We start from the raw sequence: 288358 nt of genomic DNA on the forward strand, positions 1-288358 counted from the left end.
GGTGAGAAATGACTGTGGAGAATGTGCAGATTCACTTGGTTGTGATTACAGAACTTTTTTATATTACTAAAGCTTAACCCAAACTGATTTGAACCATCCTCAGCTAAGTGACTCAGGCAAAACACCAGGGGGATATAGCTGCATTTAAGCATGGACTGCCTTCATTATACTTGCAAGTAAAATTGTCAGCACTTCCTTTTCATTGGGGTGTATCATTTCTACAGCCATAAAATATTGAAAATGGAGATGGGATACAAATAAACGGGATAGATATTGTGAAGTTGGTTGTCAATGTTTCAACACTTCTTTGCACTAGGACAAGATTATTGAAAAGAAAAATCAGCATAAACCCTCAGAGGCAAGAATGAACTTGGAATGGAAGAATACAGCAGCTTGAAATAATTGAATGCTTTCTGAAAGATCAAATGAAAATATGAAAATGAGCTGTGAAGTATTAATGATATTAATCCATTTATTTGAAAACTATTTCCATGAACTTCTCACAAAGATTATGTACCAAAAGTGGATGTTAATTCACAAGATCTATCCTTACCTGAGGTCTCAATGCCTCCATTCTTTCAGGGACTTTTCTTTTAGCATAGCATACATCCAAAAGAAATAATGAGAGCGTTTAGTTGGCTTGGACCTATCATGGAAGACAGGGAGAGGAATGACTGAGAAAGATCTTTAATGAAGCCTTCATTTTAAGGATGCAGTTAGAGTCCTACTGACTCAGGTACCTACATCTTGAATAGCCATAACTTGGTACATGGTCCTGTAACTGTCTGTCATACCATGAACAAATATTATCATGCCTTCAAATACAGTTACTGGAGAAATGCTCTGTACTTGGGCCATTTGGCATGATGGAGCTGTCTCTGCTGTCTCTAGCTCAGTGGGGGCAGTTGTTCATCCTCTTCTCTATTCCAGCATCTCTCAGCCCTCCCTGAGCATACACTCAAGGTGTGGGAACCCATCAATAGCTTCTTGTGCTGTGCAGCAGTTAGGAAGTGTAAGTCCCCATCTCTGTGTAACCTTGTTGTACACACACCCTCACACAGGGCTGGAAGGGAGGTGATAAAGAGCAGGTCAAAATAGGACAGAACCTTTGTGTGTGGAGTCAGTCTTCCCTTCTCATCACTCTTGATAATGTGTTTGTTTGAGATGTGTGCAATATCCATAGCTTGTAATTAAATAGATGAGGTTTTAAGAGAGTCACATTTCCAGTGGGACTTCTCTCCACAAGTGTGTGTTTTCTACCTGCTGTGCATTGCAATTTCAGTCACTCATTGTTTTATAATTATGCCTATGCATTATTTACATATGTCTATACAAACACACTGTCTTCTAAAGGTTTTCCCATAGAAGAGCTGATGTGAAATGCCATAAACATGTCTGAAAATGATAGACAAAGGCATGAAATAAAGGTTTTATAGCATTTTTTACTGAGTAGCTCATTTGGCTTGTCAGAGAGAAAACACACTAGGCACTGACTACACAGGAGAAGATGAAGTACACTGAAAATCCAGCCAGACAGGAGGGTATCATTCTTGCTGTATCACTGGAGTAGGCACACTTTGAGCATGTTACAGCTTTTAGCAGTCTTGCTGGGGCTCTGTTCTTTATCTCAGCTAGTGACTCATCCTGCAGTGCAACTGGAGGCAGCGCATCCGCATCACCTATCAGCTGATTATTCAGGGCAAAGTAATTGTCATGGGCATGTTAAAGTACTCCACTGAATACTTCATTTATGAAATATTAGAAATTTTCTTTGAACCAAATCTCTTCAGCTTAAATCAGCTTAACGTGTCCATGAAATCCCCCTGGCTCCCTTATTAACGTTAGTTCTAGTAACACACGTTTTTCGCTGCTTTTGTAACAGCTGGTAGCTTTGCATTTGCGGTCTCATATCTTATCTGAAGGCACATTTCTCCAACATCTAAACAGCACTGGAACCTTGTGGAACTTTCCAGTCTGCCTCCAGACTGAGATTCGCTAATGGAATATACTGCCAGAAGTAGAAAAAGGTTTTTGGCAGGGCTGGTAGGTTCACAACAGAAGCTGGGAGGATGGACCAAGTGTAATAGTGAGTTTCCTAGGGAAACTAGAAAATGCCTCTTCCCCCCACCCCCTTATATTTTCTATGCAAATATATAAAACTCAATCTTTGTATTTAAGTTGAACTTCTCCTGTTTCTATTTTTGCTTGAAAACTAAGCTTCTGGAATCTTCTGGTCACTGATAGTAGAAAACCTAGACTTCTTATCTACACGGTTTTTAAGTGGCTTATCCTTGTTTTTGACAAGGTTACTCTAGTTGGTTTTACCAATAGTCTCCTTGATGACTTTTATTATGCTACTATCTGCAGGCTGTAATTAAAGGAATCTCAGAGGTAATGCTTTCACAGACATTTTTCTCTCTTAATGATAACGTACAACGTAAGAGCAGGACCAGCAAATGGGAGCAGTAAGATGCAGAGCAGAGCCAGCAGCAAATCTCATTTTGTGCTCACACAAATAGGCATGTGCAGCATGTTTCTACAACGTTTCAGTAAGTTCTGCTTCCAAAGACATTCATTCCTCAATAGCCAGTGAAGTTAAATCCATCACTCAGGGTGTGCTACTGGTTTGCAGGGACTGGCTTTTGTCGTGTGCAGCTTAATTACAGTAAGATTCTACTGCTTAATGGAAGCTTCTCTTCCCATTGACTGCCGTTAAACTCCCGTGACTGGCCTAGTAACGTTCTGTCAGTCTGCGTGTTTCCACCGAGCACGGGTTGGTTTTCATTATGTCTTAACTTCTCTTAATGCATACGGAATTACTGTCACAGAACCCATGCGTGCTTTCCTATTAGTGAAGCAAATTTTACTTCGGGAGCAGGTTTCAGCAGATTTCTTCCCTAAAATCAAGCTGCATGATTGAAGAGACCTGTGAAGCCTTTGGTTTAAATGCAGTAAGATATCCTGTTTAACACATCACTAGCAATTAAATGATCAGAAAAAATCAGGCAAAACAACTAATGTTCAGCTCTGGTTTAGACGTGGCCTCTTCATGCACAAAATGTGCAGGTGACGTGGCTGACTGAGCTGAATGAAGGGCAAAAGGGATGTATTACAAAGCTGCAGGCTTTTTTCTATTGCTTTCCCACATCCATCAACTGTGAGAAATTAGCATGAAGCAAGGTAAAATGATTTTTAAATGCAGATTTCCAGTAAATCCTATCTATTTTTGATTTTGGCATGAAACAACCAGGAAAGTACACTGAAACTGAAGCAGAGGTTTTTAGTTCACCAAGCAAGGACAGGACAAACCTAGAGAGTATGGAGTAAGTAGGATTTGTGTATCCTCTGCCTTCAGCAAATACTGGAGGATGGTTTTGTCTCATCTGTCTCAATCTCCTTTTAATTTTGACAAACTTGACTAGTTACAATTTTATTGTGTTAGAATTTTAAATGCTTTTTTTATTAAAGCAGCCTAATAAACAGTATTCTTATGCACTTCATAGTATCTCTGTAGGCATTTTGTCTTGGATGAGTGAGCTGTTTCCTCTATTTCACTTACTTTAGTTGCTGTAATTAAAAAAAATATTAATTTTATAGGTTTATACACCAAAACCTTTATTTTTCTCTGTTCCTCCTGTTGTCTGTAGAAGTAAACTGGGAACTTGCTTCAAATCTTGGAAGGCAATTTGCATCAGCCTGGTTCAAGTCAAGTTTTGCCAGTACTTGAGAACAGAGCTACAAATTCAGAAGTTAAGCTCACCTTTCTGAACAACTGATTGACAGGGCTGGCAGATATTGCCTTAGGTTACAGCAGCCACCAAGTGCTCTGTTTCTAGCTCAGAACTTGAGTACTTCTGGAAAGGAGGAAGTTCTTTCCTGTGAGGGTGGTGAGGCACTGGCATGGGTTGCCCAGGGAAGCTGTGAATGCTCCATCCCTGGCAGTGTTCAAGGCCAGGTTGAACGAAGCCTTGGGTGAGATGGTTTAGTGTGAGGTGTCCCTGCCCATGGCAGGGGGGTTGGAACTGGATGATCTTAAGGTCCTTTCCAACCCTAACTATTCTATGATTCTACGATTCTACAAGTGCACACATGCACTGAAGCAGCACCTCCCAAACCTTCATGAACTGTCCCCCAGTCTGTACCACCCCTGCTGTGCAGTCCTCTTCAGCAGAACCCCCTGGTGCTTCCTCCCTGGGTTTTTCTCTTTGGTGCACCCCCAGGTTTTTGCAGTTATGTTATTGTTTGTCCTCCCTTCCTGTTCCTCCTTCTATCCCCGTTGCATAGATCCACAGGGCTGTTTCTCTTTCCCTGTTGAGCCCACAGTACAGGCCTAACTCGACCGTTAACAGACCTCTCCAGGTGTGAAATACAGTATCAGAATATAGAGTTATACAGAGTTACAATATAGAATCTTGTAGTTTCCAGCCCATCTGTCATTAATTCTCTTTAAGTGTTCATTTACCTCATGTAGTGGCAGGGGGTTGGGACTACATGGTCCTTAAGATCTCTTCCAACCCAAACCGTTCTTTGATTCTATAATTTTGGGATACAAAATTTACTTAAAACTACCCTTCAAGTGAATTTCTAAGAAACCAGTTTTGCCTTAACTGCCAATAAGCTTCTGAATGAAAAGGGTTTTTGTTAGTGCTGGGGTCTGGTTTTGTTTCAGGTTTTGTTTTTTCCCCTTACCCCTTGTGTGAACAGGTATACTGGGGGCACCAGTAACTGAGGTCAACCTTGAGATGGCTTACCATTGTAAAATCTATAATCTATTGCAAGAATTATTTGTGATTACCTTTATGCATCTGTTAACGTATTTGTTTAAGCTTCCTAACTTTTTTTTTGCAATGGATGTTTTGGATTATCAGTTTGAAGTCAACTTTTAACTGCACTTCCACTGTTATTATTGAACCTCTCCCAACAGCCGCTTGTTTAGACCTTGTTTTGTCTTTCTCTGCCATTCCCTGTCTCTCTGTGCCAAAAGTACAATAGCTATGGATCAAGCAAACCAGGATGGTTGTCCGTGAGTGGCACGCGGTGAAGGCAGACTGGAAAAGCACACCATGTGGAATAACCCACAACTGGAGCTAAGCACTCTGATTGACTGGTAAGTGGTTCCTTTGCTCATGTGTGAGTTTCAATGAAATGAATGATGGTTGCTTTTCTGTTTCCCATTTATAAGTATCTGAACATCAAATGCAGAAATTCGGGATCATCCTCCTGTTCCCATGTTTGAGAGAAACATCATTCCCAGGACACTGGTGTAAAGAGAGCTCTGTTTGTAACATGCAGCAGCACTATGACTGAGCCATCTGGTTCATGAAGAATTTCAGTGGGTATTTCTGACCTGTGCTTTAAATTGGTTTGCTAGCTAGCACAACTAATAGCATATTCCAAATGACAGTCTACTAATGTTTTTGTAGATATACTGGATATATCATCTGTTTTGGCTATGACAGACCAGTTGCTTAGTAAAATAGAACTGCTATCTTGAGAAATATACAAAGTAGATGACTCAAGATCTAGGCATTAATGCAGTTACATTGAGTGCAGCATCTACTAGCTGTGAAAGGCTCAACCCAATTAACCACAGTAACCTGGTAAAGACAGGACCGTATATATCTTATCTTCATGATATGGAACAGATCTTCATGATCCAAACAAGTTATTAGCAATGTTAACAGGGAAGGTATCCTGGCTTACCTGGTAATGTCTATTGAAATGATGGAATGCTTCTCTTTATAAGTTGATTCTGTTTTTCTGAAGGCTCAAGCACAGTTACTGACACCTTTTTCATTGTGTTCACATCTTGCAGGACTCTATATGGCCCTGACACCTGGCAGGACTGTCTCGGGGTGAAGTAAAGCCTGGACTCTGGAATATAATGAAGGTGTACCTGTGTGCTGTCCACCAGGTAATACCTTTCACTTGACTTTACAAGCACACAAAACTGCCCAATCTGTTCTCATCAGCTTTGTTACAAAGCACATACTGTTATTACACAAAACTGTGACTTGTCACAAATCTGAAAATCACTTCTCTGACATAAATTTAAGAATTGTGCTTTCATCTCTAGTGTTTTAGGAAAAGATCTTGTAGTTTGTTATATGTTAGTCACTGACTGAATGCCCAGCTTGCAGACCTGTAATGTGTGCTTGTGGGTCAGACTGTATTCTTACCTTCTGTACCTATGTGGCATTATGCCTTTTCATATGAGCTGCTGCTGTAGTGTAGGTGCCTGTAGTGTACGTGATGATAAGGTGCGAGGTTGCACCTTACCATCAAGCTGACATAGATTCACAAGAAAAGTTATCTTCTGTTCTTCAACAAAACTTTTATTCTCCTGGGATTCATAAACATTGTTAAAAATTTGCTTCCTGACTTGATCAAGACTCGCCAAGTGAGGAAACGTGACTTTGTATGGGAAAGGCAGGAATATTTTCAAGTCTCTACTTGCCTTCCCTCAGCCCCCCAGGGGTACTGGATTTTACTGCAAAAACTAGTAAGCGCTGTTCACATCTTATGTATGTGGATACAAACCCCGGTGATCCCAGGGGAGCAGTGATGGAGTGGGCAACAGAACCATGCCCCTCTCTGATCACTCCACTGCATTTCATAGAATCACAGAATCATAGAATAGTTCGGGTTGGAAAGGACCTTAAGATCATCAAGTTCCAACCCCCCTGCCATGGGCAGGGACACCTCACACTAAACCATCTCACCCAAGGCTCTGTCCAACCTGGCCTTGAACACTGCCAGCGATGGAGCATTCACAACCTCCTGGGCAACCCATTCCAGTGCCTCACCACCCTTACAGTAAAGAACTTCTTCCTTATATCCAATCTAAACTTCCCCTGTTTAAGTTTTAACCCGTTACCCCTTGTCCTATCACTACAGTCCCTAATGAAGAGTCCCTCCCCAGCATCCCTAAAGGCTTTGTCCAACCTGGCCTTGAACACTGCCAGGGACGGGGCATTCACAACCTCCGTGGGCACTTTCCTTTCCTTTGTGAGAATAATGTTACGTTTCCTTTTGTGCTGTAATTATCATCCCCTCCCCTCAACAAAATTCAATGCATTTGCAAAGCTGGGGTTCAGGTGCAATTAGAAATTGCCTGTGTGGTGGCATGCCAGAGACTGGGGCGGCACCACCTTGTGTGTGTCTGTCAGGAGACCAGGCAGCATGAAACAAACTAGACTTGGCATGTCCACCTCCATCTAGGTACCCTGCATGGCTTAAACCTCTTAACCCGGTGAGATAGTTGTCTAGGATTTGTATTCTCTTTGCTGCTCTTTGATACGGAACCCTGGGAATGAATTGGTTGTTCAGGGAAATGCAGCTTTTAGTGGCCTGAGTGAATAAAAGAGAAACACTTCACTGAGTCAGGACACGAAGATCTATTTTTCCTAGCTATTTACTTTTACCAGAGGTGAATTTTTTAAAACTATAGAACTCTGAACAGTTTAAGAGGCCCTTCTGTGAATCCATCATCCATCTAATGTGAGAGAGAGCTACTTGACAGGGAGATATTGCAGGTATTGTGTGCTTAACTGCATTGAAAGTACTCCCTCTGTGTTGCAGCTGACACACGAGGTCATTTCAGGCCTAAAAATGATGCAGTAGTATAGCAGTGCAACCATCTAAATCATAAATGCATGTGAAAAGACAACACCTTGTCAGACATCCAGTTTAAACATGAAAAAAACATATAGAAGCAGCTGCTGAAAACCACAAATATTATTCAATAGTACTAGTGAATGACTCCTCCTGTAGTAATACTAATACCACAGAAAGTCTTAGAAGCCTAATGTATGGTGCAAGATGCTAGCACTCAAACCAGATAACCAAATTCATCATCCTATCTTAGTTTATTTTTTAAGAGCTATAATCAAAGCTATTAGTGAGCCTTCAGACCCACTACTAGGTAAGGCTGTGCTACCTCATTAATGGACTGAGGGCTGTAAGGAACAGTAAAGGGTTCCTGCAGATAGACATCAGATTTAAGGGTTAACTTATTGCATAAATACAGCACTGACTGACACTCCTTGTGTGCAGCAAACTTGTCTATTTTTATGACATAACCTTTACTGCACTGCATCTGTTAATCAGCTCTGTATTATGCAGATGCTATTTCTGTTTTTAAGGATATGACTGAATGTCCTTGCTACTAAAGATGCAAGACTTCTGGCTTCTGTTTCTAATCGTATTCCTTGGTGATGGTGATGCCCTCATCTCTTGGGTGAAGCTAGCTAATCTATTTGCTTCTTACTGAGAGAGGACTGTTGCTGCAATACAGTGACTCAGCTAATCTAAATTGTTGGCTGTTCTGCCTTGCATTTCAATCTTTTCCCTGTACATGGAAGCAAAACAGAGGATTTCGGTAAAAAATAACCAATCTCCAAAGAAAATCTACATTAATTACATATATAACTGGGTAATTAATTTCAGCTCCTCTGAATTCCGTGATAAAGCTGGATTTGTTGCAAGATGTGTAAGCATCTGACTTTCCCAGTCACTCTTGTTGCCTTATGTTTAGCATTGATTTATGCATGGATTTTGGTATGTGAGAAAGAGGCTTATGGAAAGCATCACGAATCCTTGACAGAAAGTGAAAATTGCTGTGCACACAGGACAAATAACAAATAGGTTTTCTATACATAAAATCTTAGGCATTGAAATAAGAATCTCCCCCATCGCTTTCCGGGTTGGCAGCAACGATGCTGTCTCACAACTAGTTATCATTTTTAGGATTCCTCCTGTAGAGGAACCCACCTGTGTTTTCAGTGTGAGTTCCCGTGTATGCTATAGAGACAGCAGGTGTTGTGGGGGGCGGCAGTTCTCATACTGCAGTGTTCTCCTGGAAAGTGTCCTCTCAGATGTCTAAGTTATTTATTTGCTTATTTACTGGCGAGGGCGTGAAGTGAGTCCAAGTTGTGTGTCTCCTTGTCGTAACAGATGGCAGAGAAAGAGGTATGCCCTTGGAGTGCTGCCCACATTTCTAGGTGAGAGCTAACATCAGCGAAATAAGCCAGCTAAATCCATTTTGAACAAGACCTAATATCCTGTTTTAAGAGAAAGCTTTCTTTAAGGGTTCTTATCTCAGCCCTAATTTCCCTTCTCATGACGTGTCATACATCTGCCATGCTCTGGTTTGATTTTCACTCACAAGCTAGACTAGTTATCCTGTGAAGGGGTTGGGTTTTTCATCCCAGACCATTGCAAAATGACTTACGTTCAAATTCAAGTGAACAGCTTAGAAGGAACTACAACCAAGCAAAGGTCAATGGCTGATTGCGTAACTTCTAGAGGTATATGGTTTGGGGAGTTCCATAAGCTATTATATTACTTTTAAAAAGCTCAAATATTAATCCTTAAGTAAAGAAATATTGTGTAAGCAGGAGTAACTTAATTTAGTTTATGTACCTTATATTAGTTTTCTTTCACACTGAAAAGAGGAATACTTTAGCAGAGCACTCTTGTAAAGGATGGGAAAGAGGGTTATTACAGAACTCCTAAAAAAACCTTGTAGCATTTGAGTGTGGAACATCACAGATTCTCTTGCTGTATTTCAGTTCTATAGAAGAAAAAGAAACAACCTCTAAACCTGAAAATTATTCCAATAAATTAAATGCTTAAAGCACAATTACCCTTAGAGTGACTTAAAATACGGGATGAGTGTACTGCAACTACATGATGAAATATCTATAATGTATTAGAAGTTGGAAAGTCTTCCTGTTTTGCTAGGCCATTCAAATCATAGAATCACCGGATGGTTTGGGTTGGAAGGGCCCTTAAAGCTCATCCAGTTCCAACCCCTGCCATGGGCAGGGACCCCTTCCACTAGAGCAGCTTGCTCCAAGCCCCTGTGTCCAACCTGGCCTTGAACACTGCCAGGGATGGGGCAGCCACAGCTTCTCTGGGCACCCTGTGCCAGTGCCTCAGCACCCTCACAGGGAAGAGCTTCTGCCTAAGAGCTCATCTCAGTCTCCCCTCTGGCAGGTTAAAGCCATTCCCCTTGGCCTGTCCCTACAGGCCCTTGTCCAAAGCCCCTCTCCAGGTTTCCTGGACCCCTTCAGACACTGGAGCTGCTCTAAGGTCTCCCCTTCAGGAGCCTTCTCCTCTCCAGGCTGACCCAGCCCAGCTCTCTCAGCCTGGCTCCAGAGCAGAGCTGCTCCAGCCCTTGGAACATCTCCGTGGCCTCCTCTGGACTCACTCCAACAGGTCCTTGTCCTTCTTATTTTGGGTCTCCGGAGCTCATGCACGACTGTGTGTGTGTGGGTGGGGGGAGTGTGTGTGTCTCATGAGACTAGGGACCACAGCTCTCTGAGTGCGACCATCCAGCCAATTCCTTATCTAGAAATACTGATAGAGACCTAAACCTGTTGGCCGTCTTGCATCTTCATCTTTTAGACCTGTTGATTTTAAAGACACATTGGGAAAGCGATTTCTTTCAGCTTCTATTCATTTGTGGTCTCTGAAAGGAGTATAGCACTTAATGAAACAGATAAAACTCACATCAACTTTTTAATTTAAGAGTAGTTACAGCACGCTAACAGCCATTACTTTGAGCTCAATTCACATCATATAAACATGTCATTGTGATGCACTATTCTTCCTGACAATATGAAAATACAGTGGGTAGCCTGGTATCCTTATTTTGCATAGCTGTTTTCCAATATTTTTAACTAGGAACATTATAAAGATGTGCTCTTGGAAAACATTCAGACGTGTGTTTTATGTCCAGCTGATTAATAGTGGGCTCTACATCCAAGAGTAGAGAAGATGTGCTTAAGGTTGTGCTGCAATATTGCTTAGTCTTTATGAGTTCACGAAGCGTGGGCTGGAACAGAGGCCTTTCTCAATTGCCTTGTGACATTAGGAACCTCTGAAATAGTTTCTCCTCCCTAGTGAGGAACTAAAGCAGCTGCACTTCTTCAGATGGTTATATATTTATACTGATAGTGACTTGGTTTAGTGATGGATTTGGCAGTTTTGGGCTAACAGTTGGACTTGATGATCTTAAAGGTCTTTTCCAACCTCTTTATCCTATGTAGGCCATAAGAATATTTCAGGGCATAAATGATCATTATACAGATGATGACTGAGTGCTTCTCTTAATACAGAACTTACTACAGGATGATTTTTACAATATTAAATTTCCTCAGCTAGCACTGAAGTTCTCTAGTGAAACTCAAAATGAACATTACCTGAGAGCAGCAAATACATTGGGCTACCCTTTATTGTGCACTCTATTGGCCAGATTTAATCAAGAATTGAGCACAAAGTTATTGGCAGATACAGTCAACTTCAATGCAAGAGAAATGTCCTTTCTCACGTGGCCTTACTCTGTGGTTACGTGTAAGGACATTCAGGCTTTTCAATCTCTGTGAAGGAGAGTCTGTCTAAACTCTATGCATGTGTAAAAAGAGAAGAGGATCTTCTTTGGCTGTTCATTGAACAATAGTTTGTCCATTTCACATGATTTTAATGGGCAACAAGGCCAACTTTCACAGTATGATACACTCTAATAAATTTATTCTTTGGATTTTTCAGATCACTTGCCCTGTATTTTATTCCTTTTTCTAGGCTAAAAATTCTTAGGCAGAGTTTTCATTGCATAGCAAATGGCTGATACTAAACTCGCTACAAAGAGCAAAATGGGAATAATTTTCTAAAGCGACCCATGAACAGAGATGTCACAAAACCTGTACAGAACGTTGAAGGCTATAATAGTGTATCTGGCAGTATTGCAAGAAGTGACACAAAAGAGGCCAAACAGCTTTAAATGTGGGGCTTGCTGCATGTAATTGCAGTGAGAATGACCAAAGTTAGGTGCATCTCTGTAATACTTGTGGGCATACATCCAGTCTCTCTCTTTTAAGCATGATTTTCAGGAATTAATAATGATTAACTGCTTAAAAATGTCTAAAAATGTTGACGTAGCATTGTGTCTTCAGTGCTGTTATATAAAGGTATCTGAGACAGAAGATTTTGGGTTAAAAAGCATGTTATATACATTTGAAGGACAAAAATCAAACCACAGCTTTAATATGAACTTTTGTCGTTTTGATCATGGAATTAATAGTGTATTTCCTCTATTAGAGTCCCAACTCATTTACTACTGGTTTATAGACAATGAGGTAGTCAGTATTTGTGACTTGTGTCTTCTAGGAGATTATTTGGGACTGAAATGTTGACATCAGGTTATAATTTGAGAAAGAATGTAAAACTTTGTACTTGGGTTAGTTCTGAGGCCTGCACTGATTTGTACACGGTGTAGTAAAGGTAGTAAGACAGAATGCAATTTTGCAGTGAATGTCTACAATTTCTATACTGGGGGGGTTAGAATTGAGTGATCTTATGGTCCTTTCCAACCCTTACTATTCTATGATTATATATATATATATCTCTAAAATATGTGCTTGTATGCGCAAGCATATGTGCAATGATGTTTTCACATTTACATTGTATAGTTTGCTTATAAAATTGTTGCGTTTTAATTCTTTATGTTGCAGTTGACACTTTCTATGGCTTAGTTTATAAACCAGCTCAGTGTTCATTGACAAAGGTGAGATGAAAGGTAATTTTGGAATCCTACACGTGCTGCATAGTACTGGCTTTTAATTCACTTGAAGGAAAAATGAGTACCAAAGCGTAACTGTATTGTTCAGCTCATGTGCTGTCATCCTTTCAATTCTTTGTGCGTCCTGCATATTGCACATTAATGGCTTATCAGGTTTTCACATGCGTGGCATTCAAAATGAATTTGTGGTAACTAAAGCAGGCAATTAATTAGGTAAATGTGCATTCATCTTAATCATTTGAGAAGTCATTTAAAAAGAAAATTACGGTCTTATTGTGCAGGCCAGATTGGATGGAAGTGCCATATTTTGTTTGCTGCATCTACACTTGTGCTTTACGGTGGTTTGCTCTTTTCCATTAGAACCCGTTCCTAGGTTTATTTTTCTTTCCATAACTGTGTGGCAGCTGATCTCACATTTATGCATTCAGTCAATTAGGATATGAGTCAGAATGGAAAGATACCTTCACTCTAAATTTAATAACATAAATTAAAAATCTGCAGAAGTAAAACCTTCAAACAGACCAAAACTCTTCCGTGTCAATTAAATTGACTTAGTGTGTGACTTTGCTGGCAGACTTTTTGATCTTCAGAGGACATCCATGTAGTATTTAATGCCTTATCCCTCTATACATGCACTGGGTGTTCTCTGATTAGGGAAAATCTTCAGGCTTTAAAGGACAAAAAAGCCTATTCCTATGTGAGCACCATCCCTCTGAGTGTATGCATGTATGCATCTAGTGGAGCTCTAGCCTTTGGCTGTGTCCTTAGTATGAACATTTTTGTCTTCTGTGCTTTTCCTACAGCTTTTGTATGGTATTCCTTGCTAGTTTTTGGTTTTAGATATCAAAGTCCATTTCTAAATTACACGTGAGTAGGCAGTGATATAGTAAGTAAAGCTTATAAGGAATTTATTTCATTTTCTGCTTTTTAGAAATATCTTTATTCTTCTGCCTTGCTCACATTCCAGTGGAACATTCACTGTGACTGTGTCTTTATTTTTGTTACTCCTAACATCTGCTACTTATTCTTTCCCATAGTGGTAGTTCCCCTCCACACTGAGAAATGTCCACGTTTTGCTGATAGGATCCTCCCTGCATAGTATGTGCAGTGTACAAACAGTTTGTCTCATCTGCAAAATACCAAATGTGAGGTTTCTGTATCAGTCCATTTGCTGATTCTTCTGTAACACAGAACAATCTTCCATATTGTAAGAGGAAACACTGCTTGCTGAAATGCAAAGAAATGAGCTACCTGTTTCTGAGATCACTAGTATGATGAAGGCTATGGTCCCAAAATCAAAAGAGTGGGAAACTCAAGAAATACAGCAGGACATACCACATTTATTGCTGCATTCCTCTAGAAATACAATGCCGGGAAGCAGTATTTTAGATGCACTTTAATATATGTATGTTATCACATTTATTAAATGTGCCTCTTTATATATTCAATTTGTCAGTTCATGTGTGTAATGGTTGCTTTTTTTTGCTATAAATTGTATTTAGAAGTTAATTATTTTGACTTCTGTGGCTTGAATTCTGAAATATGTACAAGATAGATAACCTTCAGCCGGAGTAGGGCCAGCAGTATCTGAGCCTTAATTACATGGTAAAAAGTGCTTGAAGTTCCTTTGTGTTAAAGATAAAATAAAAAAAAAAATACTAAATCCTTAAAGCACAGGACATAGTGAACCAAAAAAAAAATCAAAAAAGCAGATGTATTTTAGTAGGAAATGGAAAGATAATTGTTGCTGCTATTATAACTTCAGATTTCAGAACAGAGACAAACAATTTCAATAGACTTTCATCTCCTGTAATCATTTATTTGACCTGTAGTTACCACTCAGATTGTAGCCTGTTTCTGTTCCAGGTTGTTCTCATGCCACATACAGAATGTGTTTTAACTCCCTCTTACATCTTGGCAAGCATTACTCATGAGACTACAAAGCCCTCTTCTGCAGCATGAATTCATCCATGTTCAAAGCTTGTGAAGGTAAGAGTCTAGTCTCTAATAAATTATGGTTTATCAAATAAAATGTGGTGGGGTTTCGATGTTGGATTCGACGGACTGCTGAGCACCGAGGATGTATAATACAGTACATCGTACTTTTGTTTTCAGGAATGCTGTGTGGTTTCAGATGCAAGGAGCTGCTACTACAGGGTCCTTGACTTCAGTACTAACAAGATGAGATGTGCCCTTTGCTGGCAGGGTAGGTTAGTTCAGTCACTGAGCACTTTGGAGATGAGGGCATTGCCTCCTGTGCTCCTGCTCACCTTCCTCTGGGGTAGCTGGTGGCAGGGGAGAAGCTACTGTTGAGAGAGTACAGAAGCTGAGTGGTTCTTAGCCACCTTCCTGAGGCGTGGGAGCAGGGCATGCTTTGTACCATCCTTACATACTGATATAGCCATCAGGTCCTCCCTGTGAATGCTAGAAAACTGTCAGTTAAGTACAGTGTATTTCTTGCTGATACAGAACTCTTTGAATTGGTATGCTTAGAAAATGTGAACTTACTTAAGGCCAGATGTACATATTTACTAAACATTCATTTATGTCAATAAATAGCTGTCAATAAATAAAAGAGCCCTTATTTTGTCTTAAAACATTTACTTAACAATTTTGCATAGCACCCTGCAAACATTTTCAGCTAGCGTTCCAAGTTCCTGTTATGTTTGGTGTGAACTTGCTGTAAATTAGAAGTCAAATTTCCCAACATGGTAATGAACAACACTCCCCCCCCCCCCCAATTTCTGGTTAATTTGTGTTCTCTGCTGGTGCTCATAAATCAAAACACAAAGCCTAGATTTGGGAAGGGAGGCTCAAACTCATTTTGTGTCCTTTCTAAAGCAGTAACTGAAGCAGTGTGCCTATTTCTGTCACATCTTCATATGGTTTAACTGTACTTCTGCCACCTTGGACAACCAAATGCAAGGAAGACCAGAAATAGAAAACTGACATGTTTTTGCTTCAGGGTCATTGTAACAGCAGGAGTTCTGGGAGAAGTCCGGTGAAGCTGCCTAATGAATCTCAGTGGAAGTGTACTAGGTAGGATGCTTCAGCATTTCTTTGTCTTCCCTTCCCCTCCATTTGCCAACACATTAATCCCTAGTAATCCACCTTTTTTCTATTTTTTTCATTGATTTCAATGTTGAGAAACAAAACTGGGTTTAAATTTGCTATTGTCTTCACTGCTTTGATGCTGACTCTGGGGTTTAACATACTAGTGATTCAGTATTCTTGCTTCCTAATAGATGTAATCACGTTGAACTATCTCAAATGTGTTGTGAGATGTTGAAGTATTATGCAGAGTAGATTAGACAAAAAGTGCTGGTAGCTCTTTTCCATGCACAGTTTTATGTGCTATTAAGTTTAGCAAGTTCCCTGTAATACTCTATCGATACTCTAACAGTGTGTGATATACCTCACAGTTTGTGAGACCATAAAGGGCAAGCAATTGGAGAGTCTGTTGGCAATGATCACAAAATCATTCCATAGGATCTGAAAGTAATTGTTTGGCTGGACTGTGAATATACAAGAAAGTACTATGGACAGGAATCGGATTTCATCAATCGGAAACCAAGATTTCCACGCAAACACGTTAACATGGATAGATCTTGTACCACTGAAACACGAGCAGCCAAAGCACTCTGTTTAATCATGGTTTTATTTTGTTTTGTAGTAATGGCTCCCAGCATTCAAATTGCTCCCTGTCATTTCTGTTTGCTAGGTGTCTCTTGCCTTTGCATCTGAGAGTACAGCCGGCACTGAAGTCAGGCAGATTTCAGCCTGGCTAACACTCGTGTTGATGTGCAGAGCAGGATGTGGCACAGCTCATGCTGCTGTGGTTAGCTTGGCTCTGCAAGAGTGACTGACTTGTCAGGGATTCATTAAAGAACATGTAAACTTTAAACCATAGAAGTGTGAGCATCAGGAAAACCTTATTGTCAGTCAGGAAAACCTTCAGGCTCTGAGGATGCGTAGAAAGCTGTCAGTCCAGAGGGGTCGGTTTTATACAATCAATCCTGAACAGTAATGTACAAACCATCTATGATCTGGCAGTGTCAGACTGCTTAAAAGGGTTTTTCGGTGATCTCTACGCAGGGAAGATGAAACAGTTCGCATTGTACAAAAATCTGTGTTTGAGATGGATAAGCAGTCCCTTTTCCTTTGCCCACCTGCTTTTTAGCGGAGAAGGGAGGGGGGATTGTTGATCCAGCTATTCAAGCAAGGAGGAATTAAACAGTCCCTCAGTCTTGTGATTTCTGTCACCTTTACCTATGTAATACTGGAAGTGATACACAAGCCCGTGCCATGGTGAACTGCAACATTCCACCTCTGTCTGCAAGCGACTTGCTTCTGTGTCATGCGTTGTAGACGATTTAACTCACATTACTGCGCTTACATGGCAGCTTTTTAGGAATACAAGTAGCCCCCAGGTATCTCAACACTACTGAGAGAAAATGATTCTCTCCGGATCCCACAGGACTTGCACGTATCCAGGTACAAGCGTGGTTCCACAACTCTGCTGGCACGGGCCGTGGGCTGATGAAGCGGCAGGCATGTTCCCACTGCAGCCACAGCCCAGCAAGGTTCCGCTCATGTTGGTTTCCTGTGCCCTGGATCAAAAGGCGGATTCTGAGCGTGGCCCATCCCTTGGCTTGGCGGAGCAGCCATTCCCCAGGGTGCCTGCGGTGTTTGAAGTGCATCTGCTCTGGTATTTTGCTTTCTGTCATGATAGAATCACAGTTAGGGTTGGAAAGGGCCTTAAGATCATCCAGCTAAATCATACATGAATGTTTCTGAATTCAGGGATTTGTTAAAGAATCCTGTGCATGTTCTACCCTGGGACATGTGAACTGTAAGCTGTGGAAGTGTTAGCATCAGGAAAAGCTTCTCAAATCTCTAACGTTAACAGAGATTGCTGCATGAAGTTGCTGCGTACAGTGCTCCATGCAGCACGGCCTCGGAAGAGCAACCGCAGAGTGATGTGTGGCTGTGTGTATCTCGGACAGTATGTTTTATGTTAAAACGTGGCAAGAAGACTTTAAATCACTCTCAAAGAAAACCCAGTTTTTAAGATAGGAGAAGGCATCCGTCATTCTCCAGGACAGTGTAAGACGGCCTGACGCTACCCACCGCTGCCTTCATCAAACCCGTGAGCTTTCCCCTTGGTACTGGTTGTTCTTGGAAAACGCTTCAGAGACTTAAGGGGCCGGACGCGTACCCCAGAACGGGTCACCGGGGCTCGGCGGCGGCCGCTGCTCTGCTCCTGCAGAGCGATTGCCCCGCGAGGGGCTCTTCACGACAGCCTTTTGCTCTCACCCTCACGCCAACGCCGCCCGTCGCTGTGCGGGGAGCGCTCGGTGCAGCCGCTCGGTGCAGCCACGCGGTGCGGTGGGGAGCGGTGGGGAGCGGTGGGGAGCGGTGGGGAGCGGTGGGGAGCGGTGGGGAGCGGTGGGGAGCGGTGGGGAGCGGTGGGGAGCGGCACCAAGCCCACCTGTGGCTCAATGGAGGCCTCGCACCGCTCCCGCTCCCGCCGCCGGCGCGCTCACCCCCCTCAGCCCCGCCCTCGGCTCGGCCCTCCCGCTCCCGGCTCTCTCGCGGCCGCCCCCTAAAGGCAGTCGTGAGGCGGCGGTGCCCGCGCCGTGAGGGGACGGCAGCGCCTCCCGCCGCGGCCGGCAGTGGGGCTGCGACCGAGCCCGGCTGCGGATCGCTCCTGCGGCTCCTCGCCTCGGCCTCGCTTTCCCCTCGCCCGGCCAGATGATGAACTTTCTGCGGCGCAGGCTCTCGGACAGCAGCTTCATCGCCAACCTGCCCAATGGCTACATGACCGACCTGCAGCGGCCGGAGCCGCAGCAGCCGCCCCCGCCGCCTCCCTCGGCATCTTCGGCCCCTGCCTCTGCCTCCCCGGCCGCCGAGCGCCGGCAGCCGGCGCAGCCGGCGCCTCCCCAGCAGGCGCCGCAGCAGCAGCCGCCGCCGCCGCAGCAGCAGTCCACGGGCAGCAGCTTCTTCAGCTCCCTGTCCAACGCCGTGAAGCAGACGGCGGCCTCGGCCGGGCTGGTGGATGCCTCCTCCGCCGTCTCCTCGGTTACCGGCAGAAAGTTCAAGCTGCTCCTGGTCATCGACGAGCCGCACACGGACTGGTAGGTGCCCCCGCGCCGCTGCATGCCCCGCTGCGTCCTCCTCCTTCCGCCCTCCTTCCCCTCCCTCGCATTGCGGTCCCTCTCCCCGCCGGCCCAGGGCTCCCTTCTCCGCGGGTGACGGTCCGTGCCCGCCGCCCGGCCTCGCTGAGGCGGCAGCCGAGGGCTGAGGCGAAGCGTTCCCGACCGGGGGATGGAGCGAAAACCGGCAAGCGCTGGAGCGCCTGGCTGGGGACGAAAAACGTTTTCCGTCAAAACGCTAAATAGAACGCATCCACCGCGCCCCAAACCCCCATAGCCTGTGTGCTCTAGCGAATTAAGCAACTCATGTATAGGTGCAGGTAGGCTTGAGGTGTCCTAGGCACGAATTTCCGTGTTGAACTGCGTGTGGTTGTAGCGTTACGTATGTTAATTCATATTGATGAGCGGGCTTGTTTTCATGCGGATCCCGCTGCTTCTGTTGCAGCGTCTGGAATGCGTGGTTGAGTGAAGGTCCTTGAGGATACTGAGGACCAGCTCTCAGTTTCACCTTAGCCCTGAGAATTAGCGCCGTGAGGTTAATTAACACCGCAGGTTTGGGTCGGTGTGTGTGTTGTGAGGGGTGTTTTACTTCCACCGTCACCATCAAAACTGAGGTTTAGAAAACCATGAAACTTGTATGTCAGCTCATTTCCTCCTGTGCCTGGCTGCTACCCGCAGAAGAGGTTGCACCTGTTTCAGTCGTGTTTATCACATTCGGCTCTGGTGGGGCTGTGTTGCACACGAAGAACGAGTACCTACTCCCTCACTCGCTTCCCTACACCCTGTGTTTTCACGTTAAGATGCGAGTCGTCTTTTATTTGCTGTTGCTAGTTGCAGCTCTTAATAGCGCCTCAAAATAATAGAGTAAAACAAGTATGTTTTATACCACTGACATCATGCAGTAATGGATTGTGGGTTTGTGATTTTATTGTCTTAGATTTACAGCCTTCCTGTCTAGATGGACTTGTGCAGTTTGATTTGATACAATTTGCTTTGAAGTGGTACTTCAATAAAATACATGAGACAAAAATGTAAGCCTTTATAGGGAATATTGTATTAATGTTAAGATAATGTTATCTGGGTGGATGGTTTTTATGGTTTGTTTTTTTTTTCTTGTTGCCCCCCTCCCCCCCCCCCCCCCCCCATGTTTGGTTTTGTGGTTGTTTTTTTATGTGTGTTTTTTCTTTTTTTTTGGGGGGGAAGGTGGTTGTATCTGCTGGCTTAAGACAGCCTCTGTGCCTACGTCACGGAGATGCATCCATGGACACTGCTCACTGCCTTGCAGATACAGCTGTTTATTTAATACTTTACAGCACACAGATCTGCTGGGTAAATTAAGAACTGTACGTGTTCATAAAGTTTGTTTCTGGTAGCATTTTTCAGTGCTGATTGAAGCCATCCTGTGTACTGTAAATGCAGCATGTTTTGTGTTCTTGGTAAAGGCACTCAACATTAGTCTTTCGGCAGTAGCAAAGCTTTTCAACCTCTGCATGGTGAATGCCGCCAGCAGCATTCCAGGTGGGAGACTAGGTGCAGACACAAATACGTGCAAGTTACTTACGCGTGGTGCTGCTGCTTTTTTAAGGGGTGTTTTCTTTTTTTCCCCCTTATTTCTCATAGTACGTGACATGGATATGTAGTAGTTCTGGAAAGAACAGTTTGTTCTTGTACTGGCTCTTTCCCCTCCAAAAAGCTGATCATTTTGCAACTAAAGATTTTTAAATGAGTTCTGAAAAACATATGTATGTGTATTCTGATAACACATGCAGGAAAGTTTGCTTCATTCCTTTGGAGGTACAGCTCTCCATACTGACATGCACTGAGCTACCATAGAATTTGTCTATGTGAGCTAACATGGAATATGTATGATCATTTGAGAAAGAAATGTTGAAAGATTGGAGTGGCAGGAGATGTATTGGAAAGGTCTGATGGCACCACAGTAGCTGCCCTGCCTGGTATGATGCACTGACGTATGGTTTAGCAAGATGAGGTATGTAGAACTGCTGTCATGTGATGCACTAACCCAAGCCTGTCAGTAACAAGAAAACCAGTACTGGATAAATCTTGTAGAGCCTCCTGAGGAACAATTTCAGTTGGTTTATCATGTGCTGGGTGTTGGTTTTCGTAGGATTTTGAGCTGCATTGTGTTTGTCTTAAAATGAGAATGTGCGCATTGCTTTTGGATTTTGCAGTTTCAATAGAAATCAATGTAATTTCAGTCAGGATCGCACTGAAATCAGTATCCCTTTTTTAGCAAGGGCCAGAGGAAGCATTAGGCACAGTTTTGTGTCAGCAGAGGATATTGCCTCTTACCTCTAGCAGCAGAAGGAAAATCTTTTATTCCTATTAGAGGTTGACTTGTACTTCAAGTCTGAGATTTAGTAACCCAAAATCATTATTGTCACTAATGGAGTATCATAATGGAATTCTACATATAGATAGAGGCTCAGTTGCTTGCATTTTTTAATCTTGATCTCAATGACTTTTTTTTTTTTTCATCTTTTTCTTGCCCAAAGAAGTTTGTCCTATTACGAGCTTTGAAATATTTCTTGGCTTCTTTACTTTTATGGCATAGGACAGGGAAAAAATGGAAAAATTAACTTATCTCTACTAATTGGTATATTTTTACCACATTATATTCTCTGACCTCTCAAGGAAAGAGAGGAAATGCAGTTGTTGTGTTCAACCAGCCTCCTTTCTCCAGTGGCACTAAAGATGTGCTAGAGCTGTGAAAGACAATTATTTTCTTACACGTTTTTTGGGAACTTGCAGCTGTGTAGATGAGAGAGATCTCTAAGGGCTTCTACTGAAGGCAGGACTGCAAAAGAAGCTGGTACCAAAGACTTTCTACTAGCTGGGAGCTTTATACATGCACCAGTGGCAAGTGACAGATAAAAAGAGGTGGAAGCTTGTAGTCAGCTGTCGGAGACAAATCCCATGCGAGTGGCTTTCTTTGGTTCTGGTTCTCATGGGATGCTTTCTGTTACATACTTCATACAACAAATGATTCTTTGATGCAACAACTAGCGATCCTTTTCACCTGTTATCTTTGAGACCTTCTGTTGTTCCACAATATGGCCATAAAGAAGGGGTGACCTGTAACGCAAACACTCCTCGGATGGAGCGTGCTGTTAATCTCTATGAAGGCATTGGAAAAGCTAATTGTATTTTCTGTATATTCCTTACACATTTTAATGTCACATTCTTCTCATCTGCAACTGTGTGCCGAACAGACGTTTTCAGTACCTTCATGTTGTCCAGAAACCCTCTTCTGACTTGCCACATCCAGGTCCAGAGTGGAAAGCGGTCTGGTTCCTGGGCGTTTCATGGATCTGTTGGGGAGGGGAAATACTAAAGAACCACTTGTTAGGTTTAATAATGATTTTGTGTATAGACTTCAATGATTGTTTTACAGCTTTAGGTATCTTTGTTGGTACCTTTACAAATGGAGGAAACTAAGAAGTAAAAGCCTTTTTTCAAGGTCATTCAAGAAGCTAGTGACAGAACTAAAATAAAACCCAGGCAGCTTGCTTAACCTTTTCTTTTAACTGACCTTTCCTGGCTACTGGTTTGCATTAAGTGTCCAAAATTTTCAGCTAGATTAGGTTTATTTTCAACTGTATTTGATTTCCTCAGGAAATAACCATTTTGTTTGGTGTTCAGCGCTTAGCAAGAGATTAGAGACCATACGTCAATGGCAAGGTGTCAGAGTGCTGTGTATCTGGATTACTATCTTTATTAAAAGCTTATGTGTAATATTTAGAAAGCTGTTTCAATATTGAAAATTAATTATTCGTAGTCTCTCTTGTGCTTTAAAGCTTGAATATGCGACTTGTTGGCAGCAAAGATAAAACTATAAAAAGATTCAAGTTGGAAAATTTTATTCTTGTATTTTTTAAGCCCAGATCTTGTTATAAATATTGGTACCTTTTTTCCCCAGAGAATTATGTATTTCTTATAATGTTTACTGCCTTAAGTAGTTAGTCATCTTGTGATAGGCTCAAAAGGTAACTTCCAAAAGGCTGGGACAAATGCTGTATGAGGAGCAAACTTTCTGGTGTAAAATCACTGAGTCATTTATGGGCAAACATTGCTCATCATAAAGGTTTTTAATATGAATGCTATTGGCATAGTGCAGAAAAATGCTGGTTTATGATCCAGACACTTATAGAATTGAGCAGAATGGGTTTCTTCTTTAGTTTAGGTGTTGGGGTGGTTTTTTGTGTGTCTACCAGAAGGTGGACACCAGTTTGAATTTAAAGTGCGTGTGGTCGTTTCGTGTTTTTTTGGTTGGCAACTCCGAACAACTTGCATGCTACAGTGAAAATATATCATGGTTTTCCTGCTCAGTGAGATGGTTCACTTGTGTATAACTAGTGAGCATTTCCCAAGTCCAGCTGAACCAGAATTCTAATTTATCTTATTTGTTAGTAACATGTTGATCTGGTAACTGCAGTTTCTATTGTGTTCAGTCGGAGTCTTTGGATTGCAAGTTCTCCAGTTTGGATGGTGTGCTTAGTTTTTCATAATGCCTAAATGAGGACTCCTGCTTTGTGTGTGCTCTCAGCCCTCTGGGAATAACAGTGTCCAGGAGGACAGTGCTCCTACCAGCCCCCTGGCATTGCAGAGCACCCTGCTGCTACTACAGGGTGTAAAGCCATACTCTAGGATGGGGAGGGAAATGCCGCACATGGGCAAATGTGGAACTAGTAGTGAGTGGGCAGTGGGAGAGGACTGGAAGGATCCCTTGGCACTAGTGTGGGGGCTGATGGGGAGAGTTCTTGAAAGCAAGGCAAGGTGTAAGGTACAGCTGTGTTGCAGAGGTATAAGGAGACTGATTTTTGAAAGGCCTAAGCTCAGAAGACCGACCAAAGGCCAGTTGCCTCCAGGAAAATAATCTTGTCAATATGTGTTTGTTATATAGGAAGAAAAAGTATATACTAAGTTGCTTTTATTAATTTTAATTAAAACTTGCTGTGCCTTTGCAACCGGAAACTCAGAGGAAAAGTAACCTTGCCCTTGGTACAACACTGTGACCTTTTAAGGAGGCAATAGATTCCTTAAAACCTCTGAAATAGAGCAAGAGTGATTAACATCTTTGATTTCTCTCTATTTTTTGCGAGAAGCTTCATCTGAATTGTAAAAAACAAACCCAGAAAACCCCCCAAAGAGGGGGTATGTTGTGGTCTAATGATCTAAGTTCTAACTGTGGCCTTTGGACTGATGAGTTCCAGTGCTTCAAAAAGGAGCTGGCAGCCAGATTGGACACGAAGACAGTATGTGCTTAGACAGCTTCTTACAACCAGGTAATTAGATCAGCACTACTTCCCAGCACGCATTACAGCTTTCAACTGCATTAAGGGCTCTCCATTTTTGCAGTCAAAATAGAAACATAATCAAGGGAGGCATACAGGCATGAGCAGGGGCTGTGTGAGCAGCACTGCTCTGCTGCCTGGCAGGGTGTGCTGGGGCACGCAGGTGAAACAACCAAGTTTCTGCAGAACTTATTTTGTATTCTGTCTCCTTATCAGGTGTGAGCAACTGAATGTGCGTTTTTAAAGGGTAGAAGCATGGCTCGTTGAGCAGTGTGTTATTTGTTCTTTGTCCATGTTTTAAACACGAAGCCCATGCTGGGCAGGGGCTTGGGCACAAGGACAGGCAGCTGAGCTAGCTGAAGTAAGTAATGTGTGTGTGTGGCATGCAGCAGTCTCATGCAAGTTGTGTTTCACATCTGTTCTCAGCAATGTCCAGCTGACACGGTGCTGCACCAGACTCTGTGTGCTAGTAGGCTAAGATGATCTAGGAAGAAATTACAGTTTTTTGTGTTTATCTCCAATTCTGTCATATAATATTTGGCTATATTAGTATAAATAGCAAAACACAGCCCAGATGGAGATAACCTTTTTGACTGGGTATGTATATCAAAAAGAAAAAAGCTTTTAGGGGAAAAGGCTTTGTTTTCCATCCTCTGTATTTTTACTCTGTCTAAACAAGCTCTCACGTGCTGTAATGTTATTTTAGATAGATTGTATCTGGTGTCATTCCCTGCCCGACGTACAGAATCCAAGTGAATCTTTTTGGGTTTTTTCTCCTTCTTTATCTCAGAAACTTCTCTGAAGCTTAATGAAACCTATAGTAACATGTTTAGCTAACTGTTTACCAATGTTTTAGTTAACTGGGTTTGCCAGTGTTTCATCCTAAAGTTTGCCCTGATAGAAAGGAAAAGGAAAAGTTGGCACAGAAATAATGGATTTTAGGTGGGTATATTTCAAAGTTACAAGACTGAAGTGAGCGGTAAAAGGAATAATAAATTGCTTTGTACACTTCAGACTCAAATAAAATAAATTCTCCTTAGAATCCCTTCAGAATTTGATGATGATTTGTCAGTAGCAAATTGTAATCTGTTGAGAAAGGAAAAGTATGAAACAAAAGGTTGTTAAAAACTACGTTATTAGACTTCTTGTCTTGAGAAAGCATGTTGAGAGGACTTGCTGTGTTTTGAGCTGTACCTGTTTTGAGTGGATGCCATTTGTAACCACTATAGGATGCTGCAAGACTGTACGCATTGTTACTGAAACCATCTTTCTCCAAAAGATTAAGGCTAAATATTCTCAGAATAACAATATATTCTTTTAGTGACTTCACTGTAAGCGTTCTTAGTACCCAGCTCTTAGTAGTACCATGCAGTAGTCACGCACAGCAGTCTTCATGCAGTGTCATGTAATTTTATCACCTTTAGCTCTTCAGCTAGCCTACCCACTGTGAATGCTCTAAACTACAGGAATACGGGCTTAATAGAATTGAAATAGGCTGATGGTTTGTGGCTTTATGCATTTTTAGAAAAGTTGTATTGCAGTCTGCATTAAAAATGTGTTGAGACTAGTGAAAATGCTTTTTTGACGATGAAACTGTGACTGAAGAAGGGAAGGACAAACACAGGATGTCTGACTTGGAAACAGAAAAAGGATTCTAGACTCAGCTGGCTGAACACATCACCAAAGGGTAATTACAATTAGGTGGAAAAGGTGCAAAGAATTGAAAAGAGGAAATTGGCAAAAAGTTATGTTGAAAACGACAAAAAGTGAAGCAACACATTGTGAAAGGTTACCTGGAATTATGATAGCGCTTCCAATGACGAGGCTGCTTGCTTGTGGAGTGAAAAACGTGCACTGAGGTTGTAAGACTTCTAAGATGCTATAGGGGGAGGACAGCATTGTATCTTGGTCAGGAGTGCAAAATGCTTGCTTTAGTGCACTGCTGCTTTTGCTAATTAAATAGCTTTATCTGTGCTGAGTAAAATCTGCCTTCTCAGAGGAAAGCTGATACGCATTTTGACAGCTGGAGGAGAGTAATGGTGGGAGTTCATGCTAGCATGAACTGTAGTCTAGTTTAAGCTTTTGCAAAAACTGCAAAGGCTTTGTCGGTTTTACTACACCTGCTTTCACCACCTCTGTGTGTCGCTGCCTGGCTGGAACAGCAATATTAATGATCTCCTGTTGACAAATACATTGATTCCTAAGAAAAAGTTGTTGATTAAGGTCAGATCCTTGTTCCTGTATTGGCAAGCAAAAGTAGTAGGAGTGTTTGATTCAGGATACTGAGCCTTAAACCTGAGGAGGCTGTTTCTGGTTTCCTGTAGAGCTGTGGTGTCTAAAGCAGAGCAGGGCCAGCCCTCAGCAGTACCTCGATTGGGCACCTGTGTTCTGCAGGAGTGTGGGATGTCTGGGGCTTGTGCTGTGACTGTGACAAGCTGATCAGGGCTGCCAGACTCTATCTGCTTGCTCTGCTCTTTTCTGAGTTGCAAATGTTGGTGGATTCAGTTCACTGATGGATTGGAGACCCTGCTCAAGAACATGGAACTTCAGGGTTTGGAGAACCTTTCTGGTTTTATTGTGTGCTGCAGGTATCTTTATCCTTCTCCCTGTGTATCTGCGGTTGAAGTAGGTTGAAGACACATGGGATGTCAGAGTGTTGTTGCTGAGGAGGAGTGTCGCAATATTCCCTTAATTATTTTCACCTCTGAACACCTGTGTTTGCTTGGAATTGGTCTGTTTTTGTAAGTTACTGTGATCCCCTCAGATGAGAGGTAGGGGCAGGAGAATAAAAGGTCTTTTCTCCCTCTGGAAATGAGGGCCTGAGTCCCAGCTTGTGCAGATGAAGACATAAATGTACTTCTCTCCTTTCATTTAAAACCCCCCAAGGCTGGAGGCTTGGTGTTTAACAGAGTGTTTCGGGGGTTTTCTTTCAGCTCCCAGCCAAGTAGATAGGGAGAGCAAACCCATGCTAGCTGGTCAGGTGCTAGAAGCTGCTGTGGAAGGCAGTTTGGGTCTAACCATTAAGTGCACTTTTAATGTCTTTTCCTTTTTTGCGATGACTGAACCATGTTTGACCTTTCTTGATTTACCATTTGATCTCTATAATCCCAGTTGGGTGTTGGTGTTTGTAATACATCACAGACACTGATTGCTAGTAGGAGTTATTAACAAATACCTGATGAGATTCAAAATATATGTATATTTAAGTGACTTAAATGTGATAGCAGAGCCTTAGATAGTCTTTTAAATATCTGAATTCTGTTCTAAAGCACCCACATAAAATCATTTGATATAAATTAATAGGTTTATTAATGCTCCTATTTATAGATTATAGTGTATTAAAATATTTTAATAATTTTATTAGAGAAATAGATTAAATGACATGGATATGACTTTTAAGAAAAAAAAATAATGCTATAATTGCCTATCCTAAACCCCAGCAGCAATAAGCTGTGAGTGACTAAGCATTGGGGAATCTCACAGTGACCAGATGGAAATGTAGACAATTTTCGTTTAAGGTGCAATAGGTACAGTTCCCTCACAAGTATGTAAAATTTGTTGAAGAAGTTGTTTCCACTTCTCCAAGTGAAGAAAGGTTATAAAACTCATTGAGAAACTTAATAACAAAAGAAGATGTCGTGTTTTTAGAGAGTGGATTGAAGAGTTGTGAGCAGCAGCAGCACAAGGAGACAGGGAAGGTTGTCTGGAACCTTGGGTTTATCCCTTCAGGCATGGCAGCATTATGTCCTCTGGAGTCAGCCTGTGCTTTGTTTGCAGAGACCCTGATAGGCTACTGATACATTGTCCTTTATTGTGACACTAACCTTTAGGCTTCCATGTTTCTGATTTCAGCTGATTTGTCTTCAGCTTGCATATGCAGCATGTGTTTCTCTGTTACAGAGGCATTAGAATAGGGGAGTGTGGTTTTATGTAATTTCAAGTGGAAGGTGAACCGAAACATCAGCAGTGAGTACTGCTCCTTTTAAAGCTCCTGCAGAGAATTGCTTCAGCGTTTGGGAAGGTGAATGTGGAAAGAATGAAAGCAAGCTTGTGGCACAGCTGAAACCTAAGTTATATTTGTGTGTGGCTGTGTCCCCATCTTTAGGAGTCAAAAGCATCTGCATCCCAGTAACTTCTGGAGAAGGAATTTCAAAAGAGTGTAAGGTTAGATACTCCTTCCATGCATATCTGGAAATGAAGTGGTTCTCTTGTGCAAGAAGTGCCTTTATCTCTTCATTTTAACCTTGCAAATCTGATACCTGTTATGAACCATTGGCTTTTTTTTACTGAATTTTCTGCGTTGTAGGGGCTGAAATCTGTTGAGCTGCACTCTCACTGGTGTGGTTTTTAATACTGACTTCTCACAGGAGAAACCAGGGTGAGTGTGTGAATGTTTGTGGGGAATAAAAACAAGCCTGAGGGAAAAAAAAACCACAACAAAAGTTAAAGTATCTCTTATTTTAGTTTTACTGTTTAAAGTGAATTCCAAAGAGAAAGAAAATGCTGCTGATTTCTAGGTCAAAACCAAGGTAGCAACATGACCTTCTTGTCTTTGTCCACATATCTCTGTGCCTAACTGAAGTTTTGTTCTCTTTAACTTTGTTTCTTGTTTATTACTTCTTACTAATAAAAACTTATTATAATTGTACTGAAACAGTACAGATTTAGTAGGTTAAGCTCCAGAATGGGACCAGTCATAGTCTCTTACGTCTCACATTTTGTTTGAAGAAACTAGGATGGTTCCAAAGAGGAAGATTCATCCCTATTTAACTACCTCTTGGTTTGCGTCAATGATTTGTTTTGCTTTGAAGATCTCTTCCAGTGAAGCCTTTTTATGTATATGCACATTTTATGATGGTTCATCATGCTTTAAAAGTTTTCAAAGGTCTCTTTCCTTTGTAGGACCGAAAAAATGGTTAATATTAGAAAAGCCATCATCTCAAATTTGGGATTCTGGGAGGGTAATGAAAAGGTTTTATGATAAAACATGCTAAATAAATCTGATTCCTTTGAGTGGCAATATAATTACATAGGTGCTGTGACTACAGAGCTGCTTGTACTTAGTTGTCTCAGCCATCTACTGTTTGTAGTAAGTAAAAAATACAGGAATGCTTTTAATCAGGAAAACTATTTATTTTATGAGGCCTTTGTCAATAACCAAAGTAATAACCAAACCTGATTTTCCTGAGCCTTCCACAATTGTTGCCTACCATCTGTATTAATGAATGACAATAGTGTTTATAGGAGCACTTTTAAAATATGAGAATAAAACAGAATGTTGAGTATTTTTAGGAATTTTCACTGATGAGTGTTGCCCAGATAAGTACTATTTCTGTCGTTACGGTTTTCTTGCCCTGCGTAATGTGGGGATAAAAGGAGGCTCTTTCGATGTGCCACTTGGTGCTGCTGAATACAGGTCACATGGGTTGTCAGTATAGAAGGCATGGCACTTTAGATGCAGTATTTGGTATGAGGTTGTGCTCTTCCTACAGGCTTGTAGTTGGACCCCATGTTCTAGGGTTTTTGTGTAGATCCATTCTCTTACTGAGGGAGAAATGGCTGGTCTGAGCTAGCAGCAAGTCAACAGACAAGGTGAATTTTCTTGGCAGTAGTAATACTTCAGAGGAGTTAAGAGACACTAATACGAAGTATAATTACTGTGTATTATGGTCTACATTGTCTCTGTTAAAATAACTTCCACTGGATTGGTCTTTGTTCATGAAGCGGGTGGGTAGGAGCAGACTGCAGTCTGTGTTGTGTTCAGGTTTCTGAAGATCTTACGGCAGTCCTTTTTAATTGAAGTCTTGCAGTGGCTGCCTAGGCTTTTGTTTGGTAGAAGTCCTTTCCAAGAAGTGAGGCTGCTGATGGAAGCTTTGGGGTTGCTTGGGGTTTTATATTGTGTTTCCTTTTTCCTTGTCTGATTAGTGTAACCCATTGGCAGTATACATTTGAGATGCCCAAACCTTTCACTATTAGGTTGTGCGTTGATGCCATACGAGGTCCCAAGTAGCCTTCAGACTAAAACGCTACTTCAGACTAAACTGAGACGTTATGGTGTGATTGGTTTTGCAGGTGCATTGTCTGTGTCCCTTTGTGATAATGTCCATATATGTCAAGAGCAGTATTCTGGGGAGCTTTTGAGTAAGGAAAAAAACCCCAAACAACTAAGCACACCAGGTATTGTTATTCTGAAATCCAGGCTGTGTGTGAGTTTGTGTTGTAACAACATAATTAAATCTGTATTTTCTAGTTTGCTATGCTTGAGGTAGCTCATGACTGGGCTAATATAGGCTTTTTCCTGAGCATTTGTCATTTCTTCTTTGGGTGATTTAGAACAATGCGTTTATGATGCTTTCCATGGAGCAGAATTCCAGCGTTGGTTTCAGCCTTTAAAAAAACATATGGCAAACTGTTATCTGTCTGTCAGTATGGTATGAAGGCTTTGTGCCTGTAACTGCTTAACAAACACGAGTGTAGGATTCAAAGCACATGTTACTTCATTTAAATGCTCGTTTCCAGTTTGTAGATTTTCAAATGGGTGTTTGAAAGGAATCGAACGTAATTGATTGTGAGAAAAAGTTTAGTTTTGAGGGGCAAACTGTAATTCTAGAAGAGAGCCGCAACTTTTCAAGTATGTTATTGGGTTGTTTGTATGTAGAGCTCCGCCCTGAGGCAATGGTGGTGATAAATGGGAAATGATTTTTTAAAACTTCTTATTAAAACTGTCAGTTCTTCAATTACTTGATGAAGAACTCAAAGAATTTAAATTTCGTCCTTGGTGTATTTGCCAGTAGTGGGATCTTTGCTAAGAATAGCTGAGGTACTCTTCTAACATCATGCCTTACGTCATCAGCAGTATCCAGTTGTAACCGCAAGATTATTGTTCATATAATAGTGCAGTTATGTCCATGAATACAGTGTTATACAGTGATACATGAGCGATCTTGTTGCTGATTGTAGTAAGCGTGGAGTGACATCTTGGGGGGTGACACTGTGCCCTCGTTTGGCAGTCTGTCCAGATGCTGAACTGAGGACCAGTAGCTGACCATAGCCAGTGATACGCAGGACCTTGGCACTGGGTTATTTTGCTTGCAGGTTTGTCAGAGCACTTCTGCAAATAGTGAAGTTGCACAAAGAAAAAGAGAAGAACAAAAAGTAGTAAAGTTTCTATGTATGGTCTTGTCTTACTACCAGAGAAAGTAAACATCAGCTGGGCCACTGAAAAGATAGGCATGTCTCAAAATCTGTAGATTGGACAGGGAGGGACTTAGACATTGTGATCATCCTGTTACCATAACTAGTAGTTCTAGAATATAGGATTAAGTTAATAAATAGATTGAATAGAAGCAAAAAGGAAAACTTGAGGAAGCAAAAGAGAAGTTTTGAAAAGTCAGTATTGTTGCTGCACTCTGAAACGTACAGGAAGAGTTCTCCGTTTACTGCTTAGGTTCCTGGAAGATTTATCTGTAGATGAAGTGTTACAATAATAGAGAGTATACCTGTGTATTTCTTAAATTAGCCTGCATCTCAGAATAGTATTTTGCTAGATGATTTAGAAACCCTTTAAATCCAGACACCCTATTCCTCAAGAAGAGAAGAGAGTATTTTCATCTTGAGGACTTCAGCAAATAACTTTTATGGTGGAAAATAGGATTATGTGTAATACATTAATCAAAGTAAATTATGTTAATCAGCAAAAGCAGCTTGTAGCGTGTGGTTGATCAAAGTCAACATCTCTGCTACATCTGTTTGACTAGTGTATTGTAACTGATCATCTAGTTAGCATACAAAATGAATTTCGTTTTATGCACCAAGAGGGCTTCATATGGAGGTGTGTGCAGGGGTGTTCATGTGTATGCTTCTCTTTGCAGCGGTATCTTCCTGAAAGAGCTGTCCAAGGTATAATGAGGACAAATCCTTGTTTTGTTTGAAACACTGCCTGAAAACTCAGGGTAAAATCCATGACTGTAAGGCTAGTGGCAGTTCTGACAGTATGTAAATGGAAAAGAAACTGATTAGAAACAGCTTTGATCAGATAGTTAAAATTAGATATATTCAATCATCTTTAATACACTTGAAAATTCCTTTCTAGGTGCCAGTACACAGACCTGCCTGTGTGGGTCCTTTTATTCTCTTCAAATGGAATGGTTTTGGGATTTTTTTTCCTGTTCAAATTAAACTGAGATAATGTGATGCACAGTTACTGTCTTTCACCATTCTCTTTGTCAGATGTCTCCCCTAATATTGCTAACTACATTTTGAGGTCAGTTTGCAGTCAGCTGAACTATGGTAACAAAACCCAGCAAACTTCTAGGACTATTGAAAAGTTGAATTTTTTTATTTAGTAAGAATGTGTCAGAACTTGCTTTTGTTTGGCTCAACCATTACTGAAATGCTTTGGAGAGGATGAGGGGAAAAAAAAAAATCAAAGGATCTGTGTTTTTCATGTCACTGACTCTTTTATTAACCACTTATCTGACCCTTATGTTGAAGCCAAAACCAGAACACTGAGCATGAAGTTACCAAGTGGCAATACCTGTGTTTAGTTAGTCTTGTAACTTTTCCATGTGTCGTGGTTTAAACCCAGTCAGGTAACTCGTTCGCTCACTTCCCCCCCCCCTTTCTTGCCCTCCCCCTGCTCTCGGAGGGACGGAGAGGAGAATCGAAAAGAATGCAACTCCCATGGGTTGAGATAAGAACAGTTTAGTAACTAAGGTATAACACAGATCACTACTGCTACCACCAATGATAATAATGATAAAGGAAATAACAAGGGAACAGAATACAACACCTCAGCACCAGCCGACCGATAACTCGCCCCCCCCAGCCCGACCAAGCACCGACCGATACCTCCTCCAACCCTGCAGTCTCCCAGCCCTTCCAGCTCCCTCCCAGTTACCTCCTGGGCATGACGTGCTGTGGTATGGAATACCTCTTTGGTCAGTTTGGGTCAGGTGTCCAGTCTCTGCTTCCTCCTGGCTTCCCCTCCTCCCTGGCAGAGCATGAGGCTCACAAAGTCCTTGGCCAAACCAAAACATCCTTGTTATCAGCTCTGTTCCCGAGCTGAAAGTCAAAACACTGACTACACCAGCTACCAAGAAGGAGAAACATGACTGCTACTGCTGAACCCAGGACACCATGTGAGCCTCTGGCAGCAATGGTGATTTGGAGCAGCAGTGTGGTGAGGTTGGCCATGAAAGCTGTGCTAGTTGTACTTCTGAACAGAGCCGTTTCAAACTGCTGCTTAGGGATCACTTGATTTTTGTGAAAAGTTTATTCCCGACTTTAATATCATTTTTTATTTCAAATAGGAACAACTTATGACATGTTGGTCATAAATTTCTAACGTCACCAAAAACTAAGGTAAATGCCTCAATATTCTGAAGCTCTTTCAAGCAGATAAAAAATGCATTAGAGTAAATGCATAGAATTCTGTGGAGCATCGGTGCAGATTCAGCACGTCTGAGTGGCTGGATAGAGAATACAGAGAATCTGCAAGTCAGATTCCATTGGGAGTTTTCTGTTAGGCAGGCAAGCAGGAAAAGAATTTCCTTTCTTTCTAGAGTCCTCTTACGGAAAAGTTGGAAGTTAATGGAAAATTTAGTGTAGATGTTTAGATCAATAATTGATCACAGAATGAAGAGTGCTAATTCTTAGCACGCATTTAAAATGCTTGCCAACAAATAAAATAGTTGCCAGGATTCCAACACATTTCCTCAGGAGCACCTTTCTGACTCCTAAATAAAGTATCAGTGCAGCTAATGCAAGTGTTGATTTAGAAAAATGAAAAGTTCAGCTTCCCTCTCCAAGTATTTTGGTGGGATAAATGTGTGTTTGACTGCACGCCTTTTTCACTGTGTGATATTGTATGTCTCCAGGAGCAGCACTTGTTTTGGAAAATTCATGTATCACATGATTGAGACTTGCAATTCACTTGTTAGTTGGCCATTGATAGATCCCTGCTGGAATTCCTTTCCGTTGGAATAATGGGGATCATATTTTCATATTTCTGTAGCCTTCAAGAGCCTGTTATCAGTAGCAATATGAATACAAATGATGGTTAGACCAAAGCCATGCAAGGCAAAAGAACTCGAGCACTCTGTTTGAACCCCCATGAGCTGTTTCTTCTGCTCACTTTGCTCCCTCAGTTCCTTTTGATATGTACCTTCACAGTAGAGCAGAGTTTTCCTTAATACGTGTTTCTTGAGGATTTGTTTTGCTTTCCCGTCCTCATCCCTTCCCCTCTCCTATGCAGGGTGGTTTTTTCCTTTGGTCATTCAGCTGTCAGTGATTAGAAGTACTCGGCTTGTTGTAAAGGGCATGGAGCTAATTTGCTTCATGAAGTAGAATAAACTGTCCTTTGTCAAGCTGTAATAATGGATTTTAAAATCCTCATCACTGGTTATTGATATACTCAATCCACCAGTGACATGTTGAAATATATTCAGTACCTGAATAGATGATCTTTCTGCCATGAATTTTAAACTACACTGTCGCTTGCATTTAGGCTGTCATGTTTCAAAGTTCTGTCCTTGTGCTCTTGCTGCCTATGTAAAATCAGCTTTTCCTCTCTAACAAAATTTATCAAGGCAAGTTTAAAGTACCACCACTTCTACTTCATTAGACTATTTATCGTGAGAATCTATTATTAACTCAAATTCATGTTCCCCTTTATCCCAATCTGAACTCCCTTCTTAAAGCCAGAATGACTTGCCAGATTTCCTATGATCATCTTCATGATTAAAAAGAATAAAACCAAGGAAATACGTATAGTACTTAAATTAAGATGTCGATTCCCTTGTGCTAACAAGCATCCTGTAGCTTCAGTAGTAAAGCAGACTTTAGTTAGCAGTTTGGTTATAGTTTGTTCCCTGCAGTTGGATATCACTATGCAGAAAAAAAAGAATATCTAGTATTCTGAACTGTTATCTTACAAGTGACTTCCAAGAACAATTGGAAGAATATTGAAACCATATTTTCATAGGAGTGTTTTGAAAATTGCATCAGTCGCTTCCAATTTGTCGTGCCCTTTTCTTTGGTACATTTTTAGGATTTGAGCAGTTCAACCTTTGAGGAGACTGAGCAGGTACTAAAGATTTAAAGTATATGGCCAGATACGTGGAGAGAATGAATGAACATTAATAACCTCAAAGTTTTCATCTGACTTCTGGTTGTGATTAAGGGCAGAATCATATGCATTGGAGAGGGGCTTTTGACAAGGGCCTGTAGGGACAGGCCAAGGGGAATGGCTTTAACCTGCCAGAGGGGAGACTGAGATGAGCTCTTAGGCAGAAGCTCTTCCCTGTGAGGGTGCTGAGGCGCTGGCACAGGGTGCCCAGAGAAGCTGTGGCTGCCCCATCCCTGGCAGTGTTCAAGGCTTGGACAGGGCTTGAAGCAAGCTGCTCTAGTGGAAGGGGTCCCTGCCCGTGGCAGGGGTTGGAACTGGTTGAGCTTTAAGGTCCCTTCCGACAAAAGGGGAAGGGATTCTATGATTCTATGCTTGAAGCAATAACACTCATAAGCAGCTTATTATATTTTACATTTAAGATTTGCAGTTCCTATTGAAGCAAATCCTGATGGCAGATGGGAGGATGTAGTGAGAACAGCTTATTCACCGTTTAAACAGAGCAGAGCTTTGTTGACCCAGTTACTTGTTGACCAGTACTTGGGCTTTGACTGATTCATAGGGCAGTGTTACAAATCACAAAAGGATTCTGGAGCAGGATGAAATTGAGTGGGACAGCTTGGAGTTACTGCTTCAGCTCCACAAGAATGAGCAGAGTTAATACTGACCAATGGCAATAGTTACCATCTATATTGACCCAGCAGCACATCTTCATATTTGTAACAAATATAGGAATTGCAGATAAACCACTATTGTCCTTCTTGGTTTTGTTACCAGTCAGGAATGCTCTTGGTAGTGACATGTGGGGAAGAACCTGATGTGTTTGGGTTTTGGTTGTGTTTTTGTCTTTGTTTTTTCAAACTTAGCAATAAGGAATTGCCCTGTGAATGAGAAATTCCATCCAGTGAAGCATGTGGACTTAAATCCTAGTCAGTACCTGCATAATGGAGCCAAGTTTCCCCAAGATGTATGGAGAGAGGGAAGAATGCGGTTCAGCTGAACATACGTGTGTTAGTTCAGCAAAGTTGAGTAGGAGCCATGGAGAATTGGCAGGACTGGAAATCATGGAATTACAGAATAATTTGGGTTGGAAGGGAGCTTCAAAGCTGATCCAGTCCAACCCCCTGCAATGAACAGGGACATCTTCAACTAGATCAGGTTGCCCAGAACCACATGCAGCCTGGCCTGGGATATCTCTGGGGATGGGGCATCCACCACCCTCCTGGACAACCTGTGCCGGGATTTTACCACCCTCATTGTAAGGAGTGAGCAGGCATGGTGCAGGGCACAGCTCAGGTGTGCAAATTTGTGCATGGTAATCCTGGGAAATGCAGGGAAATTAATAAAAAATAATGTGTAAGTTCTGAATCGCACTGTGTTCAAGATCCAGGTATCCTGTTTTACGTTCCATCAAGAGCACTGTAAGAATGAAATAGCTAGCATTTTTGAAGTGCTTCCTTAACTTGCTGTATATGCACTCAGGTTGACTTGTAGTAGCTTGGTTTTGGTAAATGAGACATTTGTGGGATGCAGTGACATTGTACAAAGCAGTGGGATTTAAAATTAACAAGAACAACAGTTTCTGCATTGAATTAGTATTTACCACTATTTGTTTGCTGCTTTTCAAACCCTTCTACAAGGGGTAGCAAAACATACTTATCCCCACTGGAGTCTACCAAACTTCAAATTAAATACATCAATGCTAACAGAATTTCCAGCGATGTAATTATAATGAGGTTTCAGTCTCGAGTGCCGTATGGGAATCGGCTTGAAATGGTAAAGGTCTTTGGGTAGCAAAGAGAATATTTTGTTGATGTCCCTTCTAAAAACCAATTGTACCTGTTTTCTTTGATGGTGGAATTCCTGCAGTTCTGATCCTTGCCTTTGGAGGTGGCTTTCTTTTAATTTCCCTGTCATTTGAAACTCCTTGCAGGAAAGGTGACATTGACCTTCTGACAGCTGATGGGACAGTGAAGACTGAACTTTTACACTGGAGCAAACAATTGGATTGGCCACACTTTGAGAGTCCAGGCTTCTGTTGCAAGCAATTATAGCATCAAAAGTTCAGAGTTTGGATCTGTTTTCTGAATTTCCAGAGCTGGTAAAGATTTTGATTAACATGCCATTGTGCATTTGTACCATATAACAGGAGTACAGGGCAAATACTTTGTAGTTTCAGTGAGTCTGGCTGTTTGTATGAAATCAGTGGACCTGAAAGCTTCCACCAGTTGTTGTTTTTTTTTTTTTAATGAAAATGCATTTTATTTGAGTCAAGGTCTTGGAGAGATCAGGCTGGAATAGGGGGATGGCAGCATTAACCATTCAAATAGGAGTACGGCTGTGTTCTGAGACAGCCCTAAACCAGACGTCGAAACACTGGGAACTGGCATCTGAAAACCAAGCTGATGCTCGGAGAAATCCCTCTGTGGGGAGCGGGGCCGTGACTCAGCCGCTGCTCCGCTCCCGTCGCAGGCGGGGGGTGTCTGTGCTGCAGCCATCCCTGCAGCATTCCCTGCCGGCACTGCCTCCCACGCCTGCTCCTGCCTCCGCACAGCACATTAGGGGCTGCTTTCGACACTAGGAAGATGGGTACAGGAGATTCTCTTCTCTCCGTGTTCAGGAGATGTACGTTTATTGCTTTAAACAAAGCACATTTGTAAAGCAGATTAGTCAGGATGGCGGAGCAATATCTACATAAACAAGTTAAATCTTTAATGTGAGCACTGGGACGTCTCTGTCCTCTGTAAACACTAGGAATTTATCCCATTCCCAGGCTGAAGTGTATCTATTTTTCAGCAGGGATGTTGGGTTTTTTGTTATTATTCAGAAGAAATCAGACAAAAATTAAACTGATTTTTTTTTCATGCTAAAATATCCAGCAGTGTCTTAGAAGCTATCGGATGTTTTATAGAAACTGTGTTTCTTTAAAAAGCCAAAGGTGATGGATAACTGTCAGAGTCTTTGGGAGGGGAGAAGTGGAAAGCTGGGGAAAGTTAGGATTGCTTGGGGGTTTGGGAAAACATCAAATGTTAAGCAGTCCCCAGGCTCTGCATTGCTGTGTCATTCTGAGTGAAATGGAGAGGAAAAATGGGTATTACTTGTATTACAGAGTATGGCAGTTGTTCTTGCTGAATTGATTCATTTCCTGTTCTAATGCTTGGGGTTTTTTTCCAAGTTTATAACTAAATGATAACAGTCACATATAGGTAGAATGACAAAAACGGAAATGATTTACTGACTTGTATCTCTCTGCTTAGCAATCACCAAGGACGTGTTTGTGTGCCCTTGTTTGCATCCGTTCCCAGGCTTCCAGGGACGTAGCACCAATGGCATGTGTATTACACTTTCACCATGTGACTCTGACCTTGAAGATCTTGTGAGTTTTCTAATCAGTCGTAGCATTTTATCAGGTAGAGTTGCTCATGCTGAAGTCAAGTGTCGCTGACCAAATGCTTTAGCAAAGTTCAGTACAACTCTGGGGAGATGCCCTGCAGCCCAGGTCCCCATTTTCTGCATTACATCCAGGTACTTGCTGTACGGCAGGTAGCTGGGGATCAGCTTTTCCTAATGCTCCTGTTTGAAGTCACACATATGCTTAGCAGATTAAACTGAGGCTACTTGGTTTGGCTTCCACATCATTTAATCCCTGAGCAGTTCCTCTTCTCTACATTTACTGGACAGCTTAAGCTTTGTTTCCTCTTTGAATTCCTGTGAATTCTGAGGGTAATGAGTGGTTTGGTGGTACTGATATTTTAAACACTGTTTTGTAGAAGCCGGGCATGCGGCAAAGGTCTTTGCTTACAAGATGATGCCAATCTGACAGGTTTAAGACACTTCAAATAAAGCATCTGTTGGGAAGATGTTTTGGGAGCTGTGGAATGAGATCTTGAAAGGTTTAGAGGATAACAGCTTTAGATTGCTTTCTGTGAAAGTGTTTGCATGTTAGCTAACAAGTTACTCTTGCTCTTTCTTTAGAAGCTTCCTTGGCAAAACAAACAGTTCTCCGTGCTCCGTAGCCTCTTCTAATTTAAGTGATTAATCAATTGGATCTGAGCTGATTGCAGAAGAGTTTTCCCCAGTCGATTGCTCTTAAGAAGTGCTTTGGTACCGTAAGATGGTGAGCTATGGAAGAGTTGGCCAGAATGTTTCTAAGCATTTTCGGTTCCAGATAAATTTTCTCTGGGAAGTGATTCAGACGGGTTATGTGGATGGGTAAGATGATGCTTTTGATTTCTGGGTCCATTTTAGATAAACAAGTGACAGCAGACAGATAGTTTTGGTCAATGCTTTATTGCAACCAGGAAGAGTCATATTTGAGCTTTAGTTCTTGTCAGAAGCAGCAATGATATTGAAGCATGGGTTGCAAAGAGTAACCTTGGACTGAATGGTCACAGATGTATTGAGTTTTAGTTCAGAAAGGCAGGCATTAAGAAATTGCCTGTTGTCTGCTGAGGTAAAGTCTTGGAGACATGAACTTCGAGTTTCCTTTCAGTTCTTGCAGCACATCTTTGAGGTTTGCACTTGTGTTTTCGTTGTATTTTGTTCAGAGTTGGTGGTTTTATGCTTTTTGTTTTTCTTTTTCTAAGTGGCACTAAACCAAGTTTTCTGCTGAATTTTTCATAGAACTTTACCTTTGAAATGTGTATTTAAAAATGTCAGGATTTGGTTTTATTCTTTCCAGCGCAATGAGAGAAGTTTTGCATGATGTGTCATCCAACACACTGCATCTGGTAGCACTAATGCAAAGCTTATTCTTCTATAATAGAGCTGTGTTCTGGGTATTGTCATTAATGGAAAGCAGTTTGGAAAACAAGTGTTCATATTTAAAGTACATTTACTGTTAACACAACAAAGAGTCTGTACCACAAGGCTCAATAACAGGCTGGTTTATCTGAGGTAACTTGATTTCTGTAAGCTAACTTTTATATCTGAATTGGTTATAGAAAGAAAGGAATAAAAACTTGGTGACAAAAATACCAAAAATTTTAAGCTTTATTACGTTAAACACTGCTTGCTCATAATTCCTGCAGAGCCTTTGGGTATTCAGGTAAGGTGTGCAGCCATTTTTTTCAGCAGCGCAGATATGTTTGTTAGAGGGAAAAATGCAAGTTTATACCACTACTAACTGTTAGGAGAACTGTAGCACACCTTGGCACTAAGACTTCAACCAGTAGAATTAGCAAAGGTGTCACACTTTTAATATTACAAGTAATACAATTTGATATCTTGTGAGGAAGTGAGGTTTTCATTGGTTTTGTTCTGTTCAAAAAATATAGATATGTGATACAACATAACGTAATTGTATGTTTGCCCTTTTTAACACTCGTGTACCTCGCTCCCTTTGCCATTGGCATCCATGCAGAAGTGTGTGCAATTGGCTGGTTAGGAGCGTGAGCATTGCTTGGGCACATCTGTACCTTCCACATGTATTGCCCTTCAGCAGTGCCCCAATGGCTCTCAAATGGTGGCCATGCTGGCAGCAGTGCTGCTAAATAATTTCAGCCTACATCTGCAGAAGGAAGTGAGCCAAGAAGCACTGCCAAAGCCAGTGTAATTAGGTTGTGCTTGGCCAATGGATGGCTGGGTAGTACATAAAGGGATCTTACAAATTATGTAACAGAGAGTAGAAATAATGGAAAGAGAACAAATTACAGTGAAAACATTTTTAGCTGTACTTTCTGCATAGTGTTTAACTCTGCTAGCCAGGACAGAGTGGACAGAGATTGTAGAAGCATGGTGTCACTGGCTGTAGCAGTCGTGGCATCAGTAAGGTGAACTATGTACTTCAGATTAACATCTACAGCTGAGCGTGGTGACTCACTTTTCCTCTCTAAAGTGCCAAAGATTGCAATATTTAGTGGGATTTTTGAAACGGGCATAGCTGTAAACAGCAAATGAATCCTGTGTCTTTGTAGAGATCAAGGAAATTCTTAGTAATTTCCTTTTGTAATGCCAACCTGTGTGTACTGAGGTTCATCCTCCAGCTCTGCAGTCAGGTCTGTTACATGTGTTTTGCTTCTCTCTCAACTCTTGATAAAATTCTGTTGTGTTGGTTTTGTGCTTGAAGTCTATTTTTTTGCATGAATTATGCTTATTAATATCTTTGCAATGTCCTATATCAGAAAATAACCTTCAGTTTATGTTTATTAACCTTTAGAATGGCTCTGATGCAAGACTTGAATCTTTCTGTTTTGGAGGAAATTCCTTTTTCTCTTGGTACTTGGTACTTTGTACATAAGAATGGGTACAGTATTACTCACCGTATCCTCCTTGTGAATTTTGGAGAGCTGGAAGAGCAAGGCTTGGCAGGCTGAATTTTTGACATAGAGGATCCCAGGCAGATAACACTGGCAGCTCAGCTCAGTAAGCAGCTTCCTATGGCAACTTTACCTTTTCCCTGATAATGCTTAGTTAATAGTAGATGTTGGAGATACATTTCTTCTTGTTTTACAGGCATTTTGTCTTTCTCTCAGGAGCTCTCCTCTTTTTGGGCTACTTTTGTTCTGAAGGTGATCCTCTGGCAAGCACTAAGCCTAGAATCCCAAGTGGGCTACAGTTATATAGGTGAAAGAGGGAAAGTAGAAGAATGCTTAGTTTTGCATGGCTTAATGAGAATAGTAATGAGTTTTTCTCTTCTGGAACAATTCTGTTGTGAATAGCTATCAGGCTTTTCAAAACTATAGCAAATGTGGAATTTTCTTTATTAAATCTCTATTTCAAAGAGCATGTTTTTCTCTTAAGAAGGAAATGGTGGACTATGGTTATATGTAAATGTAACAGCAATTACAAGACTAAATATACATAACTTGCACTTAATTAAAAGTACTGTTGCTTATTTCTGTAACTTAAGTAATTGAATCTGAGTGAGTTCAGAATCTCATCTAAAAAATGAATTGCTTAATGTTTTATTACACACTCTTAAAGAGGAAATATTGGTTGTTATGGACATACAGGGAACTTCCATGAATGGAGTCTCTTGTGTAAGACTGATACTGGAAACAAAGCTAAATCAGAAGACACTGGGACAAGGATCTATAGAAAACCAGAAGAAACAGTTTAGGTTGAAAGAGTTTAGCTGTGTCCATTCTGACAGCTCACATTTGGAGGAAATGGGAATATCTTTATTATTAGCTCCTCCTATGAGGAAGAACCGTGTTGTTTTGTCAAAGCCCTGCTAAGTAAACACGTCCCATCGCCCTGTTCTCAGCATGTCAGCTGCTGCCTTTGCAAGAGGCATTTTTCGTTTTCCTGGTGGTAGTTGGGTCCATTGCATCCCTGTTAAACAGTAGCAGTGAGCTAGTTGCCAAAATAAATGCAAGGTCTCTCTTTCTGAAGGTATGCTGTATTACAGCTTTTGTGTTTGGCTTAGCCCTTAAGTAATAGTAGCTACACCAAAGGGAGACTGCTTCTGTGTACGTAGGGAATCGCAGCTGCCGGGTGGAGGTTGTGTCAGAAGGAGACTCCAACTGTGTTTCTGAGGGAGTTCATAGTTCATTTGCAAGAAGCTCTGGCTTGAGAAGCTGTTGGTGCAAAAGGAAAGTACGTTCTTTTTTCAGCAGTTTAAAACGAGGGCAGTTATTTCTAGTCTCTCCTAGCAAACTGCTGCTACAGGACTACAAGCTAAACATGGAATTTGCGTCTCAGGATTTCTTTCCTGATTCTTCCTGCTAGTAACACCCATTTACCTTAACAGTATGGTTTGCAAAGTATGTGTGAAACCATCCTGAAAACAAGACTGCCGGTAATGGTTGTGTTAGGTGGATTTACAGTGCCTACAAAGGTTTTTCTCAGACCATTGACACACAACATTCTTGACATAGAGTAGCTGAGCAAACAGGTCAGTAAAATACTAATGGTTCTTGAGAGGCACTAGGTTACTGTTGACTTCATAAAACTTTTTTTTCCCTCCACTATCTGAAAGTTGGGTAGTGTGGACAAGTGTTGCTTCAGGCTCTAAAGACATCTTCACTGTGTGTAGTTCCCCCATTCTGGTTAGGTCTCGGTTTGTTTCAGTAGCTCGTATTCCCTTTGGGCTCTGTAAAAGCCAGTGGAAATGGTATCTAAAATAAGCAAGTTTCACGCGTTGACCTATATAACACATGCGTGTCCCTCCAGCCTTCAGGCAGGTTGGTTAGGAGTTACTGTAAGGATCAAATCTTGGATTGTCTGCTTATACTGGCATGCTTAATTCTCAGTTGCATCCTACACTATTAGAACATATGAAGGGATGTAGAGAAGTTTATTATGTAAAGGACAGTGTTATAAGACCAAGTCCCGTTGATTTTGTGTCTAAACCCCAAACAGCAGTTTCTTCTGGTAATATGAATTTGAACAGATTTGTAAAGAAAGCCAGGAGGCAAAATTACCTCCGTTTCTGAAACAATTGCTGCTGTAGTTTCCTGTGTAGTGACATGCCTGTTGGAACATTTCTTTTAATCCATTATTTTTCTTTCTGTAAGCAATGTATGTTTCAGATGCTACTGCACTGTCACAAAGGCTCTGAATGCATGGGAAAAAGTGATCGGCATTAAAGAAAAGGCTGATCTAATATCTGGTTTAAACCCACCAGATTTAACTTGATTTATTGATGAAATGACCCCTTCAATTTAAGGAGATGGTCTGTATAGGTACACAAGTCATCCTAAACGTTTAGTTGTGAGTTGATGCCTTGCTGAGCTTGTGTGTGTGACTGGAAACTTCTCATTCAATAGTTCTCCTGGTGAGAAACCTGGGAAATGTAACAGCCCTAAATACTCACAATAACCCTGAAACAATCATAACCTGTTACTTTATGAAGTAAAACCAGGAGCTTGTGATCCTGTTTCATTGCCCCGCTAGACTAGTTGGGTTTTGCCCTAGCCAGGATACAAATACATTAACAAGGTTTCCAGAAGACAGCTTTTGACAGCGGAATTTGCTTGCCATGGCAGAAGACTGCACTTGCCTTTCTTTACTGCTAAAAGCACGAGTTGTAAAAATCACTGAGCACATTCTGGGGAGTCTGTGTTTGTGCCTGAGTGCGTATTAGACTGCATACAGTTCTTGTCTTCGCTGTTCCCACAGTGGTACATGTGAGCCTGTCTGTATTTCACTGTCACTCCTGTATTTCCAGGCTTCCTGCCGTATTGTTCATGTGTCCAAAGTCAGAGGATGTTTAGTGCATTGCTTGGCTCCTTATAAGCTAGTCATTTAGTGACATGCAGGAGTTTGCTTGTCTCTGCAAGAGAGAAGGGGAGGTACCACAGAAGAAAAACCTGGCCTCTCATCAACCCTTTTTCATCCTGCTGTTTACTTCAAGCAACAGCTGTGGCATTCCCGAGTCATTTTAAAAGTGAGTAATAGGTGACAGTCAGGTGTTTTGTCAATGACTGCACTTGATAACAGGCTTGGAAAAACAGAAATGAATTTCCAGCTATGATAATTACATCAGTGTTGATCAATCCTCATTCTTCTCTGCAAATGCTATGCTTTCCTATAATATAATCACCCCACTGCAGTTTGTGCTTGATGTTGGAGTTACTCTGGTATGAATAAATCTATTCTATGTCTTCTGTAGTATGTTTCCTGTGTTCAGTTTCCCCATAAAGTGACAAAAAGGGACAAAGACAGCAGACTTCAGTACTGACAATGCCAAATGGAGAATTTAGGCAATTATAAACTGCACAGATACTTCTGATTGGATGTGTTGTTGTAAGAGTAGAAATCATTCATCTCTGAAAAATGACTTGTATAAGTTAGACTGTCTGATAGTCTGCAAGATGATTTCTTTTTGCATTACAAGGTGGTGTGGTGCTGACACAATATGACTTGATAACCCAGCTCTGCCACACTCTTACTCGTCTCTCGTACCGGTGAACTGCAAAAAGATTTGAAAATCAGCAAATTCCAGTGTATCTTAGTAAATATACAAACAATATTATGTGCTAAATGATTACTAAATGCCCATAGATTCTTTGATTTGTCATTATTTGAAACCAGGAAATATAGCTCACTGTAGATTTGCTTGGGCTCCTTGAAACACAGGCTGTCTCTTGTGAGAGCTGGAAGCATGAAGGTGGTGTACAATAGCTATTGCATGCTTTTTCTAGAATTCATAATAGAGAAGTATACCTGCTGTCACACGTACACAGGAAAAGAGCACAAGTTGTGAACTGGGAGCTGTTTTAGCTGGTCCACATTGCTACTGTGTGCTTTTCAGAGCGAAGGATGGGCTAGGTCTTCTGTTTCAAGTTATTCGCTCAGAGGATATTTATTGGTTTTAAAGCTTTCTCTGGTGAAATATCAGGTTCTTGTTGATTAAATGCTTTTGTAAAGAGGACAGTGTTTGCCGCTTTAAAAATAAGCTTGCTTAAATAACACTTATATCTTGATGACTTCATTGATGTGTGGAGCAAATCTAATCTGAAAGTTGCTAAAGCTGCAGAAATGTTCAGTTCTATGTGAATGACCACATTTGTATACTGTGGCCTTAATACTTGGGTATTGTTGGGGTACTTGGATTCTTTAGTCTGTGTCTCACAGCTTTGAAAGCCATTTGGGCTACTTGAAATTCAGGCTATACAAACCCTACTCAGGATGAACTGATGCTGATTGGAGGCCTCACTCGCTCAACTCCTCAGACTCAGGGAAGCACCAAGGGTGAAACTTTGGCATGCAATATCCCACATCCTCAGGCTAGGTCATAGACATCTGTCAGTAGGGGGCTTGTACCGAGGATTTGTGAAGCTGGAAGTCAAGACACAGCTGTAACTATGCTGCTAAACTGTGCCATATTTGTTGGTATAAATGCTTTTAGAAATTAGTATTTCAATATCGACATTTAAAGCATTGTAGAACGTTTTGAAAGGAAAGCAGGTAGGTTTTTTTGTTTTCTGCCTCTGTACTTTTCCTCCTGTGTTATGTACTGGGGCCTGGTGCTCTCTGAGGCAGTCCTCTGCAGTAGAGCTCTCAGTTCTTTGCAATAGTAGAATGATAGAATCATTTTGGGTTGGAAAAGACCTTTTAAGATTGAACACAACCGTAAAGCTAATGCTGCAAAGTCTACCACTAAAGCGTGATGCTAGCAGCAGACGGCAAGATGGAAAAAGGAGGGGAAAAAAAGGATTAATAGGAGTTGGTGTTATTGATGGGGAAGAGAAGGAAGAAAAGGTCTGCAGGGCTGAGAGAAAACACAGCTGCAGATGGGAACACAGGCTGCTGTGGCCGTGAAGCTGAGGAATAGTTGCGTTTGGTTGGGTTTTTATTTTGCCTGTTAGGAAAAAGGACTCAATCCAAATGCAGTTTGTTATATTGGCCTTTCCGGCAGTCAGACGCATTTATAAATGTCTCAAAATCCATTAAAGTTTTAGTCAACAAATGAAAACAAATTGTGGTTTTAGTATCTGCTGTTCTGCAGCTCAGGAAGCAAATCAAATGAGTGAGCAGACCTGCTGATAAACTGGGATGGTTCCAGCACGAGCTTTGTTTCCATTACAGGAGCTGTACACATGTGGAACCAGGAAAGTTGGAAACCAGTATTTGAATGACCATTTTGAGGTACCTGAACCTTGTTTAAGCAGAACTTAAGCCACTGTTGGTCACATTTGCCTTTGGGAAATCTAAGAGGAATATCAGTTCAGTTAGTGCAAAGTAAGCTGTATCAGTGACAAAAGGCCTTCTTGTTAAAAGACAGAAGAGGAACAAGGAGAGAAATGGAAATGATTTACTTATTCTAATGACAGGGTGGGTTATGGCTCCAAAAGACTCTGTAGGAAAAACAAAATCTGGTCTTCTCCATTTACACTCTTGTTAAAAGGTCAGGAAAGGAAATGAATCCTCCACAGCAGTAACTGTCCACCTGCTTCAGTGATTATTGCCTTGATTTTTGTCTCCTTCATATACAAATTGCTTACTCAGTTGCAGCTGTTTGAGTGGAATGGGGTTGGAGCTTTCTCTGATACACAGAGATTGTATTTAGAGTTGTGCTGAGTAGATGCTCGGTATATTTCCACTTCCCCTGATTGAAGTTCATGGCAAGAAGAACATGAGCTATGCTCTCTGCAGTTTATTTCCTGAGATAAGTGTACTTAAAAGAAGAAATGTAAAGAAATGGTATTGAAAATACCCTCTCTTTAAATAGAGGAAGAGCCTTTATAAAATTATTTGCACAAACCCTTAATAAGAATTGGTTCCAGCATACAGTTATTGTATTTTCAACTATGCTGTATCTGCATAAGTTACTTGGTTTAATTAATGAGAAATTACTGCAATAATACCTAAAGTGTCAGAATGGTCTGGTACTGACAGGGAAGTTAGAACTGTTTGACACGCTAGGAGGGAGTCTGCTTCTACTCAGGCACTTGATTTGCTGTCAGACCCCATGCCGCTCTGAGGTCATTTGGAAGAGATCTTCATGCTGGTTGTCCTCAGTGGGCTTCTCTGCTGTGACATGAAGGGCTTGATTTTTGAAGCAGACACACATGGCATATGCTAGATGCTGTTAAGGTACAGAATAAATATGGTCCTTTCCCTTCTGAACTGAGCTTCAATTTCAAAACGCAGCAGAGAGATGATTTGAAGACTATTTTAAGTTAGCTAAATAATCATTGCAATAAGTACAAAACAGCATCACATGCTTAAATGAAACTTCTTACATTTGTTTGTGCTTTTACTGGTCAGCACTGTGAAGAGTCTGGCTCCATCTTCCTTACTCCCTCCCTTCAGGTATTTATATGCGTTGATCAGACTCTCCCTGAGCCTTCTCTTTTCCAGGCTGAAGAGTCACAGCTCTTTGAGTCTCCTCTTGTCCCTTAGTCATCTTCATGGCCCTTTGTTGGACTTGCTCCAGCAATTCCACACCTTCCTTTTCTCCCTCCTGCTTTCAAATAAGTTATTCCAGGGTTCTGTAAGAGCAAGAGAACAGATTAACAGTTGTAAAAACAGTAGTGGACCATCTTACCAGTATGGCCCGAGATGTGGTTTTTGTTTTTTTTTTTTTTTTTGAGGATTCCTTGGTCTTCTGTTAATACACATGGTGTGGTCTAGTAAAAATTAATGGTAGGAAAGAGAAAGTATGCTTGCACAGAGATGTGGAAAGGAGCTCAACTAACAAAATGCAAAGCTGAGCTGCACCCTTGGAGAGGGGTTGAGCCTTGAGCATAGGGCCAATGTTGGGTTCCCATCCTTGGCTCTTCAGCATGGCAACTCACATCTGACAGTGGTTTGGCTGAACTGGTACCTCTGGGGAAGGGGTAGAGGCAGAAAAAACCCAGCCAAGTGCTGACTGACTTCATGGGTGAAGCAGAGACTGGAACTTGCCTTATATTTTGTTATGGACAAATTTACTTCATCTTTTGGGATTACATAGGAAGGTTTTGCACATGCTTATGAACTGATAAAATGGTAGTTGTTATTTAGAGGGGATACAGTTCTGTCCAAACGATGGACTATTTCTTTCAAGCTGTTAGTAAATTCTGATTACAGTCTACCTATTCCATATAGCTGTGAGTAGGGAGCATGAGACTTGGAATGTGCTGGAAAGGTTTTAAGTTACCTGGTTGTGTCTGTGACATTAGGACTTCCTTTGGCAGAAAAAGATTTGAATGTTGATGAAGCTCAGGAACAGTTGTGCAATACAGTCCAACATCTGTCCCTAAAGCAGGATCCTCTTCAATAAATGCAGGTGACAGCTTGAACAAAATAAGTCTGGGCTGTGGGCACCAGGCTGGGTAAATCCTGAGAGAGGGGAGTGTCTGCTTAGAAATGTGGGGCTTATTATACTTGTTGATAATCTGATAATAGTGAATAAATGCTTTCTTGTACTATACTCCTTGCTTTTATGAAGGATGATTGCACTGTAACTCAAGTCAGAGGATGAGATTAAAAATCAGGGCTTTTCTGTTTAGGGTTTTGGATTGTTTAGTTTGTTTTTTGTTGCTTTTTTACTTTATTAAGGATGAATTTCCCCAATTCTGTGGTTATAATGAGATGGGATGTAGGAAGGCAATTATTTTGTTTACATTCTTAACACCTTCTAAATGTCATTTAGTAAATGTCTTTCCTGGAGTGCAGCACAATTTATTCCATGGGCTGGAAAGCTGGTTTCAGTAATGAGCAATTGAGTGCAACAGGTACCTTTAGTCTGATAATGTGATAGTGGGTTTTGCTTGGAGCAGAATTGTGCTAATACTGACTCACCCAACAGAAGTATTTATTTCACCTGAGAGTGTATAATTGGATCAGCTGAAATTTCCATGTGTTGTCATCAGGGGAACTTGTAAGACAGTTTTCTACCCGCTGTGTGGCAGCTCAGGTTCTATATTACCAAAGCCTTTAAAACACAGGGAGGGAGGTTTGAGCACCTGGCCCCTGTGCAACAGTGCCATTTACTGAGAAGTGTTCCAGGTTCTAGTAACTTGTGTTTTTGAGTTCCTCAAGCACAGAAAATAACCTAGAAACATAAACAAAATTAGCTACTAACGCTAATTAAATCTGGTGGCATTGAATGTCTGTAATTTGGTGAATGTTAACCATGGGCTTTACTGGTGTTTCCATGATAGGCAAAAGAAAAACCACCTCACACAGGTTTATGGCAGTATCTACTTATGCTGCACATGATCTATTTGCATGTATTTTTCCACACACAGCATATGGCAATTATTCAGAGTGCTACAGCCAAGTGGTGGGCACTTATGTTACTTATTTCTAAGCGTAGCTCAAAGATAGGGTGCTGTGCTGATCAGTTGTATGAAACTTTTGGGGTTTTTTCATGCCTCAACTTTCCTTATTCGGAGTCCTGCCCATTGCAGGTATGGAGGGTTGAGTCATTTGTGTTGGAGCATTTTGCCTCCAGCAAGTATGCGCCTATTTTTTAAAAGGCAGAAATAAGAGGAAAATACATCATGTTGGCTGTAGCTGAAGTGAAGCTGTATTATAGAAATGCAGTGGTGGGATTTGCTTTTATACGTGTAACAATGCTATACCTGTATTTGCAAACCCGAGGTTCTGGTGTGCTTCATTTGTTTCCATGTTCTTAAATACTCACAATCTGACAGCTATCTTAATAACAGCAAATCATTTCTGATTCTTCTATTGCATTTTTAGAAGCAGAGTCCTATATAAAAATCAAGCTTTGCAGTCATGTCACATCTTTTATTAATGTGCATGGTAATCTGTGGATTTTAGAAAGCCTTGAGTCAGCAGACTTCAAAGGAGGAACGTTCAGTTTAGATTTAAGTAGAGCATATGAGTCAACTCACAAGCTTTCTGGAATGTGCTTTTTGTCAAAGGGAAGCACTGGTGAAGCTCAGGGGAGGTTGAAAATACAACTGGTATGGAAGTGTTCCCTATAAGCAATTTTGGCCACATTAAAGTATATGTGTCTTTAGGGTAATGCAGATTTTCAGCTTCCTGTGGTATGGTATTGTTAGAATCTTCTTAGACTTACCCAGTAACAAACTCTTACCCAGTTTGCAGAAAACCAATGAACTGAACAAGTAGCAGTCCTGCAAGTAACAGAGAATGTATAGTTGTGTTAAGTGGTTATAAATATATAAAATACATGTAATTTCTATAGCAATTATGTCAGGCCTGTAAAGGAAGTAGTGCAGCATGATGTTATTTTGAATACTTAACATCAGAAGACTTCATCAACCCTTAGTTTTCTTGCCACGTTACAAGTCAGTTCCTAGTCTGTTTTGCTCGGCCAATACCTCACATTAGGCAGAAGACTCTGTTCCGTGGGAAAATAGGGATGTTCCTGCACGTGTCCATGTTAGTTCATAGGCAGATCAGACTGAGACAGAATCTGATAGGCTGGGTTGGAGCAAGAAAGGACTTGACCTGGAGAAGTAGAGCAGCAGAAGAGGTCACAGTGGGAGGTGAGAACAGCACGTTTGATGTGTTAGTATTGTGTAATAGCGGTGCACACTTCAATCATGTATGGAGGAATTAGAAGAGAAACAGATGTCTCAGTGACGACTGCATCAAATTTGCAAGGAAAAGAATCTTCACAGAATTCTTTCTGTGATGCCAACCACAGTGGAGGATGAGCCATTATTGGATACAGCTCCGTCATGCACGCTTGGATGGTTTTCTCTTTATCCAAGAGAACTGTGGGTAACTGTTTCAGAGAAATACTCTTCTCGGGAGTCAAAAGGTTTTAATAACACTTCCTTTGTTATTTTCATCATATTGATACAAGGATTTCTGTTTGCCTGAACATGAACTTGTAAAACTCTTGGGTAAAGAAGAAACTAAAAAGCAAACAATAAACCAACCCATCCCTCTGCTCTAACTGCCTCTTTGTTTGTAGATGTCTACAAAACGAGGGTCTAAACCAGTGAGATAGTTAAAGCCTCCGGAGGTTACCAGTGTACGGTGTTATGAGGCAAAAATCAGCATGCAGCTCTCATAGGTGAGGTCAGCACTCGAGAGCATCAATTCTTGGGGTGTGTTTCTAAGATGAGCTAACAACTGCAGTCCCACAGATCCTGGGAAAGTCTTGTGTTGGAAGGTTGTATCTGTAGTCAACTCCAGGTCACTGTCCTGCAGCCTAACCTGTCACATAGGATGCATTTCATAGATAGGAGGTTAAGGCTCATGTAGAGGCTTTTTCCAAGTGTATAGTTTGAAAGAAAGACCAACACATTTGAGTTGTCCTTCTATTTTAATTGATTATGTTTTCCACAAGAGGATGATAATCATAGGAAGTAAAAATAAACTTTTAAATTAATACAATGATTCTGGTTGTTGAGGGAACGGAAAATCCTTGTAGGAGCCAAGTTGTACATTTAACATACTAAAGCAAAGGTAACATGCAGTATGAGTAACAACCTTTTAGTTTCGTTTTGGTTGTCAAGTAGCAGTTTGCATCTAATTAATACGAAATCTTTATTATCAAAGGCCATCTTGACATCTGAGGATAATCATAGTAGTAGTCACAGCAAAATGGACTGAAAAGGACTTAAAAGGACTTGAGGTAGCTGAGAGCTTATTTGCTCCTTCAGGATTCATTTGTAGTTCATTTCTCAATTAAAACCAGTTAGAAGCAAATGCTTTTACAAACGTGCTGTCCTTTAAGAGCAAGCAAAACCTTGGCTGCAGAGGGGGTTCACGTTTGCTGTAGTTTCTGTTCTTCCTTGAGAAAGGCACATGCAAGTTCCAGGACATTTTTCAGTTGTTTTTAAGAGTTCAAACTGTAAAAGAACTCATTAGAGAGCTCATTGTACCTAGCAGGAGCTGCTTAGTGTGTGTGTCACCTAAGGTGAAACCCCCTCAAGGTGTGATGCAGGATTGCGTTAATCTGTGCCATGGTTGGCAGATTGGCAGTTGTGCTCATTTGTTGAGGTCTGGTAGTGTCAGAGGTACCTGCTAAAAGTTTGTCATCGTCATTGGTTTTAATAGAAACCTGCAGATATGAACAGCAAATGTTGTGTGCCCTTCGGAATCCTTCCAGCAGGATATTGTGTCAGATGATACAGTAACCTCATCACTAGGGCAAATCCCATCTGTCGTGTCTGTACACTGAGAAACTATCCACTTCTTGAAGTCCTAGCTTAATAGCTGAAGAAATTCTCTATTCCTCATGCCATAATAAAATCTTTGTTAGCAACATAGTGGCTCTATGTTGCAGACATTTCCAGATCCTAAAATTTGTCAGCAATAAAGGCAGTGAAGAGTTCCTAAGTACTGGCATGTTGGTGCCTGTGTCTGTCATCTCCTCAAAGTAATGTATTCTGCTTAAATATATGATCAACGTGATTTTGTATGAAATAATGCATGCTATTTTCAGACTAAAGGGCAGTGTTTGTTAGGCTCATGTAGTGCTGTTTCACTTGCATTTCCTCCAGTAGGTTAAACATCATATCCCAGGGGATCCCATGACCTGGATCAGCCTGGTGGTAGTGGAAAATTTGATTTGACTAATAGTAAAAGTTACAAATAACTACAAAAGCAATCTGTTTGTAAGAGGCAAGGTGTGCTGGGAGGGGCAGAACAGAAACGGAGCTCTCAAGTGCTAAGGTATTGCAGGAGGTATTGTTTTAGCAGTTAGGTTTGGAGCTGGGAATGATCTGCTGCTTTCAGTTGTCATTTGGGGCTCTGGAAGTCATGTGTACTGTGGAGGCTCACCCCCAAGTCTCATTTCCTTTTATATTATTTCCATGACTGTTAATGGTCACATCCTTCTTTTAAAAAAGGTATTGTTTGTGTGTGAGAGCCCTTAAATCTGTCTCTTAAATTGGGCAATAGAAACTTATCTGTTTCCCTCAATAAATTTTGTATAGAATATTGTTCAGTTTCCTTCCAGAGGTTTTTTTTTTTTCCAATAGCAAACATGCTTCCAGGGATAGAAAGCGACTGCTTGATTTTTGGCAATAATAAACCAGCAGATTTTACAGGTTGGGTTAATGATTTCTTTTTGTTAGCTCTAAAAATGGAGTTGAAGTGTTAACAAACAAGCTCCAAGGCACAGCCAGCGTTCAGCTCTATTCAGAATGCTCTGTTACAAACGAGCCAGCTTGCTGATGGCTTTTGAATCTGGGGACTTGTGCCTGTGCTGATTGCTGCAAAGCACCATTAGAGTCTTCCCAAGTGGAGCAGTGTCCTAATGGGGGTTGGATTTGCAAAAAGGACTTGAGAAACACAATGCTGTGGACTTGGAGTTGTATTTTAAGACTTCTGTGTGAATGGATATCAGTATGCCAGCCTTCCAGCAGACCCTGTGAGCACTGCAGGACAGGACTGCATCAAGTAACGAAGGGTTGTGTTGGAGGGAATGGTTGTTTTGGAAATCAAAGCAATTGCTTATTCTTTCTGTTCTGAGAAATTGCTTCAATATTGGTTTTGTGTTTTTGCTTAGTCATTGAATAATCTGTGCCTGGGTTCAGCATGAGCAATATTAAACTTTGAAAAGACAAAATAGCAACACAAAGCCGTGAAAAAGCTATTGATTGACAAGAAGTCCTTGTATGCAATCAATAATATCCAAGAGGCGGGGGGGGGATTGGGGGAGGATGAGAGAGGATATTCTGTTTCTTTACATCAGAAGATTAATATTCCCTCCAAATATTGTTTCATAATTAGAGCAAGTAAAAATACAGATTTTTAACCTCTGAAGTATTCATTTAATACATAAAAATGCTATTGCATCTGCATACTGTGGAAGAGAAGAATCCTGATCTGTGTGCAAGCAGCTGAGATGGAGCAGTTTACACCCATCTCTGTGACAATGTTTTTTCCCCACACTAACATGATTCTCGAAGATATGTGTGTATACATCAGGCTCTGTGGCATAATCCCACGACTTTCTTTTTTCCTGACGAAGTCCTGAAGCTATAATAGATCTTCTAACATTAGCAGATTTTTCTGAGAAGCTCCTTCTCTCTGTACCACATACCCACTCTTCATTTCTCTTGCATAATCAGGATTTATGAAATGAAAGAACTACCTGGTGGTTTAAGTCGCAATCAAGAGATGCTATTAAAGGCCTTAATATTATCTGTATAGACATGTGTGTAAATAATTATCCAAGACTAGCATTTTTTTCTTTATACCCAGGATGTTGACAAAGGAAGAAGATATTTCTACCCCTTTGGTAGAATTTTCTGTTCTGTGGGTTCACATCCTAGTGATGCCTCTGTGCAGTCAGTCAGAACTGGTTCAAACCTTTCCAAAGCAAGGGAACTATTAAAATCTCATCTCTGCATTTGGGACCTAATTCATAGTTTCCTGTTATGGAGCCTTAGTTATTCCTTTCTTGTTCTTTTCCATCTTCCTCTGATACCCTTGAGTTGTTACTAACTGCTGGTGACCTTCTGAGAAGGGTATATGATGCGGAGCTGGAAAATTGAAGGCAAAAGAAAAGAATGTATGTAGTTGCTGAGGAAGTAGGCAGGTGGAGAGAGCATTCCTGACTTACAGGAATTGAACAGTGGAGGGGAGGAGAAGTTACTTTCTGTACTGGCTTATTTTTGCCTGGAAACAAAAATCTGGATAGGGAGTGAAGTAAGTGAAGCAAAGCAGTCAGATGCTCAGGACAGCTCCTAGCTGGTAGGTGAGATGGGTAGTCTAGTTCGTTGTGTGCTGCTTCATCGGATTGCATGAGCAGTTGCTTTCCCTGGCGTGGGAGCTACTTAGTGGTTTGAATTTTAACAGCGTGGCTATAGATGTAATTTTTACAAGCCATCGTATAAATGAATCAAGTCAATAGCATGTATGTGGTTGTCTGGTATCTGCTTGCATTTCTGTTGTTATTGGAAATAATGCTGCTGTTAGCACTAAGAAACTTAACCTATCTCTTTTCCTATAGATCATATCAGTTGTTTAGACCAATAATTTCAATCAAAGCAGCACCAAATACTGTAGGGAAAAGCCTGTCAGAAACTTGTATGTGAAAGATCAAGGGGTAAAACATCCTGTTCCTTTCTGTATAAGCCAGAATAGACATTCTCCTTGCATGGCTGACTACAGTCCTGAACTTAAAAATGGAATATTTCTTCCACTGTGGCTTCTGTAAATGACAGAAGCTTTGAGTGTTTTTAATAGGAACGGTTAATCTCTTTTTAATTCTGTTAGCATCTTGGCACTTTCTGTGGCAATGATAGTTCCTCTTTAATCATGTTTTACAGATTCAAACAGATTTATTCCTTCCAAGTGCAATTTGGATTGATTAATTTGGGTTAATGTGAGAAACCATTGTTCTTTTGTTGTGGACGGAAGACTTGAAAGAAGAAAGATTCTTGATCGATCTAATTTAAATCAATCATTATTTTATATACTTATTTCAATTTACCTTTTATTAACCCTGTTTATACAATAAGTAGTGCTGCTCTCCTACCTCTAAGTATCTCCAGCAGGTGCAGCAGGCATGAGGCTTCTATAGTGCTCATGAACATCATTTTTATTGCTAAATATATAGAGAATACTCACCTTTCACCTTCTCCTCCTGCCTTATGTGCCAAGCCCTTTGGAGCAGGGATTGTAGCAGGAGGTGGTTTGCCCTTTGCTATGCACAGGGAGTCTGTACCATTGTCTTCTGTGTATGCCATCCTGCTCTGATGCTTCCCTGCTGTCAGCTGGCTTTGGCACTGCAGCGTGTCAGAAGGAAGCCTAATCCTGAGTAGTGTTCTTACTCCTACAGCCTAATTTATATGGTCCATATTTCCTGCGACAGTTTTCTCATTCTATTTGAAAAGATGCTGTAAAATGTGAAACACTATCGCTTCTACTGTTGTTTTTATTTCTCTGAGCTTTTTATGGATTCTGTATAATATTATGCTGATGGAAAACCTTCTGTCAAAATTCAAACATTCATACACTCATTTTCTGCTTTTTAATCCCTTTCCAGAAGGAGGGAAGATATTGAACTTAGATAAAGCAATAGCTTTTCTTCCATTAAGCAGAGCTTCCATTTAATGAAGAACAAGAAATAGTGCTTGAAAGACTTTGTAATTTTTATTTTTTATATGAGAATACTTATAGGAAATGGAAGGAGAGATCATTGCTTGAATGTTTTTAAGATAAAACATATGTATTTATACCTTTTTATGCTTTGTTTTTCTTTCTAATACATGTGTATTGATCATTCCTATCAATACTGACAGGTTACTCAGTATTCTGGAATTCATTTATTATTTGCATGTGACCAGTATTGATTTTTCTCCTGTAAAACTGCTATTGGGTGTTTCTGAAACTGTATTCTGTTCATGGGGTGCATATGCTCACATATCTGATTGTGATGCTTAGTCTGATACAGGTTTTTTTCTGTGATTTCATTTTGGCAGTCTGAAGTTGCCAGAGACAATCATAGGCTATCACAGGTTGGAGTGGACCCGTAAGGATCATTGAGAGGGGATGATGCCGCAGTACATTGTCCTCTCTTCAGACTCCAGGCAGTAAGCAGCTGGGATGTATCAGTCAATGGAAAAGCACTGGGGAATTTGTCATGACTGGAGAACTGAGGTGTGAAAGCTTTAGGGGAGAGGCAGATGGTACTAAAATTTCTGCAAGGCCGTTGGTAGTTGTCATTTCTGATGCATGTATGCAGAGGTGAGCGAGATCCTGGAGTCCTGTCTCTAGTATAGTCAAATAGCTGATAAGGGAGCCTGGTTGCAAGAAATTTGGGTGTCAAGGAGACTACATGAGATATCAGCTGAAATGTAGTCTATGAGAGCAAAGTAATTTGCATGTCGCAAGGAAGAGAGCAAAAGTTCCAAGGTTTGTAGCAGGGAAGTACTTGAAGAGTTGCTGTCTCGGGCTGCTTAGCACATGGGTTATTTTAAAGGAGTCTGTGGAAGGTGACTAAAGAAGGCGCCAAGTTCCACCTCGTTCATTGAAGCTTTATTGCTTCCTCTATATGTGAAGCATCTAAATGGATGAAGACTTCAGAAGTCATTCTAGGGAGGTGGAGACCTGCCTTCCAGAGGGATCCGCCGCACGCACAGCCTTCTCTCACAGCAGGCAGCATTGCTTATTTCTCTGGCCGTCGCTGTCCTGCAGCATCCTGCCTAAACTACTTGGTAAATGTTTCTTTTCTCCACACGCCAACATAACGTGGTACTGAGGGGTGTAACGGTGCCAAGGGCAAGAGGAGTGCAGGGCAGCAGGTGCGCTCAGCTGAGCACTTGGATGGAAGGTGGGAACGGCTCAGCATGGAACTGGCAGCAGGGTTTTAGGATGTACCATATGTGGATAGAGATGCTTGCAAGGAAATAGCAGAGCAAATTCAGATTCATAGTGCTCCAAAGATCTGTTTGTTTGACTATCCCTTTCTGGTACTCTTGATTGCTGCTCAGTAAGAAGTGAAGAGCCAGCTGGGAATTTCCCTGTCCCAGCACAATATCCTTCCTTATGAAGAGATCTGTTAGTACTTTTGTAGTGAATAATTTTAAGATAAACACAGAAGAACTGAAGGATTTAAAATAGCGTCCGAAGCCATGCATAATGACTGGCAGGAATTACCAGTATGTTTCTAAGCTAATTCTCTTTGAAGAGATGCTGGTTTTAGTATTTTTCTACTGCTTTTTTAATTTTCACAAGGCCACTGGATTCTAAGATACTGTCTCTCCCTCAGATTTGATTGGAATTGCCCAGAAGGTTTAAAAATTACCAGGGGTGCAGGACATATATACACACACATATATATCATAGAATCATAGAATAGTTAGGGTTGGAAATGACCTGAAGATCATCAAGTTCCAACCCCCCTGCCATGGGCAGGGACACCTCACACTAAACCATCTCACCCAAGACTCTGTCCAGCCTGGCCTTGAACACTGCCAGGGATGGAGCATTCACAACTTCCCTGGGCAACCCATTCCAGTGCCTCACCACTCTTAGAAGTAAAGAACTTCTTCCTTATATCCAATCTAAACTTCCCCTGTTTAAGTTTTAACCCATTACCCCTTGTCCTGTCACTACAGTTCCTAATGAAGAGTCCCTCCCCAGCATCCCTATAGCCCCCCTTCAGATACTGGAAGGCTGCTATGAGGTCTCCACGCGGCCTTCTCCAGGCTGAACAGCCCCAACTTCCTCAGCCTGTCTTCATACAGGAGGTGCTCCAGCCCCGATCATCCTCATGGCCTCCTCTACACTTGTTCCAACAGTTCCATGTTCTTTTTATGTTGAGGACACCAGAACTGCACACAATACTCCAGGTGAGGTCTCACAAGAGCAGAGTAGAGGGGCAGGATCACCTCCTTGGACCTGCTGGTCACGCTCCTTCTGATGCAGCACAGGATACGGTTTATATATATATGAACCTTCCTTATATCAGGCTGGATATAAGGAAGTTCTTCCCTGTGAGGGTGGTGAGGTGTTGCTATAGGTTGCCTGAAGAAGTGATAAATGCTCCATCCCTGGCAGTATTCAAGGCCAAGTTGGACAGAGCCTTGGGTGAGATGGTTTAGTGTGAGGTGTCCCTGCCCATGGCAGGGGGTTTGGAACTGGATGATCTTCAGGTCCTTTCCAACCCAAACCATTCTGTGATTCTAAGATCACATAAGCCTTGCTTTTATGGGAAACTGAGCTAACCCTTTCAGTAAAAAACTGTATGTGTGTGCATGAGACTCATTGGTGTAAATACACATTCTGTCTCTTTTTTGATTTATTTTCCCTCTATCAGAGAGGAGCACATGAGAGTAATTTTTCTTCCAGGTATTTGTCAGGATATCAAATGCAGTGTAGCTGTTATCCCACATTAGGTGCCAGATGCAGCTACTGATACTGGGAAATGATCACTTTAAAAACTGGAATTTATGTTTGCCTGAAGATCCAGTGGCAGGACATGATATAAAATGTATCATATTTTATATTAACTGCTCTGTGTTTCGTGATGGAGTTTTAATTCTATAAACCAGATGAGCTATATGGGTATTTGTTATTAATAATATATTAATGGATTGTATATATTCATTTTAAAATTAATATAATGTCTTCAGACTTCAGTCAGTGTGAGCACAGAGTTCCCATTATTTACGGTGGATATCATTCACTGCACTGCTTTGGTGTCTTTTTAAGAGCTTTCCTTTAGTAGTGGTACCTGCCAATGGGCACGTGGTGGTTTATGGGCAGGTGAACAGGTGCTGGGAAGAGCTAGCAGCATGATTCCAGGCAGGTGGAAGTCTGTGTGAAGTACCCTCAACGTGTCCAGAAGCATCAAGATTAATGCTGGATATTCTGTCCAGCACAGTGAACACACAGCATCCAGGAACTGTAGGAGTAGAATTGTAGCAGTTATAATCTATAGGCTTGATTCCTCCCAAGTGGAGTTTTGGTTAGTCCCTGGATATGGAGTTTTGGTTAGTCCCTGGATATGGAGTTTTGGTTAGTCCCTGGATATGGAGTTTATTATTTTGGTTTAATTTCCCTTTTAGGATTTCTCATTCATTGTGTTGGGTTTGTTTTTACCAACTGTTCAGTATTTTACAGTATTTCTGATTTTTACAATAGGATTTTAAGATATTTATACTTGGACAATACTTAGGATTTGACAGTAATGAAATTCCCCAGTACGTCTTGTGCCCAAATAATGCCATTATCATTGCTGATGTGAGGAAGACAGGAGTGAGGTAAGCAAGGTTGGTACTCAGCAGGTAGGAAGATTAGATTCTGCCCTAGTAAGCATAATTTAAATACGAAGCCTGATTTTTCTCTGCTGCCAAGTGCTGCTGCTCATGGAAGTACTTGCTTTATTTTTAGGCACTTCTATGCCAAAGTGCCTCAATCTTGGAACTTGAGGCACGATGACAGCGAATATTGTGCTATAGGACTGAAGCTTCAGGGAGGAGAGAAAAACACTGCAGCTCTTTACTAAATATATGTTGCGCAGGGGGAAGTGCATGTAAGAAGCATTCAGTGATTGATAGCTTATATTGTATTTTACATAGTACTCGGTGTTTATGTTCATTTTCATGTCCTGTTCAGTGAAGGGATAATCTGCGTCTGTCACTGACCACATGTCCTCAGCCTTCCAGAGAGGAGTGGAATCATGACAGTTGAGGTATCTTGGTCCCTCTTTCTCCTAGCTGAGGTTGGTGTGCTGTATGATGCTTGGCACACACCCCTGGTTGCTGCAGTCTTTCACCTCCATTTCTTGCACCAGCCAGGCTCAATGTCCGTGTGCATGACACTATGCACCAAGAACTCATGTAAATAGTTTTTCAGATGTGCATGGCAAAAAGTGGCTGTGGTAACGTTATAGCAGTGATGCATAGTGCCAAAATGATGCTCTGCAGCAGGGGAGGCATTTGGGTTCTCCTCAGCAGCTCTTCTGAGGGCAAGGGCGTGATGAAGGAGAGAGCGGAGGCAATTGCTCTTTGTTGTGTTACTGTTCTGCTTGCCCCGCTTGTAGCCAGCATGGGCTTGTGCCTTGCTCTGCTTGGGTGAATGGCCACAGGCCTCGGCATCACTAGTTATGTGTGGTTAAACTCTGACAGTTGTGAGAGTGCAGAAATGTATTAATGGAGCTGCCTTGGTTGGTTAGTGATTTTCAGAAGTATGTTTGAATGTAAAAGATAGATTCTTGTGGTTCTTGACAGGCTGAGAGCATTGGGGCTGTTCAGCCTGAGAAGAGAAGCTGTGTGGAGACCTTAGAGCAGCTTCCAATATCTGAAGGGAGCTACAAGGGTGCTGGAGAGGAACTCCTCAGGGACTACAGTGACAGGACAAGGGATGATGGGTTTAAACTGAAACAGGGGAAGTTCAGGTTAGACATAAGGCAGAAGCTCTTCCCTGTGAGGGTGCTGAGGTAGTGGCACAGGGTGCCCAGAGAAGCTGTGGCTGCCCCATCCCTGGCAGTGTTCAAGGCCAGGCTGGATGGAGCTTGGAGCAGCCTACTCTAGTGGAACGTGTCGCTGCCAATGGCAGGGGCTGGAACTGGATGAGCTTTAAGGTCCCTTCCAACACAAACCAGTCTGTGAGTCTATGATTCTGTGTTTCAGGCATAAATTGTTTGCAGAAGTATTGTAGCATCCTAGTTGTCTATGTAGCATTTGGGCAAAATGAGTCAGGTGGCAGCATCTGAGTCAGCTGGGCACCAGGAAAGTCCGTGCTTCAGTGAGCTGCTGCTGGAGGGGGAACCCGTGGTCGGAGCTCAGCACTTCCCATCTGTTAGAAAACAAGCCTGAGTGAGTCAGGCAATAAAGTCAACACACGCTTTATATCCAATTCAGCTTGGGGTGTCTTTTGATGACAAGTAGAGGGGAATATTTTGCATATAAATTCATGATGTGTGACTGAATGTGTTTTATTTATGTGTTTTTTACTTGTGGTCCTCTTTTATACTTGCAGAACACGCAGCTCTGACTATTTCTTCAGGGAGGATTTAATTTCCTAGTCTCTCATGAGTCAATCTGTGTGCAGCTAACTGACAGTACATGTCCCTGTCTGTACCACATGGGAACTTTTGGAGAAGGCAAAGTGGAATAACATACTTTGCACCTTTGTTTGCATCTCCATACCAAGTGTGTGTGTGTGTGTGTGTGTGTGTGTAAGCATATATAAAATAGGGACTTGAGTTGGCCTTGTCAACATGCGTAGCTGTGGGTGGATGGCTTCCAACTGGCTCAGGGTGTGTGTAGAGTGAATTCATTCCTGCTTGCAAAACCCCATGTTTTTCTAGAATCTGTGTATTTGGGCTGACTACTGAACTGAGTAGGCTCTTGCACAGCCTCAAAGTATGAGAAAGCAGCATGATTCTGCTCTTTACATGAAAGATGTTCATGTATTCTAAGAAACAGCTAATAGAAAATAGCCAGTCATTTCTGTAGAGTCAGTGAGGATTGTATGTTTTTTAATGCTCACGTGCGCTGGCAAGAGCTCGATTTGGGGTTATGGAGGAAGCATGGCTTTTCCTTTCGAGCTGTACACAGCAGATGTTTCCCCACCTTTTTTTCATGCTGCTTTTTAAGAAGTTGTCATTATTTTACACTGGTGGAACATTGCTTGTGATGAAAGGGCAACGTTTCTCTAAATGGGAGATGTTTAAATTGCAGTCTGTCTCCAGATGTAATTATTTGTTAGCTCTCTGGGTAATTACAGATTCACAGAGCTTGCTACCGCTCACCCGAACAGGGAATTAGTGTTACTGCAAAATATTTCATCGGGAATGCAAAAAGCAACCAAACAGGATTTTGGAAAATCCTATCCCTGGAAACTAACTGCTATCCCTTCTTTTCCAAGGTCTCGGGAAAGCATCCTACTGGATCACTACAGGGAAGCGAAGGGGAGATGAAGGATGCAGGCACGGAATTCCTGTGTGCAATGCAATTGTGTGACAATATGGAATAATCCATCATTTGTTATCACCAATTATTTCAGGTGCTGCTAAATTGCAGATAAAATACTTCTGCAGATGTTAGTTTATGACATCAGCAGTGGAATTCTTCTGTTATTTTTAATATGTATTCTTTTGTTGTGGAGTTACTGGTAGAAATGGAATCTGGATCTGTGTGTGGCTTTTTAGTATTGTTGTTATTGGTGTGATTGGTAGTTGCAGGGTGTGAAGTTCAAATCACCTTTTTGATAACCTCAAGTCCTCTACGTTTTAATCACCCCTTCTAAGGAACCACAAAAGCACCTGCAGAGGAGAGCTGCAATGCTGTTAAATTAGAATGTAGGAGCAGTAATACTGTGTGCCAGGTAACATGTGTGCACACGTCACTTGGACATCAGCCATTCTTTGTGACAGGTCTGCTCTCTTGCTCATGAGCAAGGTGAAAACTGGCAGCTATTAGAACTACAAATACAGATCCTGTCTGGAAACCAAAGGCCATTATTTAACAAACTTTTTCTGTATGTTGGTCCTGCAGCCATTTGAAACATCTTTTTGTGATACATGAAATAATTGTTCAGATTAGAAAATTCAGGCTAGAAAGAACAGTTTGTTTTAAAGATGACTTGCCATAAGGGTACTTTTCTAAAGGGTAGGGTTTTATTTTCTTGTAATTCCATATGAGAAATGTCAGCTTTATTAAGGTTGTGTGGCTGTAAAAGAAAGGAAATGGGTGTAACATGCTTGGATCCCTTTATGGTCACAGAGGGAAGAAAACCACTTATTCTTTCTTAAGGTGGAATAAATTCACTGGTTTCAAACAGAGCAGCAAAATAGTGTGAGAAAGTCCTGTCAGGTTTTAGTGCTGTTGTGAAAGTACCTGGTGTGTCTCATTGCAGCAGACCTTTCAGTATGTCCTCGCCTTCATCAGGTTTCCTAATCAGCTTGTACCATATTCATTGTGAGAGTAAAAGGAATGCAAAATTGGAGAGATGGTAATAAAAGTGAATAAGGTTTGAGGCACGTCACGGTGAGCGGAGAGAAAGAGGTGTGAGTCACCGGCTTTCACAGAATGGCTGGCAGTCTCTGATGTTAATATTCCAAATGCATTGGCACTGTCTCGATCTCCTTTCATCAGTGTCCCTTTAGCTCCCCTTCCAGTTAAGTGCACTTTGTCATTCAACCCACACTTTGCTCTGTATGTTTTAATTCCTTTGAGCTTTCCTCTCTGTTGGATTTCTTGCAGTGCGACCTGGACTGGCTTTGTTCCAATTAAACCTGTCAAATTTAGCTGTGGCCACAAGCATCGAATCCCAAGCAAAAGGAGTTAAAACCAAGGAGACCCCCATAGCCAGAGTGGGTTGATAAATGATATCTAAATGCTCATTAAATATTCTACTTTTAAAGCCAGTTGGTATCTGAAAATACACTTGCAATTGGCAAAGAAGAAATTATGGTGGCATTTTGTTTTGTAGCGAGCATGGCTTTAAGGAAAGAACCAGCCTCGTCCCACACAACGTGAACAATACAAAGTGAGAGTGGCAGTTAAGAATAGCATCTGTGATTATATGGGAGGAAGGAGGAATAAACAGCTCCCTGTCTACTACTCTCTTAGGGTAGAGTAACGTACAAACGGCTGTGTGCTCTTTGGGACAGGGTTTCTCACTGAAAAAGGCTGGAAGCCATATGTAGGCAGAGAAGGAAGTCAGCACATTTTTAGTAACCAGGAGGGGGGAGGGACAGGCATTTGCTGGTTTGCCTTCAGCTGTGGAATCTCTGCAATGAGGCTCTCTTTGAAGCCATAAGATAAATTTCAGCAGGGGGAAAAAAAAACCACACTGAGCGATGGCCTATTTGCTGTGGGTAATCCCCGCTTCTCTGTTCTGGTGAAGATAAGAACAGTCTCCCAAGAGTGAAGAAAGCAGTGAAAAATATAGGTGTTCCTTTCTGTCTAGGTCACTTCATGCTCGCCAGCATGCTGGCAAGCCAGCAGCATTGCCGATTGCAAGCGTTCAGAAGAAATCAAGTCCCTGAGAAACGGGTACTTGATAGGAACATACAAGGCTGTACAATATGTGAGTGAAGAGGATGAAGGCGCATGAACCCAAATATTTATTTTCTTATTTCTATTTGAAAGATTATGTTTTCCTAAGTGTCACCAAGTATAATACCTCTTGTCTTTTCCCATTCTCATCTACTGTAAATTAGATTCTCCTCTCGTTATGGTGTTAATAATAAATATGCTATTGAGACTTACCATTTTCAAAGCCCATGTTGGTAAGTGGGAAGTCTGTTAAAAGTGTATATAAACTGCCTATATATAGTTTGGTACTGGATTTTCATTTATCATGCTGCCTGAATTGTCTTGAGCAATCTGGCCTATCTTTTTTATGGAGTATGTATCAGTTGTGTTAATGATTTCCCAGGTATTTGGAAGCTGCATAGAATATGTTTTGAGGTAAAGGCTTTTCTGGGCAGACATATTTCTTTGGTTGTTAGAATTTAGGCACATGTGGCCTGTGACACACAGGTGCTCATATGCAGACTGGCTAAGCAAACTGCACAGATAAAAGATACAGTGGGCAAAAATAAGTAATGCTTAGTGTTCTCACCTTTTTCTTATCGAGCTGGATATTCACATATCTGCTCCTGGCAGCTTTTTGCCTTCAGCTGAGACAGAAAACCTTCCTTTAACCAAGGTCACCCATATTGAAATTACTTGTGCTACTGGTCCAAAAGATGCAATGCCTTCCTTCTGGGATGGCTTTGTGGTGTGACCTCTTCTGGTGTCATGGGAACTCTGCCCGTCTCGTTATTCAGAGCAGTACGGAAATGTGTTCTGTTCAAATTAATGGTCATGACCATTTGTCAGAAGAGACATATTCATGAGCTGCCATAAATTACTCTGTATGTATATACTTAAATGCTTGTTGGAACAGGGTAATAGTGATCTACTACTACTATGTTAACTCAGCTATAACCGACTCATAATTTATGTGTCCTTCTGAGGCACGAGTAGTGTGCAGGTGACTCAGGCACATGGTACAGCTTCTGCAGTGAGTCACTGGCAGAAATGGGGATGGAATTATGTTGGTTTCATATTTTACATAATCAAAACCTTGCATTGATTTCTTCTTTTCATCTGAGAAATGAATGCTTCCTGAAGTAATGCCATTCTTTTTCAATAGAGCAAGATTTATGTAGAGGGAAATAAATTGCTTTACCTAGGACTATACGTTAGGGAGTTACTCTTTCAGTTTTCTTAAGGGCATCATCTTGTTCCCTGTGCCAATAAAACGACGATTGGAGGTTTTTCCTTTGTTCTATTAATTGACCTGTGTGTTTGCGATGATTTTCCTGCCCTTTCTAGTTTCAACCCATGAATTTCTAGTGTGAAAAGAGAAAGCGTGTGTCCTGTAGTCGGATGTAGTTCAGAGCAAGGAACATGTCTAACATGTGAAGATCAGTTATGTAAACTGTGTGCTTTCATCTGGCTGAAGGATTGGCTTGCTTAGAAGTCTCTTGGAGAGAGCATGCAAGAGAGCTCTGTTGTTTGCATGGGTGTCTTAAACCTATGTCTCCTCCTCTTTTATATTCTTTTTAGCTTATTAGAAAGCTTTCTCATGTGTTTTGGCACACCTTAACCTTACTGCAGGTGAAGAGGAGCACAACCGTTATCCTCATCTATATTCAGCTGATAACTGAGATTTATTTAAAGGGCTCTTTGTAATGGTATTTGGGATTTCATAATGCTAAACTTTAGGTGGTGATAATGCCACTGATAATTCAGAATTAGTCTTTAGCCGCCTTTACCCTATGGCACTAAAAAATTCAGTGCTGTTACTCTGCCCTTATTCCAATGAAATCGGTTGAGTTTTTCTTTTCCATAGCTTTGTTTCAGTCTCCTGTCACAACACGGGAATAACTGGCTATGCAGTAGGCATTGAGAGCTTGTATTAGTTCAGATGATAAAGATCTTCAGAGAGTTGGTGAGTCACACCCCATGGGGAGCATTGGACTCTGCTGGCCTGGCATGAATTTCACTCTAGTAAATGTGTTTTCTCTGAAATTTGACTAATATAAGGAAATCCTCATTAAAAGAAGGCAATTGTTAAAGCCATTACACCCATTTGCTGTAGTGCTTTTTTATACTGCTCCTCTGTGGCTCCTTCTTCCTCTTCTGTGAAGTCCACTTGTCCAGCATTGTGTCCCTTCTTCATCGCCTTCCTTTGAGGGAGGGTTGATACAAAGTCATCAGTGGGTTTGTTTGAGCGATAGTCCCTGTTGCAATACTGGTACTTTCCTTCCAGACTCGCTCCTCAGTTTACTGAAGGTTACCTTTTCCTGCACCCTTATCTTCATGCCTGTCAGTACCCACATTGCAGCTTCCTTGTCATATTTGTGTGGGTAGTCCATCCAGTTCCCCCTGACTGCACAGTAGCACATGCCTGTACATTCCGGGGTGAATTTAATCAGAAATGGGAAGCCCAGGAAGAACACAAGTAAGCTTTGTGCAGAAAGCTGTAAGTTGTTGGTATAGCGGCTTAAAAAACCCAACCAAAACCCAGCCTAGTTATTGAGCTATGTATTTTTGCTATGTCTTTATTTGGAAGTTAAGCAAGAGGTGATGGAATGGTTGTTACCAGAGGTTTTACTGGGGTAATTTATGTTTTGTCCTCTTGGTGATGTGTTGCAAGATAGCACATAAGTGATTCTTGACTCTGATACAATACTTGCTCTCTAAAAGAAAACCAGAGGTTTATAGAGTCAGTAAAGGACAGGGGACATGCTCTTTTTGCAGACCTCTAAACCCACATATGCATGTGTATGTATATAATATATATAGGCATATACAGACATACACCCACGCTTCAATTTTAGATTAGACATCTGTTGTTGAAATAGCTAACTTAAAATGAACCTGAAGTACTGCAAGTAAAGTTGAAACTGCACAAACCTGTTACAGAATTCTTTGGTTGATTTGATGTAAAGTGCTTTGCTGACCATAGAAGGAGGGTGGAAGCAAGAAACCCCTCAAACAGCCTGAAAAAGAATAAAGCAGCAGAAAGGAAAATTAGTGTAGAGGAAATAGAACCTGAGGGGGGAAAGGAAGCTGGGAATGTGGCTGGTGGTGACTGCCCTGACACACTGTTGACATGGAGAAGGGGGGGAACATTGTTTTAAGGAAGACAGCAGAAAGCCCATGGGAAATGGCTTAGTCTGTATTTTATTTGTACAAAATGCTTTGCCAGCTGTGGAGGGGCTGAAAGTCTAAGACCAAGGGTATGACTTTTGTCCAGAGTAGCTGATTTTGATAGTAGGCGGCTCCACTGGTTTGTACCAGTGTCAGCAAGTCATTCAGCATGTCATCCTAAAAGATCTTCCAGGACTGCCCCGCGAAAAAGGAGATATCGATTAAAAGAATAGTGAGTTTTATCTATTTTTGCTGTACTTGTGAATTCCATGCCAATCTCTTCAAGCAGCAGTGATTTCAAATTCATGGAATAAGGTTTTGTCAATCCAAACTATATGGTTCAGCAAGTTGAAAGATTAAAACACATGTTCCTGTATCATCGAGGAAGCTTAACAGTTAATGAATATAAGGATGCATTTTTGGGGCCTGAGCTCTGTCGTTACTGCTCTCCAGTGAGGTCGTGCTGAGATCGAATTAGACCTGAGCAGTAGTCGTGGCACAGACTGCTCAAGTCACCATTGCATTTGCCTGACAATTGCTGTTCAGATCTTCAGGGTGGCCAGCACCGTTCACTGACTGTCCTGATATTGGGAGCACTCCAGATGTTCTTGCAAACATCTTCTTGGTTTAATTAAGGTTGCAGCTTTTGTAGTTGAGTCAAAATCTCAGCTCCCTTTTCAAGTAAATAGGCTTCCACTTCCCTTGAAGGAAATCAAAAGCACAAGACGAAAAAAAAGAACCATGTACACCATTTTCCTTAAAAGGTGCTTCTCTTAAAATTTAGGGATCTCTGAAGCCAATCTTGTGATTTTTATCAGGCCTGTGACTCAGATATTTTGATTATTTTTTGTATTCTAAGTTTTTGCTTGAGCAGATTTTGTCTTCCCACAGACTACCTCCCATCTGTTCAGGGTAATGGGTTTTCTGCCTAGACTCAGAAAGGAGCATATTGCAGGGTTTGAGTTGGAAATTTCATCTCAAGAAACCACTAGTCCTTGGAGTCCACTGAACTTACCAGGACTCCTCCATCCTAGGGAAATAGGATAAATAATCTCAGATCCTCTTGCAGGAAAATGGAAGTGAACCATAGGGCTGCCTACAGAAAGAGAAAGATGTGTGATGATGAAATATAAACTTTGCATAAACATCGTAATTGAGAGATGTTCGAGTTCTCAAGTCTTAAATATGAGGGGGTGGGTGGGAAGAAGGGAAAAGGACTAAGGATGTGTGAATCCAGGGATGAGACAGAAAGTTGTAATACCTTTTGTAAGGGGATAGTGCAAAAAACAAAGAAAGAAAAGACTCAAGTGATGCATTATTATTGTCTCATATTAGAACTGAGATAATATTGTGGGTTGGAATGAAGCCCTTAAAAGGACTTTCTTCAAGCTATCAAATCCAGAACAGATGCTCAAAAGATGATGATTCACACAAGTATTGAACGGGTGAAGTGTTTTAAGACTTGACCTTTACCTCTGAGAATGTGTTTTTAAAAAGCAGTGATGTAGAAATATTTGCATTTGCTGTTTCTGTTGCTTCATAAATCCTTCTCTTCATTTGCTGTGAAGGACCCTGTGCTTACCTTTCATTTCCAGCTTGGAAGCTCAGATGTAGAGGTCAGGAAGGGGCTCTTCTCAGTCTCACTGTGTTGCCTTGGATGGTGTTGCTCTGTTGCTTGTTTGTGCTGATGAAAATGACACAGTAATTCATGTTTTTCCAGTTAAAAAAAAATTCCTTGGAATAGCTGCATAGCAAGGCTCTGCTCTTCCACGGTTCTCTTCTTTTGCCTACTTTGCTTTGTGAAATAGCAGCTCTTTGGCTTGTTTAGCAAACGGAGGTTACGTTTGTTACTGCCTAGTGAGAGAAGAAGGCTTGTTGACCACACAGCGGCCCAGCCTGAGCTGTTCTATAGGCTCTGTACTTCTGGGTGTGCTGGAGCACGTTGCAGGAGCGCAATGTCGTTAAAGGCTATGGAACATCCTTGAGGAAAAGGGCAATATTAAGCTGCTCCCAGTTAGCTTCTGCCTCAGCAGCGAAGTGCAAACCTAGTCCAGTGTGTGACAAAACTGTGGAAGTATGAAAATACGGTGTTCTGGATTGCTTTGAGATATGCCGTCTTGCAGCAAGAAGTATGTACTAAGGATGAAGTGGGAGGTTAGTAAGGGAAGATGGAGAGGAGCAAGGGTTCAGCCGTCACCAGTCTGTTTCGTGTCCTTTCTGTCACTGAGGATTGTTGTCACAATGCTGACATGCAGTTACAAGGCCAGTTCCTCATTTGGATGAGAAAGAAGGATTCAGTCTCTTGCAAATTATGAAAATCGGGGAGTTTTGCTTAATTCTGTATTGTTTGTATGGGTATCCAATGGTAAACCAGACTAAAGATGACTGTGTGTCCTGTTCCTTCTTCCAGCTGAATGATGAAAAAACCAAAAAGGTCATAAACTGGTCCTGGGAATTCCTTTGTCTCCCTTTTACTGACATCTTGACCTGCCTTGTATTTATTTATGAGCGCCAGGTTGCCATTTCTCTTTCTCTCTAACCCTACCTGTCAGGAGATTTTCTGTGCTGGGGGAAGGAAAACCCTTTAGGGAATCTCATCTACCTGTAAGTACTTTTAGTAAAGAATTATGCCTGATTTGTCATTTTACTTTATTTATTTACTCTATTTTGCTTTCTTTTAGTCTCTCAAACTGAGGTCACATGTAAAAACTAAAGACATCAGGGGCTTTTGGCTCTTGCCAGCGCTGCACCCGTGTATCTTGTGAAACGCTGTGCTATAGCCTGGGCTGTGTTAGGTTCATCTGTTTTATTTTAATCTAAGGTACAGCTGACAAAATGCTCCAGCTATTTTTTTATTGCCCTCAGAAACGTTGTAGGAACAGAATTACAATTTACAGCAGGAGTAAAGAGATGGAAATTGCTAATGGAATTCCTTTTAGTTGCTCCACCTTTCTTTATAGCAATTGGTAGTTAAGCCACCATTGCTTTTAACGGACACTCTCTGACTGCGGAATCCAAGCGTTTTTCCCTGCGCGGCTCCGTTGTGCTGGGGCTGCAGCTCCCAGCAGATGGCAGCTCCTGACCGGAATGGGGCCGGGCTGCTCCCAGCCGCGCTGGGTGGCTGGACCTCCGCAGGAGCTCCGCTTCGCTTCCAGACCGTCATCAGCGCAGACGCTGCAGATAGGAAGCTTGGTTTGCTTTGCTTCCCTTTTCTAGTGTTTTTGGGCATTCTCACGGAGTTTAATGGAATCACTGGACATACAGAGTAACAGAGATGTGGATGTTTTGTCTGAAGTAATCCTGGTTGAATTGACAGAGTTGGAGATGCATTTAAAAGTGCCGGTGTCATGACACTCAGATTGGGGTTTGTTGATCTTGGTGAAGGAATCTGCACACTGTTAATGCATGTTACAACTATATTATCGAAAATGAGATCCACTAAAAATCTTTTAAAGTATCTTTTTACGTAAGATGCTGTCTCTAACTCAACAGTGTGAGTTTCTTTTGAATTACCTCCTGGAGAATGGGATGTGGCAAGCAATTCCTGAGAATGGAGAAAATCAGACTGCAGCAGCTTAAAGTGAACTTAATGAACATAACGCTCATCAGGTTTGTCGCTGGTTGCTATAGAACATAGATGTTGGCATAGAAAATCAAGCTATAAAAAGTAGTGGGGATAGGAATGAACCTCTGCAGTGGCATGCACAGGACCAAAGGCAGAAAATACTGACTTCAAAACTAGTCAGAAGCATTTGGCTGATTTGCTTTGAAAAAATTAATAAGCCATGTCTGCAAATCCCGGTGAATTCTCTTTTGATTGAGCTGTTAGCAGCGCAGGGATTACTTGCTCGTTCTCTTTTGTTCTGTTGGGTTTTTTCCTAGCTCATAACTGGAAAAAAAGATTGGGTTAGAGAAATTTGGCAGTCTGCCATTCTGTGGGATTTTGATACAAGAGCTGTCTCAAAGCAATCACTGATACAACTACAGACTAATTTGTGTTGACACAGTAGCAAGCTCGAGTGAGTGCAGCAGCCTTTCTTTCTTAAGCAAATTAAACTTGCAGAGTGGATACCCTGGGTCTGTAATTCTGAAAGGTTTTCAACACAGCCTCAGTTTTTGCCCCAACAGGCCTTACTGTGGAATAATCAAGAAAATATTCTGACTCTGAGCGCTGTTATTTGCTCATGTTTTGTTTACTCACCAGGATGATCAGCCTTGCCCACAGTCATAAATTCACCAGCAAAAATATTTACCAGTAACTAGCTGCAGATTTGGGTCTTACGTAAGGAGGGCTTGCACATGCCTGCTGTTCCCAGCTTTGCCAAATGGCAGTGTCTTCATGGGAAAAGTACTCCCCTCGTCTTCTCTAAGGACTCCCATCCAGATGAATCGGTGCCATGGACTGCAGACTTGTGGTTGCCCGAGGAGCCATTAGTGGGGAGGTGACTAATAGCATAAACTAGCCTTTTCCCATTAGGGACCCGAGTGGCCAGGTGTAGCCCACAGCATGACGTAGGGCTGGATCCAGTTCATCTCTTGGGCATCCTTGTCTAAAGTGCTGTGTGTCACCAGCTGCATGTAAAGCAGCTTTTCAATGGCACAGCTCCTGGAAAGAAGGTCTGCTCAAATCTCTGAGAGTGTGGAACAGCCTTTGCTATTGCGTGCAGGTCCTGTTCTCACCCTTATGTTATTTAATCCCATCAATGTGAATCCTTTAATCATGAAATGATTCCAGCTAGTGCTGTGCATTAGTGTGTGCCAAAAGAGAATGCTTGTTTGCATCTTGGTGGTTTCATGTCTGTTACACTGCCATTTTGGGGCAGTAAATCTGATATTTGACAGCGCTCATCTGGGATGGGGAAGAGATGTTGGAATACAGCGGTCAGCAGTTGCCTCCGCTCCTCACAGTGAGGTGCTGCCAGGCAGCCTGGGCTCTGCGGCTTGTGACGCAGCCTCAGCAGCAGGTTCTGCTCAGGAGACTGGCACACTGCTGAATTTCCAAATCCCAAGTTTGGGGTACGCTATACCATGACATATTTCTCCATTTCCAGAGCTGAACGTGACCCAAGTGTGATGCAGACCCTGCATGCAGTAGCCCATGCAGCTGTGCAGCCGGCACGTAGAACAGCGTGGGACTGGTTTGGCTCCAGCATTCATTAAGCACAAAAAACTCAGATCACTTTTGTTTTACAAACACTGAGGAGGGTGTGAGCAGTTGTGGGGGTTTGTATTATTGCAGTGCATAGCTGGACTGAAATGAATGTTGAATTCAGCTCCCAGTTAGATGCACTATAAGCAAATGAAGTGTTTGCAGAGCTGCTGACCTGTAGAATGTTATTATTGTGTATCCTGGTGGTGTTTCTCATCTTCAGTGGTTTCCCATTTGTCACAATGTCCTTGAGACTTGTGGTATGTCTGATCCCAATAGAAGGGACCATTTTATGAGCTGTTCCTGTGTCAGAGGTTCTGAAGCTATTCCCAAGGTCAGCTTCACTTTGGGAAGGGGTGGGGAATGATCCCAGTGGAGTGTATCAGTTGTGATGCCAGTTCGCTAGAGAAAGGTACAATTCGCTAGCTTCAGCAGTCCTAGGAAATTATTTTGTTCTCTAATCTGTAGTGGGAAGCTGGAAATCCTCAGGAGCCCAGCTCTTAGTTGTGTGACTTTTCAGAGAATATTAAAATCAATAAACCAAACAAATTTGTCTGTACTTAAAACACCCATAATGATTATACTTTTAAAGTATAGTATTAAAACACAGGGTGGTTAGTTTAGTTTCATAACATACTTGGGAAGCTTAATTCTGAGAGAAAGGGTTAGAGTATTGCTGAAATATATTCCTTGCCATACTTTCAGAAGAACCCATTCATGCACATTTTGCTGGGGTTCATAAACAAGTGCTGCAGTTCCAGGTCTTTAGTCACATAGCATCCTGTTGGAAACAAGTTCTAGTGGGGTTTCATTAGGGTAAAAATACCAATGTGACTGGAGCAGGGATGTATGGAGGTACCCGGGAGCTGGTAAAGCGTTACTCTGCTCCACTATTTCATGCTTACCTGCAGAATACCGCATAAAATGTGGTTAAAAAATGGTCAAAAAGTGACACTGGCTAAAGTATTTTCTACTTTCTTGGTCTCTTTTGTTGCTGAGCGTTATCGGTACAATGTGTTTCCGATGACTCTTGTAACTTGAGTACCTTGAAGCAATTGGTTTTTCATAGCAGCATTCTGGACCTTCCTCCAAAGCTGGGGAGTACATAAAATGCATGTTTCTGAGGCTCATTCTTCCATTGGAACTAATACATGATTTTTTTTGTTCTGCTGAGCACAGTGCAGGAAACCCAGGTTTCCTTGGGGGGGAATTGTATTGCGGGTACCACGCAGCCTTCTGACAGTGCTGGGAATCTGCCTTAGCGTCAGAGGAGACTGTCCTGAAGCCAGTGGAAACTGAGGGTGTGGATGTGCGTGTATGTGTGTATGTCCATTCAAAATAGGAAAGGAGCATTAGAAAGTGTTAGCAATTACTGGTAATTTAGTTCAGGTCAGCGTCGGTGATTAATATCCTTGTGGGCTTTTGCTATTGCTGCGTTAAATACACAAAGTGTTCGTGCTGTTAATATGCTTTTTCTAGTAGATGTAAAACTACTTATAAGTTAGTTTCATGCTTTGTGACATGCATAACACCCCTCCCCAAGCAGAGGCATACACCTGAGCTATGGCAGTGAAGTGTTCCTGCTGTTCCCAGCCCACTCCTGTGTGCGGCTGCTGCCTGGCCCTCGCTGCCATCTCAAAGAGGGGCTGATCCCATGCAGCTCCCTTAAAGCCGGGAAAGCCACGAAGATCACCATGGATCTATGTTTGTCTGTGATTGGAAGCAATTTTTTTAGCTAATGTGATATATATTTATTTCTACAGAAGAGGGCAGCAAAAGCCATATACTCTACTGCCTCTATGAAGATGCTAAACCCAGTTACTTCAGTAGAGGTATGCAGACTAGGTTTTTGGATTGATCTACTCAGAGACACAGGGCAGCACAGAGCTGTCTGAAGTATAAGCATAAAAGAACAAGTTCCAGCTGTGTGAAAAGAAATTGAAACATCAAAGGCTGGTTTACACCCGTTATTTGGGATTTTGATTCAGACGGGTCTCTAGTACTCCTGTAATGTGAGCTAGTGATAGAATTGGAAGAGACTCCAGATCTGTGTGATGGAGGTGCAGGGATCTCTGAGCCAAAGATCTTTTGGTCCTTAACTCATTTAGGTCTAGTTCAGCACTGGTGGGGCCACAGATGTATCATTGCAAGGCTCTGAAATGCCTGTGGGGGTCCAGTTGGGAAAAACAGCCTCAGGCTTGCCTGTGCTGTCCCTGCCCTTCTCTGCAAAGGCTGCTCTTTGCATTGAGCTGGATCTGTGTGTGTTTATAGACGTGCATATATCTCTAATAAGATCTGGCACCTGCAGCAATCCTTTCTTCTCCCATTACTCCTGTTTCCCCTAGGTCTTGTCCCTGTGTGGGGCTGAAGATTTAAGGTTTGACTGAAGACTGAAGGTTTGATGTACCGAATCTGGTTGAGCTGCAAACCGTGGGTGGAAGCCGTGTGCTGTCTCTCCCACCTTCTGTGCAGACATGCACGACTTGCACGCTTCCCCTCCTTACCTCGTGGTGACTGGCTTGCTCAGAATCTCATCTAGGAGACAAGCACAGTGTGGAGCTGTGAGGAGCAGAGAGGGTTTGACGATAGGGTTTCTGTATGAAGTGCAGGATCCTCACAGGTGGAAACTCAAACAACATGAAAGCCCGACATGTTATGTATGTCTCTGACCCTATAATGTCTCCAGACATAAATGATACACATTTTCTCAGCTCAGTGTTACACATCTTGCTTAGAGGCATTTAAAACACCTTAGAGAATTCAGTATAAATAGAGAAATTGAAAGGCAGATAAATTCCTGCTGAATGACTTTATCAATGACAGGATTCAGACTCAAGACATTTCACCCCGTGCTGGTTTCCGTAGCATTTCAGGTACTGTTGGGAATTACCTTTTGTTAGTGTGAAGCCCTGTTGGCTCACTGTGTTTGCTTTACCTCGGTAGGAAAAAGGCAAACTAAAATCTCTAGATGCTTTTTCTAGATGGTTTGGTTTTTTTTCTGTCATAAAGTGCCCACCAGTGGCTGCAGTGTGACGTTTTGAACGCTTACTCAAGGTAAGTCTGAGTGCCTTTCTGACCAGTGGAGCTGCTCGCTAGCAGCTTGCACTGCTTTATCTCTGTTGTTAACAGAATGCGAAGTGGGAAGAAATGGACTTCTTAGTTGGTATGGAGGCTTGGGAATGATAAAGTTCACTTTGTTACTTTAGCCTGCAGTGTTGTCACATTAGCTGTAGATGGTAAGATGAAGGAACTGGCAGCAACTGGTGTGGAAGGTAAGGTTTTCATAGCGCTAAGAACCGTTAAAACCTTCACCACTATTTAGAACCGTGGTGTTTTGGAATTTGGCGAGTGACGTTTTCCTGTACAGAAGCTGGGACTTTCTGTTCATCTCCTGAGTACAAAATATTTGTATAAACCTAGCCATGGGAAAGCGGTGCAGTTGTAATGAGTCTACCAGATTTGGAAAAGGTTATGATGTCTTGCATCACGTATGAGGTCTTCCAGTGAGGAGGAAACGAACGCTTCAAAATACTTTCATTTGTCATTTAATTTACCCAAAAAAAGCCCCCCCGAAATTATGTCATGGCTATAAATCTGGCACAGCAGTAACTGGCTAATGGTAAATATGACATAATTGGAGGTGTGGGATTCTGGGACATGACCAGAAAGTCAGACTAGCATTTGGTCATGAAAGAGCAGTTGTTTTGCCCGAAGTGGGCAGAAAAGGCAGCACATTCAGTAAGGCAGGCTGTTCAGAAGAGCAAGGGAATGTAAACTCGGATTGAGGAGGAGGAGGCACCTTCTTCTTTATTAGATCTGTAGTGGAAACTGTTCATGCCCATGACAGAGGGACAATTAGAAGGGATCTGGATTAAAACAGCAAAGGTGGTTCTCAGGGTGTGCTGTGAAAGAATAGAATGGCTCTGTTTGTTCAGATGGTCAGTGTAAAGGAGATAACAGAGTGAAATGTGCTAGGGGATGGGATAATTTGTTACAAAAGAAAAAGCTAACCATAAATTTTGAGAAAAAAGTTGGGGTTGCAGCAGAGATTGTGGAAGCCTTTGGAGGTGCCACATCTAAAGCTGTTGTGAAAATACTTTCGAGCAAGGGGGGTATGCAGCGTAGGAAGGGAAATGGAATAACTGCTGCTTAATAAGATTGTGTTCTTTGTTTCTAGGTTCTTTTTGCTTTGTTTTTTGGTAAGCTTTTAGAGCTGAACCTCTTTGGGCAGCTTCTCTACTGTCTGGGCAGGAAAATCCTCCACTGAGAAGTGTTTACTCTCTGCTTTCACATAAGTTTAGCCATCACTGGTGAAGGGAGTGGGAAGGGTATTGATTGCTGGGTGCCCCTGCAGAGGAAAGGCTGCAGGAGCTCTGCTGTCAAGCAAGTATTTAACAAAGTTCTTTGCTCCAAGTTACAGAAGTCAGGGAGGGAAAGCCTGGTACCAAAGGAGGAGTGTTTCTTGCAGGTTAAGTTTGAACTGCTCGAGTAGCTGTGCTTTCATGGTGCTCAATAAAGCTGCCAGGTCAGTAATGAAGAAATCCTGTGGTTTGATAGAATTAACCACGCTATAGCTTCTGATATTAGGCCATGTGGGGTGACTCCATCATATGCCAGGATACACTGGGACTGTAAGTGCTTGCTTTTGTTTCTGGTAGTTCTCTCCACCTGTTACAATTGATAGGATGGGTGTAGGAGCAGTAGAGTTGGTGGTTTCAGGTAAAGATACACAGTGAAATCTGAGACACATTGTACAGGTGGAAACAATATGATATGGAAGGAAAAATAAATGACCATGTTGTGCCATTGGGCACATAAAAAAATATCCAGAAATCATTTCTATTGTGGCCTCAGTAGATTAAAGAATAGTCTAAAATGCAATTGTTTGTGTGTTACCTTATTGGCAGGAGCTAGCCCTTTTTCTTACATAAACAGTATATTCTCCCTGTCAGAAGGCTAAGCTATGACTTAAAATGAAGAGCTGCATTAATTGTGTCCTGCCTGTGAGACTGGGAAGAAAAATGCTTATATGAAATGAATCTAATTTCAGTTATGCTTCGTGTGAATTGTCAGGTCACACAGTGAGTACTGGAAAGAGCAATCCACGTGTCCTTGCTATTCCAGTGCTTCTACTGAATACAACATTTCATCAAAGTGAGGGATGAACAGCAAAACCGAGCTGGCCTGGTATGAATGTGAGCTATGGAACCTGTTAAATAAGCTGTGCTAGTTCAGAGCCAAGAGCATGTGCTGCTGGTCGAATTTACAGCCCCTGGTAATGGAGATTATCGTTAATCTAATGAAATACAGCTCAACAGGGAGCCCTACTAAAACTAAGTCATGGATTTGCTACCTTCTATCACTTATTTTGTGGTGGTGGTTTGCTTTTAAGATGATTTCTGTGTGAAGTAATAGCTTGAGAAAACTGTTTTGTAAGAGTGAAATAGTGATTGAATCAAGTGCCAAAAGTATAACTTCACACTGCAGAAGAAGAAAATAGGTCTTTGCAGAATCTGAGTAACACGCAGAGGAGTATCAAGGTCTTCAAGAGAGAGGTTTTAAATAGGATGTTGGGGTTTTTCTTTAGGGGAGCCTCTTATCAGTCTCCTATTGAAGAAACATGAAACAAGTAAATTAAAGTCTATAAACCAGCATGTTTACAGTATTCTTAATAATGTCTTCTATTAGTCATGATAGCATTGTCATAGCAGTTCCAAAGGATGAGTTTTATTAGCTAGGCTGATGGGTTAGAAGACAGCTTAGTGAATGTTTGTACTGTCACACAGTTGCAGAGCCCATTGATGTTGATAGAGAAATTCCCACTGGCTTCAGTAGCTTGTGGATTAGATCACATAAAATGAAACCACTATGCAATATGGTTACTTTTGATAACGGTTTCTTACAGTTGTCATATTTATAGAAGTCTGCGTAGCAGTCTAATAAGCCCTCAGTGAAGGGAAGAAGTAATAATCTTACTGCTTTCAATGGTTCTTTATTGCAGCTTCATATGTATGCAGTCATGTTTTTAAGGCCCTTATTTCCTTGGCATATTCTTTTGATTTCATATTGAGAAGAAGTATGTTATCAGACCACACCTGGAATACTGGGCTCGGTTTTGGTCCCCACTATAAAAGGGTGTGGATGGGCTGGAGAGGTCCAGAGAAGGGCCACAAAGATAATCCACGAACTGGGCAGCATGTGAGGAAAGGCTGAGAGAGCTGGCTTTGTGCAGCCTGGAGACAAGAAGGCTCAGAGGAGACCTTGTCACCAGGTTCCAGTATTTAAAGTGTGGCTACAAAGAAGACTAGAGACTCCCTTTTTTACAAGGAGGCACACAGAAAAGGTGAGGGTGATGGGCACACATTAATCCTGGAAAGATTCTGACTGGACACAAGAGGAAGGTTTTTCACAAAGAGAACAATCAGCCATTGGCATCAGCTCCCCAGGGAAGTGGTGGGTTCCCCAGTGCTGGATACTTCTAGAGGTAGGGCTGGACAGAGTGCTTGGTCATGCTTTGCTTAGAAAGGTTGGACCAGATGATCCTTGAGGTCCCTTCCACCTGCTATTCTGTGAGTCTATGATCTTTCCATGCATATGGCAGTTGTAATGAACTAATTTAATTTGACTGTTATTTGTATATCTAGATGTATGTTACCTTCCCTGAATTGTGCTGTTTATAAACATCGACAGTCTGCAGTTTGTGCGCTCAAGAGGGTGCTGCTGTTCTAAGGGATGAGCAAACCTTTGCCCTGTTGTAGTAAACACTACAATTCTTTTGGAGGATGCAGTCTCCTTATTGACAGGGTTAGTATTTAGTTCCCAGTCCACTGTTCAGCCATGCCTGGAAATCGGTGGAAAACTGGAACTGATCCTGAGCGCAAGGGGTACAAAAGTGAGGTGAGCGCTGCCCTAGGCTGGGCAATTGCAGTGTTGTGGGGAGACTTACAGAGCAGTGGCTTGAGGGACTGGCCCCATGTTTCCTGTGCTTCTGGCTTTACTAAAGACTCTTGCCGATTAGCTCATCGTCGTAGTGTTAAAGAATGCAAACTGAAGGAGTATAAAGCTGGTGCATGTTAGGAAATGGTTTTCCTCTTGATTTTGCTGTCAGTCAGAAGTAGCACCAGTTTTAATGCTTCGTTTGCTTCCATGGAATGAAACCACAACAAAACCACCTTGGTTTCATGGCACAGCTCCATCCCATGGCGATGGATGTACATGCTATGTAGTTGAAGAGGGAAATATGTCAGATTCTTCTGTACATTTGAAACACTTTCAGCGATAACTACTTCAATCATTGTCCTTGCTAGAGTTCAGTAAGTAGTATGAGCTCATATTAGGCTGCATGTAAGGCAACTGTATATTCTGTTGTTTAATTTTAAATGTGCAAGATTTTTGTCCAGAAAATGAGTTATGAAGCAAGAAATGCAAGAGTATTTCACATATTTTGAAAAGATCCTGCCTTCAAGAGGTCACACCAGTAACCAATGCCACCACCAGTAACCAATGCCACCACCAGTAACCAATGCCACCACCAGTAACCAATGCCACCACCAGTAACCAATGCCACCACCAGTAACCAATGCCACCACCAGTAACCAATGCCAATAGGTGGCATTTGGTAGCAGCTGTCTGGTTTCTCCACATTCAGGCTTTGGAAAGCGACTGTTTGCGTGGTGGGTTTCAGGTAACTAAAGGTACCACTGTCTTCTCTTCCCTGCATACAATGCAAGAGCTTATCCACAGTGAGCAGCCAAACGTGACTAGAATCAAGTGGGTTTGCTGAGTTCATTCCTGCTGACAGCTGTCCTCATGCTCTTCTCAAAGGCCTTGCCCAGAGGTCCTGCCTTGGAAGCGTTGCTTCCTTTCTAGGGAGAGTCAAGATGCGGGTATTCCATGCTCACTGCTGGGAGGAGTGATCCATTGTAGCGGGAATGTGAAGCTACAGTTCAGTGGAAGTCTGTAGACCAACAGCACCAGAGAATTCTGTTCCCTGTCCTCTCCTCAGTAAACCAAATAGTGTGTAGTAAAAGCCTTGGTGATACAATTGCATGCTTCTTGTTGCAAATGGGAAATGACTCAAGCAGGGCATGAGAGTATTTTCCTGCTACATATAGTAAATAAATGAAAAGTAGGTTCTGTTTCACAGAAACTCATGCAAAGAGCTTCTTGGAGTTTGTTCTGAAAGGACCTGTTCTATGACCGAGTCATGACTCTGCTGTGAGACCTTTTTGTAAGGGTACCAATTCTTCTAGTTTGTGGCTCAACATTTGGAGAATTTCTGAGTCCAATACATTTTTATAGAGGTTGTTGGTTAAATCTCCTTTAAAATAAAGGCTTTTAAATTGATTAAAGGTCATGTTTGTTTTCAAGCCCCAGATTGCTTCACTTCAGTACTCTACTGTTTATTTTCAAAGCTGAAGTCATTTGTTGAAATGTGAATCGTGCCAGAGTTCAGTTGTTTAAAGGTTGCCTCATCTAAATGATGTTGAAGTAGAATGACTGAGTTTAAAGAAATAGCATCTCACTAAATAATGGTTAACTAATGTTTCAAGCACATTCCAATAGGTGCAATGGACTTCATGCTAAAGGACAGAAGAGCCTCTCTTTGGCTTGCTGTGGTTCCCTGGGTGTATTTCCTCTCTCGAAGTAATCCGCTGCTGTTGTTAGGGGGAGCATTGTGGGAGGGTTAAACTCTGCGTATGCTCAAGTTACTATTCAGCTTTGAAGAAACAGGGTATTACTCTCAGCTTGTTTTGCAGTGTTCCAGAAGCAGCTTCACCGTGACAATGATTCTATTATGTAGCAGACATAATTCTGTTTAAATTAAACTTGTGTTCTGTGACATCCAGTAATGCATTTCCCTCACCTGTTGCTGCATCAGAAATAAAATCTAGGAGCTCATCCTGCTCCCAGTAAAATGAAACAATAACATTACTGTTAAATTCCTGGGGATCAGAATGGGAGCTTTCAGTATTTTTCCAAGTGGTCAATATTAGTCTTCAAAGAGCCATTTCAGTTGTCCATTGTTGCTTTTCTCCTGAGGCAGATGTGATGTTATCTTTTAAGACCTTCCCCTCTGGTTTGGCTTTGGTGGACTTCTCAAAGAACAGGTGTCCTTGGGCTTCTTGGTCCGGCTGATGCTTCGATATAGACAGCATTATAAACTTAAGCCGTATCCAGACATCTTCAAAGTTTTTGAGATAATTTTCATATTCCCCATATGGAATGTCAAAACAGATTTGGAAAGAAAAAGAAGTGCTTAATAATAGTTCTTTAAGTTAGACTTGTGATACAGGATATTTAACTTCTGTTATTGTCAAAAACGATTGATAACTTTATGCTGAGTATTTGCCTCTTATAGTAAACTGATGGATGTGTATTTATTGCAAGAAACCAGTGTAAACCAGTAATGCGAATGCTTTCTTCACTGTTATTTTCTTACCAGATGTGTGTTTGTACAGAATTAATTGTTTGGCCATATTTACTGTGTCACTTCAGTAAAAACTCCTTTGCTTTCTACCATCCAGTATCCATTAATACCTAAGATATCCTTAAATGTGTTGCCAAAAGCAGTGTTTTCAGTTGATTATTGTAAAGTTTGGTTCTTCTACTGTTGAAATCAGTGGAGAAACTGTTCTCTGTCTCAGTGGGATTAGCTGATTAGCTCATGAGCAAAGAAGGTGTGAAGAAGCTGATAACCATATCCCTTTCCCAACCTCAGAGTGTTAGGGTAGTTCCCTTTTAATCCCCATTTAGTTCAAAGCAGATAGTGTGCTGCCTAAGGTATACAGCTGGTATTCCTAGAATGATGTCCACTTGTTAGGCCTGGGAGATTGGATCAGTGATTTCTGTTCTGTTACATCGCAGCCGTCCCTGGTACATAAGAATTACTCAACTCTTTCAGATTAATTACATTGTCTGAAGTTGTGGTCTAGACAAAGAAACACTGACTTGGTAAACTGGGGACAGATTCGGTGACAGCAATCTCCAGGACTTCTGATACTGTCTTTAAAAAGAAGATAAAGTTTCTGAGCATTGTGTTTCCAGTAAACGGTTTCCTGAATACATGACGGAGTAAAGGTTAACATGAGTGGATGTTAGGAAGTTGTTCACATGGAAATGAATTTCCACTGACGTTAACAAGAGCAAGATTGCATCTTTGCAGGGGTACTTATTTTTTATATATATATATTTTTATATAAATAACTAATTGTGAAATATGTGTATCCTTTAGTATACAGTTCAGTGTTGAAAATAACATTATGCTTTTTATCACAACATGTGGTTTTGACATGTGGCACTTACGGGTGCAAGTGTGAGAAATATGGATGAGGAAAAAAACATTCATGCTGAGGATCCAAAACTATTTGTCATCCCAAGGCTCCTTGCCAGGCTAAAGGGATGTGGCTCCCCAGGCTTTGTTTTAGGTCCAGTATTCAGGGTTTTGGCTAATGACTGTTGTGTTTTCAGGTAAGGTCAAGCTGCAAGGGTGGTGGTGCAGAGCACACTGCCATGGGTGTTTCAGTGATCTGGGTACCACAGAGGGTGGTACTGAGCAGCGGGATGACTTTTTCCTTTAGGACGGGTGCTGTATGTCTGGTGTGGTTTCTCATTGCCCTTGATGGCAATGATGGCATTGCCCCCATGGCAGGGGGGTTGGAACCAGATGATCTTAAGGTCCTTTCCAACCTTAACTGTTCTTTGATTCTATGTTAACGATACAAGGACATGAAAGGAAAGAGAACTCTGCATGTGTAGCAGGTCTATTTAATTAGCACTCGTGTAATTCTAGGGCACTGAAGGCCATACAGGAAGTGTTTGTGTAGCTACTGATAACAGATACATATATCCTTGATTTTCTCTTTCCCTTTTTCCTGCAGGGCCAAGGCTTTTCGTGGAAAAAAGGTCCATGGAGAGTATGACATAAAGGTTGAACAGGTAACTAAATGACTTAACCTGAGTGTTACTTTCATATTTGTGTATTTATGCAAGTACATGTATGTGTATAAGTACATACCTCCCTGGAGGTATTTAAAAGAAGTGTAGATGATTCTATGGTTTTATGTGGCACTTGAGGACATGGTGAAGGTGGCAGTGTGGGGTGTAGGTAACACAGAGTTGTGATGGGAAGCAGGGAATGCATCCATTGGTTTGCTTTGCTTGTGTGCATGGCTTTTGCTTTACATATTAAACTGTATTTATCTCAACCCAAGAGTTTCCTCACTTTTGTCCTGATCCTCTCCCCCATTCTTTACACCATTGAATATCTGCTGATGTTCTTGGCTTGGAAACGTGGAAAGCTTTGCCAGGGATCTTCAAGAGTACTGAGGGAGAGACAGGAAAAAGAAGACAAGCTATTTTGTCCCCAAATGCCATTCACACCTACATCAGACCCTGTGGCTGACAACACACACAATGTCTCTTTAGTATTGAGAAAGGGTCTGTGTAATCCTGGAGTTTCCTTCATATAGTCTCTTGTAGCAGCAGAAACACCTTCACTCAGTAAGGGATTGAAAGCTTCTGAGCCTTACTTATCACTTGGTAACATCAGCACTGTGGCAATCATATACAAATAGATATTTACAACTACTTTAGTGTTCTGCTATTACTGGAGAGCATTTTTAATTTTACAGCAACCTATCTTAACATGCAATATTTTCTATCATGTACTAAGCTTTTGAACTACAGAATCTATATTGTGAATTCCTGTTTAATATGAGTTAGTAACTGCGGAGATCAGTTCTCAGTCTCACATTAAATACGTTTTTAAATGATTCTTCAACATTGTTGGCACTTAAATAATTCAGTCTCTCATCATTTGTACTGATTTTGCCATAATCTTAATGCTGCCCCTTGTGTTTAAAATGCTGCAAGGCTTATCCTAGGAAGTATTTAAGTGTATGGAATTGAATGAAGAGATCTCCGTGCTTGAACACAAGCACATCCATAAGCTCTTGGGCTGGAACAAGAGTAGTCAGCACTTGCCTTAACTGAGCACTAAATTCTGAAAGCCTGACACAGATTTACTTCACAAGACTTTCAGTGATACCATTTTTCAAGAGGAGACTAATGAGAATTCTGACACTATTCTGTGTTAGTGTCCAGGATAGCAAAGACGCTTTTATTTATCCCCTAGAAGACACTTGGCTGCATTTCAATTTTTCAGCTGTGTAATGTTATTGTAAAGTGCCTTGAGAGTCTAAGCTGATGAAAGACTGTGGATAAATGAAAAACATCCTGTGCTTTCCTTTCAAATAACTGTAGATTCAGAGTATGGAAGTGATTCCCTTTACATTTCACATTTCCAGTGTGAGAAGATACTTTGAAAAAGTTCTTTACTTGCGAGTCAGTTGTTCATTGGCACCAGATCTTTTAAAAAGGATAAACGCATATAAAGGAAATAAAAAGGGTGAAGTATATGAAGAGACACAAAATGCTGTAAGAAAATGTTCTCTTTATCACATATTAATGTTGCTTTTGTACTGTTCTCTTCAGAACGCCAGGTGTTTGTTGAGTCTGTGTTTATCTCTTTGATAACCCCATACAAAGCAAGAATACAATCTCTGTGCTTGCGTGCAACATGGCGTGGATGCACTTGCTACCTTCCCACAGTCTTTTTTCATAAAGTCTTCTTTATTTTCTGTTTTCTTTGATTAGAATTTGTTCAAACGTGATGTGTCAGATGTGGCAAATACTGTTGGATTAATATCCTCCTGATGCTCATTATATTCCAAATGTATATTGTCGGCACTTCAGATGCTAATACTTAAAGGAAGGGATTTAGGAAAATAAAAGTAAAATAAACCAGACTGACTAATGTGAATTTTCTTTTCACAGGCAGAATTTTCAGAGATCAACTTGATAGCCCATGCTGATGGCAATTATGCAGTAGATATCCAAGTATTTCGAAATGGCACTAAAGTTGTCAGGTAAGAAAAGCTAAACTGAGTGACAGCAAAAGCATTGCAATGATAAAGTGTGCATGCAAAAGGTACTGATGATTTTCAGTGTATGTGCAGAATGGATTCTGACTGATGCAACACTCCTTGGTCGCTGGCATGAAAAGTGGTAAATAGAGTGTCTGATCAGCGCAGTTAAGTCCTGTTTGTGACAGGGGGGACTTCTTGATTGCATCAAAGATGGATTTGCTTGAGAAGAGAATAAAGTCTGGTATAAAGAATACATGATGGGGAGTTAGGGTTATTGATGGGGGTTTATCTTTGCTGCAGGATAACAGCAATCTTGGTGATTTTGTACGTGCCAGGCTGTTCCAAATGAGCAGTATTCATTTCCAACATGGAATAGTTTCTTTTGAAACAGGCCGTGTTGTAGCAATTCTCATAGGATAGTTCCTGGAATATCACCATCTGTTTGAAAGATTTCAGTTTAAAAGCCTGAGATTTCCCAGTAAGATTGTCCAAAAAGGATTATTCCAATTGAAGGCAGGGTAATTTTGCCTTTTCTTTTTTTTTCCTGTGAGGACATCAACAGCCTTGTAAATGGAAGGGGAGAAAACAGGAGTATGACTGGGCAAAGTAAAAGCTTAAGTAAGTAGTAGCAAAATTATTTCAGCAGTCCTATACCTAATTTGGGGGAATTCCTCCCATTTTGGCCAGTGAAGTTAAGGATGAGTTAAGTGTAGCAGTTGTTCATCTGAGCAGTTGCGTTTAGAAGGGTAGATCAAGCCCCTAAACAGAGATCTGGTAGTTTACTGCTTATGTTTCCCTTTCGGCAGGAGTCCAGGGGGCTGGACAGCACACAGCATGGCTTGTATCCTCCTGCTTTTGCACAACATCTGGCCAAATAAGAGATTAGGAAGTTTTTGCTCATTCACATAAACAAAAAAAGTAACCCCATTGAAATCAGTTTACTTTATGCTTTAAAACTCACAAGTGCTTAATCCCTGGTGTGTTCTAGAAATTACTGCAGTTTAATCCAAGAACCACATATGCCAAATAGACAAGATTATTTCTTTAGAAGAGTAAGAGATTTCAGGGTTTTTTTTTAGGGGTTTTGGGGTTGTGTTTGTGTTTTCATCTGGAGATACAAGTTTTTGGAGCCAGGAAACCTTGATTGCCGCTCCTTAGCGGCTTTTCTGGAGAGAGTTTTCCAAACAGAACAGAAATACTGAGGCCAAGTTAGCATCAAAACATGCCAATACTTACCGTGAGCTGGGAACCTCCAGAAAACGGCATCTACAAAGATGTGTGCTTGCAGTTTATGAGAAAACCTGGTGAAACTGCTGCTTGTGTTAACAAACAAATCCTGTGTCATCAAAGGGCTCCGATAATGAGATGACAAAGAATCTTGCCATTTTAGAAGTTTCATAGTAATTGAACAGAATAGGACTACCTGAAGTTGATAAATTCCACTCCAGTGTATGCATAGGTGGACCTGCTGGGAGAAGGGCATGCAGACATGATGCAGCTCTCTGTTTCTGCAGTAATTTACCTGGTGATACAGGACATTTTTGAAACACAGAAGGATTTTTCAGGATTGTTCTGTGGCTTCAGATGGGTGCTGGTCTTTACGTTGCTTTAAGCCTGGTTGGTTTGTGAAGTTAGTTGTCTGAAGCCTGAAATGTGCTCCTTCTGTCACTAAGGAATGCAGTTACTGGTGGATATTACTTTCCATGTTCAGCTGATAAGAAGCTTCACTGGAAAACCAGCATTAAATGTGGGTCAGACAGTAGGATCTGTGTCCTGATCTTTTGGTTCTGTCTGTCAGCTGTCAAGAGCAACGGGAGAAACTGCTGGTTCTGCTGGTATCAAAGTTCATTGAATATGGACTATGAGCCTATCACTAAAAAGGCATAAACACTGACTATTGAGATGAAAATTCTTTTGTTACTAATCTGAGGCCCACTGTGACCCTGTATCATAGATCTATGAGTAAAGTATTAGTTAGCAAAATCACTGACATCACAGTGACAGAATTTTGCTGTCTAGGAGGAAAAGGGGAACAGGCACCTGCTTGCTTCATTTTTGTGAATGAAAATCGATCCATGGAAGATGATACCTTCTGTTATGTAATGCTGCGATTTGGGATCTTACAAATGCTTAAGCCAGGATTAACATAGCTCTCATGACATTCTGCTGCACAGAGTCGTTGTGTCCAGCAGTAATCACACATCTAGAACAGTTACGCAAACGTATCATGTTCCTTTGAGGAGATTGTGCAAAACAAAATACATTCTTTTACTGTTGTTGGGTTTTTTTTATAAAGTATATTCCCTCAATTCCCCAATTGTTTCATTAAATTGGCACTTTAATGGCCACTTCCTGTTCTTTTATTGAAAAACACAGCTCTGGCTTTGAGAGGATGAATAGTCAATCCCCTGAGCACTGCTTGAAATGACAGAGGTGATGTCTTCTTGCACCAAGTGGTCTGCAGTTCTGATGAAGGCATTATTAGTCCTCCAAGGATTATGCTCTTGCTGTGCTCCTCAGTTGAGTTGCTTGTTTCAAACACTTGACATACCACCCTAAAAACCTAGATCATGCGTTCTGAGACCTATGCTACAAACATGGTTTTGGGAATTTCTTTAAAGGCTACAGTTCTTAAGGAGTTGTGGTCACTACTCCACAGTGCTGTTGTAACGACTCTTGAAAGCCTGGTTAAGGCTCCAGCTAATCTGCTTTGACTACTGCGTTCGGGCTGGGATCTCCAAACTGCTACGGCAATTTCAGTGTGAATTCTAATTGGTTTGATTTGGTTTTGTTTTACTAGAGTGAGATTTTGGAATGACTTCATAATCTTTGGAATTTTGCACTCCAGCAAACAGCTTATATTTAGTCAGGGCGTGTAAATAATTACACTGCTCTAATTTAATTTACCCTACAGTTGTGCCTCTTTCAGGAGGTCGATAGCTTCAAGCTAGTCAGTGTTTTTCCACCAGCAGAGAATCTTTCAACAGGCAAGATTAGGAGCAAATTGCCCTGTACTGGTGGCTCCCTCCAGTTGCGTTATATCTTTTCAGTTTTATAAACTTCTTCAGTAACTAAATGTCAGGGTTTGAGTGAGGTGAAGATGGTGTCAGACTGTTCTTAAAGGTGCATGGTGATAGGACAGTAATCCGTGGAGGCTGCAACAGGGGAAATTCTGATTAGATACAAGAGAGAAAAGGAAAACAACAAAGTGCAGGTTTAAGTTTAGGAATTCATTTTGACAAGTGCATTGATCAGAACTTGGATTGTGATTATCTCCAGTGCCTTTTGGAAGCAATGGGGTTGCTTCACCTTTTACTGTCTTTTAAAAAGTCTGACAATAGTTGTGAAAACAGTTATTCCCAAGAAGCTGAAGTTTCTGGCAGTGACATTTGCCTGCTTTGGTTTTGATTGTCATTGCTTAGGAACCAGTGTGCATAGACTAAGTACATATTCAGACTTCATATGTGTGATTTATCTTTCAGTTGGAAGACAACCTGAGAAGTTGTGATAATGTCTCTGTGCTCTGAATGGAGTCACATTATTGACTGGATGCTGATATTTTCTGAGCAACCATTAGCTGATGGTTGAGAAATGATACAGGACAGATTTTCATAAAGCCACAATAACTCTTTCCCTCTTTTAGCATTTACCTTTGTTTTGAGTGTTCTTTTAGTACTTCTCTGTCCATCAGCTAAATGGATCCATCAGCTAGACATTTTCCCTTTTAAGACTGGGCTGTTGACGGAAAAAACCACATTTGATCATTGACCATTAGCAATGTATCTTTTTTCCTGCTAGGTCCTTCAGGCCTGATTTTGTCCTGGTTCGACAGCATTCATTCAGCATGGCAGAAAACGAAGACTTCCGTAACCTGATCATCGGGATGCAGTACGCTGGCATCCCCAGCGTCAACTCCTTGGAGTCCATCTACAACTTCTGTGACAAACCGTGGGTGGTAAGTCACTCACCAGCAAGTTCTCCTGGTGCAAAAGCAGTTGGTGACGTTTTCTTTGCTTGTTTAGGTCCCTTTGGTGAACACTGAAGTATCAAACTGCAGAGGTACTTAGCAGAGCTGTGCAGGCAGTGTGGAGACAAAGTGTTTGTAGTACAAATAGTGAACTAAGTGAGGAAGCCAATGGCAAGCCTGCCCACTGCCAGCATACGTGCTGAAGTGAAGAGAGTGTTTATTTGCAACTTGGGAAAAGCAAGCTGAGAATGTTTTTCATATTTGTGGTTTTGAACTTAATTCAAACAGACTTTAGCCAGTGTTTTCCGCATGCCTGTGAAACGTTTGGGGCAATGCCTTAGCAAGGAAATCTGGAGCTATTAGTTTCCTCATTTAAAAGCTCTTTTCATAATCTTGTGCATATGGGGTTAGGAGTTTGTCTTTTCTGCTACACCTAGAGTAATGAGTACACTGGAGAATCACTGATGTGTATCAGTTTTACTGCAGAAGCAGATTCAGTTTTTCATTACATGCTTTGTAATGATGGAGGTAGAATTCAGTGATCTTGCTTCATAGAGAACTAAACATTAGTAGCAACGAGGTAAAATGTAGTGCTGAGAAAGATGATGATGAATGGTGCAGTACTGTTCCTGTAATACGTGTATTCAGTTGTCCAAGAGCTAATGAAACTTCAGAGAATACCACTTGTTACAAAGGGACAAAGCTTCATCATTTTTAACTTTGTTGTTGAGGTAAGAAAAGAACATCATTACAGTTGTCAGTACTTCTCATACCAAAGGGAAGCTTTACTGTAATACTTCTTATTGCCTTGAAGATGTTTTTTTTTCACATTTATTATTAAAATTCCTCCAAAAAAATGTTAGCAGACTTTAACATATATTTCTTCCAGCTAATTTTATTATATGCTTATGTTGCAGTAAACCACAATGGGGCATACATATTTGATTGAACGTTTATACCTTCTGAGAATACATATTGTACATTGCTGAACCCATGATTTTAATACATCGCATTTTCTGTGCTGTGGGGCATTTCTTACTCCTTTGATTGATTGTATACTGTAAAGCTGGGTGGTAGAGCAATAACAGTAGCATTGATATGCAAGGAGGATGCAGTAAAAAGAAAATGAATAATTCCTCCTTGCAATATTCTTGTGGTGGCATTAGGGTAATGGCTGTTCTTCCACCAAACTGATAAAGATAGCTCTTTCTTACCATTGGCCTTGTTTCACATAAAATTTCTGTGCTGGTTTTTCACTCTTCTAACTGGGAGTAAGTGGAAGTTATAGGAATATTTACTATAACAGGTGGAAGACCAAGCAAAAGCAAATATAAATCTAAGTGTGTGAAAGGATTAATTCATGTTCCATATCTTTTTCTTGTTCCACATAATATACCTCACAAATAATGAAGTATTATGCTTATAAGGTCTTATTTCAATTTAGAATTATAGTAATTTTAAAATAGGCTTGAATTATGGTAGAGCTTTTCTAAGGGGGTGAGGGTGCTGGGGCACTGGCACAGGGTGCCCAGAGAAGCTGTGGCTGCCCCATCCCTGGCAGTGTTCAAGGCCAGGTTGGACACAGGGGCTTGGAGCAAGCTGCTCTAGTGGAAGGGAGCCCTGCCCGTGGCAGGGTACTGGGACTGGATGAGCTTTAGTATCCCCTCCAACCCATTCCATGACACCACAGCTCATGATGAAATGACTGCCTTCTGAATTGCCAGAAGAATCTGTATCTTTGGTTTTTGCAAAAGTTCTCATTTTGGCTGAAATGTCTGTAGTTTGTCTCAGCCAAGAAACGAGTGAAATGAAGATATTTTTCAGTTGATCTTATTTTGTTTGAACATAGCGAAGAATGATATTTTTTCCCTTTGAGATTTCCTACCTTGCACTTCTACATTTGAGAGCCAAAATGGGTTTTCTTTGAAATACTCCATTTGCCCAGCCTCAGCAAGAGTCCGTGTCATCCCTTTCAGGTTTTCCTCTCAGAAATGACTGTTCTAGAGAAACTGTAGCGTCAAACAGGCGACATGCTTAAAACTAGCTTCTTTCACCTTTTTCCTGTAGTTCCCTGAAGTTGTTTTATTAAGGTGTGTAACAGAGCAGGGCTGGAGCCTACACACCCTGCCTGCAAGTCCATGGACAGTGAGGCTGAGCAGGCAACACTCCTGCTGTGAACGATTGTTCTTTGCTCCACCAGTGGCTTCAGTTCTGGGTTGTAACTACCTGTGACCATAAGCTAAGCCTGTAAATGTGAGATTGGTTCCCATTCTGTGATGATGCTGTACTTTAGCTGAATCCTACTTAGAAGTGTGGACTTTTAATTTGAGCACAAAAAGTTTCTGTACAAGCACAAGGGGGTTTGTTTGGGCATTTAACTTGGAATATCCTGACTTCTGTTCTTTGTGGTAGTGGGAGGTGTAGAGACAGCCATGCTTATCCCAGAGCATCATGGAATCTTCATCACTAAGTGCTGCAAGACATCCTGCAAACCCATTTCAACCCATGCCAGAAATACTCTGAGGGTAAAAATCTGTTGATCCTTTTGATTCAGCCCATGTCATGAATATTCAAATAATGCAGCAGAACCCAGGAACTGTTGGTTTTGCTAATGTTATCTTCTAACTTGCTTGATTACACCTAACCCATACAGGCTACCCTGCCTCTGTGCAATCCCTGCTGCAAACTGTGGTCTAGTTTTGGATGCCTTGGGGTGCTCTTCTCAATCTGTCGCTGCATGGAAGCACTAAGCATAAGAACTACTGATGCTCATACTGTGTTCCTAGATGTACTTCGGGCCAGTGACTTAAGCAGTGTTCCCCACCTATTTAAGCTTAGCTGATATATGCTTACTTAAACTGTAACTAGAAAAAAAACCCTAGCAGAATTATTCTGCAAGTTCCTTCATCAGAAATCGGCTGAACATTTACAGCACTGATTAAAGGAATTGAAACACCTGCCAGGCTCATCTGTTACATACAGAACTGATTTGCTGGAACTGCAATTGTATGTTTTCAGTGAAGACCCCTTTCGTTTAAATTTCTTTTTCGTCATAGCTTAAATAATAAAATACACTCCAATTCTCATTCCAATTTATATCGTTTGTTGCCTTAACAGCCATTTCAAATGCAAAGTTGGGTTCCACTTCATCCACATCTGTATCTTTTCATAAAGTACAGCTTATGTCAGGTTGTCAGGGAACATGTTCAGCAGCCCTGAGTGTCCCTGTCAGGTTTGCAAGCACATGCTTGGACTTGCCATCAATCAGCCCCGTCTTCACTGCAGGTAAAGGATGCCTTTATGGATAATCCTTTCTTAACGTGGGTGACTTGATAGTTGTGTCAAAGCTATTTCTATAAAAATTACAGGTTCAAAAGCCTTATGAAAAATCAGGAAGCAGAATAAAGTCATGAGTAACAATCTGTATTAATTTATGAAAAATACATTCACTTCCCTGTAGGTAAAATTTGAGTGGTAGAAATGAATGGTAATTTCTGTAACAGAATTTAAAAATATAGGGTTTCCAATGGAATATGCCTTTAAGGGATGAAAAATGATTGAATTAGTCATGGGCAGTTGCTCTTATTTACTGCAAGGTAAAATCATGAGTAGGATAGAATTGCTAGGAGGGAAAGTCAGGAAAGAATAAAGTGAGAGTTAGAATCCAATATACAAGTTCTTTGTTTTTTAAGTTACTGTTGTTCAGAGTATAGGGTCTTTGCATTTCTTTAGAACGTAGAGCTCTGGATGCACAGCATCTCTTCTCAACCCTGAGGGTAGATTCATGCTCTCCGTGTTAGAAGCTGGCGCACCTGCCCTCAGTTTTTCATCAGAACTCTTGCTGTCCTGTGCCTGCAGGCAAGTGTGGGCTTCTGGGCCTTTGCCAATGAACAATTTGCATTTGATGTGAGGTATTTTATTGAGAGGTGGAAGATTGCCAGGAACACACCAAACATTTCTGAAAACAAGTCTGAAAGCTTGTATTTTCCAGTGTCAGGACGTACCTAGTTCCTTCGAATGCATGTCAAAAGTTCAAAGCACTGAATAACCCTTTGAAAAGTTGGGAAGCCAGCAACCGTGGCAAAAAATATACTGAAATGAGTGTGTTGGTGAGATGTTTGCCTGCTGAAATATGCTAATGCTTGGGATTATTACTGGGCTCCCGTTATTTCACTTCTCTGATAATACTTAGCACCTACCTTGGGAAAAAGTCATCGTCCTGGTTTGTGAGAGGAGTATTCACTTACACACTACTAAGGATGTCAGAAAGCTTCTTACCTAGGGGGAAAACATGACTTTTATAAAGAAAGACTAAATTCTTTATTAGTGAATGCATGCAGAGCTGCAGAGTAACTGTTTTAAGGCTCATGCCTTGTCTTACCACATTGGAACATTTCATTGCATTGTCGTGTTGCAAAGCGATAGTCTTGTGCATGACTTATCCCTTTCCAATGAGCCAAGAATGTTCCATAGTTTAATTTATAGTTGCAGCAAGTTAAAGCGAGGAAAAAATGTATACTTTCCTTGTTGGATTTGTGACTCATAATTTGACTCATGTCTAAAATGGTCTGTAGAACCTGGTGTAAAGTACTTATGAAAGTTTTGTGATAGTAAAAAGAAAAAAGAGCATAATTACTTACCCAAAGGTATGACCTGGTATTATTTAGCTAGAATCTAGGTACTTTACTATCTCTCTTTTCCTTTAGAAAAGGTAATTCAAGAAATAAATGAGATATTCCTTAGCTGAGGCTTAGAAAATTGATGTAAACTTTCCTGTAGTAAATGATGTAGGTAAGGGAAGTAATTGCAGAGAGGGAACTAATTCCAGAAGTAACTGGAAGATGTGATAAGGACAGTGCTTGCAGCAATGGGTCAAATCCCTACTTACGAGTCAGACTGGGAAAATATATTAAAAAAAAAAATAATTCCATGTTTTTCCAGTTGAATTTTTAAAAAATTTCTCCTGCCCTGCACACATCCTTTTTCATGCTTCCCAGTAAGATTTATGTGGAATTAGCATGCTTAAGTCTTTACGTCAGCTGAACCCTGATCTTGATTTTAGCTTCAGTTGCAGACTCTGGTGGCAGGTCTTGGAATGCCACAGGTTATTAGCTCTTCACCCACACTGTGTACAGCACTGCTAATACGTGGAACTGTGGTGAGGTAGAATTAATTGGAGCATACTAAAGATGCAGACCCTGACTCAGCAGTGACCACCACGCAGTTCAAGGTCCATGACTGCTATAGGTAGAATGCTATTTCAGTTAAACCTGGCCTGTGAAGTACTAATTACACACAATACGGTCTGGATTGCTGTTTTATATATCTCATGCCACAGATAGTGATCAGCAGTTCAACACTGCAGAGATCACAGAATTGCTGTAGCTGTGTAGACCAAATGTGTATGACTGAAGAGAAAGAAAATTCTCATAAAACCCATTCTGCTGGATTCCATCCAATTCCATGATAGTAGCTTTACCTAGCAGCATCTGCAGCTGGCTGCAAATCTGTTCTCTTGTTAGTATGCCTTGGGAGGCTACATAACAGTGACTGGTTTCGAAGGCTTTAAGGATCTGCTAGACACTAATTACACATTTACACTGGTGAAGGCAGTGATGGCACAATCTGCAGCGTAATAACAGGTCTACAAAATCATTTGTGAGTAGTGACCTCAATTAGCTGCTGCCACGCTTGTGGAAAACTCTGTATTTAGCTTGAAATACTGGCTTCATGTAATCAAGGAGGGGATGTAGGGTAGTGTGTCAAGCTACTGCACAGCTGTACCACCTGGGGAAGGGATGTCTGTCACTGCATGGATGGAGAGCTGGGTGCAGAGCAGGCTTGGCCTCATGGGATGTAAACTCTGTTGGTCTAATGACAAACTGATACATCACTTCAGTAATGTGGGAAATAAAGTTAAAACACCAGGAACTGTTTTCTGATCAAAAGCTGCAGAGTGGAAATGAGACCTAGAAAACAGAGACACCTGTATGAATGTAGAGACACCTGAAAGATCACAGAATCATAGAATAGTTAGGGTTGGAAAGGACCTTAAGATCAAGTTCCAACCCTCCTGCCATGGACAGGGACACCTCACACTAAACCATATCACCCAAGGCTTTGTCCAACCTTGTCTTGAACACCACCAGGGATGGAGCATTCACAGCCTCCCTGGGCAACCCATTCCAGTGCCTCACCACTCTAACAGGGTGTTTTTCACGTAGAGCCCTAGATGTGAACCCGTCTTGCACTGAAACATCTTCAAAAGCTCACTGGGACTTTGTCTGCTTCATTGTGGGAATTTGTTGTTATTAAGGGGTTTAAGTGTAAGAGAAGTGCCATAGAACACTTTGTTATGCCAAAATTTGTTCGGTTGCATATCTGCAATCATTCTGAGGGAAGGCTGGTCATGGCTTTTCCCTTTGGTAAACTTGGTAGTGCTGGAGCCGTCGCAGTTCTGTTTGTTTCTCTGTGCTTCGGGAGAGGACAGCCAAATACATTTTTGCAAGTTTGTTGACATTTTCCTCTCTTGCTCCTTTTGCCAAGCTTACATCATCCTGTGCCTTCGTGTGTTGTAGTTTGCTCTGTTTCTTTTGCAGATGATTTTCTGTTCAGCTATCTTCATCTTCCTACTCTGACTGAACGTTTCATTTCTCTACCCTTACCTTTCGTTCTGTTTTAGTGGCAGCCTGTTGCTTTCTGATGGTATTGAGTACTCTCCCCTACCTTGTTTTCTCTTCCTTCATGTGTTGCTGTTAGGAGTTGCACTGTTGTGCTTTTTCCCCTCCAAGCTACACTTCATAATCTTGAGCAACAGACTGGGACACTGGCAGGGAACTTGTAGGCACTCTGCAGGGAGGAGCGTGTGAAAGAAATGAGCTCTGTTCATTCCAGCTTCCTGTTGACATGAATTATTGAAGCTATGTTAATAGGCAGACACAGCCACACAGATGAGTTTCAATATTGTGTCCGAGTATCTTCTGGAGAATGAAAACCAAATGAAATGGATGTGTGCAAGAAGGAAAGTCTTTGGAAAACCTATTTACTGTAAATCTATGAGACATCTCAATGCTATTCCATGCCTCTTAGAGAAAGATATTAGAAGTTTTTATTGCACCATAAGAAAATTCTATGCTCATTTCCAAAAGGAAGATTTGTACAATAATATTGAACAACAGGGTAGAATTTGGCTGGTTACTCACTTCTCTATGTGCCAGAGGATATCTTTTTGAAGGTCAAGGGTAAAGAATGCGTACCTGCAATCTGGCTTCAACTCAGATAGGGAAGACGTTTAGAGGCTTTCAGATTTAACATCTGTTAACATCAGAAATGTTAAGACCTATGTGTTAGTCGGTGGCTATAGTTGTATGTATTTCGTTAGATAAAACCTAGAGCCATCACTGAATTTCCTCGTGGTTTCAGCCAGTCTTGTAAGATTGCACCTCTTTATAGAGCTATATTAAGCTATCTGTTCTTAAAACAGAAAGGGAATATTACAGACTCTCTTAATGATCCTGTGTATGTAAACTCACCTGAAATTCCATGAAAAAAGCAGAGACCCTTGAGTAATGAATATACCTCAGTGTGATGTTTGTTTTTTTCTGTTCCATACAAGTAATTCTCACAGCTCTGTGTTCATCAATCTTGAACTATTAAATACTTTATAGATTAAATATATATGTATATTTTGCTTTGACCAGCATTTACTGCCATGAGGCTAATTTAATGCAAAAGTCAACTCAAATTTTTGTATGGCCTTCTTGAATGCTGTGGTAGGTTGTTGCCACCTTGCCCTGCTCTTCCCTGCACTAAAGGGCAGCACTGGGAGCTCTTGACATCTCTTTAAGACTTTCAGTGCATTGAACGGTTCTAGTGGCACAAAATTGCAACAGGCTTGCAGTCATTTCTTAGCTTTTACTGAAAGAAACTTCATTTAAATAAAGGCTGTAAGATTAATCTGCAAACCAGGAGTCTAAAGCTGTCATTCATATCCTTTGAATTATCTGCTGGTTCTGCTGCAGCACTGAAATACAAAACACCATTATCTTGCTGAAATGAGGGCAGGATCTCAGGACAGGAAAGTCCATGTATGTAAGAAGCCTGATTTGACTGAGTTTGAATTCTGTGAACAGAGTTGCAGATGCCCCTGATTTTATCTATGTGCAATTTCAGTCAAAGGAAAAAGATGTATTTTAGCAATATGAAAATGGGCTTTACTTTTTACTTCAATGGTTAAATACATAAATAATGCTTTTTTTCGTGAAGATAACTTCCTACATACACATCTCAATACCTGCACAAAAGGCAATGAACTATAAGACTCCTTAACAATGAACATGGAAGGGCTATATCTGTAAAAACACAGTTTGCATTAAAAGGTAGATTTCTTCCTGTACCGTGAAGTCTTATTGAATTAAGTATTTTTATAAACCTTATTTTAGCTGCAAAGTCTCAGGATGTTACTATCTCTAAAAGAAGTCCCACAAAGCAATAAAATCTTTCTGCTGTGGTGAGCCCCAAACCCTTTTGAGAAGTGCTTATGCACTTGCCCAAGTACCATTAAAATTACCAGGTGCAGAAATGTTTCCTTGGGCGAGACACTGAACTCCATGTTCCCATCATAATGGAATAAGCTGCACATTCTCATTGCTGCCAAGTGCACCCAAGCAGGAGCCCCTGTAGCTTTTATTTCGGTGACTCAGTTCCATAAACTAATTTTTTTTCCCCTCTGTAACTTCTCATTCTGAAATAAAAAGTTCCAGAAGGCCTCTTGATCTCGGCCTCACAGTACTTAGTTTTGCAAATTCTTGTGGAACAAACAAGTCTTGTCTGTTTTCAACCTTTTATGCTCATCAGCTACTTTTCCTTCTTTTTAATCCACCTATCTTCTTGAAATCTCCGCTTCCTCACTGTTTATGCATTTTGTCACTGGCTCCTTCATTAGCCAAGGTGTTTCTCATTGCCAGGTGCCTTGCTACCCAACTTTGCAAGCCAAGAGGGACTGCTTTTGTGTCTCTGACTCTGCCCCTCTGCTGGTTTTCCAGTGGTTTTGATTATTTTTTTAGATCCAGCTTTTCTAACTGTTGTATTAAACTGTTTCGCTCTCACGGATGCACTCTGGTAGTCTGTAAGCAAGAGTTCTGCATCCAGTGCTTCCAAGGGCATGAGCTTTTTATTTAAAGCTTTATTTTTTGAATCCTGCAGCAATTCTTAATGGTTTGTATGTAGGTGTAAACCTGATGTGAAAGTCTTCCGTAGGTTAATTACAGCACTGATGGCTAATCAGAGAGATGTGCCTCTCCGAGGCAGCACAGGCTGCAGCACACATGCTGCAGGGGAGCTGCAGGAGTCAAACAAATGCCCTTTGGAAATCCTGGGGAACATGGAGCAGTTCTGGGAAGGGTCAGCACAACCCACACAGGCTGAGTAGCCTTAGGTGCAGACAAGCACCGCAGAGGGTGAGGAGGGAGCTGGAGGTAAAGAAGGTGAGAAAACATCAGCTGCAGTCAGGGATGGAAGGAAGCGATGCTGCTAGTCCCAGGGTTGGTGAGTAAAGCAGCAGGATTTGACTAAAAGATGTAGTGGGGGAGAGCAGCTGAGCTTGGAGAGGAGGAGATCCTCACCGTGTTCTGCTGTGAGGCTGGGCTGCACCAGGGATAGCGGATCAACTCCTCTGTGTTAGGAAACAACTTGAATTATGATACAGGGTCCGTATAAGTCATCTTTCCAATCACAGACCAACTGTGGTGCCTTTGGCTTTGCATTGTAATACTGGGAAACTACTGGAGGAACATCAAGTTCTTTTGTCAGTTCCCATCTTTTCTGGATTCTGTTCATGTGCCCAAACTGATCTGTAGACAGTTTCATTGCTCAGTTTTATGGCAAACTTTGCATTGACTTTGAAAGTTTGACTGCTTTCATTAAGCTGTCAGTCAGCTCCTGCTGGCAGAAAGTAGTACCTAAGCTAGTCAGGAGTCTGTTCCCCTTGATCCTTGTGTTGGGTATCAAAGAGCAAAGCAAATGTGTATGTACTCAGCCTTCAGGGGAAGTATTTAATGTTTACTAAAGCATAGTAGAAGAAAGGTAGGCCGACGGCAACAAAGCGGAGCATGAATAGCATAGAATAGTAGCACAGATACCGTCCATGTATAGTCACTTAAAATAAAATGAATGAAAACCCCCACAAAGCCAAACCCAAAGCGTGTTTAAAACACAGGCGTGGTGGAAGTCTTGATGGAATTGGCCCCCACAGAGGACATGTGTCCAGTGAACCCTCCTGGCCCTTTCCACACAACTGCTCCGTTTCTTCTCCCTCTGAAGGGTCTATAGTGTTTGACTCTCAATCTGTTGGCCACCGAGGCTGAAAGGGAGAACCCAGTTGCTGAGGCCCCCATCCACACTCATGTGTCATGATGTATAATATATATTCAGGCATAATTTCCTGTGTTGTGCAGTTCACGGAGGAATACTGGGAACCTCTGCAGCATTTCCATGGAAAGCTGCCTTTCATCAATTCTTCGTCTTACAAAGGAATTATTTCAGTATACAGCAGGATGAAACTTGGACTCTGTCAGGAGCAGCATAACAGCCCAGTCTTTAAACCGTTTTGTGTCACCTGCTTTGAAGTAACACATGTTCAAAGCAAGCTTGCAGCAGTACTGAATATTGAGATTGTATTAGAAACTTAGAACTCTTACTGAAGTAATTTCAGCCACAATCACTGGTACACATTTAATACATTTGGTAAAAGGCAAATTTATATAGAGAAATCCAGAAGTAAACTGGTATTGCATGGGATGCTCTCACTCAGATGTGCCCACACCTTACAGCAGTCAAAGATAAGTTAAATCTCAGCTAAAAGTGCTATTTTTGTAATGACAAAGGGATTCAGAAAGTGTTCATCCGTCAAAGTTTTACTGTTTCTTCAGTGCTAGAGAGTACCAGCTTCTCTGCTTTGGTGAACCAGCCTATCCAGAGAATTTCATGGTTGTTATAGTTGTTACCGTGAAGTATTAGATGCCTGGTTGGAGTTCTTCCACTGCCAATAGAAGCAAGCCTTAACTCGTAAAGGGGACAGGTAATGAATACTCACAACAAAGGGAAATCTCGGACACAAAAGGTTACACAGCTCAGTTGTACTTCCCTAATAGTGAACAACTGCAGACAAAGGTGAAGTCGTTCGTTCCATGAAAATCTTACTTGACATACCAGGAAATTCCCCACGGGAATGGTCAATGATACGTATCCTTCACTCTGGCAAGAGAGATGAGGAGCTTGCTGGAATTAAAGGTAACACAAAGCACCATCTGGAGTGATTAATTTTCAATCTCATATCTAATTATCTTTGAGGAGAATGCTTGTGCAGTTTGTTCAGGAAAAACTGAGCATTTTGGGGATGGCATGCATGTAATTATGCACAATTTAACTCATCTCAAGTGATAAGCAAAGTCATTATTCAGATCTTTATGAAGTTAGCAAAGTGATTTCCATAACTGTGTGCTGTTTGGTTACAGTAGAGTCTATGCAGTCACATCTGTAGAGTGTGATGAAACCCCATAAAGCTTTTATGTGAAATCAAAGGGAGTAAGTGTCTTTTTGACTAAGTATTTCTTCTTAAGCTGTTATCGTACTTTGTTGAGAGGAGAAAAAGTGTAGCTGGTGCCCTCCTGTTCTTTGATACAGGAACACTCCATAGGCCTAGATGTGGAAGCTTTTAATGCCTGGTAGAACAGAGAAGAGCTGACATTCTAAAGAATGATACAAAATCCCGCTATTTTCCTTTAAAGAAAGCCTATCTGAAAACCATAAATAGATGTGCCTAAGAATATCTCTCTTTGAGCTGAAAATAAGACACAACATTTGGAACTAAGAAGTAAATTCAGCAAATAAATAAGAGTTAAAAGACCTTTTTTCCATTTTGTTTTCTCTGAAGATGTTGCAAAGATGGAATACTGCTGGAATACTGAGCCCTGTGAGTTTCTTTTTGTTAGATAATTGTTAAATCTCCCAAGGGGTTTTGGCATCCATATAAAATATTGAAGTCTGGAGCGGCTCTACCAGTATTCTCTATTCCATGAACATCTCAAAACATTCACCATTGGATTGGATGATAATTGAGTAATTTATACTCTAAAAAAATTATGCTTTTGCCCAGGAAAGAATTTTATAAACTCTAATGAGCTGTAATCAAGGCAAAGCATTAATCGGGTCTATATGGGCTGGTTTGGTTTCTTTATGATTTAAAAAGTCTGTGAAATATCAAATCCATTTTGTTAGTGTAGCTTCCAGCAGCCCTCTAAACCCGGTTTGGATAGAAGGGCAGACAACCCGCTCTTCTGTACTCAGCCTGTTTGTAAGCACCGTGTGGCCTCCTGTCTGTCCAGGTCCAGCAGGATTTCCACAAGTGGTCTGGTTGGGTGAATCTGGCTTGAATTTATCAACTTGCTTTTTCTGAGGGGAGAAAAGGTTGGCAAGAGATCCCTAACACTGTAGCTGCAGAGGTGAAGCAGTGTCCCAGCAGGGGCAAAGGATAAACCTTGCCGTGTTATTCCTCTCTTCTCCATCAGGAAATTTAAACCTGCTTTTCTTCCATGCTCTTTAATAGCTTATTTGCTAATTGGGAGTGTACTTTAGCATGATACACATGTACTCTCTGTGGTCGATATGATTTTAAGGAAACAAACACTTGCTAGTATTAATCTCAGTTATCTTGGCTCTCTTGCCTCTTGAGTGAGTACCACAAGACCTATAAGCAGTGTCAGTTTCTTTTGCTTGCTTTCAGTGAAACTGGAAAAGAAAATAAGGAAAGAATCCCAGGAAATGCAATCATCTGACATATTTTTTTTTTAAGGTTTTTACTTTAAGGTAGGCAAATAAATTTATTTTAGCGTAACAATTGTTTGGCAAAATTTATGTATTCAATGGACACTATTTGCTTATGACATTTTGAATTTGGATCTTGGATAAGAACAGACATAAATAGTAAGTTGTCAGGATTCCTGTTCACAAACCACCTTATTTTGGTAGCTGTGATAATATTTCCTTTGCTTGGGGTTAGTTTTGTACAGCACACTATCCAGCTAGAATTTCTTCAGGCTTTGGTGGAAACTACTCATCATTAAGGTATTTTCCACTGGGCTTCAAAATCTAAATATGTGTTTTACCAACCCCGAGTAAACACCACAAAATTGAACAAATTCTCTGTGCCATCTGGAAATATGATGCAAAGCTTTCATCATTTTCTTCCCTTTAGACAGTTTTTGTTCTCCTTGCACTCTCAATTGCATTAGAGTAGGTATGTTATCTAACTAGCCGTGTTACAGAGTTCCATTGTTCTTTGCTTTTTTCCTGTTTGTAACCAGCAAACCCCACTATTCACACTGTTGTGCTAAGTTGTTTATGTCTCATGTTGGCATCATGACAATGAAACACATCACAGGCATGTACAAGCCAGAGCTTTGGAGGCTTGAAACAATAGTGGTCTTCTGACTGCCAAAGCCGTCTTTGCTCCCTAGAAACCTCACTTGCCAAGCCTGGATCTCAAGAGTGATTTGCTTTTTGAACTGTTACAACAGGAGAGTTGATCTGCTCACTGAAGAGAAAGAGCAGCCCCCAAATGCGTTTCTGTTTAATAAAGAACTCTTTGTCTTGTTGTGCTTAAATCCTGCCTTGCTTTCTGCATTAGGTTCTGACAGTCCAGAGTATAGGTAGACTTGACTATCTTGGAGAAGAAAGACTGAAAGAAACATTAATAGAAATGGCAGTAACATGTAGCTGCTTAAATTACCAGCACCTCTGTTGATTTTGGGGAAGAATAGCCATGGCTAGAGCCTAGGGAATCAAACTTCTCTGCTTTGTCCTTCACCTGACTTGTTCCATATGGTACAGCTACTGCTTTTCCCTGTGCAAAAGGGTATTTTAGTGTCTGTGAAGTACCAAATACAACCAATTGTGTCTGATCTTTAGATCAAAGATGATAGAAAATGCAAAATTATAATGATTTTATTACCACAAACATACAGACAGGATATCTGAAAAGCAGTATTCCAGTGTATTTCATTTTCTGCACATGTGAAGGCTTAACTCATAGAGGCTTTTCTTTGTGGAGCTGTTCAGGAAGCTTGGAGGGTTTGAAAAGGTGTGCACATGAGAGGGGAGGAGAGAGCAAGTGTTGAACGTTCCTGTGAATTTGCTGGGTTTATGAAACACAGAAGACAAGCAGCAAAATGACAGTATGTTGTGGTTTAAGATGAGATCATTTTGATTGAGTATGAGATCGTTTTGGTTGAATGTGGTTTCTTTCCTAAGCTTTTTGTTCTGTTTTGCTTTCTTTTACAGTTTGCCCAGCTGGTGTCTGTCTACAAAACTTTGGGTCCGGAGAAGTTCCCTTTAATTGAGCAAACCTTCTACCCAAATCACAAGGAAATGGTACGTGCAGCCACCAATACTAAATTTGCTTACTTTCACTGTAGAACAGGAACTGTAAACACACAATTCATTTTCCCCACTTACTGTCTATTTTAAAAGCCATTTGGGAGGCTTTTGGAGGGATGAGGTGGGTGACCACTTGAAAGCATTGTGATGGTTAACTGGAAGATTTTCAGATGTGAAGGTCGTCATTTTCCAGCTGACAAACTTCAGATCTTAGAGAGCTTAAATACTTATAAAGACATTAAAGAACTTTTAATGTGCTAGAGTTACTTCTATGGTTTGTTTTCAACCTAGTCCTTCATTATATGTCCAAAGTCATTATCTTTGTAGATGATACACGGAGCTGTGTGCCTGTCAGTGCAAAGCTTTGGACTCATCTGAAATCAGGGTGGTTATGCTCTGTGGTCTTCATGTACCTGAGTTGCCATTGATTTCCAGTCCTTCACAGGCATAAGTGCATTCATAGAAACAACACTTAGGACCTTTCCTCATGACCTGGCTTATGCTGCAGACATTTTTGGTTTACTTTTCTTATGGTTTCTGATCAGAAATTCTTTCCTGAGTATATTTTCCTAGAGGAAATACTTTGAGCACTGTGAGAAACTGGAGGGAGGCTATTTGCTGATTGAATAGACTAGGAGAGAAGCATCAGTTATTTTTAGGCTATAATCCGTTCAGCAAATGTCACACAGCTGTGATTCAAGTACCAGTGCAAGGTCGTGACAAATATGCTAGCTAGCTGTTTATGTAAGGTCCTCAAGCTGTAATTGCTGTGTGTCTGCCTTGGGAATCTGGCTAGCACTTCGTTATCATAGGTGGCATCTAAGATAAGGCTCGGTGACAGCGGCTGACTAAGATTTCTTCTGAAGTCTCCTTCCTCCCACGACTGTCTCATCTTTTGGTGGTAAACACAGTATGGTGCAGTTCCTCTGTTTTTTGATGTAGTGCAAGAGTGTTGGGATGGCTCTTCATACTGCTTCCCCAGTTCTCTCTGGTTTCTTTGCACTGTTGGCTCACAGATGTTTCCACTTCTCCTGTCACGTATAACACTTCTGCAAAGAGCTTTCACCACAGTGGTGTGGATTCAGTAAATTCGCTACACAGGAGTTTTGTAGAGGCAGATGAGAATGGTGCTGATGTGGAGCATCAGATCTGAATCTTGCCCCAGACATCATCTCAGGGTTTTTTGTTGATGGATTTGTCACAAAAATAGACAGCTTTATAAAATTGATTTGGTTTTGGTTTGTTTGGTTTGGGGTTTCTCTATGCAAAGGAAGTATTTTATGATTTATTTTGTAACACGTGGAGAAGCAGAACCACGTCTCATATTTTGAAAGATGCTTTTTAAAATGGTATTAAATTTTATACCTCTCTATTCTCCTAAGAATGCCCAAGGTTAAAGCTGGTGTATCATTTCTTGTGCATAATATTGTTCTTTCTTTGTTATTTTATCAGCTATTATTCAGGCTCCCCAGAGACACGGTCATAGCACCAAGCCTGTCAGAGTTCAAGGAGTTTGGGATGATGATCATAGTCAGACAGTTTAGTTTTAGGTGGCCTTGCAAGGAGCAGGGATTTGGACTCAGTGATCCTTATGGGTCCTTCCCAGCTTGAGATACTCAGTGCTTCTAGAATCTTACTGAAAAAGCAAGCCTTTTTAATGCAGTGCTAAATTGCAGTACATTAAAAACAAAGAAAATATCCTATAACGTGGGAACAAGGATTAATGTGTTAGCTTTTAATTTTTACATAGTGTCTACCCATGCAATTGCAATCTGCTGTCTGGAACAACTGAATTCAAATTCAGTAATAGACCACAAACAGGAAATACGCGCGTGTGTTTATAGGGCTTACTTTGCTTAAGAGTGTAACAACTATTTGAGTGGGTTTCCCCCTCTTCCCCTTGTTCCTCTACATTGCTCATTAATGTCTGAACTGATAAGCTATTTGTCTTTTGTTGGAACTCCTAAATGTTACTATTCTCTACAGCTGAGTATCTTTTCTTACATATTTCTATATAATGAATGTTAATCTGGAGAAAATAAATGCACTTTGGTGTTGGTTGTGCCATATAGGGTTTACATGGGCTATAGTAGCTGATTGGGGTGAAGCTTATTTGGTTTTGCCTTCTAAAGAAATTATTTGGAACTTTATGGAAAAAACAATCGGGCAACATGGTACAAGCTCACATTTTATTCCAAGTTCTAGAATGGGCTGTAAGATGATCTGGGTATCAAGAGTCTTCTGTTTGATAAGGGTAGATTTAGATGTTAGGAAGTTCTTGCCTGTGAGGGTGCTGAGGCTCTGGTGCCCAGAGAAGCTGTGGCTGCCCCATCCCTGGCAGTGTTCAAGGCCAGGTTGGACACAGGGGCTTGGAGCAAGCTGCTCTAGTGGAAGGTGTCCCTGCCCGTGGGACTGGATGAGCTTTAAGGTCCCTTCCAACCCAGACTGGTCTGGGATTCGGTGGTTCTACAAATTGAAATCACATCATCCTATTTAAATGTTGCTGGTTTTAACACATAGCTAGCCTCACTTGTGTTTGCTTTGATAGAATTTGGCATTTACAGTTTCGAGTCATTTGTTGTAGTCCCTCTTGTGTTTGCTCCTTCCCTTCTTATTCTCCAAACTGTAACCTAGAGCTCTCTCCCTCCCCTCCAGTGCAAACCAGCTGGGGTGGGGGGAAGCAGGGAAAGCTCCAGATCTCTGTGACTTGAGTTTCCAGCTGAGCGTGCCAGAGGTAGGGTTGTGCTTCTGCTCCTTTTGCTTCTGTCATACTGCAGTGATCCTTTGTACCGAGCCGTCAGAGGGCAAGAAAAGGTAAAGAAAGAAAGATGCTGTTCTTTTGTGTAAAAATGGAGCTGCTTTAATGAAACACTTTTTGAAACAGAAACATTCATCTCAGACTGATTATACAAAATGCTGTAAGGCCTTTTGAACTCAGTGCGAGTCGAGTGCTATGTACAGCCTTTCCCTCAGTAATTAGTTCCCTTTATTTCACTACATCCCCACTTCTTACGTTCTCTGTCATGAAAACAAAACAACAGCTTTTTCAACATAACTGTTGGACAACTTAATGAAAACTTAACTGGGATATTGACCAAAAGCCAGCAATATTCAGGGTGCTGGTTTTCCAACTGTTCACCTGTGCAGTCTCCCGTCTCTTACCATAAGTCATGTGAGTCATTTTCAAATGAAAATCCAAAGTTGTCCCAGGCTGTATTTCTGCTCTCACCTTTCATATGGCACGGACACAGTTTCAAGAAGTGAAAATAAAATGCTGTAAAAATAATTCACTGTTGGTAATACATCAATGCCACTACAGTAAAAATCTTGCTAGGGAAATAACATGCTGGGAATGCTGTGTTGTAGGTAATCCTTTTCATAGGCTTTACCACTGCTGAATCTCAGGGAAGGTAAAACCTCATTCTGAGACAGGTTTCTGTAAAGCTTTTAGTGCTGTATTTACTGATATGAAAAAAAAAAACCAACATCTTTGTACCATCCATTGCAGGAAATTTGGCTAGATTTATGCCCAGACAGAAATCAAAGTGGACGGTTATTACTTTTGACGCATCCCATATGGGATATTTTATGGCAGGTCAAATATAAAATGTTTTTATGGCATACAATTCATAATACAGTTTGTTCATAAATATCAAAGAAAACACGTATTTTTACAAGGAACATGAAGAAGGCAATTCTCAGTCGGATTAGTTGTGTTTAAGATCTGATCACTATAAAACTGAAACAGAAACAGAACTATGTTGAGTTAAAAAGCAGGAAATATCTGTTTGCTGCACAGTGCTATTCAGAAAACACCATTGCATCAAAATGGATTTGGAAACAAATGCTCCACTGTACATGTGCTGAATAGTAATTAGCCATGCTCTTGATTCAGCCTTTGTATGGTTATTAAACTCTTGCAGGCTTGTCTAGGAGTGCTTTTGGTTTGACATGAGGAAATACAGCCTCATTTTTAAGTCTTCCTGTAAATTAGTAATATAAATGCTCAGCACTGACAGTAAATAGCACTGTCAGTATAGGAGCTGCAAGATCAACTCTTTTGGGGAAGAAATGCAGCCTTTGTATTTCATTTATGTAAGCAGCCATGGTAAGTCTGTGGTCCAAATTAGTGCTGGGTAATTTTTGGTTTGCCTTTAGCAAAGCAGAAAATGAGCTGGGCTTTACTTTTGGCAGGACAGATAGATGGTGTTTTAATTTAGGATTGTAAGTTAAAAGAGCAAAAGTGATTTCCAGTAAATAAAAAAGAGAAATATTGACTATTATGGGGTATATATTCCTCAAGGGAATAACGGCATGCCTTCCCATTGACACTGCTCCGTTTGTGCTTCATTGGAGTTGTGTAAGTTTAGCCACCAAAAGAGTAAGTATATTTATTCTCACAAGAGCATTTGAAACCTGTCCTTTAAATAGGGATTCATGCAAGTGCCAAAATAAACATTAGAAACATGAACAGAATATGTCACCAAAATCATTCATACAGTTGGTTTTTAACAAGTGTACACTGTATATCCAATGCAGCATAACTCAGGGTGTGAACATGCTGCATTTGATGTCCAGACTACTACTTCATCAAATTTAAGTGCATAGGCCCCTCTAATTTCATTCAAGATGTGCATATCTTCTTTGCAAGTTGAAGTCCCAGGGATTTTATAAGGACCCTAAAGCAAACAGAGTAAGGGACTATTTGGAAAAGTGGACCCTTGAACCAATAGGCAGGAACAGCTCTGATACCTGGTGAGCCCATGGGCTGGAAATGTCCCACTGGTTAGCAGGAATTAGCACAGTGTTTAAATAGACCCGATCTAACCAAAGGAGAACAGAACTGCCTAAATCTCCACCTGTTGTTCTGAAGTCGCCTGTGAGGAATACATGAGAGTTGTTTCTAGCCAAAACTGGGATGAAGTAAAAGAAACCCAATTGGAGAGAGTAGAATACATCAGAAATGGCAGCTATTGCAGATTCATACCATGTGTGATGGGTCTCATCCAGTTTATGGAATGAGCAGTTGTATAATTGTCTGAACTTTGGCATTTACTGACAGAATTCCATGAGTTTTACCACTGTGAACTGAATTACTTTTGTAACTCAAGTATGTGTGGGATTAGCTATGAACTACACTAATCGATTCATAAAAGTTAAGACGCTAAAAAGCAAAGTACACTGTAACACTTCTCTAGTTCATGAGTTACTGAATGCTGTATGACAGAGTATGATGGGTATTTGTGAATCATTAATGTAAATTTAATCTATTTGATATGATCGAATAGTTGAGAGCTTAAAAGGAATCACTTGCAGTGTAAGTCATTCAGTATCTATTGCATATGTTTTTTTACATGAGTTTCTAAAGCCAAGGCTTTTAACAGTGCTGAAATACAATGACCTAGTCACATATTTAGAGAGGCGTTATCAGGTGCTGCAGCTGCTGTGATGCCCCACATGGTTTCTGTAAATATGTGCAGTTTTAGCCTGTTGTTACTTGTGGAGGTTCCATGAAATGCTGAAGCATTAGAACATGTGGCTTTTCTTTCACCAAAATATACCTAGTCCATAGAAATATTGAATTGGGTAAGAGGATTTTGATTATCAAAGCTGTTTCTTAACTTAGTTATCCATGAAATTGTAGATAAAGAAAGCTATGACTTAAGTAATGTACAAAATACAGAGCATAGATTGTTTGAATCAGGAAACTGTTCAACTTGTTTCAATAGATAAGGAGATAGAGGGATTTTTTTAATCTTTTTTTATAACACATTGTTATAACACTTTACATATACACTGTACAATAATTCTTTTGTATCAGAAGGCTTCCATACAGAAAAAATAGTTCTATAAAACATTCTGTAGTTCATCAGCAAGATCTGGAATGAAACATGGGGCTGGAATGAAACTCTGTAAGTTAACAGAAATAGGGGACAAAAAATCTGGCAATTCTTTTGTTCTTGTACATTCATATTGGTAAAAGGGAAACTTGTTGTGCCTTAGAGGACACAGAGGCGCATTCTCAGCTTGAGCCTCTCTGTACAAAGCGTAACTTTACAGAGTAGCTACTTCCAGGAGGTTTGTTCCTCATCTTGCGTGAGTGCCAATTCCACAGACTCGTACTTTAGCTGTACAGGACAATTTGTTTTTGTTTCTAAGCAACAGATACATTAGAGGATGGCAGTTCAAAGCTGTGAGCGTGCAGTGTTTGATAGAATTAGCCTCCGAGGCTTTCTAGAAAGTGATGGGTTTAAGGTTCGCTGATGTCAATAAAGTCTTTCTCTGGGGGAGGACCACCTCGGTACCAGCTGCAAGTGCCATCACTTCTCTTGATGCAGGCATAGTGCTTGGCTTGGTGCCCGTACAGCTTTCTTTCTATCAGCCAGTCTGTCCAGAGGCACTCGTTCGGTGCAGTGATGGAACAGGGCACCATGTAGCAGGTCGTAATCTAGACGTGAAATAGGGCATGAAGTCAGCACATTGCAGGTTTCATTTAAACAATATTTATTCTCATGTAATATGAAATAGTTCATGTACAGAACAGTTCCCAGCAGGGAGGGCTGCTGGTGCCTGTGAGGAGGCTCCACTGTTTGTTAGCCAGTGTTCTGTTCTATACTTACTTTGCAGCCACAGCCCATTTGGTATCTCTGATTAAGACTCTTCTTTTGAGACAAGGATAAGTCATCCCATGGTTCAATGTAGTTGCATAAATGGATGAAGACTTTACCATCATTTAAAATTTGGCCTACAGCATGGAAAATGAGAAAAATCAGGCAAGCAAATAAAACTGTTTTCTGAATACTGAAATCAACTGCAAGAATATCTTATTAAAAAAGCCCCTATATAAGTTATGTAAAACCTATAGGGTATAGAAATCCTATATAAGTTTTTAACTCCACCAAATTGGTCGTGTTTCACAATTTCTTCAAGGAATGTCATTAGACCTGAGAGAACTATTCTGCTGATGGGGCTAAATAAATGTAACAGATTTCAGAAGATGCTCATAATCTGCCAGCAAGAGCTGGATGCAAATGCAGCAGGAGGTTAAACTAGCTTTCGGGGCTCCCTGGAAAAATCTGTAATTACTTAGAACCCCAGTCTGCATACGTGTGGGCATGTTGTCTCATTAAGCACGTCTGCCACTCCTGGGACAAGCACTGCTGTTGGCTTTAAACAGATAAGGATGCCATGCTTCCTATTTACTAATGGCGTGGTTACTGACCTTCCTTTGAAACTGCTTTAAGCTTATTGAAGGATGGAAACCAGGTCAGATCCCAGTGTAACTACAGCTTTACACAACTGTACATTTCATTGTGCTTGTGTTATTTAGAACATAAATATTTTATCACAAGGGCTGGCATATTCTTGCAGTCAATCAGAGCAGTTACTTCTGGCTCTGTGGGTGCATTAGTTTTGTTACACTTTACCTGTCAAAAGGTACTGTTTTTTGTTGTTAGCTTCTAGTTTCACACCGCAGAGGGACGAATCAAAAGGGGTATAGACATACTGGACATCCTTGACCTTTTCAAATCCTTTAAACATCTGAAAACGATCAGACACGGAAAGTCACTAGTGGAAAACAAACAGGAATGAGCAGTTGCAAACAACAGCTGAAAGAAATACACGGTGCATCCCTTCAAGAAAGGTTCTAACATCTGAACTGATATGAGGACATACCAACAACTGGACCCCTTCTCCACACTAAATGAAATGTGTCCATTATTTTTCATTTTTAGAAGGAAATTAGGTCTTTTTTTTTTCAAATTATAGGGGTTTTAACTGTGCTTTTTCAGTGGTTTTGATGGATTTTTGCAGCTTTCTCTTCAATTTATTTTCTACTGGCATCCTCCATTTACAGAGTAATGCAGGGGCAGCATTCATCTCCCAAACCATCCTTTGATTCTGTGATCTTAAGCAAGGTGCTGCAGCATCATTTTCCACAGCCAGAATTTTGCCCAATGCAGCCTTCTCAAATAACTGTTGGCAAACGGGACCCAACTCTCGGCATTCCTAGCCTGCAGTGCTAGGGTGGATGGGTTCAGGATCAAAGCCTGTGCAGTGTTCAGGTCACTGCTCCATAACCAGCATTTCCAACTCTGACAAGAATTCTTATATAAGCCATTAGATCAAAACCAATTTACTCGTGCCCAAAAGCAAGAAAGCACCGTAAGATGCTGATCACCCTCAGCATGGCTGTCATCTCCTAAAACGAGCTCACGGAAACCCCAGCACTAGGGTGACATTGTGCTGTGTGCTGACAGCCGCGGCCGTCGGTCACGGGGCTCTTGGGACAGCCGTGTCACTGGAAAATGAAGTTACTTGAGTCCCCTCAAGGGATGTAAATAGTACAGGGCTCTAGAGAATACACTGTAATGTGCTCATTTTTCTGAAGCCTTATTTATGGAGTAAAAAAAGCCAAAGTTGTTGTCATTGGACTTCTTATCCAAAAAGATTAGATGTGAATTTGAAGTACTCTAGTAGGAAAAACAAACACACTGAGCCTGCCGTCTTTGAAACTTGCATCCCCTCCTTCTGCTGCACTTCAGTCTACCTTATTGAGGGTGTGGGTGCTAGACACGGGTGTCTAGTACACAGTAACTACAACAGTATTGTCTGATTTGAGTTCTCTCTCCATTAGGAAACTTGGGGTTGGGCTACAGTGTATAGTAGAGTGCAGCTTTTCTTTTGGTATCTCATCACTTCATCTAAATTAACTGAAGAGGCATTATGCAGGTAACACAAACTGATTTAGCTATTAAAGACATATATATATTTATATCTCCATAGCAATGTATAATGGGGATCTAGTTAATATTTAATGAGTTTGGTGTTTGTTTTGTTGTTTTTTTTTTAAATCAAAGACTGAGCTATCTCTGCTTTGAACATAGATGTTTGTTAAAGCATTTCTTAAGATGATAATCTTTTGTTTAACTCATAATCCATATTTGATCTTCTCAGCTCCTGCCTCTTCTTGAATCTCTTCTGGCCAGAAGTGAGAAGTTGCAGGGTGGGACTATTAAAACCCATTTGTCTTTAGACTAAACCTGTATGTAATGATGCAGAGCATCTTTTACTAGAAAACAAATCTCTCTGATTTGTCCAGTCCCAGCTACTTGCCTTCTGAAGCTCAGAAGAATTAAGTAGAGCTCTCGTACTGATGCCTGAATTTTGAACAGGCCTTCACTTAGACAAATTTGGGGGAAGCTCCAAAGCAGGTCCAGTGTATAGATCTGTATCGGAGATTTTGGCATGCTGTCACTGAAGAATGGGAACACGACTAGACTTCTCAGTCTTTTTTTTTGTGCTGAAGTACAAGGCTATTTGCATTTCTCTAATGTTACTGAAGTATTGCAGAGTAGCAACAGAAGATTCAAGTGCTAATGGAAGGAAAGAGAATTGCTCTGACATGTATATGCTTACCTCTGTAAAGAAACGTTTCAAAACATCCTCAATACTTTAAGAAGACAAAGTGGCAGATGGTGAAGAGATTGGGGGCTTGTTTCAGCAAGGTAAAAAGAACTGGCTTGTGAAAATGACTATAAAACCTTCTCAGAATCTATGGGTGGTAAGCACCCCTGGGAATATTTTGTGATATTCTTGTTTACCATAGGTTCTTCTTGCTAAACCTCCTGTGAGATGATCAACTGATAACAGTTTGAAGGACTGCTTACTTACTGTTTAAACAGGTAGCATTCATAATGATCTGCTAAGGGGTTGCAGTCAATGTCATTACATATATATATATATAAAATATATATCTATATATAATGTCATACAAATAACGTGAAACAATATTTTATGGAAAACTAGAGATAAAACAGCCTGGGAAGCATAAGAAACAAAGCCCAACCAACGAACAAAATCCCCACCAATGCACATCAACAACTTTTAACTGAAAGACATGACCTGTTTCCTGTGTATTCCCAACGCAGGTAGTTCATGATCTGTTTTACATCAGTGAGAGCCAGCTGGAGCCTTTTCCATCTTAAAGCCTTTAAGGACTAGACTATAGTAATATGCATAGGTTATCAGCATTGAACTTCAAAATAGCTTAGTGATTCCATGTACCTTTATTTGTTTGATTTCATACCGGATCATTTTGTGGGTATCAAGAGGATTATCACTGGCAGGAACCACCTTCTCACTGGATATTTTAGCTCGAATCACTGTAATAAAGAAGAAGATTTAAATGCAAATAAGTGTATGCCTGATTTTACAAGCAAAGGCAAAAAAATACATTGATAGGTTTTAGCATTGTTTCACACTTCACCTAGAAGTAGATTTTAAGGCTTGAATCCCATAAAATTTTATAAACCATCATCATTACAGTCAGTGAGCAAGGGAAATGACATGGCTGTTGGTGATGGAAGAACTGTTGATCAGTTAAATAGACTTGAAGCTAACCCTCTGAAAGACCATGCCAGGCAAGACAAAAACATCAATTTTGTGCATGAAATCAGAGGACAAGAAGAGAATCTTCTTTCATTCACTTCTCTGAGACTACAGATTTTTAGCACTTTTCTTAACACATCATTAGTTGTGTTGCCCTGTGTAAATCAATTAGCCCCTCATTTCCTATTCTTTAAACAAGGAAAGCATGCGACTTCATGGAAGAGGAAATTATTTCTTTTCCAATCTGATTGTTTGAGGCGTCTCTCTTGTGTATGCTGTTTTAACATACACCATGACTATTAGGCACAGAGAATGATAGGATTCTAAGAACATGGTATATGGCAAAATGTTCTCTGGGGACTCCTCTCCCCCCAGAGAATTCAGAGTCCTGGTTTTGCTTGATTCTGGATGCCACTGTTCCAGCTCCTCTGCAGATGCAGTACTTGTTGGAACAGGCTGTATCTGCAGGGAGATAGGAATGCTGGCAGAGATGAGCAACCAACAGTCAAACCTCAGACCCCATTTCAACTCTATGTTGAGTTTGCAGTTGGGCAGAGATGTATCTCTGCTAAGACTTCTGCATCTGCAGGGACCAGAAGTATCCTTCAGTAGGAGAGCAGCCCTCAGACTCCTGTTTTATTTTGCTTTTATTTTTTATGACGAAAGGGACCATTTCTGTCAAAATTAGTGTGAATCAGCCATGATGCTTCATAGAGTAAGTTCAGTTAGAAGGAGCCTGTGGTGGTCTGGTCCAGCCTCTTGCCCAGCTCAAATCAGGGCTCTCAGGGCTGAGTGCGGACTGTCTGTGAGCATGGTGATTCTGCAGCCTCCCTCAGCCCCTGTGCCAGGGTCTGACCACTCTTACAGTGAAATCCTCATACTTCTCATTCCCTGAAAAATGTCTCAGGCTGATGCAGAGGAAAATCTGGCATCTGGCTTTTCCAACCCCCCCCCCCCAAACATTTCTTCAATGTGTTGACCACTAAACACCATACCTAAAGGAACAAGAAACACAGTTTGCGGTTTTCCTTACAGCCAAATAGAGGTCAGTCCCACCCAGTGACGGTCAGTTCTCATTTCCTCACTTATTAGCAGACCAAAGTAGATGTAATAATCAACATGCTGCAGATGCCAACAGCTTCAAAGCTTGAGTCCTCTGTCTTTTGGCATGATGCTTCCTCCTCCCAAGCCATTTAAACTCTTTTAAAGAAGCATTTTAGACTTATGGGTTGGATTGGAAGGAAAGAGTTCTTTCAAGTATGAACAGCAAATTCCTCATTTCAAATGGTGAGTGGCAGCATCTCTTTAATTAACAGTACTTCTTAAATATTTGATCTAATTCAGATAAAAAGTGTTGTGGATTGTGTGTACTGTGCTGCTGCAAAGGTCAAATTAGAATCATGTTGGTTTGTTTTGCAATGCTTTCCTTTGCATCCTGACTGCTCTAAAAAGAGGTCCTCTCATTAAAGAGTTCATTCAGTGTAAAAGGTAAGGGCTGAGACAGCAGCTAGGAGCAAGCTCCATTAGTTTCTTAATACCATAACATGGTTTATACGCAGGAAATCTTTTCCTGCCTACTCAACGCAAACATTTGTGGGATAATTAAAGCTGCTTCCCCCCTTGTGTTTAATATTGAAACATTACTCATTTTCATAGTTTTATTAGATTCCGCATGTTAACATCTGAGAGAAACCTTCCAGATGATCAGTGATAGCTCAAAGGGTCTCCACGGAGTTACGCAAGGCTGAAAGTGTAACGTTGGGGGGGTTGTCATTAAGGGATCTTTTTCTGGGTATGCAGAAGAAAAGTAAAACTGTTCTATGTTGTGTGCTTTCACTCATGTGTTTGTGTAAGAGAAAGCTTCCAGATGGGGAAGGAAGACCAAACTGAGATTTCTTTCAAAGAAGGGAAAGTTTTATTGTTACAGGATGCCTGCATCTTTAGTTAGTTGGGTTTTACTTCTCTGTTCTCCTGAAACCAGACTCAAATGCGCACGGATCTTTTGGGGCCTTTTAATTCTTCTTGGTTTTCTTTTTCTGTGCTCTAATATTTTTTTGCAATCAGTGTCGTCTCGCTGTCTCCTGAAACCTCTTATTCATGTGGTTGCTTCTGTTTTTAACCACAAGCACTTCCTGATGCAGCATTCCTGGGCCCCACCATCTCCCTTACTCCACTCGTGGTTCAGATGGTGGTTATAGCTTAGAATTCCTCCTCGTCTGCACTTCTTTTCAAGACATAGTTCCAAGTATGCCATGACTTGGCTTCTCCTCTGTTCGACTGAGAACAACCTGTGGTTGTTTATTGTAATAATGTCATTTTATCTTGGACTGTTATTGGTTCCTTATGAGAAATTTGCATGTATGAAATACATCTGCGTGGTCTGCATGTTCTAATGTCAGTCATTCAGTCTGCTGCAGATTTGTTCTGCCTTAAAAATATGTATGGTTTTCCAAAAGACATAGTATTTGACTCCAGGATTCCAGTGGTGGGATGCTGTGTTTCTGCTGAGCTCCTATTTTAAGTCACGGTACTTTCCTACAGTGTAAACCTTCCTCCCCACCGTGGAGCTGAAGGTTGTCTCAGGTGACTGAAGTGGAAGGAAGTTGATGTGATGGAAGCCACACAGGGCTTGGGCAGAGCCTCAGAGCTTTACTCACGCTGCAGCTCTTGGCTCCCACGAGCTATGCTGAATCCGTAGTGGCAACTTGCCGCCTCTGAGCAGCAACATCCTTCCAGCAGGCGTCTGTGTTTCAGGTGTAGCCTCCAGGTTACTTCAGGCTCCGTTAGCTATCTAGCTACCTGAGCAGAAATTTAATCTTCACTGCTTTGTCTCAAGAAATCAGGGAATTTTATAAGCCTTATAATCAGCATCAGCTTTGCTACAAATGAGACTTCAAAAACTACGTTGACAGGAAGAGAAAGGTGTAAGTTACTAAAAGGTTATGAACAAGGTTGTAATAATGGCTCATGCGGCTATTATTTTTTTCTTACACTTATTGCCTCGCTTTAGCCCTTACATTTAATTACCTAAAACATGAGGAGTGTTTTTTGAGCACTTACTTCTACCTGTCTCTTTAATGCCTGACACTTTGATCAAGGTGTTGCCAGACACTATTGCTCTTGTAGGGAAAAGGAACAAGTGGCACAAGGAGAGGGATCTAAATCAAAGCGTATGGTCATGTGGTAGATGGGTTGAGGACGGCGTCCTTATTATTTATGGGAACAACAGAAGAAAGCAAAAATAGGTGTGCAAAAATAGAAAACCCAAGTGTTTTTCTGAAATTACTATCAGTCAGAGTATGCAGGGTGAAACAGAGCTATGGGCGCATAATATGTCTGTATGTCATTTTGAAAACCCCTGTATTCAAATGAACTTTTATCTATAAAAATAGGTCCTTTTAGCAGAATGAAAACATTCACATGCACAAGATGCAGCTGTTTCTGCTTAGCCTTCTGCTCAAGGATTACTTAAAACTTCTGCCTGCCTCTCTGTCTATCAGAACTTCTTTGGGTTAAGGGAAATATATGCACAGGAACAAGTGCAGGAGCCCCATCCACAGAGATGTTGAGTTTATTCAGAACCTGATGTTTCAGTTCAAAAATTCTTCTTGTCCAAAAGCCATGTGGATTTTTTGGGGGGAAGAGGGTTTCTTGGGGGGGGGTTATTATCAAAAGCTTGTATAGACTTTTTCTCAAAAGAGGTTAGCGAAAGGTCTGCTTTCGGGATTTGGCCTCATTGCAGACACTTCTGGGAGATCCAGCACTATTTTCTATTACCAAAGGAAGTAAATACCAGTGCATGCAGAAGTTGCCTCTGTTCCTACACTCGAGCCGTTCTGCTGCTCTGACCATAGGCTCCTGAAACCATGGTTGGAATGTGACGGAGGCTCTAGTGCGTCTCATATGCTCGCTGAAAGTCTTTATGGAAAGAACATCAGGAGAACAGAGCCCAAGTTGTTCGTTCGGAGCTGTAAAGGTGAAGTTTCTAGATCCAGCACAGGAAGTAATTGCACAGTAAAGCAGGAGACAACTGCAGTGAAGCTGGGCTCTGCGGGCCACCCAGGGGTGCTCTGCGAGTGGCCTTTCCTGTGCTGTGGTGACAGGCTTGTGTGACTGCCGGGTGCCCACTTTATCCTTCAGTCTACAATCTCCATCCTTCAGTCTGAAGAGAGGAGAAGGGAAGGACTTCTAAAACAGGTGTCAAACTGTCTGTATGATCTTTTTGCAGCCCTCGCTATGAAATGGGAGTCATCTCCCTTCTTAGCTGCATGTCTCACTGGTGCTAATACAGCTTCACGCCATCTGATGAACAGATGCCTGTCTGTTTCTAAAAGCATTTAAACTAACTATAAAAGGCTTAATTAATTTTACGTGCTTTGATTTATTTTGCAGTATCATAAGGGAAGCTTCCAGAATTGATCAACTAATCAGTGACATAGTACTGATGACTGTCATTTGAATACTGGGCTAAATTACTTTGCAATAACTAGAGACTACAGGACAGTGCTGGTAGTGCCACAGGTTACAGTACAGCCAGGACAAAACCCGGTCAAGAGTTGCACTGTCTTCAGAGTGTTCACCTATAGAATTAAGAATGGGCTTTATTAACACCCTGTCACTGCTCCTCTATCAGTGATCAGTGCAATCCAGGACCATCCCCTCCTTGTAGGATACAAGTGCTAAAACATTTTGTATTCTGTAAAAGAATGGGGGCAAGTTGGCCAAAAGAAGACAAAAGTTACTGATTGATTGACATGAACATAATGTTTTAAAATGTTTAATTACCTGCCTAATGTGCAGCTTTACATACACTGATATTTTTAAAGCAGATTGTTTTGGAAACTTAGAAATAACTTTTAAGAGAATGGAGAGATTTTCCTTACATTGTATTGCAGTATTTGATTTGTATCCAAATGAAATGCCATCTGGGTTAGTTGAAACCTCTGACAAGAGAGGTGGGAAATGCAGCACATGTGTCTGTAGCATAGACATGCTAGTCACTAAGTGAGAGAACACGTGTGTCCATTGATGTGGGACGTAGTTGTGGAAATCTTTGCCTGTGTTACATGTGTTGCTTGGAGCAGGAATGGCATCTGCTGCTTTTCAATGAAACAAAGTAATGAGTAATAGTATCAAGTGCCAGTACCAGGAGAATTATGTTATGGCTTAATAAGCTGCCCTTAACCTGAAATGTTTAAGGCCTTTTGAAAGCACGTCCTTTAACAGCAAATCCCCTGGTTTCTCTGTTCATGCTGACCCATTTGCCAACTGCAGGCTCATAAAAATGCCATTTTTTTTATCCCATTCCCACTTATAATTTTCTTCATTTTTCTCTGCTCTGAGTCCAAAAAAAGCTCTGCTAGTGCTGTAACTCCATTTCACAGATTCTGAGTTGAGATGACCTGTACTGCATGCAGAAAGGTCTGTACTCTGTCTTCAAAACCTGATTTTCTGTTCATTGCTACAGTTACTTGATTTTCCACTGAGAGGCATGTAAATCTTTATCTTTATTCAGGATAACTAATCAGAGTTAAACTCAGAGGCAGCTTGCACTTAGCAAATTGACTCAGATTTATTTGTGATCTTTCAGAATCTGGCTGTTAGGAATTTACTGCAAGGGCTTCATCTTCTGTTTGTTATTGGACTACTTTTAACGTCTTTAAAGAAGAATTTGGCATCCATGTGTTTTAGGCTCTGTTCTTTTAATTCAAAACATGCCTGTTTCATCCTGCTCCTCTATTTATATAGATATGCTTTTATAGTTTACAACAGTCGTGATTCTTTCTATGGCATCATCTAGAGAGCACTTCTGCCATGGGTGTCCAAATACTTTACCATCAGTTGGTTTTGCTGTGTTTGAGGGGGTTTTTTCATCAAAGTTTGCTGGCCAGCTTCATCACCCCTGGTAGGATTCATGTATCTTTTGATAAGATTCATGTATTTTTTTGATAGGATTCATGTATTTTTCTCTTCTTCTACAGCAGATCTTGGAGGGAGGAGGTAGGTTGGAAGTTGAGTCTAGGGGCTGCATGAAAACTGATGCATTAAGTCAGAATGGACAAAGATCAAAGTCAGCAAAGATGACTGCTCGGTCCCCGTGGGAGTGCTGACAAACAACTGACGCCAACACCAGCTTGGTGATGAGACGGATCTAACAATACACTGCTTTGAGGATAAATCTGGCACATCTGGCCCATGTCTGATGTTGTCACAGCTATCCAGTGCACTTGTCCACACAGTTCTTGCTTTTGATGCTTACAACATGCAGGAGAATGCAACCATTCTTTTGTGGTGTTGATTTCTGAATCCTTATGCAAAGCTTTTAATTGTTTCAGACTTCAGTAGAGAGAGAGATGATTACTTCAGGCTATCTGCTGAGGTGCTAGATCATACTTACTCTTCTGGCAGTGGAAACCTAACAGTTTTCTCTTTCGAGAGCCGAGCAAGGTGTGACTGAATGCTTTAAACAGCTGAAAAAGAGCCAGTGTGTTCAGCAAACAGCTCATCTATCGATTCTCCTTTCAACAAGACAGATCAGCAAACAGTAGTTTCATTTCCAGTCTCTAACCCAACTCAGATGTTCAAAGCTGCTCTACTAGTTCAATTTTAGATATAAACAGAATGCACCAGGAGCAAAGCTGGCCCAGTACTGAGGGGATCTGAAAAACTCTTTTCCTCTGTGTTTGCAGGATGGATTTCTGATCTGTAAGTCTACACATTGTTAATATTCACTCTTCCTCCACAGCTCCTAGACCCAAAGTCAAGGAATCTTTAGTTCAAAAGATGTTTATGCCAGCTAGGATCTGAAGGCGCTTTCATGTTGCAGAAGAGCATAACTTTAACAATAGTAGGCTTTTTTCCTTTCTTCTACGGAAAGCAGTGTATGGAAGAGCATTGCCTAGTCCTGGTGGTGCTTCCAGCATGAGAAGGGTAAGTGTGGTGACCTAACAATCACATCTGTAACTGTGTTAGAAGAGAAGTAAGGAGATAGAGCCACATATTGGACATTGAAGTGATAGGTCCCACATACATTGGAAAAGGTTTTGTGTGTCAATCAGTATGGGTCCCTCTACCAACTGATCCTAGCCACTAGTCTCTAGTTGTAGACAACAGCAGTGAAACACCTTTCGTTTTGAGATGATAAGTGGGGATATTTCATCATTCATTTCGTCATTCATCATTCATCAACCCAAAACAGAAAACTAGGAGAGAAATAAGGAGATAGAGCCACGTATTGGACATTGAAGGGATAGGTCCCAAATACATTGGAAAAGGTTTTGTGTGTCGATCAGTATGGGTCCCTCTACCAACTGATCCTAGCCACTAGTCTTTAGTTATAGACAACAGCAGTGAAACACCTTTCTTTGTGACATGGTAAGTGGGGACATTTCATCATTCATTATTCATGGCATCTTTATTGAGAATTACTGCAGTTACTCACTGTCCCCAAAAAAACAGCAATGCTTCTGAAGTCAATAAAGCAGATACCAAGGATTATGTTATTACCATTTCATACGGATATTAGTTTGCATGGTACTGTTCAATGTAAATGCTTTGTAGAATTCAGTTACTCTTTCGTGTTTTGGTAACACAAAACTGCGTTACCAAACTGCAGCCAAAATGCATTTCCATCTGATGCTTTCAGAACGTAGGAGGCCTACGCTTAAGCTCATTAGGGCTCTCAGGTAGGTCAGGATTTTGTGACTCTCTGTGTGTTTTTGGCTCGGGATCCAAAAATTCCTTGTATTGAAGGCAGGAGTTGATGGAGTTTGGCTTCCCAGTTAAACCAGAGGATTATGTGGTTCTATTTCCTATTAATTAGGAGAGTAGATTCAATTTATGAGAGTGAGAGTTTAAGATCTAGTTTTTACAGACTTCCAAACAGAGGAGGGGAGTGTGTTTTTAACAGATAAACTTAAATATAACCTTAAAAATAGCCTGATTTCCTAATGTTGTTCAAGGTCAGTTTTATTTTCCTGCGCTGTTTTTACAGCTGCTGCTCATGTTACCAGAAATACTTTGCAAGCCTCAATACCACATCATTTGACTGGTAATCAACATCTGCCTAATTTCAGCTGAAGAATAACACTCTCTTTATACTCCAAAGCCTGTAGAGCAACATACATAATGTTATTGTAGATTTCCATTCATAGCTGCATGCCCCTTCCTCCGTGCAGAAGAAACACCGCATTATTGAGATATGTTTTAATGAGGAAGTTAGGGATTAAGGTTGGTGAATTAATAGGATTAAGAGTTTGGCAGTCTTTCATCTTCTATTATTTATTTATATTTTAATCTTTGTCTCTAATCTTGAATTGTGTTTTCCCCCCAGTGTGTGTATAGAATATTGGGCTTGAGTTTCTGGGCATTACAATGCATGCTTTTCAGTAGAAGTCCCCCAGTTCCTGAATTTCCTTATCCTGCATTTACAGCATATTCAGCAACGAGTCAGTGTTACTGAGGTACTCCTAAATCAGCATAATTCTTCTGCGATTTCATGTTTCTACACCATGCTCAGCTCTGGTTTTTCCATGAAAGCTACGTTACTCTGCGGTTGTCAGCCGTGTTCTAATTGACAGGAGGGGCGTGCTCAGTGGATTTGGCTCCGTAGAATCCTGTCCGGTTGTTCAGTTTCATGATGCCACCTCATTTTACAGCTTTGAAGCCGTTGGGAACACTGCCATGAAGAAATCCAGTGAGCAAAGGGAAGGAGAGTGACTGTTTTTACAGAGAGAGCCCTGTTTTCATGCTTGTATGGCAGGGTTCTAAGAGCAGTAATTTGCAGGAGATGGGAAATTACTTCTTAGGCTTCCATGTTATTGGCAATGCCAGTCTAGTCTTGAATTCAGAACTGACAAGTAAGTTAGGAAGCTAACTAGACTTGGGATTCTGAAGTAAGTTCTCAAAATGCTTGCTTCTGTCTCCAAACCTCGAGCAGATGTAGGGTTATTTGTAGGTCTAATTCAGGTAATACTTCCTCCTCCTAAAGAGGAAATTGGTCTTTATCCTAGAAAGCTGTTTCACCAAGAGTTTGCCAAGTGTTAGCTGCAAACAGAAGGACTCATACTGCTATTCCCATAGCAGCACTAAAACTATTCACCGAGAGTGAATAGTGAGGTGCTCTATTGAACATTCAGCAAAGACTAGGACGAATACGTGCAGTTGTAAGTAGTGATTAACAGCACCGTATCTCTGCAGTCACTGCAGGCAGTTTGGGGGTTTTTGGATGGCATCTAGAAGTCAGGCTCTGATGCCACGAATGTGTATGTACCACAGTTGTAACTGTGTTGTAAGAGGCAGTTTGTACCAGGGATGGGCCTTTCCAGGGTTGCGGGTACTGTATTAAGAGCTTCACTGAAGTGCATCAGTAGCTACTTCAAATTAGATAACTCCTGAGGGTTCATATTGTCTAGGGGGTTTAAATTTCATTTGGGAATACTATAGATGTATATAAAAGTATACATCAGAGACAAGTGAAAAATGTCACTATGTGTTTCTTTCGGACTTGGAGAAGTAAGGAAAACTGTCCCCTTCTCTGTAACTGACTTCGGCAGGGTGTTGTCCAGCCAAAATAGGTGAACGGTAGGTTTGGTATCTCCATCATTTATGAGTCTGTTGAAGTGTGTGTTAAGAGTAAAATGTCTATTTCTCAATAATTTTTATTAATGAACTTACTCCTATAACAAAAAGTGGCCATAGGAAGGGTGTGACTGTTTCTGATCCCTACATCCCAGCACTGCTCTCTGAACACTGTGGGGCTCAGCTGGGCACAGGACTGAATTGAGCTTTTCTCAGCCACTTGCTGAGGACGTGAGGCTGAGAGGATTGTTCGCTTTCAGCACCTCTGCATTAAACCTACCAAACAGGAATCACATCGCTTTTGAGTGTAGTATAATTTCTAGCTGGTTTTAAGAGGATTCACTGGTTAATATAATCAGGGCTCTGAAAATACTGCTCTGGCAGCATGCTCTGTCAATGGCACTAATATCTTGCCGGGTTGCTTGGAGCAAGCTGCTCTAGTGGAAGGTGTCCCTGCCCATGGCAGGGGTTGGAAGTGGCTGAGCTTTAAGGTCCCTTCCAACCCAAACCAGTCTGGGATTCTATGATTATCTACGGTAATAGAGTCTCACAGCTTCTTTCTCGTAATTATTTGTGCAAGAAGGATGCTCAGGTGCAGTGCTGTTGTTGTTTGAGAGAGAACAGGAACAGCAAACGTCCAGTGCATTGTTGCTATAATGGAAGTCACAACTCTTGGAATAGAAACTCGGCTTTCATTTTGGGGGGGGGGGGGGGGGTGTGGGACCCCTGAGAAATTATAGGTGTGCAATTCCTTTCATTGGTGACAAGCTACTTCAGGACTAACCTATGCGTTGTTGTCACCGATTGCTCGCTCTAGAGGAAGGACCTTGCTAGGAAGCCTCCCTTTGGCAAGACAATAATGTAAATGCAGATCATATGCCAAGTGCTTTAACCTTTCTGTGCTATGGAGGAGAGTCTAAAAGACTGTAGGCAACTCTGTGCTATAAGCTAGGTGACCCCAGGTCTGTTAGTGGGGTCTGTGACCTAGGATGTGCCACGCTCTGCCTGCTCCCTCAAGCATGGCCTTCAGGAGTCAGGAGGTGTTGGGGCACTGCTGACCCCCCCCCCCCGAAGATGAAGGTCTGCATTCCTGTCTGTAATGGTCTTCTGGTCCATGGTGTGGTTACAGCTGTGTGAATGCTCTACTCCCAACCACGTGAAGATTCATTACAGAGCTGCTTCATTTTGTGTCAAAACCCCCACTGCAGGTGCTCATCAGCTTGAACATGCAGGTGTCCTATCTGCATAATCACACTGCTCACAGCAAGTAGTCTCTGTGAGATTAACAATATGGTGAGTGCCTGCAACGTAATACAGTAAAAATGAAACAGAAAAGTCTACTCTCGTGTCCCTGTTCACCTTTTCTCACCTAACTTGGAAGAAAAACTGTCTGCATTTCTGATACGTTTTCCAACGCTGATTTTTCCCATCAGGGCAGTTACTTCCCTCTCTAATAATGTACAAATTAATCCACTCCAGTACAAAACTAGATATTATGATGCAGAGAGGCAAAACTGGGAGACACTGAGCAGTGGAATTTTTATTAGGAAATTCAGTGATAAAGACATAGTGTATTGTAATTTTATCCTGGGGGAGCTGACTTTGCAAATTTAATTCTGGTGTACTTAAATATGATTTTTACTGTTCTTTTTATATGTGATTAAAACCTGATTTATCATCTCGCACATCTTTACAATGCCTGATCTCAGTGATTTTTAACAGGCTGAAAATGCTGCCAAGCTCCAGCTGTAAAGCTTCCCTCATACTTGAAATGTGCCACCCTTCTCCAAAGCTATAGAACTATGCTCTGAAGCTATATTATATACTGATTTGTACTCGAGGTCTTTCAGTTCTGTTGGAATGTGGTGCCCAGTATTCAAGAAAAATACCATTTTTATATAGATGTTTAAGAAGAAACAACAGTAAGACAGTTTAAATCAGAAAGATCACATCTGACTTGAAAGGGAGGGTACTGGTGTTATATATCTAAGAAATGCAAAGTGCTTACACGTTCATCCTGCTGTCCAAAATATAACCTTGCTTATGCCTAAGGGGGAAAGCCAGCATGATTTAAAAGTGCCCGACTTTGGAAAGGAATTGGTCCTCTCTTCAGTTACCATTTCTCTCTCTAGATTGTCTAATTTGATGTGAAGGTTGGTTTGGGTTAGTATAGGAAGACTGAAGTCAGTGGTAAAAGGGAAATCTGGTATCTCAACACTACCTGATAAACTCAATTGCATCCATGGTTCTCTCCAAAAAGAGCCATTATCAGAGGAATTTTCTTTCATTGGCTTGACACTATGGTGCCTTGCTACTGGCTTTGAAACCTTAACCAGCATGTCCTCACCACGTTTCATTGCAGTATGGAGAAGGCCTCCTGGATGCTTCAGGGGCACAGGGCTCAGCACTGGCAATAAGCAGTGCAGTGCATGGAATTGCAGTGTCACAAACCTGCCAGCTCCATGCCCAGTGAAAGTCCTCTTGAGAAATATGGGTGTTCTTTGGGGTTTGGAGGCATTCAGCACCTTTTAGGAGGGCCTGGGCACCAGTTAGAAGAACACAAGAGGGATAACAGGTGTGTATCTTCAGGGTGCCAGGCACTTCCTTCAAATGAGGATTGGCCTCTCTGTGAAGTTTAACGCTACTGAGAAGTTCAGATTTGTACAAATTCACACCCTCTTACAGCTAAGTGGGCAGATGAACTCACAAACTCGGATAGATGGCAGGACTGCCATGGCACTCCTGACTTACTGCCCATCATTACATACCCATCCTTGCAGTGTTAACAGCCATGTAACACCTGCGGGGCTCTTCACTTATTCCTTATTTAGGTTGAGCAGGACCAGAAGCTCTCTTTTACTCCAGGTCTGTCAGAAAGCCTGTTACTTCTATCAAGTTACTCAGGTTGTGTGGGTGTTTAGAAAGAGAACAGAGCCACAAAACCCTCCTGACAGTAAAAGCCAAGGTATCACAGCATTAATCACAGGAACACAAAAAGTGAGAAGAGCTTGTCCCGGACTTAAATTACTTTATCAGCTTGTTGTTTTTCTCATATAAATGCTAAGCTTGCTGAGTGGCTTCACACATTCAGTTAATGGCTCAAGTAGTGTCTAATGACTCAGCCCCTTCCACCTCCATTTTCACTCCACCCAAATGACAAGTGATCAAAGGAAATGTAAAATGGTAGAGAGTGAACTGAGAAATAATGCAGTGACCCAAGTGTGTGCTTTGGGTTTGTCTCAGCTTTTATTTTGCTGTGGAAGTCAGAGGCATCTCATGGTTCCTTTCTTTTAAAGGAGATGTGCTGGATGTTCTGTGAGGAAATACTTGAATGTGTTTGTGGGTAAATGGATGGATGGATGGATGAATTCAATCACTGAAAAAACAGAACAGTCTCAGCAAACAGCTGGATTAACACTCGACTCCCATAGATCTTGGCAGCTGAAGAGCTGTCCCTTTGTTTAACCTTTTGAAAGTATGAAAGTGTTGAAATTGGAGTACGGATTTTCAGTTTAATCTTTACATCTTAAACACCCCCACCCCCCCAATATCTTTCAATATGGTGCTATGGAGGAGAAGTTTCAGTTATGCTGCAGCACAGGATGCTTACTGGCACAGTGTGAGCTTCCCAGTCCCTCTTCAGAACCCAGGTGGCTTCAGACCCACTATGCATCAAACAGCAGAGGCCCAGCCCCAATTCCCAGGGGATGGTGCTGCCCCTTCCCATGGGCAGCCCCAGCCTGCAGCCTGCCCCCACACATAGCATCTAAACCCACGGCTGCTGGCAGCAGGCTGGAGGAGCCACCTCTGGCACCCTGGTTAGGAGGGATTCCTCTTACACGGGGCACATAGCTCCACTGGTCTTCCACAGATCCTTTAAAGTGACTTTGTTTATGGAAGATGGTGTTGCCACAGGAAATCAAATAATTCACCCTTAAATGCTTTAGGGCAGGTTTTATGCATACGAATGTATAAAACCATGTATGCACATATTTATATGAAATGATACCCACATGTCTCTGACATTTTATAATATATAGAAATACTGTTTTCAAGTGACAGATATTAAACAAAGGGATCCTTGATATGAATGTTCCGTAGCCAAAAGGAGCAGTTTACTTAAACAGGAACATTTATAGATGTGAGAGCTTGGGCATCAAGTCCAAATACAAAGCAGTTGTGTTTTACGAGCTTCAGTATTTAAATATGAAAGCCTATAGCTGCCATTTGTAAAATGAATCTAAGAGTAGATTAAATCTTACTATCTGCCATAGGAATGGCCAGAATAACTTTCCTGAGGAAGATGCCTCAGAATGAGCATTTTGAGTTTCCTCTATATTGTGATTTTTTTTTTTTTTGTTTGGGAAAATCTCTACAATAAGTCTAAAAGCCATCACTTTCTGATGTCCAGGAATGCAGCAGAGGAATATGGCTCAATGTGCACATACGGAGTTAAGCTCCTGGTCGCACAAGTTCTGTTTTCTGTCCCACCTTAAACAAGCCCAAGTTTGTAATGCTTGGTGGAGGGAACTCCATGGAAAACACTGCTTAACACGAGCAAATTAAAACCCAATTTAACTGATGGCCACAAACAGAGCTCAGAGTCGGTCATGGCCACAAAGATTTTGTGTCAGGGTATAAAAGCCATTAATCAGTATGCAGAAAGTACTGCCTGCCCATAGAGATGCTAATTTTGTGACACTTAGGAAACTCATGTTCTACATTTACTGGCCACACTAGACGGAAGCTAAACCAGCCTTAGCTTGAGCTGGGAAATCAAAGGACTGCAAAATGACACATTTTCTTATCCCTAATTTTGAGATCTTGAGTTTCTTTCTGCGAGTTGCTTCCCAACCCCAGTGCAGAGTGAGTATCATGAGACACAGTTGTCCTAACGATGGGAAGTTGCGTTCGTACAGCAGTGCTGCTGCCAGTTTGGCTGTAGAGAATAAAGAGCCCATCACTGTCCTGCTCAAGTATTAGAAAATGACAAAGTAATCCAGGAGCCAGTTAAAGCAGTTGGGGTGGAGCAGAACAGAGACCGAGTGTTTCAATACGTAGCACCGGGGGCTGTTATTTTATGTCCTGGGGATGCCGTCCTCCCGATTTGTTAGTAAACCCCCCCTATGCATGGTTTATACATAGCGAGCATTTAGCGGCTCTAGTAACTACGGGCGCTGTTAACAGCAGCCATGTGAAAGTTCAGGTGTTCCCCCTGCCTGCTCCACGTTAGGACGCAGCAGAGAAGCGGTTCTGGTTCAGAGTAAGAAGTCACTAACTAATGCAGCCGTTTCGGGCGGTTGTGGCCGTGCTTACCGCACCGCACCGCCCTCAGCCACAGCCCCGCGCTCCCGGCGCCGCTCGCACTCACCCAGGGCCGCGTCGCAGATGAGGTGCTGGGGATGCGCGGGCGCGCAACTGCAGGCCCCAGCCAGCAGCGCCGTGCGCGCCGGCAGCAGCAGCAGCAGCAGCGCGGGCAGCGGCCCCAGCGCGGCGGCTGCGCGGCTCATGACGCCTGGAGCGGAGCGGGTCGGGTCCGGTCCCGGCCGGCAGCGAGCGGCGCAGCGGGCTCGGGGAATCCCTCTAACGCCGGCTCCGAGCGCACGCTGCTGTGCACTGACTTCTGCTTCCCTGACATAGGACCCTCGTATTTATGGCCCCGACGCTGACTCCTAACCCCGCCTTCCTTCAAGGCAAAAGCACATCATTGGCGAAAGTTGCTGCACCGGAGGAGAGGTTACCTTCGGGAGCACTGCAGCGCTGCTGGTACCGGTTAGGGGAGCTCGTCGTGACCAACCGCCTTCACAAAACCATCTTTGATGAGTCTCTCAAGCGGATTTTTCGATCTGAGCAGAAGAAAGATTTTCTCATTCTCCGGTAAATCTCCTTCCCGTTTGAATTCCAAGCCTGCTCCTGCCGCCTCCTCTGCTTTGGTTTGGTCAACAAAGCCGCCCTTTTCCCAGCTCTGTTTGCATTTGCAGCCCCTGATCTTCCCCGGCACTTGGGCGCGTTTTCTTCCACTGATGTCCCTGTTCGCAGCCTGGACAGAACTTCGTTCATGGAAAGGCACCGTTTCAGTGCTCTGCTTGTGAACCCTGAGCAACTGGTAGTTATCAAGGGATACTGGGTTAAAAAGAAAAGCTGCAATAAAAGGCGTATTTTTAATGATTTTATCACAGATTTTATTTAAAATAACAGATTTAACTTAAAATAAGGAAGAATGTGCTGATGGTGTATGGAACTGGATGAGCTGAAGGTCCTTTCTGACCCAAAACATTCTGTGGTGCTATGTTTTAGGCACAGCTCTTTCTCTATGTTCCTTATTAATTTAAGTGCTAATCACCCCAGATCTGTATCTGGGTTTTCCGACTCACGTTATACATGGGACACAGACATGAATACAAGAGTCTGGAATTCTTTTTCAAATTCAGATCACTTGTTGCTGTAGCGATCTGGATGTGTGGAACATGTATCATACATCCCCTTTCTGTAAGGTTGTTTTGTGAGGGAGCAGCATAAGGTTTGATTAGAGAGCACTAGCATACAGCTATAGCTTGCCGTGCAGGACAGAGCTGCTTCAAGAACTGCATGTTTTGTCACTTCATAAATCCAGTTTAGGAATTGTAAATTCATTGCCGTCGTTTGAACCACCTCAGTCCAGACACATGAAAATTGACTTTGTGAGGCTGGGATTGAGGTGTTCACAAAGTAGCTTCTCACCTCTCTGTATGTACATGGGGGCATGTTTCACAGCGGCAGATTGATTGTGGTTTTGAACAGTGCGAAGTTAGGTTTACAACTATTAGTGCTTTGATTCTTCTTTTTATTCCTCCCATCACCTGCAGAGACATGCTCAGTCTGTCAAAAACAAACCCAGAATTACTAGAATTGGTTCTCATTTCTGGATTTTAGATCCACATTCAAATCTGAGCTCGCCATATTGTACCCTGCGTCCTCATATAGTTAGTTTTTATTTTTCCAGCCTGAAGTTTTGGCTTTAAATCATAAGGCTGGACCTAAATCCAGGGCTAACACCTGAGAAGGATTTAGACCTGTTGCCAACTCTGTTCTCACCTAGAGGAAGCTTTTTATGTGAGTGAAAAGGTAAAAAAGATGTGAGGCTGTACCCTTACACAGGAAGTTCAAGGCATGGAACAAGACCAAATCCAAGCACGTATTTCGATGGCCTCTGCGGTCAGTAGTTGCATGTTGTTGATTCTCAAGTCTGACTTAGGGCAGTAGGACTAGGAAGTGATGAACAGAGGGCCATTGGTTGATATCCAGGTGGTATTCCATGGCTGCTGCTATAGATGATCTAAACAGACCAAGTTGATTACTGCAGTGAAGAAATATGCTGGGCAAAGTGTCTTCTGTAACATTGAGCTCCCAGGCATACCTCTTCGTGGTTAACTAAGGCACGCTTTGCCTAAGGTTGTCTAGATCAGCACATCAAACTACTACTCTCTGCACGTCCTGTACATACTCATTGTACAATCAGATTAAAAATACTACGCTCATAACAAAAATAGTTTTGTGACAAGTTAAAAATTCACAACTAACTTTCAGAAATAGCTGAGAATTTAATCATTTCAACTGAAATGCTTAACCCAAAATCTCGCAAAGGCCATGCAAGCACCCTTTAGTTATGATCTTATATAGTATTGCCTGCAGCTACCCTTGAAATAATCCAGTTGGGTTTTCAAGAGTCTTGCAAAGCATTCTGAACATAGGTGGAGAATTTACAGCGTGATCACACTTCGAGAACCCAGTGGCCATCAGAAATGTCGATAAACAAGGTCCCTGTAGGTGTGTGTACACCCAGTCAGCATGGAAGGGACATGCTTTGGGACATGCTGCACACAACAGGACCTTTCAGTGGGGCTGTGGGTTCTAGAGAAGCTTGTGGCTAGGAAAGTTTCTCAACCCCAACATGAAGCAACTTGTCACAAGAGCAGAAAGGCAGGTACATGCCACGGTCAGTCCCAGGGTACCTGGACTTGCTCATTCAAAACCAGTCCTTAAAACTGGCTGTTCTGCTTCCCATGCAGGTCCAGCGACTGAGCAGGGGTTTGGTAGGTGTATCTCTCATTTCTTCATGACACAGTCATATCAAAACGTAAAAGGGCAACAGTTTTCAAGGCCTCAGCAGAACTCCTGTTCTCTGATAAAGCTTCATTCTGAAACAGTAAGTTTTGTCAAATTACCACCAGCATTTAGACAAAGACGTATTTCCATCATAGCATTTGAAAGGGATTTTGCTGAGCCTGGAAATCTCTATGCTCGGGAACATGCTCTCCCAAATGCAAGGAAATGCATTTTTAGTCCATTTCTCAGAGGAGATAAATATTGATAGTTGTAGCTTCTACCACTAGCAGCGCAGTGTTGGAGTACCTTTTACTGCTGAACAGTATCAGCAAGCATCTTAGCTTGAAGTTGCATTGTCCTTTTTTATATTGTATCTGGTTAGGAGTTCTCATTGTATTAGGGAAATAACTTCTACAGAGTTTAAAAGAAACCCTAAGCTCAGCAACCAGTCTGTATCACAGTTAGAGCTTGACCTTGTAAAACACAAAGATCATTCCCAAAAGACACAGAAATATTCCTTGACTAACTTTTAAGCAGAATAATCTTGTATTTTAAATAATAGTACAGTAGTTATTGCCAGGGTTTTATAAATATAAGCAGACTGAACAAAACCCCAGTCTTTCTATTATTTGTGTATGCAGACCAGCAGTACAGGGCTTCTTGCACTGTGCTCTGTGTTATGATGCCAGTTTTCCTTGCCATGATATCATAGCAAAATATGTCATAACACAAGTAAAGGATGAGGGGTAGCAGGATGAAATAGTGCCCACTCCCTGGTTACATCCTGATACAGCCTACGCTTGGTAATAACAGCAAAGTTCATTTATCAAGGGATAGTCACTGGTTCCTTCCATTCATTATTGACACCCTAGGAAGAACATGTGGCACGTTCTCATTTCTGTCTAGCTACATAAGTCTAGTGTTGAACAACTGATTTCTAATAAAATGCAAGGAAATAGACAGGAATTGGGATAATCTGTATTTGTTGATGTGCACAACATCAAAACAAGGCAGGACACCTGCCTACAGTCAAGTTTATGATCAGCGTCATCTCTTCTCAATAGGACTTCCAGTTTTGTGCAGGACTTTTGGTTCTGGAGGAGCTTTTTGTACTGTGGGTTTTCATGATCCTTGTTAATTTCTACTCTGAAGCATTAGCATCCGTCAACAGCATTCTGGTCATGAATTACCACTGTTTCTTTCTGTTCTAACACCCCCAGAGACCTGCAGTAGACACTAAGTCTCCTCTGTTGGATGCCATACCACAGAGCCCTGAAACACAGCTCCTCCTGAGCTCCAGAACAGATTCATGTTGACTTCCTGATGCTCTCATCTCTTCCCCAGGAGTTACTGGGGACAAAAGGTGAGGAATGAGGCGCATCACCCCAAGAGCTGACGGGGGGGAGGCAGCACTGCCACATCACTCATGCTGTGTGCTGCTTTCCCACCCTTCCTCCCAGTGCCTGCCCTCTGCTCTCATGGATCAGCCTTTGGCAGCCGTGTGTCCATAGGACAGCCCTGCAGCACCACCTCTGCCTGGCCTGGGCCCCTTCCAGCTCTCAAGCAGTTTGAACCTACACAGGGTCATTTGGCTGGGCTCCCTGCTCTGTACATGAGCTTCTGGCAGCCTACAGAGCATGAGCCTTTATCTGTATCAATCTGGTTTCTCTCCATTGTGGCAAATGGATCTTGTTTTAGAACGATAGGCAGGATTTGCCACACTCATAGTTTATCTGGTGCTTTCTTGATGCTTTCCTTGAGTTCTCAGTGCTGCCCCCAATACGACCACAGTACACATCCTGTAAAAAAAAACCCTTTACAATCAAGTAGAAAATTCCAAATTAGGATACTGTTTCACAAAGCAAATGAGCTTTCATGGATTTTAAATTGCAGTGCCTCCATATGTCCTGCAGCCTGCTTTGAAAGGGAGGGTATTTATAGCTGTCGCTTCCAAAATACTACAGTAAAAAAACACCGTACAGTTTATAGTCACAGCAGTTTGGGTGATTGTTTTTATAAGGTTGCAAAATGCTGCTTGGTTTTAGAGGCAGAAGTTTGCTAAAATAGTTGCTAGAATGATAGGAATTGACATGCTAGAATCAAAATAGAATATAATCAAAATGGAATTTGTCTTGGGGAAGACAAGTTTTCTCCAGATTTTCTATGAGAGATCTGTGAGAACTGCTCTTTCTGACTCACTGCCATTATACTTCATGTGTTTTATCTTAATGGCAGTTTCTGGTTTCTTGCTGTACAGGTATTGAAAACAGAAGATTTTTCTCCCATCAGATTGCCTCTGTGTTGAATTAGGTAAAACCAGTTGTGGGGACAGAGGTGTTTTAGATTGATTTCCAGGTTCAGGTTTACTTGATAGTGTCCTTACACACTAAGATCATGTCAAAACTTGTACTGATGTCAGTGACTACCAGGGAAATTGGTGCCTTAGACCCAGCCCTACGAGGTGGGGCTGCTGGCAGCTGGAGGCCTCTGCTGTGAAGGGGCTGGTTGGAATAGCCAGTGTCAAACCAACTCCCATTCCATGTGGTGGGAATTGGTGTGGCCCAGCATTTTGCTGCCTCTGTAGGACACTTCTATAGTTTATAAGCCATTTTAACCCTCTGTTTTGAATGAAGAAATCAGAGTTGAGGTACATTTGTCTCTTCTTGGTTATCCAGCACACTAATCCAATTCAAGCATAAGAAGGTGTGTATTAAAATTCATTTAAATTAAAGCTTTGCTCTTTTCATCCACCTCAGCTTTTAGATTTCTTAATGCCCCCGTTTCTAAAAAGACGATACAAAACCTGTCAGCTTCTCCTTTGGCTCCCCACTTGTGTAAAGCAGGTGTAAAGCCTCACTGCACACAGATAGGATTTTAGATCTGCTTTCTTCAGTCGAGGTACAAGGCAGTGGAAAATCTGACTCAACGTTTCTGCATCGCTCTTGGTGCTTGCTGGGACAAACAGTGCTTTCCGTGTGGAGCTGCTGCTGTCCTGCAGGGCCAGCCCTGCCAGTGCCGAGAGCTGCTGGTGGCTGAGCCCCGGCTATCCTGGGACTGTGTGCTTTGTGAAAACCAACGAGAGCGGAGCAAGGACATCTTCTGCTGCTTGTTTATTGATTTAGGGCTCTTCCTGCCTGTTTCTGGGAAGGCAAAACTGAATGAAAGGCCACCTAAATTATTTCACTCTTAATTTCCTTTCTCCAAAATTAGATTGAGTCTGATGCATATTCCACAAATAAATTACATGGAGCTAGCGTGGGTAAATGAACTTGGCCTGGGGATTATTGGAAAGATAAATATTTAAACACTGCTCTTGAGGTAAGTCATGTTTATGCAGCATCTGGGGGTTTTGTTGCTACTTTTTATTCCTGCTTTTTTTTCCCCCATTGTGGCTTTTCGACTCAGCTCAACCACGAGGACGTTAAAGCCGGGGTGAGCGCCACCTTCCAGAGACTGGGCTTTCTCTGTGGCTGCCTGCAGAGGGCTTTGCTCTTTTCTGAGCAGATGATCTTTGCCTTCTTTTACTTTTGCATACGGCTTGAATTACATCTCGCGTTTTATTTTGGTTAGAAGAATTCAAAGTAAATTGTGAAGAACTCAAATGATAGCTCTTGGGAATAAACCAGCTTCTACTGTGTACCTCTAAGAATTGCTCAAGTATCTTACGCTGCAGAACTCCTAAACCTTTGAGCACTTCAGTGTATGAAGCTTAAGTTTTAAGGATTTATTTTAAACTAACAGACTGAAGAAATCACAGGATGACACTCAAATAAACCAGACTTAAACTCCAGGAAAACTGCTGAGATAGGAAAGGATTGCTATGATTTCCATGACATACGGAGGAGCGCAGACAATAATACAGGTGGGGAATGTGCTGGTTACCTGTGCAGTCATTCAGTGGTTAAGTCCATAACCTTCACTTCAGATGACAGAAGATGGTAACAGTGCCTGTAGGTATTGTGTATGTCAAACTGGGATACTTCCTTCTACAGTAAAGAGCATAATAAGCAGATTAATGAAATCTCTAGGTGGTCAGGTATTAAAGATTAATACAATAAATCAATCCATATCTCTGTAAGCTCATAGGGCAAGGAATCTTCAGTTTAAGACACTGATGCAGATAACGTGTTAAGCAGCAATAATAATTGTCCTTGTTGCGACGTCAGTAAGAGAACCGTGGCATTAACTGGCTGCTTAGATTTTCATGCTCGTCTAATCAGGAAAACTGCTCTTAATTGTAAGTCAGCTTTATTGTTACCAGGTAACTTCTATGCATGAAATTTATACTCAGAAATTAAGCAACTGTATTGTCTGTAATGGTCAGAATTTAGCAAATGGCATTTCATTTTCAAACTTAAACTAAACAGGCTTCATAGTTCGGTCATATTCCGAAGGAAGTATTTTTGGTGACTAGTCACTGTCTTGTGTGTAGAGCTCTGGGGGCAGTGCTGCCATCCTGCAGTGCCAGTGACCAGCAGGTTCCCTGGGTATGTATGAACGGGATGGGGGGAGGTTTGGTCATGGTACCTAACAGGACTGGGTGTCTGTGTTCTGTCACTGACAAGTTGATCTCTCATCAGACAATTCCTTCAAAAATGACTGTGGCAAAACTGTGTCACATCCTGAAACTGAGAAATAAAACCGTGAGGTAGGATTTCTGCCCAAGAGCCTCAGGTTTGGCTGGAGTTTAGTAAAGAATAAACTGATGGGGCAGGAGTATGTTTGTAAGAAGGGGACGTCAAACCTCGGATCTACACACATCTTAGAGTGAACCTACGCTCATCACAGTGATGGTGCTGCCAGCTGCCTCTAGTTGCAATGTGTGGTTTGTTTCTTTGTAAAACACAAGTGGAGTTTATTTTGTCAGGATCACTGGGAGGACATGGCTCTTGTTAATATGTTCAAGTAACAGGAGGTTTTCACATGCTGCTGCTGCTACAGGGGAACTGCAAGCACAGTGCACACATTTCTGTTGGAAGGAAATCATAGCAGTGAATTCAGGAAGGAGGGAAGTTTGAAGTACTTCTTAGCAAGAAGTACTATGGCAAACTACCGATTTTGCTTTTTATTTTTCATTAAAGTGCACTGAAAATACAGGTAGCAGCATAGTGTAAAAACAGGGCACTTCTCCATCTATCAGATGGTTGCTCATGAGCTTATTCTGTTCTTTAGCTGCCCAGTGGCCCGGTGTTGCAGCATCTGTTTCAACACCTTCCTGTCCTGGGTTCAGGTGTAACACTTATTTTTCTTCTTCTTAGTAGCTGGTGCAGTGCTGTGTTTTTCACTTTCAGCCTGGGAACAGCGCTGATAACACCGATGGTTTTAGTAGTTGTTCAGTAATGGTTACTCCAACCAAGGACTTTTCAGTCTTATGCTCTCCCAGGGAGGAGGGGAGTCCAGAAGGAAGCAGAGACAGGACACCTGACCCAAACTGACCAAAGAGCTATTCCATACCACAGCACGTCATGCCCACTGTATAAACTGGGGGCAGTTACCCGGAAGGGGTAGATCGCTGCTCAGTTGGGCTGGGTATGGGTTGGCGGGTGGTGAGCGGTTGTATTCTCTTCCCTTGTTATTTCCCTTATCATTATTATCATTGGTGGCGGCAGCAGTGGTTTGTGTTATACCCTAGTTACTGGACTGTTCTTATCTCAACCCATGGGAGTTGCATTCTTTTGATTCTCCTCCCCATCCCTCCGGGAGCTGGGGGGAAGAAGAGGGGAGTGAGCAAGCGGCTGCGTGGTTCTGAGTTAATGGCTGGGCTCAAACCACGACACTTCCTTTCCACAGAGCACTTTTTGTGCTGTTCCTTGGTTTGGGTTGTTGGCCGATTGGTTTGTTTGTTTAACATGTCACATCCAACTGTGTGTAGTTGGGTCTTCCACGCAGCCTATGCGGCAGGGCCACGGTGACCCTGGCACAGCAAGCACCCCAGGCGTGGGAAGGCTGGCATGGCGTGTACTGTTATATCCCCATGGATATACCCTGGTGTTTTGAATGATGCTCATGAGTACTTTTACAAACACTTAATGTTTGGATTACAAATTAAGTCTTCCAGAAGAATAAGGATTCCTTCCTTTTCTCAACAAGAACAAATCCTCTACCAACTTTTGAGACACAAGGAAGGCAGTAACCATATGCTTTACCTTTATCTGGGTCTTCTCAGGTTTTGGCTGGCAGGGTGTGCTTAGTTTTGAATCTGAAACCTGTCCTGAACGCAGCCAGGTTGGCTGGTTGCTACTATGCATCTCCAGATCAGAGGTCAGGAGCTTTCAAAGCTTTTTGTGTTCCTGAAGTCTTCTAGAGCCCATGTTTTCAATGACTGTCTGGTGTGTCAAGAGCTGTTCTCACTGTACTTTCTTGCTCTTTTTGAGCACTTATATCACTTGATGAGTGTTCATTCAGTGTAATTATTACTATGTGGGGTGAGGACAGAAGATATGTCAGCCCTAAATCTGTTTGGAAAACAATGTATACAACATATTGGAAACTTCTTGATGTTTCAGAAGAGCAGTACAGTGTTGTTTTGCAGATTTCGTGCTTTTAAAATGGGTTCTGACCAGTAACTAATAAATCTTTGAACATAATTCGTGTTTGAATCCAATTTGCAAATCATCCTAGCATCACAGAAAAGGAATTTTGGATGTAATAACTTATGTTGACAGAAGAGTAAAAATCCAAAGCAGTTAAAACCTTAATGGGGATGATTTGATAACTTACTGCTTCCAACACCAGCAGTTTCAAATAGCTTTGTGGTATCACACTAGCCAACTCAACAGATTACATGACCTGATTGTGAGACTTGATGACATGAGAAACATGCTGCTGTGATGCACACTTGTCTTAGTTCGCAGTTATTCAGCAACTTCAGAATATTGGGTCAAATTTCTGCCTGGATTCAGTAATTCCATCAGTATAAATCCTGGTTGAGATAGTTCTTTGCCTGTTTGTAAACCTAAAGAGCTCCGTTGCAGCTGTAATGATTTGCTGGTTGTCTGTGTGGGAAACATAAAGAGCAAGTGGGAAACTGGAGAACTAATGTTTGTCCTGAGTTCCTTCTGTACTCTCTTGGCTCTGATGAAACTAACATTAGTGAACCTGGTGAAGCATGAATGGTGGATCTGAGCCAGTGAGGGGTGCAGAGGGCTTGCTGCCTGTATTCTTACCAGGAATTCAAAAGAAAGAATATTAGAGTTGCTGTTACGAGTGCTTTGAGTCTTGTACATTGGTCTCCAGTCTGCCTGAGGAGATGATGGAGTCCAGAGCTCATGGGATTCAGAAGCTGGAGTTTGAGCCTGTTTGTCAGCTCCTGTAGTCCCAGTGCAAGGACGTGGCTGAAAAATTAAATCCACTCCTTTTGGAAAAACCACTCCTGTGAGGACCACAATTAACTTCCAATGTGTTCACCTAAAGAACTGCATTAGGCCTGTTACAGAGTCACTGGCACTCAGCACCATTGCAAGAATTATTTTCAGCTGTACTGCCTTGAAAGTAGTGAAATAACTGGTAGGGATGTAAAATAAAGTGATAGTGAAGAGTTAATAAGCAGCATGCAGATACACAGCAGCTCTTGAATGGAAAATACTAATATAAAGTTCTTCGGGCAGGGAAAAGATAGACATGTTATTAAAGACGTGAAGATTTTTCAGACAGGATATTACAGTCACACTTTAAGGCCATATCTACTGCTGGATTTCCATGACAGATTTAATCACTGCTAATATTCAATCCCTCATTCTCCTCTGGCCTTGAACCCTCTGCAGGGCTGTTCCCCAGGACAGGATTGGAGTGCTGGCACTCAGGAAGTGCCTGCTCTGCCAGAGGTTTAAAGTGTTACTGCTGTACTCATTCAGATCACATCGGTCACGAGTGAACACCAGCTTGAAGGTGTTCACACCCAGTAGATTTGCCTGGACATTAAGTTGGTAAATGTAATTCACACTATTAGTGACAAACCATTAGGACATTTCATTGCCACGCTAAGTGTGTCTGTTTGAAAGTTAGGGATTGACTTCTGTTACCCAGGGTTTAAAAGGATTTTGCTTCAAACGATTTTTTACTACTGCCTTTTATCTGCAAAATACAGTCTATTCTCTGCTCTCCTGGGGAACTTCTTCTAGTTTACAGATCAAAGTGGTACCTACTGGTAGCAGTACCTAGTCCAGTCGTGGAAGTAAGCTGTGCAACTTATTCTAAGTTAAGGTTCCGTTGAAATGAGACTTTATGTGTATTTAAAAGAACAATATAAGAAGTTAAAACCACAAAAATGAAAGTGTCAGCTGAATCCCTCTCTTTAGGAGCTGATGAAACATTTCCATCAGTCCCTTGGTGACAGGATTTTGGTTAATGGTCTCCTATTAGCAAATACTAGTAATGCATCTCAGCTGGTATATATGTTCCTACAACGAGCCATGACAGTTTTTCCAGTTGCTGCTAATACTTATTACCAATCTGATCATACTCACATGTAACTATAGAAAACTGTATCGCATGCTTGACATGTATTCTGCTTTCTAACTAATAATGATCATTTGTTGCATTGTTCTTTAAGTTATAATAGAGATCCTATTTATCTTTTTTGTTGCTGTTGTTAATACTGAGATGTATTTCATGTCTGTTGTATGTATGTGCAAAGGGTCACACAGTGTAGTCCATTTCCATCTCTGCCAGTTTTTAACTGTCACAGTAGAATTTATACTTTCTGAATTCAAGAAAACCTTTGAAAAATAAGCAGTGTTTTTGTGTTCCCCCCCCAACAATGCATTTCAAAGAAAACATGAATCTTGTTAATATCAGCTCTAAATGGAGTGGGTCCGTTGGTACCTGCTAGATCTTCTTTCCAGGTATCTCTCTGCCAAGTAATTATAATGTAAATTAAAAGGAGACCCATGGAGCTGGGAAGTTTTCACTGATACCATCACATCTGTATTGTACAGAACGTTTACCCAGATGTATGAAAAGTCTTGAGACTGCCTGTCCTGTTAAGCCAGAAGTTCCTGTCAAAGGGCATCCCAGTCTGTGCTGGGATGTGGTATCCGCATGAAATCTGGGTATTGGACTCCAGGGCAAAATGAACTCTGGTGTCTCAAATGATGTCAGTGCATTTTTCTGAGGGAGGAAGCAGAGCTGTTAGTTTATTTTGGGTTTTTTTTCTAATTTGAGTTAGTGTTCCTGTGGCACATGGAGGATTCCATGGCTTTGGAATCACGGGAAGATACGTGGTCCTCTTAATTACAGGAGCGCCATCAGTATTGCAGTAGAGGTCTGCCAACATTTTCATTACAAACTCGGTTCAGTGGTTTATAGCTCAATCCTAAAAATGTGGTGCTGCCCCTCTGAAGGTTGAGTCAGGCATCATTTGTTCCTCCTTCTCCCCCAAAACCTTTGGAGAAAAGGTGTCTAGTTTTAAAACCTGAAAGCAGTAAGTAAGTGTCTCGACGCTGACTGTGCAGGACTGTGCCTTCCTACTGTCTAGCAGGAACTGTATTCTTAAATTGCTGTAGAGGTGACCCTTACTGTATAATGCTTTTGGATGTGTGTTTGGCTATTTTGAAACTCATCAATTGTTTTCATGCCTACGTGCCTTAGATTGGTTAGATTGAAACGGATCCGTGAGCAGCAGTTAAATGTATTTTAGATTTAAAGACCAACGCTTAAAGTGATTCCTAAATGAGAGTTAAGTAAAAGACTTTCAGTTTTCATAGTTGCGGAGTCCTACAGCGTTAGTCTAAGATATGAGTTACTTTATGCAGGCATTGAAATGTGGCAGCCACAGTTTCTCATGAAATAGCACCAAGAGATGGGTTTCAGAATGATCTGCTCTCCTGTGGTGGTAATCCTTGACTTCAGACCTTGAGGATGCCCTGTCAGAAGATAGATGACATCCTCACTTAACTAATGTACAAAACTAACTGGGATTCCGAACACTGCATTTCCTGTAGGAAGTGTTGTGTGACTGCAAGTCTTTAAATCAAATGTAGTTTTCTCCTGAGAAGACATACTAGCACTAGCTCGAGGTTTGATGTAGAGATAGTGACAAACCTCCATGGCCTGTGTTGGATAGCTGACGGCTGTAGTTTCATGCTTTGAAAACTCTGGTACATTGAAAGGGCTGATGCAAAGTTTCCTCCTTTTTCTGATGAGGCAGACCAGAAACTGATGTTCTGTCAAAACAAGAAGCAGTGGCATGGTGTGTTTTGTGGATGTCCTTTATGTGTTGTAAAAACAAAGTCAGAACAACCTATGTTGCATTTTAGGAAGGTCAGAGAAAGCCCATTAAAAAGAAAAGAAAGAGATCTGGGTATTGTATGGGGGATCTGATGGTAAGTGGTGTAGAATAGGGACCTGGCCATGAGTGCTCACTTGTTCTTTGCCTTCAGTTATAGTAGTTTTAAAGCAGCAATCCTTAAATCATTCTGAAAATACATGTTTAAAGTATAGGAAAAGCGTATGTGACTCTGAATTAGTTTTATAACCCTGCAAGTAGGTTTGGATGTCACCACAAGCCGAGTGACGTTCCTGTGCTTTCTCTCTTTATCGTAATGTCAGTCTTTGGAATCCCAGGACATTTTCCCCTTAGATAGGTGTTTGTGTTTGTGAGTTGCTGTGCAGTGTTGTGCAGAGCACAGTGGGATAAGCGTGAACACCACTTAACCTCTTGATAATCCTTTGAAAGTGTTTGGAAAGGCATTTTTTCATAAGGTCTCTGAGAATTCTTAGTTTAGTTTCTCAAGCATCAACTTTGCATTTGATTGTGTTTACTGTGTTAAAGTTTGGTACTAAATGAAGGTTTCAGACCCTGTAACACTTCCATGCTGCTGCTGCTGCCCAGTGTAAGTACATGTCGAAGGTGTTCAGGTCTTTATTTCTAGTTACAATCCTTTTCTGCTCAGTATTTGTATTTATGCTTTGTCAGGAGATACCATGATTGAGAGATCTAAAACTGCTTCAAATGAATGATGAAAGTAAAACTGGATATTCACAGAGCTTTCTGAGAGACAGAGCCAGATTCATATGTCTTTGTATATTTGATTTCCTAATCAATGGCTGAATAATTACTTCCATTCCATGCAGAAGCTGGAGCCTTCCCGATAGAACTTGGATTATTTGGGATCTGCCTTTAAAGAAAGGGGTTTTGGTGAATTAGACATCGTTGCTTTCATAAGTGGTCACAAAAAGAATTTGCAGCCTTGCTAAATAATAGAAGTCAAAGGGGAAAATAAAGAAGGTGATTACTTTGTCATCATTAATGGTCATAACCTTGGAGAGTGTGAGTTTAGGGGTCAGAAAACACCATAACAAACCATAAAATAGGAAATAGCAGAAATTCAGTTCCAAAAGTGAAGTCAAAAGAAAGTTCAGATGCTCGCACACCAGCTGGATGTACTGCGAATAAAACGACACTGAAAGCGCATGCAGTATCTCATCAGCGCATACATAGCTGCATGGAGCTGAGCAGCGGTTCAGGTAACCCCATGGCAAGAACAGCTTTGCTGCATTATGGTCATGCTTAAATAATTTTCATAAATGATGTAGTTTAATCATTTAACCCTGGTTGCTGTCTCTAGTATCTCTAATACGTCTCTCTTGTTTTCCCCTTAGCTAACAATGCCAACATTTCCTGTTGTTGTGAAGATTGGACATGCTCATTCAGGCATGGGAAAGGTGCAGATGCTACTTATTGCATGTTAGGAGGCCGGGTGTTTGTCTAAAAAAACACGCATGTTCTGTTGTTTCCTGGATAGTTTAACTTTTCATTGTCCAAACTCTGTCTCGGATCCCTACCCCTGCAAATCCCCGCTTGTACATTAGTTGAGAAGGCATCTCTCTTTAGGAAAACGTGAAACCCATAATGCTTCACTTTGAAGCCTTTTCAGTTTATGCATTGTCCTCTCTAGGGTGTTCTTTGAAACATGCTGAGATGCTTTCTCAAAGCAGAACCTTACGTATGAATTTAGTTGACTGAAATGAAACTGTGTAAGAGTCAAGGTCTGTTCGCACAGTCCAGCTTACTGGACCTGGGAGCATAGAAAGGTTTTGCCTTGGTTCTTATTAGTTTCAGCTTGATACTGAACTTTTATTCATTTCCTATCTTAATGTATTCTCTGTGATTGTTTCATACCGCTATATAACTGCTGCTTTCTTTCTCCAAAGTAATTGCATTTCAGTGGTGAGTACAGCTGTTTTGATATCACTTCTCTCACAATGCTGGTTCAGGGGGAAATGATGTAAATCTGGCTGTCATTGGTAGAGGTGGACATTTCTAGTCATTATAGATTAACCACTTTCTGTCACTGAAAACACTTCAGTGGTGTAAGAGTTTTAGATTTTAAACCAAATCATCAGAGAATAATTACATTTATCATCTTGAATCTCCAAAAGCTCCATGAACATAACATTTGCCACTAGTAACACAAATAGAAAACTGATTAAGCTGTATTTTACTCAGTAATTATGCAGTTGTACTGTATGCTATGTTCTTTTGCCTATGACTGTTTTGATTTATTTCACCTTTAGTAAGTCAGTGGAAATCCATCAGAATTAAGAGCAGAATTAACCACTGATTCCTTAAACTGCAGGTTCTGTGGGTTGCATATGTGAAGTATTAGAATGTTCGTATTGCACTTCCAATATTCACCTCTCATTTATAGAAAAGGGAAATAATGCACAGAAATGTTCAGCACATCAAATGTCTAGAAATAGATATTTTTAGCTATAAAAGATTTTGAATCCTGAAAGGTTAAATGCTGGTCTCTTGTAGTACAATGCTTACTTCGGAGTCCAAACAGAGGTTGTCCTCCTGACAGGCATTACAAGGAGTAGAGGTTCCATTGGTTGTAATGAGACTTACACATGCTATGAAGTTTTCAGAAACCAGGTTGAAACCAGGCATTGTGTCTGGTTTTGTGGCTCTCAACTGGCAAATTACTCTGTATTGTTCTCCAGCTGAGAGTTGAGAGCAAATACTTAAGCCTGATGACTTCTTTTAGGTTCACCAGACTCCATTTAATATCCATCTGTCAGCTGGGGCACACTGGCCTGCAGGTTCCCTTTTAAGTACCAGGTGACAGTGGAAGCAAACAAGATGCTGGGCCTGCGAAGACCTCCAAACTCTCCTAATATTAGATAACATGAGAAATACTAATCCCTGCCTCCTTTCCTCACCCATGTGAACTGTACTTGGAGTCAGCATGTTGGACATCCAGTTTTCCTCTCCCATTTTCTACTAGCACTAAGGCTTCTCTTCTCCTCATTTCAGCCTGCTTCCTTTAAGTCAACTGGAGAGATGTGCCTTCCCTGTCCAGAAGTGATGCCTCTGTCCTCTACAGTCTCCTCCTCCCTCCCCCCCTAAATCAGTATTCCCCTCAATTTTTCCACCTCCCCCTTGTGTCAGGATGTTGATGGATTTCATACCATTCACCACAGTGTTCCACAACCGGGAAATCCTACTTCTAAAAGCCTGACTCCTTGCAGAGAAGTGAGAAAAATGGGAAAAAACTGGTCCTACTCCCTCGAGCCAACCGTCAGTGCTCCGTGTGAATGTTCGCTCCTCAGGACCCTTCATCTCCTCCCTCCTGGGAGAGAGGTGATGTGACAGTCATGGTGGGCTCTGTTACATCAGCAATTCAGAGAGTGAACAAGGGTTGTGTATCAGTCACTGTGGCAGATCAGCACACCTTGAAAACCCCTGAAGCCTCCAGCTCTCACATTAACGACTGCCGCTTAACAAAACTGAAAAGCACCATAAAATTCCACTGTCTACAGATTGCTTCCTACAGACGATGGGTAATTCTTTGTGTAAAAAATAGGTACTTTAGTGCAGGAATGTTACCGAATCCACAAATCAGATCGAATAGCCAATACTTTTTAATAAACTGATGCTGTCAAAAGCCATACTTCTCATGAATGCCATTTGCAACTGAATTCTACATTTTATTCCTAATTGCTCTTTTTTCTTTTGTGTATGTTGTTTACTTGTGGTATGATGGCTGCAGATCAAGGTAGAAAACCACTACGATTTTCAGGACATAGCCAGCGTGGTAGCACTTACTCAGACCTACGCCACTACTGAACCCTTCATAGACTCCAAATATGACATCAGGATCCAAAAGATAGGCAGTAACTACAAAGCATACATGTGAGCCAATACCTTATGTTCTTTCATCCTTTTGTTTCAAATGTGATAAGCACCAATAAGATTAAGCCTGTTGGATGAGTCTCTGAGCTGGTGTGCCTCTCTGGACAGACAGTGTTTTAGACTTCCAGATTTATCCAGATTTACCCAGATTATTGAGTTGGTTGTGGCTGGGAGGAGGAGAATAAGACACCAGGTGAGCCTGCCAGAGGGGTTTTCCTGCTAACCTTGGCTTATTTTTTCATTTACTGAAAGGAGCATTTGGAAGGGGATTTGTTTTTATAGAGGACTTGGTAAATCAGATTTCTTTGTATCTTTTCAACAACTTAGGGTCAAATTTTCTCTAAGGACATAGGTGGCATTCATTCGCATAAACATGAATCATAGCGCTCTAATGCAACAAAGTACTCTCCTTTTAACATAACACATGTAGGAAGAGTTCTAATCTCACAGTGACCTTCACATATATGGATGAAAATCTCTTCTAACTTTAGAATCCAGGTGTTTTTTTAAGGATCCTACTATACAACAGTCTACAAGGGTGTTTCAGTTGCACAGACAACATTAAACTACAGGAGCAAAGTAGGTTATCATGTAGTAGCTGAGCTATGGTAACTGTATTTATGCACATTTTCAGTCTGTTTCAATTATCAAGCAATGTAATCTGACATACACTCATTTCATTCTTGTCTTATAGACCAGTTAGATCATCTCATATCTTCGCCCCCTCATGCTTACACTTCTGAGGCACAAAAAATACAACAAAACATGGATAAAAATACATGCATTGACATATGCACACCACACATACAAAGATATTTCTCTAACTCCTGTAACATTGGAGGGATCAGAGATTCTTTGTATGTTGATGTTCATAAGGTACAGTCAAGTTCTTTATCAGTAGAAACAACTGAACTCCAATCAAACCCATAAACTGTAAGAGAAGCAGAAGTTGGAGCTGTGTTAAAGAAAACGGGTAAAATGTTTTATAATGTGAAGGACAGGGTTAGCATTAAGTGTCAAGTGATTCAGGAACAGCCAACAGGCTCTGTGAGAAAGTAAAACCTGCACAGGGTTGGGAGAAGGGGCAAAATACTTCACCTTAGGTTGATATTGGAAGGCCACATCCTCTTAACCTCTCCCCTAAGACATGACGGTCACAAGATCCAAACTGCATGAATCACTGCTGGCCTCTCCAGGCATATGACTTTAAGGGGTATTGGAGTAAGAACATGAAAGATAAGGCCTTTCAGGAGCAGCTCTCCAGTTCATCTGCCTCTCACTGTGCACCTGAGGGACCCTATCAAAGCACAACACAGCGCTGCTGGAAACACCCTTCCTGTAGGTCAGGTCCCTCCAGCAGTATGGACACTCAATCCTTCTGCTTTATTCTGAACCCAGAATTACCTACATTTTGCAAAAGAAGTGTGTTGGAAATCTGCGTTGTCCACAGTGACAAGGCATAAGACTCAAAAAGCTTGCGAGGATCGAGAGGTTTCTGGAATCCTCTGTTGGTGACTTTCAGTGTTCTGACAGAAACGCTGACTCAAGCTCCCTACGGGGTTGTAGGTGTGTTGGATGCACCCCACCTCTCCCTACAGGCAATACAGCCTCTAGCCCCTGGCTTCTCCAGGGAAGTTAGTCCCAATTCTGCTTGTTTGGCTTACATTGGTGCTCCAGACTGTTAACTTTTGGTGGCTTTAGCCCCATGTCCGGAGAGATCCAACCTACGTTTTTGAACAGCACCATACTGTTACACCCCAAGGTCACCTCTCTCCTCTCTGTCCAAACCATTGCTTGATCCAGTCCCACCTCTTTTCCAGACCACTCTGTGGCTTTTAATCCTTTCCTTCTGCCTAACCTTTTTCGTTGCTGTGGGTTCTCCCTTGCCCCTTTTATTCTACTCTGTGCTCTTCAGCATCCGCTCCTTCCAGTCAGCAGTCAGCCTCCTTCTGCTGTCTCAGACCTTTTTGTACTGCTTCCACCCCTCCAAGGCTAGGCTAGCACTTTCCTCTCTCGTTGGAGCTTTGACAGGCAGATTTCTCATGCTGTGCTACCCCTCCTCTGTTGTTTATAATAAACAGAGTTGATTTGCCTGTCTTACAGCTCCCGAGTGGCAGAGTCTTAGGGCTAAGGCCCAACTCTCAATGGTTATGACACACCACCAGATACCAGCACTCAGACGCAATGTTAGTAACTTGATGGTTCATTCCCTACGGTACAAATTGGACCCTGCGTTTCATAGGAGGGAGCCCTCCGTTTTTTTCTTTGACTGGAAATTTAAATGCTGTTCAGTGTCTGGAGTAATTCTGGAAGAGTCAGCCAATGGTAAATTTATCATTTTCAAACACAAATGTTTCTTCACAGAAGAAGCAGTTGGCCTAAGGGACAGCAAAAATAAGCTAAAAAGACAGCCTGCTCCTCCTACCTTTTATTATTTTTAAGTTTCTACTCAGAAACTATGGGTTCATCCAAATGCTAAAAGCCTAGCAGGCTTTGGTCTCCAGATTCTTTCATGCACTTAAATCACACCCAAAAATGCAGTACCAGTCCAGTGCTACAAAGCATCATGAAGAGGAGATTTACCAAATGTCTACAAAATTCTTCATATGCGCACACATACATTATGTCAGTAGAATATCATTTTACAGCTGGTTCTCATTTTGTTCTGTGACACAGGAACAGAGTACTTAAGAGAGCCACCACAAAAAATACCAGCGAAACATTTGGGTTTGTAGTTTAAAGAGAGTTATTAAGAGCTTCAGTTTTATAATGCTGTGGGAAATTGTGGTATAAGTGGATCCATGACTCACAAAACACTGGTGCTTATCATCTGTCAGTAGAGATTATAGCCCGAATGCAGCATTGAATCCCTCTAAATACCACAGCTCCTCAAAGTGCTGTGTGACGCATATTTAACTGCACTTGGTACCATTACAGAATTCATCTGACTTCAAGGAAATAGAGTTAAAAGGGTCACACACAATGAAGAAAAACAGCAATACAAAACCACTGCATCCAGATCTTCTCTCCAAAAGCAGTACTGTAAATCCATAACTTACTGGACTTTGATCCGAAGGTCAGTAAAACGAAAGGAGAGCAGATCTACCCCAAAGAGCAGCAGAGCTATAGAATCACACCCTAAGCAGGCTGCCTACACAGGAGTTGCAGGCAGATGTTTCTATGCATTTTTCTGATGACAAGCCCCTGTCCCAGCAGTTTGTATTTTAAATGGTACTAAAGAAGGCAAGGTGTTGGAGAAGGGGAAGCACAAGTTACTAGGAATTGTTTATACTAATCGTAATTCCTTTTCCCCTAGTTTTAAAACAGTTCATTCTTCTTTGCAAAGACCTAATCGAGTGAAAATAGGTTAAATGTGAAGCACTCAAAAGCGTTAGGTTTTGTTTGGTATATCATTCAGTGTTTAGTAAAAAAGGAGAAAATGACAGTGTGAAAGACCCTTAGCAATTATTAGAACAGAAGTGAAAGAGGGAGGGGAATCTTTGTGTTTCAGTAGAGGAAACCATATATGAGTTACAGAAATGATACCTAAGGTTTCAGGTGCCAGCTGGTCTGGTTGAGTGCTTTTTGTATCACTTAACCATGGTCTAATGGAACCCCTGTTGTTCCCTGGAGTTCTTTGTCCAGCCCACAAGCTGCTGAGATTGCACCAGTCAGGTCTGTGTCCATGGTGTTCCTCTCAGGCCTCACCTGGTACCTGCAGCATCCTTGCAGTCAGCCAAGCAGCCGGTCAGGAGACTGCTTCAGCTTCAACAGGGACCTTTCAAATCATTGACTGGAAGCATGGCTTAAAGCAGACCACGTTTTCTTCTCTAGACAGTAGTGCTGAGACTGCCTCAGTGCAGATGAAGATGTTGAACTAGATACTTGTTAAAAGGCTTCAGGGCAATTTAACAATTTCTTTTTATCTCTGATTTGGTCACATCTTGCTTCCTAAAAGACACTTTAAATAGTATATTGCCTTCGAGAAGTCTGCAGCAGATCTGAATTGTGATTTGTGAGAAGTATTATCTCTCTGGTGCAGAGGATGTGTGCAGAGTAGTCATGAACTTACGATTTTTCACTTGTAAGTAGACACATTTAGAATCATAGACTCAGACTGGTTCGGGTTGGAAAGGACCTTAAGATCATATAGCTCCAACCCCCTGCCATGGGCAGGGACACCAGACACTAAACCATGTCACCCAAGACTCCATCCATCCTGGCCTTGAACACTGCCAGGGATGGGTATATATAAATATAACCTTAGATAATTAAACAGAAATCACTAAATAGCCGTATTACTGAGCAAACTTACACACAGCACTCAACGTGCATGTTCCCCCTTCTCCCACACCGACAGAGAACACAGCATAGACAAGTCGGGGTTTCCCCACAGCTGCTACTGACCCTCATCATTAGGTTAATAGAGAAATGGAGAGAAAACTATAGCTGCTGCCTAATATACTTTTAATACATTACAGATGTTCCTATTATTTTACTAACTGGAAACACCTCATAATTTGTATCCTTCGCCTATTCCCAGTACGACATTTAGGTTTCAGAGAACAGTAATTTCCTCAGCCCTGGTAGCAGTGCTTGATCTGGGAAGAAATACCCTCTATATGATTTTTTTTCTTAGGGATTAAATGGAAGGTGGTGCACTCAAGCACTGACATAAACCATTTGGGTTATAGTCGTAAACTAGCAAAGAGTGAAAGCTGCAGAATAAAGCAAAATCCAGCTCTAAAAGTGCTCTGAGATGACTTCAGTGGTGTTAAAAATGCAGCTGTCTTGATTTTCCAGTAGTGGGACCTAGCCCTGCAGGGGTATGGAGTTGAAATGAGAAGCTGAAGCTTCAGTTTGCTGACATTTGCAGTACCAGTTTGTTACAAACCAGTCTACCCTTTACAACCAGTAACAGCTTCTTGCTAAGTCTTTCACTTCATCATAGGAGCTTTTCTAGAAAGGAAGGTCTGAAGTTGAGTGAGGAACAGCAGTTCTCAATACTGTCCTACTGCAGAACATGCCTACGGCAGAGCGGGTGTTACTGATACTGTGATGCCTATTAGAAGTCTTCACATTTTAGATGTTCTGTCACAAGCTGCCAGGGGTGAAAAAGGTGTAAATACTGCTACAGTGTTCATGGGATGATCAGAGGGATTTAAGAGAGAGTGAAAATACAAAGCCACTGGCTGTCTTTGTAATATTTTCCCCCTTTCAGGAGAACTTCCATATCCGGAAACTGGAAGACAAACACGGGCTCTGCAATGCTGGAACAAATTGCTATGTCAGATAAGTAAGTCGAGTCTCATGTACAAGGTAATTAAAAAAACCAACCTAAAACTAATGGGGTTTTATTCACAATGAGGTTTTTACCATTGCACTGTTGCTGTGCAGTGCACAGATATGCATGTGTCTTGTTCTGTGTGGAAACATGAACATGAGCCAGGAGTTCCAAATGACTTGACTCAGTGTTCACTACCCAAACTAGGTACTAGCCTTAGTATAGTACTAGGTGCTGCACCCTTGGGTTCCTACATCCACATCTGCACCTAGAAAACCACTGCAGTTCCCTTCAGAAAATTCCATTTGTTGGATTCAACCTGTCAGCCATTTCCTCTGGTTCATTTGCCCTTTTCCCCATGTCTTACCCCATGCTACAGTGTTTGAAGCTGTTTTCCTTCTACATCATCTGTTCTAACCAAGCGCCCTGGTCTTAACTTTGCCCGTTTAAATCACATTTCTCTTCTCTTTTTTCAGTCCTGCTACATTGCTTATTTTTCATTTATGGACTTTCCACTGACCTGCACTGTGAGGCTTTACCCAGATGCTGGCATATACCGAAGCTCGTTTTCCTCATGTCATCATTCCAGCTCTGCTTCGGTTTACTGTGCTTTTCTTGTTCTCCCATCCTTATGCTAGATACTTTGCAGTCCAGTCAGAAACATTCTCCTTGCAGTACCATTTGGAAGCTCAGGTCTCCCATTGATAGACCTCCTCTCACTTACCGCTCATTTGCTCCAAGGTCACCACAACATACAGGCTTTGCTCCCTCCATAAGAAATCTGGGGGGCTTTTTGGTGGCTTTGGGTTTTCTTTTGTTCAGCTTCTCCAAGGCTGCTATCACTGGAAGCTGAAAAAAAACGTACAATAGCAGTGTAATCTGTAAGGTGTTTCCATGTTCAACAGTAGGCTGTTGCTGTTGGAGGGGGATTGGTTGTTTTGTGGGTTGGTTTTGTTTTAAAGCCTGAAACCTACAAGTCAGTGCCTCTTATGAGCTGAGGGCGACACAGGAACTGAACCATTGCCTGCCCTGGAAAGGTGAAAACAAATAAGATGGGAATTACAGCTGCTTGCTGTCCAACCCCTGTCTAGACTGTGTCCTCACTGATCTCTCCTCTGGGGATGGAGTGGAGCCACATTAGTTTCTCTTTCTCATTTCCCTCACCTTCCTTTAGAAAGTGAGGTTATGTCTTTGCAGAGAGGGAGAAGAAAGTGCTTCAGTGTGTGTGATTACAGTGCATTCCTCTGGACAAACACAGGCACTTTAGTCTTGCCATAAGGAAAACTAAACAATACCAAGTGAGGGTAATGAGGATGAAACACTCACCTTGTCCAGCTGCCTCGCTGTAAAAGCTCTCTGTGCTTCGCTTCTGCTTCTGTTTTTGAATGTAAGCCAAGTAGAGCATAATAGGTATTTTCCCATTAAAAAAATGCTAGCCAACAATCCAGAACTTCTTTTATGCTGATGAAGAAAAAAGCATGGAAAAGGTGGACGTTGTCTCTTAACAAAGAGGGGTATGTATCACATAGCTCCGCTTCTTGTCTGATTACCCACCGAAGCGCACAACACAGAGCAAGGAAGAGGAGGGCAAACTGAAGTTTTCTGAAGAGTGGAGGTAGCTTAACCTCCACCTCAGAAGCCACCCGATCTGATGCACATGCATTTCCTGCACAGAGCGTGTCATGAATTAGGAAGAAGTGCTTTGAAAACACTGCCCCAGTTGACATTGTTGGCTGAATACAAACCTTAGTCTAGACATTTAGAAAAGAAGGAAGAATGTGGCACAGTGAGGGACCATGGCAAGGTGGAGAAGCCCATTTCAGTGATGCACACTGTTACTGACCCCTCCATTTCAGAGAGGCACTGCTCCCCAGGCAGGATGTGAAGAGACCCATGCGACTGTGCCCACCTCCTCTGGCACACCAGATCTGTCATGTCAGACACCCAAGGAGCAGTAGTAGATCTGCCAGTTCCAAGGCTGCTGCACACTGTATCTGCTCTGGAAAAGAAAAACCGTGACCTCTTGTCAAACCTACTGGGCAAGCCTTGGGTTTAAAACAGTACAAGCTGCTCCATCCAAGACCTCTCTTTCCAAATGTAGCTGTGTTTTTCCAGCTCTGTGTTTGCTGGCAGAAGACAATTAAAAACCCTTTCATAGATCTCATTCATGTTTCAGTATTTTAAAGAAAATGTCTTCATTGGTTTTCATATGAAGCCCAGATATTTACTCTTAAAGACAAGTTTTGGTGCCTTCAGGACTTCCTAAGCTACTTCTGAGATACACATTGGTATTTTACAGCAAAGCAAAAGTTACTTATAAGCAAGTGCACCACGCAAGCAGCCTGGGCAGTCAGTGCATCTACAGATGTTGAAATTGTCAGGCATCCAAAGCAACCTCTCACTTTGGACAAAAAACATGTTTCTCACAGGAAAAAACTTATTTTCCTTGCTAACATATTACCATCAGGATCTTTTCAAACACTTGTATGGATGTCTTTGTATTCTGCTTAAAATAAACCTTTTCCACTGGAACAGATTTGATATCAGAAAAGAGAGCGAATGTGACCTAATAAGTTTACTTGGAAAGGATGCTATTACTGAAGATATTTATTTATGAATAAGCTCCCAGCCCAGTATCGAGTTCCCTTTGATCCTCCAGTGAAGTCAAATGCTATGTTTATTACAGCAGGGTTTTTTTGCAATGGAAAATACTGTGATGTGGCAAATCCATCATCGTGGCTCAAAGGCTGGCTCAGGAGAGGGTCTCTGAGAGGAAATAGCTCTCATTTATACTCAAATGCTGGCCAATGAAAGAGGAAAAAGTTGATGATAAATGGCTGCTTTAAAACTTGGGGGTTTAAGCAGACGTCCCTCATTTGGTGGAGCTGTGCTGTCTGCCTCCCTAACCTTTCAGGATCATCTCATCACTTCCCAGTGCCCATGCACAGCTAGGACATTAGCTAATCACAGCTCTCAATGCTGTTTTGTGTCGTGTGAGTCAGTCCTTGCCCCTAAGCAAACACACACAGCTTACATCACCTCAGCATGCTCTCAGCAAAGCATTATGGCTCCCTGTTCGGTCCCAGCAGTTCGGTGCTTGATCACAGGAATTGCCTCACTCTTTCTCTAGTAAGTCCCACTTCATTCCCTTGTTAGTCAGATAATCTCTCTATTCATAGGGAAAGAAAAATAACCCCTGGTACTCCATGTAGACAGGGTAAACTGGCCTTTCCTCAGTCTGTATTTCTCACCACAAGGTTTGAAAATGAGTGGAGGAGTTCTGTTCAGTGCTGTACGAAACACTGCCTGTTTTTAGGAGTTGTAAAGAACTAAGAGGAATTCTACCCTGCAGCTGAATTTTGCTGGGGTTGTCTGTAACCCCACACGAAGGATGTTGCCCTTGCCTGTGTGCTGTGTGCTGCGTAACTTACATGGTGGTGTATGTCTGTTCCTCTTGCATCATCTGTAGGGTGGGTTTGCTTTCTCTTCTGTCTGGTTCATGATGTGCATCTAAAGCTGTTGTCGCTACTTTGGAATACAGTTGGGTCCACAAATTAACATGGAGACTCTCATTCTGGTTTTGCTGGTGAAAGTATAAAACCCATCTGTAATGAAGCACACCCCCAAGCATAGTAGGGAAGAGGATTATCACACCTGAATGTGTGCACAGATGCAGGTGTTTGAATTGCACAGGAAAATAAAAGCCCTGTTCCTGACTTTCTAAAGCCCCTTGGCACGCTGAAGCCACAAAATCTGGTCAGATGATGAACCCTCCTTCTGTGAAGTACAGCCACAGCTAGCAAGCTGTACCTGCATGAGGGCACTGGAGGGGCAGGGTGGCCTATAGCTAAGTGCTGTTTGTGTTTCAAACAGCATGTATTATCTTCAAGTTACTCACTGTTTAGAGCAGACGCATGTTTGGACCAGTATGAACCGGGATAGAATCCAGCATCACACTGGGTCAGGATACAGAGCCACAGCTTTTCTGGCTATTACTGGGGGAAAGCCGAGTGACCAGGCCAGGATGTCTCAGCCACTGTTCTGGGAAATACAAAATCAGTAAAACTGACAATCAAGTGACAGTTGTGCATTTAGGGCAAATGGTCTGTAAAATGCATCCCTGGGTGAGCCTGTGGGCAGACGGGAGCCTGATGAGATACTCACAGAGCAACTTGTCTTTACGAAACAGGTACAAGCTGTGGGTTGACACCTGTTCTGAAATATTTGGTGGTTTGGACATCTGTGCTGTTAAAGCTGTGCATGGAAAGGATGGAAAAGATTATATTTTTGAGGTAAGCAATCCTCTCTTTTCAATATATGCTTTTATATATTACACCCCCCCCCCCAAGTAAAGAACGTTCCTGATAGATAGGCAGTGGCTTGTTTGTGTTTCAGGAAGGGCTGTGTATTTTGGAGCAACGTTTGCATCATCATACAAAGCCACATGTCCGAGGTAGTGGCAGCACTTGCTGGAAAATGTAACCATATGGCTGGTAATGTCTTTTAGTGTTTGAGGAAATGTACACAAACTGCAAAACAAAACCAAATGTGGATGTCATATTTTCCCAGCCCTTACGATCCCTTTCCTGAGCAGGCTTAGCAGTTTTTCCTGGAAGGTTTATAGATAGCACTATCCCAAGGGAACCCCAACAAAATTATACCTTTACATGGAGAGGGAAATGAAGAATGAAGTGGAAACAACTACTTTTTTCTAACCTAAGTTTTACCATTAAGATCTGACTCCTTCTGAATCAGAAGTTTCTGCTGTGGGTAGTTTTGTGAAGTTTTTCATTTACCTGGAGTTTATTATGGCTAAAGATAACTTTGGCCATAAACAACCTATCGTGGGCCTATCACACAATTCAGGATTTCTTCAGCATCTTTCATGTTCTTACAGTTTTATTCCGGAGGTAGGCAAGGGTCCTCAGAACCTCCCCACTCCAAAAGAGGTTGATTTTTGCTAAAAAGAGTGTTTGCTAAAGAGAGTAAATAAGAGTATTTTTTCTAAGCCATGAGAGTAACCTGGAGATGATGGGTTAACCCTTTCTCGTTCTTTGTGTCTGTTTCTAACAGAAGAGCTGTGTAGAAGTGACACTCTTTGTTTTGTCAGTGTCAAACAGCTCATTTCCTTCTCTTCTGGTTTCACAAATGTATTTATCACGGTTGCAATTGCTGATAATTCCTGTATCAATCAATGCCACTTCAAAGCACTGAGCAGGCTGCAGCATTAAACCATCAGCAAAACGGGCAGCACTAATCCCTACCTCCTGAGACACTGAGGAAGAGTTCAAGAAACCCCATTTCCTTGGCCAGATCAGAGCTCACTGTGCCTTACTGATTGTCAGAACTCACCATAGCATAGAATTTAGGATTCCATACAGAGCCTCCTCTGTTGCTTCTTCACATAGGAGCAGTCTTTCCCTTGCACTGCACCCCAAGATTCCTGTAATGCTTGACCCAGTGAAACCTGGATGAGATGCGAGTGACCGCTCTGACTTCTGGTGATACAATATAGAGGAGGTTCCTGAACACAAGACTTGTCCTGTGTGCTGCTTCACAGCTTGGGGGCAGCCCTGTGTGCAGCTCAGGCATACCTGCAGACTGGGAAGGTACTGACTGCTGCTCACAAGTAAGCTCCTCTCTGGCAGCTGGGCTTTGGCAGCCTCCCTTGTGCCATTTAAAGCTTTGTGAGATCTGCAGTTCCCATGGCCCTTAAACGTCTGCAAGGATGGATCTCAGCATTTTCTGCATGCACCCATCTATCTAAATTCGTTACCTATGAGATATACCTATGCTGATTTGGCTGGCCTTAGTCCAATAAATATCAACCCCACTACTTAAACTATAAAATAAATGTAGATGACTTTGAGACATAAGATCTTAGTTGTCTTACCTCATACAATAGTAGTTCAAAACTGAAAGATTGCATGCAGGAAGATACAAAACTAGAGTAGGATTGCAGGGTTTTGAGAATGAAATAGCCAGTGCAAACTGACCATGAGACCACCTCACTGCCTGCTTCAGAATAAATCCCCAGTTTTCCATGCGAGAGACTGTCATGTATTTAAAGACCAGAATCCTAAGGACTGCAGGAGACGTGACGAACTGGGTTTGTGGGGCATTTTAAGTAGAGTACATAATAGATGTTGCAACTAAAAGAGTGGATGGAGAGTGATAATTCTTGCTGTTCTGTAGAATCAGATGAGTTGTTTGGAAGATGGTAATGCTCACCAGCAAGAGCATTTAGAATCTGTACGAGACACTGAAATGTAGAACTGTTTGCACAGTTCACATCCAACACAACACCTACAGAATTTATGATCATTTGCTACTAAAATGCCATCTTACATCAACAGTTATTACAGTATAAATTTAGCAGTTATTGCACTATAATTCCATCGTACAACAAAGAGTACAAGACTGTCTGCACCAGTGGAAGGGAAAAATACTGCCTTTTGTCTACTCTCAGCATGGGAAGATAAATGTGTTATTAAAGCCAGCACGTATGTGCTGCATTGAAAGAGCCAGTGGTTGAGCAGGACAGTCAGTCCATAAATACTGGGTTTACCTAGTTCTGCAGGGAACACCCACACTTCCTAATGTATGGAGCGGTGTATACAGACATGTTCTTCCTGATATTTTAGTTCACATTCAACCCACGTAACACCCATTAGGAAAGCAGGTCTAAATGTCATCCAGCTTCAGAGTGAATGTGAATTAGGGTAGAATTCTACTAAAGGATCCTTCATTTATTCCTATATGAACAGAAGTTAACTTCAGAGGGATTTTCTGTAATACGGTTGGGAAAGCAGCATTTTACATACTAGCTGCTTGGTACATAGCACATGTTTTCACAAAGGTGTTTGACAAGAGCTTTAGGACATGCATAATCCAAGCCAGTAGTTTTAAGATATCTACAGTGTTTAAATATTACATGTAACAACTGACATGCTCAAAAACCCATTCTTAACTAATGTTAGAAAACATAACATGTAAGTGACTTCTTAGGTTACTGTTTCTGGAAAGTTACTAATTAATTTCATATTGTTCCTTTTCTAACCTATACCAATAATTTGATTGCTTTAGTATTGCAGCCATTCAGTTGATTTGTAATGGTCATTTTGTCATTCTTTGGTTTCACATTCTGCTTTCTTTCATTCCCCAAATCATGGAGCAACAAATTGTGCCAGTGGCTGATATTAGAGAATCAGCACAACAGTCTGATGTTGTAGCTGTACTTGTTAAAAAACACCACTAGAAAGTGATTCTTTATCAGTGCTCTAGTGTGCTATGCTCACATTGCAGGTAAGAATGTGTCGGTTCTTAATGTTGGGTCCAGGCATCTTGCTCCACTTCTTCAATAAGGTCACCATGTTTTTTTCTAGTTTCTGTAATAGTTTCTATTGTATCTATATTTGGTTAAAAGGAGGAGATCTTTTCAATAACTTGCTCTTCTTTTAAAGCCTCATTGCCATTCACATTCTGCAGTGTGCTTGCTGTGTAAGTAGAGTAATGGCTGTTCAGGAATAATATGGAAGGCTTGAACGACAGTGAAGGAAAACCTTAATACACTGCAGTATAGTTGTAGACACTTGATTTCTGCTTACATAAACCTTGTTATGAAATAAATATGCAGATCTTCCTTATTGTTAGGTTCTTGTAGACGTCTCCCTCATGGGATGAGGCCAAGTAGGTTTCAATGTAATAGAAAACCAAGAAATTGCAGTGTAAGTATAGCTTCTCACATTTTATAGCTTTGGGTCCATTTTATAGATTTGGGTCAGTTTCCAGTGCTGCTTTGTGTATCACTATCTTCATGTTTCTGCAGCCATCTAGAGACTTGTAGACATTTGAACAAGCTTCTTTTGAGCAACATTTGAAGCCAAATACTACTCCTATTTCCCAAACTTTATAAGAAGGATACATTTTTAGTGTACCTTTCATCTTCCCACACTGCTGTAAGTGTAGGGGGATTTTGAAGGATGTCCACTTCTTGAAGTGCAGGTGGGAGATAGATACTTTATGCATCCCCAGAAAAAAAAAAAACAGACTAATATGAAGACAGGAAGGGCAAAATATTGAGGTCATAATATTATTCAAGCCAAATATAACCTGTGTTTTTCTGTGCAGCTGCAAGCTTTCTGCAGTTTTCTTAGATGGGGACTGTAAGAGGTAACTGATTTTTAAAAGAGCATGGTTTCCTAGAGGCTGTTCCCTGGAAGACATCACCTTCTCTAGAAGAGAAGTGGTTCTTGTCTTGTACTGTTGTACTCCAAAGAACTATCTCCAAACCCCTACTAGGGAGCGGTGAGCTAATTAAAGAATCACCTTGAAGGAAGGGTTGTCAGGTTGATCAGGAGGAAGACCAAGTTACTACACTGTGCAACAGCCTCAGCTGTTCATTAGGGTCTGTTCTTTTCACCTCAGTTGGAATACTCAGCCGCCCAGCATCACGGGGCCAGGGACAAGCTGTAGAAACAGAAATTTCATTAACACAACATTGCAACATACAACTTTTTAACTGTGTCACCAATTCTTGCTAGTAAGATGTCAAATTAAGGTCCATTGAACTTCTTAAATAGACTTTTAATCTTTAAATTAACACCTCTGTAGTTTTAATACCAGAAGAAACGGGTAACTTGCACATTGTTCATGTTCCTGACTCCACTGATTATCTTTCATGATTCATTCTTGGAAAACCAGAGCTCTGGGAAGCTAAACAAAAGCTCTTATCGTGATGCTTGAATGCAGTAAAGGAGAATAAATGTAACAGAACCTTTCAAACTGGCCTCACAGGCAGTCTCCCAAGTTTTGCTCAGAACTGAATGGGTGGATGGCTGCTGCAGGTGTCTTATTTCTACTTGCTTAATTTTCCCCTGAGCTGTATTAAAATTAGCTTCCAAGTGTTTTATAACCTAGAAAGATGGAAACCATTTGGGTTTCATGAAGAATGTTTCCAGCCATTGTAAACCAATGTAAGAAATGAAGAAACAGATTAATTTTTATATATATTTTTTTAAGTCTTGGTGTGATAGGTACTGTTTCTGAAGATGCTGCAGTCCGTCAGCCTCCTAGGACATGTACCACATCCACTGCGTAAGGGGCAGTGATCCCCACCAGCACTACGGCACTGGTTCAGTGAGCACCAGCCTCTAATGCTGTACTTCTGACTGCCCAGAAGTTCCTGAGCTTGCTTATCCTTCTGTCTTCATAGCACGCATTTCCAAACTCCAGTACCAAAGACTGGACAAAGACATGAAGATATATTCTGCTAGAACCAGTTGGTAGTGCCCATCTAAGTGGTGTATCACAGGGTTTAGGCATACTCAGATTGGCAAGGATCTCTGGAGTTCACCTAGCCCGACTTTCCACCCAAAGCATGATGAACATCAACATTGCTCAGAAAGAAGAGAGGGAGGTGTTTCATTTCTTACCATGTCTGCCAATGTCGTAGGTACCGGTCTCCTATAACAAACAGATCTTAAAACCTCTCTTGAAACATAGCTGCATCTCTAAATCTGGGATTTGGCAGATAAATGTGTGCAGAAGCGGCAAATAAGCATGGACATTGTTCTTTGCACATGTACGTGGCTTTCCATCCATTAAAGAATATCCTCTATTCAGGTTAGTAAGGGAACTAAATCCAGCTAAAATAGCTGATAAAGTCAGAAGTCTCTCCTTTTCTGTTCTGATATTAGAAATTTTGAACATTTAGGAGTCTAAAATTACTCTTTTGGTGATACAAAGCTACAGTTAAGACCACATCTATCAGCTAAGATTCCTATTTCCAAACCAAGGAGCATTCCTACATTTCCTAACAGGACTTAAAATAGCCTAATTATTCCTAATAGGACTTAATAAGAAAAAATTCATCTTTTTCAGTGAACTCTTCTGGGCCTTTTCTTTCTGTTTTGAGAGGAACAGATTGAATCCCCTGACATTTTCCAGACACCCTTCCAGAAATAATGACATCAGCTGTTCTTTTACGCAGAAAAGTCAATTATGTGCCGTAGTTAATGAAGGGGGCAAATGTGCTTTGCTAGGACACGAGTTTCCATTCGAACGGACCAGTAACTCTTGACCTGCATGAACAACATTAGTATTCTGGGCTCCTCCAAGGAACAGTCACTCACCATTTTTTTTCCCCATAATAGTTATGATTTCTGTATCCTTTGTCAAAACACCTGACAAATACCTTTTTATGTTTCAAATTAGCAACTACACTTCTTATACGTGACCATCTTAATGTTGTCTTTGATACCCAATGAACCATACTCTATTAATAAGGGGGTGAATACAGGTAAAATTCATTGTGATGTTCAACTGTTATTTTACAGATTAAACCAATCTGTTTTACACATTCCCTTCAAAGTCCTGGCATTTTTCTCAGAGATATCTATATATTTTACACAGTTTTTCAATCTACTGCTTTTGCAACATACAAATTCAGCTTCATGCAGGGACTTTGAAATCATTTCTTTGGTTTGTTTTCATTACAGATTAAACCAAGAGCATATAAATGTGTCTATAGGCACTGGATCCTTCATCTAGGAATGCTTGATTCACTTTCCCAGCTGTCCTTACTTTTAGTGCAGATGTTGTTCACCCACTACAGGAGGGATTGTAACACTTTCCTACCGGTCACCACGGAATTGCTGCTGTACTCTCCCCTCCCAACTCCTCAGGTGTGGTTACATTTCCAATTACAAACCATTCCTGCATCTCCTATCGAGGCCTCAGGGAAAGCCCCGGGATTACTTCATCTCCAGTCACTCCCTTACTTCTCAGAAGTCACAGCATCTTTTCTTACATCCCATCCAGTCTTCAATGACCACCTCAAACTATTAGTTTCTTGTAATGTCAGTTACTTTCCCCATACTTAGAGCTCTTAAATTAAAATCTGTATCAGCCTCTGCCTTTACAGTTTAAATGTTCACCACAGCTGGAGACATCCAGGTCCCAGAAAAAGCAGCACAGGGAAGTAACACGTGTAACACAGCAACACAGCCTGTTTGCTTCTCTTAGTCACAGACCAAAGCGTGGACCTTAAAAATTCCCCTGATTTGCAGTGAAACTCATTCCTCCTTGCTCTGCCTTACCAATCATTATCATATCTTCTGTATTTCATTTTTCTTTTCCATATGGAACCCATGTATCACTATTCTGTCAGACTCCTTGGGCACTGTGACTTGCAAGCCCTCTGTCTGGTCCAACGTGATCCTCTCGTACTGCAGCATCCTGACAAACCCTTTTTCTTCCACTGCATGACAAGAGTTCCTTACCTTTACGCTTCCTTCAGCTGCCCCAACTCTGTCTTTCCCTGCACCGTTTAGGCTGGGTCTTCATAAAGCTCTAAGCAAGGGATCATTCTGAATACTTACAGTATCAAACATACTGTGTAAGAGAACTGTGTCTGGGCAATGGCAGAGTAGTTTCTCCTTCAAACATGATGATCTCTTTGCAGTTACTGGTATCTTATAATTACCCTGGCTCCTTTAGTAATCCCATCCCATTGCCTTTCGTATTCATCAGAGTTAAACAGCATTTCTCATTCTTGCAGCCCAAATTTCAAGTATTTGCCTTAGCCACAGTAGCAGCAGAGGGCACTCATTAAAGGCCCTATCACTGAAAGGTGTTCTGTTTTGTCACAGTGTTGTGTTGAACTGAACATGTAGTTTCTGTTAGTACTGTCAGTCTCATAGTTTCATGCAAATATGTGTTAAGTGCATCTCAAAATGCAGTTTTTGGGTGGTAAGAGGAATTAATTCCATAGGATTGGTTACTGAAGTGTGTTATCAATGAAAGATAGAAGCGCTGTGAATTAAGTGAGTGTCATTAGAGTGCCCCATGGTTTTACTGGCATCTGCAAAAGTAATGTATTTGATTTTATGAATTACAGATGTCTTTTTTCTATGACATCTTCCTAGTGGAAACTGCAGGATTTTGAAGAGCTGAACGAGGTGCTGAGAGAAAAATAAAACCTGCCTGCTTTAAAATGGTATTTTAAAACTAGGACAGACTGTAAATAGACTGTTTGTAAACAGGATGCTCTGTGCATGTTTAAACTTTGTCAAGTCCTCTGAAGTGGGGGAGCTGGCAGTTTGACACTCCTGTTAGTCACTCACAGCTTTTAAAAACTGGTGGTGTTACCCAAAGTATGTTTTAATTCTTAAGGTCATTTATATAAAACATTACTGGTCGCTGCTAACTGTCATTACCTGTTTTACTAGGAAGGAAATTGGACTGCATTCTCTTAAAGACAAAAAGACAACAAAACCCTCCCGATGTGGAACAGTCACCTCGTTGTTAGCATCTTTGCCAAGGAATAGCAGGTTAAGGTCTCTCCGAGAGTCCCAGCAGCAGTAGCAGGAGGGGAGGCTGAGCCCATGCAGTGCTGGGTGTGAACTGGTGCTCTGCTTCCTCCCAGCACTCCCAGTGGTAAGGGCCCCTCCAGCTCCAGCAACCCATGACTTCCACTCCACCAGGCTGCCTCCCAGGTCCGGTCAGGTGTTGAACTGACCAACAATGTCCTGCAGTGGAACCGCTTTTAAGCCTTCCTGATCTTTTACTCAGCTATTTGTGACATTTCACTTTGGGAGCATCAGTGATCTTGATGACCTGGTGCCTTCCTTTCTCTTTATACACATTGGCTCCTATCCTCTACTCAGTAAAACACCAGAACACACCATAACTTCCTGTCATTCCAGACGTGGCACCTGACTCAGCACTTGTTCACTGTTAGGTTCCGTGTACCTTTGGCCAACAGTATTTGTTCAAGTCTGGCAGTCAGGGGATTTCAACAACATCAAAACCTGGCCAAGTGACAGAAGGTCATCAAGGGAACATGGCTGTGGTTTTTAATGCCATGAGCATTTGAATCCGCCTCAGGGCGTGAAAAGGGCAGCTATGCTTGAAAATACTGTCTTCAAGAAACAGAGCATCTCCTCCTCTGAAGCGGACATGAAGTTCTGAGCTCTCAAAGCTGCTTCTTTTTATCCCTAGCCATAGAACTGTGCTTCCCCCACATGTTCTGCTGAACACAGCAGTGTCTCCTAAAGAAAGTTTATATATAAACTTGGAGTCATAGAAGTATTTAAACCTAGCAATCTGGTCAGAACCCCGTCCTGCAGACCTTAATCCTGTCTAATCCCTTGGCAGGACCTTGCTTGAGGCAATTTGTTTCACAGGCATTCCAAATAATGATTTTAATGTAAGTGGAAGGTGAGCAAAGTGAGGTTTTCTTCACACAATTGTGAAGCACAGAACTGTTGCTTCTGTGGTTGGGTAAGGGGTGGGAAGGTTAATATAGTGAGAGGGGGAAAAACTCCTCTCTGAAAATCATATGTTTTGTACTGGACAACCAAACATCCGGTGCCCGTCACACTGCCATCAACGCATTCTAACAGTCAGTCATTAATAACACCCTGAAATAGGGTCTTGCCACACGATTTCAGCATCTTCCCTTCAACTACACAAGCTGGGGAGCTAACACAAATAGCCAAGGCACCAGCCTACAGCAGAATGCCCAACTGAGGAGCTGAGGGTCACCCTCTCTAGCCAAAATATCCCTGCCAGTTCCCAAAGCAGGGCTCTATTTCTGGTCCTTTTGCTAGGGATTGGATGGGAGTGAGAGAAGTTTAAAGTTTTCACTGGCCATTAGTACTTACATGTAAGTAGCTTGAGGCTGCAAGAGTCCTCCAGCACTCTTTTGACTCTGTTGGACCTTTTCAAGTCCCATTTACCTGCAGTAAAGAAGGAACTTCCGAAGCCAAAGAGATAGGGATTGTGCATTTTGCAAGTACCGAAACACCTTCGTAAAACTCACTGGTCCTTGTGCAGTTGGGCAGAAGCCAGGAGGATCCCTTGCTATTGATTCTTGCCTTCTTCACCCACCACCTTCTCTCTTACCAGCACAGCTGATGGGTGTCTGCTGCAGAATTTGCTACACTGGGGAGAAACCTTGGGTGAGGTTTGGCAGGTAGGCAGCTTTCCACAGCCTGAAAGATGGGCACAACCCAGTTCGTACAAAGACTCCTACTGGGTCAGATACAAGCACATCCATGCACTGTGTTACTGCTAATGTAGTCCAACTGCTGTATGCCTGGCAGCTCCTTCTTAATTATTAATACTATCATTTTTATTGTCACTTGTGATCCATAGCTATGAGAAACACCAGCATGCAGGGCTGCAGGTGCCTTGCCTTAATAGCCTTGACACGTACTGCAGAGGGATTGCGGCTTCGCAAGAGTGAATTAACTCCTCTTATTGTTGAAACAAAAATGGCCAGTGCCATTGTGAATAATAGTTGTGGTGGTTATGCTTTTATTTCCCCTGAAACAAACACAGATGCTCCCCAGGCAGGTGCACTGCAGAAGCAACAAGTGTTCTGTAGAAATAACAAATGCTTATAGCCCACTGAAGGGACTGAATTCAGGATGAGTTTTACTTATCTGAACAGCTGAATTAAATACTTGCTGAACACCAGTAGCCTGCACATTTAGAATGGAAATGTGCCCATTTTTCTTTGCCTCTCTGATATCCTGCTTTCTTTGTAGAAATACCTCTTTTTTTGCATCAGCTGCACTGCAGCCACATTGCTTTTCAGGAAGGCATATCAATAATAACAAGGTCTTATGTCAATTTTTATCCTTATCAGTACGGATCCAGTCTTCCCTAGCAGAAATCCAACACTAGCTGGGAAGATGGAGTTTTAGTTTGCATTTGCACGTTCTAATCAGCTGATGAACATGGTATGAGCCACAGAAATACCTAAGACAGAAGATATCCAGAGCTGTGACTTGGAGCACACGCAATTCCTTCAGTTGTTCAGCAGAGCACCGAATAGCCCAAGAAATCTCATGTTCCTTACCTGCTCTGCGCTTCCCACAGAGCGTGTATGCCCACGTGTCATCCTGAACCTGTCTGTTGCCTAGAGATTGGGAAGGGATGACACTGTAATGTTGCTGTTCTCCTGCTCCGCTGACCCACATCCTGCGCTCGGGCTTTTGCTTTTCTGATGTAACATACAGCATTCCTACAGACCTGTTTGACTTGGGTTAAAAACAGCTGTGCAAATAGGTGACCTGACACCTATTGAAGGACACGTGGGATAAGTTTACTGTGGTGCCTTCCCAATAGCTGACGTATGACCTTATTTTGCAGGTCATGGACTGTGCAATGCCTCTGATCGGTGAGCACCAGACTGAAGACCGGCAACATATAACTGAACTAGTCGTAAGCAAAATGAACCAAATGTTGTCCAAAACTCCTATACCATCTCCTCAGAGACCCACTGCCACGCAGCAGCCCCAGGTAGGAAACTTTTGATTGTAAAATAGGGCATCTTATTCCATAATTTTAAGCTCAAAGTTCTCCTCAAAGAATTTGGCTGGAAAACTGTGCAGACATACCTTCAACTACAAGGATTAAAGAACTTCTCGACATGTTTTATAGGTTTGTAGTATTAAATGAGATCATCTCCAGATATAATCAAGAACTGGAAGTGTTGGTGTGTTTTTACCAGTAAAATGATAACTGGATTCAGTGAATTGCCAGGCTTTCTACTGTTTCGTTCCAGTTACATCTGTAATGGAAATAATAAGAAGCACTGTCATAGACAATCTCTGCCCTGACGATGTCAGAAAGAATACTAAGGCAATAGTTACTGTTCTCGTAAGAAATGAATTACATGATAAACTTTTGTGTGCTGCAATTCACAGAAATACCTTACAGACCTAGGAACTTCCTGAAATATGTTTAGCATACTGGAAAACTAGTGTCTAAGGTTGAAAAGAGATGGATTTCACTTGTTTTATCTTACATGGCCTGATAGTTAAAGTGTGGGGATGCAGAATTCTGCCCTAGCCTTACTACCGGCTGGCTTTCAGACTTTGGAAATCATCTTTGTGTTTCCATTTCCATGCTTGGGAAATGTGAAGTTTATTTTATTGGTCCTTTAAATAACTTCTGAGAGTGTGGTGTTTTTGTAAAAGGCTCTAAAAAGTAAAAGTTTTGCCTTGGAATTGGAGAGACAGGATTTGATGGGTGGACTATTAGATGGTTAGGGAACTGGCCAGATGACTTTGTCCAGAGTTAAGAGTCAATGGTTCAGTGTTCAAATGGAAACCAGGAACAAGCGGTGTCCCTCAAGGGTCAGTACTGAGACCAGTCCTGTTTAACATCTTCATTAATGACATACGTAGCGGCATTGAGTGCACCCTCAGCAAGTCTGCAGAGGACACCAAGCTGAGTGATGCTGTTGACATGCTGGAGGAAAGGGCTGCTGTCCATTCTGCCCCTCTGCTGCGCTCTGGGGAGACCCCCCCTGCAGTCCTGGTCCAGCTCTGGGGCAGCAGCACAAGAGGGACGTGGAGATGTTGGAGCGAGGCCAGAGGAGGCCACGGAGATGCTGTGAGGGCTGGAGCAGCTCTGCTCTGGAGCCAGGCTGAGAGAGCTGGGCTGGGGCAGCCTGGAGAAGAGAAGGGTCCGAGGTCAGACTAGATGATTTAGTCTGTTAGATCTAGTCTAGACTTAAAGTTCTGTTCTAACCAAAGCATTCTGGCATTCTATGATTCTTTGGAAAGTGCTGTATAAATGCTAAGTAGCATCTTTTATATTTTCATAGCTGGCCGCAGGTCTGATCAAAGAGCAGCATTATCAGCTACTTCTTCTAATATACTGAAGGGACAAACCATGACAATGCAGTCTGAGAAGAAACTACTAAGGACTGTATTGCTCCTCTGTACCAGTGCAGCTCCATGGTAATCAGTTAAGGAACAGAAGGAGCCAAACTGTAATACAGGAATTACCAAGCCTAAATCAAGAATCTTTTTTTACTCCCAGTAGGCTCCACAGCAGGTAAACAATTTGAAACCAATTTTGTGGCATACCTCAGACAGACTAGTTCTTGAGGCAGAATGACTAATTTGTTCTTCAAATATATCATCAGGCTTTAAGTTATAAAAATACACCATCCCACATAAAAAAGTGGTGTGGCTTCTATTTATATTACAGCCACTTGAAACTAAGCACAAAATTGTTTCAGCCACCGAACCACATACAATGGAGAAGTTTCCATCCAACATGACTCAAGTCCATTGTAAAGGGCACTGAAAAAGAAAGTCTAGAGGGGAAAAAAATAAATCACCTTATACCAAATTACAGTTTCTTTTGGGGCTAGTAAATGAGCTGTATATTAAAATGAAGCAAAGAGTCAAATTTAGAGTTGCCTAGAGCATACAAGTTAACATAAATCTGAACTTAAAACAGTAATAGACATTATTGTAACATTCGTCGGTTCATTTGGAAGTCATTTGGAGAGCTTGATAGTTCACATTCTGAGGATAAAAATACAATGCCTTGAGGATGTCTGATTCCTGGATTTTAAAGGTGGCAAGGGAGCAGGGATGTTTGTGACTACTGGTGTTATCAAAAGCAGTGTTGTGTGTAAATGAAGGTTTTACTAGTTGCCAAAGAAAAAGCTGCCTATGTAAGTCCAGGATGAAAATAAGACATAAAGACATCTTAAGCAAGTTCTGAATTCCTCAGTCATTGCTGTCACTCATCGTGTCCATGAAAAGGGCTTTTCACTCTTAAAGAAAAAAGTTGGGGATGACCCCAAAGTATTTTTCCCCGGCTTCTGAGTGTCTATTGGATTGCTAGTTTAGGTTTCTGAAGAAATCAGCCCTTGCTAATGGCAAAAGGATGTTATTCAACACTAATCCTCTTTTCCTTATCCTATCCTTAAGTTCCGGATTGCAGTTGATCAAAGATATCCCAAGATATCCCTTTGGAATACATGCAGTATTTAGTAGTTGTCCTCTCAGTTAACCAGACTGTGCTTCCTTAAATTTTTCCCTGTTCTATTATCTACCAGTTTACAACAGACAAAGGGGATCCGAGTTTCTGCAGAAGATAGTTTGCAAATACCCATCAATCTTCCTAGCTTTAAATGACAACTATGAAACAGATCTGTAGTCTTTAAATCAGGTATCTTCTCATGTGCACTTAATTTTCAGATGGGTTGTTTTCCCAAGAACAAGACCAGCCTGTTAAAACAAGCTGTGCTTTTCATCTTTGAACAGCCTTTTCCTTTTCTAATCTGAGAAATCAGTTCTTTTGCTTGGGAAATACAGTCCATTCATCTCTGTGGCAGGGGGATATTGCATATTTCTACAGGTCACATAAAATGCAAAGCCAGTAATTTATCCCAAATCAACTATGCGCATATGTACGTGTGGTCTTAGAAACCAAAGTAATATAAATATCAAAGAGTAATCTGTGTGTTTTGCTACTTCTGCTTTTAAAGGAACAGTTTACAGTCAATAGTACAGCTGTAGGTGTGCCATGGCTTGAATTCCCTTATTATCTGTGTGGAGTTTAAAAATCATTCATCATCTCCGCACTGCTGTGGCACTGGGTGCACCCTGTCTAAGAGAATGCTTCAGTTTATGACTGCCCACAGTGGGCAGCACTATTCCAATTAACTATCCATCAGAAAACAAATCAGTGATTAGGAAAATAAGGCTTTGTTTAGAGCAAGGAAGCCAAATCTTGATGGAAATGATTGGCCTTGCAATGTGTTCTGAAGGCCAGCAAAGTTCTCTCTGTCAGAGTTCCAGAGGGAGCAAATGCCAAAGGCAGGGACCTCGGACAACAGGCTTGCTTATGTTGAAACCTTGGAAGTGCAGATCCTGTGATTCTTAAACCCATTAGATCTATGATCTGTGCTATCAGATACATTGAGGTTATTTAAATAGCTATTTTGAACATGACATTTTTACTGATTTATCTGTAAACGCTCGGACAGGCTCTGCTGGTACCCAGAGAGCCTGTGCAGGAGGGAAGCTGTGCTTTGCAGCTTGGGGTCCTGCACCTCTCACCGCCCGCAGCCAGCAAACTGTGTCTCAGCTTTCCCCCGGTGGTCCCACACTACAGATCACTGTGTGCCTTTGACAGCAGGACTGAACTGTGTTGGGGCAGAAAGGGCTCTTGACAGGATTCAAAGCTTGCCAGTTTTGCTCTCATCAGCTACTTTACAAGTGCTCCCACCACAAAGAAAAGTGAGAGTCCCTGGGCACTTCTGGAAAAGTTCTACCTGATAGAACTACATACGGTCAAAGAAGTTGTTTCTGTTTCATTTGAAACCATGACAACTTGTTTTACTCGCAACCACGATGAAAATATATGGTAGGACTTTATGTGGGAATATGATTCTCATACGAGTTTTCCATGAGACAAGCCTGCTGTGCTTGCAGGCAATAAAATGGGGGAAATCTGAATTTCCATCTTTTGTAACCTCTTTGCACGCTCTGACAGATCTTTTGAGAGGCCTTTTTCAGACTTTCCCCCAAAAAGCCAACCAGTATGTGCAACTACCCAGTGAAGTGTTGTAGCCTGTGGAACCCCTTATCTCTTTCTCCATCTGTTGATAGGAACGATCACTGCCAAAACTTCTGCTGCCCGGATGTGCAAAACCCTGCAGGTGGTTGCTCAGTGCAGGGTGTTTCATGCTTGTATATAAGAAAAGATTAGTAAAGCATCTAAGCAATGATAGTAAAACATCTCTTCAGAGCTGCGTATCAGGTCATGAAATGAATTGTGTTAAACTAAATTCTCTGTAGAACATTACATTGTGCATTAGAATTACCATAAAATGCAAATGGTTAGGGTCATGTTAGCAATTGAAGCTAAGGAAAATCATATGAGGAAAATGCTATTCCAGTACAGCTCTGTTGAGACCATGTTGCATTATCCACAAAAGGACAAGGAATTTGTTATACTTAATGGAAGGAGGAAATCTGTGCACACAATATCCCTCATGACTTAAGATCACAAAGAGCACAGCACTCCCAGCTACATCCTGGTTCTGGTTGATTTAAACGAAAGGAGTAGCACCCCAGCACTAAACCAATGCACAAGGCAGAAGCAGAGAGGACAGTACTTTAATCGTTTTGAGCCTAGAAAAGCAGAATATGAAGTGTTTAATTTCCTAACACTCTTGTCTAGAATGTGTTAATACCTTCTCACTCCTCACCCGCAGGGAAGTTCAGTACGATTGCACCACGTTCAGTAGAGACGAGGGTCAAGGAGCCCTTACTCAGCTATCTTCAGCTCTAAAGAGCTGGTTTGATTTAATTCCGTTTTTCCTGTTTTTCTCTTTTCTTACTCATTCTTCATTCCCTGACCCCTTACACGATCTGAGCCACAGTTTTCTCCAGTTTTATTTTTCAATGTTCAGAGAGAAAATTGAACTGAATGTGAGCACTGTGGAGATAACAAAAAGTATTACCTCCAGAGAGAAAAGCAGACCGTTGTCAAATTACCTGTTCTTGGGCTTCCATAAGAGTAGTCACAGTTCTGTTACCTTCCACCTCTTGGATTTACTTGTTCTTTAATATATATATATGGAAAGCTACTTACAGTGAGTAGCAATTTGTTTCATAGAATCCCAGCCTGGTTTGTGTTGGAAGGGACCTTAAAGCCCATCCAGTTCCAACCCCTGCCACAGGCAGGGACACCTTCCACTAGAGCAGCTTGCTCCAAGCCCCTGTGTCCAACCTGGCCTTGAACACTGCCAGGGATGGGGCAGCCACAGCTTCTCTGGGCACCCTGTGCCAGCGCCTCAGCACCCTCACAGGGAAGAGCTGGAACCATTAATTAGGGCAAAAGGAACAAGGCCATGACAGGTAGGTTTGCTTTGTGTGATCCTTCTCAGTCTGTGCTCAGTCTACGTGCTTTAACCAGACCATGTTCATACCACCAGTTAACATCCTCCTCGAGACTTTTCTTTCTGTCATGCTCCCCTGGCACTTACTTGCAGGAACATATTTTTCTTCCTCATGTCTGGAAGGAGAGGCTGCCTAACAAATAAACAGACCACACTAAAGCATTCTGCATGGATGAGGGTAAATACAGAGTTTCAGTATTGGCATCTGAGCATCCTGCTGAACTGGTGCAAAGCAAATCGTTCCCTGGTGTAGTTACATCTATACTAACAGGCAGCAGGAGTAATTTAAGAACAGCTTGCCTTAAGAAGATTGCTAAATGATTTCATGATCCCTAAAATCATATGTGGTATATTTCTTTATTTTAGGATGACATATAAATAGGAGATAAATGGCAGCTATGGCATCACAGAATCATAGAACCATAGAATAGTCTGGGTTGGAAAGGACCTGAAGATCATCAAGTTCCAACCCCCCTGCCATGGGCAGGGACACCTCACACTAAACCATCTCACCCAAGGCTCTGTCCAACCTGGCCTTGAACACTGCCAGGGATGGAGCATTCACAGCTTCCCTGGGCAACCCATCCCAGTGCCTCAGCACCCTCACAGGAAAGAATTTCCTCCTTATATCCAGTCTAAACTTCTCCTGTTTAAGTTTGAACCCGTTACCCCTTGTCCTATCACTACAGTCCCTAATGAAGAGTCCCTCCCCAGCATCCCTATAGGCCCCCTTCAGATACTGTAAAGCTGACATACCCAGGTCTGTGTGGCATAATGCCTGATGGAAGCCAAGATCCTGAATAGAGCCCAGGGATTAACCTGACTTTCTCTGTCCTCTGGGCAGGGGAGCACAAAGACCCTGGAAAAAGTCTGACAGGATTTTACTGTACTGCTATATGCCTCTTTAACTGTTTACCTTTCCAAACACATTGGTTTACCCTATAGAAACAGGGCACTATATCTTGTCAGTATACAAGTAGTAGATCTCTGTAGATACTAACTGAGCATCTTCTGTAGTCTGCATTAGCAATCAATAAGGTTTTTTCTGTTCATTGTTTGCCTCACAATGTCTGTAAGCATTTTGCCAGTGACCAGTGCCTACAAACAAAATGAAAGTCGTTATTGTTTGCCATTTACATGATCCATCAGCCTAAAAGTTCTTTTAGATCACAGTCCCTAGTAGCCAAAATACTTTCCATATTAAAATGCTCATGGAGTTATTGTTGTGACTTAAAGGAAAATTAGGCAGGCAGCAGCAAGATGAATCGAAAACATCATAATCAAAACTCATAGGGAATAATGAATATTGCTGGGACGTGCACACAGCCCAGAACACAACTGCAATACCTTTCGAAGGTTCTAGAAGCCACCAGCCCTTCTGAAAGCTGTCACCTTGGAGAGGTTTTGGGAATACTGAAGGGATTCTCTTGACCCCTTTTACTGCAGCGAGCGTTGGTTATGTGAAGCCCAGCGACATCTTGTGGCTTCCTCTCTTGTGGGAGTCCTGATTTTGAGAGTTCCGGATTATTTCGCATTGCAACGTATTCCAGCGTATTCCAGAAGGTGCGGCACATTCAACAAGGAATTGGGCATACTGTTAACAAATATTACGTGCTCCCTATTTTAAAATCATGTTATGCATTTATTTCAATATGGAATAATTTTAATGTGCTGCCTTAACGTGGACAAATATATCAGTGTATACAGATACACACACAGTGTTCAGCTGTTTCTATTTGGAAGAGGAGATGCTTATTGTAGTCAAAGCGGGCTTTTAACCTTTTAGTTATTTTATATTTGTGAAAATGCAACAGCTCTTATCCTTTTAGATCCTCATATAAATGTATGGAATTAAGGAAAGCAGAAGAAAATAAACACATATGGACCCTGAGCTCACCACATCCCGGCAGCAGGCCACAGTGGAGGCACGCTCCGTTCCAGGAGGACTTACACCAGTCAAGTTTATCACAAGTATATAATGATGGAGGGGTTGGGGTTTTTCTACACCAAGGATGTTTTGTCGACCTTTTGAGTAAGAGACACCTATTCAGGGCAGATGTTCTTCATGTACGTGACAGAGATCACAACAGAGACTCAGACTTGAACTGCTGGATGAAGGATGGCCGTATATTTAAAACAGTGGCTATTTCATGACACAAAGCTTGATTTATTTGAAGCATTTGGACTTAACATTCAAGTATTATATTAAAACTAGAGTTCATGTAGGGGAATGCATCCTGAGACTTTTAATGCTGACAGTAACTAAAAAACAGTGGGACAAGCACACAGATGTTGAGCAGAGATTTTACTAACAAGTTGATCGTGAAAGTTAAGATAACCTATTCTAAAACACTTACTGGGATCCTGTACCAGTAGATGGAGTCATTACTAAGGGAGGTACATAGGTATTGCTCAATTCTGTTGCTTATTTAGTCTTACAGAAGTAAGCTAAATAGCTTGCTGGATATTTGCTTGTGATAAATGCCTACATAAACGGTTCTGGTTGTTAGCTGTGAATGTATCCACTCACTGAAGATGGTTAAATCAAAACACTAGTAACTGCTTATCTCTCTTAGCTTGTTTTCAGTAATGCGCCAAGATCTAAACAAGTGTGCCTTTACAATGCCCTTTTTGAAGGGGTCTGATGCTATTTAGACTGTAAGAGAGAATAAACTAAGGGGCATTAATAAAGGTTTAGGATTATTAGGCAGAATTTCTCCTGACATCAACAGGAATTTGTCCCTGCGGACAAGCCAAGCAAAACTTGGTAAGAGAAAGAGCTGCTCACAGAAGTGCTCATTAGAAGAGAAGCCCAAAGGAAAAGCTCCACCAGCAACCTGACAGAGTCAAGCTTCAGGACCAGGGTGATTAGGGTGGCTTCGGTCTCCTGTAGCATCCTGCAGTGCTTTAGCCTCAGTGCTAATAATGGTATGATACAGAAGGTAACAAAATGCTAGCTAAAACTGAAGAACAGAACAAGTGTTAGTGGTTAATAGATACTTTTCCCCATTTATTATAAACACAACAACAGCACTTCTTTTCTTGTCTTCATTCACACAATAAATGTTGCTTTTGTTAACTTTTGTATTATCTTCTGTCAGATGATCTTCTCAGCACCTCCCAGTGTACCAGTTGTATTGGCAGAAGCAGACACTATCTTTGGGAAGTCTGGAACTCCATGGTGACTACCCTCAAAGTAGTGCAAAGAACAAAGAGAACATGTAATGTTTAAGTCATCATGAGCCCACCGCTAGCGAGTAGCCTGTATGTTTCTAGTAGACTTGGGTGAGAAATAGCTTTTTGTCCCACAGGCATTTTGTGGAAGACTTCAAAACATGTCCTCGTCCCATTGCAGAGCAAACCCAGCCTTCACAAAACCGAAACAAGGGAAAAAAAGTAATCCCATCCTTTCAGAACAGGCAGCGGCTGCCACGTACACAAATAGAAAAGGAAGGGTCTACCTTAGACCTCTCTGCTTTTGTCTTTAAAACCATATAACAGAATTTTGACTTTTTTATTTGATCTTGTTTTCCACCTGTTTATACTCTCTGATACTGTTTATTTCAGCTGAACCCAACAGAAATACCTTTTACTGTTTGGAGGCTTTTCCTTGCCCTCCTTTCCTTTCCCACTGGGCTGGGGGTTCCTCTCTATTTTTTGTTATCATTCTCTGTCCCTACTTGACTCTGAAATTTGATTTCTCTGACCTTAAAATCCTAACCTGTTAAGCAAAGCTGTTAGGCTTTACTCCGTGTTTAACCTGAAAGGCTTCTGTCCTGTTCCCCAGCAGTCGTTGCCACCGTTTATTTTGGGGAAGGGCCATGTGCTAAATATGTGTTAGAATTCCACTGTTCTGCCACAGTGGTGCAGTGCTGTTAAGATAAATCAGGGATTATAAGACTGCGCTTGAGTCAGCTTCTTCCAGCTTTTTTCCAGACTCCCTTGTTTCAAAGCAGGAATTTCCAGATCAGTACTGGATCCTTGTGGCTCAAGGTGAAGTTGTGTGGCTCTTAATCTCTTGGTGTTCATGCAAATATCACTTGCCATCCATCCCGTATGTACAAACAAACCCCCCAAAAACCAGACAAGCAAAATCTGTTGCGCTTTGCTTTACGACTGGAGGAGCAGATGCAGCATTAGCATCAGCCAGCCTCAAAGTCCCGGCATTCAAGGATCAAAACATTCCTTACAACTTCAAGCAGCAGGACGGGATTTTGACGCTGTCAAGCCCCAGGGGGTCCCTTATGGTCCAGTTACAGAGAGGTGTCTGTGCACACTGAGAAAGGTGTAAGGTAGCTGCACACTTCTAGATCCCTTGTGCCACTTGCATTTGCCTGTCCGTGTGGTGTCCGCTGCTTTAGCACACAGGGGGAGCTCTCTCCTATCACATAGCCCACGCATTCCTTCCTTGCCTGTTGGAAAGAGCTGCTCGAGAGCTGCTGAGCAGCTGCATGCTTTTAATGCTTCCTTTGCAAAAACAGAAGTTGAAATCTGGCTTCTTCAAGCAAGAACTGCAATAAAATACGGCTGCATCCTTGTCCATTAGAATTCCTGACTGGTTGTGAAAGGGACCTAGGTTCAGCAGGAGATGCTACTTAAGAAATTCCTTTTCCCTAAAAGTCGACATCCTGCTTCTCTAGAAGGCTCATCTCTGCACGGTGGGATTATTGTTATTCAGCAGCATAATAGAAATTAGGGCTGAAATGGACAAAGGGAGGTCGCCTGTGTGGGTATCTCAGGGACAGTACTGGAGCCGTGAGTCCATACCAGGGTGCTCATATTGATACCGTATGTAAGAATATTCAAGAAGGAAGCTGCTTCTAGGAAGTAGTCAGTTATCTGGCAATGGAAAACAGTCTGCAGAATCTAAGTTAAAATACTTTTTGGTGGCCTTTTTCAGTGCATTTTGTAAGTACTATTCCAGGTGAAAATGCCACTGTGTCTGCTCTTTGCAGCCATTTCCCTTCTTACTCAGAGGCAGATCTTGATAGGTTTTGCACAGGTAGTTTGGGAAGTTGCTAGAGCCGTGGTTGAAGCTGCTCTAAATTTGCAGGTTCTTTATCACGACTTCAGCATGAAGAAACCTTAGGCTGGCATCTGTTTTTCTGAGAGTATCTTTTCCATGCAGATTTCCTCAGTGGAGAAGGGCAAAGCTGAACACTGGTACTCCAAAAAAAACCATAAAAAGCAGAAGCCATCTGCTCTCTGGCTGCCCCTTTGCATAAGGTGAAGGTGACTTCTTTGAAGGTGTTCCTTAACACTTCTCTCCACTGTAACTGTAACTGGGTCTGATTCACTGCCTTTCCTAGTCCATAGGGAATATATAATGCAATAAATAGCAAAACCTCTGTAGTCCTGCTCAGCACCACTGCAACACAGCGAAGCAGATACATCACCTATGTGATCACCTATTCACCCGGCTGCTAGGTACGGCTGCTGTACTCACTACACATTAGATGGATAAAGCAGTAAGCAACAAGGTGCCAAGGAGTTTCTTATTTTTGGATATTTCCTATCAGAAAGCCACTTCAACATCTCACTGCTTTGCTAAATTATACAGCATTTGCTCATTTCCAGTTTTGCTCAGTTTCTACCCCTTCCCCCTTGGTTCATGTTGTCCTTTAGTCTAACTTACTTTGTCCAGTTCTTCACCACTACAGTATATTTATAAAAAGGAACTGTTCTGCAGTCAAGCCTTCATTTTGCTAGACTGAGCAAGACATATGTTTCCAAATGCTGTAGGGATAGGCTCTTCCATCTGCCTGGTCAGCTTACCTTTGGCTTTTGAGGGGTGATGTCAGTGACACACAGCATCATGCCTAACATCTACTGGGAATATTTCACTGACTGTGTGATAAAGTGCTGGGGTTTTTCAGTCTTTCCCATTAGCTTTCAGTTGGTGAGCTCTGCATTTCTGACAGATGCATTTTACTGGGCCATAAATAAATTATTTTGGACATAGCATTTAATTTGCTGGTTTCTTCATTTTTAAACTCTGCTGATCAATGATTTCATTGTTTCTTTAGGATATTTTTGTCCTGCAGTCTTCCAACTCTGTATCATCTACAGCTTTTAGTAGCGCACACCTGTTTTTTCTGTGCCAGCTTGAGTTCAGTTATATCCTTCCCATGACTTTTCCTTCAATAACTGTGTATCTCCTCAGTAGTTATTTCCTTACCCACAGTGTAATTCCCTTAGTATTAGTGCTTAAGCTTCTCCAGTGTAACTCGTACATTTCCAGTTGTTACAGATACCTGCTATGGAATCCTGCATGTCATGAGTCAGCTGGTTTTGATTTCTGAGATGAAGAATATCTTGTCGGACCAATATGAGCCCAGGAAGAGCTTTGATTTTTGCCTCCATCTCATTTTTAGCTTTTATCCCACCTGGCACCTTGCCCTTGCTCCTGTATTTATCATAATCTCTGACACTTCAAACATTCATTTACTATTGACACCCCACTTAAATTATCTGAATTACCTCTCTCCTGAGCAATCACGTTTTTTCTTACTTCTCCTGTTACTTAATTGTTTCCCTATTTATTCTGGTTCCTTTATGAGCTGTAACTCAGTTCATCTTTTGGCAATTCTCAGTGAATCCCTCTACTTCTTAACCCGAAAAGCATGACTTTCCCTTCAAATATTGAAATACCTACGAAAAGCTTCTATCGTGGCATTGCAAAGAAAACTAAACAGAACCCCGAACCAATGATACAGGCTCCAACTACAGCCCACAAAATCTTCACATTCAGCCAAATCAAAATCCATTTTTGCGGGACTCAGTTTAGCATCTCTTTTGCCCAGGGGCTGTTTTTCTGCCAAGTTGCTGCTTTTGCTCCCACCCATTTCCACATTCTTCAGACTATTCAAAACTCAAGTATATATGAATGCAGTCTGCATTTATATAAATGTACAAGGTAGAAAAAGAAGTAATGCCACTGATGAGATTCTAATACAACACGCTTTGAAGAACAAACAGTTCTTTCCTCCAGCTCTACCCCTAAAATTTAAAGGAGACTGAGGTAAGTGTGGAAAGGAAGGAAGTGCCACGGAGACATCTGGAGACATCTATCTTCTAGATAAGTAGTGGGGTTTCTGCTTTGGCTATAATTAACTTGGCTGATATTCTCAAAGACCATTATGCAACCAAAGCATCAATTGTTATACCCAGAGCTGAGAAATCACTATGGTATACTTGCAGCAGTGGCTTAGAGGTTTCCATAAGTAAGGTTGTATTTCTCTTTTAGAACAGCTGTATAAACAGTAAATCCCCTTGGTAAAGGAGAGCTTCCATAATCAGTTCTATATAGTGTTACTATCAACATCAGCAATCCCTTCTCGTTGGGGAATTTGGATGTGATATGAAAGTTGTGTTGCATAAAATGAAAACCAAAAGGACTCCTTACAACAGCAGTTACCACACCTCACTTAGGTAATCCTAAACATACTAAACACTGTCATTTCTGTCTCCTGTATTACTAATTCTGTTCTTCAGCATCCGAATAAGAATCTGTTCAGGGTCATTTCCCATGATAGATGCTGCATTCTAATCCTTAATTCCTGCAGTGTTTGAACTAAGCAATAGGCAAGTTCGTAGATCAGAACTGCACTACAGGAAAACATGTTTGTGCTAAAAGAAAGAGGGAGGAGGGTGAGCTTCTAGGCTGGGCAACAAAGGGAAAAAAGGAAAGAAAAAAAACCCACGAGGGGTGAATACATCTGCAGGACAGGTCTAGTCCAGCATCTCTGTTCAGATTGTGTTGCCTATAAGGAGTTAGCAGCTCTTACAATTACATTGGCACACCATCTTGGAGAGGTGAGAAGTAACAGTCTGTAGTTAATTTGCCAACAGCTGGTGTTTTAGAAGAAGCCTGGATTTTATTAAAGGCCTTGGCTCAGGGCAGCAAACAAGACTGGTTCAAAGCCTGTCTTTAATATCAAGTATCAAGGTTTCTGACTGTCTGAAAGAGGGACTCTTGAAAAGGCCTGGATTACTCCAGACCACTGAGCAACCATGAGTAAGAGTTCTCAATTAGGAATGTAATGCTAATGAGTCTTTTTGGGTCAGCCTGGGTGGGTTGGCTAATTAGCCAAAGCAATATACCCATGTGATTGGCCTGGAGTGTGGGTGAGGTTCCTGGAAGCACCAGGTGATAGATGGTGAAAAAAAGGGATGTGTGGGTGGTAAATCAGGACAGCTGCAGTGAGTGGCTGGTGAGGGGAAGCACATCTTCAGCAGCGCCTTCCGAGTGGGGAGGTAAGGAGTGGCTCTGTGAGGGTTATCGAAGGCTTCATTTAGAAGATGATTTCTGTGTAAGATAGAGAGATATGCAGGTTGCATGATGTTGCCGTGTCAAGTCAGCGACGTGGCGTGTGCGATAAACCCCAAGACCAGTGCGAGAGCAAATGGCAGGTTTGCTTCAGCCTCAAGGCATGGAGGAGATGGAGGCCCTGCAGATGTTGTTTTACTGTTAAAGGAGATGTGAATTTAAACTGCTTCCCTCTGGTTTCAGTGTCTGAATAAATAATGAGTTTTACCTACAGAATCCTTTAGTTTTGTTTTAGTAGAATAGCAACACTCAGATTCACCCTAGTCACCCTGTGGCAGCACAGAGAGCCCTGCAAAGGGTTTACAGCCTTTTGCAAGGGTAGGAAGTCTGTCACATGGGGATCAGGGTAGTGCTCCATATGAAATTAGGCATGCTTTCTAACAGAAGTTACATGATCTGTTTGGTCCTCCAGAAAGAAACCCTCGGATGTCCTTAGGCCGAGGTATTAACGCTTTCCCTTTAAGGGCAGGCTCCATGTGTCACACTCCACCACCAGAGATGAGCACTCAGATGCCCTGAAGGCTGTGTGGAGGCTGCCAGGTGCCTCAGAACAATGGTACTAGAATATGAAAGGAGTTATCTCCTCCAGGGCAACTTTTCAAGGTTTGGAAGAATCTGGGTTAATTCCCCCAGTATCCAAGGAGTTACTGATGTAAATGCGTATTGTTTCAGCGTGCCACAACTGCATTATACAGAACAGATACCACAAACACTCAGCCTGAAACATGCATAGGATAGAATGGCACCTTTACATGTGGCTCAGAAAATTAGAGGAAGGAGAGAAACAAAACAGAGCAGACTTTGACCCACGCTAAAGCACTTTGAAATTTTCTAATGGCTGTGTCTTTTCCTTATGAAATTTTCTTCTACATATCTTCATCCTTACAGTGATGCTTATCAAGGCCAGTTAATGTAAGGATCAGATTTCGCCTCATTCATTTTATAGTTGTCACTTCTACTCCTCATTTAGTCTTAAGAAGGTTGGTAACTGAATAATACGAGTTTTGGACCTACCCTATGTCCTTTTATTTGTGTAGTTAAAGCAAAGCGCTTTGGGACAGCTGCATAGGATAGTGGTGTTGTCTTGTGGCATTTATAATGTGCAACTTCTAGGAGCTGTGCAGGAGTTCACATCGCTGTAAGTTTCATTTCTATAGTTCTAAGATCAAATACAAATACACCAGGAAAAAAAGCCCAGTGAGCTTTGCAAGAAACACGCTTAATTAATTTTACATTTACTGTTTAATACATTCTGGGATTTTTTCCCTCTTGACAGATGGCAATTTAATTTCTGGATCCTTAAAAATACCCCAAGCTCTCCAATGAGTTAACATATTTCACTTTTCAAACTATTAGAGATGGGCTTAAGACAAAGTTTGGATTCAAATAGTGATGTTCCCAGAGGGTGTTCTGCTCCAAGGTTTTGGTTCAGGCCCATCTTTTCCTCTCGACAAGTATACATTTGAAAAGGATACTGCCAAATAAATCTCCTGGTTTGAAAAGTTAAGTATTCCATGTGTTTCTAATAGCGTGTTAGATGGAGTAGCATGAAGTAACTTCAATTATTTTTGTTATTTGTCCATGGGTTTTGCTTCCTTCTTTCATTTTGCTTAGCAAAACAGCCAACCTACAGTAGTCCATCTCCCTGCCCATTTACAGTCAGTGAATCAAAGCGAAACTAGCACTAGCAAACAAATCTGTGCTAGTGCTTCCAGATGAGAGTGAATGCAATTAAAAAGAAATTATTCCTTAAATTACACAAAAGCGTTTGTCGAAGTCCATTTTCTCTTCAGTCTATCCAAAGAAAGCAAGCAGAAGCAGTAAGAGACAGGAAAGTTGTTCAAGGTGCTAGGAACTGAAGAAAGACTGTACACAAATGAGGTAAGATTTGAGAAGGCACTCCTTAGATCATGATCATATGCTGCAAAGGGAAGAACAAGGGGGTTTGAAGAACTTGGCTTTGGATTAGTCCAGGATTCATATATCATGTCAGACAGCAACTAAATTAGAAAATGTTATCTGGAATAAATTAAAAGTATATATTGAGCCCCAACCAATAAAGAGATTTCTAATGGAAATAAAGACAAATTAGCAGGGAATTGGAACTAAGCTACTCTAATTTTTTTTGTTTTTCTTCTCTTCTGTTTTCCAATGTGTTTTCCAGAGTGGATCACTGAAGGAGCCAGAGCCAAACAAAATCCCACCTCAGCGACCACCACCTCAAGGTTGTTTACAGTACATTCTCGACTGTAATGGCGTTGCAGTAGGACCAAAACAAGTCCAGGCTACTTAAATAATTGAGACTAAAAGCAAGGGTTAAAGCAAAAAAAAAGCAGAATGAAAAAAGAATCAAACACCCAATCTTAAAAGCAAACGTACCAGTTTTGTTCGATTTTCGCATTGTTTCAGTGCTGACCTGGACTGTGTTTTTTCTATGCAGTGTCAACTATACCGTCTGGTTGTTTACTTGTTCATGTCTGTGCGTGTAATGCTTACCTACCTTTCTCTGTAAAATCTGTGATTTCAGGGCTGTTGTCAACAGTGTACAAAGAATGTGCCTCTTTAGAGCCCAGTGCAACTGACGTTATGGATGGTTAGACAGTATTTTTGAGTATTCTATATCGTTAAGTAAAATGCCACCAGGTTCAAATCGAAATACTTTTGCTTACTCTGTGAGTGTGTGCACACTGTACTCATAGCCTTTATTTTTTTGTGCGTGTGCATGACCTAATAGATAGGTGATCCAGAGATATTTTTAAAAGTCTAGAGTCGAATTTGCTGGTGAGGCTTTTTATTTATAATTTTATAAAGTTTATTAACATTTGAGTTAGGCGCAACTGGAAGTCTAATATTTTAGTGACTCCGTAAGATACAGTTCTTCCCAAGGAATATTTAAAATAGCTTCTATTTTACATACTGGTATTCATATTTTTAGTATTCTACATTAAATTATTAGCTACAAAGCTATGTAAATGGGCCACCTATGTGCAATATCTCAGTGAAAGTGTGAGTATTTTATGTATCCTATTTTGATTAAGTAGTACCTTTTGTTGTTATTCTGAATTAGTAATCAATGGAGATTTTTAATGAAAACTAATGCAAAGACTTTCAAAAATCTGATGCTTACCTAAGTGTTAAATCCCAGATTATTTGGTGGGAAGTACCTCAAGGACTGTTAAACTTCCTGTAAGAGCTCTTTTTGTTTCAAGCACTGAGATGTTAGGCGATGGCAGACCAACCAAGGTTCCTTTAACCAGCTGGGGATCTTGCCCTTTGGTTGGAATGCAAGACAAAAACGTCAGTGGTTTTCTTTATAAACTCAGGTCTCTTACTTTAAACCTAGAAATATCCAGATAGCAAGAAAGAAAATTCAGTCCCAATGTTATCCACATAAACAGGGTTTATAGTCATTGCTTGACAAGAAACATGGCAAAAGACTCGAGATGCCTGACGACTGCTGGATTTTCTGTAGGTAAATGATTTCTGCTTTTTGCATAACAGATTTGAACTGTAGCATTATGAAAAATGCACAGGCAGGCAGTTGATCTGCTGTGAGAAGTCTGGCCTAGACTCACAAGCTGCACACTGCTAGCATACCAGAAAGCTTAGTTGCAAGTGAGCCACAGAACTATAATTTGAATCTTGAATATGTACAAAGATGAGTAGTGGCCATGAGTTTAGTGCAAACAATTTTGTTTAAAGGGAAAACAGCCTTATGTTGGACTTCTGTTTTCCCTACAAACACTGGAAAAAATTATCAGTGAGACTCATCATTCGTAGTGTTTCTTTCATTTGTACAAGCTGGCTGGTAAGATGAGAATTAATTATTAGCTATTTAAATGTTTGTGGTGAGTGCTACTGTTTACTACCTATCAGTAAATTACATGAATATTTTGCTTTAGTGATCAGCATTTGTCTGGGTCAGTGATCATTCCAATGATGGCATTGGCTATTTTGGTCTATATTAAGAAAAATCCACTTAGAATCAGGTTCACAAATCCTTACCTCCAGACACCGTAAGAAGGAATAAACCATACTGCCCTGGGGTGGAGAAATGAATCTGATGATTGATTTTCATTTAAAGCAGTTGGTATTTTTTGCATGTAGTAGTACAAGTATTCACAAGTGCTTTTCACACGACACTGGTGAGTTGTGTGTGCAAAGAAGAGATGTGTGTTTCAGATAGGATTTCAGCTTGTTGACTGTAAAGGATTTACAAGGGCACACACGATTACTACATACCACAGACGAGAAGCAAGCCAAAATGTCTCTCTGCATGTAAGCATGCTTAGGTGCAATATTGTGGGTAACAGGGAACAGATGTTTTACAGTGTAGGCTTAATGTTCAGTTTTGTTGAGTTATTTTTGGTAAAAGTTTCTTTCATGATTGTTGCCTTTTGTACAACCCAGCTGCAAGAAAGTGAGCAAATGCTGGAAATGTGACAGCAGTATATCTTTTATGTGAAATATCTTGTACAGCTTAATGTGCAATAAAAGAAAGTTATATCTGTCTTCAGTGTAAAGTTTCTGGCATTCAAGCCTGTATGTACAAGTGGGGGAAAGAAACCTTTCTGGGTTTCAATGCTGAGTGAAAGGAGACTAATAAGAAAGTGATCTTTATTAAGATGTTGCAAGACCATGTTATCACCTTCAAATATTTCCTACAAAAGCGGTTCAAATTAATAAACAATGAAGGCACATTCCTTAACATACAGTACGTGCTATTTATCTTTCTACACCACAACACGCTGCTACAACTGTATTAAAACTGATTGAAGCATTAGTACGTGCTGTTCCCAGACATACACACTGGAATCTCCTCTAGCAAGTGGAGAGCAAACTATAATAGCAATTTCCAAAACCCAAACCCTAATAATGATCACGTATTGCAGCAGGACTTTCAGCGATGAAGGGTTTCTTTTAGAGATGTCTTTTACTTGCACTAAATATCTGCGTAAGACTAAATATTCCCCACTGTTCAGAACATCTAGATCAGTTGTCCTCTATAATATTTACTGTTCAGCAAAGCTCTTGCCCCGACTGAAAACTGTGATTCTGTGAAAAGTTATCCAAACAAACTGCTCAGGATTTCACCTTGTCCTTTTTTCCCCTTGACTCGGATGTCCTGTGTGCTTTGTCACACGCGAGAATATTCAGTTAGAACAGCTGTCAGCCCCCAAAACCACATGCAGACATCTGATCTAAGAGCAGCATGCCCGCTGATATCTGACACAGCACTATCTCAGTCAGAGAGCAGCAAAAACCACCCTGTATGATGATTTAGCATCTTTCAGCTGTGGGTTTCACAACCTAAATCTCTACTACATGCTGTAGTTTCTCACTTAATACAGTATTTTGCCAATATATGTCCTTCTCAGGGGCAAGATCTCCTTGGTAAAGAATTAGTAATAACTTTCTTGTAATGCTCTTAACGTATTTCACTAAGGGGTTAAATAAGTTTAAGTTAGCAGGAAAATGTCAGTATAAAGTTCTTTTACTGCTATAAGAGGGAACCTAAGGGGAGCAAAACAAATGATTTTGAATCTTTGGAGGAACAAAACTGCAATAACTACACAGAAAATAGGAGCTGTATTGCTGAAATAGGTATTACCTAGTATATTCGATTATCTCATGGCTTCTCCTTGTACTGAGACAAAGTTATACGGGGTGTAACTCCATTGATTTTAAGTCAGTACCACCACTGCTGGGATAATTTGGTGCTTCTTAGTGATGTTAAGAGTGAATCATAGGGGCTCCAAACAAGTTACTAATGTACCGACTGTGATTAGTTGTATTGCCTACATGAAACTGCAGTCCATGTTAATAGAATTTAGAATAGAATCGAACTCAAAAGTAGAGTTAATCACATTGGAGGATTATTTTAAAGTGTTGGATATGAGATCTAATAAGGACTCTTTGATACTATAACATTATGAAGTTTTTCTTGTACTGAACCTAGGGGGCCCAGTGCAACCCCAAGGAATGCAATCACAAAGCCAGGAGCCATTGCAGCCCCAGCGCATGTACCCCCCTGGGCAGGCAGCAAAACCCTCGGCTTCCCAGCCCCAGCGTCCGCCCGGACCTACAACTCAGCAGCCACGTCCCCAGGCTCAAGGTCCTGCCAGCACCCGGTTATCAAAGGAAGCAGAGCCACAGCCACAGCCAGCTCCACCTCCTGCTCCACAGCCTGCTCCACAGCCTGCTCCACAACAGAAGCCTCAGTCTCATCCCCAGCTGAAGTAAGATTCACTTTATCCATTTTCTTTTCTTTTCTAATAACACAGATTCTGTTGCCGTAACTGTAATTTGGGAGTTGGTCTTGTATTCAGGATAAAATGTACAGGTGTTCCCAAGTCAAAACTGAGGTTAAAACATTCCAGAAAGCTTATTCTCTGCGTGTGATTAGTAAGACAGCATCGTTAGTTATATCCTAAGCACCATACAAGAGTTCATTTATTAGTAGCGCAGTTTCTGCCCCAACTGGGTCTCAAAACTCATCATCTTTCTCATATTTGTTGTCCTCTTTTCATGTCACTGACTCACAATCTGGGTGTGCTGTAAGCCTGCACAGAAAAAAAGGAAGTCTTATCTATGTAAACTTTTAACCCTGCAGTCGCTGAGACAACAGCTTCCAGTTCCAAAGGCCTGTCTCAGAAACAATCCAAGTGCACACGCTGGACGCTGGCTGCCGAACTGTGCTTGCTCATGGCCACACGTTGCTTGTGGCTGTACGCTGCCACTGAGTGCCCGGCACAAGCAGTTCACACCCGCCCTTTTCAGCCCTTCCACAGGAAGCTGCCTGTAGTTCTCTCACTTACTGGAAGAATCCTTAAAGCACAGCATCCTGTTGTTGCTGTATCTCACCAGTCGCATACTGCAGTAAAGAATATGGGAAGGATCTGGAGCTGTATCTCCTCTAACAGCCTAAACCCAGCCAACAGAAAACATGGGGAGGTGTTAGCAGTGATTTGTTGTCTTTCAACATAGCAATCCTGACACATGCTATTGCTGGTAGAGTCACAGACACATTCTACCTCCTATGGTAAGTACAAAGGCTGGTGTGCAGTCTTTGTTTTAGCCAGGTAACACAGATCCCCTTTTTCCACCCACTCACATGCTGTGTGAACCACTTCTGAGTCCTCACCTGAGCATAATTCAGTGGAAAAGATGTATTAGGGATCAGTATGCAAAGATGATTCTGTTTTCCTTGCCTTCCCAGGACAGTGTACTTCTTTATTCTGTTTTATGATCCTAAAACTCAATTCATCCATTATTTAAGTATAGGTAGAAAACAGGAAGGTCGGTTTTCTTAAGCAAGATGGAGACTACTTTATAGTTTGAAATTTAACTTGTGAACTTTTGGCATTTAAGAAAACCAGTTAAGAATGAATTGTAGCACAAACTGCTTCTCAGCTTTGTCCCTTTCCTTTAATTCCTAGTTCAAATCTGGATTCCTTTTTCTCTTCTTCAAACAGGAGAGAATACTCTCTATTTAAAATGAAATAAAAAAGGAGAAATGAAAGTTTTTAAGATGCAAGCCATAATAGGAGTAGTTTTCCTAACTTTCAAGACTCAGATCTCCTGCCTGTAGGATTAACTCTATCTATTTGCATGTGTATGCTTTGTATTCACCCACATGCTGTTGCCTAACCTGTATGTACATGTTATTAATCTGTGAATAAATATTTAATTAGGCTACTTATTGTGTTACTAATCAAGTCAAGTGCTGCTTCCCACCCTCCCTCTTTCAGGGAGCACAAACAAACATTTATCAGTCTATTCTCATTAGCACAACTATAATTTATGAAAAACCTAAACCGCCTGCAGCACTGTTTGCTGTACATTATTAGTTTAGAGGGAGAGAAGCTGCAAACCATGAAGAGTGTAAGAATCTGAATAAATGTGTCGGTTTTACTATAGCCAAAACTCAAATCCTATTATAGAACTGAGATAAAACCAAAATCACATTAGTTTTACTAATGCATGGGTGCCTTGGTAAAAAGATTATAACTCATTAATGTTTTCTATTTAAATTCAAGCCTACTTTTTAAATATTGTTTTATCTGACAAGTCAGGAGTTAAGGTTTTAAGCTTCAGATACTTTCTTTCTTGTTTCTCGTTTGGTTCATGCTTACAGAAACTTAGACCATAGTTACATGCTAGCACTAAAACCGGAATAGCATTGCTAGACTAGCTGCTCATAGACAAGCAAAACTGTATCTGATTTGGGGTGTTTTCTTAAAGGCATAAAGTGTCATTAAGTCTCCATGAAGGTTCAGCTATCAAACACATATACAGACAGAGCACATGACAACTTCAGGATTCATTTTTCAAACTCTTGCCAATACATATATAATTTTTCTGTGGCTATAACTGTTTGCAGCCTCAATGAACACAGTTGTTAATCATCCCGTGTTGGGTGGTGATTTGGATTTAGCAGGCAGGCCCACGTTTTCCTCAAGTACTAATCCACGTCATCCAATTTACTGGCATACAGTGTTTCAGGTGTGTAAGAAAAGCAGCGTGTTACCTAAAGAAAAGGTTATCCTCAGATCAAATGTGGAGGGAAGGTGCTGTGTGGCAGCAGCTCTGTGTGCTATACTGCTAGTATACTGCTCACTATACTGCTAGTATACTGCTCACTATACTGCTTGTGCTGGACATGCACTTTGTTCATATGCACACCGTCTACATCTTACGGGCATTGCTCCTTTTCTCATCGCTTATACGAGTTAACATGTGGGTGGACGTAGACAATATGACCATGCAAAACTTGTTGCGTTTTTGTCTTGCAGCAAGTCGCAGTCTTTGACAAATGCCTTCAGTTTCACAGAATCATCCTTCTTCCGGTCGTCTGTGAATGAAGATGAAGCAAAAGCTGAAACTATTCGAAACTTGAGGAAATCCTTTGCTAGCCTTTTTTCTGATTAGCCAGCTCCACCTGAACGCAGCCAGCATATAGTCTCAAAACTCTGTGGATGTTGCCTAGGTTTTGTTTTCCCTGTGGCAGTACTTTCTCTACTGTGCTAACTGTTGTATTAAGCAATATGTTAAACTTACAGGAAAAAACAAGTTAAAAAAATAGAAGAAGGACTGATGAGATACCATTCAGGAACATGTAGAAAGGTATAGAAAGAAGGAAGGGTTCTATTGCTAACACAGAATGCTGAATTCTAAGGTCCTTATCCATTGTAATATTGTGGCCTTACTGTGACTATATAATCCTATTTGAGACTCCTTTGTAGAACTGTGTTAATAAAGCACTGAGTGATGGGGTTCTCCTTGCTTTAACCATTCCCAATGCATTGCAATGCATGTGTATTTTGTGTGTAAATGTTTTGTACTGCTAAAGGATAGTCTTGACTTGTTCTTGCCTCCCAAATTTAGGAGGCAATTCACACTGACATTCTTGTCAAGCCACAGAAATAATGTGAGAAATTGAAGCAGTTTCTTCCTCCTTATACAATCTTTCCATCAGCTGGTTGTAGACTTCTGATGTATTGCTGAGAGTTACCAGTACACTAACTTAATGTCTTAAATAGAGTGTATATGTACTACTGTATCGCCATATGTCTATTTAAATTTATTTCCAAATTGTAACCATAACTGGGTTTAGTTGCAAAGAATATGCATGATGTTACCCTTATTTTTGTGAACACCTTCTAATAAATGTAAAGTCCCATGCCTGATTTAAAAATATGTCTTCTACAAAGCTTGTTTCAACACCACTATATATTGTCTATTTTGACTGGTGCCAAAGGGTAGCTTTATGATTATAAAACATTTGGACACAAACCACAACTATAAGAAAATAAACTATCACAAATAATTCCCTTTTTGAATCAGCACAAAATATATATATATATATATATATATAAAAATTCCAGGAGTCACATTTACATTTTCTAATAAGTTACGTATTTTAAAAATGCTTCCCTCACTTGTTGAAACAGAATTGATCCCAGACTTGAAGGTAATAGCAGCAAATCTTTTAAACTCATCTAAATCAAAGTGAAATTCATTACTAATCTCTAGATTATCACTTTCCAAACGATTATCATGTCATTCTGCCTATCATGAATTACATGCAGCAGTATTCCTTGCCAGGAAACAGTGCTCACAGGGGAACCAGAGTAAAATAACTGTAATGTTAGCATGTCTGAGGGAGAAAACAAGCAACACAATATTAACTTAAAACCCCTGTAGTATTTGTAATGGGTTTGTAGAGCCACATCTATTTGCCTCAGCAATTTTACCTTTGGTAGATGCGACAGTTTATGAAGTCTAGGTAAATCACAGTCACCACTTGATGACTTAAGCCCTTTCAGCAGCTTTGGATTCTTTGGGTGAAGAGCATGGCTTGGGCCAAGAGGTTGACAATGAAGGATGGAAACTTAGATCTCCAGTGATGTCAGAATTTAGTTTGTAGGTTAGCATCTGATAGCTCTCTGTTTGTCAACATAGACTAAGTTAATGATGTTAGCATCCATATTTCCTGAAAAGCAGGCATGTCCAAATCACTCCCCAGCTGACACCCTTTCTGGCCTGGCAATGAAGACTGAGTCAGTTGAACAACCATGCCTAGAACAATGCTGTCCTCCAGGTTAAGACTAAAATGAATATATGCGTAAGTTTGCTCTGCAACGTTACAAACTTTAAATATGTAACCTTGCCCTCTAAAGATGGAATCTCAGTCCCTCTGTTTGGCATGTAACCTCATCTTTGTGGAACAGCCCTCAGAGAAGCCTTCTTAACGAATTAATGACAATTCTCTTCCAGGAGGAGTGTACTGTGTACAGAAGCCTGTATTTCAGACAGTGAATTCTGTGGCAAAACGGAATGCATTAACTGTTAATAATAGTCCTTAGTTCATAAATATCAGCTATACTTTAATTTTTTTAAGTGTTGTTCCCCTCCTGCCCCCCATCGGCTCGAAACACCCTTCACTGGGCTACAATAACAACCCTGAGCAGTTACGGAGCCTTTCATGTCTGAGAAGCACTTTACTTTTAGATTAGAAAGATTAATCAAAGTTGCTAACGCAAATTAATTACTGCCACAGAGAAAGCATGGTAATTATGCATAGTTTGGCATGGTTCAGGATTAGTACATGCCTAGTTTCAGCAATATTGAGTACAATATGAATTACAGGTAGTTCATTAGTCCAGGCCCCAGATTTCGACTTGAGGCAAAGTTTCTCGCTCATATAAAATTCCCTCCCACCTCTTCCTGGGAGAGGACGGGTTTCACTACAGCCTTTGTTTTACCATCTGGAACAGAAAAAAGAAAGAAAGAAGGAGAAAAAAAAGAGAGCAAGATGATGCAACCAAATCTGCATGGTGTATCCTCCCACACAATGTACATAACACATTGCCTCTCCACAATGCCAAGACTTCTTTATACCTCCAAGCGTGCTAAAGCGTGTCACACGCAAGCTGATGCACGCTTGTGTTCCTTATGCAGCGTTTCATGGTTAAGATGTTTCTAAGCAATCTATAACATATCTTCACAATACTAATGAGGAAAAACGAGGTTTTCTGAAAAGTCTGCTCTGAAGTTTTATTGTCCATTTTGTCGTACTTCGTTAGATAGATTGTTGTACTTGGAGTTCAGGTGCAAACCCTAAATACCCGGTTATCCAATACAGCGCTCTCTCAGGTTGCACAAATAGTTACTGAAATAATTGGAGTGTCTGTTCCTGTTCCTTTTCAGGAGCATAAGCCTAGGAACATCAGGTCTGTAATCATGTGCACCTTTTCCTTGCAGATGCATCTTAGGATGCCACAGGTTTCTATGCACAGCACTCCATTTCTTTTTCATCTTTCACTTAAAAATCAGGAAAATTTGAAGTCATGTAAGTTCAGTCTTAAGATTGAGATGGAACCATTTTCTGACCATTATTAGCCCTGAAGCCAATTTCAAGAGGTTGTAATTATGGACAGAGTGACTAATCTAGCTTTGAAACAACCACTAACTCTCCAGTCAAAATTAGTCAAAATAGAACTAAGGTACTTTGTAAATATTGTGTGTACTTTGTATACTTCCTACTCCACAAGAACAAAGTCACTTCTCCGAGCCAATGTTGTCTCAGTGAGCAGATCACATACAATAAAGCTCCTGTTTCCAAAAGGGAAAATGTCAGTGCATATTGTTGTGTACTGACTTGGTTCTTGCCAGTATTTGGATGAATGCTACAAGTAAATTTCCTAGCAAGTTTTCCATCAACAGCAGCTTCCAGCAAGGCTGGGAAGGATGCAGGTGGCTGAGTAAGTCCTAACTGCTGTCTAGTGCCTTTTTAGATCTGGTATCACGATGCCTATCCTGGTAACCAAGATAGCCACACAAGGGTTGGCAGATATGATATGGGATCTGTGGGTGAGCCGGGCTATGCCAAAATGGCAGCTGGAAGCAAGGCAGGGAATACAACAGTGATCTACAGTGGCACCAGGTGCCAGTAGTTGGGACTGAGTTTCCTTTTCTGTAACCATTACAGCATGGACTAAGAGGCAACTTCGTTGAGCTCTGCTTTGCTTATTAGACATACATTTATAAACAAGCAAATTTTTCCTTCTTTTAAGGAGTTTTTAAAATCTCAGGAGTTTCAAAATAGGTACCTAAAGCTCAGAATTAGTTTTCCAAGTGCATATTCAGCCATGTAAATAAGCAGCCAAATCTGCACAATGTTGGGGTTTGTTTCCTCTAATTCATCCTCATTTTCTGTGGAAGAATATCCTGCCTCGAGATGCTAGTTTCAATTAAGTGTCATGAAACCCTGATTTGCTCCTCTGTAGTTAGAGTCTTGCAGCTCAAAATTTACCTCAAGAAAGAATGCAAATAATGTCTGAAGTATCAAGTGAGTTCTTTAAATACAAAACAACAGGGAGACTATCCCCCTGGTTCACTTGAAGATAGCCCAGGAGTAAAAGAGAAACTGTTTTTCTCCCTCACAGATCATGCTACAAAGAATTAGAAACGGGATCACTTGGGGGGAGGAAAGGGGAATCAACAGATTCTGTATTTTTTGCTAGGATTACCAGGGCTGGAGTTTTGACTTCCATTAGCAGTGGCATTGCTCAGCACTTCCAAAGGTGGTTGCAGTGTTTAAAAAGCAATCCACTTCACATTACTTGATGTTCAAGTTTCCCACTACAGCATATGTATTATGGAGGAGAAGGTACCTGGCTTTATAACTAAATCTTTGTTCTATAGGAGTGATGGATGGTAACAGAAACTGGGCAAAACGTAAGCTAACCTGGCAAGATGAGAAGGGATTAATTGGGAGCTTAACTCTTTACACATGGTTTCTGTTTGCATTTTTGCTCTCCTCCTAACTATCTCTACTTTTCTCACATGTGCCTGTTTTTCTGGCCAATCCCTATCAGCCAAATGCTACTTTAAGGATTTATAAGCTTGGAGGAGCAGCTAGGTTTTTGTTTGAAAGCAAGGTTGAGAGTTGTCATGATTGCACTGCACTCCTATATGCCTTCTAACACCATGACAACAGTTACAGTAAGTAGCACAAAACTGAAGGTTGACTGTTCTTAACCAAGAATGAACTTGTAAAAGATTGTGTAGATTTTAAAAACACCAAGACAGGCAAAAAAGAGCTTGTGTCTGTGCAGGTGAGAAATGAAAGCAAGAAGTAGTAGTGCATGTGGGCTGGTACTTGACCACTTTGAAAGCTGTGAGCTGTTTCTCAGAAGCCTGTTACAAGTGTTTGGTTTAAGAGGTGATCTAGTGTAGGGATTTACAGCTAGGTCTGCTCCATCCCTTACAGAATTACTGCAGTACTGATGAAGCTCTAGACAGTACTTTAGATGCATAAGACTAAAATTGACAAGAGCTGTTCCTCATTAGCATGCCATGTGCCCTTTGGAGGCTGGAGCTGAACCTAACGTGTGGGTTTGATATTACTGTAACTAGGAACAGTGAAGACGGTCACCCTCAGAACTACTATGCAGGGTAGGCTTTCAGTAGTGCTGCTGCTAAGGAAAACCAGGGGAAGATGATGCTGCTTTTCCTCTACCCCTCAAGTTTTTCACTTAAAATTCTGCCACTTACATTTCCTGGAATTTTGTTTGTGGAAACCAGAGCTGGTGAGCAAAACTTTTTCAGACAGTCAGAAAAAGGTGTCGGTGTGAGAGAAAGATATATGTATTTCACTGCCACCCGCTGTAATGAAACGTGATCGTCTTGCAGCTTCACTCTTAAGATGCTGCCTCCCTTAAAGTTAGGGGGAATTTTTAACACAAAGAAAGAAGATGGGGTGAAGCATCCTTTCACTAAGTGCAGAATGCCATAAGCTAACACTTCACTTGCCAAGTGTGCTCTGACTTGAGATCTAATGTACAGATCTCTCCAACTGATGATTATGTAAATCTTCCAGATGGGCCCTTTAAACAGTAGATTACTATCCTGACTATATCTATCATCACTGAATACTTCATAGTTTTGGCTGGTTCAAGCCAAACTGCTGGAGTCTCTGCTTTTTGCACATTTTTCTTTGCAACCTGCACTAACAGTAGTGTCATGAGCATGGATAGATCTTTAGGCATGTTTTCCCCACATACACTTTTTTTCCTGCAGTCATTCTGAGACCACATACTCCACTGGTCTCACGCAGTAAGAAACATGGGGTGCTACTAAAGAGACTGACACTAGAATGTAGTGTGCAAACAAATTCTGCCAAGGCACCATATCAGCTTGCAGTCTATGTATATGGTTTGTCTCACACAATGGATGCACCAAACAGATCTAAGTGCCAGATATTCTTGCTCAAGAAAAAGGAAATGCTCCTTTCCTCTCCTCTCCTTGTGAGGAAATGGAAATTAGCACTTCCTATCCACTTGCTGAACCAAGCCTAATTACTCCATGGAAATGACAGTAGGTCAGAACTGTGCTGAGCTGCATTTGTTGACTGTTTGCCTTGGTGACACTTTAGGTGTATTAGGTAGCATTAAGTGCTCTATGCTTCATCCTAAGACTCCTAGGAAACTGAGAAGTGTTTTCATATAGATGAACAGATTCTCCCTCTGATACTGTGACTACACAATCCCAACCAGACCATTATTCATCTTCTAACAGCCCTGAAAATAGGTGTTGCTGGCCGCATCCACTGCTATTTACTGTGAAATGGCTTTTCTCATTGCTTGATGGCATTGTAACAAATTTGGGTATATAGAGGAGACCTGTAATTTAAAGGCCTATGCCCCACCTGTTAGGGGAATGTCTCTGAACTAGGATCAAGGAAGCATTCTTTTTCTTATTTAGATGTTTTTTGTCTGTTTGCAAGTCATGGCTTAATCTATGAAAAGAGAAAGGGTTGTTTTAAAAGCACAGTGTCTCAATCTCTCCAACTCAAGTTCACTTACAGGTGAGCATCACACTAGAATACATATTCGTTTACTCAGCTTTGTTCTACGGTACATTTCTGAAGACATTAGCATTTTTCACACCTTTTTTTTTTTTACTAGAAAGGGAAAGCATGTGCATTGACTCTGGGCCATAGAGAGCTGATGTAATTTCATGGCAAGAAGACTCCTGCTGCCCTTAAGAATGTTAGTACAAGTTCTGAACTGACTTACCCTCCTCTGGAATAATTATGCATTCCACTCTGGCACATTTTATCATGCAATTCTCCTGCTTTGTAGATTACATGTCTTGAGGAGGTACAAAAGGGAAGAGCAAAGACTGTTTTATTTCTATACATGCATCTAACAATTATATATACACACACACCTCAACTAGTACTTTTAAATGTAAAATTATGTGAGAATTTACTTTACAGACGTATTTAATATGCACATTAAATACAAGTATCCTTTCATGCATCAAGGAGGTGCAAGCATCTCTTGGGAGGAACACAGCGAGTATGGGGAAAATATATTGCTAAATTGCAATTGAGCAAGCTGGAACTTGTTCAGGTTAAACAGCCCACCCTCAAACTGCAAAAAGCCAAATTATGCCCTCAGCAACTTCTGAAAAGCAAACTGCCTTCAGTGGATTTCTGCAAATTTAGCTGTCTAGAGTCTGCAGCCACATCAGAATAAGTCTCCCTGATCTCAGAGATTAAGCAGTCCCCAGCCTAGTAAGTATTGAGATAAGAGCCCACTTGGCAGTTGCACATAGCAGCAATCAGTACAGGATGCGTTCGTGGTTGAGAGCTTGGATACGAGGGTGGTGTTCAGAGTATCAGACTTACCAATAGAATAAATGCACCTTCCAAAGAGATATTAGGATGAGTTTATTATCCTTTTATCCTTTTTATTATCCTCTGTCTGCAGAAAAAGCTTAGAACAGGTTTTAAAAAACCCCCCAAAGCTGTCCTTCCTCTCCCTCATGGAAAAAGAACCCCCCAAACTGGAGGCGTAAGCAGGCTGAGTTCTCTTTATGTATAGCAGATAATAAAAACTGAATGAAGGAAAAGACTTGAATTCAATCCTCTGTTCTGGAAAATGGGGAGTAAATGATAATTCTGTCCAGGAAAGACTACAGACCAGGTCACTTGGACTGTATGTTACTAGAGTTGGAATGCTACTAGAGTCAGCAGAAGTATACTGGGAAATGGAGCTGCTGGATGAAGTTACCTGGTATTCAGGACAAAGCCAGGAAGACGAATTTTACTGTCCTTACAGTAACTCTTTCCGATACGTTTTAGTGTATCATCTTGAGGCATCAGCATTTCAGATCAACATTTCTTTTTGCCCTTCAGTAGATAATGCATAAAACTTGGAGGGGAGCAAATACCCTAACCAGTATGACCTCTCCGCAGTGACCCTTTAGGGACTTTGTGTTTCAGTCTGGACGCTCCACAAAAATGAATTCAGCTATTAGAAGTCTCTACCCTGTTCTGCAACACAAACAGCATTCCATACTAAAAATTTCCATGGACTGCTCAAGTCATACCAAGTGGCAAAGTCTTTGGGTTTCTCTGGGATATAGGGGATGGGTGGTGTGCAGGGAAAATCAGTAACTAAAAGGTTACAAAAAGCCCCAGTGTTGTTTTCAGTTCTCCTCAAATCCTGAACTTCAGATAAACAAGTCAGAAGAGGAGCAGGGTGCTGACTGGGCCTCCTGTACCCCTGTGTGTATCGGAACTGCTGTGTTTAAAACTACACTGCTTCCTACTCTCAACACACATCTTCCTTCTTAGTTGCCTGCTTCCTGTTCAAACCAAAAGTCGAAGTTTCTACAGATGGGTCAGATTTATGATGGGGAGTGGGAAGGAAGGAACGTGTAGGGGCAGCCCGTAGACCATATACACAACATGCAGATCTTCAGCATTTTTATGCTTATTCTCCCCACTAACACACTGAAGCCCTCATTAGGATTTTTTTTTCCATATTTTTAAAGAAAAGCCAAAATTCCCATTAAATGAAAAATAGTGTGTTAAGTTGCTGAGTAGCACTGATGGTTTTTTTGCTCCCTCACACATATGGCTAGCTGAGAATGCATAGCAAGTTCAAGCTTGAAGTGAGTTTGGTTTTTTTTAAGCAACCAGTATATAACACTAAACATGATTTAATAATGGAAAGACTGGCACAGCCTTAAAGGAATATCATCAAGTAGGCAAGGTATGCTTGTGACTTATTATAAAACAGTTAAATCAAGTCGGAAGCATAATCCAGATTCTTTACATAATTATGGCAGAAGGGTGTGGAAGAAGGAATATCAATTATTTCTTCAACTGGAGAGCTGCTAACAGTAAAAGAAGCAATACATTGATCTCTTCTTTCTCTCACTCTCCTGCAAGTGCCTGTAATTTTTCATTTAAATTAATATTATAGACAACTGAAATGCCAGCTGAACATTTTTCTAACATTGGGCTTGTTCATTTGATGCAGAAGTTAGCAAAATTTGTATTACAATTCTTACCAGGTCAAACTTGAAATTCTTAGGACAGCATCACCTCTCCTTAATCAAGCTGGTGACAGAAAGTGAATGGAACAGCATTGCTGGTCCTCCTTCCATTGGTAATGAAACATTGAGTTAGTCACCTACAGAAATTGCTTAGTTGTGATGATACAGTCTGGTATTATGTATGACATCAGAGAAGTGACTGAAAATGGAGAATTTGTTGGTTGTATTTCCACTCAGTCAAAGCTCAAACAATTCCTGCTACAATTAAAAACAGACCATCGTGTCAAACAGCACAAAAGTAAGACTTTTAACCAGTGTTAAGAATTAAATACACATTAAAACACTAGAATAGCGTTCCATGTTTTACAAGTGCTTTTGCTCTGGATTTCTGTGCATAAGCCACCTTGCAATTCCATGGCAAAAGACTGAAATTTCCTTAGCTGCAGTCTCTGAAGTTTAAACCTTTATTCTTAGAGAATGGGACTAGAAAACAGAATTGTGATTTGTACACGCTGGGTTAAGTCTGAGGAATCAGCAGTCCCTTACAGAAGCTATTGAAAGAAGAGGTGTGTCTGTGATTACCAAAGAGATCTTCCGGTGATAAAAGATGAATTGCATCAGCTTTTGGCTCCGAGTGTCAGAGTGACTCAGCAATTCAGAAGAATGTGTTTCTATTTTCTTTCCGGTTGGAAGATGGGGAACCTTCACTAATATTTTCTCTTAAAATGCCATGAAAGAGGCAAAGTGGGGGTTAGATTTGTCAGAAATAGCTTTAACAGCCTTTATTCACGTACAGGAGCCATACAAAGTCCACTCATACCATTGTAGCGCATGCTTTCTGTGCAGTAGGAGCAGGAAATTTGTTCAGCAGCTCAGCAGCCGTTCCCCAGTGAGTTTCCAGCTCATTTCTGCAAGTTAGTACAACACACAGCAGAGGAAATTCAAATTTGGAGCTAAGATTTAATGGTGAGAGCAAACATTTCTGGTAGGTCTGATGATTTGTCCTTTTTTCTGTGATTGTGGCCCTCTCGAACCAGACTTTTTTCCCATTCTGTGGAATTTCAGAGAGAAAAAAATAGAACATCTCAGGAAATTCTCATTACTCACTAGTCAAAATTCACTCTATAAAACATCTTTTTCTTATTATCCTCTCATATTGCCATTACTCAGCGAGAGAATTATATTGAGCATTGGTTTAACCCAGCTGGACAGTTCTTGTGGTCTTTCTCCCCTCTAAGCAATGCACCCATAACATGAAGCCAGCCAAGTTAAAGTGAATTTGGCAGCAACTGTGCAAGTTACCTGTGAAAATGCACAATTATGTTCTTTCCTCACAAGAAAGGCTTGTGAAAACTGAGGGAATCTACCCAGATATTTGATTCTGGCCTGCAGAGAATCAGTCAGTTTGTTTTAGAGTAGAATCAGGAAATCGTGTCTCTGTTCCTGAGACTTCTGCTGTTTGTTTGGCTTGTCATTGAGTACAAGAGTCAACATCCAGCTACAGGCACTTTGTATCCGGCCTTTTATCTACACTTCTGCCTCACCATTCAGCATCAGCCGAGCTTGGCACCTCTGCTCTCAAAACTACAGGGCCCTTTACTACAGCTCAGCCCACCACATCTCCCTTTCCATTCTGTCGATGCTTTCTAATATATAAATCACTTCCTTGACCACTGCCAGGAAGCAATTACAATCTGTGCACGCTTCCACAAGGTATCACAAGACCTTCACTGACTAAATTTCACCATCAGACAATCACAGACCAACCATTTCCTTTGAGCTATGCTACATTCAAAAACTGGTCTTCAAGAACTGGAAAAATCTAAAAGCTACATTTCCAGTAAGGCTTGCTCTTGAAAAAGAACTCGGAAAAGATACCTAACAGCTACAAACATATGGGGATAAAACTGACACAGACAAGAAAAAAACATTCATTTCAATCAATCAATCATTGTCAAATATACGACCGTGTTCCAGAAAGCCTGTTCATTCTCTTGAAATAAGACCTTGCATATTCCAGGTTTTATCCATGAAGTTCGAAAGGAACTCTAAAACCTGTGTTTGAAGTCTGCCATTTCGTTTGCATCAAGTTCAGTAAGTCTGAAATAGGTGATGAAATAATGATGAAGTCAAGACTAACTTTTGTGCCCAGTTTGCACAATACAGTTCTAAAACACAATCCATCATCTAATGCAGAAAAGTATCTTAATGCCAGCTCTGGTTTTCAGCAACATGCTGTGTTGAATTAGCATCGAAAGTGATTTACCAGCACAACTGATCAGAACCCCAGTTATTTAGCTTCTGATACACACACAAAAGGCTAAATGACTTTCTGCTTATTTAGCTGATCTTGCTGCAACAGCTTGAAAGCTGGTTTACAACAAACTGATTTAGGCTGGGCTTCGAGGAGACTGGTTTTCTATGCGAAATACTGGCACCTGATCTGCTGCTACGGTAAGCATGTTCTATTCATGAAACCCACACCAAAAGGAGTCCAAGGTGTTTACAAGGCAATTGCACTTACTTTAATATCAAGGGAGGCTAAAAATCAGGTGTGTTCTATAAGGAGGATTTAAGCCAGTAAAGGCCATAATGCTACAAAATTGATTGCTAACCCAGCACAAGGTCCATTTACATTTTAAACAGCTGGAAGTGTGCATTAGCATGCATGTCAGTATATTCTTAGTGGAGGAAATACTTGCTGCCCAAATGCAAATACTGTGCTCCATCATTTTCAACATACCAATATAAATTTCAGGGCTAAAGAGGGGTAGAAAGATGCTGCTTAAAAAAAAAAAAAACAGAAGTCTCCTTTCTGGCCAAAGCATCACCTATCTTCTCAAAGAGTTATTTTACCAAAAAATCCTGTAAAGCAGGTAACTGCCAGGTAAACATCACCAGTTATGCTGCCTTACAGGAAAAGTGGCAGTGAAAGAAACAGCATACCAGAACACTCATATACATGTTCCATTGTGAAAGAGAAACCACAGGGACCTAACGTAGGTCCCTAACAGAGACCAATCGGCTGCAGGACCCTTTCAAGAAACCCACTGAAGAGCAGTAGGTGAGCTGTTCCATGGCAGGGCCCTGGGGCACTGCAGGTTCTGTGGGGCCAGCTGCAGTGGCAAAAGGCCAGAGAGGCATGTGAATGCACTTGCACTTGGTCCTTCTGTACCATCTTCTATCTAGAAGAACAGAAGGGGCCCCAGGTCTCAGCACATCTTTCCTGCCTCTGAACAGTGGAATAGTTTTCAACCTTATGCATGTATTTATGGATGTTTACTAGCTCTGTGTCTCTTACTGCAAATACTTGCTTTTCAATTACCAAGAGAAAAGACAGCTCACATCAGCCTCTTGCTTCACAAAGCACACAGTATCTGTAATTCATAAGTGATTGCACTCAGAGACCTGTATTATTTCTTACTCTGAGCACATCAGCTTTTGTAACAGTGTACAGAATCTGTATGCCAAAAACTCACTTCAGCATAAAAGGCCTATCCTCTCCCCTCTCTTTGGTTAGAATGGATTTTCAAGTCTAGTGACATCTTCTCACTAGGGATACTCCGTAGCTGTTCTTTGGCTGTTGTCTTCCTGATATTAATATAATTACCATATTTTGGAAGGAAAAAAAAACAAACCAAAACTTACAGTGAAAATTTCTGTAAAGATACTGAACCATTTACAATATTATTAAAAAGAAAAAAAAAGAAAATTATTAGGATACATTAAGTTGTCTGCTATCTTATCCCTTATCCCTTCCGCAATGCACAGAGATCCTGAAAGTAGTACTTCTTATGTTCTGAATTAATGATTTGCCATTCAATGCCTTTCAGTCATTCACTGTTGGCTGAGCTGCTGTTAATCCAATGTTCACGTGTTTCAAGTTCCTTGCTTTTACACTAATCACTAAAAGCTAAGGCATTGCACCAGTTCAGGAACCACTACCACACCCAGTTGGACCAACATCTGACATCTGATACCATTTCTGTGTGATGCAAACACGCAGGAGATCAATCTCATTGATTTTTTGAGATGGCTGCCAATTAATCTTAGTTCATTTGTAACTATTCGTAAGAGTTTTGCACCTTTACACCTCTGTTTTGAATTTGAACTCCTATTGCCCGATAGAGTGCTTATTATTACGTCAAAATGGAGAATTGTAAAGAAAAAGCCAAATAAATGCTTTTTAGAAGATCACCACTGTGGATACGTGAAACAAATCTCAATCAGGCAGCTTCCAGTTCTCTTCTAGTTTTAAAATTAAGCTTCCTTTGTCTTAATACCATAGCATGTTTTGAGATACTGCCATTGAATGTATTTACTAAGTGCAGTTTCGATCTTGGAAACAGAAACGGCCCATCAATTTCCATGAAGAACATGTCTACCGCGACAGGAATTCCTGAGTAACCGAGAGAAAACATTGTCGCGCAGTGCGTTTTACGTAGAAATCAGTATTCCAGGCGCTTTCCAGCAGGGGGCAATGGCACATACAACTGCTTTATCCCACGCCATGAGCCCGGCGCTTCGCAGCGGCAGGGGACTCGCTCCTCAGGGAGCACTGGCAGGACACGCTTCTCCATCAGACAAATTCTACTGCCCAGAGCCATAAGGAAATTCGAGGTTATGACTAAATGTGGTACAGCGACAAGAGTCCCAATGCTATTAAAACTGAAAGCATGATAAAATTCAAATACATTTAATCATTTCCTCATTTTTACTCTTGTGAAAAGCAGCTTGGGCAGCACTAGCTTGGAAACTTCCGTCTTCAGACAATGAGAAGTCTTATGAAAAGGGTTGGTAAAAAAAGGAAATAATCTGAGTAATAGAGAGACAGTAGGCTACAAATAACTGAATGGCTGACAAAAATACAGCCAAATCATGTCCTATATTTTGCTTATGATAGAAAAATCCTTTTAAAAATCAATGCAGGATTTTAAAAGCTTGCTGTAAAGGAAAAATCTTAGCTAGCACTCTAGAAAAGAAGAAAAAAGGTAAAAATGCACCCCCACAATTAAAATGTTCATGTCAAGTTCTTTGGCTGAGTGTATGCACACACTACATTTCACTTTCTTGTTTATTGCAGCTGCAGGAAGGAGGCTTTTGGGGTTGTTCCTCTGGCCCCAACCCAAGTGCACGCACATGCAACCTCATTGCCAATTTCCCCCAGTTGACAATAGGGAGATGGGAGGGAAATAAGGGAACAGAGAAAGAAGAGAAACAGGGCTTGGTGTTTTTCCACCCGTGGGCTCTGAAACAGATCTTGGCTACACTACCTATAGGAAAGATACAATTTCATCTAAACTCATAACATTCTAGCATCCCAGTTGAAAAAAAAACAAACCAAAACACATTTTCATCACTTTTTTACCCTGTAGTTTTGTATGTAGATTCTGTAATCCCTAATTTAAAAGGGTAAACACCTTCCATGTTGAGCCTTGTGTTAGAAGAATAACTCACCCTCGGGACGCAAGACAATTCAGACAGCATATGCCAGATCAGTCCTGGGATTATCTTCTACACGCAAAAAGGTATTCCTGCCAACAGTGTCACATTGTGCTGATTTATTTTCTGTGTGTTTTCATATGCCACTGCAGCATTGTGCATGAGGGACTGGGTTTAAAAAGAGAATACCCCACTAACGCATATTTCTTGTTTTAACTGAAGATCCAGATTTGGGTTCTTTTGGGCATATAGAGCTTAAATGTCATTCTAGGCTTTCCTTTCAAAACTGAAATATAGCTGCACACATACAGCAATAAAATATTTAATCTCCCATGTGTCTTAAAAGAACAGCATAATTCAGAAATCCCATCACTAATGTAGAAAGTGTTAAGAAAAAAACTGTTTTGCTCTGTTCTGAGGAACTAAAATGCTTTTTTTTTTCATTTCTTCAATATACACTGGGTTGTTAGAAAATTCATATTGAACTGCTAGCACAAAACAGCAACTGTGTTTAAAGCCACCAATTCTTACTACCATCTACTAATAAAGATAAAATTGTAGGATCTATTTCTGATACTCTTCCCTAGAAGTTCATATAAAGAAATTAAGATATAAATTTCAAACTCTGGTATTGCTTTCCCTCCTCCTTCGAGCAGGAAGAAAAGCGATCAACAGAAGCTGCAAGGCAGTTTGATCTTTGTTACATTGGGACTATGGAATCTAAGCAACTCTTTTACAAGGCATTGTAATTGTTTGTACTTGCAAAACTGGATTAAGAAATCACTGCTATTCTTAAAACACATTTATCACATACATACAAAAGTCAGCATATTCCAGTGCGAGGGGAGCTGCAGCCAACCAGCGCAAGCTGCGGTGCACCACCCACAGCAGCGCTCATCCTCCCCTTCCCCAGAGCAATCCTGCATCTGGCCAGGGGAACGGGGGGAGTTCGCAGTGCGTCTTCCCAGGGTACACCTGCCCTGCGGATGACCCGTGGACATCCCAACTATACTGTGTTGGTACTGTCACAGTTTACAGAACCCTCTGTGTGATTACTGAAACAGACATTAAAAGCTCTGGATAAAGAAGGGGTGAGCTATGGGAAGATTAGATGTGTTTAAGGCACAAGTCCTGTCTGATTTTAAAGGCACTGGGAATTAAAGCAGGGGCACTGAAGTCCTTCACTGGCTGAGACGAGGAAAAGAGCAGGCAAGAGTACGGGGGGTTCGTCACACCTGTGGAATTTATAAGTTTGGGGCTTTACTGAACTTCTCAAAGTTCTATGAAATGGTTTTTTTCCTGGGTTTTAAATCCATTTGTTCTTTGGTCAAAGCTTAATTTAAAAAACATGTCTTTTGAGTGGAAGTCTGACTAATTCTGTTGTGAATGCTGCTGAAGATGAGCAAAACTGACACTATGATTGAGGAAAAAAAGGAAAAAAGCCTCATGTATAAACAAGAGCCACAATCAGGCTAGAGCCTCAGTTATGAGGCTATAGCTCCCCTTTTTGTTAGGTGACCCAAAATCAGCACCTATACAGCTAAAATCTGTAACAGTCTGTAAGGAAATCATAATGACTAGAAATCCAGAAGCTGGAGTTTCTCTACTCATCTATTTGCTCTTCCTATTTCTTTCCTTATTCTCTGTCTGTCTCTTCTGTTTCCCCTTCCCAGTGAAGTATCCTCATTTAGATTTTATGCTTCCAGCTCCTTACTGGTACACTCTCCCTTACAGTATAAGAGCATTCCCAGTCCTTTAGCAGCATTATCTCTGCCACGTTGCTTCTGACAGGAGTTGTGGTTGATGGCCAGGCCCAGCCTCAGTGGCAGGTACACTATTCCTTCTCCAGGGAAGATGAGGAAAAAAAGCACGATGGATATTCTCTTTCCTTCTTACCACAACCCTTCTGTCCTTCTCCCATACAAGAAAACAACTCCTGGGAAGTAGATCAAGCATCAGTCTGCCTGATGATGAGAAGCAGTCCTGTGCATTTTGGTTCCTTCTCTCACTGTTCCTATATTTCCAGAAACATCTCATGGGTATTCATGATATCACAGTCTATTTTTCATATTAGAATGCCTCTTGATGACTTCAAGCAGTTGTGATTCACTGCCTATAATCAGGATGTCCTACTATTTTTCGTAGACACTCACGGTATCCTCTACTTTAAATTGCATTTCTTGCTACCTATGGCCTATAGCAGGTTGAGAATCGAGATGTTCATAGTTCCCTTTCTCCTCCAATGTTTGAATTCCATCCTCCTCTCCTTTACCTCCATATGCATTCTTCTTTCACAAGAAAAGCCATTGTAGACTCCCCTTGCCCAAGAAAAATGCATTTTCTCAAAGGAACCTTCATTTGAGCTATTGGAGTCAAAATATATTGTTATGCCATTCTTGCTGGCTAAGAATGCTGCTTAGCCTTACCTATATTCTGCCACTGCCAAAGAAGGAAGTCTATTTTTTTCCCCTCTTGGCAACTCTTCGGGAGGTACACTATTGTGTTCCCAGAGTACTCGTTCTCAAAGCCTATTGTGAAAACTGTAGTAAACAGAACTCTCAGCATCAGGATACAAGAAACAGGATCCAAGGCTGAAACTATTTGCCAAGAGTGGATGTGACCGCTGCCCCATTCAATCCTGGATGGTACAACAGTTCATCTTAGCTGCTAGATATAGCACATTCCATAATGAGGAGGACAAAGGTGGCAATTCCTGAGAAACCATGTTGCTGGAGAAAACAGTGTCAGGATGTAAAAAAAATTTCCTTTCCATCAGTATATGAAACAACAGATCTCAGTCACAGATAGTGGGCTGTGGGCTCAATTTGTGTCGGCATATTTCCATGTACTGTTGTGGAGCTCCATGATTACGACAACTGAGTTGCTGACAACTGAGAATTTGGCCAACAGATTGCAATTGAAATACTCAGAGTATTTCAATTAGCTTCTCTGCTGCTTGGCAGAACATGTGATGTCAGACATGCCAAATGGTTCCCATTTATATAAAACTAGAGAAGAACCAGAAAGTGGCAAATCTAAACATTTAGAAAGCTAAGATTAAATACAGAGTTTCACAGAATTAAACTATAAAGACGAAGTGTTGCTGTGAACAGCTCTGGAGGCATTGATGGTCTTTCATTTAGATTATGGAAGGAATGAAGAAAATGTACAGGGGAGGAAAAAAACACCAAACCAACCCAGATGATAAAGGTGATGTTAAGAGAAAGGTTACATGGATTTTACTATTCAATATACTATTGAACATAGTGGAAAGAATGCATCAAAGCAACTCCAGACAAAGTCAAATAACCTCCCCAGGTATTGCTCTAGCAAGCATTTAACTATTTCTTGATAATCAACCATATCTTCTAGATATCTATTAAAACTTGGTTTGCAGGCTCTGGTAGTCACACATCACTCTCTAGATGACTGGTTCCAATTATGTTCTTACTCTGAATTAAATATTACATCTTTTACCTCTTTCTCCAGTTTCCAGCGCTAGAAGAGCCCTCCCTGCATACATAGTTACTGAGTCAAGTGACCTTTGCCTTTTACAGGTTGGTCCAAGTCCCTCATATCTACAAGTCGTAACAATGCTGTAAAGTGTAGTGCAGCTCTCTTACTGTCTCCTAACAGAGCTTCCTACATACCATTACACTTAAACTGTTATCAATAGTCCTCCAGTGGTCTTTGCAACGGAGGAGCCCATTTAAATTGTTAAGTAATTTAGAAAACATCACTTATTTTTACTAGTACTCCATCTTATCTTATTGGTAATTCTTTGGTGGTGTTGAAATCAAGCATAAAGGTGCTCCTTTTATGTCTAAATGCTCCTTTATGTCTATAAATCCACTCTGGCACACACAGCCAAAACAGAATACTACCTCAACAAAATCTTTCTGCTTCTGTACAGAAAGATGCCAGGACCTCAGGACCTTTCCTCAGCCTTAACACTTTATCATAAGCCACCAACAAAGAAAGCAGGCAAAAATACCTGACACGCAGTTATCTGGGGGAAACGATAAAAGAGCACCTCAGTGTGCACAGAAAAGGAGAAGGTTTGGAGAAAAAATTGTCAATAAGAAGGACAAGTTGAGGGTCATTTTCAGACACAAATTAACACATGAGCAAAGCAATTGTATCGGAACTTAATATCTTTAGAGAAGCTACTTCTCTTACTTCTTGAGTTTGCCATTTCCTAGCATCTTCCCCTCCCTCACAGTTAGGAAGTGTGCGCTTAGAAGTCCAAGCGCACTTGGACTGTGTTGTCACTCACCATTGCCATTTTTGAAGGCGGGTTTTTTTTCTGCGTGAGATGTACGTTTTAGGTTTCAGTTCTGTCTGCTTCTAGCTTTCAGGCAGGCAGCTATAGTTCCATAGGAGTCTGAAACAGCTTTCCAGAGTTGGGAAACAAAGTTGCAGAGAAGAACTTGTCTGTTTTCCATAATGCGCTGCAGACCACTAACGGAAACAGAGACGGGGCAAAGCACTCCTCAGAGGCTACCCATAGTTGTGAGAAAAGGAGCAAGAGATTATATTCTGCTCATCTCACTGTCAGACATTAAAATGAAGTCTTGATTCCTGCACTCATTGATACACACATACAAATAATGACATTAATGGAAGTTATTTCATGGTAGTGACATGTACAAATGTGGAGTTGTGGTCGAAGTGCTGGTACTACAATGCCACTTTTAAAGTTGACAGAGAATACACAAGATCTTCAGTAACACAGAAAACTTCCTCAACTCTTGTATCATTCAGAATACAGCTCTATCCTGTAAGGAAGTCCATAAACAGGTCAAATCACCTCACTGGTTTAAGTGAATAAAATAACATTAAAAAGTAATAATCTTTGGAAACATTTCTGTTCTCTTATATTCCAGGAATAACTAAAACCCCTTTATAAAAGGAATTTCCCAAATTCTACTTTGAGCAGAGAACATTCTGGAAACTATCACTATGGCAATGCTTTAGAAATTACTCACAGCCTAATTAACATCTGCTTGGAGAGTTGAAGTTATTACAGGGTCATTTATCTACTCAAAGAATCTTCTACACAATTGAGCAGATTTTTAATGTTTAACGTTCCTGCCCATAAACTGCCAGGGAAAGACATTCACTTAAGGGAACACGAAAGGCAGGTCAGGTATGTTTCTCTTCAACAGGTCTCCCTAATGCCAGTTTTCCTAGCCACAGGACAGGTAACATCACATAGGAAAGAAATGCAGTCCTTGTAAGAAAGCTTAAAGCAGACTTAAAAATTTTAGCACCAAAAAAGAAAACTACACCACCGCCAAAAAAAACCTGCAAACAAAAACCTTTTACAAAGAAACCAGAGATTCTATAGCTGAAAAACCACTCACCAAAAGGTCTGATGTGAATGGTTTTAGATGCACAATATTAGGACATAAACCCAGGAACATGCTTGTCTTGGAAAGGTCCTCCTCTCTCAGTTTTCCCCACCTGCAGTCTGTCTTTGAGACATCACTGGCTAGCAGGCAATTGATCACACTGTAGCTATCCTTCTTCCACTAACTGCTGTCCTCATTTTTTTAAGGGAATTATTCCTCTGCATTTCATTTCCCACTGTTAGATTGGCCAGTTTCTTCCTAGGAAAAGTGGGATGCTGGGGGTCAGGATGCATTGTTTAGGCAGGGAAGAAAGTTCCAGCATTCCAGCAGATTCATTTCGCTCAGCTCAGGCAAACTGCAGCCTGTGGTGTGTACCCAGGTGTCTTTCTGTTGTGTCTCTGGGATAGAAGTATAGGTCTGTCTAAGGGATGTGAAACTAAAGAGATCTGTGTTGAAAACAAGTGTATGCAGACCTAGGAAGTCAATGCTTCTTAAATTGAATTTTGGTTATGCTTAATGTTTTCTATGATGTGAATCAATCTGAAGACTCCAGATAGACCTTTTAATCATGATTCTGACAGTTATTCTGCTTTTGGTTTGATGTTTGGGATTTTTGGTGTTATTGTTGTGCCCTACATACATTTCTAGATCCAGAAAGTTTGTGTTAGTCTGAAACCCCTTTTAGTGGCATTTAGCAATGGTTGAGAACAGCAGAAGTGTCTAATTGAAACAATAGATAGAACCAGCAGGGGAAACAGACAACTGGTTCTTGTTAATGCCCTTTTCTCCAAAGATGTGTTTTGAAGCATACACCTGGAATCCCTGCTCCGAAGTACCCAGGAGAGATCAAAAAGCCCTCCTAGTTCCTTGCTTCCCCAAGCACAGAAAGAAAATCAAGACAGTGTTTCAGTGAATGGAACAACGAGGTCAGGAGAACACAGAAAATCTGCTCCTTGTTAGAAGAAACCTTTTTTTACTTTCAGCTCTGATCCCACCCCTACCATACACACAATTTATCAGCCTCATTAGAAAGATTCCCTCCTTTCCCTCTTCTCCTCTCGGGAAGCGCAGGGCTTCAGCCAGCCCCGGGGACCCCTGCTGCGCACTTGCAGAGCACGATGTGCTCCTTCCTTTTCTGGACCCTGGGTGAAGTTTTTCACTACCCTACAGCATAAAGGGATGCTAATTCAGACAGAGCACGTGTCGGACCAAGCTCTGATCTCAGACACCCACACAATTCCTGTTGTAAGTCACATGTGTGCACATTTCTGACAGCAGGATATGCCCACTTGTGCTCTGTCTTAACGCATCAGCAAGAGTGGTGTGGCTGCCTTCTTAATAGAAGCAAAAGTGGAAAGAAATGATTTTTCCAAAGCTTGGGGGCACAGGCAGACTGGTAATGCTGCTCCAAATGACACCCAATGGTTAAAAGACACAGGTTAAGCAAACCAAAGATACTAAGACAATTTTAGTCCTTTCTCATTCAAAAAGGATTTTAAAAGGCTGGCTCATGTCCAGGGCAACTCTCTACTTCTAACATGGGTTGAGGGACATATTTCAATTTGAAATTAGTTATGGGAAAAAAAATAGCTCAATTGCTGTTATTTAGTAAAGTTTTCTGAGCTAAGATTAGAAGTTTCAATAACTTAATTCTGAGGAATTATAACCAAGAACATCTCAGTAATCTTCTGGGCATTTATCTAGAGATGATAGTCCTTTTTCTATCTTTTTTTTTCAGCTGATGTTATTTAAGTTTAAGGGTGATAGATAACTGACATCTGGAAAAGCAGTACAGTGTAAAAGTGTATAGTATAAAAGTGTAGAGTAGAAGTGTAGCTGGAAGTCAGCACTACTGAAAATGTTGAGAATAACTAACTATAAAATTAATTTTTGATGTGTGAAGGAATACACAAATACAGTCCTACGAATAACACTACCAGATCTTCTAGAAACACTAATAGGAAATATTTTGATAATAATTCTTAAAAGACAGAAAGATAATGAAGTCAGAAATAGGGGAATTTAACTTCTGGCTTTGCTGGCATTCCCTCAAATCCACAGCAGATTGGCTGGGTTTCTTTTCCACAGTCCTAATTTCACCTGGCTACTGGAAGTCATTATTTTCCCAGTTTAAATGGTTTCAGAGTGTTAGGGAAGAAAACATAACTGGGCAATAAGATCTACTGCTGTCTATTTCAGAAACTACTGCCAGTAAGAGAAATGCATATATTTGAACAAGGACTGCTTCTCAGAAGTAGAAACCTTAAATTAAAGAAAGGCTTGAGAACATCTAAAAACCTGAGCTTATAAATGGGTCAGACCATAAGAGATCACACCATACAATTTAAGAAATGGGAACACTATATAACAAAAAGCTGAGGTAAAACCCTGTACAAATGGAGCTGAGGTTTCCAACCCCCGAAAGGTACACTCACAAGTAAAGAACTCCTGACAGAAAGAGGCTGGAACTGCATGATGAGTAAACAGGAAACTGGAGACAGAAAAGATAGAATGGAAGGAGTTTGCTGCCATATGTGAGAGCAGTTACGCTAAATCACTTCTTGGTTCTGAGCTAAGATTAGGAGTTTTAATAACTTAATTCTGAGGCATGGGCTACATTCTCACAAGCAAGAACACTACAGTAATCTTCTGGACATATATCTAGAGATAAAAGTAATTTTTCTATCTTTTTTTTTCTCCCAATAATCACAACGAAAGATGAAACCATACAACCCCCCACCTCTGCATCTAGCATGACGATATAGAATATGAAATTTTAAGTTTTGCTTTTCACATCTTGAACATTTATTGCTATGCTTTTCGCTTATATACATGCACAATTTGATAAGTAGTTCTATCCTGCCAGCAAAAAGGACAAAGCTGTCCAATTCGCAGTGTACAAACAAGCCATTTTTTCCCCCAAAACCTTTTTTGTTGCCAATTCCATGCTCTGTCAGTGTCTCTCCATCTATTTCTAGGAGTGAAATTATCAGGGCTATTCCCCAGTGAGCTGACACCTTTGTGGCCTATCTGGAAGAAGTAGCTGTCAATTTTTTTCCCTCCCATTTCAAATGATGTTTGCTCACTCTGTGGTCATTTGAAGACGTGTAAACGATCATTGACAAAACAAATTATGGAAAAACAGCTGTTACTGAAAATGTGACTTTAATTATGACTGAGTTTGTGCTGTTACACTCTCTTAAGAGAGAAAATTCTGTTTTCTGATACACTTTATTATCTGTATGTTACTATTAAAAAGATTAGGTTTTCAGTGATTTTCAGTGACACAAGTTGAATTACCTATAATGTCTATTTAAAGAAAATAGCAGAGCCTAACTCCACACAACAAAATTCCTTTTTATATGTGGATGCTTTATAACTAAGCGTATCTGAGCTGGAATAAGTGAAACACAATATCAATGTAAATTACAGCTTTCCAGTTCGATCAGATTTTCTATTGTACCATTTTACCTCTATTTTCTGTACTTCGGTTCAACTGCTTTAGTTTACTGCTTCAGGTTCAGCTGCTGGACCAAAGAACTGTACACAGCGTAATGAAAGGTCCACAGAAGCAAACACACAAAGGGGTGATCCGGCCCAAATGCCAGATATTTTCAACAGCAAGCAGGAGAGTTCAGATTCAGTCTCCTTTAGTTCACTGAAACAACTGTGGGTTGCCAGGCTGCAGCCCACAGTGTACTAAACTGCTACGTTTTATTATTTGATGGTATATACCAAACTCAAATACCAAAAATTGGCACAATGTCCTCTGCCTGTTCCCATTTTTTTTGCAAACACAACAATGAATAGGGTAAGAAAATACAAATAATTAAGTTTGAAGAGTAAAATCTTATGTAGAAAAATCAGTTTGATGGCACCTGATACATGTTCCATAGAAGGGATGCTTCTATAGTATCTTATAGTGACGCAAATGCAAGTAAGCATATCACAGCATGCAAATGTGCTATTAATGAAACATTACTATATGTTACACACATACAACATAGGACTCTGAAAAGTTCTGCTCTGCTAATCCTGAGGACTCAAAGCCATGAGTAGGACCCACAAGTGCTATTACAAAACAAATAATACAGATTTCATTCTGAAGAACAGCTCACAAACTATGTCACTACTTATGATCTGAGTGAACACAAAGTCTCAGCACTGGAAATATTCTCAATTATTATTTGAAGCCTATTAAAGCCATCAATCAGCAGCACCCCCAAAACCTGCCTTTTTTTTTAATCAGTTCCATTTTGTAACACAGAATTTTTTAGCAGTGAGTATTTATAACCTAAATTACAAATACAAGGTTTCTGCCTGCTTTGTGTTTTGTTCCTGACCCAGTGTTATTTTTCCTCCAGTTCTGATCCAACCAGCTATTTAAATTCACCAGGATGTTCGCACGTTTCCTAATTCACTTTATATGCGCTAGTACATTCTTTTTAATTATTTTTTTTTCTTTTGGCATTCAACACTTCATATTAAAATGCAAATTCTCGACTGTAAATGTTGAGTCATCAGTGCTCTGTAGAAGTCCTGCTGCTGTTCTATAGAATGGCAAAGAATCTGCCCAGAAGAGATCGCATGTCCTGCCATGAGAAGCTACAATGTGACAAAAGTGAGAGAGCTTCTGTATTGATAATAGAGGGTTTCGAGCACACAGTGGGCAGAAGTCCTAACATACTTGAAAAATATTTAACTGAACAATAATGGAGCAATGCCAAATACTAAAAGTTACCAAAGATAATTTTAATTGTTGTAGATATAATAGTGTTCAATGACAGCTGTTTTGGAACAAAAAGGTTATTTCCTGCAAATTATTGTAATATTTTTCTCCCAAAATAGCCCCTGATTCACTCCTAACATTACCTGGCATCCTCAAATGGCTAGCACAGACTAAAAGCCAGTTATTAACTTTATTTTTTGAGAGTTTTAAGATTGTAGATCAAAATAATGATTTACTTGAACGACTAAGAAGAGTCAGTTCAGAAGGGCAGCCCAGAAACCAATGGAACTATTTGCATGAATGAAGCACGATGACTTTAAAATAACAGCTATTTCAAGCTGTATTGCCTGACCATATTTTATTTCCTTGTGCTTCTGCAAAACAAAATTCAACAGTCAGTAATGATTAAAGCTACTGCTTCTCTGCCCAGCAAAATTCCATGCATGTTGGCAGAACATTTTTATGATGAAGATTTAATCACAGAGTAAGCAGATACTGTTTACGCAGTAGAAACTGTCATCTGAGGCCTCTGAGTTCAGCATCTGTGTACATTTACACAAAACAGCATTTGAAAAATATTATGCCCTAACACTACAAATATTTATGTACTTTTTCACTGTGCTGCTGTCAGTAGTCTCACACAGCTACCTGTGAATCCAGGCATAGAAGTCAATAGTTTTGTGTGCATTTTGTTGGGGTGTACCTCAGTGGTCACAACTTCCATGGAAAGGAAGCAATACAGTTTGTGAGGTGTAAGGAAGGGATGCTTCCACGTCATTGTTATGCCACTGCTCCTCGTGCTTCTTTCAGAACATTCCTCAAATGACATTAGTTTAGGATGTGTAGTATTATAATAATATATGTTCATTATATAGCATTATAATAAAAAAATATATACAAAGACAAAAGAGGTTTTAGCAGTCCAACTGCTTTATTTAGTCTTAACTCGTTATTGAAAGCCATGCAACCCATCTGCCGCAAAGACTAATGAAGGTATTTCATAATTAAATCTATAGCATAGTCTGAATGCCAGCTAATTTTTCTTCAGCCTGTAACAACTGTATCTGTCCTAAAGAATTACAAAATATTTAAAATGCTTATAAGTATATGCAAGTAAAAAAAAGAAAAGGGGGGCCTATAGGAAAAATGGGGAGAGACTTTTTCAGCAGGGCCTGTTGCAATCGAAAGAGGGGTTATGGTTTTAAACTAAAAGAGGGAGATTCAGGCTGGCTGTGAGACAAGAGCTGTTTACAATGAGGGTAGTAAAATCCTGGCACAGATTGCCCAGAGAGGTGGTAGATGCACCACCCCTGGAGATGTTCAAGGCCACGCTGAATGTGATTCTGGGCAATCTGCTCTAGTTGAAGATGTCCCTACTCACTGCAGGCGGTTGCACTAGATGAGCTTTGAAGGTCCCATCCAACTCAACTTATTCTATGACTCTAAATGTATGAACCTAATTTACCATTTATTTGAAAGACACATCAATCTCCTTGGTTTAAACCCTTCCAGAGTTCCCCCTCTGCAATAGAAATAGCATGAATTTGAGATCCATGCCACTGTGGCTGAAATGCTGAGAAACTAATCCTTAGGGCTAGGCAGGATACCAGGAGATGCTCTTGATCCTGTGCCTTTCACGGGGGTTTAGTAGCTGCAGTGTATACTACTACTGCTTTTCTACAGAATCAGTTGACCAACACTATTTCCTACATCTATCTAGAGCACCCTGGAGATTAGGGTAAAATATGTAAAAAGCAGGGATTTTAAAAATAGTATTTCAAATTAATCCCATCACAACAATGTATAAGAACTATAAAGCAGGACAAAGGTTATAGGAAATGGAAGTAACAAGAGATCTTCACACAATCCTCCAAAAAAAACAATGGTATGGGGAGAGAATTAATTCTTTTTTAACAATTATGGGGGAGTAAACACCACAAAACTACCTTTCTCACAGTTTTACAAAGATAACTCCATTTTCTTCATTAACAAATGTTCGATCGGAACCTGGAAGCAAAGTTCTCTAGATGTTCTAATTTAAAATTTGCACTTTTGAGTTTTTAGTCTTAACTGGAATCAATGAGTTGCTGTGTGAGAAAGACATAGCAAATTACATGAAAGGAATTACATTAGGAATATAGGTTTTGACCTGCTGGTACAGTTATACATAAGTCCTTTTATGAGCATAAAATAATTACATGAACACTAACAAGTTCAGCCTCATGGTGCTTTGGCAATGTAAGCATTATTTCCATTTTATATACAAGTAAAAGAGACACATCTAAGTGGCTCAGTGACCCACAGGAAGTCAGTGACACAACCAGGAATAGAACCTAGACCTCTCAGCAGCTAGTCCCATGCTTTAACCACAAGAGCAGCCACCTCCTTCCTATCTCATATTAGCACAACTCTAAGTCTTGGTTGCATCAGCTGCTAATTTAAGATGTCTAAGCATGTACTGTTGTAGAAATCTGACATTATGAAGTTGAGCAACCCACATTCATAAATCTGTTTGAACTTAATCACCCGAGAAATCAGGATAAACTGTCTTTAAATGAGACTCAAAATGGTCATAAACTTTCAGTTACTTTAAAGTTTTCCTTCAGAAATAAATTTCAGATGGATTAACGAATCTGACAGCAGTATATACTTGAGCTCTTCATTCCTGTATATTCTTTTGCCTGCTACCTGTGCGTAATACGCAATTTGGACCTGTTTGATCAGAATGGGACTAGCACATGAAGGTAATATCCAATCATAGAATAACCAGACAATCCTAGAGAGGAAATTATTCTCTTCAAGACAGTATGAAATCAATGAAGTTAAGAATTTGGGATATCCTTGAGCCCAAGTTGAAGGATAAAATCCATTATAATTAGAGGTAGGGAGCCTGGTATGATCATGGCTTTACTGAATTTAAAGCAGGCACGATTGGATTTTGCTCTTTTTTTGTCTAAGCCTCAAAGTTTGGGAAAAGGAGGATTATGTTTAGTTGGCAGGGTTCTTGTTTTGACCCGCTCTACAGTTATCTATGAAAAATCTGTATTACACCTAGTCCTATCAGTTTTGCTGGATCCAAGGCACAGCATGCTAAATGCAGTATAACAATACCGGAGTGCAATCTCCAAAGAGTTTGGAATCATACCAAGGGGTAGATCTCTGACATCACTTCAAGAAATGTGGTTTATACTATAGGCTTTGCTACACACATGTATAAAACACCACCAATAGTTTAAACTGCTGATTTTCTTCAAGTAAAATTATGTATATAGAGAATGTGAAAATTGAAGACAGAAGTACAGTGGAATATTAAAAAATACCTTTAACAAACATATCTTCCCAAAGTGAACCTGCCAATAAAGACAGAATAAGATATGCTAAGACAAAGTTCTTGTTATTAGTAAAAGACCACCAGATGTATAAACCTAAAAACTACATAACACAAGAGAAAATACACAGTTACTTTCAAAAAAGGCAGCAATGTAATAGTATTCTAGCTTACTTAAACTCCCTTTCTTTAAAGCAATGCAATTTCCACAATCAAAACTTGTTCTTCTGACTGCTAGATTTACAGTCACACTGATAGTCTCATGCTAGTGCATGAGATTGCCCTCTAGATGTTAAGTTTGGCTAGATAATTTTTCTTTCCATCCAGAATACTGAGATGGGACATGCTGTGTGATTTGTGATTTTAAACCTCTGTAAGGCATCTAGAGACTTGGAGCATAGACACAGTGGAAACATCAAAATAACTAAGCAAAAGTTGGAACTAGCATATTTTTGCAAAGAGAGAAGGAGGCATAAATCTTTCACCTCTATTAGCTTTTACGATTTCTGTCCTTCTCAAGTCAGTCTTAAAAATCACAGTATCACAGACAGAGTCTCTGATAGATTGATTGTTCTAACCTCAGATCAAACCATAAAACCCTACCTAGCACACCTTAGAACCTGTTGCACAGAAATTTAAGGGAGATTGTATGGTCCATACTAGTACCCTTATCCACCTTGAGATTCCACAATGTATCCTTTCTCATTTCAGTGAGACTATTTTTGCCATATGATTCAATATAACCTGCTTCAAATTTTCTGAATAATTGAAATTAATAATAAATAGTAATAAGTATATGTAGCAATAAGGGTTTTTTTTTTTTCAGAGGCAACAAACTCTTCAAAAAGACTTACCATGAAAAACTGAATTATTAAAAGTAATATAAAATGTGATTCGTTTACATGGAAAGAGATAACTAAGGATTTTATAGTCAATAAAATACTCCAAGTATAACTAATCTTCTGTGAAGACAAGTTATCCTCTAATTTTAAAACTAGAACTGATGCTTAGAGGCCCTTCTGCTTGTCTTTGAATTTAAGGAAGAATTGCTCATGCTCAGGAAGGCCTGACCCTGACATTTCATTATTGTTTCATAATGCTTAAAGATCCCAGTCAAATTTAGGAATTCTGTCAGATAAGTAGGTGAGAAATTCTGCATAATGCAAAACCAGGCATTGAAATAATGCAAACAAAAGCTGAATGAGAAATTAATAATTTCTTTATTATCACCGTTTCAATACTGTGTAATGAAACTCTAGAATTAATTATAGAACAGATAATATATTTGTAGTCTATTTTATTTCTTTACCCATATGAAATGATTGGCTTTCTGTGTTCCATGTGTGAAAAACCCCCACTCTCTGTTAATACAGAAAACCGGATTAACGCAAGCTATAATAAAGCACATTTTTAACTTCCAAAGAAAATTTATGGCCTCTTCATCTCTTGATTCTTCAAATTAAGATTAGCTGTCTGTCTAAAAGAGACATTTAATGAGGCACCAAATACTACCTAAAAATCAATGTTAAGCAGGAAATCAATGTAATTTTTCCTTTTCTATCTCAATCTGTTAAAACATACATTTACAAAATCTAATTTGTATATATGTCAATATTACTGTTTCTGCTTTGTATTTTATTAGTTCCGTACAAAGGATGAACTTGCTAAGAGAACATACTGCTTATAACAAATAAAATGATATGGTATTTGTAATACTTCTCTGAAAGCTCTGTTTGGCTGATTTCTCTTCACTGAATGATATACCCCTATTTGCAATTTAATTAAAATCTAAACTATGCTTTGCATTTCTGCTTTACTTCTGAACTTATTTCGAGTCTAGGCTCAAAGTATGAGTTTATGGTCACAGTCAGATAACCATTAGTATATGTTAGGCTTTGGAATGCTCCCAGTTTCATGTAGTTTTAAAAAATTTGCATGTTAAAGCCCAGATTTTTGGGGGGGCTCCTCTGTTAGTCAGACACTGAAACTAAACGGGTATATTCCCCAGCAGTTTGCACAGAGAACAGTGTTGTTTCTGTTCTCAGCAGAGCTAGACCCAGATTCTGTGGAGGTGTCCAGCTAAGATCCTTCTTCTTTTAACATTGTATTGAAACTACCTGAGGCATTGCTGTAAAATGATTAGAAACAGTCATAATTTTGGTATTTAACCCTGTGCTGTTGTTACTTCACCCACATTTGCCTGTTTATTCATCCATAGCATCTTGTACTAATTCTGAGGTGTTGTTTTACTTGTTTCTAGTACCTGGCTCCTAATTCTGAGCCAGGGTATTACTGAACAGGTATTACTGATGTATGCTAAACAAACAAACAAACAGTTTACAAAGGATTTCCAGGCTAAAAATTTCGGATGGGGAGAAAAGCATGGATTAAAAAAAAAAAAAACAACCCAACCCTTGATATGTCAAGGCAGAAGTAACACTTACTTCAAGCCTATACAAATAGACAGCTAATTCTCAACAGAATTAGCACGAGGCTTCAAGCCTCTACAGACAGAAAGACTGTTCTCATAAACAAAAAGCTGTAGGCGATGTTAGTATCTATAAGTAGAGCAGGTATTTTGACGTATTCAACTCTAATCTATAAATTGCCTTCAGTATACAAATAATGAAGCAAATGTAGGCTCTCTTTCAAAATGCTTGATGACTAAGAACGATAATGAGGTGAAGTTCGGATCCTCTGAATCTCCTTGTGATGTCCAAGAGATCAACAGTTTTTAAAGATAAACTGTTGTATCCTGGGGCATCTCGGCTTACAAGATGACTCCCTAAAGCCTGTTGATCTTATGACTTTTTTTTCCACATCTAACTTCTTTTTAAGAGATTCTGAGGTGAAATAGAGGGAGGCTACATGCTTGTTGGAACTTGCTCTCCACTGAGCCTTACCGAGCTCTGCCTGTACCATTTCTCTCTGCATTCCTGGAGGGAGGAGGGAAAGGGGGATAATGGTGGTGGTGGGGAGATAATCTGTAGCTATAAGAAAGTGAAGGGAAAAATAAATGCCATTTACCTCTGTCACTGCTAAGAATCGTTTCAGAAAAGCCTTTACTCCTGCCATAGTGGGGTACAGGCTGCCGTGAGGTGACCAAGCCAACTACAGGCAGCGCAGAGGAGTTAGCTGGAGAACGGGAATGCGAAAGGAAAGCAGTTAGCAGCCGGAAAAAAAAACCAAACCCCTGCATTTTCAGTTAACAGGAGATTACAGAGAGCAGAGATCAAATTCCAGACCCGCTCAGCGGCCCGCGGGCTGCCCTCAGGTACACTCCTGCGGTGTCGCTCAGCGAGCACGGACCCGGAGGGAAGTGGCTCGGGAGAACGGTCGCGGTGTAAAGAGGAGAGGCAGGAGCAGCGCAGCCGCCTCGTCCTCCTCCTCGTCCTCCTCAGGGTCGCGCTCCGGGGCCAGCTTCGCCCCGTCCCTCTCGGGGCCATACCCGGCGGCCGCCGCCCGTACCTCAGCCCGGGTCCCTCCGCGCGGTTACCTCAGCCTCAACCCCCGCCCCGCTCCCGCCAGCGGCTCGCCCCTCAGCGCCGGCCGTGTGGGACGGAGGAGGCGGTGCCGGGCGGCAGGGGCGGTGCCTGCCCGGTAGGACGGGCCGAGCGGGGGAGTTTATCCCACTAGAAGGGAACAGTTTCTCCCGCTGAGGCTTTGACAGCGCCAGGTCAGTGCGGGCTGCGGGGGACCTTCCCCTGAGGTGAGGGGGCAGAGCCCCGCGCTGAGGGAGACATGGCGGGGGGGGGGTGGGGGTGCATGGTGAGGGGCGCTTCTGTCTGGAGAGGGGTGGCGGAGCTCGGAGGGGCTGCCGGCGGTGAGGGGAGGCGTGCGCGGGCAGGAGCTGCGCCCCGCGCCGGGTAAGAGGCTGTGGTGCTGTGGATGCTCGGAGTGGCGGGAGGGAAGGGTGCGAGGTTAAGGCGCTTTTCCCGGAGCGACGGGGACAACCGGGGCGTGCGGGGCACGGCCCTGAGGGGACACGGGCTGCCGGCGTCCGTGTGGGCGGGGAGAGCGGCCGGGGCTGCCCCGCGGCGGGCGTCGACGAGGCGGCGGGAGGACCCCGCGGCCCGGGCTCCTCCAGGTGCTCCCCGCGGCGCTGCCCGGCCCGGCCCGGCCCGGCGGCCTCCCCCGAGCGGCGGGAGCCGGGCGCTGTGTCCATGGTGCTGCACTCGGGCAGGGAGCGAGGCTCGGGAGGGGAGCGGGGTGCTGCGACCGGCGGAGCGGGTGGATAACCTGCCGCCGAGGTGGAGGCGGCGGGGATGGAGGGAGGCACTCGGGGCACACCGCAGGGCGCCCGTTGCTGCTACGCTCGGGGGAAGGAGCGCAGAGGGAAGCGCTGGTGCTCACCTGGCTCACTCAATGAATGAACAGCCATCTTTTTGGTTCCCCCCACACACTTAAATTTCTCAACCGCAGAAAGCCGGGGAGCCTTTCTGAGCCTGCAACAGCTGAGATGCTGTGTTGAAATATATTATGTCTTGATGGCATGCCTCAGGTTTGCAGGAGCATTTTGTAATCTTCTTGGTGTCATTTCTCTCCAGGGTATTCTACAACTGGAGAGTGCAAGTTCCTGTGGTGTTGTAACTTTGGGGCACTGTGTACACACGACAATACAGCGCTGACTTAACAGTGATGTATTTATTAATATCAGTGATGTAAGACTCGTATTTATTCTGATGAAAAGCCCAGGAACTTATCAATTTCTTCATACACTGTGGAGTCTAGATTCCTTTAAATCAGAAGGATTGATTATAATTATCCTTGAAATATCTAGGGTTGTGGGCTAGCCTTGTATTTGTGACCTGCTGCCCCATCTCTGACAAGTTTTTGCTCTGGAACATGATTGAAATGCGCCATTAAAAAATGAAAATAAATCTGGTACCAATTAGTCCATAATTTAATCAGTAATTTACCTTTTAACAGGTTACTATGATTTGTTACTAGTTAACTAAAAATTCCCAGTGTACACCAAGTAACTATGTCACGGTTTAAGCTGAACCCAGGACACTATGACACATGATACTCAGTGCTCTCCTTTGGAGAGAAGTTTCCTATGTTGTGCTCCCATTAATATCAGAATTTGCTGCATGAAGTCACATGTTTGACATCATTATTCTCTTTGGCTGTCACAGAAAAAAAACTTGCTGCAAAAATTGCTTTGAGATTTAATTATGAGATTATAAGAAATCACTCAGCGGTGTGTTCAGTCATGTGGTATAAGCATGGACTTGTCAAGGGGACACAGCTGAAAAAATAGTTGGCATGGACTTTGAATGATAACCAATCAAATACAATTTAAAGGTATATTTACACAGGTCGCTTTTGAATTTGAATATTCTTAGGCATCGGTCTCATAAAATAGCTATTAACTTTTAGTGGTTCAGAGATTATATACTTCTAAGCAGCCTTAAGAGAGGATGTATTTCTTAGAAATGCCTCAAATGTCAAATTCCTGAATAATATAATTTGTTAAACGCCAGCATTCAATGCAAATTCCATTATCACTAAGAATGAAGGTGGCAAAATGTTAGCATTTAATTGAAGAATATTGGAGCTGTGCTTTTTAACCTTCCTTATGGCACTGACAAAAACACCCGCTCTCAACATTGCCTCTAAATCTGACTCTTCTGTGAGCTTTTTGGAACAACCAGATGTCCAATTTAAAGTCAATAACATAAATTAAGGCTCAGCTTCAATTACTCTCAGTACAATATTTCTACTTATACCAGTGGCTAATTAAATGAAGTTCACAAAAAGTTATAGTGTAAAAACAAGGAAAAGTTTAAAAGTAGGACAAAAAAACTGTCTTTAACAAAGCTGGACTAAATAATGAAAGTATACTTAATGATTTTTTTTTCCCCACCTTGATTGCTGAGGCTCTCTTTTGGATTTTTTTTTTTAACATATAATCTGTTAAGATTGGTGTTGAATATATTTTCTAGCCAATTTTTGATAGCCTAATTGTAAATCGCTTGTTGTGCACCTATGGTATTCAAAATTTGAGTTTCTTTTACTAGCTTTTGTCACAAGGATTATTGCTGGATTCTCCTCTGGCATGCAGTAAAACAGTTTCCAGTGCAATTACTCAAGCAAAATTAAAACACAATTAGAAACTCCCCATGCTAGGTTCTTTTGAAGTTATGGATACAATCCTTCCCATTGGTTATTGCTATTAGTTTTATTTATTAATCACTTATAGGCTTATTGAATTTAGCATGATACTGCATGATGAGTGCTAATAATTCCATGCTGTATTTCCATAATGCTGGGTATTTCTTTAACAGCAGGGATCTATTTTTCATACCTAATCTATACCTATATCTATTTCATACCAAATGCTCTTTTTATATTACTTAACTTTCTGTGAACTAACAAAAGAAAAAGTTAGAAACAATCCAGAGCAAGAGAACATTGTTGTAAACTCAGGTCCTACATACCCATGCCACAAGAAAACGTTGGGGTTTCCGTTAACTGGTCTGAAGGTTTTCATTTGACTCTTACAGATCACTTGGAAAAAGCTCCCCATCACACACCCCCCCCTTTTTATTTGGGGGGGGGGGGGAGGTTTTCCAAGGCAGAACGAGAAATGAAAGAGCCATAAGATTTTGTTGTCAGATATTTAGATTCCCAGGGCTGTGAAATGCAGATGGAGTCCTACATTCAATGGCAACGCTCTTGCACTTCTGTTGTCTGTTCCCCCACACACACCTGCTTTGGTTTTTTTTTGGCTTTTTTTTTTGTTTTTTTTTATGGAAGGACAGTCCATCTTTTTTTCAGTTGTGTTTTCTGTCAGGTTCCAGTGTCAAAGCATGTAGAAAATGCAGGTGAGTGGGGCTTGGGATGCTTTCACATCTTGCAGGCAGAAGGAGACATGAAGTAGAAAATACATGTGGCAACCATAGGAAAGACTACATTTCTACTTCAGCATCAGGTCTTTTACTGCAATACGGACTTCTCTTTTGCCTGTTACTACAAAGATGTCAGCTCCTCTCACACCACAAGGCAAATATTTGCTTATATTTATTCTTTGTTATTAAAGTGGAGGGGAAAAAAGTCTATCATGTTCCTGAATGTACCACGATGCCCAGTTCATGTGAAGATACATACAGTAACAGCTCTTCTTGGTTACCTGTGTGATCCTGCCCCTCTTCTGGCAAAGCTCATGTACTCAGGCAGGGATTGGCACTGGGCTGGATCTGCACGTGGAGCAGAGCCCACACCACCTGAGCTGCTGCAGAGGTTAAGCCAAGGCTTTCTTAAAGAGAAAACCTAGAAACATACTAGTGTGAGGTGCCCCTGTGCATGGCAGGGGGCTGGAACTAGTTGATCTTAAGGTCCTTTCCAACCCAGACCATTCTGTGAAATATACAACTAAACCTATTGTAGGCTTTTATTCTTTTAGTTTGGAGGTGGGGGGAAAGCAGCAGCAAGGCCTATTCTGCAGTCTTCATATTTAAGAATTTTTGCAGACCTTAAGCCAATTTGATGAGGTTCACATTTTTCTCCCACTCCACCCACACCTTCCATTATATTTCTTGGCCTGTTTGTCCTCTCCTAAACCTCTCTATAGAACTGAACTAAAGAATTACATCATTCTCTAATTAAAATTCATGATACATGAACTATATAAATATTTTTAATTACCTGTGTTGCATTAGTACCTAGCAGCCTAGTCAAGACTGGGGCCGTCTTGTTACTCACTCAGATGACAATGTTGTACCTATCCATAATACTACATTATCTATGGCTTGAGAATGCGTATAGTTACAGATTTACAAGAGAGACACATTGCAGTAGTGAGATTGATGCAAAACTTTTAATTTAAAATTTCAATGTGTTGATTTATGCTTACAACAGTAACGGATTCTTACAAAGTTAATAGATTCTAGTCTGTGTCATAACAAATACAAAAAGTTAGGTTTGTGTATGACATCAAATCCTCAAACTTATAGAAAAAAAAACAACCCTAAACTTTTAAGCAGCACCTATTCTCTAAATATAAGCTGGTTTTAGTTTGCAGTTTCACTGGATTTCACTGCAAATAGAAAAATTATTCTGCTTACAAAGGGGAAGATAGGTAATTACCTCAAAAGGCAGGTTGTGAATTTCTGGAATCGCCACACAGATGATGCTTCGTGGACTTGCATAAGCAACCCTCTTCCCTCATGACTAAGCAGATCACCTCCTTGCCATGCGGTCTGCACACTCAGGACAAAGTCTATGAATTCAAGTCTATGAATCCCAAAGTCTACTCTGCTGGTTGATAATTAGCAATTTAAAAAACACAAAGCTTACGTAGCTTTGTGGATGTATGTTCAGGCACAGGTACGCTTGATGGCTGCTGAGATGAACATGTATGTATGGTTATGTGTGTAGTTGTGGGGGTATGTGTGTGCAGGTAATATATTAACCCTATGTTATAGAATGGCTTATCTCAGTAATGCTGAAAGGCTATATATAGCATCTGATAACAGTATAATAAATATTGGGTAATATTCCAACAGAAAAATACACAGAACATTCCACGGTATCAAAGAAAGATGATGATGGTTTATTGGAAGATGCATAGAGTCTAGCAGTGCCAGTGCCAGCTTCATCCAGGTCAGTGGCAGTTCTGCTGTTTCAATAGGGTTAGGTCTGCAAGCTATGTGCAGTTTAGAAATTCTGTCCTGTATACACTTGCTTCTCGTTCCTTACTACTTCCTCTGGTTTTCTTATACTGAAAATACAGGGTCTGACTCTAAATGAATTGCTGTTTGCTCAGTGAGACTAAATGCCTGAAATTAAATAATCACGAATATATATTACAGCAAAAGTCCTACATATTATTCTGTAAAGTCTTCAAGAAACGCCAGTGTAACAGGAGTAGTATATTTATCTGCCTTTTGTTCTGGAATTTATGTGATCAATTTCTTAACGTATTTTAGCTCAAAATGAAACACTAACATTTTGATACAGACACTGCAGTTGGTGTTAGTTTATTCCAGACCTTCAAGTTAGAGGAGTGTTCTAGGTTTGGCTTTATAACAGCTATTACTGGAGGAAAATTTTATACTTCTTGCTGTTTTATGCGTTATTGGAATTTCATGAGCTCCATGGGGACTCATGGCTTTCCTCTGTATCACAAGTCTGATTGTGAGGTGGTTTAGATTCCCTTTTGCAAGTATCCTATAGTACTTTTATAGGAGACCTCCAGCTACAATTCCTCTGACTTACCCGTGTGTCTCTAAAATTCTCAATATGTTATTTTCATACAAACACTTTCAGCTGAACAGGCATAGGGAATAAGTAAGAGTGATGGAAGTTTTCTCACTGTCCTGTGTTTTTCCTCTGAGTTTGGACAAATTGCTTTTAAGAGAATTTTGTATTTGAACAAAGTAGCCCTGCCCAGAATTATGATCTTGTCTTAAACTTTTTACACAATATGTGATTACACTGCATTGCATCAAATAGGATTTTATGTTATAATATTGCATTAGAAGTCCATAGTACTTGTGTGTTTGTTTAGATTTATTGAACAGTGATGTTGTGTAACTGCTGAAACTATTCATGGTTGTGTAGTAGCAATTTTGAAGTTTGAGAGGCTTTGAACTTAAGTTGCTGTTTGTATATGAACAGAATGATGTACATTTTCAATATTTAAGCTAGGAGAATATTTTAATACCTCTGTGAAATCAGTTCTCAACCATGGTGGTTTGAAACATATGTCAGACTACCAAAAGAGTCACTCTGCTACACCAAAAAAGGAACTATGAAAAGAAAAATGTTAATTACAGGCTTTAACATTCACACCAAGATCTTCTAGTAGGGGTGGTCAGAAAAACAGGTTTTACTACCTCGACCTGGTGCTTTGTGGTGCTATCTAATATGGGGGCTTGTGGAAAAATGCGGCCACTTCTATTTACTGCCTTTCATAATGTACATATTTCCTCCTGATAGGTTTAGGTACTGCCTTTTTATGTCTACAGTAAGAAGAGTTTATCGTTTCATCTTGAATATGTTTTACTTGGAGTTACTGTTCACTACAGTGGTATTTCAGCTACAAAATTTTATGCTGAATCTCAGCTTTTAAACTTAATAGAAGTATGTTATTATGTGGTATATTGCTAAACTCATTTTTAATCCTATCTAAGAATGTAAAGAAAAATATAAAACCAATTTTATTTTCACTTACACCCAGAGAAATCTACAGATAAGCAAGTATAGCAGTACGTGAGGGCAAAAGGTTGCTTTATTTATACAGAATTTTATCTGTATTCTCTAACCTTATTCCAGACCATATTTAATGGAATTGTGAGGAATGGCCACAGGCTGAGGCTCTCATTCCCTCCCGGACCAGGAAAAACATACTTTATTTAGTTGCTTTCTAGCCTGTAGTATGTCTGAAGCAGAGTTCTTGCACTGCCCTAGTGATTTAGCTCTTCCTCCGATCCTCCTGAAGTTAGCCACTGAGGGTGGATTTGCTTCACTGAGTCACTAAAGTTCTGTGGGGTTTTTACTGTACTTCTCTATCAGCATTCCTGGATGCCATCATTTATGCTTAAACTGCATGTCTGAGATGCCTCATTTGTACATCAAGGCATGTTAGTGTATTTTATTTTAAAAATGATCAGAATTGTTAAGAAAAGCAGGGTAGTGTTCGATTTATTTTAAATATCGCATAGGAACTGGCAACAGAAAAAGTGTTTGACAAATGCCTGCCTATTGCAGGGTGTAGGATTTTGAGGTTTGCCTAGAATATGGTTTAAAGAGTGTGGAAACAGAAGGTGTGCAAATATGCTTTCACTTTCAGAATTCCCAGCTGTTGCTGAAGATGCTTTGAGATGATAAACAAGATGAAGCTTTAAGCTTTATCTAGAACAAAAAGATTCCATGTGAAATCGCTTCTCTGAATAAAATAAGCATCATTAGAGAGCTTTATTTTCCTGGATTTCTTTCTTTTATTTTTACATTTACACTAGAGCTATTGCCAGAATTGCTAAACTAGCCTGGAAGAGATTATTTTAGTAAAGATCTCAGCTAAGTATGAATTGTTACAATTAACTCCAAACTAAGTTTCAAAATCAGGAATCCAAAAGTTTAGTATGACAGCTCTTGAATTTAAAATAGGAAATAAGCAAGCATTGAAGAATTACTTTGAAAGGTTCAGGTTTGTAACAGTGGTTTTAAAGTATTTATGAAGGCAGTGCAAAATAATTTCCAAAAGTCCCGTGGAAGCTCAATTAGGAATTCCTAGCTTGCCTTTCTTTTAATTATTTGGATGTTCACACTTCAGAAATGCTATTGCAAGCAAATTCCACACTTTCTTTCTATGATTAGCTTGCCAATTGATCTTGGTTCTGTTTTGCAAGCTTCTTGGAGTGTTAACTATGATGTGAGCTTGCCAATTGTCTTGAACTGGTTAATTGTTTTTGTGATGCAGAGAAGAACATTATGGCATGATGAATAAGAGACCCAAGAGGGTTCCTCGCACAGTTTCCTTTGGGCACTGCCCAAAGACTTGTTCTTTGGGTCTGCCTCATGTGATCAGGCTGGCTAACTTTACCCAGTTAAACTGGGTGTGGTGGATATTTGTTATGTTCACAAGATCTTGTTTAGTTTGGGGGGGTTTACAGTAATCAAATACCCCTATACCTCATATAAAATACACGCTCGAAATCATCACACTGCTTTAGGTTTTACTCAGCCTAGATGGGATAAAATGTCGGTTATGCAAGTTACTTTCTGACATAGGTACTGACATTTGAGGAATTATTTTTCTTAGATCAGGATTACTAATTAAGAAATAGTTACTACAGCACCATTGGCATAGGCAGGAATTTATGACAGTGCTTGAAGTACTTCACCATCAAGAGCCCATTTTTCCTCCAAGAAAGATATTTTCTTGAAAATGTTTGGCAATGAAAAACTTAATCCAAAAATAGAATATTAAAGATATTTTTTCCCACAAACTTCATGTTTTAATTTATACAGAAAACCCCTTCAGATGCTAACGTCAGAGTTTGCAGAGCCGAGCCCATCGTGAAATGATGTGTCTAATGGTCTATCGTTGTTTTCACTGGTCTGTGCATTGGAATATGGTATCTGTCAAATTTTTAATGAGTCACAGTTTTGTTAAGAAAGGCATTTTTTTATGCAAGAGAAGAGTCACACGCAGGCCAGCAGCCCTCTGAGCTGTACACAATATGCTGTTTCATCCTTCATGATGTAATACTGAGGATGGGGAAGTCATGTGCATTTCTTTCCATTCTTCTTCTGGGTCACCAGGGTGCCAGTTCTGAGTAGGTGAGAGATCAAACGAAAACCCAGAAAACTGCTTTCTGTAGATTTTATCAATTCTGTTTTTTAAAAAGAAAACCATTATCAACAGTGTTTTGCTGCTTTACACACAAAAATAGCTGTGCAGCAAAATTTGTGCAAAATAGGTGGAGTAACGTGTGATATTAAGATAGGCTCTGGCTTTAAAATATTGGGAAATAACTAGAATATCTTTAATCTGAATAGAGGCTACTGGTGTTCAGTATGATTAGATTAAATGCAGTGGTGGATTAAGACAGGGTTCTAAGGTCAATGTGGGACTTCGGAGCCCCAGCGGAGAAGAGAGCTGGGAAAAAGTAACAAAGTTGTCTACAGTGAATATCAGGAAAGGAAATTAATTAATTGAAAGACATTTGTAAATAAGGCAATGGGAAGATTTGCTGAGACTGTTGTTTTTATTCATTTATCCCTTTTAATCTTTGCCAAAGAAGGTATTAAAAAAACCCAGGGAAATTCTTTAAAAACACAGATGCTTGAATTTCTTTCTCAAAGTTTAACATTTATTGTTGGAACCTTCTTGATTTTGAATTCTTCTGTCTGGTCTCTTATGAGATTTTGCAGCTTTTCTTGGTTTAAGATATGCTGACAATGCCATAACATGGTCTCTCACTGTATTTTGGCATTCCTGCTCATTGTTCTTTCTCTGCCCAAGTTTGCTCTGTTTTTTAAATCTAGCTTTATTTATTACTCCTTTGAGAACAGGAACTGTCTGATATGCTAACAACAAGTGACAGCTTTCCTGTCACTAAGGACAGGAGAACAGACAGTGAATATTGCTGAAGTCTGAGGTAAGTTTAGAATAACAATAACTTGTACATACACTAACGTTGCTACTCTGTAGTGTGACTACATTCTCTGACGCAGGCTGTGCAGTGGATTCCTGTCTCCTCCCCCCTGCACTAACAGGAAGGCACAGCACAATGTTATGCAGCATGTGGCAATTTTGAATTTCTGCTGCAGCTTGACCCTTAGACAGCAGAGTAACTCTTTTGTTGTCACTGCTGAAATAACTCCACGATGAGGCTCCCTTTGTCAAAATGAATAGATTAAAAAATACGTAACCCCCACAAAAAAGGCAAACCCACAACAAATTGGTAGGTGTGAAAACAGTGAGAAACAGTAGGACAATCTCTCACCCTCCTCCTCAAATCTGCATTTTGAAGGGAGGAATAAAGGGAGGAAAGAATTTGAGGTGAATAAGGTGATAGACCCAGTGTAAAGGGGAGAAACAAAGTAGGGAGAAACTAATTGTCCTGGAAGTAAAGCAGATTAAAGAAGTAAGGAGGAAGAAGGAATTGGTGCACTTGGGTTGTGCTTTCCTGACAGTTACTCCAGGAAGGGCTAATGAATATAGTAATTATACCTGGCAGTTACACTGTGGGAGAAAGGAATTCTTTGGAGTTCAAAATGGTGAGAGTGCTCACTTAGCTACGAATATGGAAATGAAAGGCAATGCAGGCTAAATACTGAACAGCACTATTTGCTAATTTGAGTAGCTCATATAAACTGTTGCAGAGCTCCTCAAAGAAAGCATCTTCTGACTTCCTGAAGAATTCCTGAAATTAAATTTGAGAGGGGAAAAAAAGGAAACCTACTGCAGAGATGAGTGATGCGTTGGGAAAAGATACTGCCACCCCACAGGATTTTCTTGCCTTCATCGTCTATGAGCCATTATTCACAACATGTTCCCTTATTCACTTTGATGCTCTACAGTCTGAGGACTAGTCAGTTTTCTTCTACAAGCCTTCTACAAGGTTGTTTTAGCCCCTTGAAGCTAGGGTGATTCTGAGGTGCTAATTGTATCCAGTATGTGTTACCTATTCTCAGAGTAGGTGATGAGATAAATAGGAAGCCCTTTCCAGTTTGCTATAGTATTACCATTTTTTTGTGGGCTTTTGAAGCAGCAAAATTTCTTCCGTTTTCATGTGGTACAAAGATAAACAGGTAAATGTTACATGACCATTACTGGAATTTGATCATTTTACTTGTTTGTCTGTCTGAGTATCAAGAATGTAACTTGTCTTTGAGTTTTCCATCTCTGCAGTTTCTTTTTGCACAGATAATTCTAATATTTCATTTCGCTGAAATGAAGTGCAAGTTTGGGAAAAATGGTTTAGTAGATTTTATATTAGTGCTCAATAAAACGATGTACAAAGGAAAAGCATGTTCCCTGAGGCTTATGGAGTTCTAGAGCTTTACTCACATTCTCACTGATGCTGATGTCTTCAAGTTGCGTGCTTTGCTTTCTGAAAGCTAAGAGCACCTACTACAGGTATTGTCAGCTTGCAGGCAGAAAGTGGGACCAAAATTAGGAAGAAAGAAAACACCTAATACACAATTAAATATCATGTTGAATTTAAGGACAAACAAAACAAAATCCCAAAGCAATTATATTCCCTTGTTTCAGAGAAGTCCTATTGAATTTAAAGGCTTGAGCCATACTAGGAAATTAAAAAGTGCCGTAACTTGGGCACAGGCTCAGGGACTGGACTGGTAAGTGGTTAAATTCTTAGAATTGTCCCTGGTTCAGTTTTAGCTCAGGCGACTAAGAGCCATGCAAACACTGTCCAGCAATACTCTGGGACTTAGCAAGGGCCATGGACCATTTCCAATGGGCCATTTAGGTATTGCCACTCAGTTTTTATGACTAGGAGAGTTTGATAATGCAAGTAGAACAAAGATGCCCAGAGTGAGAGTCCTGGTAGGCTTTAGTTTATTGGCATAGCTGAAACTGAATTAGCTTCAATGCCTCTCAGATTTGTTATAATTTCCTTTATAAGTTTCTCCCTGCCTATGAGCCCAGACAAGCTATGCTTGATGTTCCATTCATAGATTTTTAGCTCCAAAAAATTAATGATTTATAACTTGGAGATATTTGTAAGTTTGGAAGCTTATGGCATGCAAGAAAGTGATGGAAGTTGTGTATCTGCCAAAGCAGAGGCTGTAGATGGTAGGCATTTTATGAAAAGAAAAACATATGTAAGTCATTTTAGTCCATATTGTTCACCCATTTGGCTGTCATATAAACAAATATAAGGGCATATATCACAAAGCCTAAAATCTTTAAAAATACTCCTGAAATTTTTTGTAACCCCTGGTGATGGATCAGGTTGTTACCAGAGCTTGTGTTGCATGATGGCAAAACTAGCTCTCTATTTCTCCATGATCTGAGCAGACATTAGGAAAATACATATATGTAGCATTGTCATTACTCAAAAAGATATGAAATATTGAAATTATTGATGTCCTACTGTCTGATCCAACAACTATAGATAACCAACATTGTAACTCACCTTTAAAGAATACATTACAACTTGTTTGCTCTGAAAATTCCTTTTGGCTCAAGTGAAAGTACACAGGGCAAACAAAGTTATGAAATGTGTACACAAGGTGTGAGAGGAGATGGTTATACCGGTGTATAATTTATGGTGCTGAGCCTTCAGGGTAGTTGGTGCAATCTGACCTTTACGCTCACCATCTCATTGATTTTAATGGGACAACACAGGTATAGGAGGGCCAAAGCGGACTGAGTGATGTTCCCCAACTACTGTCAACAGAAAAAGTCATGGATATTTTAATTTTTTTAATTAGAAAGCACAGAATTATAAAATTTAGACAGATGGATGTGTATTTTAAAGCTTGAAGAGCTGAGAGTTAAAATATTTTACAATGTGGCCACTATTTTAAACTCCATTTCTGTTGTAAAAACTGATAAATATTTTGACTGTTAAAATCTTTTCAGCTCTGTCATTGTTGATTCAGTTAAAGGAGCAGAAAATACCATGTTTCGTTAGACTTAACAAAGATATGGCAAGAACCTCCTATAGGTAACTACATAGATTTAAGCATTCAAGAAGAAATATCAAGCAAGTTCTAACATTTTTCAAGAGGATGTGGTACTCCCTCACTAGTAGAAATGTAACAAATCAGAGACCCAAAGCACAATGTGAGACACAAAATTTGCTATTTTAACTTCAAATAACTGACTGGCAATCTGAGAAACAGCATCTAGAGAAGGAAGTTCTGTTTTCCTTAGCAGGAATGACATTGTCTTGAATACGGAAAACCAGAGATGGGCAAAAAGTGCCCCAGGGCTCCTCAATCCTTTCTGTTACTCTGAATTAAAGAGTCATTTTGAAAGCATTTTGTTAAAACCAAACCAGGGCCATTTGTAACCCACCACCCCCTGGATTAGGTCAGCACGCTGTTACAGGCAGTGCACGCAGCAGCACAGCAACAGCTAGTCTGAACTGGATCAGGAAGAGGAATCCAGGAACGCAAAGTTCCGTAAGATCGTTTCCTGTTTTCTGAATCTTTAAGGCATATTTTTTTTCAAATTGCTTCACCTTGGGAAGTCTTAACTAAACCGGGAATTTATCCATTAAACCATGGATTTCTGGTGTCCTTATTTCAAATCAAATCACATTTTTCTAACTTACCTGATTTGTGATGAAGCGAAGAGTAGCACAAAAGGACCAGTAGAAGAAACTGTGTGTATTATCCTGGCTGTTAAAAAGTGCTCTTCTGTCCTTACACAAATTGCTCTTTGAACAGTAGAACCAATAAAGTTAGTTTCCTATGGATATATCATTTAGGAATTTTTCATTTGGATTTTCTGATCTTTATTACAGGATGAGCTCAAACTTTGCTTTTTTCAATGGTGACACTAGCAATTTAGACATCTTGTGTTAAAATTCTTCTACACTGTAGTTTATTCTGGCTGAACCAAGCCAATATTTTCCAAAGCTACTGGGGATAAAGAGAAAGAGGCCAACAAAGACTCACAATAGGAGCCAGCAAATATTGTAAGCCTGTTTCTTTAGGATTTATCAACTGAAAAATTAGGCTATTAATGGTCATTATTTGAACCACCCTGATAAAAAATATTGGTGATTTAATGATATGGTTCAAATTGCACTTGAGTTTAAACTTTAAAGTATTCTGCATACCTTTGGCATGTGTTGGCCATTTTTAGGACCCACTGAAATATGGAACTTCTTAAAAAGACCTTTTAGAATGAGCCTATACCTTAGTTAATATCACTACAAGGAACTGGAAGCACCAGAAATCCCACAGGCAAATATGTCCCTTTTTGGTAACTTAATCAGGGCTTGTGGAGCAGAAGGCACAGAAAAACATCTAAACATTTTCAGTTTATTCATAATTACTTTGTCAATCTTTTGACATTTCCCTTACTCTATATTTGAACCACCAACTGTTATTCAAAATTGTTCAAAATCATAAATTCATATGGAAAGTTTTTCAAGAGAATTTAAAAAGCAGTTTGTGGCCTCTGGGAGAGTAAATTCCGGGGTTAATTTATAACTAAAGCAAATGTATCTATAAAAAAGAAGAAAAGCTCCATAAGAAATATGTTAACAAATGACAAGAAAAAAGAGGCTTGATAAAAGATATCAGAACTTGTTTGGCACCAGTGATTTTATGACTGAGGAATTCAATTATAGGCGTGTTGGGAGTACCAAATCACAATTCTTTCAATTACTAATGGGAGACAAACCTCTTTTGCTCTTTATCATGGTCTGAGTGAGTTCACATGCAATGTTCAGTCCTGCCCTCTGTAAATAAACTTTTAGTGCTTACACTATGCATCTGCATTGAGAGTCTGTGTCACCAGAGTAGACAAAGATACACATTTCTGTTGAATCACTTCTCAAACATGCCTGCTGATACACTCTTCCATCAGGATGATGTTAGCCAATAGACTTCTGCCTGTAAGTTTGTAGTATTCAGTTTGTAATTATTTCCTTCTATATTATTAGTATTTTTCTAGAATCTTGGTAGATGTGTTTGCAGAAAAGTTAAGTATATATGACATCAGTGTACTCTACAGTGATATGCAGTAAATGGTATCAGTTTGGATTTGTTTACTCCTTTGTTAGATACATAAGTGTCATAGAGGTCTTTAACTGGTGGTGTAGGTTACTTACCCAAGAGAGACAAATTAGCCTCAGATCAATTGCAAGCTAACTCCTACAGTCTGCCTATAATCTAAATTGGTTTTAACACTGTCTGCCTCTTCTTTGTTAGAGTAGTAAATCTGTATCTCTTGTCAGTCGTTGAAAGAGGAATGGCTGTTTCTGGAAACAGATGTAATTAAGCGGGGACATCCCCCTGTTAACAGCTGTTGCAGGAAAATTTAAAGGGCATTTTTTATCATGACCAGATTACAGGAGAAAATGTGCATTGCTACTGTGAAGAACTGCAGACCAATGAAACAGAAAATTGGCTCAAGTTGGATTAGGAATCATCTGAAGTTCTTTCAGGAATCATTTGAACCTTTATATGGTTTTGTTTGATGTGTCACTGCTATGACATTCAAATATGATCACAATGAATTTATATCCTACTGCAGTACTTTATATTACAATGTGGCATCAGTATAAGGACCTTCTATGCAGGATGCCTACCCAGAGTACCAAGTCAACAAACTACTTCTATGAAAAGTTAAAAAACAGAAGTAATATATTTTAATTCATTATAAGTTCCTTTTCTTCTTTTGGTATCTGTAGTTAAGCAAAAATGTTGTTTGCATAGCAAAGGCTTAATGTCTGAAGCCTTTCCCTGAATATCCAAAAAGCAAAATACTTAATTTCTTGTAGAAGCTCTTTATTGACCCACTGTTAGCGAGAAAGTTATTCTTTCTTGAATGAAACCTGAGTAACAGTTGTTAGCTCTTGCCATCTTGACCATTCGTATATTTTTGAGTGTAAGCAGCATCATTCAGCTTCAAATGGGCTTCGTCAAGATAAGGGTGGAGAAACATTGAATATACCTGTCTTAAGCTATTAAAAAATGTTTATTAGATATAAGTGTTTAAACACTGTTCTTGGTAGTTGATAATCAGCCCGTATCACAAGAAAGATCTCTCCAAGATAATTTAGAGCAAGAGACAACTTTAGCTCTTCTGAATCCATCTCTAGAGAAACCTCTCTCTCTGACCACCAAGGAAGTCACATTGAAAAGCCTTGAGAGCTGCTTTTCCAGCCTCCTGCTTTTAGATCAGCTCCACAAAAAAATATGCTAATATAATAAGCATGGAAATGCTGAAGTGTGTGCATTTGAGAGACAAAATCTGTATCATGAAGAAAAAAGAGTGCTGTAGAGGTAGTAATTGCACATCCAAAGGAATATGAATGTGTTTCACAAACAAGCCATTATCTCAGGCAGTGCTACCCTGATTGTCTGAATGCGGGGAGTCCACAGGACTTAAAATTCCTCAAAGCTCAATCTCAAATCACATTGGAAAAAAAAACCAAACCAGGAAGAGGAAAAAAAAAAAAACAGGTGAAAGATCCAGGGAAATACCTTTGTTATGTTCCTGGGTTTTTTTTTAGTTACGATGCCGCGTGACTTTCCTCTCAATCTCTAGGAATGCTTTGGATGTCTGTCAAGACCACAGAGTCGTCCGTACTGTGGAAATGTATGAAAGTTGTCTCTATACGGAGTTGCCATTGCTCTTTTCCTTATCTGTGAAGGAAACACAGCAACTCCCACTGGGGAAATATCATGTTAACTTGCTCTTAAAATAAAAAATCAAGGGAAAGGTCATATCCTAATAAGCTGTGCGAATCGAAATTCCCAGGGAGCCTCAGAATGACATTGTATGACTAGGGCATTAACAATTTTCCAACAATGTATTTTTGAACTGCGTACGATAGTGGTTTTAACATCTGAGAGCGAATAGTAAAATAGAGATACAACTAGCAAGATACAAGATCCACTTGAGCTCTGCGATTCACAGAACACAGCCCATTGAGAAACTGGGGGCTTAGTATGTCACAAACAATGAAATCAGCAACTTTTTCTGCTTTCACTGAGATGTAAATCTTGTAAGGAAGCTATTGATCAGTTTATGTATTATTGTGATCTCAGTATCAACAGTTTCTACTTTTCATAACCTAGGGTTATAGACCAATGTCTGAGGAAGGAGGAGGTTCAGTTTGAGAGCCTGTTTAGTATGGTATGTGCTCGTGTTGGCAGCAATTTTGAAGATGTTATGTTCAAATATTGACCAAGAGGGGCAGAATTCCTTTTCAAAAGCCCATGCAGTCATTCGCATCCCACAAAAGGTAAACTAAGTAAACCGAGAGAAATTTTACAGGCAATTTTAAGGGAGCCAGTATTTGACCCCAAATTATCTTGCCTGACTTGGTGAGCAGATAGAGTTGGACAAAATGTTCCATATTTCCAAACAATGAACCAAGTCCAGTATCAGTTTACATCTGAAAGAGTTTAGGAATTCTCGAGGTGCAAGATATATTAATTTTCCACAGTATTCCCCACGTATTTACAAGCCCGTCCTTACATAGGAAAGGTGTGCCTGTGTAAAGCTGTGAGGTGAATACTGTTTTCTTGTAACCCAATGAAAACCAGGTTCTGCTTTGCCACTAGTTTGGCGTTTAATGTATTTTGTGCTGATATATTGGCAGAAGAAAATGAAGGTGAGAAATCCAAACCAGGATCTAAATTCCCAAGCTCTCCCAGTTCAGGTGGGTGTAATGGAATTAGATTATTGTTGTCCTTATTTTCATCCTTGTCATATTCCTCTAAACCAAGTCTATCATTGCTAAGCTGCTGCAGAATAATTTCTTATTTTGTATAGAGTAGAGAAATAAGGTTTACAGCAGATGTTCACGCCTTGTTACACAAAGAACAGGAAGTAAAAGGTGTGGGAAGCAGTGTACTATCGAAGACCACTTCTGGCCCCTTGTTTTAATGCTTCTTCCGAAGGTTTCAGTGGGAGTTTCACATGTAGCATGAAAGCAAGAAGTGTCATATCCTGACACTTAGCTCTGTATGACAGTACATTGCACTGGAGGTAATCCAGATGTCCCTTAAGAATTGATATTTTTGGTGATAATCCCAATAGTATTTTAATGTGACTCTTTTTTAAATACCATGGAATCTTTGACGAGATCAACCATCTGTATTGTGATCATGCTTCAAATTCAGCATCTAGAAATTTGCAAATGATTATTTTTCTTTAGCAACTAAAAAGCATTAGAACAGTAAAAAGTCTCAGTAACTTATCCTCAGTGTGTATCAGAGCCACGTGACATTTAGTTGTTCACAAGTCTGCTTTAGGGGTTACAAAGAGTCATGGCAATAACTTCTAGTTCCTCACACTAAACTCACTTGCCTAGAAAACGAATCCCCTTAAAAGAATAATAGGGTCTGACAATCTAATTTATTGCAAGGTTAAACATTGCTCCAAATTCTGTCGAAATTGCAGATGAATAGCTGAATTGAAAACAAACCCATCGAGTTATCAAGTATCCCAGAGCATGGGCAAAACTCCAGTGCATGATCTGTGGTTTGTGTGTGAAAATGGCATGCACATTTAGATTAAAGAAATACAGTTGCATGCAGTTATTCAAAATAACACTTTCCAGTATGTTGGGTTTTTTTTTTTCAGTATACTAACTTACTCCATAAATGTTTTAGAAAACTATGCAACAAGTTAGCGATAAATATAAGTATGTAAATATACATTGTCATCTTGAATTGGGGTGTGTGCATTTACTTACCATGACACGAATCTGAAAGACTTGCTGCTAGCTGTCCTCTTAGAGTGCTTGCAGAAGAAATTCTTAAAGTATTTTAAATATAGAAAAAACAAGATGATGACAAGAACACATGACGGAGAAAGGAACTGAAATTCTCTCAGTCTTTCTTCCCCTCTTTTAAATGCTGTTAAAATTTAACATCTCTGCTTTGCTTGTAGCAGTATTGTTAATGTTGCATAACCCTATAATTATTAATCTTCCTGAAACAGTGTTAGAATTGGTTATACACTTCTTGCTTTAGCTGAAACTAGCAGATGCTGTCAAAGCTACAAATGGAATGGCAGTTGATATCTTTAAAGAAAGCAGGCAAGTTTACATGAACTGGGATCCCTATATGCAATTCTCGCTCTCTGATACAAAGCTTCCTAGAATATGAAATCCAGATGAACATAGGTGAGTGGGACTCACGGAGTTTTTCTAGCTTACAGCTGAAAGACACTTCACGCTCTCCGCATATTTATATACAAAATAGAGTGCACTCAGAATCTTTACTGATAAAGTCAAGTAGTGGTAGATTCTTTACAGCTGGAAACAAAGAAATCTACAAAAGTGACTGTTTAGCATTAGGTTATTTATTTGTTTAGCATTAGATGTTAAAAATAACAAAATTCTTAAACTAGAAATTAATTTCTTCCTAAGAGTGAACTGTTTTTAGCTGTGGATACTTTCTGTTTGGTGTCCTAAAATGATGACATTTGAACGCTTGAAAATTTTTTGTCAAAAATAGCAGCACCAGTTCCCATCTTCCTTTAATAGAATGACTTAGTCAGTCACTGTGCTAAACTCTGCTGACTCGCAGTGCCAAAGTGTGTGACAAGAGGGAGAGCTGCCGTGCGTGGGCTCTCTGGGTTAAAGATCCCCAACACTAAGAACTGAAGAATAACATCAAACACAGGTTTTAAAATGTTAGTTTATTGCAGAAGCAAAGAACAGTAGCAAAAGCCATGGAGCTACTAAACCAGTGCAGTTTATTGCCAGACATATATGTTTGCTTAAATGTTAATATAAATATACCCTGCTTTGTGGGTGAGTGCCACTCCCAGGAAATGCAGGAGTGACATACAGTTCACATGAAGGGACAAGGGAGTTGTGTGAAATAATGTTCCGTACTTTGCCAGGTAAAAACTTTTATTCTTTCATGGGGAAAGCAAGGCAATTTCAATGGACAAATTGGAAAAAAAATTACTTCCAAATAGAAAGCTTGACACAAGTAGGGCCACTCACAGCAGACATATTCTTAGCTTATTAATAGCATAGAGGAAGAATGACCCAACAGAAAACAAGATCAAAGAAATTCCTTTTAAATTTTCAATCACACTGTAAAATCCAACCCTTGCCAGATCTGTTATTAGAAAATCCAGTAAGTCTCTACATCAGTAACAAAGTCAGGACCTTGTGGAATTTTGCATTAATGTATCATTATCCAGGTTATGTTTAAGTTCATTTTGATGTGCATTAATGATATTGAAATGAAAGATGAGATCGTGTTCTTTCCCCACCAATATTTTGTCTACTTTTTCAAATCAAAAGGCTGCAGGGGAATATTCATCTTTTTATTCGGGTTCAAACAGCACTTACCCTTTGTGTTTTAGTAAGTTATCTTTCTCTTAAGGACATAGAAGTATCTTGGGGTTGTTTCCCCCCTGAAAAGTGCTTTTAAAAGTTAAATATCTCCATCAAATTCTGTGCCACTCCCAAGGACTCTTGTCACGTTCTCGGAAATATTTGTGACAGGGGCCTTTTCCTGGAAAACTCCTGAGGGGTGGGTAATGGAAGGCTTCAATGATCTCATGTCACAACTGAGCATGTACCCTGTTTTGAATTAGCCTATAATATTGTGCTGATAATCCATGACCTGATTGCATGTACTGTGAAATTTGCTTTCTGAGTGGTAAGGGGAGTTTTGCTTAGTAGCATTAGATGGTAGGAACAGTAATGTCATAATTTAAAATAGTTCCATTTGCCCACACTGACATCCAGGACTACAGAGTTTGCCAGGGGTACTGTTAGCCCAGAAACTGATATTTGGGACCCATTATATTTAGCTTGGAACTCCAGATAATCTATTCTGTTCTAGGTCTTCTCAGTATCATCTATATCCCAGTAACTCAAATCCTGGGCTGTTTGCTTTGTGGGTGGTTTTTTTTTGGTTCAGCAGTTACGATAGTTTTAAGTTCCAGTATACAAAAAGTTTTTCTGAAGTGCATCAAATGGACAATTCCTAACAAAATTCCTGTAATTTCTGTGGAAAGTAAGGAATACCATAACATGAAAGGAGGTAAGTTGGTGCTAATTTATGCCTAACATTTTAGAGATGGTACTCTAGTATTCTTTTTCTCCAATTGCTATTGTTTAGTCATATGCAGGTTTTAAAATTACTGTTTTATATCTAGCTCTATGATAGTCTGTTTTCAGTGTTAAATTTCCTTCAGAAAGTTTCCACCTATTTTTCTTCTGGAATAAAATACAAACTACAAAGTTTTATGAAGTTGTATTTTATACTGACGCCCCAAAAACCAAGAATGGGGAAGGCTCTCTTGATGCCATTGCCTTGTGGTCCAATAGAGGGTTCAGAAGTGGAACTGTTCAAGGTAACTTAAATTTTGAACACAATTCATAGTTAATTTACTGGTATTTATTAATACTTCTCCCAGTGTTGCCCAATGCTGCAATTTCAGTTACAAAAGCAAGCTTACCTACTTATAACCTGATTCTACACTCCTGGCGTAGGCAGCCTGAAGTCATCTTGATGGAATAGTTTTAAAGTCATTTGGAAAAGTGAATATTTAGAAAGATGGAGTACAGGAGATGCAAAGAGCATCGATCCAAATATATGATAAGTATCCCACACTACTGAGAACAATAATTACTGAATCACATGTAAAAACATGTCAACATATTTCAGTTGGGAATATTTTGGAGGGTCAAAAGTACAGTAGTCAGATGACAAGAGATTGCTCTATTGCTGAAAAGTGGCTGAGCAGGTTATGTGCCGCTCGGTACAGTTGAGAAGGTTAATTTTTCTTTGCTAATTTAAAAGATGAAAGAGATACATTTGTGCAAGAGATGATAGATGCACAAAAGTTCATCTGTCTTTAGGAATGAATTATTTCAGTTGAGCACTGGCGCTGTAGGCTGGTACAAAGCCTGCTGTTACACCTAATCAAAGTGGGGTGCCCATTTTTCTTTTGCCTGGTGTTTATCTGCTCAAAGTAATGGCAGCAACTGAGATGGAGTAAAAAGTAGGGTCCTTCAGCACTGTGTTGGGCAACACTACACTTTGAAGTGGTATGTGTATCCCTGGTGGTACTCTTCCATGTTTAGAAATGTCCGATAGAAGAGTTTCAGCAGCTAATGAAAATACACTTCAGTAACAGTGTGTAAAGAGGTGTATTCCACACAAGGTTTGAACATATTTCTGTGCTAGATTAATTTTGGGGGGCATCTAGAAGAGCAGAATGCTAAATGTTGAGCCTTCTTTGGTACTATATACTGCTTTCTCACGCTTTGAAGTGTGTGATCTAGCTTGACACAACTGAGTTTAGTGGCAGTACACACATGTATGCAGAGAGTATTATCTTATAGTTGGCATGTGTCAGAAATTATATATAATTATAAATAAGAATAATTATACCTAGGGAAGTGCGTTCCCTGTTATGCTATTTTCTGTATTTAATGCACAAATAACGTCAAGCTGCATTAATGAACCAGTTTTGCAACATGGGGCTTTTTAACTTTTAGGACTTAGTGATTGTCCAACACTTAAAATATTTGAAGTGATATTATATAAAAACCAGGGAATTATACGGGCCCGATGTATAGCTTGACCATATTAAAATACATATTACAGTGTTAGTATTTTAGAGATGACAGCTTTGTGATGAAAACAGCTCGTCCCAGTATGAGAGAAGCATTTTTATGGATAATTTGCAATGTCTTTGACTGCCAGGAAAAACTGTAGAAGTGGGATTTAATTCAAGGAATGAGTTTAAACTCATATGTTGCGTTTGTTTCTCCTCCTCCTCTTCCTGTGGGAGTATTCAGTATTCTGCATGGCAGGGAACTGCATTGAGGATATTAGTAAGTATACTTTACCCTGTTACAGTTGGATGCCTTATTAGCTCATCTGTTGGAACCAACACTTCAGTTTACTGTCTTGTGAACATTAAAAAGCACTGACATGGCAGGGGCTGAGGAAAGAAAAAAATCCCAAGCTCCTTACCAACAGTATTATGCCTCTGTGAAAAGATCCCACCAACTTGTCTAACACACCAAATCAATTGAGGAAGCGTTATGTGGCTATTTAAGTATTCATATTACAAAAATTCGTCAGTCTTAGTATAACATTTATTGCACTGAAGATGCCTTAGAAGAAAAAAATTAACTGTATATTGTGCACATATTAACTTTCATAGTGATTATTGTATATTAACACTTCAAAAAGGAATACAAACTTCATATTCAGATTTGAATCCCAAAAGGGAGTACATATAGTCTAAAATTTCTTGCTAAATTAGTCCCTTAGTTAATAACTATTCACTAAGCACCATTTATAAAGAATAAGGGCCATGATTAGTATATTAAAATGCATGAAAAGACACAGTGGTAATGACCCAGTGAACCCAACTAAACAGTGCAGCAGAAGGTTGTCTTGTAAAGAATTGCAGTTCTTACACGTCTTCTTGCGCATTTTGCCATACTACATGCTTCAATCTTTGATAATCTGGGGAAGGCTTATGAAGCCACAGAGGAATTTGCAAGTTCTCATATAATGAGTGGTGTGTGAGCAGAGTATCAGTTTGCTAGATAGCTTTCCTGCTAGACTTGAGCACCTTGGGACAGTGCTGTTCCCTATCTAACCATACAGCAGGCATCTGGCTGAGCATTGTGATCAGTGTTTCATGGTAGCTGTTGAGTTTATTTGATGAACTGTGAGCAGTTTTGTCACTGTGGTTAGTGAGAAACAGCAGTTTTACATAAAAATATGGCACTTTATGAAATCCTAATTTCTTGTAGATCTGTATTACATCTATTGGTTTATTTGTGTGCACACGTGTATGATACGGAATTTGATATATCCTGGCTGAAGAAGTCCTTCCTTAGCCAGGAACTGGGTTTTTAAAAGTGTTCACATTTTAAGGAGGTGTTTAATACCATTAGCAATAACACAATATTCAAAATAAAACATATGAGTGTTTTGCTCAACTGTGGCCTAAACACTGCATTTATATTGAAGCTATAAAGCCTTCTATTGATTTCAAAACAAGTTTGACACCTGAAAGCACAGTCACAGCTTTTGCTTAAGTCTGTATATGAAACTTCCAAATGTGGAATTTCCCCTTAAAATCCTTTTCATGACGTGCACTGAACTTATAAATCTGACTGAAAACTTTGAGAATGAAAAGGCTTCTTATCTCCTTGGTAATTTCTCTTTTTGTTGCTGTTAATTAAAAGGGCTTATATATCCATTAGATGACATTCTATTTTAAAATTAATTCAATTATATTATCTTCTTGTGCATCTTTGGGATATATGGAAAGGCTTCCGGAACACTTAGTTCTTTAGCACAGCAAGAAGTCAGTTTCATAGAATCTGGAAGTAGATTTTTCTCTCCTAATGAGTCAGTGGCAAAAAAGCAGTGTAGGTTAAGCTGCACAAATGTACACTTTCTGAACTGTCTGCGTTTCCTGTAGTCAGTAAAACTTTCACTAGCCCTGAGTAATGTGAAGACTGCCCACTATAAATCAATGCCAGTTCTACAAGGTACACTGAGTCTTGGAGCCAAGCACAGGCTGAGAACATTAACACTCTCGTCGATGGAATTATGTTGTGACTTTCACGTTGATAAAGCTTTGCTATCTTGTATACAACACAGCATTTTTGGTCTGCTTTAAAATCAATTACTTCCTTCACTCTTACGAGGCCACTTCCATGACAAGAACAACCTCCTCCTCAGTAGCTTGGCACATTTAGTTGTTCTGCTTTGCCAAAAGGGGCAAAGGTCTCTCTTAAGAAGCCAGCTTTTTCTGATTACAAAATTGAATGTGATTCATTGCCTATCTATCAGTATCCTTTTTAAATCACAATGATTCATAGAGAGTAACGCCTACATTTTATATCATGAGGTAGTTTTACAATACTGCCAGTGCAAGTTGGAGACATGTTGTGTGTTTCTGGTTTCTTCAAATCCCTCAAAACCAAAATGATCCAGATTGGAGCTCTCCTAAGGCAAGTAGGTGTATTGTACATACGATCTTTGCCCAACAGAATCGGCACACATTCATTCTGATTTTTATATTAACAATCAGATGAGACCTTATTTGTCTGATTTTTGTGCTTCTGGGGGTGTTGGGTGTTTTTGTCCAACAGAATGAAGGGTGGGAGGTATTTTTAAGACATTTTCGAACAAAAAGCCTGGGAAGATAAGCCTCCCATCAGGGTTCAGCCGAGTTTCAATACACAGCACCGCACAAAGCATGGATTGCAGCTGCCTGTAACCACAAAACTGCAGTTTTGCTGCTCAGGTATTTGTAAGAACAATTTGAGGGTCCTTTCCCACAAACTCTGGATCTGAGTTAACAGGGCAGAAATTACGTCTACAGCTCAGCGTTCCGTCAGTCTGGTGGCTGTAGCAGAGCCTTTCATTTCTATTCTAGTCCTTCTTTTACCACCAGGAGTCCAACACCGTGCCACTTCCAGAATCTTGTGCTTCTATTTTCCATGGGTTTGAAGTACTGTTCCCCTTAAATCTGAGCTACCTTTGTCCACAAAGTGTTTCAGATATGTAAATCAGGACTTCTTATACAGCTATAATTTTCCAATATTCTCAATTTCTATTTAAGCTATTATTTGAGCGCAGCCTTGTAATCAGTTTCTTTTATATCCTGAAATAACTTAAAGTTTCATCAGTATCTCTCCAGTATCAGAATGCAGCAAACCCTACATTAAATAATTAAAATAGGAGGTAGAATTTGTAGCATATCTGAGTAGCCCTTGGCATTTTTGAGCTTGCTTCTCACCTGCACTTATATTTACAATGATTTGTGACCCTGCAATGGCATAAAATGCTACTATTTCAAGTAAGAACTCAGGTCAGCTACCATTTTGTGTGACTTCCATAGGCACAGAATAGAAAGCATATATTTCATTTAAACAGCTCTGTTGTCCTCTGAACGGGCTGTTTCTATTAGCAGCTACCTCCTAAACATTGTAGTAAATTTTATGGACTCTGCTTTTAGTAATTACAGCTTGTAGCTGTAATTCAGTTACAGGCGTAAAATACATTTCCTACTGATTTATGAGTTGCTTGCTTTTGGCCTTTTCAAGTGTTTGGGTTTACCCCATTTCTCAAGCTTCTTCTGATGTTTTGCTGTGCAGCCTTGCTGAGAGGGTTGACACCCCCCCCCCCCCCCTTTGTATTTGGCTTCCTGAAGGATCTTGGTGTTGCTGTTCTCTGCAGCCCATGGATGGTGCACTGCTTGGTTTTCTCAGCCTGGTTCTTAAGCCATGGAGTCATCAGTGCTCCTCCATGGTTCACATTGTGGAGATGTGACAGACACTTGCATCTAGTGGCAGTGCTTCAAGATGTTCCTGGGAGTATCGGGTTGGCTGTCACACCTTTAACATTACACTCAGCCCCAGCTCATTGCTTTCCTTCTTGCTATCAGAATTTTGGTCCCATGCTGGTTATGCAGGTTAGTACAGTAGACTGTACAGGGCTCATACCCCTCCCACTCCATGATTAACCCCTGAGGTGTGGCTGCACCCTGTGACAGGGGTGATACATATCTCCTCCTGTCCTTGAGGATTCACAAACTCATTTTGGCTAGAACCACCAGGCTTGTTTATTCCCATTCCTTCAATAGTACATTGGCCATGTTGCATCTTTATGGTATTGTGGGGTATCTTTCCTAAAGGACATGTTTGTTTTCAGCTTGAAGTTTGGCTCTGTGGAACGGAGAAGAAAATGTTATCCACTGTCTTGAACTTGTGCTTGGAGTCAGGCCTGATGTTAAAAGCAGTGCACCAAAAGCTCCATCAGCTTACTCCTTCATTAAGTCACTTGTTTGGTGCTCAACATTCGCTAGAGGCCACCAGGGATTTTCTTTGGTTTTGCAGGTAAACTGAGGGGGGCTTTAGAGTTCTCAAAACAGATCCATAGAAGTTTAGTTCCTCTGCAGTGAGCTCCATTTTCATTCCTGCACATACTTTGAATAGAATCATACTTGAAAAGAAAACTGAAAGGCAATACTGAGTTGTCAGAAGGAGCTCGTGGATGCGGGTAGTCGAGCAGTGGGGCGGATGACATCAACAGCCAGTTAGCCCTGGTGTCCTGAAGGTTGCCCAAGGAAGCCTGGGTCTTTTTCTTGCACTCATAGTGCTTTCTAGTTTGTCATTTGCTTGGAAAGACTGCTTTGGATAACTCCTACCAAGACATTGCTGTTCAGCGCGTGCGTCATCACAGAAATGAAACAACTGCTGCCTTGAATTATGCTAGTGTTTAGAATAGGTGGATGAATGAAAAGGAAAAATCCTCTATCTCTGTGTCTTGGTAATGCAAACACAACATAGAAGATTCTGTACTGGAGTTTTTAAAGCAAGTCTTTATAGCTTGTTGCTGTTACTTGGGTTTTCTTGCTGCAATTTAAAGCTTACTGATTTTATCAAACACTGAATTGGGGGGGGGGTGGATCAGTCAACACGGCTCTTTTTATGTACTTTATTTGCTGCTTGTTTGTTTGTAGAAGAGCATCGCTGGTTGTGTCGGCAGAGTTCTTGGAAAGAAGGTTTGGTTTTTCAGTTATGTTGTGCTCCCTCTGCTGACTGCAGCAATAGAACCACAAGTATGCCAGGTCCTGCGTTAGATTTAAGAACCTGAGACCATGCAGTAGTTGTTTTAACGTATTAAAAGGACTATGTCCAGGTGCTTTAAGTCATTGAAAGACAGCAAAAAAAAAGCACATACTTTGGTTTATCTAAAATAAAATTAGTTTATTTTATGCAAATGCTATCAGATAAAGTCCGCTATAACAACAGATGCTATGAATGAACAATATATCATTTTTGCGATTGAAGCAGGTAAGCTTAAAGCTTCATTGTACTCAGACATACTCAGGAATATCAAAACTTTGTAGAGTAATACCATCTCTGCTGAAGAAGATGGCTGTTTTAATGGTAACACAGAGAACAGGAGGGGAAAGGTAATATTCTTTCCCTGCACAAGTGGAGAACTGAGACAAAAGTCAGAGCATTTCTTTTTCTCCAGGAAAAAGTAAATGCAGTAAAATGATGCAACTTTCTCTAAATAACCAGAAGAATAGGACAAAGTGATGCTGTTTTTCCAAGTCTTACTACAATTGGTGACTCTCTCCACCTTCCAGAGACACCAGTTCATCACTTTCTGAACACAGTGTATCGCCAGACCCTATGCCTCACATTGAGGACCTGAAAACAGCACTGATGAAAATGTTGGCTTGAGCTACTTGTCCATTGCCACATCGAATTTCTGTGTCAGAGGCAATGAAAGAACTGAGTTATTGAAAGGGAATGCAACAGTTTTGTCATGAGACTGTCCCTTCTCTTCTTAGAGCCCTTTTGCAGCATTCTCTCCTGAAAGACAAATGAAGGTTTGTGATTCAGCGGATCAAACTGTTTCCAAACTATTCCATGAAATATGTTTTAATTTAAAAAATAAAAATAGATTTACACTATGTATGTATTTATCCATATTTATACCTGTCGGGGTAGTGTAGTTATGCCATTGCTTTGATTTCAGTAATGTTTCAAAGCTTCAACTGTTTTTTTTTCCCCTCTGATTTTCTGCATCTCATCCGAGGTTAGGATGTTCTGGTTGCTTCATTAAATACCTCTAGGGTCATATTTTGGTAGTTTTGTCTGGAAAGAGCGTGTCTAGAATGTAGTGCAACAGGCCCTTCAGGTTAACTGAGCACAGGCAGTGTTTATGGTAGAGAGGAGCTTGTGATCCAAGATGTTTTTCATACCATGATAATCTCTTATGTTATACTTCATGTTTTCCTAAGATGACAAATGCACCAAATAACTTTCTTATGAACTGGAAATAATTTGCTCCTGCGTGAAGCAGCTGAATGAGATGCTGCTTCTCACAGTCAGCACCATGTTAATCAAGTGTAAGCTGTTGCTGTGGCTGGCAGTTGATACAGATGGGTCGCATGAGTTCATATGCCTTCCTTTGCTTCCTTGTAGATAATAGTTAGCAGTTGGCTACCTGAGATTAAATGAAAGTCAAGGGAGTTATAAAGACTGGTTTCATATCTTGTGTAACATTATCTCAACAGATTCTCTCTTCCACTTCTGCTCTTTTTGATGATTTAAATACTAAAGCATATTCATCTGACTTCATGTGAATAACATCTCTGCTGCCTATCTGCGTCGCCTTTGGCTAGCTGAGAATGATTTTTGCACATGAAAATCATTTTGATCAATATAGGTTATCTTTTTATTACCTGGATCTCACATGAGAGTGTGTGAGCATTAGGAAAGGATTCTGGAGTAGTCTGGGGATTCGAGTTCTGCTTTAGGTGTTTTGGTGCTTGCCTGTTTGGGTGTTGGTTTCATTTTCCCAAAAAGCCATGAGAAGACTACCATTATTTATGTTAACTTTTAGGTTTTCCAGAGGGCAATGTTGGCATTCGCATTTTATGGGGAGGGAAAAAGACAGAATCACAGCAGAAATCAAGAAAAGTTATATGCAGAATAGAAATATTTGTAAACTCTTAAACATAGGCACAGTTTTCACTTTAGTTTTCAGTAACGCAGGAATAAAATCAGCACTTCATTGTAGTATTCACAATCTAAGTTAGTCTGAATAGTAAAATCCATTTTGTTTCCAGTGTAATAGAAGGTTTCAGTAAATTGAACAAGGTCTGCATAATCCAAGACTTAGCCGTTACATGTGAGGATTTGAACTTTATAACTGCAATGAAACACCTTGATTTGCATACCCAACACAGCAAACCTGAAACTGTCATCATTCAGAAATTATTATGAATAGTATTTATCTGGGAGCATTGTTTTATTGTCTAAAGAAATGCTATAATATGCATCTTGTTGTCCAGAAATGGAGAAACACAAAACAACTGTCTTGTGCTTAATTTGACCACAGATATACTCACAGTACAGAATCTATTGCACTGACAGCTTCAGGATTCCTTTAGCAACTTTGGATTTTACTGGTGTCTTCGAGAAACAGGCAGTGAGTGGTGTATCTGTATGCCAGGTCACATTGCTGCTTTATACATTTCTTTTTCTTGAGCAAAACAAATCAGAAATATGTGCATAATGAGAGAAAGCCAAACATTTTAGTCTTTTTGTTGCATGAAATTGAGTAAGACAATAAACCTTTACCACCCCTTTGCACAGGTGTCATAGTAAGTAGTAGAAGTATCCTCCCTGCCGCTGGGTAGAGCACCAAATCTGCTTTATGTTATATAGCAGTGGGGAAGCCAAGACGAGGTAGAAGCCACACGTTCTCCACTTCTGCCCATGTAGACATGCATGCCTATAAACACCGTCTCGTCCTGTCTTGTGGTGCTGCTGCTGGAGAATGCTGTGGCCCTCACAAGAGAGGTACTCCCCTGATCTGCAAGGCCTGAGAGGCAGAATGTTTCCCTGTGGTTAGATTAAAAGTTCTATGTTTGTGAGCCCTCCCAGGTTGATGCTGCACTGGGAGTGGGAATGAAATTCATGTAAATTGAGCAGAGCTAAGGCCTTGTCAAGTGGGATTTACAGTACAGCCAAAGGTAACTGTTTCCAGTGTAAGGAAAGCAGCTCAGGTACAGGCAAACCCTTCTTCGTGTTGAGTCAATCCTATCTACTCAAAGCATTTTATCATGTCAGAACCTTATACTTCAATGGGAGGCTTCAGATACACACACTTCTGTGCACGTGCACACGCACAGTATCATTGTTACCTGTCTTTGAGGATACTGTAGACAGAATTATAATATGGACAAGATAATAATTTCAGGTTAGATCTAAGGCAGAAGCTCTTCCCTGTGAGGGTGCTGAGGCGCTGGCACAGGGTGCCCAGAGAAGCTGTGGTTGCCCCATCCCTGGCAGTGTTCAAGGCCAGGCTGGACACAGGGGCTTGGAGCAAGCTGCTCTAGTGGAAGGGGTCCCTGCCCGTGGGACTGGATGAGCTTTAAGGTCCCTTCCAACCCAACCCAAACCAGGCTGGATTCTATGAACATAATGATTTTTCAAACCTCTAAGTAGACATTTCTTGGTATGGAACAATTTAGCAAATCTTTTTTAGTTGCCTGCAGATCAGAAAAGCTGCTATTACTGGTTGTGCATGGGATGTTCACCTCTGGAAGGGGTGGAGTTTATAGGCTTTTCCTTGAAGGGCTGTAAATGGCTTCTGAGTCCAGATTTTATGACCTTAGATTGGAAATATGAGTAGCATAAAATGGAATTACTTTGCGCCCTGTGGCAGCTGATGGGTGCACCCAAATGTCCTGGTTTGCCCTTCAGTTTACTTTAGGCATTTGTATTTCCTCTATCCCCAGCTCACAGAGCGTGTGTGTGATGTGAACAGATGCACAGGAGAAACAAACAACAGTTAGTAGTGAAAAACCAGCATGCACGAAACACAGCCGCTCATACTGAGTGTTAAAACAAGGTTACTTGTTATGTATTTTTTTTGCTTCTAAAACCTAGTAAAAATCTACAGTTCTGTGCTAGAAATACCTTTCCCCTGAAACTCCTCTGGTTATGGGTAGACTTTGCTGAAACAAGCAGGCTGTGCTGTGAAAGCACAACATGCTAAGGAGTTACTGTCCCCTCTCACCTTTCAGAGCCTGTGCCCTGCAAGCCAGACCTCTGGGTTTACACGCTTCTCAGAGTCTTTCCAAGCTGTGGTGTGTCTATCTGTACATAGTGAATGTCAAGCACACATTGTCTTCTAATGGTTCGGGAGCTTCACGGGATTAATCACATTGTACATAATCAATTTCTCCAAAACATCCCAGTTGTTCCCTGTGTTATAAAGTGAAATATAGACCAACTTTAACCTGCTGTTTAGCTGGCAGCGGTTTGCAGATTGAGAATACAAAGTGATAATGCCTCAGGGCTGTGAGGATGCCTTCACAGAGGTTTTATGGATGATGCAGGAACACTCATTTTAACATCTGCTTTGTGTGTAATAGAACAATGGAGCTCAATGGCAGTCATTCAGTGTATCATTCAGTGGGTGACCGACTTCAGCTTGCGCTTGCCTTCAGGCTCGTACTGAAACCTCCTCAGCTCCTTTAGTGCAGGGGAGGTGTCCGTGCAAGGGCAGGTGTCAGTAGGAGTCCTTCTGCCTCTTGAGGATGCCTGCACTTGTGTCTTGGCCTCACAGGAACCTCATGGGTGCACCTGGGTGTATTGAGTCCTGTGGGCTGCACAGGATGAACTGGGGCTATAACTGGGGCCAGGCCTGCAGGCATTCTTCATCCACCCTTGTGGCAGCCCTCCACATACACAGTGGACATAGCTCTCAATGTTTAAAGGACTATAAGCCGATGCTTAAATGTAGATGTTTGTTGATTTGATTTAATTGTTTTAAAGGCCTCTTAGGAAGGAGTCTGTTCTATTTTACTGCTTTATTTGCAAGTGTGTTTAATGAGGACAGCTCCCAGTGTTGATGGCCAGGGATTTGCACGTCATGCTTCCAGAACACTTGACTGTTTGGAGCAGACTGTGTAACTCCAAGGTACTCTGACAACCTGTCACGTACTCTCACAGGGTAACTTTCCCTCGTGGCAGTTAGAAGTTCTGATTTTTTCTTGTGGGCAGGTCTTGCTTTCATTAGGGGTGACGTGAGCCTGCACTTCCCATCCGAGGGCTGCCGCCTTTGGGAAGGCAAACAGCTGCTGAGTGTTGGGCTAACCTTGCCAATGGTGAGCCCTCAACACTTTGCTCTACAGGACTACTTCATCAGTCACATAGTAGTAGGAGTGGCAGTATGGAGCTATAGGGTCCCATTTTGTTCTCCTAGAGGCAACACATATGTTGCACAGCATGGGATAGAGTAGCATCCCTTTTGTAAGTACTGCAGTGAGAATTTCTGAATTGAAATGTAAAAATAAGAAAGGTATTTTACAACCTTTGTTGTGGCCAAGGTAGGATGAAAAGGTTGTGCTTCGAGTCCTTAAGGTGGAAGAATGAGGGTGACTTCCCTGAGGGAAGATCAAGAGAATTGTAACCCTTTCTAGCCATTACTACCTTAGCACCTCAGTGCAGTTGATGGGGAGGACAGTCATGGAATTACTTACCTGCAGGCCTGTCAAAACAGAGGATGATCTCAGTGTTACAGAGCAGGTCTGTCCCATGATACTCATTTTGCAACAGTTGTGGCAGTGTGACAAAGTAGTTTTGATTCAAAGTGGATCAAATCAAAGTTCCTGTTATCTAGAGGTTAAAGGCTATTTACCTGATTGGGTCTAAAGTCCAAATTAAACAGCCAAAGGGACCAAGTCAATGAAGTTCCTTCACATCAACTCTATTTTTAGATCAGAATGTTCTTTTTATAAATGATGGAAAGCAAAAGACAAACCCTGGTTATAAAACAGTGGTTTACACTTGCTGTTACTTACAGCCTTTACAGCTGAAATACATCTGAATCAAGGATTTTGGTCATCCAAGTGTCAGAAGAGGACTCAGAAAAACTCTTTAAATCTCAGTCTCATTGCACTTGATTTGCTGACCATTTTTGCAGATGGAAGCTTTTGATTTGTTTACTGCTTTCAAGATGTGCACAAGGAGACCTAGAATGTGGGAAGTCAGAAATGGAAGTTCCTTGGGGCTTGGGTTGAAGACTCTGGGATAAAGCTTTTGACACACTTGAATGAGGGAAGATTTCAAACTTTTCTGGTTATTTGGAGGAAAACCACCAACTCCTTTTTAATTTTTTCTTAGTGTAGAAATCCCTCAGGTTTTCAGGCACTTGGGGAGAGTGATTAGAATTTAAAAAGCTGCAAAACTAGCTGTAGAAGAGTTCCGATTCTGTTCATCTGCACACCATTGAGAGATGCAGTTAAAATCAGTGGTACCTGTCTTTGGGTTTGGGGGGGTGTTGTTTTTGTTTTAAATGACTTGCATGCTTACTAAAGTACATACATATTGTACAAAATAGCCAAGTAAAACTGTATTTCATCTGCCCATTCACACTTAGTGAGTTGGTTATTTTTCCCCTCTGGTTTTGTGAGTTATTCACCTAAGCACAGTTCTGTGAGCCCACTAACTATCTGTGCTGCCTTCTGAAGAACAGATCAGTTCAGTCCAGCCCAGCAGGATGCTGAAGACAGCCATACAATCACCCAGGTTGGAAAAGACCTTTAAGCTCATCCAGTCCAACTGTTCCCAAGCACTGCCAAGGCCACCACTAACCCATGGCACGGAGGGCTTTGTCTACACAGTTTGTGAACACTTCCAAGGACAGTGACTCCAGGACTGCCCTGGGCCTGAGCACCCTTTGGGGAAGGATTGTTCCTCAGCCCCATCTAAACCTGCCTGACACAGCTTGAGGCCATTTCCTCTTGTCCCATCCCCTGTTCCTTGGGAGCGGAGACCAGCCCCCTCCTGGCTCCATTTCAGGTAGTTTTAGAGAGCAATAAGGCCCCCCCTGAGCCTTCTCTTCTCCGGTTGTTCTGTTCTAAGGTTAGCTTGAGGCCGGGATGTCAGAACATCTCATTTGCTCTTATGGCTTGAGCTGGCAGAGCCTCCCTAAGAGCCACCTCAAAGCCGGGTTAACTGCTCAGTGTTAGCCACGCAATGTTACTATAAGCCCTAGTACGTTGTATGGTGCCAAACCCATGGCAAATGATAGATGGGGCCTAAACCTGCACCTGATTGAGGGTTTGAACCTCACCCCTTTGGACCTGAACTTCTCACAGAGATAACTAGTCTCTTTCAAAATGTCTGTCTTTCTGTTTTCAGGGGCTACAATGGTTGACACAGAAATGCCGTTTTGGCCCATGAATTTTGGAATTAGCCCCGTGGATCTGTCTGCAATGGAAGATCACACACATTCCTTCGACATAAAGCCGTTTACCACCGTTGATTTTTCAAGCATTTCTTCACCACACTATGAAGATATTCCTCTTGCAAGAAGTGATCAGACAAGCATGGATTATAAATACGATATCAAGCTCCAGGATTGCCAAAGTATGCTTTTGGTTTTAAAAACTGTATTTCCTTCATGCTCATATCTGCTCCATTCTCTGGAAAGTGTCCTGCCAGCCAAAGGCTGTAGAAGTATTCAGGTGATTTAACTGCTGTACCCTGTGTCACCATAGGCAGATAGGAAAGAGAGAATACATACAGCAGCCCTCAGCCCTTCACCCTTCCAGAGCAGCAGTTGGAGGTTGGGTAGGGTATCATAAGGTAGCTAAAATGACATTAAATGTTTTTTATTCGACACATGAACCCCACCATTTTTTTCTTAAGCTTCCAGTTTCCTATTCAAGTACCTTATGTGTAAATTGTTCTTTGAAGCTCTATGCACATGGTGCAGAATAAGTATCCTGGATGTTAAAAAATGCCCCAGCCTACACAGCATATTACTAATTCATATGTGTAGCTTTGAAATGCCAACCGGCCTAAGAAAGTGATGGAGTAGAGCTATTGGCTACACCTGAGTCACAGCTTTGGTCTAACTTTTATCAGTGTCCCTAATGCTTGAGGCTCCATAGGCTGGGACTAGTTATGGACTAGGAACAGTGCTGCTCTTTGCCAGTTACAGTAAAAAACTAAGAGGGAATGCTCCTTTTAAGAAGTGTACCGTTTTTAAGTGAGCTGTCGCTGCACATCCCTGCTCCAAGGAGGGACGTGAGGTTGCTGCGCCTGGAACTGTCTGAAAGATCCATTCAGCCTACTTGGATTTGACATCACTTTTACTTTTGCTTGTAGCAATCCGTCCAGGAATTCTTCAAGGGTATTCCTGCTAGGGATCCTGTGGTGTTTAATTCTGGCTGCACAGGGAAGCAGGTGCTGGGTACCTCTCGGTTGCGTATGTAATACATTAAGACATTTTCCCAGCTAAGCATTTCTTTTCCTTTTGTTCAGTTAGAACTGTCCATAACACTCCAATAACAAGGTAGGGTACGGTAGAGCCGAGGTAGGATAAATCCTTGTCATCTTTAATTAAATTTCCTCTTTTCTTCTTTCTTCCTAGTTTGGGTATGAAAGAAAGGTTTCTAGTTTGTACGATGTAGCCAGTCTGGAAGAGAAAAACATTCATCCTTTTGTAACACTGTGGCACTTAGATCATTTCTGAGGCTTCTATGACCAGTAACTGATTTAAGGACCTAATATTTGGTTGTTTGAACTTGTTTGATATTCAATTGCTCTCTCAATGAGAAGCTTTCAGAAGAGAAGATGCATCTCTAAACTGCATCCAAAGTGTTCCCCAGGACAGCTCAATTTCTTTAAATATCCAATATTATCCAATTATCTATTATTCAGTGTGTAGGTACTTACATGATTTTTTTTGACAAGATTAGCAACTCCAGCCCATCTCCCTGCAGTAGCTCTGAATACCTCAAAGTAATGCAACCAGGTTAGATACTGGAAGGCCCTTCAAGTATGAGGTCTCCATAGATACGTTTTTATATCCCTTTCTTCCAATCGTTCCACCCTCCAGAGCTGAAAACTGGATCTGTAATGCACATTCAACATCAGAATCTGCCTCTTCCAGGTTTTTCAGCCTATGTACTGGCCCTGACACAGTGGCTTCCAGTTTACATCCCTTTACGTCCTCTGTTTACTACTCATTTTGTATTATGAAGCAGAGCTATGACTCTGGTATGTTCACTGTGATTGCTTGGGATTATTCCTTGTTTCTTCCTATATATGTTTAATTATAATTTGAGTTTCTCTCTTCTTTACACACAGGTGCAATCAAAATGGAGCCTCCTTCCCCACCCTATTTTTCAGAAAAGGTTCAGCTGTACAACAAGCCTCAGGAGGAGACTTCCAACTCCCTTATGGCCATTGAATGCCGTGTGTGCGGGGACAAGGCCTCGGGGTTTCATTATGGTGTGCATGCCTGCGAAGGTTGCAAGGTGAGTTGTCACAAAAGTGGCTCTTCTGAAGGAAGACTGGATACTGAATAATCCCTTGGTAAAATCAGAGGTCTGTGCTTTTATGAACAGCTTTAGTTCTTGAAGTACAGTCATAGAATCACAGAACAGTTCGGGTTGGAAAGGACCGCCTGTTCCCCACAGACTGCAGATACTTTATGACTTCGTAGGAGGAGGGGTTTTAAATATAATTTGCCTTTTTTATTATGTTACTGATCTATTGTAATTTCTTGTGCATTTCTTCTACTTTTGGCAATTGTGCAATTCTAGTTAATTCCTGCTGTCTTGGAGATCAATTGCAGAATCTGAATTCATAGCATGCAGCAAAAGCAGACTCGTGCCGAACTCCAAAGCTCAGTCCTCTGAACAATTTAAACTTCAGACTGTTATTCCGATTGATTAGGGTTTCCTCACCCAATTCACACATTTCTAGATGACTATGGAAAAGTCTAATGGAATGGAAGAATGTGGTTTTCCGCTTTAAAACTCCACCAGCTTTTTTTTTATGTCAATGGCATTTAGTGTTTGTAACACAAAAAGGCCAAATGAATGGTGTAAAGATTCAACCTTCCTCAAGAGTGAGAGAAGAAATGCCAGAGAAAGAAATGAATAATAATTCATTCAGCTCGAAGAAAAATATTACAGTGTTTAACATCAAATTCTCATCTTCTCTGTTTTCAATATCTAGGGGAAATGAACTAATAGGAAAGACCCAGTGCAGAGCTGAAATAAAACATACAGCTCTGAATTAGGAACACATAAAGCAATAAGTACGTTGTTAATTAATTAAATTACAGTGACTTATTTATTGATATCATTTATTGTGAGGAAAACCTTCATTGTTACAAGGGACAAATGCAGGTAAATTTGGGTAAAATTTATTAATCGATTCTGAGTGATGTGGGAAAGCATCTTTAAACTGTCAGGAGACAATACCCCATAATGTGACCAGTTCACCTGAGCTCGAATTGCTGTTGGCAGAATTTCTGGTTGGCAGTGATTTATGAAAAGCTTCCTCCCCTGTTAGTGAATCTAAAATGTCACTTCATAACAAGTTGTCCATGAGCAGTGGAACGAATGGAGCTTGGCTTCCTTTGGTACAGTGTTCTGTAGAGCTCCCAGCTTGTGTCCTTTAAACCCCGCCGATCCCCATGAGCTTCCCCAGTTCCCCTCCATCCAACTAGGTTGCAAATGGCTAATGAGATCCGAACAGGAGCACACGGAGGAGCAGACACAGATCACATGAGCCTTGCTTCCTTTGGAAAGCTGCCCAAACCGAAGTTAGCTTCAGTGTGTGTCCTGAAAGGTGCTTTGGGTTTATCCTCACAGGGGAGGTGAGGTGATGACACTGCAGTTTCTGGTGTCCTCTTACGTGCTTCTGTGTTGATTGCAGGGCTTTTTTCGAAGAACCATCAGGTTAAAGCTGATCTATGACAGGTGTGACCTGAACTGCCGCATCCACAAAAAAAGCAGGAATAAATGTCAATACTGCAGGTTCCAGAAATGCCTTGCCGTTGGAATGTCACATAACGGTAAGTGCACGCAGCGTGCGTTAATGATGTTTCAACTGAAAAATAACATGAAACGTTAATACGGTCACTGAGGGTGCTGCTGTGACATCTGCAGTCTCATGTATCTTTACGTGAGGCAGTTTAGAAATGCTATCACAGAGACTGCCTCTGAGTCCAGGATTGTGTAAGACTGAAGATTGCTTTCAATATAGAAATCAGATGGGTAGAGATCCGCACTTCTCAATATAATACATAATACAACACATGAGCTGGTTTTACCCTGCACTATTCTTGCCTGTTACACTGCTGGTTGTTCTTCCTGACCGTATTCCTAGTGTTATTGCTGTTTTTCAGTCCATTGTCTTGTTTTCTGACGAGACTGTTTGGCATCCTGGAGCTCAATCTAAACGTGAAAAAATGGACTAGAGACTTTACTGAAACATTGTGAATAACAACTTGAATTTGATGCATAGGACACTTACTGAGGTCTGTCAGCATCACTAAGTTAACACTTCCTCATACTAGGACACAACATACTTTAGATGAATGGGCCGGACTCTGTACTGGTTTACAAACCCCTCTCCTCCTCCTCCTTCCTAGGATACCCACATCTGGGCATAGATTCCAATGTGTGGTAAGCAGGAGTGCAGTGTTTCTGAGCATGCCCATTCAGCTGTCAGCCTCCCATCGCATAGTGTGTCCGGCTGTGATTCCTGTGCAATACATGCTCTCTGCCCTCTCCCCCACCCGGAGGTGAACATCCCCCCCCCCCCATCTGTGAACTGTGAGCAGCATTTCCGTTCTGAATATGTCACAGTCTTACATAGCAAAGGTGTTTGCCATTGGGTATGAGACTGTGATTGCCTTCTTTACAGTAGGTAAGCAAATAGCATGAAGTGTATCACGATCCTGCTCTCTTGCATAGAATTCAGAAGAAAGTCCTCCTGAACTTTAAAATTAACAAATCAGTTCATGTGGAAATAGTTATGAATGTTTGCAAAGGAACACATAATGAAGATTCTTTGCTGCCTTGCTTTGGCAAAGTGGAGTAAAAACAGGAATTAAATGTCATAACAGAGACTTATGTAATTCTAAGGGTAAAAAATGGCAAACATGACTGGGAAAATAACTTCTCTGTGGTTTTTTAGACCTTTCATTATTTTCAATATAAAAAATGAGCGTACTGTCCCCAAGAGGAAAGCTTAACTGTGGTTTGCAAAGTTAATACAGGCACTGAATGTATTGTATGGGAATAACGCGTATGGGAAATGTTTTGCTTTCAAGTTCCTGGGGTGCAACAGCAACACTTTAACATAAATCTAATTTTGAAATGCTACTGTGGGTATTCTTATAGTAATTCAGCAGAGTTTATTATGATGCTTTTCAAGGTGCATGCCAAATTTACAACCTAGCAACACAGCTCCCAGTTCTGTCAATGGGAACCATGTGCAGCCCTACCAAGAAGGGGAACGGGACCGTTCCCTCTGGCTTTGTAACATAAAGGCCCCAAGAAATACTTTTCAAACTAACGCTTCCCCTCCCAGTTCTTCTGCTCAGCCACTGCCAAGGCAGGAGCTGCGGCACCAGCGGGGTGTGGGTCTGGGAAGGGGCAAAGCCATGTGTCCCAGGGCTTAAAGGAACGCTGCTGTTTGCTCTCACCTAACAGGGAGTCAGGAGTGTTTGTAGTCAAGTATTGTTGCCTTTTCTACCCACTCTGGTTTCATGGCATAGCATGAAACACCCTCGTTCCTCCATCATTTATAAACAATCAGGCTTACAAAAAGAACTGAATTTCACCTTTGAAGACCCAGTGCTGCATAAAGAAGCATCCAGAAACACAACAGTGGGTGTTGCCCATGACACACAAACACATTTTATGTTACACTTCTTTACCCATTTGGGTAGTGAAATTAGCTGCATTTCAAATGAGAATGTGGATTATTTGTGCCTGAGGGTTCCAACCTATGCCTGTCTGTGCATAGATACACTATTGCAACATGAAGAGGGGCTTAGAGAAGCAGAGAATGCAGGGAGACCTTAGCAGCTACAGCCACATTTTTTCACGTAGGAACGCCACATACCACTTGGCTGAAGGTTAAAGAAGACAGTAGAGTTCTCATGCCTTGAATATTGTTTTCCTTTCCTTCTCCAGCCACAGTGCTGCTCTGTGTTTAACCCTTAGTTGCTCACATTGTGTGCTGAAGTACCACTAAGCAGAAGCTTGGGGCTTGTATGTTAGAAAACTCATTCATTTCTCTTCTCCTCAAAGCCGCTATTTATACAAAAGCAACTACTGTAAAGAAGAGCACACATGGCAATAGGGCTTTATCATCAGTGCTGGGAGCAATGAACTGCTCAGTCTGGGCACATGCCTCCAGTGAACCCAGACAGGCATGCACCCAGGCTTTACCTCATGTTTCTAGTGCAGGAAGCTGTGCTTACAGTCTATTCGGGGACTTATTTGAGCTCAGAAGCAATTTAGTCAATCAGAGGAACCAAGTGCTATACAGAACAGTCTGTGAGTAGGTACAGAGACTTCTGCAAGCTGTAAAATGTGGTGTAAAGATAAATATTCCAGTTTTTCCACAGAAAGGCAAAGGGTATAAGGTAGTGTGTAGTGTCTTACTATGTTCACTGTTGGCTTTATGGCACTGACATTTGGAGAAAACTCTAAACACAAGTAAAGGAAATAACTGGCAAAGGAAAGAGTGAGATCTCGTGTTCCAGCACGTGCCTAAACTTTCAGGATCTGCTATTACTGTGGAAGCAATTGCCATCTGAAGCCCTTCCACCCCTGCAGTGAGAGCAGCAAGCCACGCTTCCAGGTCTCTTATACCAGCTTGCTGGCTTGTCCATGCTCTTCCCCCTCCTACAGATCCTGCCTTGATTCACTTCCCAGGCTCCCTGGAGATAAGGAAGCTGGGCTTGCTGTGAGAGTAGATGGAGGAGAGAGAAGATAAGAGTAACAAGGAGGATGAGTGGGCCAGGAAATGGAAGATGAGACCAGGGTCACAGGAGGGAGATTGAGAGAGAAGCAGAAAAGGATTCCACCCATCCTTGAAATCTTCCTCAGCCACCAGAAATGCTGTGAATTCTTATCCAGCCTGTGAACTCTCCTTTTTCCACCCTGACCTCTCTAAGTACAATCAGTGTGTCCTACCTCTGCTCTCGCCCAACATCCCATGTTCCAAATTCCTTCTGTAACCCTCCTGGTGCCTGACCTCTCCCTGACTTTAGTCTCAGTCCCTGAAAATGAGAGTGACTTCTCCAACAGGAAGCTATCAGGCCAGTACCACAAACTGAATTTTGCCCCACATTTTGCCTACAATGCTAGCAAACATTGAACAGTACCTGCTGCAACTAATAGCATCTTTATAAAACACATTCTAAACATTAAAACCAAACGATAACTATCCTTTTGCCCATCAAATTATAGGATAAAAAATGTTTGATTCGTAACTAGTCACTAACAAAGTTAATTATAATATTTGACAACATAGACCTTTGGGTCTTGATCACCTTTTTTTTTAGGAAACTATGCTCAGAATTCCTGACTTACAGCAGAAGCCTTCCAGGGCACAGGTGTTCATGATATAAGGATGATGTTTAAGCATGGATCACCCGTTTAGAAAGAAACAAACACATGTGGAAAGAGAGATCGCCAATAATCATACCATCCGTACAGAACCAGAGAGGTGGAACAAACCTTCCCCCAGGCACAGTTTTCACACACTAAGCACTAGAAAGAATGCTGAGATTCCTGAGGGGCTCCAGTGTTACTGAGCTACATTATGTAGAAGTCTGATGTTACAATGGCAGGCAACATAAACCTAATGGTTTATGTAGGGCTGAAAACGGCAAGAGCTCCTTTCCATTCTTAGTGCAGTCAATTCACATGTTTAGCAGAAGACTTGGTCCTATCTGCTGGATGCAAGCTGCCAGCACTGGTGTCTTGCTGAACGCCACCCCTGATCTGATAGCTGGCAATCCTTTGTGCTGACAAACCAGTGCTGGGTGGCTCAGGCCAGTAAGAGATAACCCCGTTACACTGATGGGATTAGCTATCAGCCCCTGCACGCAGCGATAGCAGCGGGTTGGCACTGCCATGACCCTGCTGTGAGAGCTGTGTGTGCTGTGAGCAGCGTTTGCTGTATCTGACTGCACTCTGAGTGCAGCACACAAGCATTCCAGAATGGAAGTTAGTGCTTAGAACCCAGTTGACTGTACAATGATACATGTGTGAATTTTCTTTCAATGTAATCGCAGCATTGTAACACACCTGCTATAGAATTCAGGGTTCTCTTTGGCAGTTGTGCTGGTGTTTCCTTGTGGTTTCTTTTTGTTTCTTTTTCATTTGATACCGTCTTCCTCTGCAACTTTGGGCTTTGAGTCCAAAATAGATTATAAATAAGGGTGTTTGCAGTCATAGAATTTAGCACAGTGAAGGCAATGCTCTGATTTCACACTGATGTTCCCAGGGGGTTGAATGTATATATAAGATTTATGCATATTCTTAAAGACACATAAAAAATCCAATCTGATTCCAACAAGGCAGAGCTCTGAAAGAAACAGCAAAGGAATAAATAGTATTTGGGGGTTATAGCATTTTTCATACAGTTCTCAAAGCCCTTTGCAGGAAAACAAGTGCCACCATCACAGCCAAACCAAAACTGAATGCTAAGAGGGCATTTACTCTAGGACTCTTCACAGTAAATGAACTACTAATAGTATGATGAACTCCAGTGCAATCTAAATGTTAGAAGCACTAGGCTTTGTAATCCATGCCTACTGTGCTAAGGCAATTTGGTATCCTTTGGTCAGGATAGATCAGCACACCAGAAACAGGATTCCCAAACACCTGAACTCCATATTATTTTCCATTAAAAAAAATGAAGACAGAGCAAGTTGCCATCTGCTATAAATTCTACACTAGAGCTATTGAAAACTTTGAATAGACAACAATATGTCCTTTAGCAATACCAAATTTCTAGCACAAATACTGTCATTTACTTCCCAAGAGACTCTTGGACAGGAGATGAGACATGCAGGAACATAGGAGCATAGTCAGAAAACATCATGTACGTACTATGCTGTTGTTTCATACTCAGAACTAAGCTTATTTGATGCTGGGAGTATCAGTGCAATAGTAGATAGAAACAGCTAGGGGAAAACAGCCATAAGTTTTAAACCAGGAACTATCCCACTCAATCCTGGCACACCTACTTGAGAAAGCAGGCACCAGCCTGTTCCCCCGATGTGAGTTTCTAGCAAGGTGTCTGCCATCAGTCCAGTTTCTGTTCCTTGAAGGAACACAATTGCACAGCTGAGTTACTCTCTACTGACAGAACAATCTCTGGTTTGAGAATCCTTTATCTTCGCCATCAAATCTCTCCATTCAACAGTTCTATTTCCTAGGCAGTGTCATAGCTGGTATATGCACTGTGGTACATCACTATGAATGTTTCAGTAGATATTTGACACGGGGCAGGTGTAGAGAAAAAAACAAATACATTCCTATTGTTTTTAATGCCTCGGGGAAATGCATGAATTATTTTAGAGCTAAATTAATATTAAGACATTAATATGGAAGGGGAAGCAATATACTGAATATACTGTGCTACATTTTTTAATCCCCTTTGTAAAAATAACCTTGATGACAGGGGCTCTTGTGCCAGAGAGATTCCAGGTTATAAATGTGCTTCTGCAAAGCCCAGCTCTCCAGAATCATGTCTCACCCTGGTGTCCAGTCAACATCTCTTTCCATAATACTTCTGGTGTGCTTACAGACTGAGCATATAGGGTTGACATCAGGCTGTTGAAAATGCATATTATAACATTCTATTTAATATTTTCATGAATGCATTCCACCTACAATACCAAAATAGTTTACAAGTAGGATTTATCATAACAAAACATTTTTCTGGCCCAAAGCGCCTCGTTCCTGACCCGATTGTGAAATCTCTTCAAGGACTTATAGATCCTCAGAGCTCCTCAGGACTTCTTACTGCGTGTTAGGACTTCAGGTCATAATAAATTGCACTTCATAGGTTTCTGGAAGTGATGAACATTTTAGACGTGGGCAACTCTGATTTTCCTTTTCTATGAAGTTCTTTACATGAGGCTAATATTTGCCTTGCTTTCTTTCCAGATTAAGAGTAACAGTGTGAGAAGTCTTGCTAAGGCTTCACTTAGGTCTCCAGTTTGCCAATTCTTCCTCAAAACCAGATGTTGAGGAGTTGACTTTGTTGTCAAGATGCCAATCAGAATCATCAAAGTAGAACAGGATTTTTTTACACTGATGAAGCTATTGCAAAATGCACATTTGAAAAGTGGATACATTGATCATAAAACATCATCTTGTGAATTCCACAAATGTAATATGAAAGGAACGTTACATCTGAAACCAGGTTTAGTGAAGAACATAAGAGCTTTTAATGAAGATGTGAAGTTACGAATTGCTGGGCCACACTGTTGACCTGGACTTCTAATTCACCTTTAACACCTTTATTAGCCATATTGTTAACACCTTCCTAACCCCACATTTTATTTCTGCATGTTGTCCCTATAACAACTTCTTACTATATTTATGTAATACTGTATTTTGGCTTTATTATGGTGATGCCAGTTTGATTCTTTTTATTGACTCAGTCCTTAAGTATCAGAAAAAAGATCTGTAAATGCTATAAAATATTCTCAGTGAGTTTTCATTCTATTTAATTCATAGAACACTCAGACTTTGTTCATTTTACATCTTCAGGAATGTCTAAATGCAGAGATCACAGCAAGGTTCAGTGCTGCCAACCTCCAGAGCATGGCTTTTAAAAACAAACTGAAAGGATTTGTGTTAACTACAAGTAAGAATTGTTCCTAGCGAGAGAATCCATTTGAACTGCAAAATGAAAGTACCGAAGGAGTGTTGAGCCACAGTGCTCATGGCAGCAGATGGAGCTGACTTAATTCCTTTCTAGCTATGCTGAACCTTTTCATTATTTCAGTTACCCTCAGTACAAATATGAACTCTCCTTTTGTTTGAGATCAGTTTTTTGTGCATCACTAATGTCACCATACGCTCACCCCTTCACACTGCTTGTTTTCAGGGTGGGGTCAGTCTGAGCCATTCTAGTACCTCATAGAAACTAAGCTGAAGTTAATAACTTCTCTTTAAATATTTTGCTCTTGGAAATGTCTGTAAAAAGAATATCTCAATTTCTACCCATTGAGATGGCTTCCTCTCAGGAAGCTTTTTATTCTGACATCTGAACACTCACAGAATACGTGAGCAGATATGAAATACAGAGCATGCAGCACTCAGAGACTGAGTCTGCTGTCAGAGAGCTGTAATGCAGTTGTAAAAACAACCCACCTTGTTTCTAGAGGCATGAAATAAGAGAACTGATCAATAAGTATATCTGACAAGTAGGGTTTGGAGGTTGTTTCTTAGCACAGCTAATTACTCTTGAATAGAAGTGTCATTTTTGTCCATCAGCACACTGCAAGCAAACACATGAAAGGAAAGTGGCTGGTTGTTTCCAAACGAAACATTCCCTGTATGATCATCCCTATGTATGATCTTAACAGCACTTTTGCTTTAGCCAAGGAAGACACTAATCACTGCAAAAATATTTAGAATATTTCTCTTTCTAAGGCCAAAATGCAAACCTTTATCTCTTCCTCCTGTTGTTTGTTTGGATGCTCTTTTGTTTTGTTTCTGTAAAATAAACCAAATTCTGTTTCCTGAACTATCATGCAATAAATCAGGCTTCATCTTGACAGCTCATGTGAAATATTTTCCAAGTCAGTCCCCATATGAATGAAGAGTGTCTTGGGGAGGAGGCTTATGGGTCACAGTGGGAGGTTTACAGCCTGCCTTGGTCAGTATTGAGCAATTGTGAGACCATATGAGTAGGTAGAACCATTTCCTGTTCTCTCAATACTGCATGCACATAGAGTTACATGAAGAACTCAAGAACTCAGCTTTTTTCTGGTTTTTGTATTCCCTTTACAACTTCTTTCTCATTCCTTAATTCATTTAGTAACATTTCATAGCACTTGCCACGCTAAGTTGTGCTGAACTATTTAGGAATTTGTTCCTGCAAGGCATGGCAGTGTTTTGTTTCTAAACAAATGAAGAACCTGAGCTCCATACAGTGATTTGCCCAAAATAATACAAGGCTGAAAAGTGGTTCCCAGCCTCAGCCAGCACGATTTTTATATCTTAAAGATTCTTTCTGGTTTATTTAGATTGGAGGTAGAACCAGTGGTTTTCAGCAACTCTCTCAGGTTTGCATTTCCAAGCAAGATATTGTAACCTTACTGTTTGGGCACACAGACGATTTCCTCTTTGGGATGTGTTTGTTTGTATTTCTTTAAAGCACTTCCGCTGTTTTGCCTATATGACTGGGGAAAATCATCTTTTTCTTGCTTGCCTAAGTACTGTTTTAATAAAGGCTTCAAGAGCTCCTAACAAAAGGTGACATAAAAAGCAATTCAAGTGTGCTTTTTCAGGTGCAACTATAGCTGTAGTAATCGCTTGTCATCTTCTTCAGCCATCAGGTTTGGGCGAATGCCACAAGCGGAGAAGGAGAAGCTCTTGGCAGAGATTTCCAGCGACATCGACCAGTTAAACCCCGAATCTGCTGATCTACGAGCACTTGCCAAGCATTTGTATGACTCATACATAAAGTCCTTCCCTCTGACCAAAGCCAAGGCGAGGGCGATCTTGACAGGAAAGACGACAGACAAATCAGTTAGTTCCCTCTGTTTTGTTTTGGTTTTTTTCTGCCTTTCTTTTGAGTGAATTATTTACTACATAGACAGCACATCTTTGAAACCCCCACCCCCCCCTTTGCTGTTGGCAGTTCCATATTTCAAGCTGTGTCTGAAACACAGGAAATGTTTTTAGATAGGATAAGTAAACATTATTTGAAAAAACTCCAAGTTCACCTAATAAAATACTTGAAACCAGTACAAGAATGTGAAGGTCACCTTAACCTTTTTGTATTCTCTGAGCCTCTCTTCCCGTTTTCCTTCTCTTCCCCCAAAGGTTATCTGCCACATCATCTGTTAAGGTGGCTATCTCGCTCAGGAATTGGCAGCTATGCAATTCAAACATCTGTATCACAGCATATTATCACAGCTTATTATCAGTACTACCTGTTCCCAAAGGAATGCTCTTTTCCTAAGTGTCAAACGATTCCCAGTGCCAACAGCATTACTAGCCTTAAATATGATGCTTATTCTTATGAAGCTTTGATGACTTCCTGCATTTAAGGGGGTTATCTTGGATCAGATCAGCATCCTGTGCTGGTGCAATTTCGATTTGAGGAGAACATACAGGAAAATCTTTGAAAAGTAAGGGATAGGGATATATATGTTTGGAAACTTCACCGGCAATATGTAACAATCTTTTCTAGCAGTGAGAAGGATAACTGATAATTATGGGAGGTTTCTATTTTTGTCACTCTTTTAATACTGAAGAAGAAAACCAGTTTTCCAAGTTTGGTAACTCTTGCTTTGGTTTATCTTTAATTGTCAGTTTTACAACAGACACTGGGGTTTATTTTCTTTAATAATTTCAAAGACAAGAATTTGGAGGCGTTTTAGGCTTTAAAGGTGGCAAAAATAATAATTCAAATATTGTCTCTAATTTGGTTGCACTCCTCGCATCAAAATGCAGATGTGGTGGACACTTACAATTTGAGTAGCCTTTCATCATGGAGTGTATGAAGGTTTAACCAGCGTAGTTTCTTTACTCTGCAGAAAGCTGCTGTGGTAGGTCCACTTGAGCGGCACTGCTTTTTCCAACTGTTTTCTCAGTTCCCTCTCTATATCAGAAACAGGGGAAAGAATTAACTTAGCAGTTCAGGGATTTTAAGTGTGATCCTAATAACTATGTACCTGCACTGGGAAACATTCTTTCTAAAGGACATGTTCATGCACAAAATTAATGACTTGGTTGTACTTGGTGCCCCAACTTAGGAGTTTCTAGAAAGAAAACAAAGGAACGACCTACTAGTACTGAAACATGCATTTTAAAAGCTTCCTCTCGTCTTTTTATTCCACTAGTTTACATATGTGTGCATACACATATATACAGAGCTGTATAAAATGCTTTTTCTGATGCCAAAATAGCACTGCATCTTGAAAGACACCTCCTTCTCCTGGCTTTTCTCAGTGCTGTATGTTTATTTGTTCAGTTTCACACTGAAATCCTAGTGCAAGTAGGAAAACAGTGTCACACCTCCCCTCTGTTCAACTGGATCTCAGGGGCTGGAGCTATGTTTGCCTGTCATCACTGGGAAAGTCACAGCACCACTTTCCTTGGTCCTGTAAGCAGTGGAGTATTGATTCAACCAACCTGTTTTGAAAGCTGAAATCATCCTGTGCAGATGCTATTGGTCCAGTTCACAGCCAGAGCTCTGTTTTCCAGTCAGCTCTCCTGGTTAGGGAAGCACTGCCGGCTTCCAGCCCTCCCTCCTGCCCAGTGAAAGCAGTCGGAGCTTTCTGTTTGATTTAGCCTGAGGCAGATGAGCAAACACTTCCACAGTCTCCATTGGCAGAACTGTGGGAGTAGTAACCTCAGGTGGCAAAAGGCATCCCCAGGCTCTAAAGAAAGTACCTGATTTCAGTTCTAAGAATCCCATCGTAATTTAGCCCTGAAAAGACTTTAAAACTGGTTTAATCCAATAGGAACAGAACTGTAGGAGCTTCCAGGAGGTGATGCTGTGGGAGAGGACTGCTGACTACAGTTAGGAAGGCTTGGGCTGGTTTGGAATCTTGTTCTTCAGTATATAGTGACCACAAAAGCAGGAGAGAGAGCACTCGTGAATAAGGCATTAGAATGAATTAGATATGTAATCACAAGGGATCTTAAGTTAAAAAATGCATTTCTCTAGTCCATTTGTTGAATAACTCATTGTATTTAAATTAATTAATCAGCTATGTTAACAAAGCTATCCACATCAGTGAGAGTTCTCAGTGCAGCAATGAGCTGTTTAGTCATTTATCCTCCAAGGAAAAGATTCTTCAGATGAATTCAAGAATTCCCCACTTACCCGTTCCTTTAAAACCAGGAGCTTCTTCTGCACATTCAGAAACAGATTGTTTCCAGATCCTAACAAAAGTTTTCCTGGCACTACTTCTCCTGGTCTGCTCTCAAAATTGATTTATTGCAGTTGAGTTTATTTCACAGTCAGACTCATTCCTGTGCTCTGAATTGTGCTCCTGTAGTTTGTATCACGTTGGTTGTTTTCTTTCCCACTGCCGGCTTGTTTGAGTTTAAATATATCCCAACTTTGTTCTTGTTAAAGGAGTTAACAGCAAAAGGTTAAATTTATCAGATAACCAATACTACAAAGTTGATATTAGTTGCAGCATCTTCTAGATGGGTAGAACTTGCAAAGAACATGACGGTATAGGAAGTAATCAAAGAGTGAATATACTCTGTCTTTCTATAGAAAAGAAGTTATATCATCTGAAGTGCAAACATGGCCCTGTTCTCTGGGTAGATTCTGGCTTATAGAAGCCATTAAAATTCAGGTAAAAGGAGGAACATTTTAACCTTGTTCCAAACTCCAAATTCAAATTCAGATGTTACAGAATTTCTGTCAAACAAACACACAAACAAGAAAACCAATTAAAAGAAAGGGTAAAGAAAACAGCTATTTTGAAACCGTGTCCTTTACTTCCCTCCCACAACTAGTGAGAAAGTACCAGCCAAAGCCCTGGGTTTAGAACGTGGATTCACGGAACACGTGAGAAGGCCCTAAGAACTATTTGGCCTTTCTGTAAATCATTTTAACACTGTGAGGATATTTATTTTAATAGCTTTATGAAGGTTTGAGCCTTTGGGGTCAGCTACTCTTGCTATATTCCTCATAGACTTCACAGTGGTTTTGGCTGAGGGACACCTCTGTGTGCTGCTGCAGTTTCTCAGGAGGCAAATGCTCATGGAAAGGACATTTGAAAGTAAATTGTCTTTTCTTTTTATTTGTAGCCATTTGTTATTTATGACATGAACTCTTTAATGATGGGAGAAGATCAGATCAAGTGCAAGCACGTGTCCCCACTGCAGGAGGAGAACAAAGAGGTAGCGATCCGCATCTTCCAGCGATGCCAGTTCCGCTCAGTGGAGGCAGTGCAGGAGATCACGGAATTTGCCAAGAACATTCCAGGTTTTGTGAATCTTGACCTGAATGATCAAGTAACTCTCCTGAAATACGGGGTCCATGAGATCATATATACTCTCCTGGCTTCTCTGATGAATAAAGATGGAGTTCTTGTATCTGACGGACAAGGATTCATGACACGGGAGTTTCTGAAGAGCCTGAGAAAACCTTTTTGTGACTTTATGGAACCCAAGTTTGAGTTTGCTGTGAAGTTCAATGCACTGGAATTAGATGACAGTGACCTGGCAATATTTATAGCTGTCATTATACTAAGTGGAGGTAAGTGCTGTCCTGTTTGATATGATATTTTAGATAACAGAATTGACGCTTTTCGTTCCTGTGCAAACAGGAAAATGCTCGATGCTGCAGGATGGGACTGGATTTACATATAGCTTTTGATTCCTTTTCAGCTTTCATGATGTTGTTTGCCCTTTTTTCAGTTTCAGGTAGAACGTGAGAATGTAAATGACCTGCTATTAATGCTGGAGCTAGAAATGCCTGCTGAGTCAGCAGTGCATTCAGTTAGGAAACAAAATCAGGCCTGCCTCCCTGAAAACAGGAAGCGTGGAATTTCACTGGCAAGAGCTTCTGAAAGTTAAAAAGTTCTGCATGAGAGTTTTAACCTGCAATTAGCTTGTGTGGCTTGCTAATTGTACACAAATAGCTTTGACTCCATAACTATTTCAAAATAGATGGGGAATTTGGCTTCCAGGATTGTTATGGGGTTTTTGATGGTTGTTTTTTTCATTCGTGCAAGGTTTGGTTTGCCTATAAAAGAGGGGAAGAATGCATTCCTCAGGAAAACTATGCTGTCTTAATGGCTGAGAAAAGCAGGCATCGTGTGTCTGCTCTGGTCGTATTTCCTAAGATGCTCTGTCTGCATTAATCTTTATGCATTATGCTTTAGCAAACATGAACTTGCAGGCCCAGGTCTCAGACTACATGCATTCTAACACTTCATTAAACAAGGCACTGAATTTTCAGCTTGTTTGAAGACAGTCAGTGTGTTCTATCTGGTTCGAGGTGATGTAGCTATTATCTTTTGTGAATTACTGACTGCCAACTAATTTTAGTTCACTTATGAAACCTCTCCATTGAGAATTTGAGGTATAAGACACACAGTTCAGGTCGTACTGAAGGTCTTACTTCAGCCAATACCATTGAGTTAGTGATGTCGCACAAAGAACATTTTACCTCACTGATTTGTGTGTATTTTGGCTTAGAATGATTCTGCAGCTATCAATGGGAGGAATGTGCTGAATGCTCTGAATTCAGATCCTCCACAGAGAAATGCAGAGTATGTTGTTACTACATTATGATTAAGCAATCAAACACAACCACCACTTGCTATTGTTCTGAAACCAAACATGTTGAGCGTGCATTGTTACCTATACCTTCATGTAAAATCACACACAATTACTCCTGGCACTGTGTTTCACTCAGTAAAAATGTGGTATCACAACCTGGTTTATTAGACTAACTAAAATCCACTTCAAACAAGTGCGCTTCCCAGGAGCCATTCCCTTGTGCAAACCTTTGAACACAATGATCCCTGAGGACTCTGAATTAATTCAGGAAGGGAAAATATGCTATTGGTGTATTTTTGGTTGGCTTTGATGGGGGAGGAGAAATTATCTAAACCTCTTGGGGCAATAATCCCCCAAAACATGCTGATATTTTGCATTTGCTAATAGAATGAAATCTACCAGATGAGGAACAGACCTCTCAAAATCCACTCCTAAGTGAGAAAAGGGACCTTACAGCCTGCAAAGCTAGGTCTTTGGTGATGCCTGGTTGGCATTAAAGGGAACAGGTATCATGGAACTGATCTCACGTGTTAGATCTCAGGAGGACAGTGATCTACAGGAAAAAATGACTCTGTCAAAGCAGGTTTATCAGCAAGTCTCTTTTTAAAGGATAGTTTGCAAACAGAGGTCCATAAAGAACTACTCAATTTTAATAGTTCTTAAATAACCCTGAAGGAAAGCCAGATAAAAATATAAATCCATATAAAAATCAACCACCCCTTTCTTGGAAAATCCCTTAATTTCTTGATAGCCAAGATCTCTCACTCACTGTCTTTATTCAGAACTCTTTTTATTCCTCCCAAAAAAAAACCAAAACATGATAGTTATTTGCAAAAACTGAGTTTCTCTTCTGAAAACAATTAAGCTTGGCAGGGAATTAAAGAATGGCTTTTATCATAGAACTTACAGTCAAGTATGATGTATATTGACTGACCTGTATGCATTCTGGGGGACTATAATGTGTGGTATGGAACTGAAATCTGATTCCTCAGGGGGCTCAGATGCTCTTGTTTCTGCAAGAGCTGTAGGAATATTGAGCCAGGATGATTTCATTGAAAACTGGTTTTCAAAGCCATATGATATCACCTCAAGGCCTTTACTGGCTGCAGGAATACTCTCATTCTTAAGTCACTTCAAGAGATCCTGTGCACAAAGATCTTAAAAAGCAAAGCAGTTTGTGACACGCAGAAAGATCCTCACCAAAAGCTCTGATTCGAAGTGAGTCTGTCATTGCCTTGTGAAATGATGTCCGTTCTGCAGCTCCACGGCACGCTCTCTTATGCAGCTCTGAAGAGCAGAGGGAAGGAAAAGAGAAAGATAATGATTCCAGCTGGAACATGACATGTAGAAAGCTTTTCATTGTGAAGTGTGTTTGGACTTTGCCACAAATCCTATAAAACAGTTCAGCCTTTTGACAGCGAACCAGTTGTTTTGCCTTATATGTGAAGAGGCAAAATACTTCTCTGCCAATAATAGGCTGACAAATTAACTGTAACATCAACAGAATGAAAGTATTCCTGCTTCCAGTGTCAATCATTTGACTGTTCCTGAGCTGCTCAGTGATTCCAAATGTCACTCTGAACACGTCATTACAAAGCTGAGGAGTTATTCTTAACGTTGGTTCACTGTGCTTTAAAACAAGTGTAAATGGCCAATGAATTCTAGTATCCTGAATTTAATGCTGATGAGACAGAGACTGTGCGTGTGAGTGGTAGGATATTATAGGATATTAGCTTGGTTTTACACAAGAAATGCTTTACGGCATTTACAGCAATGCCAAATTCTCATTACAATGTCCTTTTACTTATGGTAACTTTGATAAGTACGTACATTTGGTAAGATGGGATTTGGAAAACTTCTGTCAAGGAGATACTCTTCCTTCCTGTTGTATTCCACTGAGGCATACCCTCAGCCAGTAGCTACTGCCATGGTATAAACGTTGAATAACTTGAAGTATCTTTAAAAACATGGTTATACACCAGAGCTGAAAATGAAGTCTGTCATAAGAAGGTGTAAGGAGAACAAGCTGGATGTCTGTGTTTGTGCAGGAAAGAGGGTAGTCCAAGCTATTAGGATAATCTACATTTACAGCCAGCAACTCACTCAAGCAGGTTGTTAAATAAAGGAAAAGCTCAAAAGGTGATTTTGTAGCATGTCCACATAGACTTGAACTTTTGTATACGATCTGCTGCAGCGTTTAGGCTACAGTGGTGGTTGGGAACTGTAGTAGGGAATACCTGTGAAGGCTCAGACTCTGTTACTCTGTTACGCAGAGGTGCAGTCAGGCTGGTACCTGAACTGAGTAATGTTCATTCACTTCTGTTTCTGGGTGTGTTCTTCACAGCAGCCACTGCTCTTGCTTAAGCATTGCATTCGGTCATTCTGCTGCAATCTGAGATCAGCAAAATTGGAAGTTTTATCACTGAACAGTACCAAGGAATAGCTCATATTTGACTGCTACACAAATCCTGCTCTGGCAAAGCACAAAGAACAAAGAAGCATTTCATAATCACACCAGGAACTGCAGATAACCACTGTGGGCTTTGAACCACAGTCCTGGGGACTACACTACACGTTACAGTCCTGAAGAAAAACCTCGGACTGCTGAGTCATATCTGCCTCAGCAAAAGAAGTAGCACGCTTGTGCAGTCACCCATATCTTTGCCTGTTTTATCGTATTAAGATTGCAGATTGTGTATTTGAATGCAAAATGCACTTGATCACAGGTACTAAAATATAAAGGTAGGGGGAAAGGCATGCAGATGGCAGTTTCATATGTGAGGAACAGAAATCAAATTGTAATTACTGTTAGGGACAGGAAAGAAGCACCCAAATCTGTAAGGAAATAAACAACGTATTTTTCCCTGACCCAGAATAGAACATCAATTCAGGCAGTCATATTGCTGGCAGTCAAAGCTAAGGGGCTAATGGTCACTTCTGTGGCCATTTTCTTCCTTAGAACAGCTTCCTGCAGAATTTCCAAACCAAATGAAACAGCCATATGACGATGAATGATACAGAATCCATAAAGACAAGTAGTAATGAAAAGAGAAATGTGGTACTGTCTTGGCATAGTCTGAATGGATAAAAGGCAGGTCACAAATAGCACATAAAAAGGTTAAATTTCCATCAGCAATCTTCTGTATCAGAGAGGTTTAACAGTGGTGTTCAGTTTGCTTTCAGTTGTCTCATCATCATTTCAACCCTCTTTCCTTTGGCCTTCTGCAGCCTAATGTCACTGTATAGTAAGAAAGTCCTACTGCCACTCACTGGGGCTTGCTTTCATTCCTCTCAGCGCTTCCCCCTTGCACACTTCTCTGTGAGCTGTCAAACAGCAACTCTCTTTCTTAGCCTCTCCAAACGCCTCCACCAGTGTCACATCTTGTTTACCCCCATTTCTGGTACATGTTTTGGTGCAGCAGCCCAATTAATCTAGAGCATATATAGTTAAGAGCATCTTAACAACGTGAAATATACCATAATATCTGTATATTAAAGCTTTTGCCTCTTATTTCCTTCTTCCCTTCCCCCCAATTTAGATAAGTTTCTTGGAAGAGAAACAGTATTTTCCTCTGTAAGAAGTTTTTACTGAGAAAGTATAACAAACTGTCAACACCCAAAAACTAATGTCCATATCCCAAAGTTCTCATTCATGAAAAATCTCTCTTGCCTTCAATGGGAATTTTCCTTCCTCTCAAATTGGCTTATTTAAAAATAACATCTGATTATCTCCTAGGTTTTTGTCATAGTCATCTTTTCTGACCCTAGTCCCACTGGGTCATTATAAACCCATTAGACTGGGGTTTTCAAAGGAGCTTAGGGCTTTTAGTTGCTTAAGTCTCACTGAACTTCAACTGACCTTGGGCACCCCAATCTGGGGGCTCCTTGGCGAGTCCCAGCCTCAGTACTGATCTCCTGGGTTTGCCTCCTGGGCTGTGCTGGGGAGCACAATGCTTGAGCTGGGTTTCACTGCTGCAAATCTCACACCCTAAAAATTCCCATCATAAAAGGAGCAGGGGGCAAAGGGAGATTAATCTCAGAGGAAATCAAGGCCACAGGCTTTGAGCTTTCTGATTTTTTCTATCACTGAGCACTGAGTCATACGTAGTTCAGAGTTCAGCTGCAGCACAGAAGTCAAATTTAAAGCTATCGCACCCCAAAGCCAAAATCATTAACAGCTTTGACGTCCTGGAAACTGGGAACTTTCTGAAAGGCATAAAGAAGGCAGTGGTTTTCCAGCACATGCAGTCAATGGAGGTAATAGGAAATACCTCAGATTTCCCCAAAACTCTCGTAAGTTTCTCTAAAAATGACTGGATAATCTTGCCAAAGGGCATTAGTAAAGTAGCTGTTTGTTTGGGGACGATTTTCTGCTTGCAGGATATTTACTCACAGACTTTCTGAGCCATGCTTTATGGTACTGGCCATGGCATGGCACAAATAGGTGATCTCTGCAAGACAAGCACAGCCTATTAGCATGAAACCCCACATGGAGACAGCGGCCAAATGGCTCAGTGAGTCCCATCACCTACCACTGAACACGGTCACTTCGTAAACCCACCATCAGATGTCAAGCTCCATATTTAAACTTGCAATTATTCCAGCTTCTGAAAAGCTCTCCCCAGCTTCACCTCTTTGAGAGCTAACTGTCCTTTCCTAATGGCTGACCTGCGTGTCTTCATGGCTGCGATACTCATTTGGTTTCAGTTTTAGTTCACACTGCAGTTTTTGGTCTGTGGAGTAAAACCCCAATGTGTTTATAAAGAGCTTTGTTTTCTCTCAGCCTTGCTCCTAGTATGCAGCACAAGCCAGGCCGAGTTAGTAGAACTGGATGCACAGAAAGGTTACTGAGATCACAGGAAATAACAGGCTATTTTTCACTGGTTTAATATAGCTCAAATTTGGAAATATTGCCTTAGGGAAGTGATTTCAGGCACTGCTTTTTATTGATTCTAAATTGACTATATAGCTTCACAGCAAATGTCATTGAAATCATTGACTGTTCTTCCATTCTGATGATCAGGATGCATTACCCGGTATGAAATTACTTCAGCAGTAACACATTACTGGTGTTCATTGTCATCTGTGAGGATTTAGTAATGTTAAGCAACTTTATCAACTTTCATGGGTGTAGAATCAAGTAATTCATTGTAACAAATGTTACAAACGATGTTAACTAATAATTGCAAGCACTTCAGAAGGTATTTGGGGACAGACAGAAATAACAGGATAGCTGTTATGATGAAAGATACTACTGGTTAAAAGGGAAAGATTTTGCTTGTTGCTGAAGAATAAGATACATCAAAGATAATCCTGGACCTCGCAGCTGTGGCAGTGCAAGTAGCTGACCCGGGCTGTAAACATCCTTATGGAGGAGAGAGAACTCCCTGTTGGCATGAGCCCAGAAAAGGCATTTTCTGTGCAAGCCACATCTCTCCGTCCTCCACTGCCATAAGCCTTCGGGGCTGAGCTGAGGAGCTGATGCTGAAAGCTACTGTGAGACTTCTTAATGGCACCTGGAACTCGGGTGTGGAGAAGAACTGAGCCTGTGGTTTTTAAATGCCCCAAGTCAGTGTGACTGCACAAGTTGAATTTATGCCTATTTTAATTTGATAGGTTAGCATCCCCCTTAGCAGGAGAGATTTTTAATGGTAGTAACTACATGCAAATCCATCTGAGGATATGTTGATGTGCCAGGTAAGTGAGTTAATCGACACAGACTGTTTATGCCCCAACTGTAAATCACTCTTCCTTTCCATAAACACTCCCAGGTTGCTGTGGAATATGCATTGCCGTGTTGCACGAACCTGCCTCTGGATCCGCACCGCACAAATGCTCAGATTGTTTCTGAGATTACTTCTAAAATGTCTTTGAGCAAATTCTAGTAAAATCTTACAGATAAACCCGTTTGTCAAACAGTCGTCAGGAAGTGCTGTGTGTAAGTGCTCAATACACTAAGAAATCTTTCAGAAACCAAGGGATGAGATCGATGTTTCCACATTCTTCATAAACTTACAACTCCCCTCTTTCCCCCTAGACCGCCCAGGTTTGTTAAATGTGAAGCCCATTGAAGATATACAAGACAATCTGTTGCAAGCTTTGGAGCTCCAGCTGAAGCTGAATCACCCCGAATCCTCACAGCTCTTTGCAAAGTTGCTGCAGAAAATGACGGACCTCAGACAGATTGTAACGGAACACGTGCAGCTCTTGCAAATCATAAAGAAAACGGAGACAGACATGAGCCTTCATCCACTCCTACAAGAGATCTACAAAGACTTGTATTAATGACCACAGTAGTTCTGATCCGCTGACATAATGTATGTTCTTCAGATTGCACTATTTCTTGGAGGAAAAACTTTGCATATCTAAGAAATTACTGTGAAGCAGCATTTAAAAAGAGAGAGCTTAGTATAGTAGATCTATTTTATGCATATTGTTTATAAAGATACATTTACAATTTACTTTTAATATTAAAAATATCTATATCATAAAATTGTTGGCAGTATTTTCAGAAGTAATTTTTTAAATATCTTATTTCTTACAATTGCTTGTGCAGTATGATTGATGCTTCACGGGTTGGTTCAGCATGCAGTTCCATTTGCAACTGAGAAATAAACATCTCCTTAAACATTGCTAGGGAAACGTTTGAAGTAGTATGTTTGATTTTGTGCTCCCAAGGCAGCAGCAATGAAATGGAATCACAGTGAGTCTAACTGCCTAGGAGAGTTTCAGGGGCAAAAGTGCCTACCCGAATGTAATTCCTACACTGAGAGAGAGCTCTGTGAAGAGGTTTGAGTGTAAGAACAGGCCCATCAGCTGTGGGCAAGCCCCAAAACTAGATCCCATCACAAGAACTCATTCATGTGCTCTGCTCATGGCTCTTGGGAAGCAGAGTCTTTTCCCAAGGCCCATGCCCCAGCAGGCAGTATTAATGCAGCTTTCAGTCACTTGGTTGAGTCTGCAGCTGGTTTGTGCAAAGCACTTGGCCTGAGACCTTCCCAGATTATTTGATGACCGACCTATCATTGAACAGCATATTCAGTCCCAAATGTCAAGGAGAATTGGAATTGCATGACTCCTCCTAAACTAAAGGAAGGTTTAAATTCATTCTTCAAAACATACACCTGTAATGGAAACCCTACTGTGTTAGTTTAACTTGAGCCATCACTGCTTATCACTGGCAAGGAGAATGCTTTGAGGTGTCCACTGCTGTTAAGACTGTTAATTTCTTTGTATATGTTGCCCTATAATGTCACCAAGGTTTCCACTGGCAGCAAAGCACAAGGAAATGAATAAATGGAGCAGAAGGTGAATTTACTTACACTATCTTCGTTGGGTATTCTCAGGACTGGTGTGCGGTTCCCTTAGATTCACGTCTAGCACGCCCACATCTGCTGTTTGTGAATGCTCCCCTGACAAAGTCACAGGTGTGAGCCACGCTGGTGGACCAGAAGAGGGAATGTTGGGGGGGAAAAGCCGCTAATTGTAATGTTTATATTGAAGTAAGGAGCCATCCTCAGTTTAATATCATTAGTTTCCTCCCCATGCCCACATTTTATTTATGTAGCAAGAAGTGTGCCTTAAACTTAGTGAGACAATTTCAGTGGTGCTACGTAACTGGACCAAGAGGTAATGTAAGTGTAGATGTGAGTAGACTGGATTTTCAGGGATGATAAATTGGCCTTAACCCCGATGCAGACCTTGAAGTTCTGCGTTGGTGCAAACTGTGCAATAAACAGGCTGACAGAGTCAAATAGTAAAATAAATCCTTGAGCTCATGCCTTCTGCACCTAGAAGTGTTTCCTCCTAATTTCAGATAACCTCCGGGCCCATGGTCAGTAGTAGGAGTTATGCCCACCAGGAAGTGTGGAGAATTGGATCATGCAGCCTCAAGGTTTAAAACCCACAGGTGAAATTGCACTGAGATGAAGTCAGTGTAAGGCTAAAGTGAACAGCTTTGATCTTCACCAGGTTCACAATGAGATCATTCCAGGTAACTTAGAAAGGGTTGCCTAAAGCAAATGGAATATTGCATGTTAATGCTCAAGACTGCATGTTTCCTGCACATTTCAAGCTAGACACGTGCTAGCAGAGCATCAGATTCTGAGGGGAACATATGTTCTCTCTTCTCGTTTTAAGCTGTTTTCCACTGGACATTTGAAACTTTGCCATCTATCCCTTAGTGGGAGAGCCTCTACTTAACTGCAGAGTTCATCCCCCCCTGTAGGAGGACATATCAACAATTAACTGGCCCTGAGATGGACCACAGCTCCAACACTGCATTCCTGTAATAGTAACACACAGCAATAAAATCCAGTTTCACATTCGTTGGCTTCACTAGAAATGAGACTTCAGAATTAGTTTTAAATAAAGAAGAACTCTAGGGCATGTTCTTGTGTAGGTAATATTAAAACTTGTTTGCAAAGGACAGTGGAAGAGATGCACTGACAACGAAATTAAGCCCATTACATTGTTACAGAAGGAAACTGTGTAACCAAGAAGCACATTAACTCAAAGAGCTTAATCCCACTTTAGTGCAAGTAGTAGTATTTTTGACAGTAGCAGTTTGGCAGCGATAGGGTTTAAGCCATTCTGTCCAACATGGACATATGCAATCCATATATTCTGAGAGTGGCAGCATGATCATATTCATAGGATAAAAGAGAAGACAGTTTTGCTGGAAGAGGTGTTATCCTCTATTAGGATGAAGGCCCTGACTGCCCCAAAGCCTATACTTTTCTTTCAACTGTATAAGCGGCTCTAATAAACTATTGTTCTTCCCACATCATGTCTTCTCTTACAGTTTGATAATTATGCATGATGTTTTCCTCAAGTGATGGAAAATGTTAATTTTCATGTGAATTACTAATCACAGAAATGTTCTGATTTAAAACGGTTACATCATGGTTAGGAAGTTTGGCCTAAAATACTTCTCTACAAAAATCGGTCTTAAGGGAAAAATGTTCATTTCATGGGCAATCACTATGTACTAATTTAGAACAAATGACTGTTATGAGGATACGAAAACATTTTCTCAAAAAATAGCATTTTCTCTTGTGAATTACATTCAGAATTTTGATCTAATTGTAAATACTTTCTGTTTCTATGGGACATTATTTATTAAAAACAAAAGAACTTGCTAATGGGAGTTTCTAAGTAGGCTGTAATATTTCCAGGCTCTCTGGAGTTTTGGTTAGAATGGGCTATGCCATAAATGAACAGTTTGTTTTTTGATCTCCAGTGCTACTAAAACCATTTCACAACTCAAAAATAGAAACAGCTGGTACGTGCCTGCCTTTGAAGAACTTCATTCGCCTTGTGTTTTACTCTCCTTCCTTACCCATCTGTTCCCTACAGCGCAACATCTTCAGAGTTGATGTGCTCAGTTCAATACTGGTACGTTCCCACAGGCTTTAAAGCTGAGCTGTTATTCTGTCTCACGTTTTACACTCGTCTGCTTTTCAGCAGAAAAATGCTGGAAGTAGATCCTGTTCAGAGAATGGCAGCTGGTATAGCTACACCTATCCTCAACTCTGCCCATTTCCCCCACCGTGCCCAGCACCAGCCAGTCATCAAACTGTTCCTTGTGGAAGCTCCAGGGTCTCTATGTAACAGGAGAAATTACCTTCTTCAGGCAAAGTTCATTGGTGACCATTTCTACGGTAAATATTGCTGTGAGTGGCCTGAAAATGAAAACTTAAACGAGAGAAAAACAGCACCATTATTATAGCAAAGGCAGCCGAGACCATTTTAATCACTGTTTCCATAACAGCGAAGAAAACCTGTTTACCCTACACCTGCAGGTATCTCACTGCCTTTCAGCACTGCATGACACGAAGCAGTGGGGTTGTATGTTCCTACCATAACCTTTTCCCAACACAGACAGCCCTTCAGTACTCTGACATAACGAAGCCTAGAAAATGGCCCTCCTGATAACTGTTGCCATGACTCGGGTTTCCAAGCCGTGGAAGTGCCACAGGCCTGCCCTGCCCCTTCCCTTCAGCATACGTGCTCCAGGCTTCAGCTCACCAGCGGTACAGTTAAGCCCTGGGGGATCAGGGCTTAATATTTGATCAGCAATTGTAAACTCTCTCTCTTGAAGCTGAGTACATCTTAATGGGGATTCTTCCTTTTAAGTAAGAGGTAATATCTCTCCCTTAACGTCAACTTTGTAAACACAAGCAACACAAAGCTGCAGCTAGAGATTTAGAGAAGCAAAACAAAAACGAGGGTCAAAGCAACCCAGCTGGGCCAGCAGCTCAGCCATACACCTGCCAAATGCTTCAGGTTTTCTTATGTGCCTCATCTTAAATCCCATTCCAACTGCCTTGCCTATGGTGGTTAACAACCAGCTGCATAGCTGTGTCTCCAGCTACGGGAGTGCAGCTGTATATATCAATACTGTATATATGAATACTGTACATTCACCTTTATTAGCACAAACTAGCCCTGAAAATGCTGATAACTGTAGGGAAAACGGTTTCTGAATTTCACTGTGTTATGCAGGGTATAGACAGGGAATTAGAGCAGCACATCTCAAGTACTGCTCACTGCCGTCAAGTAAACAAGCAGTAGACAAAGACCGAACAACAACAGGAAGTAAGGAAAGGATTCCAAATGCGATACGGTACTATGATACATGTTTACATGTGCACATAAGCAAGGACATACCCAACACTCATTTACAGTACAGCTCCCAGCCAGACACCCCTGCTAGTAATCTGTGGGTGGAAGAACTTCAGACAGTGAAAACTAACTGCAGCTTGTTACCTTTTTGCTCATACATTCCAAGAGCTGCCTCAAAACACAGCCCGCTGTATCTCCAGGATAAAAAGAGTATTTAGGTAGAAGCATTTTTGCTTCTGATCAACCTGCGTTGCCACCTGGCCCTCTGTTTCATCAGCCCTCTTTTGCTAAACCCCCGCTTTGAAGATGCAACAATTCCTCCTTGGTATGTGAGCTGTTTGATGCACGTATCCTCAAGTCTGGGTGCTGAGCTGGAGATGGGTATGAGCGACAGCAGCTCCAGATATGCAGACAGTGCAGTTTCACTGCGTCTGCCCATCCACCAGACCTGGCACACTCTGTTTCAAGGACTGCACGGAGTATCCCTGTTTACGATACCCCAGTGTCTGGGCCTTCGTGTACTGGATAAAAGCTGCACACTTGCAACGATATCAATCGTTCTTCCCAACGTGCACAGTTGCATGTTGGGAACGTATCCTGTGTAATGTGTAATCTTGGGGATGTATACTAATCATACGTATCTGTATGCAAGGCGCCTGAAGTTCCTAAACAAGATTAGGGAGTCCTGCTGTACTTGGCCTTATAGACACCAGCACTGCTCCAAGGAACACCAGACAAGGCAGGCAAAGGGAGGGAGCAGTAAGGGAATTTGATGTTGTCCTAACCAGGATCCACAGAGAAGGAACAACACCCAGCTTAGCACCCGGCCTGACTGCTGGGGCTGCCTCTCATAGGTCTTCCCATTTTTACTTAGTCATTGTGTTTGCAAGAAATTTTAGTGCAACAAAGCCAGTAAACAGCATCTATGCATTAACATGCCCCCAAACTACGAATGGTTAGTTCAATTCACAGTCTTCTTCATGGCACAGGCCTCTGGCATTTGATGGATCAAATCATGTTCTAAATTACTCCAGGAACATAGTCTCTATGCTGTAGCTTATCTAGCCCATAGAGTGGGAATTCTCTGGGCAAGCCTTACTCTGGGCAAACCTTACTCAAAGCAGTAACTCTCAGATCTTCAGAGTTAAATGCTTCGGGACTTCTTTTAAACGAGAAATGGATTTACTTGAATGGATTTCTGCAGACAGCTGGAATCAGTTCTCAGCTCGCAAACGGGACAAGCTTCTAATTAAGATTTTGCAAACTGAATCTAACTTTCAGCCCTGCTTTAGAAAAGGGCACGAACGGTAAAGCAGAAGTAGAGCTTTAGCTGCAAATGAAAATAGCCCTTCCACTGAGACACAATACTGATTAAGGACTTTCTTTTTAACGATGAAGCTTCCTTATTGTGCTGGAAATGGGTAGCATTTTCATAACGGCATTGGCCAAGAGGAATAGCCATTGCTCATTATATTATATGCTGTTACCCAACGAGGTTTTTTTAGTTCAGTGGAAACAGCAAGGGAAAACTGCAGTCTCCAGAGGCAGGGGAGGGAAGGAGAAATACGGAGCACCATTGGTTCTCACACTGGGAAGAGCTGGCAGTGCAGGAGAAGATCTTGTCCTGCTTGCTGCAATGATGATTAAAGCGTTCTGTTGTGTCAGCATATCCTCGGTTTGTTAGTGCTAACTCTCAGCTGGCCATATCCTGCCAGATTTGCAAGCGAAGCCTGCCAAGCCATCTCAACAAAAATGTAGCTTTAAATATTATAAATGATGCTGCATTTTGCTGTGGAAATGTTTCCTGAAAAGGCTGTTCCAAAACATCCTTTATTGTTGGGGGAGGGGAGCAAAAGGGGCCTGGGAGAGGGAGGAGGGAGGGAAAAGAACTACTTTTAATAGACTTTTTTTTGTCTTTTGAGGCCAGAGATTCATTTCACATCATTCTCTAAGACCAAATGGATATTTTTTTCCCAGTGACTATAAAACATTACAGTAATAATTTTGTATGTAAGTTTTGGCAACTAAGCTTGGGGTGGGAGGAAGGACAGAGGGCATCTTATTTTATAAAGGATTGCAGGGAGGGATTTTGCAATTGATCAGTTAGCAAAATCTGTTTGGTGGACAGCTGTTTGCTGGCAAAGGAGAGCTCTCTTCGTCCTGTTGTACTCGACACGAAATCCCGGCAGAGCAACGGAGGTGGCTCTCAAAGGTTTGGGGCTGAGATCAAACAGAAGGATTTGGGCCTTTCTTTGATAACAGGATAATATCTCAAACTGTTCAATGGAAGCTCTCCAAATCAGCTGCGCTGGTGAAACTCTGGTTGCTAGGTTTCCTTCTTTATATGCATATGACCCAGATCCAAAACCACGGGGGCAAATCTGCATGCAGAGTTCCAAACACTCGTGCAGACACACAGAGAAGGAAACTCAAAGCTGTTCAAATCTGGAATTGCAGTTGTGGCCCATTTGCATGGGGAGGCTCTTTCACAAAGAACATTGTCTCACAAAAGTCCTTTGCAGTTCAGCCTCCAAACAGACCAAACCAAAAGGAAAGGAATGATTAGAGTCGTGCAATGTGGTGGATTCTGATGTGTTCCGATATTGCCCATTGCAAGAGTCCACCCTAATGTGCAGGGAATCAAAGAACAGTTTTGCTGCGGTGGGTCTGAATCCAGATTGTATTTACTGTCTCTTAGCTGAACTTCAGTCAAAAGATCTATTTAGATGAAGATCTCTTACACTGTCTTTTTGTTTAGGTGGCACATTCTTCCACATTTTACAACAGCTTTTGGTTTTGCTAGATTAATTCTAGGCAGAGGCCATCACACACGTAATAGCGAGATCCGGTGCTACGCAGCCAGACCCTGCACGTGCGCTTTCAGGCACAAACATGAGGTGTTTGTAGTCTATGCATTTTTACAATCCAATGGAAACCAGGGTAATAATAAAGCCAGCTTCAAGGAAAATTGGACTTTCAAGGTGCTTCCTTTTTTAAGATCGATTTATGGAATAAAATTCCCCAATTCTTATTGTTAAGCTTGAACTTGCAATCGAGTGGAAAAAAGATAATTCAAATGACTATCAGGAGCAGTTTTTTATTATTAAAATTGAAACATATGAAATGTTTAGTAGAGGAATATATTTTTTCACTTGGCATCTGCTATTGAGAAAAATTGAAGTGTAGAAGATCATGAAAACTGAAGTCACTGGGAGTTATCACCTTCATTTCTGGGTGACCTCCAGAAGTGAAGAAGATCACAGGAAATGATCGTCGCATTTACCACTGCAATGCAAAGGTGCAGAGCCTGCTTGCAAGTATAATTCAAGTCTGGTATAACGTTGTTAAAGGCAGTGGCATTATACCCAAATGAAATCCTACTAGAAAACAGGTTTTGAAAGCACAGCAGTGTTGTGAAGGTGATATATAGGAGTTATTTGGGCAGCCCAGGTTCTGAACTCCCCAATAAAAATCCTGTACTCATCAAGTGGGTATTTTCAGGTGTAAGCTATTTTTGGACCTCCATAACCTTAAATTTTCTCTTTATAGAAGACTGTGAGGGGCTTACCTGCAAAGTACAATATAAGTGCGGTGTGTTTGTACCTTGTGCTACCATAATAAATTGTCATTACTGGAGGTTATACAGTTTAATACATATATTATGAGGGAGGAAACAATGGGCTGTAAAGCACCCACTTAAGATGTTTACAGGCAATCTTTCACTGATGCTTGCTCTACCCAACACTTCTGTTTGTACACAGTAACACTGTATACGTGAACTAATACCAAGCCTGGAATGTTATTTTTGACTAAAACCCTTCTGAATCCAAGGAAAAATCTCCAAATCTGGGATCAAGCCTAGAAGGAAGTATATTTCAGTCAGAGAAAAATCACATTTGTGTTAGACATGGCATGACCTGTGTGCTCATGGTTTGGATTCTGGCAGCTCTCAATTAGACAAGAGTCTGAGTTTGGTGGGACAGGCATGGGCTGTTTGATGCCAGTTGGCTTCAGTGCCTAAGAGTTGGGCACATTCAGTTCACTAGTGTAATCACACCTTCAGTCTCATTTGGATGTTTCCTTACCTCACATCCATTTGACTCTCCATGCAAGATAGCTCTGCTGAGTATTGGAAAGGGTCTGCTAGCAAAGGAGAAGACACAGTACAAAAGAACTCCAGGTATAATACTTCTTAAATTATTCCTGTCTCTGCCCATTTCTACCATGCTTCTGCTCACAAAAGTGCTTCTGGCAGGGCACAGCCCTAATGAAATCACCTTAGAACCTGGACTACTTGCAAAATTAGCCTCCAGAGAATGGAATGTAGTAACAAGAATGAAATGTAGCACTCACTCTTCAGTCATGTATAAAGAAATACATCCTGTGCAAGCAGGACAGAGTGGTTTGGAGAGCAAATCCCAACTCATGTCAGCAGCATTCTTTAACGTCCGCGTTGCTTTTGCATACTGTGCGATGCCTCCCAAACTGCACCACAGCCCATCACAGACACTGATCACTCACAAACTGAACTCCTCACTATGTTGTCAGAGTAAGGAGTGTGGGTACTGTCTGGGTAGTGTTAGTGCCCCAGGTGAGCAGGATTCCATCCTAAATGGAAGACTGGGGACACCTGTCCCAAATCTGCAGAAAAGATGTTTGCAAAGAACAGGAAAGACAGAGTATTTTTTAAGAGGAAAACAGACATTAAGAATAGAGGAAAGGGATTGTCAGTGCCATTACCACCTGCTTAGGAGCAACATACCCATGCTCTGTAACAAGCACCACACGAGTCTCTTGCCAGCACTCAGTTATCTTTGCCCTGGGCTAAAGCCTGACTGAGAAATTTCCTTCTGTACCAGCAAGAATCCTCTAATTTCCACTTGCAGGA

The 288358-nt window shown here is 41.0% G+C and overlaps 3 protein-coding genes and 1 long non-coding RNA gene across 6 annotated transcripts; 2 read left to right on the forward strand and 2 right to left on the reverse strand.

The window, feature by feature from the left end:
- The first annotated feature begins 18283 nt into the window (after positions 1-18283).
- SYN2 (synapsin II) lies at positions 18284-190974 on the forward strand. Its single transcript, XM_061472945.1, has 13 exons — positions 18284-18720; positions 84150-84207; positions 86107-86198; positions 89997-90153; positions 104503-104592; positions 144256-144318; positions 146649-146791; positions 152013-152087; positions 156265-156367; positions 167238-167387; positions 183297-183357; positions 187092-187371; positions 189928-190974. Exons 1-13 carry the CDS (start codon positions 18338-18340, stop codon positions 190061-190063), a joined length of 1791 nt encoding a protein of 596 aa, XP_061328929.1. The 5' UTR covers positions 18284-18337; the 3' UTR covers positions 190064-190974.
- Positions 107433-130207, reverse strand: TIMP4 (TIMP metallopeptidase inhibitor 4). The gene is given in 7 exon segments (XM_061472963.1): positions 107433-111046; positions 111219-111343; positions 112026-112140; positions 114667-114764; positions 129941-130100; positions 130102-130135; positions 130137-130207. Coding segments are annotated over 7 exon segments (801 nt in total). The 3' UTR covers positions 107433-110848.
- Positions 190975-201420: 10446 nt separating the features above from the next.
- Positions 201421-279490, forward strand: PPARG (peroxisome proliferator activated receptor gamma). Of its 3 annotated transcripts, XM_061472946.1 has the most exons (8): positions 221385-221553; positions 226355-226451; positions 255716-255943; positions 257672-257841; positions 259253-259391; positions 267917-268116; positions 271366-271816; positions 278882-279490. In XM_061472946.1, the coding sequence occupies exons 3-8, from the start codon at positions 255724-255726 to the stop codon at positions 279127-279129; spliced, it is 1428 nt and encodes a 475-aa protein (XP_061328930.1). In that variant the 5' UTR covers positions 221385-221553; positions 226355-226451; positions 255716-255723; the 3' UTR covers positions 279130-279490. The 3 variants fall into 3 exon arrangements, with proteins under 3 accessions (XP_061328932.1, XP_061328930.1, XP_061328931.1); XM_061472948.1 differs by lacking the exons at positions 221385-221553; positions 226355-226451 and adding an exon at positions 201421-201445; XM_061472947.1 differs by lacking the exon at positions 226355-226451.
- LOC133279354 (uncharacterized) lies at positions 215087-221354 on the reverse strand. Its single transcript, XR_009746850.1, has 4 exons — positions 221090-221354; positions 220872-220979; positions 217837-217866; positions 215087-216038 (listed from the first exon to the last, which is right to left on the reverse strand). It is a non-coding gene; the product is annotated as an uncharacterized LOC133279354 (long non-coding RNA).
- Positions 279491-288358: the final 8868 nt, after the last annotated feature.

This window comes from Pezoporus flaviventris, unplaced genomic scaffold (genome assembly GCF_033815535.1).
Source record: "Pezoporus flaviventris isolate CSIRO_AGI_PZ_B2104156 unplaced genomic scaffold, CSIRO_AGI_Pfla_v1 ptg000073l, whole genome shotgun sequence".
NCBI classification, from domain to species: domain Eukaryota; kingdom Metazoa; phylum Chordata; class Aves; order Psittaciformes; family Psittacidae; genus Pezoporus; species Pezoporus flaviventris.

Bases quoted from the DNA above. Each gene is read 5' to 3' on its own strand.
- PPARG (XM_061472948.1), top strand. From the start codon at position 255,724: ATGGTTGACACAGAAATGCCGTTTTGGCCCATGAATTTTGGAATTAGC. The intron at 257,842-259,252 runs GTGAGTTGTCAC...TGTTGATTGCAG, and splicing joins ATGCCTGCGAAGGTTGCAAG to GGCTTTTTTCGAAGAACCAT. The intron at 268,117-271,365 runs GTTAGTTCCCTC...TTTTATTTGTAG, and splicing joins GAAAGACGACAGACAAATCA to CCATTTGTTATTTATGACAT.
- SYN2 (XM_061472945.1), top strand. From the start codon at position 18,338: ATGATGAACTTTCTGCGGCGCAGGCTCTCGGACAGCAGCTTCATCGCC. The intron at 84,208-86,106 runs GTAACTAAATGA...TTCTTTTCACAG, and splicing joins ATGACATAAAGGTTGAACAG to GCAGAATTTTCAGAGATCAA. The intron at 156,368-167,237 runs GTAAGCAATCCT...CTTATTTTGCAG, and splicing joins GAAAAGATTATATTTTTGAG to GTCATGGACTGTGCAATGCC.